We start from the raw sequence: 285,576 nt of genomic DNA, 5'->3' as shown, positions 1-285,576 counted from the left end.
CAAACGCAGTGGTGACAAATCGTCCGGCGTCCTGCTCATTGATCCATCTCAATCCGTCAGCGGCGCTCCGTCCAGCTCAGACACACACTGTTCTCCCAAAACGCCAGAAATAGGCGGCTCGGAGACGGCCAAGAGTTTCACGTTACGCCAACCAATGACCGCACCGAGTGACTTCGCTGATTAACAGGAGAGTTATCGGATTAGGATTTATTTGCGAGAATAAACGCAGCGAAGAACCGATCGACTCCTGGTCGTACGAGGGGAGATTCCCAGTCTCACTGTGTGTGCATGTTAAACGAGAGAAAGAAAATCTTTAATGCTTTGAAGTGATTATTATTCCCATTTTTTACTGTCTTTCTGTTTGCATGTTCTCCCTGTTCTTCAGGTGTGTCTTAAGAAATGTGTTTAAACAAACACGTTTGCTGTAAATCGTCTGTCAGTGTGTATGAGTGTGTACCTGTCCATAGTCAGCTCAGTGAAATCCTGGTCTTGATTTGAAATGCAATTAAACAATATTCCAAAACATCACAAAAGGTTTGCAGGAAACAATTCACTCCTCAATCTCATTTTCCTCAATTAAAAAGTACAGAACGTGACATTTTTTCAGTCTCGTGTTCATTCCAAAGTCTCTGCATTGTTTTTTTTTAATGAATTCTCAGTGCTTCCCATAACTGTTACGCATTGTCAGACATTCAGATTTCATTTACACGACAGTTTTTCAAATGAAAACATCGTTTTTGTGTTTTTGTTTCTGAAAAGTTTTGCATTTACACGGCAACATTGTGGCGGAAACAGACTCCAAACTAAACTTTTGTTTTTTCATTTGAAAAGTTTGACTGAAATTTTGCTGTAACTTTGTGCAGAATATTCAAAGCATTACTCCAGTGTGATTCTAAGAGAAAATGATTGCTATTTCACACATTTAGACTCGTTTTTTTTTTTGTGTCTCCGGCTAATCAGGAGCTGTCGCAGCCCTTCGGGATCCTGAGTCAGATTCGATGGGGATAGTAAATGGATTGATGAAATAGTGTTTAAACTCACCCTCAAAACACGCTGAGTCACTGAAACAGCCTCAAAGTAAATCTCTACGAACTTCCTCTCCATTTAGAACTGCACTTTTTAAGAGTTTTACTCACAATTTAGAGTTATGGGGAGATTTCTGGTCAGCGCATTGATACTGAGATACTGAAATATTGGCCCTCAGTTTAGAAATTCCACATCAATTCAAAGAAGCAGCTTGTAGCATTGCTGACTTGGATGCTTTTTTTTTTCTCCTAGTGGGCTGTTTATACCAGCATCAGGATGCCAAATTCTCTCCATCCATCTTGTATTTGTGCGTTTCATGTTCTGAACCACATCAGACCCAAAACGCCGAACACCAAAACTCCCCGAAAGACAGAAAGCACACACACACACAGAGTGACTTACAGGCTTTTTCATTTGCTTTCTCACTTTACCATTCATCACTCCGAGGGATGAAAATGTCAAACAAATGACATCACTGCTGCGTATGGATTTTTTCCCTCTCAACCTGGACCCTTAATTTGATAAAAAAAACCCTTGAAATCGATGCCTAAAAAAAGACACCAATAAGAACAGGTGTCAGCGCGTTCAAGTGGAGAAACGAGCTTATCGGCGTGGCAGGAAGGCAGATCGAAAAAAAAGAAAGAAAGAAAGAAAGAAAGAAAGAAAGGCAGACAGTACGGGAGCGTCAACGTCTCTGGCTTCAGAAAGTGGCTGCAGGTGACGCGTCGCCCAGATCATTTTGGAGAAGTTTTCAAAACGCTTTCCCTTCCATGCGAGGTTGTGTGTTTTCATTTGTATCAACAGTCAGTGTGTTGGCTCCTGAGTTCGTACTTGGCATTAACTTTTGTAATTAGCACCTTTTTTTTTTCTCCCCTAAGAAGCTGCTAGCGTTTCCTGGCACAGCAGAATTAAGTGTTGTCTAGTGTCTGTGCACATATATGCATGAATCTTTAGAACCCACCTCCAGGAAAAGAAAAAAAAAAAAAACGGAGAGAGAGAGAGCGAGAGAGGGAGAGAGAGACTGTCTTTCCACAGCTCCATCTTTATTTTTAGAGGCTGGATGCTGATGAGAGAGAGGAGAAAGCAAGGGAGTGAGAAACAACATCAGAAGTGAGGAAAGGAGGGGAGAGCGCGAAGAGAAGGGGCTGGGAGAGGGGGACTGGGTGGGGCGGTTCAGGAGAGTGGTCGAAAGAAATGCAGTGTGATGAGAGAGAGAGAGAGAGAGAGAGAGAGAGGGATGTAACCACACCAACCTCTCGCTGGATGGGGGAGCAGAGGGGGGAGGAGGGAGCGAGGGAGGGAGCGAGGGGACTCTGCTGCTACGGCCGTATAAAAAGCCAAGTCTGAGAATCCAGCACCACAAACTCACCATACATACACACACACACACACACACACACACACACATATACACACATATACACACACATACAGACACGCATGCACACAGATCCAGTGGCTGCTCTGTATCTCTCACTCTCACCCACTCCCATCTCTCTCTCTCTCTCTCCCTCCCTCCCTCCCTCTCCCTCTCTCTCTCTCTCTCTGTTTCTCACTCCATTCCTCTGGGCTCTGCATCCTTCTTGCTTCTTCTCACAAGTCAGATTGTGTTTGTAAGTATGCGCTGAATGTCTCCCTTTGTGTGCTTGGGTTTCCTTAAGTCTTTTTTTTTTTTTTTTTTTTTTTTGGTGTGTATGTGCGAGTGACTGCTTGCCTACTTTGGTGTGACTGAGTGGAGCAGTGAGGTGTAGCAAAGTGTATGTGGGTCTCTGTCTCGCCCTCACTCGCTCACCGCTCCTCTCGCAACTCTCCTCGGGATCTCCGGGTCCCTTTCCTCGGTGACGGGCTCCCCACACCAAGCAGTCACCATTTCCGCCCCCGGGAGACCCACGCTGGCAGCGCAGCCCCTTCCCCGACTCAGCATCGGGAGGAAGACCCTGGTGGCGGCTGCCGTGGGGGTTATGCTGGTCCTGGTGCTGGTGGTGCTCATCCCTGTGCTCGTCAGCTCCGTGGGGACCGACTCCAGCCACTACGAGATGCTGGGCACCTGCCGCATGGTGTGTGACCCCTACCTGAACAAAGGCACCCCGGCCAGCAGCACCAGCTCCACCGGGCTGCAGGCGGAGGCGGAGGCGCTGAGCGACCACAGCAACGTGCTGCCGCCCTCCACGCTGCTGCAGGGCCCGCAGGGGAAGCCCGGCCGGCCGGGCAAGCCGGGGCCGCCCGGGCCGCCGGGGGAGCCCGGACCGCCGGGGCCGGCCGGACCGCCCGGCGACAGAGGGGACCAAGGGAGGACTGGGATTTTGGGTCTGGGGGGTAACGGAGCTATCAGCACAGCCACCTACAACACGGTGCCTCGGGTGGCCTTCTACGCGGGGCTGAAGAACCCCCACGAGGGCTACGAGATCCTCAAGTTCGACGACGTGGTGACCAACCTGGGCAACAACTACGACGGCATCTCGGGCAAATTCATCTGCAGCATACCGGGCACATACTTCTTCATCTACCACGTGCTGATGAGAGGAGGGGACGGCACCAGCATGTGGGCAGACCTCTGCAAGAACGGCCAGGTGGGTTCTCTTCAACTTTCCCCGAGTTTTGTTACCTTTTCTGTCGTTTCTTTCGGATTTCAGCTCCGCTTTTCTTGCTGCGCTTCAAAAAAAAACACGCAGCGACACGCGGGAAGGGCGATTTTCTGTTGAGTTTAGGAATTAAAAAAAGTGACATTGCGGGGAGGAAGCAGCAGCCGTTTCCGTCGGGAGCGCAGAGCGCACAGCTGCGGCGCACAGCGCGTCTGGAGAGGAAGGCGCGTCGGCTGGCGGGAAGCCGCGCGCCGCGCCTCCGCGCGCTGTCCTGACATTACCGCGTCCCGCGGTTCAGAGGACGGTCACAGTTCGGCTGAGAGTCGATCTTTCTTCGCTGATTCGCTCGGAAAACTACCAGGCGTGCCTTTTTTGCTTTCTCCGTCTCTTTTCCTGAACGGAGCGGAATTAAACCGGACTACTAGTGCGCGTTTAGAATATTTCAGAGGAGACGCGAGAAATGGATTTATAAGGAGTTGCAGTTGTTTTATAAACTAAAGGAATAAATGCTAAAAAAAAAAAAAGAAAAGAAAAAAAAGATAAGTGACCGTGTTGACTCGTTGTCAGGTCTGGGGAGCGCGTTTTTATTCATTATTCTCTGCATTCCGGTAATAATGACTCCAATAACTTTAAGATTTGCGCGCATCGCAGAGAGAACAGCGGCTATTAAGAGATATTAAGAATTTCACTCGCAGTATGGACCTTAACGTTTACCATCGCCCTGCATTCATTCTGCTTAAGTGTGAAAAGCATCTGGACGTGTTTGTGATCTATTCTGGGATTCTTTGATGCATCACATTAATAGAGCTGTAATTTTCTCGCGCGCCCCGGAGGGTCCTCTCAGGTTGGTTAATGTGTGGCTGCAGCTCAGACACCCGATCAGCCTTCAGATCTCTTATCTTCAAAGTGGCTCCGCAAAACGCTTCCTCCTGGATGACACGCTGCACTCACTGTCTGTATTATTCCCTCTGTCTGCTCAGACTGGAATATGACTGGAGAGAGACAGGATGAAAAGAACATCCAAGTCCAGTTTCTTAAAAAAAACAAACAAAAAAAACATTTTATTATTATTTTAAATATGGCAACATTGAGAGTCCTGGTTAATTGCACCACAATCACTGCCACTGCCTGGTTTCACAAACTCAGCAGCACTTTCCCAGACATTCCCAGCTCGTCTGAATTTACACAGTCTCACCCTCAGTCCATAAATTCTGCTGCTTTTGTTTTTCACAGTATATGACACCAAACTCACCTCAAATCACTTGAAGTGTGTCGTTAATTTTACATCCAAGTTTATGAGTCACAGCCACCAGCAACAACAACAACAACAACAACAACAGCAACAGCAACATGGTCAGTCAGGCTACTGCTGGTTATATTTTATATGTTGCACAATCACCGAGAAGTCTGTTTATGAAAGTGCTGACTTAGTGATGAAGGGTAGAATTTCCATTTCAATAAAGATTAATGAGTGGAGAGTCCACCAATAGATCACTACCTGTTTTTCTGAGGAACAAAGGGTTTCCAGACCCCGACTGACCGCGATGTGCGGAGGTGAAATAGCTGTTGTTGTTGGCTTTGCGGCTTGAACTCGCCGTCACACCGGTGCAGCTGGAGGTTAATTCCTTTACCCTCATCAAGCTCACGCCCAGCGAGAACCGAGAGGGCCACAGCAATCTCCGGCTATATATAATGTCTCACTCAACAGTAATGTTTATGGGTGGGCGTAAAAGCATTGATATATAATAGGGGAAGAAGAACATATGTTCCTATAAAACGCCTTCTGTTCCTGCTCCATTGTGCTCCCCAGAGGAGGGCGTGGAAGTGCTTAAGTTAGACGCACGCAGCGTGAGCCTCTCCAGAGACCCGCGTAATGTTTATAAAGTGGTAACTGCTTCTTTTTCTCCGTCTTCCGCTGTCCCGGACACAGCTTTTTTGCATAAATGCGCGATCCTCTCGCGGTGTTTATGAGGCTGTGTGCTGGGCTGATGGAGAAGGCCCCAGAGCCTCGGCTGGACTAAATGACTGTGAATGGTTATAAATGTTGGGCCAACTTATACTGCAGCGCTGATGAAGTGTTTGGAGTCAAGCTGAAACTCCTGGAGTCACACTGGTGCTTTACTCAGCTCATTAAGGCGGCGAGAAGCTACGCTGCGAGTTGGGACGGGGTAGGCCGGGGAATTGCAGACAATGCTGGTGTTTTATCATCTTTTGGCTTTGGTGCAGGCCTTGCAGTGCTGCTTCGCTCCAGCCTGAGCTCCTCCCACTCCAGGGGGGTGTTGAAGATCAGCTTACTTTATTTGTTCTCTGCTGCTCCCCGTTTCCTCTGGATCTAAACCACCTCCCCGGCATTTTGACACTTTTCTAGAGTTTCCTCATAAACAAATAAGGAATCTATTTGCAGAACTTTATCTGCTTTCCAACTTCCACTTCTCTTTTTTTTTTTTTTTTTATCTTGGATTGTGCATGGCCTGTTATTTTTAGTCATGTGCCAAATATTCCAACCGATCCCAGAACTCTGGCTGTTGAATCGTCGCTGTTTCCACCTGCCTGTGACGGTTCCTCGGTGACGAGGCAGAGACAATGCGCGAGTTTAATGGACACAGTGGAAGAAAAGAGCACAGGAAAGACATAGTTATTGCGCCATTGTGCCGCGGAGTCTATTTAATTGTAATTAAAAAGCTTGAACCAGAACCAGGATGTGTTTGCGCTTCTCCTCTCTGTTCCCTTCTTAATATTGTTATTAATCCGCAAAACCGTTTCAGAGTTAATTAAAGCAATGACTTCAGCGTCAGTCTCTCAAGAGGACCATAGTGAATAATCACTCTGTCTCCTCCTTTAATAAGCTTCAACGTCCTTCGTGCACATGGCTCTTCCCTCGCAATTACCGCTGCAGTCTCCTCCACACACACACTCACATTCACTCACACTCACACACACACGCACATGCACATGCATGCTTGCCCCCCCTCTAACCCGCTGCCTCAACCCACCCCGACTGTGCGCTGCCCTCCATCTCTCCTCTACGTTCTCCACAATCACACTTTTTCCAAAAGGTGGAGGAAGTTGTTATCTTTAAAAGAAGAACTTCTTCTTCTTCTTCTTCTTAAAGAAAAAAGAGCAGATTGGGACGGCAGGAGCAGGGAATCGACCTGCTAACACACAACGCCATCGATATTCTTCATTGCTCTCAAGTGATGGATTGAGAGTCGAAGAGTCGCATCCGCCCCTGAGAAGATGCTCACCCGACCTGTGGGAAGAGCGACTCTCTTAAAGTGTGAGCGTCGCTCGAACAGGCCGAGTCACGTGTCGTTTCCCTGTCAGAGCGTTTGCCTCGGCCCATCGCGGGGGGCGGGGGGGGCTTCAGCTCAGGTGAAACCCACGCATTGTGTTTAACATCTGGTGTCAATCTCAGCATTAAACATGGGAGACGAGCCATCTGGAGCCGCGCTGCTCTCTTTGAATCCACGAACGCAAAAAAACAACAGCGTCGTCTAAAAGAAGTCAACATTTCTCCTCGAGTGAAAGGGTTTGAACAATGCAGACTTGATTGATTTTAACATTCTGGGAATGTTCGGACCTGCTCTTCTCCATCGCGGTGCGACTTCGGCACTGAGAGGCCTCTGTGTGTTTGCTGGGCGCAACAGAGAGACTCTGTCTGAAACAAACAGGCGGGGTTTGAGAGAGCCACCCTCAGTCCCTCAGCCTCCTCGCCTGCGGTATTGATCCGCTATCCGCGCGTGTGTGTGCATGTATGCGTGTCTCTTTCGCTTCTTCTGACAGACTTGTTTCTTTCTATGTGATGTACATCGTGGCACTTCTTCTATAATCAGCCTGAGAGGTAGCGGAGGCGGACCTTTGGCCTTGATCTGCTGTGTAATTGGACATTGGATTTGACACTCCGCCGAGTGGAACATTAGAGCCGGCCTAATTAGGTGCAAGGGCTATTAAATGAAGATTGGCCCGCGTTGTTAGGAAATACCACACAGATTGGAAATGTCAAGATGACACCGGGCTGTCATCTGCAGGCGCGGAAAGGAAAATCTATCAGTTATTGGTGAAGTTTCAGAACTTGTTCACAAACTGCCCACCAGTCGTCTGTAATCGTTCCATTACTTTTTTTGAAGCATTTCTTCTTTTTTTTGTTTTTTAACGTGACGCTCCGGCATTTCAGATTGAGTAGCCTGTGAAATACAGCTAATGTCTCCCCTGCAGCGGGAGACCAAAAAACCATACGGTGGAAAATAGGCTGCGGACGGCCTCCTGTGGCCGGCTGACTCAAGGATGCTATGGCGTTGACTCACAAGGATTCTTCATTATAATGAGGGCCGTATGGGAGATAGACAAGTGCCCCTGGCCTTCTTATGCAAACATCTCTCTCTCTCCGTCTCTCCCCTGTGCCCCTGACATTTAGACACCCCCCCTCCCCGAATTCACTCCTCAATGATACCCACAATTATCCTCTCCCTCTTCGCAGGGAGAGCGGCGAGTCGGCGGCTTCAGATGACTCACAGTCTGCTACATAACTCAGCGTGTTTAACACTTCCTGCCCCCCCTCAAAATGATTATGGGTAAACTATCACGAGGGAACGAATTGGCGAAAGCAGGCTCTGACAGACCAGTGTGTCTCTCTCATGTAACACTTGTACAGAAATGCACTTTGCTTCGTTTTGATCCTTTTTTAAAGCGAGAGAAAGGAGAGTCTCACCGCCTCGGGGTTTACTACGGAGCAAACTGGAAGAAGCAGCCAGTGTGTGTGTGTGTGTGTGTGTGTGTGTGAAGAAAGGTTGAAAAATTTTGCAGGGAGCGTGTGTCTCCAGACAAGGCTGTGAGCGGTGATTGTGTTTTCGGCGTTGCAGCTGCAGGCAGACGGTGCTGTGTATCGCAGTAATTAACTGAGCCTGATGAGTCAGACAGGAGAGAGAAAAGAGTGGCTGGACTGCGGGTCAGAGTTGACGCCTCTCTTTTCTTCGGCCCTGTTTCCTCTGACGGGCCTCTTTCAGGACGAGCCGTCTCACTTTTGTCCTCCTGGATGGCGGTTCCGGGATCTGGCTGCCGGACGCTCCCTGTAAATGATAAATTAATGAACTTACGTCTGACGCTCGCTCACTTCCAGCGCGGCGGTGAGCCGTTTCATCAACAATGGGAGGCATTTCTGCATGAAAGTCACTCCCCTCTGCAAACCGGGTCCAGCAGGTATAAAGTGAACATCTGGCCAAATTAATTCGGGAGACCTTTTTCTGCTCTTGTCTGACAGATGGCAAATCTCCTGTTACCATTTCATTCCTCTTATCATGTTTAGGTGCCTCCAACAAATGAACCTGCAGCACATGGCGCTTCTTTACTCTGTATTTCCTCTCCGTTGCAGTTTCCCGGTCTCATTAATTCCAGAAAAATGCATATGAGAAGTACGGTACGGTGTGTGTGTGTGTGTGTGTGTAGTGAAATGTTGGATCAGGCTCAGTACTGATGGCAGGCCATCTAAGCTGCCATTAAGCATGCGGTTCACGGCTGGAATGTTCAAACACAATTAGACAGCAGCACACTTTGATTTAAAAAGGACCAATAGACTCGTCGATCCAAAATGGAGGCTCAACATCAAGTCAACAAATCCCTGTCAGGGAAGCCGCCAGACGCGTCCTTGTCACAGTGACAAAGCGTCTTGTGAGATAACTCTCCCAGCGAGGCGCTTCTGGCTCCTCCTGCGGCAGATAAAACGTGAAATTTTGATGAACGCTGTTCAGGACGAAACAACAAACACGACAATTTAACGTGAAAGGATCGCTGTGAAGTCCGTTTTCGTCACGTTCGCATGTTCAGAGAGGAGTTCGGCACGCCCGCATTCCGCCGCAGCCGTCATGCATTATCTATTAGGCCCGAGCGCAGCCTTGAATTGGCTGTCTCCACTCCCGATTTTATTCAATCAGAGCCATCATGTCGGCGATGTGACGGCTGCAAACACGCACGAGCAGCCACGAGGAAGACAGCATTGCCTGACACCTCATTTACCATGGCCGCGGCCGCCGCTCTCGGCCCCGCGCTTTGTTTGTCTTGTCAGAGTTCCTCTGCGTATCCCGTGTCAAGGTCACGCGCCGCCGGGCGGCTGTTTGTCCCGCCCGTCTGCGGCTGTGCGTCTGTTCCAGCCCGCCTTCCAGAGGAGGAGGAGGAGGCCTCAGCAGAAGCTCCCTGATCGTTATTTCAGAAACAGGATGCAGGTTTTATTCATGCGTGGTCGTCACTGAGAGCAAACGAGGGAGGCCTGTTACAAAAACCATCAGAGCAAAGAAACTAAACCAAAAATACTAGAAGGATTTTGAAGGAAGTTTCGTTCATTCCGCCTTTCTTAAAATAACAGAAGCTGTATTTGTTGCACTTGATGGAGCCTTAAATGTGTCTCCTTGAAGGCCAAATGAAGAGAATAACTTGGCTGACATTGCCGGAGGTCGCCCGGTTCTGCGTGTGTGTGTGACCCACTCCGCAAATATTTTGATAAAGTTTCATTAAAATCCCAGGTGACAAATCCCCCCCCCCGGAGCCGCCGTCACCTGCCTCCCCTGCAGCCCGAGGCGCTTCACCCTCTAATAAGACGGTGTTGACTCTCCACGCTCGTGGCGCGTCGCATCATATTAATATGCACTGGACGCCGGCGTCGCCGGATTCGAACAGGAGGATTTGTTTGCACACCGATATTGGAGCAGTGCAAGATTTAATCAGGAGGATAAACAATGAAAAAAAAAAAAAAAAGTACAATATTCCATATATCTCTCCTGCATCTTAAAACCTCTCCACAGAATTTCATTATCCAGATTAGCCTTTACAGTAAAGAAGTTCCTCCTATGGACCACGTCTGTCCCGCTCTCTAATTAAAGAGAGGAGAAAACACACACACCTGCTCCGACACGCAGCATGAAGAAGGTCACCAGGATGAAGAAAAGTTCCTTTAAAATAAGAGTGTCAAACTCATTTTAGTGCAGGGACCAAATTTTTTTCACAGCCGAGCCGAACTGGCACAATGAAGCCACACAAAGGCTGTTATTAACATTAAATGTCTCGTTTCTCTTCAGGATTCCTGGGTTTTTTTTTTGGCCTTTAGCTCGGAGCGTCCTGCTGGAAGTGTGTTTCCTCTGTGTGGAGAGAGAATCCAGTCAAGCCTCTGTAGCAAAATATTCTCTCCATTTCAGCAGTGACACAGATCCAGAGACGATTCTCAGAGGTTCTCATGTGTTTACTTCCAATGGTACAAAAGTGACTATGAAAATGAGCTAAAAACAGGAATTAAGTTTATTCCATATAGAAAAATCCCCTAAAACACCCAAATATATAAATATTCTGATGATCTCTGAAAAATATCTTTGCTGGTTTTTTAATGGAACGGTCAAAAGAAAAACAGGAGAATAGTTCAACAAACTTTACTCTTTTGTTTTTTTTTATTTTACTCTGCATCGATGACAGATTTCCATCACCTTTTTTTTTTTTAAAGAAACATGAGAAGCTTTAACACATTCTACCAATTTGTCCCCCTCAAAACAGTGAAGTCATACTTTTTAAATGCACTTTATTCCATTTCCACAAACTTGTAGAGCTCAATGGAAAGCAGCTATATCTTGAAATACAGAGTGAAACGGACATTATCTTGAAATTAGAAAAGAAAAGACATTTAGAAAAGAAGACATCTGGCCCGTTTACTTCAGCATGCATCTTTTTCATCCTCAGTTTGTGGCTTTGTTGCAGATGTTGCCATGATATCAATAAGGAAGCTGACTCTGCTGCATTGTTGTTATCAGATGATCGTATCTGGATCAGTGTCGTTTATTTACGATGTTTCAGGTTGTTTTCAATGACCTCTGTTGAAAAGATGAGTCTTTTTTCCCCCTTGATTACAGATAAACCGGAAATCAATCACACGATTGGAAGTTTGACATGATCAAACCTTCCTTGAGTGATCACACCTTTAGTGATTTGTGTGATTTTTTTTGTTTGAATTGGAGACGATGAGGCTATTAGAGTAAAAACGCTCCGCCTCGCTCCTCTCTGCTGCATAATTTAATGCAGAGCTGAGAGCGTCGCCTTGTACAGCGGCCTCTTCGAGACACACTCACAGCATCCAGCTTCTGATGGACCTCGAAAGAAATCCACACCATTGTGTGTGTGTGTGGCTGATATCCAGCATGTGAACCGGCCGCCCCGCTCTGTTCTGCTCATCCCTCTTTCTTTGATTACTTATTCACACCGTGGGAGACAGAATTCATCTTAATTACAAAACGCTTCTCCGCAAAACAGACCCATCAAATCAAAGCAAGAGCTGAAACAGACCATTAGCTGTCTCGCAGAGAGATTTCAGTTCGGGTTCCAGAATGCAGTGCAGTTCAGCCGCCAGCGGAGGTGACGGCAGGTTCTGGTGTTTCTGCAACAGAAATCCAGACTCCTGCATTAATCTGTCACAGAAACCCTCCAAATGAAGTTCAGATGAAGCCTCTCTTAACATTTGCAGATGTGAAAGCTTTCTCTCGCCGGCTGGGATCAGGAGCAACGCTACGACGTTATATCTGGGTGGGTTTTCTGCTCGACCTGCGGCGAGCCGCCGCGCAGAGACGATGGATGTGTTAACAGCGTGCCGCGGCGCGCCGGATGATTTGTCCAGGTTCAGAATGCGGTGCCACAAATATGACACTTCATCACTTAAATGCTTTTTAGAGTAGCGCTTCAAGAAAGGCGCCGCGTTTGATTCCGCGACCCGCCGCCGGGCCCGGAGTGAACGTCTGTCTGTCTGCCGCCGTGACACCTGGGGGGGGGAGAAGCACTTAAAACCCTCCAAACACTTTCTGATTCCTACCAGAAATGTAGAAACTCTCGTACCACTCGCGGCTCGAAAAGCCAACGATTTTCTGAACGTGCGCGGCTCCCTCCGTGCTCTCGGGCGGGAGCGGATCGAACCGCCGGATATCGAGTCCATGAAAGCTTTGCATACGCTATTTTAATAAGACTTTGTACGCCTCTGCACGTCCTCTGCACACATTTACGTGTCTAAATGCGGGCTGTTAAAAAGTCGAAGAAAGAGTTTAGCTTTGGCAACAGCAGCTACTTTCCAAGAAAGCTGACATTATATGGAAAAACCAGCTACATTTGTGTATATAATATATCTTTAAAACACAAGTAGCAGTGCTGCTCTGTGAGCCGGGGTCTCTGTCAGTCGCTGGCCTCGCCTCACGTTTGTCAATACGCCCGTTCTGTGGACACTTTAAACCGGCCGGCTAATTATTGTGAATCCTCCGTGACGCCTGTCGACATTCCCCCCCCCCCCCCCCCCCCCCCCCCCCCCCCCCCCCACCCCCCCCCACCCCCCACCCCTCCACTCCGAGCGCCGAGGCAACAGCCAGGCTTGACTTGGGAGACCCCGTAATGAGGCGCCAGAAAACACTCGAAATGAACGCAAACTATTGATTCGGATTCAACCTCACCGACCGGACAAAGTGACTAATAGGCTGATTTAACCACCGGCCCTTTTAAAGGATGTACAGCACTTCCTTCTTTTCTATCTCTGGAGAAAATAATGATCTTCTTGCTCAATTCTACTCAATTTACTCTACAAATGATGCAGGACTCCTTGTTAGTAGCTATTTAATAGCGCCGAGGCTCAGTTCCTTACTGTAAGTGGAAAAACGTGACTTTTTTTTTTTTGTTCTTTGTGGGTTCGGTTCGAATCGAACTGAAAAGGCCGATATATCTGATATTTTCGCACCACGTTTCCAGGGGCGGTCTCCAAACAATTAGAGACGTGGCGAGCGGTGATGACGCAGAGCGTTTTCACCTGAATCTGCAGCTCAGCTCCCGTCTGCTTAATGGAGGATTACAGTGACTTTCAGCCCAAACTTTTACCGTCCTGGTCTCTGCTCTCGCTGCTTCCAGCAGCACTTCCACTGAAACAACCTTTCACACGACCGGCTCAGCACAGTCAGCAGGTCGCTAGTGAGCAAAACGGGGGAGTTTAACCAGCGACAGAGCGCCTTATTTCCCTCGGGAGTCGGCGGAGACCAAAAACAGAGTGAATGTGGAGCGTGTGACCAGAAAGAGACTCAGCACAAATTATTAGGACGCTTTAAAAGGCCGCGACATTTGAGATGTTGATCCATGTGGTAACGTAGTTTAAATCATCCAGTTTTACATGACAATGATTTGAAGTGGAAACAGGAAAGTTTTCTGCGACTGCTTCATGGGAAATGTTCGAACCTGAACTGAAGACGTTATGATTGGGATCCTGTTCTGCTCGGTAAACTCTCCAGGTCGGTGGGGGTTACAAATTCCTGAAAACATCCACTTTTCGCTGTTTGGCGAGAAGCTATTAAACATGTATTTATTCTAACTGGCTGCATAGAATAATGAGGAGCTTTGTGGCGTGTGACATTATGAGGCTGGAGTGTCAGACCTGGTGTAGTCGAGAGGCCACATTCAGCCAGAAAGGTGAACTCAAACTTAAGTTATGTTGTTTTTGTACGAGATGAAAATGTCCATATTTTCACGAAACTGAATTGCAGTGAAAACTTCCCCGTTAGCTGCTGCGGCATTCTGCATGCTTTTCTACATTCTGAAGCTTTTCCGGTTTGCTGAGTGGTCTGGCTGGGCTGGAGCCTCTTGTGGCGGTTTTTGTGTTTATCATAAGCTTTCATGGAATCATTTGTCACACCTGAAAAGACAGACGTTATTTTTTAGTAGTTTGATTTTATACAAAGGAGAGGCTTTATTGTACAGAATCTCAGAGATTATTACTATTATTCATCAAATTTAATGTTAGACTTTATAAAGCATGTTTAGTCACCTGTGAGAAGCCCCTCACAGTTTGATTTTTAAATTTTTTTTTAGCTTTAAAGAGATATTATTGTTCTTTTTATAACTGAATCCTCTATCTCTCACAGAGGAGAGATTCTATGAATATATTAGAATTAAAAGGCATCTTGGAGTAAACTGTGTAATAACGAAGCATCTCGAGGGTGTGCCAAGTCTAATCATGTTTATTAATCCACTTTTGGTCAAAGTTGTTAGTTCATAGTAACAATTAGAGACATATTTACCTCTAAACTCATTACTCACTAGCAGTGATCTGACACTGCCAGGTTTATTGCCTTCTTGGAGATATTTCTGTGGTTCAGGGATGTAAAAGAAACATGGAGATCTGGACAATGACTGTGTTTTCTCCTCATAAAATAAATAATTCTAAGCTTGAGTTCTATATTTGAAAGGTATGCGCATACAGATCCCACCACATGTTAAAAAGATTGCATAACATCTCGTCTCCAGAGGCGGCGGAGCAACGCGCTGAAAGTGAAGCAAATGTGGAGGAGGGGGAGCGAGGAATTAGTGACTTTAAAGACGGAGTTTAGGAGGGCGGCGCAGCGCGCTCCTCCTCCTCCTCCTCCTCCCTGACTGAAGCGCCTGGCTGGAGGCTACATTAGCCAGAGACACGCAGCAGCAGCAGCATCCTCGGCTGAACCGCAGCATGTCGGCTCCACTGCGGGTGAAGCCGCTGCCGTGGGTTTGAGGAGGAAGCAGAGTCTATCTGACACACAGGAATGCAATCGATTCCTCCGCTCCTGCTTGATGAGTTTAAGAAAATAGTCACTGGCGGCGTAGGCGTGCGCTCTTGAATTTGTTGAGTACTCTTTTCATCCCGTCAATTGTGTGGAAATTTCAAAAAGAGCCGAGAATAATGGGTGACACTGAGCAAATCCTTGCAGGCGGAACTGAGGGAAGATAAACTCTGTGTTTACGGATCAGAACGAGGAGGCTCTTGTGAGGTGGAGGTAATCATCAGGTGATTTAAGGTCTGCTTTACACGACATTTCAGAAAAGTTTTAGGTTTACTCGGAAAAGATTTGTAAAGGAAGTACACGGACATTCATAAGGACAGACTCCACAGTTGGATTACCATTAAAGGTGACTGTTACCTATGAAACTCTGAAGAACCTGGACTGGCGGTCATGACACTCTGGAGGACGCCATTGTTGTTATTGTCCATCCAGTCGTGCAGAAGAACAGTTTACTGGTGCGCATGTGCAGGAGCTGCTTCTCTGCCGTCTCAGAAAGTTGCGTTTTTGGTCGTTTTCATGGCGACACAGTCGGAGCATTTTCAAACAGTTCCACTTTGGGAACCATTTTCAGCAACTTCGAGCACCGTTGTCGTGTAAACGGACACCCAAAAACACAACAGAGTTGAGCATTTTCACTGGAAAAACACTGTAAACGGGACCTCAGGAAGACGCCTTCCTGTTTGGACTTTACAGTCTTTCCCTGTGTCATATGAGCGTTTTCTCACAGCAGTCAAACCCAGTTCCCTCATATAATCCTCAAACGTGTGTGTGTGTGTCTGTGTGTGTGTGTGTGTGTGTGTGTGTGTGTTTGGCTGTGTGATGGAGTGTCCAGGCTGCACCCTGCCTTCACAGTCCGCTGGGATCAGCTTCAGCCCCCAGTGACCTTAGGTTGGATGAAACGGTGTAGAGGATGGATGCATGGAGGTGATTTAGAAACTGCAATGCTCCTGCAGTCAGACTAGTGCGACTCACACACACACACACAGACACACACACACACACACAAAATACACAGCCAGTCAGAGACAAACAGAAATAAAAAACCTTCCTCTTCTATTTTTTATCGGGCCAGCTCATGACTGTCGTCACTCCTCACTGTGTTATCAAATATTCCTGCAGGCATCCTTGATGCTATTTTATTTTATTTTTCCTCTGTAAATTTGCTCCCCAGTGAAAAACCCTCCGAGTGTGAAGCGATGCTGATGTTTCTGAGACTTTGTGGACCCCTGGTTCCGAGGTTGAGTGTTGGGTCCTCTGTGAAGGACCACAGGCTCGATTGAAGCCATAAATCTGCCTGACAGGAGGAAGGAAGTTTCACTGACCCCCCCCCCCCCCCACACACACACACACACACACACACACACACACACACACACACATTTGGTGCTGGAACTTTTTCATCAATGCAGAGTTGCAGTCGTCATGTGCGCCACTGTTGTTTCAAATAATTTATCATCTTTGAAATTAAGAACATGTTTCAGCAGACATAGTGTTTCCATGTTTCTCTGTGTGTTCAGTTTGTTCACTGACTCACAGATTTCTAATGACTTCAGAAAAGTTTAAGGTAAATGCTGCTAAATGAAGTTAAAAGTTGACAGTAAGGTTTGCTACAATTTCACTGTGTCTTGTTGTTTTTTTCAGTATTTATTTATTGAAGATTAAGAGGCTGAATAATTAGTTTTGAGTATCTTTACAGTCATACTGTTGTCCATGTATAGACTGACATCTATGGTGAGTTGGAGCGTATTGTAAAAACACAAAATAACAATGTAAAGATAAATATATTTATGTTCAATGCACATTCTTACTTGGATATTCAAATGATTTTACTGGTTGAAGGAGTGCTGAGGGAATCTGGACTGTATTGCTGTTACAATGCAGTGTCTGTCGGTGTAAATTATCAATGATGTTTAGCAGTGAAAGATACAATGATTCACAGTCACAACTCACAAACTCAATCACTCTCTAAGTCAAGGGTGTCAGAGACAGTTCGGTTCAGTTCAGCCCAGTTTCATCTGGAGCGGGTTTGACCCAAAAATAACCTTTGAATTAGAGTTTCTTTGTTGTGGTTCAGAGCATATATGATGAAAAATCTTCACAAAAACAAACAATTACAACTGAAAATGATTTCCATGTCAACGTAAAGCCAATTCTGATGATAGCTTCTGGTGTAAAATGCGTGTTTTTACAACCTCACCCTGAGAGCACGGCTTTGAGTTTATTATCTTCCATGTCAGCATCACTGATATCTCAGCTCGGGTCTCACTGCTGTGTCCACGACTATTCAGAAATTTGTTCAGAAATCGATGTTTTCTTTGACATTTGTGCACCTTGCGTGGCGGACCAGGTTTCTCGGGTCGGTTTCAGCCCACAGACCTCACGGCTGCTTTCACACCGTCAGTGTGATGTGACACAATTCTCATTTTTCTCTGGTGTGGCACAGATCGGATCTGCTTTTGCACAATGTTGGCAGGAAAAAGACACATCCAGACAGTCTGAGATGTTTTGGATACAGGCCTCGTTCATATGTGGAAATGAAGCAGATGTATCGGGTGTGTGTCAGTGCCACCGCCATGACACCAGCCTGATCGGATCGAGCCTTCCGCTGGCTTTTGGACGGTCAATTTTCATGAAAGATGGCTGAAAATTTCACAGGCGGCTTGCTCAAAGTCGTCCACAACATCTATATTGAGATCTCTAAACTGATTACAGTCTAATTTTGGTTAAAACCGTCTTTTATCACCAAAATTACCACAAAAATCCACGATTTGTCTTCACTTCCGGTTCTCGATTGTCACTGTGTGACGAGCAAAATGATTGGCCGAGAGATGCCACGTGGTACCGCCCTTCTAAAATGGCCTCTGATCGCTCATTTTGCTTTCATATTTTATCCAGCTATTGAAAGAATAACATTTTTAACATGCATATAAAAATAAAAACATACTGTATTCAACTGCAAACTAGCAACAGAATGATAAGCGAAGCCATTTCAGAGTGAACAATAGTTAAAGATTGCAGGACAGAAATTTCAGCAAGCAGGTGCAGTGAAGGTTGGAGTGATGTTAGTTGAGTCAGGTACAAATAGGAAGCAGAAAATCACCACCAATCAGGCAAAACCATTACTTACAAAGAAAAAAATAACAGATTACATTGATAAAAGTGTGAGGAAAATAAGAGACATGTTTGTGCAAAAAAAAACAAACAAAAAAAACCAAAATGTTATTCCATTTTTCATGTCCAATTTGATATGTAGGATGTGTTAAAATCCATTTGATGTCTATTTTTCCAAAATCTTCGTGATCTTCGTTCTTCGTGAGCCTCGTGTCATGCATTAACAAAAATCTGGATACCCTGAAATCTTTATGGGACACCTTGAACTGTCAATTCTGCCATAATCTGCAAACGTCTAGCTTATTCTGTTGCATCGGAAAGGTCTGCACAGTGTTCAGGTGAAGAGGTCACACGGCTTCCCGGTCTTTGGAGGAAATGGTTGCAGTGTATGCATAACATGAAATTATGTCCTTTTTCCTCCTTTTCCGCCTAAAAGTCCTGGCAATGTTGGACGAACTTCTCACGCACTTGGTTCAGAAGTAGCCCGAAGTGTTTAAGCTTCAAACACTGGAATGTAGAGTGACATAGACCAGTGTGTGTGGTGTGACTGGCAACCATTCATCCATTCATTCCCCCTCCGTGTCCGCCTGGCAGGTCCGGGCCAGCGCCATCGCCCAGGACGCCGACCAGAACTACGACTACGCCTCCAACAGCGTCATCCTCCACCTGGACGCCGGCGACGAGGTCTACATCAAGCTGGACGGGGGGAAAGCGCACGGCGGCAACAACAACAAGTACAGCACCTTCTCCGGCTTCATCCTCTACGCGGATTGAGGGCGAGACGAACGCAGAGACGGTCAGACGGGGGGACGGAGACTCGTCGCCACGACGGGGGTGGGAGGGGGAGGGGGAGGGGGTGTGTGTTCAAAGCCGGAATGCTTTCTAGTTTTCCTAATTCTCTCCATCATCACGGACACCTCTGCTTCGCATCCATCAGCCCAGACATCCGGGCTCTGTAGCCGAGCGCGGAAGCAAAGCTCCCGAGGACGCACTGAGCGGGGGCTTGGCGAGCGGCGTGGGAGGAGTGAGATGTTGGGTGGAGGTGCGCTGGGGTGTTTTTTTTTTTCTTTTTTTCCCCCCCCTGCACTCCTCGCCGCCATGTCGACGTGTCAGAAGCTCCTCGCTTTCAGTGTCTCTCCTCTCCAGACCTGCTCCATTGCACAGAAATATCAACAAGAATTAAAATTGAAAAAAAAAAAAAAAAAAAAAAAAAACCCTGCAGAAGTGGACGATCTCACGCCGCCGCTCCGGCGCCGGACCCAAGTGACTGAAACTTGTAGTGTTGTTCCGTGCAATTTACCTTAGATTGTGTTTTTATTTTGTAGACATGCATAATATTCTACACAGATGAGATTTAAGAAAAAAAAAAAAAAAAAAAAAAGAATATATTTGTCCCTTGTGAAGATATCCTGTTTGACTGAGAGATGTTATTTGTGCTGCAGCTCAGAGATCCAACCGCTGGAAAAAGAAATCTTGAAAAACACTGCGGTGGGTGTATTTCTTCATTGCTGGGTACAGCGAGGTAACTATATATCGTCCGTGTGGGAAATAACAAGACATTCTGCACAGAAAGGAAACATCCCGTATAGACCGAGCCTTTCTCACCGAGCACCTCACACTGTTTCTCACTCTGTCGTCCCGCTGCTTCTCGACTCCCCGCCGTCCCCTCAGTGTTTCAGCCCGGTGTAGACGTTCCACCGAGCGCGGCCGGCCACGTGACGCAGCACTTCTCCACATCTCTGAGCGTGTGATCCTTCCTCTGCTCCTCCGACCTCCCAGCTTTCTCGCACGGAGGAAATAAAACAAATTGAGAAGTGAGCTGAAGCGGCGGCGGCGGTGGGCGGGCGGGCGGGCGGGCGGGGGAAAGTCACAAACACACAGAAGGAGTCAGGAGCGAGCGAGGCGAGAAGGTAGGAGAGACGTTTGCACACGGGGAGGAGTGAGCGGGCCGTTTCCTCTGGAGCTTCGCCGGACGGCGTCCATTCATCAGTAACACTCAGGCATTATGGTAATATTTACTCAACATGGCGGCCTGACAGCTTGCTTGAGAATGAGAGCGACTGACTGGGCCGAGCGACTCGGCCTGTCGCGACTGCACGTTCGGGGTGCGTGTGCGTGCGTGCGCGCGTGCGTGTGTGTGTGTGTGTGTGCGTGTGTGTGCATACCGGTGAGCGTCCGCATCTTAGCATGTGCCGTGCCATAACCACACCGTTCCTTTACCACAGTTATTCTGTGCTACAGCCAATGACAGATATTTTACTCAGCAGCCAATGAGATTGTGCTCTGTAGGGCGGAGCCTCCATAGATACGATGAGAAGAACAAACAGCTTGTAATTGAAATCTATGACTTGTTTGTCTATCTTATCTTTTGGAATTGTTGAATACATTTAAATAATAAATGGGATTTTTTTTGAGTGACTCGTCTCTGGAGAATTCTTGAATCCCAAACACGCTAATGAGGGAAAATGATGTGTAAAGGATCCCGTGCGCTCTGTGGGTTGACAACAGCCACAGCACACAACAGGATGAGGATTGTGTGGTTTTTCTTTTCTTTTTTTTTCCTGCTCTGTTTAAACTAAAGAATATAAAAATGGGCCCTTGGTGCTTGCAATGAAAAAAAAAAAAAAATCCCTATCAGCAAGTCCCTCATCTGTCTTTTCTCTCAAAACACTGAAGTATATTTAGGACGATGGGTATCCAGGGAAAGGTGTGTGTGTGTGTTTATGCCCACCTAATGTGATGCCGTGGAGCTCCGCTCCATCTGGAAAGGTGCGCTTGGAGATAAAGACCTTCCAACTTCAGCAGTGGCGCCGAATGCAGATGAGTCCACAAGGAATTGCAGGCTATTCCTCAATCGGCGATCGCGGCGTCTTTTCATAGATTTCCATGAACAGAGGCATGATATACCCAACCAGGAAGCGGGGACGGAGGAGAGGAGACGGAGGGAGGGAGGACAGATTGAGCGAGATAGAAGAGGAGCGGAATATGGTTTGACAAAGACAGATGGAAACACAAGAGAAAGAGTAGGCCACAGAAAGAAGTAATGGGGAAGGGATAAATAGGGAGAGAGAGAGAGAGAGAGAGTAAAGAGAAATATAAGGAAGACAGACAGAGAGAGGGAGAGAGGGGGGCCGATGCCGATTTGGGGAGGAGGGCTGGATTGTTTTCAGGGTAGAGTGATTCCCTGTCGGCGCTGTGCGAGGTGTCAGCAGAGATTAGCCAGCGTGAAGCTGGAGGAGAGAGCTTGAGATAGCTTAGATTGGACAAGTGTCAAGGACTGGACATTCCTCAGACCTGGCAGGAATGGGATGTGACACTGGCTGCTGCTGCGCCGCTCCGTGGCACTCTGCTCTTAAGGGATGCATTCGCCCCTTTCTGCGTGGTTTTATTCATTTCCTTCCGGCGTAAAACAAGATAATCACATGCAACCCTCATGGTAATGAGAATGCCTGAGCATGCTGACATCTGTGCAAGTTTTGCGTTGAGGAACAGGGGGGGAAAAAGCTGAAACACCACTGAAAAACAGTTTTCCGGCGATGTTTTAGAGTTTGACACCCGGTCAGATTTTCTTTGAAATTTTCTAGTTTATTCAAACGAGCACAAAATTGGAAGTAGCCGCTTTTTTTTTTTCTTTCAACGAATGGACTCAACATTGTCGGAGTTTGTTAAAAAGGCAGATGGCAAAAGGAGCAAGGGGTCAGCGGAAAATATTTTCTTTTCACCGCAGCCATCGCCGTCGTTTGACAAAAGAAGCATCCACTTTGCAGGGGAAGCGTAATCCATCTGCAAAATCAATGTGCTGCAGAATGGATGGGTGAGAAAGTGCAGCGGAGCGGCATTGTCAAATTAACAGCTACGGAGTGAAGAGAGAAATAATACGTCTTCAGTGTGCCGATCCTGCCTTTATGGACGCGTAAAGGTTCACAACACTGAATACCGGGACGCACAATTACTGCATTTGTAGCAAATTAAAAGGAATCTATAGTTGTATTTAATGAAAGTGAGCCGCAATATCAATATGATCACTATAATTAATGAGAAACGACAAAACAAGCGCCGAGTCCACCGACATTCCAACGGACAGATGAAGTTAGATTGTTTTTGTGGGCGACTCTCAACTCTAAAGCTGCCAAGTCCAAATATGAACTGAGAGTCTCGACACTCTGGAGGACGCCATTGTTGTTATCGTCAATCTACTCGTGCATCTGCAGAAAAACTGTTAACCATTGTCAGACTCAAGGTGTGCAGTTCCACGCTGAACCCAAGCATTTTCAGAAAGCCGCACTTTCCCCCATTTACATGACGACGGAGATAAAGCTTTTTTTTTAAAAGTCATAGAAAATGGACGGTGGAAAACAAAAAAAACAAGAAAAAGAGAAAGGCACAAGCCAGAAACAGGTTTGTTTAACTGTCTCCATGGTGGGATGATTCCTCTGCTTGTCTTTGAGGATCAGTAGTTTAGGAAATCTTTCTTTTGAGCACGTTTTGATTTGCTTCTGCTGCAGACTGCACAGAAATGTCACATCGTTTCAGCGTCGTCGTTGTCGTCAGTGTTACCTCCCGGCATCCGGTAGACGTTGAAAGTTTTTCTACTTACTAGTGAGTTAGGAACAACTCCGCTGCTTCTGTGTTTGTAATGTCACCTACACTGTGTCTCACCCCACTAATGAGCCGCCAGGCCCCGCCCTCTCAGAACGCCTCTGTTCACCATCAGTTCATTCACTTACCTGGAGAGACTTCTTTTCAGGGTTGAGGTCATACAAGAGGGTTTTAGCCGTTAGATATGAGTTTAGGAACTGAGGCTGAAGTGTGGAAGGAACAGCAACTTCTGGAAACAACAGCAGAAGTAGTGCAAGTTTGAATTTATTGACCATTTAGAAGGAAGCCACTGACCGTCTGCAGGGAGCGAGCGATGATTTAGACCCAAGTTTATCAAGTCATCCATCCAAAAATACTCACATTCAGCTGAAGTTCAGAGTCAGAATTCCTGAGGAAAACTCACATATTCAGGGTGTGTACTCACCACGAGGCCAGAGTGCTAATTTTCACCATATACTTATATATTAGTGTATTTCAATGTATCGCATGTCCCCTCTCCTAATTATTAAGAGTGCTGCTCAGAGGAGTAGAATAATGAATGAGTTGCTCCATGTGTATCAACCCTTCATTTCCATACTAATCATCCCAGGATGATGGTCTGGACAGTTTTCTTAAATGTGGCTTCAACGCCTTCAACAGTGGGAATTTGTAGAGAAAATTACAGAGCCTTGCTCAAGAGTCCTTTGGCTCTTTTACACTGATGGTCTCTACAAATCTGAAGTGCACGCGCTGTACCAACTTCATTTCATTTCCATGTTTTTCCTGACCTTTACCTCTGGCTTTCTGTTTTTCACCTATTTTCCTTCCACCCTTATCGCGTCCGTCCTTTAACCTGGTGTGACAAACTCAAAGGTTAGGAAAGCAGACAGCTGTTAGGAGACGCAACCCCCCCGACGCCACCCGAGCGCCTCCGCTATATCCCCGCACACACACACACGAAGGTACATGTGTGAGTGCATTACCACTGCCAGCTCCGCTCCGCTCGCTCCAAACGCCACCCATGATTCCCTTTGTCAGCCGGGGCTGCGGCCGAGGAGGCGGCCTTTCGCAGTCGTCCCTGGACGGTCTGGAGCTGCCAGGCCAGGTGTACTCTGCAGTCACTCCCTGCGCCGGGGGAGCCGGCCACGCCGCCCGGGCTCCTATCTGCACCGGCGTGATTCCACACAACAACACAGCGAAAGTCGACTCAAGAAACTCCGGACACCTCTGACCCGCTTTCATTCCGCCGGCTTCAACTCGCCACATATGCTACTAACTTCCCCTCCGTGTATTTTCGTTCTGCGATCGCACGCTGCAGGCGGGAACAGACAGGATTCAATAAAACGTCTCTCGCATCCCCCCCCACCTCCCCGTGCAGAGAACGCGCCATGCTACCCTACATGTTGTAGTGCCGCATCTCCAGAGAACTTCACTGTAAAGAGAGATAAAAAGGCACAAACAAACATCCAACATGCCTTTTTTTCTTTCTTTTTTTTTTTCCCCCTTCAGCAGGCGGAGTGCATTAGTGACCTTTTAAAGTGCTGCCTCCCTTGTGCTTTGCGCACACCCCAAAGAAGAACAAACTACTAATAGGGCTAAAAAGCTGACACACTTTAAACAAAGATCAAACCATTTCTTGGCTATGAGGCAGTGCCTGCTACATTAATGGTGTTCAATTATGTAGCCAAGACAAACAAACATCTTTGTAAGCAAACAGCAGCCGAACGTCTGGAAGTTTTGGAAAGGACAGGGACGAGAAACACATGAAAACTATTCTACGCTTCGTGTATAAAGTATGCATTCATTCATTATGCAGCAATTTTAATGACGCTGTAAAATAATGTCCGTGGGTTTTTGTCAACCTTTTTTTTTCCTTTCTACTTCAACATTTCTCACACAAACGTGAAATAAAAGGCGAGGATTGTGCAGAAGAAACAAGGACGCTGGAAATGTAGAAAGTATAAAAGGGATTAAATCTAAGCTTTGGTTCAAGGAAAACACGGGGCTGCAGAGCACATTCGAAATGGGCAACTTGCAGAAATGGAAGCATTTGTTTTCTTCATCTAGAAAATGACCTTATTGGGTGGAATCGTGGGAGGCGGCAAGCTCACACCATATGACTCTAATTGCTGTGTATCTGTGCGTGTGTGTGTTTGTGTGTGTGTGTGCGCATGTCTGCGTGAGCGGACATCAGACGGAGCTGCAGGGCCTCCGGCGGGGAACCGCGGCGAGGTGGAGGAGCTCAGAATCGCAGAGGGCAAATGTCAAAGAGGAGATATTACCCTCCGCGTTCCTCCCACTCCAGCAGGATCGGCCGCTCCAGACATTAGCATGCAAATAAAACAGATATTGACAAGTGAGAGAAGCGGCCACCTTCACTGGCAAATTAAAAGAGTGTGAATAATACATGGAAATCTCTGGATGTCTGAGGGAGACGGAGTGCAACCACAAAAAAATAACTTGCAATATAAACACCAGCAGATTCTTGCATAACTTTGAGCGCCTTGCTCATACTGAGTAATGATTCCCCCCCAATTTAGCTCCTCTCGCTCTCCCCCGCCGCTCCTCGCCGCCTGATGGATGCGTGGCGGGCCGGTCACGCCGCCCGGCGTCACCTGTGCCGCGCTCTTCCCCCCCACCCCCCCCACCCCCGGCGGGGAGACGGCGGCGAGCCACGGGAGGTCTGGAGGAGGCCAGAGAGGAGGAGAAATAGACATCTGTGATTAACGCGTACAGACACGTGTCAGCGTGGCGCGTTCGCTGGGGGGGCGCGCCGCCAGACGCTCACACGCAACCTGCTCCTGAGTCCCGTCGCCTAAATAAAGACTCGCAGGACGGGAGGAGGCCGAGACGAGCCCTGCTTATACGCACACTCCGGCAGGAGCGGCGGCGTTCCGGCTGCATGGGTAGAAATTAATTAAAGGAATGAGTGAAAAATGCATTTCCTGCTGGTGAGAAACGCCTGTAGCTGCCTGCACAGGTGCACGAGCAGAAATATTAAAATGTGTGTGAACACAGAGCTCCATGGTTTCATTTTGGGTGATGCTGCACTGAAACAACAAGTTTAGCCGTTTTCATAAACATTTGGTAGTTTCCAGAGGATTAGTGGACACTCTGACCAATAGTTACAAAAAAGTTTGTGTATTAGTTACCCCGGATTTCTTATACTGTGAATGTAGTTGAAGTTATAGTAAGGGGGGGGATCTGTTTTTCAGCAATAATGCAGAACTTATCACAACATTTGTCCGCTCTGTTCTCAAACATACAGCCCAGAGGCTGAAACGGGTCTGCAGGATGATTTTTTAGTAATCGTTTAATAAAAAGTATCCTATATGTGTAATGTATTTATTAGGAAATACAACTTCCCTCTCTTGCAAATACATGCACAGTGCAAGAGCTATTTGGGGACATTTCACTGAAGTTTGCACCAGAAAGTTTGATTTAAATTGACTTCATGTTAAGATTGTAATCATTTTTTGTGTAGTAATTGTTTGGTTTGGCCAAAACATCGATATTTTCATTGCGTGCCCTGAACCACAATGGAGAAAAACCCAAGACTAAACTTAAAGGCTAACCTCCAACCCTAACAGCTGTACAGTGGATTTCATTGGTCACACTGGTATAACCACCATAATCAATAGCAGTAAAATTATCCCCACTAAGTGAATTTCTGCAGTTTGGTGTGTTTTTAAAGACACAGTGGAAACTGGACATAATTCTGACCCACGCTGCCCTCAGGATGCCCCCCACAGCGAGCGTTCCAGGGTCCCTCCTTCACTTCAGACCCCCCCGCAGAGCGCCGGAGCTGTGTGAGAACATCTTTCGTGCATGGAGGGTTTTATCACTGACATTCCCTTCCTTCACTCTGGAGCTGCTGCCAAACAAGCAGGCTGAGAGAATCACGCCAGAGTGTCGGTTTGTCTGGAATCTGCGCCGATTCCTCCTCCGCCTTCAGGACTGTGTTGTCATGATTCTCACAATGTCTTGAACAGAGTCTGGAGGGAAAGTGCAGCGTAATCACAACAGAAGGAAATCATCCTGAGAACTGCAACTCTGGTTTTAATGACTGGAGTCACGACTCATCCTACCTGCTCCTCTGCTGCGCTCGGGTACGATGCCAATGTTTTTATTACAGGAAAACTGCAAAATGTAGCCGAAAAAGCTTCATTTCAGAATTTATTTAGTGCATAAAAATATGAAGATGGATGGATGATAAAAGAGTACAAACAGAAATAGCTACATGTGTGATGTGTTAATAAAGGGGTTAGGTCAAAAGACATTAAACACAAAGGTCAAAGAGGGAAAGGTCAAAGTTCACTGAATGGGGTGGAAAACATGAGCACAACAAACAAGATATGTTCAGGATGACGTCTCATAAACGGAATACATTAACCTGGTGACCGGTGGATGTCTCCAGCAGGTGGAGGAGGTAAAGGTGAGGAGAGTCACATGGGGGGGGGGGGCGAGGGCGGCGAGGGCCGGAGAGGGAGCAGGAAGAGCCGGCCGACGGCTCGGCCAGTGTGTGGCTCCCAGCGTCAGGTGCTGCTCCTCATGTCAACTAAAATTGTTAAGAGGATGGTTGGAGTAGTCTTTGTCTCAGAGGAGTTACGCACACACACACACTCACACACACACACACACACACACACACACACAAAACCACTCACGCACTTGAGCGAGCGGTTCCACGGAGAGATTCAGTGAGCCATCTGCCAAATTAGGCCATGAGCCACGAGCCCACAACTTCACTGTTCTATTCAATTTTCAATTACTGGGCTAGAGGCTCAAGCACAAGGTCTGAATATTCACTTTTAAATACACACACACACACACACACACACACACACACACGACTTTCACAGGCACATGCAACATGAGAGAAGATGAATCATCCAAACGAGGCTGAGTTACTCATGATGTTTCCAACATGGGTAAAAAAAAAAATAGAGTTGAAAAGTGCAGCAGGTTAACCAGGGGAATCAGGCTGAGTTAAAGAAAACAGACGACAGTAACCAGCTGCAGCCATGAAGCCCGCCGTGTTGATGAGCAGACATAGCGGCGGCTGCAGCGGCGGCTGCAGCGGCGGCGGCGGCGGGGCTCCCTGAGCCGCTGCCAGCTCCACCCCTTCCCAAAATGTCAGCAGGGAGGGTGCGGGGTGATCAACGCGCCCGACTGAAAATGTCAGGGTGTCACCTGTTGCCATGACAGCCGGCAAAGTTTGGCAAAAAAAAAAAAAAAAAAAAAAAAACTCCGGCGCTCCAGCCAAAGGCCAGATTATTCGTAACGGCTAATTGAGTGTGTGGTTTTGCAGCGTTGCTCACACAGACGTGCACCATTAGAAATCCTGAGAACTGGAAGGAAAAAAAAAACACTCCTACACGTCTTAATGAGACTCCACCGGTGACAGTAATCATTCAGTGAACAAAAAAAGTAAGAAACAACAAAAGAAGTCGTTACAGAAACATATTTGAGAGTTGGTGCAGATCTGAGTGCTGTGGGCGAAACAGGGAGATGAAAGATGTTTATGTAAAAATTCAGGGTCTCTCTTGTTTATAAGCCGTCAATTAACCCACTGAGGAATCAGTCAACGCTAATTCTGCTAATTAGGCAGAAACTGCTCAAAAGCCCAGTAATTTTATTGTATATTGCGATGCAAAACAATGACCCTTATTTGACTCACATTTAAGTACAATTGGATCAACATTGCATCTACTTCACTACTTTTAAAATCACAACATTTGAAATAACTTTGAGATATCAATATCATTCACAACGATATCTTTAACAAATAACTTAAATGTCATGGCTGTCGTTGACAATGTAATTAAATACAGTCGAAAAGGACCTAATGCTTTAAATTAGGTACTTTTATTCAACTGCATTCAGTATTGTACAGTATGTTAAAACGAAGTAAAATTTCCTGGGATGTGATTGATATAATTAATGACTTACTACTTAATCAGTGTCTTGGTCCAGCAGAGGTAGAATGAACAAGGTATAACATCCCGTTGTGCAGTACCACCGGTTTGCCAGGAGACGAACTGTGAAGATAAAACTGCATTAAATGTGTTGATTTTTTTCAAAAATCTACTTTTTTTGGTCATTATTAAATGGCCTAAATTAAATGCGGTTCAGGAAATGTGACAGTTTGTGTGTTTGGGGTAAATTTCCAGTCGTCTCTTCACTTCCGCCAACTGTTTTCTCTGTGTGTAAAACACCAAATGAGCCATATTTATTTACTTGTAAAGACGATCTGTTGTCTGTTATTGATGTGAATAAAAACACGGTTTATTGCAAATGATTCAGAACTGCATCCTGTGTTTATTCAGCTCGTAACAGTGACGTTTCTGCTGGATATATTCATAAAAATGGGCGACTTGTGGTTCAATCAACAATGCTGTTGAATGTAAGGTTGATGCTTTGGTTGAGAGTGTTTATGGTGGGAATTTAAATCTTCGATCGGTGTTTTCTGCACTCCTCTGTCCCGCCTGGCCCTTGTCGTCCCAGAGCAACAGTCCGTCTCTGACAGCGGGGATGGCATTAATGAGGCGCTGCTCGGCCTCGGGGAAACGCGGCCCGGCGCTTCAGTCTCTGTTTTGTCGGTCAGGACGATTCTGCTCCACGTGGTCCGCCAGCGGCTCCGTCCCCGGAGGGCTGCCGTGTCTCGCTCGGACGGCGGAGGCCTGCGTCTGGACGGCCCCGATTGTTGGGAGGCGGCGCTGATTTCTCTGTAAGGTCCGGCCTTCGCCGCACGGCGAGCCTGGAGCTCATTCATAGTGACTAATGGACTCCTGGTTACCTGTCTGACCACAACCCTTCACTCTAATTGCTCGGTTTTGGCCGTGCAGCCACACGCAGGAGAGCCGCCGGTGCTTTCAAACATCCCCCGTTTGACAATGATGGAAGCCGGTCCGCCCCGGGGCATTCTAATGCGGCAGACATTTTCCTCCATCCTTCCAATCCCGTCTCGCAGGTCTTTGGACGATTCGCTCAACCTCATGGGTTTCCTTTCACTCTGTCAAACACAATCAGCTCCGGGAGCCAACAGAGGTGCGTGTGTGAATTCAAACCGGCAGGCGAGCTCCTAAATGAGCTGTACAGGCATTTTAAGGATTATTGATGGTAGCAGGATGGAACGTTTTACGTCTCGTCTCGACTGAACCTGCTCTGGACTGCCACGAGTTCAGATGATATCTGGCTGAGTCACAAACACAATGAACACAATGAAGCGTGAAAACATCAAACAGAGAAAGAGAGATCTGCACGGTGTACAAACAGCAATATCTCTTTTTGAAACGTGATAGATTGTACTACTTTGATGTGACAATTGCCAGCCTGTGTTTTCCTGGCGCTCTCTGGCTGGGCGAACCAGCTGCTGACTGTGTTTCCGGGGGCGGAATGAGACGCACAGTTGACTAATTATTATGGAAATGTGATAAATTACACGAGTTGACTAAAACCTAGCGGATGCCGCCAGTTTGGAACCCCAGTTCACTGCATTTAGAGTCATATTACTGATACAGTTTGACACCAGTACGAATTATTATGGAGGGAGATCCATAAGCAGCTGTCTCTCATTTTCATTTAAAGCATATTCTGCAATTTCACTGTGGATGTGAGCGAGGAAAACAGGAATTTGACTGATAGCTGAAGGAAATCTTCACTCTATATGCTTCCTTTGCTTCTCAGAAACAAACTATGAGCCGAGTCTGGGTGATCACAGCTCTAGGTTTAACGCCTGGGGCATAATTAATCAGATTAAACACTTATAAATATATTATCTGATTAAAGGAGGCTGTCAAAAAGCAGATTATGAGACAGCAAAAACGACTGAATCCAGTGTTTCTTGGTGCGTATAAACATGCACATTAATCTGATCGCTTCATTCAAAGTTCATTCTGACTGACACAAAAGTAACTGTGTGGCGTCTCTGGACAAATCAGATTCCTCTCACGGGGGACGGCTCTCGGCTCGGCGCCTTCTCTCTCTCCCTCTCAGCTAATCACCGCAGAGCGGAGCTGGAAATTTCAGAAATCCCAGCGGCTGGCAGAGGGCAGGCTGATCGGAAAGTTGAACGTCTCAATTGGACTTTCTCCGCTGAATGTAAGGCGGCCTGTATTTGCATAATTCAGTCAGTGAAACTTAATTAGCGCAATTAGCCGTGAACTCACTCTCTCACACCACCCGGGCCTTTGTCTCCCACCAGGTAGTAATTCTTCAGCCGAAGGACAGATTTCATTACATTTTTTACTTTAAAAGACAATATTCTCACTGATATGTTCAAAAGTCCAACCACAGTCCAGCAAGGTCGTATTTCATAAGACGTAATATCCTCTGATATGTCTTGTTGATACAAGCAAAATAAATAAATAAATGCAGCATGCAGCATGATTATGGTGTAACGCCTGGATCAGTCATGATCTTATATTTGGACTTTATATCATATTTACATACTGTTGATCGTTTTGATTTGCGATTTGCATATTATGGAATATTCCAACTTTATACAGCAAACTTATTGAAGCAGCTACGCCCACTGCAATATGTTCTAATGTTTTTGGGGTCATATTAAAGTGATTGCATGTTAATTCAGCGGAAAATACTGCTGCGGCAGTTCCAATGACTTGATAAGAGAGCGAGCTGTGCTGCATGAATGGAGATTACAGTTGTTTTCATGATAAGGCCTGACAATGCGGTTTATTTCTAAGAGGCACGATCAGTCAGGTCGCCTCGTGTTAAGGTCAGGCGCCGTTGACGTGAAGGATCCGTGAAGGTGACGAGTTCAGATCGGCGAACGACGCTCCATACGAACGACTTGCTTTACTGTGACTTTAATTAGAAGGGAGCCCTGTGATCCCCGAGCCGCCTTTACACATATACACCATCTGGCTTCTTATGAAATGCTCCTTAAACTCCTTTTTTTTTTTTTCCGAGTGTGTGAACAGCAGATACGGAACAGTAAATACCAGCGGGACTTTTGTACATTATCGGCGTGTAGGTGTGTGTGTGTCTTGTGAGAGAACAGAGACGGATCTGGCCGTCCTGCAGAAAGACGCAACTCATTATAAACGGAGGTGAATTTTTACTCACTCTGCCATAACACCCCAGTGATCCTCATGTCTTCAGTTTAAGCTTCCTCTTCAGCGTTGTCGCTGAGTTTCAGCCGCAAACGGAGGTTATTAATCTTCATTAATTAATATTTGTAGCAGACTGTACTTCACTTACGCACAGAGCAATGTTTAATATCACATGTTATAAAAAAAAAGTCTTTGCTGTGATATATAGAGATTAAGTTTAAGAGGAGCTGAGGTGCAATTAAAGCCCAGATCTCCCTATAAAGAGTAGAGTCTTCTGCAGGAGTTTACAAACACAAGCGAGAGTAAATCAGAAAAATACATTTTTTTTCCAATCAAAAGTGAAGCGCGTGATAATCCAAAGCTTTAATCTCGCATGATTGCTCTTACCGCTTCACTCTGCCTCACCTGGAAGCATCCAAAGCTGCCAAATGTTTGCCAAACTCAGGTAAGCCGAGGACGCCGAGTTTGTTTTAGCGGCGGAGACAAACAGAAATCCTGCCAAGACAGATGCTCACGCTGAGCACCAGACACGGCAAAGACAAAAGCAGAAACACGGAGAGTGACATTTTAAATTCCAATGGAAAGACAGTGATAATAATGGAAGGAGGATTAAAAAAAAAAAAAAGATCTTAAATGTGTGGGATAAAAGACAGACGGTGACGAGACGACAGTGGAAGGGTTTGGACCCTCGGATTGGTTTTAAGGACACAGGATGGATCAAAACAGCTAAATATAGCGGTGGAGGCACAAACTGTTACATATAAAGGGGCCGTTTTCAACAGTTTCAGGAGGATCCACGAGGAATTAGTGTGACTCTTTCTTCCAGGTTCATCTTGAATGTAAAATAATCGCTCCCTCCCTCTCAGGCCCACCGTCACCTCCAGTCAGCTGGGATGGATTCCAGAGCTTGGTTGGATAAAGCGGTCTCGTTGATGGATGGATGGATGGGAGACCATTTGTGTCGGCGAGCAACTTATTCAGCAGCGAGCGAACATCCAAGAAGACAGCCAAAGCCGAGGAATTATTCCCACAGTGTCTCGGAGCGGGTGGGGGGTGGTGGAGGAGGAGCGGGGGGGGGGGGGGGGGGGGGGGGGGGGCGTCTCCATCCCCACATCTGAATCCCACATAACTTTTGTTTTGAATGAATCTGAGCAGAGCCGCAGAAACGGCCGTGTTTGTGAGCGTGAAACTTTTTGCATACGGAATTCCAAAAGAGCCCGACGCGTCTGAAGAAGCCACCGGCAGCGTTCTTTAGAGTCATAAATTTTAAAGGACGGTATTATTAAATACCGACTTTGGGCTCTGAATAATTTGCTTATGGGCCTTTTGTCTCGGCTGCAGTTGACACTTTTTCATTAAATTTTATCACATCACTGAAACGTCTGGCAGGTTAAGGGGGGGTGGAATAATTTCCAGAGCTTCTTGGTGACTGGGTCAACGTTAACCTTTAGGTTCTCGGCTGTTGGGGAAGATCCGGCGTGCGGCGCTTTAACACTTAATTCCCCTTAAATAATTCAGATGAGAAGGGAGCAGAGAATCCTGTCGCCAAAAGTTAAATCAAACTGATTGCTGTCGATGAAGAACTTTGAATCGTGAGCTCACGGGTTTCTCCTTGATGTGTTTTAATTTAAAGCTTTCTGCTGAGGGAGGACTGGTCTGGTTTCTTGACAGCGGGTTTTATTTCAGCTGTGTGTTGCAAAGCTGTGAGCAGTGTAGCAGCACATCCACTCCCGGATCCCTCCATGCCTGCCCCATTTTTTATTTCCTCTGACTTTCCAGAAATAAAAATCAAACAAATCAATAAATCTAGTTTTAATGGTTGCATAGATGTTTGCGCTGGGATTAGATGACAGAGAAGCATCAAAAGCACGTCTTTTATCCCCGTTATCCCTCGTCCTGTTTACTCATTATCTGATATGAGTCGACTCGGTCCAAACTGAATCAATTAGAGGGATTTGTTTGCCGTGTTTGCTTTCTTCTTGGCGAACAGACGTCCCGGCTAATGCGGGTCAGCGTCGGCGTAAAAGACTGAGCCCCATTTTAAATCCAGAGGTTATCAAAACCCTCACACACACACGGAGGGGAGCAAACACGCCGCCCATATTGGACGTCTGGCCGTTAGTCCGGCACGGCGCCGATCCTACACACTCCGACAACACGCCGGCTTGTGCAACACGTTACGCAAAAGGCCAAGTGTTGACTTTGACAAAGGCCAAACCGCTTCACACTTTCTTCCAATCCCCCTGCTTTCTTCCTCGCAGAGCTGTTTACCTCCGATGCTGCTGTTTCCACAGAATTCCTGATCGCCTTGTTGGTACTGTCCTTGGATAATTTCAGCTACTTTTGCTCACTGAGTGAGAAAATATGTCTTTTTCCACACCTTAACAGAGGTAAATGCGCAGCGTTGTGTTTGGGATTTGCCAGAATGAGGCGACCGGCGGAAGAGAAGATGGAAACGTGTGCTGGCATCGACGTCTCCGGGGGATGAATGTCCAGTGTACCTGAATCTCTCACTCCGCCGGCCCGCGCTTCAGTCCGGGCCACTGGATCCTCCCTGGATAAAAATCTGTGGTCTCCGCCAGCCTCCGCCGGGTTGTTTCCGCGCGGCGCCACGGGGGAACGCCGGGACCGAGAGTGAGCCTCCCAGAGAAAATTATGTACATTTAAATGAACCGTTTCCTGGAGTCTGCTCGGCTCAGCGCTGAGAAGGAGTTCAGATGGAACGGAGCTTGAACAGGGGAGCTTGAGAGGAGAGGATGTGTGTGTGTGTGTGTGTGTGTGTGTGTGTGGTGAGTGTGTGTGCCGCTCCTGATAGAGAGTGTATGGCGGCTACACACACGCACACACAGTGCAGCCCGGAGTGTAAAACTTGAGTGGACCCCAGGCCCTCGCTTAGCCTTAATAGCTTTCCTGTCCACCTCCTCCTGCTGCATTAGAGTTACATTTCCACTCAGGGGAGAGCTTCTCTCCTTTATATATTTATTTATTCTATTTTCTATTCTGGCCCAAATGTGCCGTATTGGTTCGCGCAGTCACTTCACAGAGGCGGCGCCGCCGCCAGGCGCACTTCAGAAAACGCCTAAACGCTCCTGCAGGGGTCTGGCGGCGATGGAGACACACGGAAAGTTTCCTCAGCCATCAGTTCTTCACACACACACACACACACACACTCACTTCCACACACCTGTGGCTTTGTTTCACATTCAGACAATGCATCACGGGCTCCTTTTGTTTGTCAGGCTGTTCCATTATTTACCTCCTCCCCTTCGCCATCCACCTGGGCCTTCAAACGCCATTTATCATCCCCGGGAAACCTTGTGTCCGCCACAACTTGAAAACCTGATGAATAAGTAAACTAGTTCCTCCACATTGCAACACACTTCCTGTCCTTTTCCACGGGAACAAAGACAAAGAGCAAGGCGGCTGTGCCGCAGTCGCCGGTCGTGAGTTGACTTCACACACACTGCAGAGGCTTTAGCGAGGAAAAAAAAAAAAAAAAAAAAAAAAAAAATCCCCGACCCCGAAAATCCTTCTCTTTGATTCTCAAAGCCTTTTAACTGTATTCAGATTTTCTCCCTACAAGTCATTAAAGTCATTAAACTACATGATAAGAGGAAGTTGTGCATGGCGCTAAAGCGGCCTCTGGTGAGATTAAACCTGCGGCGCGGCGTCCTCGCTGCCCGTCCCGGTCAACCTTGGTCCTCCTCCAGTAACTCTCAATACCAGTCGCCGTCCGCCGGCCCGTCAGCCGGCGCTGTCTAAGCACTCCTGTCGGTCCAATGAGCTGCGGTCAGCCGAATAGTGATCCGTTAGTTATTCAGTCGCTCCTTCCTCAGGAGCGGTGTCAATCTGGACGGAGCGGAGGTCATGTGATCCACCCATCTGCACATTTTATTTTATTTATTTATTTTTTTTAGATTTTTATCATCTGAAGAACAGTGCTTCTTCTCTCGACCCTTATTTTCACCAGCTGTGGCGAGGCCTTGTGTGTTTTTTTTTTTTCTTTTGATTGTTGTCTCCAGCAGCAGCATTTCAGAACCGCAGCGGTTTGTAGACTTTGTCGATTTTGGTCATTTTTCAGTGATTTCTGAGCTTTTCTGCTTTTCTGCTTCTACTTCAGAGGTTAGTCACGAGTTCTTTTGTGTCCAGATTTTTCTTGCTTTTTCTCTGCCAAACTTTCTCCACACTCTTGGAGACCTCAGACGCTCAAAATGTGTCTTTTGGACGCGAATCAGAGACAGAGGACCAATATTTTTTAATAGACCATTCAGTCAGTCTTTTGGCCTAACGATAAATAATAAGCAATTTGTGTTACATTCACTTCTAAAAATGTGTATTTTAATTCCCAAAAAAAAATACTCATTTTAAACGGTGCATATTCCTTTCTTTCATAGCAGGAGTTCTTGTTGAATAAATGAGAGGAAACAGAAGAAACGCGGCCCACTCGCCTCCCCAGAGGTGAAGCCCACTCTGTTTTCTTCACGTTTCACACCTCGGTCTAAATACAGCTGAATTACAGTAAACAGGAGTCAGTCGCCATGTCGTTCACCAGCAGTTCCCACTCTGCCACTGGCCGCGAACGTGTGTGTCAATCTCTGCCGGCGCCTGCGCACGCGCGCACGCGCGCGCGCGTGTGTGTGTGTGTGTGTGTGTGTGTGGTAACTGATATCGTGAAAGTATTCCCACGCGCACTGTAAGCTTCCAGCAACTTTTAGGTGCACTAATACCAACAAGGCTTTAAGCCGCAGGCGTGCCCGGGATGAATTATTTGCAGTGTCTGCCAGGAGACAAATCTATTCTCCGCTTTCAGTAAAATACTGTCTATGCCGCAATATCTTATTTGTAGGCTGAGACCGGAGTCTCACAGGGACCAATTGAAGCGAGCGCCTTCCATCCCCGCGCTTTGTGTGTTAATTACAAGGGTCAGAAAGACTGATGGCTCAACAGAGGAGGTGAGAAGACGAGGTTATCTGTGTCCGACTCTCTTTTGCTCCCTTACTCCCCCACTTTGTCACTTTTTTTTTTGTCTCTAACTCCACGGTGTGCTGAACGTCTCAGACCCACAAGCTGCTGTAAATGGTAACGGATGACGAGGTTGACTTTAGTTAGGTTAGTTTTTCTAACCTTCTCTTAACCTTGTCATTTCAACAGGAGCTAAAAAAGACGAGCTCGGATTTTTTCTTCTTTTTTTTTTTTTAACACATCTTCATCCTCCTCACTTCACAGATGTTGCTGCTTCAGCTGTCTAAACTCATTTCACAGTTGTCTGTTTTTCAACTTTGAGGAATCAGCCGTGTGCCAGTAAACACGCCGCGGTGGTAGACTGCTCACTCCTCCCAAATTACGCTGCGAGGATCCCAGAGCGGAGACATGCAGATTGCCTCCACCAGGACCCCTGCTCCAACACAACATCCTGGATTTTCACTCGGCCATGCAGGATGAGTGCGACTCGGTATTCATCATCTCAAAGAGCACATATTAAGCCATTAATGCGACGCGCAGCCTCCCCCCCCCCCCCCCCCCCCCCGCACCCCCCGCACCCCCCCGAATAACCTAATTAGTCATCAAATGAGATGTCGGCCGGTCTCTCACATTGTCTCATTTCACAGAAATCGGGGGGGGGCGGGAGGGAGGGAGGGGGCTGGGGATCCACGGAGACCAGGCAGAAAGCACAGCAGTCTTAAGCGGCGCTAAAGAGCGCATGATGATCCGTGAGGGATCGTCCACTGCTACAAATAACACACTGATGAATACACATACAAGCATTACTGCACTCTCTCTCTCACACACACACACACACTCTTCCTAGCTTGTGTAGATGGGTTCCTGCAGAAGGGCTTCCAATTCCCCAGAGAGGAACCGACACCCTCAGGAGATAATTACCGGAGCAGTTGGGTGACCTTGCTCTGGTCTGGCCAGGAGAAGAAAGACACTCCAAAGTTTCGGATGGAGTTATTGTTTCCCCACATGAAATCTAAAAAAAAAAAAAAAAAGTTATAAAAGCCGGGATACAATTTATTGCCTGTTGCTGATCAGAGCCCGACGCCGGAGAAATGAAGGCAGCAGGACAGGTGTGAAGCAGCGGAGCAGTATTTCATCCTGATGAAAAGTCCAGCTCAACACCGACTGCTCTGCTGCGGAGGTCCTGCAGGACCGGAGCTGGGATCAGTTAAGAGCCTGTTTACATGACGACGCATCGTTTTGCTTTCTCATTTCAGAAACGTTGCCATGTTTTAAAAACGATACCAATACAGAAACAGCAGAAATGCTGACAACGATCCAGTTTTCATGTGGGGCCACTCGTGTGTTTGTTTGTAGTGAAACCACACAGAGAACAACATTCATTAGTCTGGACACACAACTAAGCTGGATTCCGATTGCAGGTGACTCAACGATAAAACTTTTAGTCCCAGGAGAACATGAAGTGGGGGTCACGCTGCTCTGGAGGCAAACTTTGTTGTTGATCGACTTTTGCATGAGTAGAAGCAACATCGGTCAGGGGCCAAAAGTATAATCTGTTCTCTGACGTCTACAAGGGGACGAATCTCGCTCCAGTGTTTCCAGAAAGTTGGGTTATTCCCTGTTTACACAACGACAGAGTCGGAACGTTTTCAAAAAGTTCCACCTTCTCAAAAAGCTTCATTCTCAGTACCTCTGAGCACCACTGCTGCATGAACAGACACTCAGAAAGCTCTGCAATTTCAACTGAAAATGAGCACGAAAAGTATTAAAATGGTTACACAAATTGAAATACAAACTCAAAGCAAAACGTGGACATGCCAGAAAACCTCACTAATAACCTCACAATTTTTTTTTTTTTTTTTTTTTTACACATAACAGAAATTATTCATTTCTTTATTATTTCTTTTTAATGAATGAATGAATCCTGTTCTGATCTTCTCATTCTTTCTGATAACCTTGTCAATCATCCTCTCTGGAGCTTTCAGGCAAATTTAAAACATCAATCATGCTACAAAACTGTTTTAGGAACAAACTATTGTTGGTGAAGATTCATAAACAGGAAGAACATGCAAACTCAAGAGGACTGAATCCTCTAGTCTCTGTCAATTTCTGCTTTAAAATGATAAAAAAAAGATAAAAATGCAGATTAAAAAAAGCCAAATACATTTCAGGAATAGACAAATATGTAACGAAGAGATTCGACATTAAGCCCAGCACTTTGTTACTAAGTTAGTTTTTTTTTGTGTTTTTTTACACGTTGCCTTCCACAGAGAAGCAGAGTTTGTGTTTCTCCATCAGTGAACTCGTGACCACAAATCATTGGCGAGTGATCAAGTATCAGAAGCCATCAGCGTCAGTCCGGGCCGCCGGCGGACATCGCTGCGACTGAGCATGTGTGCTGCCGACACCCGGAGTCCCTCGGGGTCACCTCCGCCCACCTCTCCTCTCCGCCGCCGAGCCTCGGCTGTTGTGACAGCCCCCGCTGCCAAGGGAGCTTCTATTTCAGCGCCGGGCCTTGATCCTGGCCGACTCCACGCTCGACCCTCGGTCTCTAATCAGACGTGCCACACATAAACCCCGGATGGAGTCGCCGGGCGGGCGCGGAGCGGGGCGGCGGCGAGGGCCTCTAATGGGGAAGAGCTCCGGTTTACGGGTGAACCGCGCGTCCTCTGGCCAACTGTCGTGACAAGACGCAAGAATAGCCCACCTGCTGCCAACATCCTGCCAAGCAGGGACCGAGAATCACTAAATTGCTTATGAAAATGACGGAATAATAAACAGGATGGAGGTAGTAGATCACACAGAACGCGGCAATCACCAATTCAACCCTAAATTACCCTCTCAAAAGCATCCTTCCCTTTTTTTTCCCAGTGAGTCACCCTCATCTTCAAAACACAGAGTGATCAAACTCTAGTGTTATTGCAGATGTCCCACCCTCTGCAGGCGGATAATTACAGTGTTAGTGATGGGGTGAGGCGGAGGGGTGCGGGACGGACTTGAGGGGGGGTTGGAGCGAGAGTGGAGCCGCACAATGATTCATCACCAACACACACCCCTCCTCGGCAACACGCCCGCTCCGACCCCCCCCCTCCCTTACCCCCCCGCCGGCGGTTTGGCGCCGCGCCCGAGAGTGACAAGGTGACACCGGCTCTTTTTTCATGTGCCGCAGCTCCACGCCACTCCAATCAAACGGCGAGCAGCACCTCTGCTTCACAGCAACACAGCAGCCCGCCGGCTGGCGGGAGGAGAGGCAAACCGGAGCTTCGATCGGACATAAATCATTCAGCGGCTGACAAGCGCCGCCAAAACCTGATTGCTTTCTGGTTATCTCCAAACCCCCTGGATTCATTGTCTCCGTTAGCGGTAACATATGTTAGGTGTAAAACAGGAGCGTCTTGAATAAAAAGGCAGCGTGTCTGTGAGTTAACACACACACACACACACACACGCGTGCGCTGACATTACCCAGTCGGAGGAGAGGGCCGCTAACGGTGAAACGCTGGACGGCTAATGAAGAGCGGAGCGAGCTAACCGAAAGGACAAAGCCGTACCGGCTGCTCAAAGACAATCAGCAATGGCCGCTGCAAACAGTTCCAACTAATGCCTTCCCATTCAGCAATGACAACCAAAGTGCAGCTCTGCTGAACAGAGAAATGGCCCCATTTCTGGAATTCAGGCTTGAAATGCGGGAAGCAGACGGGCATTCACTGACGCGCCGCACAACACGGACGTGTTAAATCCTGAGGTCTGCAGCGCCGGAGCCTCGCTCACCGAGACTTTTCAGCCAATTCATCATTAGCAGGTCCGGGCGAGGTCATTTAAAAAGTATAAGAGCGTGCACCGACGGTGCACGTCAACAAGGATTCTAACACATCGGCGACAACAGCATCAGCCGCGCGATAAAATCCAAGCGCAAGGTTTGTAATATGACAGTCACCCTGACTCCCTAATGACTTTCTCTAATGCGTCTCTGAAATGTAGCGGCTGATGACAGCTCTGTCACTTCACCGTGAATTGTTTCGAGGCTGACCTACCGCTGAACTTCGCTTCCCCCCCATTCGGCCTCTCTGACAGCTGTATCTTTTACTATGCGCATCACAATAATGGTCAAACGACTGAGACCGCGTCTCCGATGAGGGACGGCCGCGCGCGATTGGAAGTGCTGCACGTCTTGACGCGGCGGCGGCGTTATTCACTTGAATTAGCGGCGGCGTCGTTCGGTCGAGCGGCCGCGATGCGCGGAGGGGCGAACGCGAGGTGAAGTGTTGAAGCCGTCCCAACAAAGGCGGCGGAGTTTTCCATCAGGAGAGAAAATGTGTTGTTGGAATGAGTCACAATTCAGCTCGAGAAAAAAAAATGAAATGACAGACTGAACAGCCTCAGTCTGAGTCCTACAAACAATGTCCACACCTGGTTTTATCATTTTAACATTTCAGCCCACATATTTTTACTCCAACTGTACCATTTACATTTTTAAAGTTTTGTCTAATTAGCATTTTTAGCAATGAATTGTTGATTTGAATCTACACCACTGGTGTGAGATCTTTGATCATTTGTAATTATGTACAAAATGTGAAGATTTCTGATGATGTTGCAGGTAAACTGTATATTTAGAATCAATAACTGCTTCAGAAGAAACGTAAAAAAAGCAATAGATATCCACTCATGCACAGGATGAACATGCAAACTCCTGAGAGAAAGGCTTGATATTCCCGCTTTAAAGGTTGATTACTACACGTCCTCAAGACTCAACAGTCCATTAAGTATGAATTTTACTGTAAGATCGGCTGTAAATGAAGTGATGCTGCACAATCTTTGGCTGTTTTAGTATTTGTGTGTGAAGCCAAGAACAGATGAAATCCACTTTATGTAACTTTGAGTTTGCATAAGAATAAAATGTTACTGAAGAAATAAAAAAAATGTGTTTATTTTACTTCTATTTGTTGTACATGTGAACTTAATTTGCTCTAGATGAGATGTTTTGCATAATGGATGTAACTGTAAATCATAAAAACAGGAGAAAAAAGACAAAAGTTATCATATATGACTTATTTATTCAAGCGTTTATTCTAACAATGGCAGGTAGTGGGTTTGAAATGCAGACAAATGTAAGTGTTTTTAGAGAAGTTTCCTTGTTTTCACCAGGTGTTGTTGTTTGCATGGGGAGGATTGTTCTGCTGGAAACACGCTGCGCTGACAGGTTTCACTTTTTTTTCCACAAAGAAATGTTAAATTATGCTCAGAAAGGCAAAAAAAAAAAGGCAAGCAGTCAGATGGTTAAGTTTCAGATGCATCATTAAGCCGTTATTTTATTAACTCTACTCCCTCATGCGAGCCACATTACAGAGATTCGTTCAGTAGTTTAGAAATCTGTGATCGCCTTCAGTTCCCTGGAGTTTCAGAAAGTCTCCATTAATCTCTGAAAAGCAACAACAACCTTTCCCTTTTTTCATCTATGACCTGAGCAATATCTTATGATCCCTTAACACGGCCTAAATATCTACCATTTACTTAAATAGAGACAGGTCTTTGCAAAAAGGTCACATGAGAGGCGATGCCTTGGTCTTTTTTTCCATCTGGTAAAATAAAAAAGCTTCAGAGGCTTCGAGTGAACTAAAATCTTTCAAAGGCAAAAAAAATAAATAAATAAAAATACGAAGGTTGCATGATACTATATCAAATATAGAAAATTTACTTCTTTTAATCCAAATTAAATGTTATTTTTATCAGACTGTAAAAGGAAAAAAAGAACAACTGGGTAATTAAAGCAACTTCAAGCTACTGAGGAGACAATAGAGACAGCATCATCTGGTCTGGTTTTCACATGGAGTAGTGATTTTTGTGTTCATTTACCATTTACCATGTGTTTCGGAAAACATTTTGTAGTAACACACCAGTGTTTTAAAAAAAGTCGAAAACATTACTCAGAAAGGCAGAAATGCTGAAAATCTCTCAGTTAGCATGCCAGGCCATTAATGGGTGATGATTTCTATGTTCGTAATTAAAACACACACATGTGGGCAGAGCCGTATACAGGAGCTATATTTGCTGTAAACCTTATCAATGATGAGTGCGCAGACACTTGACAGACGATCAAGTTGGATTGTTATTCCAGGTGAAGCTGAACTATTAAACTACCAAGTCGTACTGTTTGTTTTCATCCACCGCCCCCCCCCGAATTGAATGAATTCATGCAGCTGAATGAATGAAGGAGTGACATCATTGCCTTTTTTCCCTGCTGTACAGCGCGTCGCCACTCAGGCTCCTGGCTGGAAGCCATATGATACATACAAATAAACATTAAGAAGTTCTAACAAATTCACATTTTATTAATTTTTTTTCTCCATAAGGAGGTTGGCAGCAATTTACCATATGACAAGAACAGACGAGAACAAAAACACTTTCACAGAAGTAAATCACTGCCATTTTGAGCGCTGTCCATGGTGCTGAAGATGCAAAGAAACAGGTGTTGTCTTCTGAGGAGATGGGTTGTGCTCAGCTGCTAGCTGACGTGACTTCAGTTTCAGCTGCCAAAATGTTGTTTTAACCTTCGTCATCCTCGGAAACATTTGATTTTGATTTTTTTCGAAGTATTGCCTGTGAAAAAATCCAATATTCTCTCACTCTTCTGCTTGCTGTCTGCCATCGTTGTTTGATTTCCAAGAAGCTGCTTCCGGGTGAGGGAGGAGTCTCCTCAACAAACAATTTAAATTCAATTTCTTTCCAAATAGATTTTTCCACATATCCCCACAGCTCTGTGTAAATTTATTCTATACCTACTTTTTATATTATTTTAATATTTTTTTTTTTTCGGATTAAGTTTACAGTCAACGCTAATGTAAGGTGTTACAGCTTGCAGCTTGTGATTTAGGCTTCTTTGAACACGTCGGACGGGTTCATGAAATGGTTATGCTCTTGTGACGTGTTTTTATTATGCAAATACGGTGTTTACGGTTTTAACGTGCATTTTCAACAGAGATGGAGGTTTGAGGTACTTGAGTTAAACGGGTCTCACATTGTTTGGGCTGAGAGAGCGACGGATCTGGCAACCTCCTCCAGCAGACCGCGGACCATTGTTTATATTGTTTGTATCGTGTTGTATTATGGTGTGACAATATATCACACCATAATTAAAGTATAACCTGCACTCTTCTGTGTTTGGGCAAAACTTCATCTAAGTTTACATTAACATGCATAAAGTTGTTTGTTTTAAGACGTCTTCTTTCTACTGATAGGCCGGCTTCAGCTCCTCAGCCGCGCACACACACAGCTCCTCTTGCCAAAACATAAGATTTAAAAAATGAGGAAGGAAATGCACTCATTAAAATGAAAATAAAAAACATATCCCGCAGAATGGATCATTTCTTATTACTGCACTCAGTCTCTGGAGTTCATTCTCTCTGTTACATAAAAAAAAAAGCCTTACAGGCTCTAAGTAATTTGGCTATAAGCTTCATATAGGCTTTAAGAAACTGAGAAAAAGCCGAACACATTTAAATGTACAAGTACGAAGGAGGGGGGAAAAAAATCTCCTTCTGCCTCAGCTGGGAACTTCTAACAGATGCAGAGGAGAAAGAAAGTTCCTCGTCTCAACTAGACTCACTTAAATGTTCAAGGACACGGCGCGAATTTGTGTGGAGTGTGCATGCCCCACTTCAGAGCTCAAACAAAGCTCGGCTCCTTCATTTGCACTCGGGGACGTTCGGTAACAGAGGGTCAATCAGACGCCGCAGCCAGAGAACCGGACGCCGCCGCGGCGTTCTGGACGGATTGATTCCTGCGTATTGAAGACAAACCGCGTTACCTTGTGGGAGGCATTGTTTTCCTTGAGGCGGATGCTGATTAAAAAGTGTAGAAAAGAGAGGATCAATTTGCATCTGACAACCCGGAGGTAAGCAGAACATGCTAATGAAGGGTTTAAACTGAAGCCCTACGTATGGGATGGGAAATAGATAAAAGACTGACGCCGAAATCACTAAAATCATCAATCATATATGTGGTTTATTGTCTGAATGGCAACACAAAGCCTCTGTGAGAGGGAAGTATAATTAGCATTTGGCTAAATGTGGAAGGTTCAGTCACACACACACCTAAAGCCAAGTGTGTGCTCACCGTGGGAGGTGCTGAAACAGTTTGCCAACAGGAGCCATTCACGCTTTGGTGCATCTGGAAGGGTGCTAGCTCGCGCCCGTGACTTCCCGTCCCGTTTCAGGACGCCGTTCGTCATTAGCCATTCACACGAGCCGCCGCCTCCCCGTCGAGATCTCCGCTCTCCCGCGTCGCCGCTCACACACCCTCGTTCTGAAACCCACACATCGCAGCGCGGCGCGGCGCGCCGTGGCGACCGCGTGACATGTCATCTGCCGGTATACCGCCGCCGTCACGGCCGGCAGGTGCTGATTACTGAGGATGTCGCCCATCGGGCCCTGCGGCTTCAAACAAAGATCTGTGATGGAGACCGGCGTGCGCTCGGGCCGACGGTGGAGTGAGAAGTTCTGCCATCAAGGATGCTAAGTTACAGCCTTCCTCCTCCTCCTCCTCCTCTTCCTCTCAGGAAACACTCAACTATTTGACTTTATGTCCGTCTGAAACCAGACAGCTTCCCTTTGGGATTAATAAATTCTGCTCTATCCTAATATTGGCTGAGGCTCTAACATTTTAAAGTACTTTTTACTGCTACTTGCATTACACTCAAGGTGAATTCTGCAGATCTGCACTCAGAAATAAACACATTTAGAAATGGCAGCACCAACGTACATTCTCAATGGGATGATTCCCAAAAAAAAAAAGTTTCCAGTCCAAATTGTGATTCTGTAGGTCGCCCTTCTTTCAGCTGTTGGCAGCCAGTCACACATATACAAGTGATAAAGGACACATTTGTGCAGGGACGGCCCGGGATTCTCCGGCGCCCGAGGTGAGCCCGACACGAGCGCCCCGTGTGAGAGTTGTCGGGCAGGGGCGGGGTGCCGAGCGATGCTGAGAAGTGCAGTGCTCACACGGACCGTCGCAGTGCCTCTTGTACGGCCACGGCGGCCCCCCAGTACGTGGCGCTTTCGCCTGTAGGATGGACCGGATCTGCACTTGTGCGTACAGTCAGTCTTGAACTATCAACACGGACGTTTCTTTGTTAAATCATCGTATGTGTATTTTTCTGTTACTTTGAAGCAATATTTAAGTTTTAAACCCTAAAATATTATTTACAGAGTTTTCTTTAGTATTATATTGATCACAATGTGACGAAGTTTCAAATGACATTAAGTCAGTATTTTCACCTCAGTAAAATCAAACATCTCCATCCATGACCGTACTGGCCACTAGAAAACTCTCAGTCTGTTTTCCACTGAAATCTCTCCACAAACCTCAGCTGGTCCAGATCGCTGCTCCATCACCAGAACTCCGTCCTCATCATGCATCACCCCCGTCCTCGGCTGCCTTCAGCGGCTGCCAGACGTCTCTGTAGCTTTGCTGCTCCATGCATTACGAACCTCTTTGAGAGCTGGGAACACACACTCTCCTACTCTAAGGTCAAACTGTGCCTTCGACCTTCCCGCTTCATCCAAACTGTCCAACGTGGGACTCAAGTATATTTACCACCTCAAAACCCACTTCAGATGACGTCCCAGTCTCTCAGACTGGTTTAAACTCTCCCTCCTCCATGCATCAGCAGAACTTACTTTATCGTGCTATTATCTGCTTGGACTGTTTCTTTTCCTTATTGAATAATGTAAACCTGTCAATTATTAAGTCATTTTAAGTGTTAAGAAGCCAAAAATGTAATAACTTGTCAAATGTGTCATAGAAATTACAGCTGTGATTAAAATAGATCATGAATACTTATTAAAAGAATGAAAATTATTCTGCGGTTACAACACGTTCCTTTGATTTTATAAATGTGAAAAATTCTAGTAGGTTGTTTCATACTTTGTTCTTATTCAATCTGTTGTGTTTCTCTACATTTTCTCTTCCATTTGTTAAAATTATACAATCCTGCTATGAAAACTAACAGAACAATAATACAACAGTTATTATTCAAGAGTTACTGTAATAGCCAGTCAGCAATGTAACAGCAACTATATTGTAGATAAAATAATATTACAATATGAAATATTCCTGTACAACATTGGCTGTATTACATTTAAATTTGAGGGATTATCCCCTTATTTGATGCTATTGAATAGTAATTCCCATAAAGAGAAATTGATTACTAATGTGATTATACAAGGCTGCACATTGTTAAAAGAACAGCCATATATGATCATGAACCTAATGGTCTTAAAGAAGGTATTTGAAAAAATGTGAAAACACAGAACTTTTGTTGCATTTTGAATGTCTGTTTACACGACAACGATGTTTGGAGCCACTGAGAAATTTCCCTTTTTTGCAAATGATCTGTCTCCGTGTATGTATACTGTGCTTTTTGATTTTGCGGTAAACATGCATGCTACAGCGACGTGCACTGATGGATTGATTTAGTGCCACCAACGAGCCTGACAAGCATGTTTTCAGGAGAGAGTGTGTGCAGGAAACCCACAACTCCCCACAGGCAACACAACCGCTGTCTTCACGCTGAGGTGAAAACGCCGACCACAACGTCGCCACGTCTGCGTAGAGCAGCAACCACACCGGCGCAATTAGCAAATTAAAAATGGGATTTCTGTTTCAACTCCCACGGTGCCGACAAATAGTGCTCCACCTGGATTAAACAAAGCAACAATGCTTCTTCTTGTTTTTTTTCACCTCTTCACACTGTGATAGCGAGCAAGGCAGCGAGAAACCGAGGCTGGGAGTGAAATCAAAAGTTGGGTTGAAGCTTTGCTATATTTTCAGGGGGTGGGGGAGGGGGTGACAAAACTTTGAGCTGGAGGCAGCGTGTGAGAAAGTTGCGTGACACCAGCAGGGGTGTTCTCAGCATCATTGCACATACAGCAGCCAGTCAGCGGTGCAGTCAGCTGTGCCAGGAACCGGCCGGCTCGGCGCAGCGGTCTGATGAAGCCGTCCGCGCCGCCGCGCGCTGTCACAAAAGAAGAGTGGGCGGCCGCTGTCCTTTTATAAGGGCAGCACCTCCGAGGAGTGAAGAGGCCCATTCTGATTGTCTGAACACGCACCTGAGTGGCTGTGAGCCAATAGAGCCTTGTTAGAAAGAGACACTCGTACGAAAATAGAAAATATAGATCTGACTTCTGGCTGTTCGTCGCCGCTGCTCTCCTCAGACTGAAGCGTTTAGACCCAGACATGCTTGATTAAGCCAAATGTACGGACGTATAATCAGCAGTGACATCTAAATGCTGCCTTTTATTCTGCAGCCATTGTGAAACTAAAACAAGCTGAGTGTGTGTGTGTGTGTGTGTGTGTGTGTGTGTCCTCTGTCTGTGCGTATAAAGACAAACATCAGTATTCTGCGCTGCAACAAAGGCTCGTCCAATTGCAGCCCTTTTAGAGACTTAGCCAAGCATCATTACCGCCGCAGCAGATCATGTTTGACTTCAAATGCAAAAAATGTCACATGAAATCTAAAATAAGAAGGAAATTACTCCTCTTTTCTCCTCTTGTTCTTCACGAGTCGCCAATACAGCGAATCAGCCAATGGGTTCAGGTGAAAGTTTATCTGAAGATGACTTTAGCCTCTTAGTCCTCTAATGCACTTTACATGTGTGCATTTGTATTTACAACAGAATTCATCAATGACGTTGATAATCTTAGTGCTGCATTGGAATCACGACGGGGGATTTCTGACTCAGCACCGTCTGTCTTGTTTCTGCAGTGAAATCTTGGCTGCGGCTCGAATCTCCAAACACGCTTCTTATATGTGTGAACTTTGGTCTGAAGAGGCAGAGCAGTCGATATTGTGGTTTATCGCCTTCATTCACGAGAAGACAATGTATGGCGCAAGGCCCCAGTCAGCCGAGAGACAACAAGCGACAGGGAGCGAGGGCCAGGAGCGAGGGCCCATTTTCATTTTAATCAGTCAGCGTGTTGATTCAGTTGGCGATGAGCGCTCGGCAAACAGAACCAAATGGCGGCTCCTGGCAGCGTCGGGAGCACACAGAGGCTCTGGGAAGAGAAATGCGAGAAGAAACATACAGAGGAGGAGTCTGGGAAATCCAGGTTTCATTAATCTGGCCAAACAGTGAAACTCAGCACTGACCAACAAACTCCAACACTGAAGACCCGAACTGGATGTTTAACATCTGTCTCAACGCCGGAGCGAAGACTGGCAGAACCCGGAGAACCAGACAGGAGAAATGTTTTATTAGCGAGAATGGAGACGAGGCAGCTTCCTCACGGCCTGCTTGGACTCTGGTCAATAACTGGGGAGTAGCGGGACTCTGAGTGACATGTTCAGAGTCATAATGAAGATAAATGGACTCTTTCAAAACTACTCATGTCTGATAACTTCCAGTATTGATAACAGATTCATTATCCCTCCTCCTCCTCCTCCTCCTCCTCCTCTTCCTCCTCCTCTTCTTCTCGTGCAGCCAATGAACTGGCGGCTGGTGGAGTTCACGGCGCCGACCGAACGGGCGTCAATCACCGCCCGCCGATCTATACGGCGCCTCCGCAGGACGTGCCGCTCGGCCATCTGACTACATGTTAAACAATCGGGGAGGGAGCCCGCCTCTGCACCTGTGCTTAATTGGGAAAACGTCAAGCTCGCCAGCCCTCTGACATTTTACCCAGATTACCTTGCAGCGTCTCACCGGAGGACTTTTCCATTAGCTCAGGCTCGTCTCCCCATCACTCTGTCTTCCAGCCTTCCCTCTATCTGCCTCCTCCAGTCCTCCTTGCTTCTTGGTGTCAGGGCCGGGGCCGTCCGGGAGACAAAGATAGCGAGCTGAGGAAACGTGTCGGGACTATTCCGAGCTCCGTGTGAATTACAGGCTCAAATTTCAGCGCTAGTTTACAGGGCTGAGAGCGATCTAATTATCCCATTAGGACTGGCTCCAGCGCCTCCGTGGCCCTAAGTGGGAATCAGCAGCGTAGAGGATGGATGGATGGATGGAGGGATGAGCGGACAAACGTATCTGTTGAAGAAAATGACACATCTTTATGTTGACTGGGACTACCTGAGGACGCATTTATGCTTAAATGAGACGTTTTCTAATGATGCAATTAGTTCGAACTGCGTCTGCTTCATTTGTTCAGAAGGAATTTATTCGTCGCACAGATTTCTCCGTGGGAGAGATTAACTCCTGGTGAAAATCTGAACCATCAAGAGGCTCGCGGCCGACACGGTGGTGAAAACGGGCAGTCACCTCGGGTTTGAGGGATAAACGGTGGAAAGGACGGCAGAGTTTATGAGGTCGGCGGCGATGCCTCTCTCAGCATTCCTCCACGTGGCGAATCCTGCCCAGACAGCAGCGTGCTGAGCTGACCGGGGCTGACACCGGCTTATGACAGCCGGGGTCTCAGCACACAGAGCCGCCACTGCTATTTTCCAACGGTCGCAACAACTTTGATGAAAAGGAAAAAAAGCAAAGAAAGTTTCACTTTCTGGTGACGGTTTTTGGTGGGAATGCATTGCCACTGCTAATGTATTAGCGGTCGATTGTTCAAACAGCATTTTTGAGAAAGATATGCCAAAGAGGGCCTTTTGAAAACAAGCTATGTGAAAATCCACCTTGGAGGAAAGGCTCAAATTTATTTATTTTTCTCTTCTTTGCTGAACCTCAGATTGATAACTCTCCAATGACAGGTAACTGGAGCCAGTGGCTGGCTAATTTAGCTCAGCAAAATAACCAGTTGTCCAAAAATAAGTCCAGAAATAACAAAAAGTCCCCCCATAAGGACACTTCAGAGGCAGACTCATTCGGCGCCAGGCAGTTTAGGTGGTAATTTTATTGTCGAGGCCAATAAATACCAGCAAGGATTAATACTCAAATGCACCATCGGCACGGCTGAAAAAGCAGAAACTGGGAGAAGGAAAATGTTTGGGTAAATACCGGGCTGCTTTTTTTTTTTTAAAAAAACACTGAATGATTCTTGAGGGGACAAATTGCGAGAATAACTTTGTTGCTGATGTGCGTCTAATTAGTAAAGATAGTCTAGATCGACAGCCTTCAAAACCCACACTAGAATATTTAAATGCATTTTGAAGAAGTCTGATATTTCACTGTGCTTTTTATTAACTGGGACCATTTCGTTATGTAATCCCTTTGCTCCTGTGCTATTATCACATTTTGAGGTTGAGTGCAGCAAATTAATGAAAAAGCTACAGGTACACATTCAGTCAGCGGCTCCTCCAGCATTTTAGGATGATTTCAATTTTGTCAGGATGAAATATGACGTGACGAAGATGCACATATATAGATTGGTGGAATTTTTACTAAAACCTGCCTCCTCAGGGTGATTTTTTTTCCAGCGCCTGAGCTGTTTATCTGCTCTTTTACTGCAGATTAATAACAGAAAATGATTGTTAGTTCATTATTTCTATCCTCTCTCGGCCTGCTGCCGTTGTTTTTTTGAATAGTTCCCCGTCTTGGGACACATTCACAAAAAATGGTATTGTCCCTCACACTGGGAGGCCTGGACTCGAGCCACTGCTTTTCTCACTGTGACTCAACAGTGCTAACCACTACACACCGAGTGGCTCACAATAACTTCACACTTCCACGGGCCTATTTGATTTTCACACATTTTTTTTTTTTTTTTATCAATTCTGCATAAAACAGCAGCGCTGCGATTTCCCGTCTTGACAAACATTTACAGACTTTGAACTCTGCGATAAGAAACACTCTGAAGTCTGATAGACGGTTAGACCGTAACACGAAGACAGGCAAACTGCTGCGACGGCCACGTTAAACCTGTGATCCGGATGCTTTTGAGGCAAAGTTGCAAGATTCCCCTCCGCCGATTAGATAGGATCGTTCCCATCTCCCAAACCCGCTCCGGCAGCATTTAGAAATGTATCATCATCAGGGCTTTGCAGATAAATTACACACAAACTAAACCCATAACCCCTCAACTGTCCGGCGGACTCACAAGTTAAAGCGGCCTTTGGATGAATGTCGTGCCCCTCAAGCTGTTTCCAAACTGCTGTTATCAAGTTTCAAGGTTTTAATTTACACAGACACAAACACCTGAGGGACTGAGGACAAGTACCTGAGCGCCGGAGACAAAGGAACATGCTCGGCTAAAAATAGGCAGGCATAACACACGGTCTTGCGAAGCGCTTTAATCTGTTTGAGTTTCAGAAGAGGCCGGGCTGAATAGCTGAAAAGACCTTGGGTCGTTCGGCTGTGGCTTGAATTCCTCCTGCAAATGTGAATGTAGCGTTTGGATTATTAGAATAATACAAGTTTATCTCAGGCTAGGAAAAAGACATATTGCATTTTTTTTTTTTTTTTTTTTTTTTTTTTTTTGTTTGCATTAGAAGCAGATTTACACCAATATCAAACCTGAAAACCAAAATCTGTGTGCCGAGAACATAATCAGAGTTAGTTAAATGCTGCTGGATTTTATAAATATTGATTTTTCAAATTTTATGGAAACTAGCTCAGACTGATCATGATCTTCTCAACAGGCCCAATAATTACACTATGAATGTATGAATGTGTTAAAATGAATAAAACAGACTTCATGTCTTAACTCGGTTCAAGGTTTTTCCACACTTCCTCGTCAGCTGTCAGAAAATCTAAAGACAAACACAAAAACCAACAAAACCTTGCTTTGATCTTCACATTTGTTTCCTTCTCTCCCTTCTGTCGCATCCAATTTGGAGCAGAATAAAGATCACAATTTAATAAGTCTTCCCGGGGCTACAGCTGCACCCACTCAGGAGGCGCTCCACCGTCTGAAGAAACTTTTTCCTGACTTGACACTTTGAAAGGAGGCGAGCTGATGGAGGATGGGAGCGGCTCGGGGCTGCGGCGCAGACCGACAGCTGATGGACACTTCTTCACCCCTCGGGGTCTCTCTGCATTTGTCTACTTCAGTTTGTTGTTCAAGTCATTGCTTTATAATCGCGAAGCCGGACCTCGTGTTGGTCCTTTGCTCGGGATCACGGAGCCACGAATAACAAACAAACAAACAAAAAAAAAATCTTCATTTTTCCAGAGACTGAGAACTAAACAAAAGTTAGTCCTGGACACGACGTGTCGTGTCTCTGCGGTTAACACATACCATCAATAAATGATGTCCAAACAGGAAAAGAAAGAGGTGGAGGAGTCGACACAGATTGTGCTCAGCTGCGGTAATCTGACCGGACAAACGGGCAGCAGGAGGGAGGATGTTGCACCTGCTGCGTGGCTTCTGGTGCATGAATATCGTTGGCTTTGTCCACTGTGAACGGACTGCGCTCCGATCTGCACGGTCCTCAGGCCGCAGGCTCTTTTCATGCAAGTTAGACTTTTTTCCTACTTTTAATAATTGCAACTTTAGTTCTTTGTATCAGCCTGTCTTCATGAGAATACATAACCTTGATGAGTTGGTAGAATGTGGTAATGTCAAGTGTTAACAAGGTCTGAAACATATTTAAGAAAAGGTCCCCACGTTGGGTCCGTTTCTGACAATAGACAGCAAAGTCACAGGTGGAGTTTACAACCTGGAAACGCTCGTATACAGCTGGAAACTTGGTATGTTTCCGGCAGTATACAGGGCCGAAAATCTGGCTTTTCATGCAGAGTAAAGTCTTCCTTGTAAATACCGGAAGAGGTTCGATTGTGGAAGGCTGAATTTCTTGTTGAGTTGTTGAAATGATGCCCCTCCATAAAACTGAGTCAGAGGATCAAAAAAGGATTTGGGTAAAAAATTGGGAAAAACCTGAAAAAGACACAGAAATTTAGGTAAAATGGTCTTTTTAAAGGGGCTGTATCATGCAAAATTCACTTTTAGTATGTTTCAACCTTGTTATAGTTATTTACTCATCAAAAACACCCCGAAAGCGGGTTTTTCCTTCGTGTCTGTGTATTTGAGCTTTCCTTATTTTCCTTCTGCTCAGCGAGGCAGCCCCTCCCATACCCGTGAAAATGGTCTGTCTACTCTAGTGACGTCTCTCGGAGCAGAGCGCTCCCCTAAGCCCGCCCCTCTTCCCCTCCCCTGCAGGCCCTCGGCTGTGAAACGGCCGAGCCAATCGGCGTCGCCGCTTTTTGTTTTCAAATTTTTTCAGTGAATTCCGGTGGCTAAACCGGAAGTGACGCCGTCCCTGCGCATCGCGGAGATAAACTTTAACCATCGTCTGAAAGCAACAATCAAGCAAGAGCAAGAGTCTGAAGGGTCTGCGCTTGGTGAGTTTCTAACAGGAAGAGACGTTTTCGCGTGTCTTTGCGTGTAGAGAAGCTAGAGCTAAAGAGCTAACGCTAACCCTTAGAGAAGCTAACGCATGACGTGTTTGTTTTGAAGCTCCGATTGGTTGAAGTACGCTGTCAGTCAAAGTCCACAGGGGGACAGGCCGGATTTTCAGTGAAACTGAGCGTTTTCTCTTCCGTGTTTCAGAATTAGCCCCAGAAAGTCTTTTATTTAACACAAAATGACTTTTCCTTAGCGCCAAAAATAAACTATTACCATGTTAATGCCTATACTAGGGTTTGGACAAGCTAAAAAAGCATGATACAGCCCCTTTAAAAGCCTTGCCATATCTTTCACAAGACTGCAATGAGCTGCTCCATCAATGCATATAAGAAGCTATAGCTAACTCCCAAAACAAACATCGGCTCCTGCACATGTCACAACATAAAAATTACAACTGAATTTTCAGTGCTTCTTCCATTTTCACAAAAACGCACATCATTTTCAAAATGTTGTCTTAGAAACACTAAACTTTTTGTGAAACAAAAAAAACATTTTCTGTTGAAACAGGGTCTGAATGTCATTATTCTCAAACACTGTTAATCACACAAGACATTACATTACTACTTTAAACCATTAAACTCAGACTTTTTGGATTGTTTGCAGGTAGGAGACAGAAATTCCTTTTATTAAGGAAAAACTAACCACAGGAACTCAAGCGGAGGAACAAGCAGACGAAGTGACAACCAGACGCCAAGCTGACGCCTGGTGTTACAGAGCAGCCACCAGGTGCTGACAATCACACAATCAGGCACAGGTGAAGCACATCAGGAACAGGGAACAGCAATCAAACACAGAGAGGAGGAGCCAAGGAGCCTGAACCGTGAGACTGTTAGAATCTAACAAAAAACACACACAACAAACATGGACGCTGACTGGAACTTCTTAGTTGTGATTGATTAATTACAGAACTGATCATGCCATGAAGTATCATGCCAACAGATGTAATGATCCTGGTGGACAGAAAGTTCCAGCTTAATAAACAACAGGGTGAAGGAACAGATAAATATAAAGTACCAATAAAGAAGCTGCATGTCACGTGTTACTGTCTTGGGTATCACCTCACCGCTAAACATGGATCCATGAGAACAGATGTCCGAGTTGACGCTTTATTCAGCCAGCACTTAATTAACAACAGGAGGAAAAAAACCCCACAAATAAATACACTTGAATTAGTTCAGTAGTTTACTTTTACTTCAGTCACTGACAAAAGAGAATTACAGTACAAAACAAAGGTTTCCATGCCTTTGACTGGAGGGTCGCAGGAGAAATAATTCTCCTATGTAATCTTCCTCGTTATATCAGTTTACAATAAGCATAAAATATGTGGTCGTGTAAACATGTGTTTTTATTGATTCATTTATTAACCAAGATGAGACTGAATTGAAACAAATGCTGCTTTTTGTATCAAATACTGACAAATGTGTTTCATTGTGATCCATTTTGTGTTCATTCTTATCAGTAGAACTTAAGAAATAAGAGAAAATACACAGTATATTTGGTGAAATCTTGTCTTCTTTGTGTGAACCGTTTCTCTTTTACTCTGTTATATTCAAGCTTAAAGAAGAAATAAATCATTGCAGTGTTTCTCATTCAGCTCAGTTAGCAGTCAGCGAAGTCGTCCCGAGATATTTGAGCATTTCCAAGAACAGCATGGCCTTTGCACCGTCAATTAGCAAACATTTCATAAGTCAGCCTGAAGAATCTACACCACTTAATGCGTGCCGCTGTCGGCTCATTGCACACACTCTCACAAAATTAGCCCGATAATACCAGCAGTGTGTGTTCACCCAATCTCGGCAGAACACACAGTTCGATGCGCCCCGCATCGTGAACGACCCCATTTGAATACACGTTTCCGTCACTTTTCATTCTGACACTTTTGGCCTCCTAACTTTACTGAGAGCGGATTGAAGACAAGCCCCCGAAGAAATGTCAAACTCTGAATTTTTTTTTTTTTTTTCATTTTTCCAGAATTACCCGGTGACCCGTACAAAAGCCCCTCTCACAAAACATTTCCCTGTAATGTTCATCCTTTCGCAGGAGCTTCCTCAGAGAGTGGCGCTGTTAACATGCCGTGATGAACATCACATTCCTTTTAGGAGGCTAAAAACCTCCGGCAGGCCCATAAAAGCCTGCCCTTTATTTAATCACTCCCCGAATCAATTTTTGAGTATTAGCTTCACGGGGTGTAAGCGGTGAGTAAACCGGGCCTGGTTGAGGGGGAACGGTTCAAGGAAGAGCTCGAATCATTTTCCTGCAGAGTTTCAGCGAGCCAAAGTGTGAAGAGCTTCGGCTAATGACTTTAGAGAGGGCGTGAAAGATGGGCAAAAAAAAAAAAAAGGGCAGGACCGGCCCGAGCATCTGCAGAATCCGCCTCGAGATCCAAACTGCACCTTATGTTATTCCTGAAACCCACCAGTAAAGAAGCCGCGCATCGCTCCCCCCGCCTTATCTTGTTGTTAGAGTCGCAGATTGGCACAAGTACCGGCGGCAGCATGTTTGTAAGTTGGCTTAATTAATACGTGGAAATGGCTGAGGAGGGATTTTCATGAGTGCACGTTCCTCCGCAGCCAATAAGCCCTCTCTGCTCTGACAGCAAGCCAACAAGGGAAAAAAAAAAAAACACCGCGCTTGAGTTTTGATGTGAATTATATCCGCCTGTGAGTATTTAGAGGATGTAAGCCACAGTGCGCTCTGTTAAATCTGACCAGGCTCCCAGCGTCATTAAAGTGGATCCCTGAGCAAGGCACTCAGGTTCTTGAGCAGGGGTGTGCAACCTGCGGCTCTGGAGCCACATGTGGCTCTTTGGTGCCTCTGCAGCGGCCCCATGAAGCCTTCACGACATGATACGAGAATAAGCATTTACTTCCCAAGATTCAGACGTCATCATGGGACCTCATTTAGACGTGACAGTTACGTTCACATTTGTACCTGATGTGGACATCTGTGAAGGATCAAATCTAGACGTCAGTAGAACGTACAAAATAGGTCCAAGATTCAGACCAAGATTTATTGGACCTTTTTTTGACGTCATAATGACCCAGCTGGCATTCAAGCGACCTTAAACGTCGACATTTAGTTGAAATAATGTCAGTTGATGGAAAACGTTAATTCAACGTCAAAACAACGTTGACACTAAATGGATGAAGTTGTGTCGTAAACTCACTGTGGATTCAACATTGCAATATCAACAATTTTTAGACGTATATCTACTCGTCAGTATTTTTAAAATCATGACTTCTAAAAATTTTGCTGAAATATGTCAGTTGAAAAACGTTATTTCAACATCCAGACACATTGATAAATTTACCATTGAAAAAGTGTTTATGTGAATGCTAACCCCCACCTTGTATTTCTTTTTCTTTGAGTCTGTTTGTTTTCATTGTCTCGTAAAGATAGAATTATGTCTAATAAAAGAGCTGCCCAAGCGGTTAAATTTAGTACGTAATTTCATCAAATTGTGAACTTTGGTGAAACACAAAACATTTTTAAAACCTCTACTTTGTCTCGTGTGTATTGCACTGTATTTCAGGATAAGTAGTTTTCTGCAAACTAGTGGCACGCTCCCATTTACAGATGAAACACAGGGTAAACTAGTAGCTCAACAAGTAAGGCACTGATCACTGAACAGCAAGTTGTAAGTTCAAATCCTGTGTTTCACCCATCTGTAATGAAATGCTGAAATGACTGAAAAAATATGCCTGAACCTCAGACTGCAAGCCCAGTGGTTACAGTGTGGTCAATTCAATTTATAATTTTCTGCACTTGTGCAGCTATACTCCCGACGACGTTGGGAAAAAGACGTCATCTGGCGTTATAGTCTGTACCTTCAGTGGACCAATGCTGGACGTACAAAAATGACCCTAAAAAGACGTTGTTTCAACGAGTCTTTGCACAGTGGGTTGTTTTCATGATTTGTCACTCTTCGGGCAAAAGGGATTCAAAAAAGGTACAAGTAAAATTGGGAAAAATAGCAAAACCCCAAGAAATGGGGGGAAAAAAAAGATAGAACAGCTTGAAATGTGTACAATTTCCAACCTAATGAAATTAAATATGGCAGGAAAAAAGCATACGAAACTGTTTAAAAAGAGGTAAAATGGCTAAAACTGCAAAAATTTCAAAACTGTCAACAAAAAAAGCTTAAACGGGAACAAAAGAGTTTAAAACAGGTACAAAAATAGGTTCAATGTAATCAAATTTTCACTATTCTGAACTGTAGATGACTAGACTTAATAAATAAAAGAATAGACTTTATGAATGCATCATAAGATATAGTTTTTATGAAAGTATGAACACGACGTCGTTGTGGTATGAATAATGCAAAAAGGTAAAAGCTCAGATCAGACTGAGGTCGACCCCACCAAATCACAGCCTAAAGCAGTGTTTATTCACTCCTCACTGTCAAGAAATTGTATTAAAACGTTGATATAGCTGAGCACACGGTTGTGTTGTGCGTGGGAAAAGAGGAAGATGCTTAATAATGTTGTCGTTAAACTGCATCCTTGACCTAATGACAGTGAGAAGAAGCTTTAGTAAAACCGAGATAAACTACCAACAGGTTGTAAAGGTAAGCTCATGTTTATGCTGATTCATCACAGGTACTGCAGCTGCAGGTCACGTTCACTCAGACATCGTCAGCAAATAGTAACACACTCCTCTTCAGTCAACAGGAGCTGAGCGAAATAGTAACTGGTGAGGCTTTGTATCTCGCAGTGACTGTCTTATAATTTCAGAGAAGTAATCAGCCGCTGGTGGCAAAAGAAAAGAGGCTGTAACTTTATTTAAACTCACTGTTCCTGTGACTGAAAACAAGCATCGATGGAAATGAGCCGGCGTCGGTCCGCCGAGGCTCTCTCTCTTACTGTAGCCTGCGTTTGAACCGCACGGATGAATTTTATCATCGCAAACAAGCCGGATAATGTAGGTGCTCGAGAGCCCCGAGAGCAACCGATAATCAAAGCGAAGTCAACCGCAGACTACAGACTGACATTGTTGTATATATAGCCAGTGTGTAGGTGGTCCAAACTGCTGGCAAATGAATAACAAGCGCAGACAACGACCCGAGAGATTCACGGCCAGAGCACGAGGATCCTGCAGCATGAGGCGCGGCGCTGTAACGGCTCACAGCTCTCATCTGCCTCCATCTGTAACGTCGGGGCACCTACGATCGACACCGCCCGCCTATGAAATGTCTCCAAAAAAAAAACACCCCAGGAGAGACAGCTGATGACAAACAGGGAACTTTATTGGTGGGATCCCCTCGTGGGCAATGGCATCAGTCAAGCATTTAATTGGACGGGACTGACATTTGCAGAGCAGGGTGTCGCGGCGTTTGTGTGAGTGCCGAGGCCCGGCGCGCTGCCACACAGATGCATCACGCTCCGCCGGTCCGGAAGGCGCTGCTGTTTTTCCACCTCCGAAGAGCGAACTCGCAGCCGCGGCGCTCGGAGTCGGATGCGTCCGCTCACACGTTTTCTTTTAATGGAGGAGACGTCGTCGAGACGCGCCGCTCGGATTACATTCAATCAGCAGCCTCCTCCTCGTCCACCTGGGTTTCAGGACGTTGAAGCTTATTAATTAAACAATGGAAATGTTTCAGTGCTGAACCTTCTGATGCTTTTCTGATCACAGTATAAGATAATCTGGGTTTACAGCCTGAAGCTGTTTCTACTGTGGTTTAACACTGGAGCATATGTTATCAATGCGGATGCTCTCGGTTGTTCTTAGACAACAATACACTATGAAGTAGGAGGACGGTTTCTGAAAGGTTGTGTTTTCCAAGCTTTTTCTGCAGTTTTCTGTTTTCACATAAAAATATTGTCACGTAAACAGCTCCTAGAGGTGTCCCAACCTATATTTTAATGAATTCCTGAATATCCGTCAGTCTTCATGCTTCCACTTTTCTTAGTTTGTCGACTTCCATGTGTCGTTTAAATGTTATCTGAAACGACAGGGACTGCAGTTCCCGCCCCTCTCTGTACAAGTAGCTACATTGGTTTGACAGTGAACCACTTCGGATTGTATTTTACTCCTGGCTCGAAAAAAAAAAAAAAAAAAAAAAAAAACACCGTCATGTCTTCCCCAGTAGCATGCCCATCCAGAATATGTTCACTTTAAAAAAAAAAAAAAAGCCTATTTGCCTCTTCAAAATGGTACAGTAACAAACTACAAGATGCCTCCATCCTTAAACCAGAACCCGGAGTGCTGCCATGATGCTTTTCCGTCAAGATAACTGTGAAACGCCGTCTCGATCGGACTTCTTGTGAAGAATGAAGTAACACAGTACATAGAGCACACAACCTACAGCGCTGAATTGATTGTAAGGAATTTAATTGCCTCCGCGTATCTATTTTCTATACAGCCTTCTCCAACTTCAGATCACAGGAGAAGGAAACGATCACTGACGATGGATTATCGATGAGGGCGGCTTGATAGTTGGCATCAGAAATGTTGCTCTGCTGCAGCACGAGGACCAATTTAACAGCATCCCTTACTAAATATGGGAAATAAAATAAAGCATTTAAGAAAAAATATTGATGTTTTATATTTGTTTCTTGGTTAAAAAAAACACTCCAGTGAATTCTCGTTAAGCACAAGATTACAGTTTCAAGAAACTATCATTACAAACTGTAGCAGGTAACGGCTCCCTTAATGACTCGCTGCTATTCTAATCTCCTCCAGAGAGGAGAGTGAGATACAGAGGAGCTGAAAGACGAGAGGAAGCATCCAGGCACAGATCGCAGCCGTCAGAGAGACACACTTAAATACATAATGACATTTATGTGTAGCGCGCGAATACCTGATGACTCGCGCGTTTCCATGTGTAATTTCCTCTGAGAAAACGCCGCTACATCGACGCCGGTCAAACGCGACACATGATGTGAGGGAAACTTTCATGACTTCCTTCTTTTTTTTTTTCTTTTTTTTCGTTTCTCTTTACATTTCTTGTTGCCGTCTTCACCTCAGGGCTACAATGTCTTCACACAGCCGGCGGGAGAGAGAGCCAGACCCTCATGCTCGGTCTCTTTCTCCTCGCAACTTTATCAGAATAAACTTTAACCTTTGATAAATGAACAGACTACGCTTCTATCTGTTCACAGAACTGTTTACTTCAGTGTCATTCAAACAGCTCCGCACTGCGCTCGACCTTCAATGTTTCCTCCATGTCGCTGAACCATTGGAAAGTAGCAACAATAACGTTATTTATAATGCAGTTTTCAAATCTTCAGTTAAGAAGTGCCTCACAATGAAGGCCGCTAATGAAACATAAAGGCAACAACACATGAATTCTTCTATTAAAAATACAATAAAATAGAAAATTTAAACTGATGAAAGTAGGTTTAATTATAATGATTTTAGATTTGGAGTCACCGCACACTAAAAAAAATGTGGCTATTATCTGAAATGAGGAGTTCAGATCAGATTATTCAAGGGATCAAGAGGACAGCAAAGTGTTAGATATTTAATGAGATAATGGCAGGTATCTGAAGATGAGAAATGCAATGAACACAGCTGGATTCCTCCTCAATACTCTTTAATCTTCCACACAAAGACAACAAACATGACACATTGACTTATGTCACTACATACATCTCATTACTCCTGGCTGGGAAAAGAAAAGAAGATTTTTTACCTTTAGTCGTCCGGGAATATGCATTGTGGGTAATATTCCTCATGCCAGGTTTCAGTGGGACATACAGCTGTGTGTCATCTGCATAGCAGTAGACTCTGCTGTCATGCTGACTTAGAATTTTCCCCACAGGCAGAATCTCTAACACATAGTGAATAATAGTGGGCCATAAACCGACCCCTGGGGTACGCCATAGAGATGAAGAAGAAGCATTTCCAGGTGAAGTAGAGTCAGAGAGGCCATCCAGATGTATTAAAAAAAAAAAAAGAAAAAAGGCTTTTAAAACAATGTAAAAAGGTTTGTATTTTGAAGAGTTCAGGCAATGTTAGCCTGTTTATAGGTGATAACAAGAAAACATGGTAAAAATATTTGACTGAAAAAGTGAATTTTACTGCCTGAGCAGTCTCAACCACTGCCTTAAAGCAATATTAAAGCAATACAAAGTAATGCATTACTGTAATGCCTTTACTTTTGGCACGAGCAACTAAATTAATAACAGCTCTTCATGTGACTTTGTTGTTTTTTATTTTTTTAGGTAAAATAGCTGAACACTCAGTGTTTTTCAGCTTCAGCTTTCAGCTATAGTAATGTTAGCTAATGTTACTCATGGTTGTTTTTTTTGTTTCTTTTGTTTCCTTTGTAAATGGCTGCCTATCATTGACATTGCTGAGTGGATCCATTCCTACGTGTTCTGAGAGGAGCGGTCCAATCGGGCCGAGCGTTCCTGACATTATCAGAACAGTTCTGGAGGCTTTTACGAGCCTGTTAGGGTGAGAAATGATCACATAGTCATTAAGGACTGCAATCCTTTAACCCATCTGGAGGAATATCAGCCACTAAAACTCCTTGCATAGAGTTTTCATACCTTTGTTATTGTATTGAGAAATGTGTGTGTTTGCATATAAATGTCCTTCTGTGTGTTTGCAGCTGCTCGACTGTCTCAGACTGCGTGATTACATAAAGTCTGCACGCCAGCTGTAACTGACATCGCTTTATGCCTGGATCTAATAAAGCCGAGCTCATAGGCTCAGTGTGTTTTCTCTAGCATGCAGTGTACCAGGGTGTGTATAATACCTTCTGTACGGGCACCAAATGCCGCTTCTCCATCCCTCCTTCCTTCCTTCCTTCCTTCCTTCCATCCTTCCTCGTCCCACGTCAACTCAAACTCAAAAGTTAGCCGTGTGACGGCTCGCTCGCGATGTAACGAGGGAAACTCAACCCGTCGCAGCAAAACACCGAGGTCGATGATCGTGGACTGTTAAAGTTTAACCGTTCAGAGTTTAAATGCTTTAAGTGTTTGTTACTGCTCCTTCGTGTTTCACTTTCCTGAAAGAAGAGTTTGAACAGCCAGAAATAAAGGGTCCATTCAAATAATGACTCTTTTTCAACAGGATCGCTTAGAAGTATCAAGCAATACAGTAAGAAATACTTTTTTTCAGTTTGTGATTCAAGGTTGTAATGCGAGCGCTTTAAAGTAGTTGCTTAATTATTTCTTATTTTATTACATCTTCCACATGGCGCAGCTCCTTTATTTATTTTCACTTATGGGAAGAATGTTTTATTGTTGAACTTGTGATGGTAAAGTACAAACACTTATAGATTTTTCTGCTTCAGTCATTATTTTTCTGACTACAGTTCACTTTCACTCCCAATATTTCAACTAAAACACCTCAACTGTCTTCAAACTGCTCGTTCCCTGTGTCACGCTTCATTCACGTGACAGCGTTTTGAAAATGAACATCCAACAATGTAGTTGTATGCTTGTTGGGCCAGAAACTCTCTGTTGTGAGAGGTGAAGCAAAACCAGACAGAGACAGAGTCCCAGTTTTATTGAAAAGTTACATTTCCGATGGAGCGGGAATGTTTTCAAAAAGTTGCACCTTCTCCTTTTCTTTGCATGTAAATGGGATTGGAGTGTTTCTGAAAAGTTGCGTTTTCCCCTGTTAATACAGAGATGGAGGCAGAGTTTTTCTTGTTTTTTTGTTTTTTCAAAAAGTTCCACCTTGGGTAACGTTTCAGTGGCCCTGAGAACCACTGTCATGTAAAAGGACAACAAAAACCATCAACACAACGACTGAAACTCAAGAGTTTCGAGAAAAACACCTGAACTACATTACTGTTTCACAGTGCTTAATGCAGAAAATCTGAAAATAGTCAAAGCAACTCTATAGAAAATGGTCATAAAAAGCATTTTTACTTAAAAATATGTAATTCTGTGCTTATTTCAGAGAACTATCTTGCACATTACACTGTTCAGACCATAGTTTATGTTGTTTCTTTAGACGTGTCATCGTTAAACCTATTAAATTCAGTTTTATTCAAAACACAATATATGAATAAATGAAAGCTCTAATGATATTCTCGTAGTGATTTCTTTGTAGTCCAGTCTATACGCAGAGAAGTGGTTTGATCTGTGACTTAAATCTTACAATATATGTTATTACTAATGTTTAAACTGGTCAATCCACAGTAATTAACTATTTGGTGTGTCATTACAAACACTTGACTGTTTGGTTTAAATAAAAGTCTCAGGTCCGGTTCCAGGTGGGGGCTTTTCTGTGGGGAGTTTGCATGTTCTCCATGTGCCTGCATTTGTCTTCCTGGGTCCACTATCTTGCTCACATCATTTAATCTGATTTGCTGATAGCTGTGTTGCGTGTGTGCTGGTGACTGTGTGTCTGGGGGGGGGCGGCGGCTCTCAGTAAAGCACATAGTGGAGACAGACGGATAGCCGGTGTGTCAGAGGTGGAGCGTATTATTCTAAAAGTGCCTCAGTTACACACCAAAAAGAGAGAAAAAAAAACCGTGAAGAGGGTTGACTTAGACACAGTAAATAATTGATCTCTTCCCTCCTGAACATCCTGCTTCCAGACATTAGGACTGCCGCTCCAGGGCACACGTCTCGGCAGGTGGAGCTGATCCTGCCGAGGGACGGGACAGCCGGTCGCCTCCGAGCAGCCAGTCCCCCGTCACAGCGCCGCGCTGTTTATTGTATGTAATGAGGCATTGCCTCGGCACTGAATAGGTACAAGATAATAAGAAAGAGAGAACAGATTGGGCGATGTACTGATGTACTGTATGATTACTGTGTGTGTTTTATCCAGTAGAGGATGTTAAGAAAGAACTTCATTAGCATGAACTTCATAACATGCTTCCCTAAGCAGAGCCGTTATAAAGCCAGCGGGCGTATGGAGAAGAGCAGCAGATGAATCGAGCCGTTATTGTAACCAAATAAGCCAAGTGGAAGATATGGGAGTTTCCATGATTTATAAATAAAGATATGTACTTTCTCACTTGGTAAATGGACGGCCGGAGGACGGTCCGGGGGAGCGGGAGGGAGGGAGGGAGGGAGATGGAGCTGCCAACGTTTATCCCTTGGTAAACATGGAGTTTCACTCAGCTCACACATGTGGAATTGCCTCTCTGGTCAGTCAGACGCGCTGATGGAGATAAACCAAGGCGACGCCGCTGCCGCATTCGTCACAGCTCCACATTCTCCTTTCTCTCTCTCTCTCTCTCTCTCTTCCCTTCTCAAGGGCGCCGTGCCACTGTGAACAGAGATATCTCCCATTGTTACCCCCCACACACACCTTCTTTCTCTCCCTCACTGTATCTTGTTGTCCCTCCGCTGATTATCAATGCAACACCTCTAATAAGATCCATCAGCCCGCCGCTTCGCCCGCCCTCTCACGCCCACTTCATTTACACGGGGAGTGAGAATCAAAGACGGCGAGTAATTTGGGATAAAAAGAAGATGGATGTGCCTGGGCGTGAAGAGCCCCTCGGCAGACAGTAGATGGAGAGCGGAGGACCTCTGGGTTAGGGACTTGTTAAAGCCCCACGCCGTCTCCATCTTCATTCGCCAAACATTACCTTAAAGGATGGCGCTGCCGCCTCTTCAGGCGCCGTTATATTTTGCTACAGAGGCTCTGCTTCTGCACGACGGGGCAATTCCCAGCGCCAATTATTAGTGGTGCAGAATAGATGCAACAGTTTGAGGGCGCCACATCGGCTTGTTACCATCAGGATATATCCTCTCAGACATTACAGGGACTATGGCAACATCGTCTTGTTGCTGAAATAAAAACCTGGAGGAAGAATGAAAACGTCCTGGAAATGTTGCTCTAATTGCCGAAAATATCAGAATCTGTCGCATTGTTTCCCACAATGTTAAGAATCCTTTAAACTAAAGTGGGAATATCTACCGATCAGCTGTTTGGATTAATATTTTTACTGTTTCAGGATCAATCTGCTTCTGTGTCAGATGAATGTATTGTTGGAATTCCTCAGTGTGAGTTTGTGAGCCTGCAAAATACAACAGTAACAGAAGATTTTTGGACATTTTAGCATATTTTGCACCAGAAAGTATCATAAAAACTCGCTTCGTGTTGAGATTGCACTAATTTTAGGTACAAATTGTGAAATGTTTTGAAAAAACATGCAATTTTCGAACTTGTCTGAACAAAGAAAGACTTTAAAGTTAAAATGTAAAAGTTATCATGATGCTATTTTGCCGGTCTGGGACACTCGAGATAAAACTGGTCTGTGTGTGGCCCCTGAACTAAAATCCTTTTAGATTTATACCAAAGTATTTTCATATAAATAAAATTTAAAGCAAGTTAGGAGCTCAGAGATAAAGCTTACATGGAGATTATCAATCTACAAATTGTTAAAAAAAAAACAATAACAAATGAACCTAAATGAATCTGCATTGTTTGAGGATCCTTTTTATGTGATCCTCCCTTTGTTTTGTTTTCTCCTCTTGAACACACAGATGGAATCCAGGTGTTTCTCGACTCAAAGCGCAGAAATGACACGACGTGCCGCGATAGGCTGGGAATCAAACTTTCTGCGACTATTTTTAACTCGGCTTGGCAAGCGGCGAGAAATATTGAAGAGATCCCCTCCTACTAACATCTCTGCAGCAAACTAATCTGTCAGCGCGAGTGAGAGCACGAGGAGCTGACGAACATGCAGAAACACACAAGAGGCTCGGGTTTATTCTGATCAGTGCTCCTTTTAATCGCTTCCTGCTGGTCCGTCTAATAAAAGTAACGCTGGTTCTCCTGGATCCTGACCCATCACGACGCCAAACAATGGCCAGAAAGAGAGAGAATCCAGTTTTGGAGGTGACTGATAGACGGAGGGAAAACCTCTGAGCGGCTCATTCAGCGGCTCAGGGCCGCCGGTTTGTCACTCGCACGAGAAAAAAGGAGAAGAAAAAAAATAGCACAGCTCACATCAAGGCTAGGGGAATACCTGGATGGTTTTTTTTTTTTTGTTTGTTTGTTTTTTTTGACTTCACAAGGCTGCGCTTCAATGTATGCACATGTCGAGCGGGTAGCACCTTGTAGGAAGAGCAAATAAATAATATATCGCCGAAACAAAGGTTACCGTACACACACAGCGAGGGCGTTTGTTGGGGGCGGGGGTCGCTGTGACGGTGTGTTACGGTGAAAAGTGCATCCCCCACAAGGCCCTGCAGTGACATGGACGACTGCTGAAGGGCTGTCCCCACCAATCACATCTCCAGGAAGAGAGAAGAGAGGGAGGAAGGAAGGCCCGGGCCGGGGAAGAGAATTACACAAAGGGCAATAGTCTAAAAATAATTGTCAAGCCTGCAGAGATTCCCCGCTAAATACAGTAACCGTGAGTGATAACCGTCACCAGGCGGATTCAACGCTGTGACGCCGAGCCTCTCTTCACCTTATGGGAGAATGGGAAAAATTGTTTTCGGGTGGAGCAGAGAAATTGAAATCCAGTCAATAAATGTTGCTGTATCACCTCAGCTCTGGCGCCATTTCTCTCACACACACCCACACACACACACACACACACACACACACACACAGCATACACGTAAATCCGGCTTCTATAGCCGGCCCTCCTGTGTTTGCCTGTGGACACTTATCATCGATGCACACAACATCTTTTCCTGCATCCCCATCGATCCCCTTATTGAAACAAGCCTCATTTGCAGTCTCCTCCTTGACATTTTTTTCCCTCTCCTGTCTCTTTCTTTTCCAAACTCTGACAGGCTGTGCAGATTTTGGCAGTTTGCTGTTCTCCCCTAATCCTTCGCCAGACTTTCCTCCTTCACAAATATACAAGGATTTCAGAGGGAAATGCAGTCAGACGTCAGATGGCCACGGAGACGCTTCAGCTTGTGATATACAGACACAACATGTTTTGAAGAATTTAAGCTTTTTCTGATTTTTTTTTTTGCCATTGATATCTAATATATAAATACAAATTTATATATAAACATTTCCATGTTGCGGTTATCCATCCCTGAATTTAATTATTAATGATGTGTAAAGCTGCTTCACACTAATCTGTCCTCCAGAGCTACTACGTATAGTGTAAAAAATTCACCATGTTATTTAATATTAATAGCTATACGTCGAGGCTGCGGCCTTGAGTGTGTTTTCAAATGTTTAAGTACGACACAACAACTTCCAGAGAGCTTCTATAAGAGCAACAGCATTCAGTGGAAGTTGTGCAAAATGGGATAAAATGCATGCATTGGTATCGTTTGGTTTCATCCATCTTTCAACAGTGAATAAAGTGTAGAGTCTCAAGATGTTCCTCATACTTCTTGGGATCATTAGTTTTTAACTTCCTTCAAGCTCGGGGAGAACAGACGCTAACAAGGCTCCCACAACATGAATGGGGATGAAGAGCGATAATAACCATGAAGCTTTTTGACACTATATCTTATTGAGGCAAACGAATCAGACAGATTAGAGAAAGTCCTCTTCATCATAATAAAACTGTATTCCAGTTTTGTAAGGAAGAAAGCATTTATATCTTGTGTGCTACTGTTCCTCGACATGTTTACAAACGTATTCGTGCTCATAGAGATTATAAAAGCAACATACGTTCTACCTAACAGACTCGACTGATGTGCGGAACGTCAGAGCAGCTTGATTCTTATGAAGAAGGTGGAGGGTGGTGGTCAAGCTGTGAAAAGAGATGAAAAGGGTCGCCTACAGGTGGAAATCCATGTTGAGGTTGTGTTTATGAGGAATGAACAGAATACAGAAGGTTCCTCTTGATGGTGAGTAAAAGGGACACTCATTAAACTGCAACACCCTGAACTCCCGAGAAGAGGGGACACAGGAGAAATCACTAATCTGCAAGCTCACACACACACTCACACACACGCTCACACACACACACACTGCCTAAAGTCCTACTGCCAAGTCAAGCATGCTCCTTCCTCCAGGGATGAGAGTTTCTTCGTTTTTTTTTACCTTCTTTCAAAGATCCCAAACCCACAGACTTAGTGCTGCAATTTCCTCCCCGCATTCGGTGTAATCCAGAAAATGTATATTCAGCAGGAGGAAACACAGGGCAGGAGGAGGCGGAGGGACTCGGAGAGCGAGCCTTGAGAGGCTGTGAGAAAGTGAGACTGAGAGGAGAGACGAGGCGAGAGCAGGTCCTGCATCTCAAGCCCTCCAGAGATCAATTGTACAAACTTCTCCATGAGTGCTCTCTCTTGCCCCTGTACTCTGTGAACTAACCAAATCAATGCCCAGGCATGTGTGCGTCTGTGTGTGTGTGTGTGTGTGTGTGTGTGTGTGTGTGTGTGTGTGTGTGTGTGTGTGTGTGTGTGTGCATGTTGTTTAGACAGAGAACGAGAGCAGGGGAGGACAACTCCGAAGCCAGAATGGATGGAATAAGAGAAGCGGCAGGAAATGATAAGAAATTCCTCAGATCAGATATTCTTAAATGTCACCGAGCCGAGGCGTCTCTCGACGGCGCCGTGCGGAATATAAAGGCGTGTCGGCGGCGGTGACGGCTCCCATTGCTCTCAGCGCTGCGTTTCACACCGGGTATTGCTCCTTAACATGCCACACACACACACACACACACACACACACACACATACAAAAAAAAAGCCTTCAATGTGCAACCAGACCCCCTCTTAGCGTCACTCCGAGAGCGTCCCACTTAAGAGAATCACCTTCATTTGTGAAAACCAAATCCACTCACTGGAAACACGAAGGTCCTGTTTGGAAGCATCGCCAATCAAACACTGATACACACACACAAATTCGATGGTTTGTGGATTTGCACATTGTCCTGGAGGTCGTCTTATTGTTGTCTTCTGAAGCAAAAACTCAGGGGGAAACTTGATGGCCGCATGTATTAGACGACATGCTCCTCTTCTTTGTGATTTTTACAAGTTTCCACTGAAGGAGGCAGCCGGCGGAGCCGGGTGTCTCCTTTATTAAGGCCCCCTCACACTGGGACTTAGTGGGAGATTTTGGCTTCACGCCTCCCTGCCACGGTCTCAGCAAATCGGCTTTCTGTGGCCATGACAGTCATTAGCCTTGCCCCTGGCAGTAATCCTCCGGTTTCTGTCTCTAATGGAAGCGGGAAGAGTTAGTAGCATTCACTCCGCTGCCGCCTCTGCCGCCGGGCCCCGGAGGGGAACCTGCCGTCTGTCCAGAGCCGAAAACCCGGCGCACCTCCTGCTCCGCAGAGCAAAGCAACCAGGACGCTCCAGCAGAGTTCTACATACAGACACCTTCAAAACAAGAAGCTTGTCTCCAAGGAGATCCTTTACCCCGACAGGCTGGGGAGACACCCTTTCCTTCTATTACTTCTAAAAACAACCTCCATAAATAAATCGGAATTTACGGAGCCTGAATTTCAAACTACAAAAACAGGATGTTTTCATTTTGAATGTTGTCATATAAATGGGGCCTCAGTACATCTAAAGCAACATTTTAAGACACCTACGTCGTTGTTGGATTAAAATTCTGACCCTGAGGAGACGATCGACTCCCAGTGTGTGGGAGGAAAACACTTTCACAGAGGTCAGAGGTTTCTGACACTCAGGGAAGATGGAGTTTAACCGGTTCGTGTGAAATTAGATCAAAATAAATATTTCCCACTTCTATGGGAAGAATGAAACTAAGCATTGACAGATGTAACTGGCACGCAAGTTAAGTTTTTAGAAATGGGTTTAATATTTGTTTAATCCTGTAAATTTACAAAATCAGAAAGTGGTCTGACCTTCAGGAAAAGTGAAGGAAATTCCAATGAAGGCGTGTGTTTAACAGTGTTATTAATAATCGTCGGGAAGCAGAGCTGACCGGAGAAGTGAAAGAACAGGCTGTCATCAAGAGACGCAGGTTTAATTTCAGTAGCATGTCCGTCAGAGACGGTACCCGAGGCTACGAGCTGGTGGTGTTGATTTGACGGGCAACACTTGACAGGATGTCTCTTGTCTGTGGAGTCCGAGTCCGTCCGCCAGCTGTCCACCGATTCCGAGGATGGACTCGGCGATGGAGCGCAAATCGCACGCAGGAGAGTCCGTGAGCGGCTCGGGAATGTTCAGGACCGATTCAGGTACAGTCACATGACTCGCGCTGCTAACACCAAATTCAAGAGATTCGTAAAAAAAAAGTTTTATGTGTTTAGCTGACCCTGTGCTCACTGCAGCTGTTTTCACTGCTGTGGGTCGGTGGACTCGTGCACGGCTTGGGCACTCTGTCAGTGTTGTGACATCGCCAAACAACTGGAAAAAAAAAAAAAAAAAACCCCACTAGAGAAAACACTAAAACCCAAGAAAGCTGAACGAGTCCTGACAAGAGCATGTAGTACGCAACAACAAACAAACAAAACAGCAGCAGGACAAGGTGAGGGACACTCTGATACTGACGAGAGAGGAAGTGAGACACAGGAGCGAGTTAGGGCGGGGACCTTATCCAGACGGACACAGCCGAGACCCGCGGAAGCAGGACGACGCTGGACAGCACGGGCAAAAGAAGTAAAGCCACAGAAACAGCTGAACGCAACAGAATACACAAATCGGAGATCGTTTTCAACTGCAGGCGCATTTCGGAAGGGTTTAATGAGCTGCGGGCTGTTTCCAGGCCCGTCCTGCAGCAGAATGGAGGATTTTGATGTATCGTGACGCCACCTTTAACCACCCACCACATCTGGGAGTGTGTGGCTGACAGATGGCTGTAATATGCGACCCACTCGCACATCCCTCTCTGGACCGTCCGGGAGGGAGACGGCAGACATGTTAGACAGGTGGCTGTGAACTTTCTGAACCTCTGGAGGAGAATTTCAAACCGAATCACATCACAGGCACGTCCCTGCTGTGTTCAGCCGCTCCTCTCCGGCCTCTCCTGCTGATCGCGCCGCCTGACGCTGAATCTTTATGTTACTCTCCTGATGAATTAGTAATGCGTATGCATCCGGCCGAAACGGCTTTGTTCATGATATCAATTGTTCGCCAATATAGAGCCCAGTCTTTCGAGAAGAGAGCAGTCCGCAAAGTAGGACTCACGCATTAATGCGTCTGTTGTAGAAAGGAGCCGAGTTTTGCATTTTAATCCCCAGCTGAAGAGGAGAGCAGTCGTTAAAGCCTGATGACTCCATGTGGACTTTTTAAAGAGCAATGAAAGGCGATGTGGGATTTGCTTTACTGCCTGCTGCGCCGGCGCTTCGCTTTTTCATCGCATTTGTAGTTTGTTTTGATTTATAAGGCTGTGTATTTGTAAGAAACGCTGTATTTACGATGCACGGCAGAGCACAGAGGTCACAGCTCAATACAGCGCAACATATTTCAACAGTGTGTCGAGGTGAAAAACTGATTATTAATCTTTTTTTTATATCAAAACGGTGTAATCTATCTTTAAAAAAAACAGAGTCTCCTCAAAAATCAAATGTCAACATCAAAACGTCGAACGGTAACACATTTTGTGAAATACTTCAGTAAGGTCTCGTTTGTGCAACATTGTTTGAAGTATCAGAAAAGTTTGGTGTTTTCACGTGTTTTCTGAGCCACGTGGTTCAGCGAGTGACTCATGTCCTCAGCCTTGTCTTCCAGCGGAGAAGAAGTCAATGTGACAGAAAGTCACGCCAAGCAGGGTCACTTTTATCAGCGCCATTAGCACAAAATGAGTCTTTTGCTAATTGAAGGTGAATCAAACTGTTTTTCCAAACCCATTTTACAACTTGCTCTATTTTATTTTTTTTATTTGGAATGGTCAGGGTCGTGATCATCAGCACAACATCTTCAGAAAAAGAAGAAAAACAAAAATAAATGACCTTCCAGTTTTGTTTGTTTTCAGCCCAGGAAATGTGCAACATCCGCCGTCAGGGCGTTTGAGTCCACAGCATGCACCAAAAAAAAAACCACTGGGACAGACTCTGTCCTTTTCTGAACCCACTCTCCACTGATTACTCCAAATTCAGGCTCCACATTCATCTGGATGACAGGAGGAATTGTTTGTGTGTGTTTTATTCGTTCTTTCTTTATGCAAATGATCTAAAGTTTCAACTCTGACCTCTAAACAGACCGAACCCAGGAAGTGGCGAGCGGCAGAAACACTGCATCTGTGAACCAGACTGTACAAAGCATCTGAAAGTTTTTAGAAAGAGGCTGATGAGTTTCTGTCTGTTTTCTGAAACACCTTGGTTTGGTCTGGTGTGTTCAGAGCGCAAACGTTTCGAAAACCGAAAACGTAACTTTTTTAAAATGCCACCAAAATGTGTTTGACATGACATTTTCATTGTTTTGTCATTAGAATTTACAATAAATTAAAACTTTATGTATTGCATCTTTAAACAGCAAAAATAAAGTGTGGATATATTATTTTTTTCACTCATACTGGATGCAGGAAGAATAAGAAAATGTTAAATGAATGTTTAACAGCCGCAACGCACATTGAGATGTACAAGAACAGCAGCGCACAGTTAAAATTACATTTGAAGTATTCATTAGCCACCTACACTTGCTACAAATGGCCTGAAGCAGCACAGCTCATCGCTCTGCCTTCCTTCGCCGTGCTGCATGGTTAAGTATCGCTTTAATCGCAGAGATGACGAGGAAAATCACTGCTTTTGCAACAATTACAAGCAGATCAAATCCATCAAAAAACGTCTTGTGTCTGTATGAATTTTGTTTCTTTCCTCTTAAATTTACCAACAGAAGCTGTCGATTAGTAGAAGATTCATATTTGGGATGTTAAATTCATTCCAACGCGTGTTCGTCTGTTATTTTTTTAATCTGAGGAGTGACGAGACGAAGCCCTCGGCTGAGGACTGGGAGGAAGCCTTTGCTGCAGATGGAGACGCTGCAGAGGGAGGCTGCAGGCGAGCAGATAGTGACGGATGCCCTCACACACCCACCGTCGCCGTGCTCCAGGCTGGAGTCCACTCATTATTTCATTTATTTGCTCAATCAGCTCGCTGTTTGCTCCGATCTTCTCGTCGGCTCATTTGTTCCCCCTCCTCTGTTTGTTTGTTTGTTCGTTCATTTGTTCCCTGTTTGTTTTATCGCTCGTTCATTTGTTTATCCATTACCCATCCTGAGACGCCGCTGATCAGATTTTAATGGAACTTGAAGAATGCGTCCCGGCTTTATGTCTCGCCGCCCCTGATTCCCGACGCTTTGAATTACAAGTCAGAATAAACATAAATTCGGGGTTATTTATGAGCCTGCTGTGGACAGTGTATCATTTCGGAGTGACATGTTTACCGCTGCGGTGTTTGTCGGCGTAAATACCTGTCTCGAATCCGCGCTGTCAAATTGATCATTTCTTCTGGTCAATCAATTTTTTTTCTTGATTCCTCGGCCTTTGTGCCGGGTGAATGGGACTTCAGAGGTGCGGTCAGTCCGTTCCTCCACTCCCTATTCTCCCTCTACCTTTGTTCTTCTTCCCCTGAAGTTTGAACTGTTTCTATTTTCCTGCGTGGGCTCCAGAGAGAGAGATATGTCTCTGAGGTTTGTGCGGATCTCTTTGTTGTATCCGCTGAATGCCACAGTCCTGACATTATTGAACATTTTCCCTGGCAAGAACAGGACATACAGAGCTCCAGGCAACGCCACGTGTGAACACAGACACGCACATTCGCCGTAACCAGGGAGAGGAGGCGCTCCGGAGAGGTGGCCGGGGCAAGGACGCCGCGCGGCTCCAACCGAGATGCGGGATTCTCTGATAAAAGGAATGAACATATTACACGAGGCGGGAGAGCTCACCTCTCACCCCGGCGGGTTCTGGCGGCCCCGGCTCCCAGGCATCGCGGACTACTCATAATCAATCGCATCTCGGCGCAAGGCTACCAATTAATCAATCAATTAAAAACCCCACACAAAGCCGCGGCGGAGCGATCAATCAGTCCGGGCCTCTGCGGAGCGCTGGTACTGAGAGCCGAGCCGTCCCGATCTATAGGCGGCCGACCCCGCCGCGCTGCCCGGTGCCGGCGTCCGCTAACGCCGCCGGAGTCCGAGGAGGGGAGCGGAGAGCGACGGAGAGGTGAGGCAAAATGCAGGGGTGTGATCCACTGCTGGGTGGAGAGGAGGCTCTCAGCGCTCCCATGATACACCGCCACCGCCTGAATATTCATGCTGATGAATTGGGTACCACGGAGGCGCTCAGTTATTCATTATGCTCCTGCTAAAAGAAACACGCCATCGTCCCACTGCGATGGAATATTAATAGTCCCCATTAATAAAATATCCAGCTCCCCATCTTAAGTCTTGTCTTCAACTTTCTTGGCCGTTGCACATATTCAGGCTCAGGACCTTTGGTGTGTGACCATGAAAGAATTCAAGCCAGACAATTATCATTTGATATATTTGTAAACCCCGCGAAATAAGAAGAGAACCTCGGCAGCGCACCCCGACCATCTGTTCCCAAATGAAAGAAAGTGGGCCTCGTTTGGACGAATCCTTTTAAAAAAGAAATTTGAAAATAGTGTAGGAGGGGGGGGCAGCAGCCGCTCTATAGCCGTATACTCAGAGGGGATGAATGTTTAATTTAGAGCAGCCTGAAAGTATGCTGACATTTCGCCATTGTTAGAAGGGATGAATACATGGGACGCTGTCTGCAGGAGGAATGGAAATGTGCATCAAGGCTCTTAAAAATTCAGCTGCTGTCCCCACCCCGGACATGCAGACCCGGGCTCATGGTACAGTAGGTAACCCAGCTCGCTCGCCGCTGTAAACCCACCCCGATTCAGACGCCGTCAGAATCTTGACGCTGCTCCGCATCAGCGGCGGCGCCCGCTGTTGGATGGGCGTGGCGCCGAGCGGTCGAGCCACTGGCGAAGTAGTGACACAGAGCGAGAGAGTGTGAGGAAAGAGAGAGAGAGAAAGAGAGAGAGGGAGGGAGGGAGGGAGCGGGAGAAAAAAAGCAAGATAAGAAGGTCAAGTACCTGCCACTGCTGTCAAACACTTCCTCTAACAGCTGAGCGGTGTCCAGCAGGGTGGCGGCCTGCTTTCGGGGCCTTTCATCTCACAGAGGCGACGGGTGATGAGAGCTCCTCTTCCTCACATTTAAAGTCTGTCACAATACATCCTGCAGTCTCTGTAACTTCGGGACTCTGCCGGGCTGCAAAGACCTCTGGGAGAACGATTTACCCGGCGCAGCAAAGTGAGATAACGCTCAGCGGACGTATACGCACTAACACATGTCAGCCTCAGCATGAGGAACTCCCGTCCTGTTTGGTTTTATGTTTTTTTCTTTTTTTCATTTTATGATACAAATGGGAGCTTCTGCTCAGCTTCACGAGCAAAACCGGCGCGTGTGTCGATGTATGTGCGCGCTGGACCGTGCCTTTTTGTGCAGGCAGAACTATCAGCGAGCTCGCAGGCCTCACCTGGAGGCAGGAGAAGCCGCCGGAACGGCTGCGTGACCAGTTCAGCGCAGAATCACAGCTCTGGATCGGGAACAGAGGGAGAGGCGGCGAGCGGGGGCTTCGGAGTTGAAAGGAGTGTCTGGCCGTCACAGAAACATCCAGACAAAGACACCAGAAAGGAGTGAACTCCTGCCTGACCGCTGGAGCCGCCGAGCAGCAGACTGTGACTGACTGGCAGGCTGCGAGCCCAAGATGGCGGCGCGGTCACCGCGCCACGCCGCGCCAACTGGCGCCCTCAAACAGGATCTGTTTTCCCGACCCCATGGGGATCCAGTGAAAAAAAAAAAAAGAAAGAAAAAAAAAACCCCTCAGTGCCACCATGTGAACCTCTCTCAGGGCTTAGTTTTGGTGAGTTGTGTTTTTGCCACATGTCAGCCAAGTGAATTTCAGGGAGAGTTTCTCTCAGAGGTAGCTCCAGATAGCCTCATCTTTAACCCCCCCCCCAATCCCATGCCCCCCCCGTCCCCAAGACAGAGTGTCGGAGGACATATGGCTGAGCCAGAAGCACCTGGCAGCTCCTTCAAACTGGCAGGCAGATTGAAATTGTAGCAATAGGGGGCTGGGAGCAAGAAGAAAGCCCGGAGATATCTCCAAAGAATGGTCTGGAATTTATGGGCTTACAGCCACCGAGAGCACGGGGATGACAGAGGGATGATGGGATACTGCAAGGGACCGGCGAGAAAGCAGGCAAAACAGGGCAGAGCGGAGAGGTGGCTCAGAAGATCGGAATCTGGACGGATTCTGGTGGTTGATACTTTAAGAACTCCGTAGAAATATGAATTCTGGGCATTTTTAAGCAACAGACACTCCCAAAGAAACATAATAGAGCCGAGGTGATGCCTGTCAACAAATTTTCATTATATTTCAATTTGAAAATACAGGATGTTTGGTTTTCAACTAAAATTCACCTCTTTGTGTGAGATGAGTTTCACTCTAAGGCTCCATTTAAACATTTTCAAGTCAAAATGCAACTTTTTGAAAACATATCTGCTCCATTACAGACTGTAGACTGTGGTTCAGTCAATAAAGTGGTCTTTTAATCCCCCATCTCCTCCTGTCAGCAACAGCATAAAGCACTTTGGAGGCTGATGAAACAGTAGAAGAGCTCTGTGAGACGTCTCCAGTCTTAATAAAATGGATCCCAGCTAAAGAGAGCACGTCACACACGTCTCCACATTAGATTTCAATTTCGCCTTCAGTTTCCTAAATGATGAGTGCAGAAAAAGCACAACGCGCATCATTCAGCGGGTTTAAAGACCTGCAACACAACGCAGCCCGGGGAAAGATTATTCTTTTCCTGCAGTGGTTAAAAATGAAGAAAATTGATTATCAATATGCACGCCCATAAGTGTGCATACAGTACAGCCCGGTCTGCCATGCATCATCAGCCTCATTCCCCGCTGTTTAAAATAGATTACTGTGTATACTTGTCAGGAATGATGGATCGTCATGAAGTGGATCCATACTCTCACCAACCACTCTGCCGATGAGAGTGACAGAAGGAGGAGATAAACATGGCGAGGCTAACAGAGGAGGCCGCGAGGAAGACAGCGGCGGCAGGAGGGAAACCGTGCGGCCGTGCGGCCAACATCTCTCCACTCTTATTTTAGCAAGGGGGATAAACGCTGCCATTCATTGGAAGGTGTTTATATTTACGTCACACGAAGCCATAAAGGTTGGGGAAACATTCCAGTGATGCAACACACACACACACACACACACTCCTTCCCTTTGCTCTATCGTGAATACAATACTTTCATTGATTGGCATCAAAAAAAACATCTTTCAGAAAAAAAAACATTCCAATTATAACAAATCTTCAACGTCAAAGACGCATTGTTCTCAGCTTCTTGTTCGTACCATAGCTGTACAGACAGCTGCACTGAAGGACACACACACTGAAGGACGGCGAAGCGGAGCCATCGCCATTCTATAAATTCGTCCAGATTTCATTCATGAAGCTCTAAAGTGACTATAATCTTTTTTTAACAGTAAATAAAACCGCAGGAAGAATTTTATTCTCTCTCTCTCTCTCTCCCAAGGACAGTTTCCCCCTTACAGGGAACACAACTGTTTATTTTTTACTATGAAAGAAATAAAATCGCACACAGCAGTGAGCAGTAGCCGCCTTCAGGGATGCCAGAGAGTCTTCTGGGGAGGTACAGCAACAGGAAAAACAATCACAGTGTCAGGGAGATGCCTTTTCCCAGCGTGATTCTCCTCTCTTTCATCACTGCGAAGCAGTCAGAATGAAAAGAGATAAACTGAAGTAGTAGTTTTACTGAAAAATCATTCCAGATAGAATTTAAATTGAAAGCATATCATGAAATGTGGTTCCAGTTCATGTTAATCCAATGTACATTTAACTCTTTGGACTCCGATCAATCCCTCCTGATAGCGCCGAATGTGGGAATAGAGAACAACAACCACTCACATCAGCGTTTACAGGCGGCGGCGGCGACGAAGGAGCGCTCCAGCCGTCTTCTGAACGGCCTTCAATCAGAGAACGTTCCTATACAGTCCTGGCTATCGCCACTCGCAGGCCGCCTCCGGGCCGCCGCGTCCCCGGACGACGCCTTCTAAACACGGCGACAAAAGGCTATGAAAGTCTTGGGAATGGAACTTTTGAAAAAAAGAAAGAAAAAAAAAAAAGCGGAGTTCTGTTCGTGTCTAGCCCTCATTTCATTTCTACAAACGCTTCACTTGTCAGCGCAGGCTCCCAAGCCCCTTTAATAAATGCTCCAAACGAAAAACGTCGGGCTTTGAGTGGCAGAGTGTGACTGCTTAAAACCGCCGGGATCCCGGCGTAATCCTGCCGAAGACACAGACGTAACCCGACTTTAAAGTCGCCTTGTTGCTCCACATCCGAAGCAGGAGAACCTGGAGAGGAGCAGCCGAGGACTGTAAGGGAGGAAGAACAACCCGGCTCGCCGGCTTTCCAGGGAACCCGTCTCGCATTTGATACATGTTGAGTGGAGAGACCCACATGTTTTGGTAAGACCTTACATCTGACATTAAGCGGAGAGTAGAGTGAAATGTGGGTTACTTCCGCTGAGGGAATCCCACGGATGAGTCTTTGAAGACTGTCAGTCGGCGGCTGCAGCGGGTTCCTCCAGGGCCCCGCTGTTCTGTGGTCTTCAACACAACACTCACTTAATACAGGTGCTTCTTTAATAAAACAAATAAATAAATAAATAACAACAGCAAGCAGCGAGAGGATGATCACAGAATTAAGCGAAATGAAACTCCAGCTAAACACATCCAACCTAAATTGTTTCTCACGCTAAAAGGAAGAAAAAAACAACTTCCCCAAACTTTTTTTTTTTTTTTTTTTTTTTTCCCGTTTCCCCTCTCCCTCTTTCCCTTTGTCTTCTTTGGCAGACAGCTGTCTGAGACGAGACGCCGCTTCCACCGGAGACCTCGCTCTCCTCTCGCTCTTCTCGCTCGCCGGCTCCTGGTTGCCATGGAAAAAGCCCAGAAATGGGGCAGATAACAGTTCAATGAGGGAGCAGACACTGGAGGGTCTGCGGGGAGGCAGCCGGTTTCCAGGGCCCATCCTGTCAAACCATCCAGCTCTTTTGATGCGTGAAAATGCGAAGGAAAGGCCAAGCGAGAGATGGAATTTGAGAGACAGAAAAATGGGAGGGAAAAAAAAAAAAAATCTGTCGACTGAAGGCAAATTTGTGTGGATACAATTAACAGCGTTTCAAAAAAAAAACAACGACTTAAAGCTGAAGATGTATGTGTGTTGGGAATACTGTGAGCGCCAGGCGTAATTTTAAACGTGGGAAAAAAAAAAAAAAGAAAAGAGTGAGACAGATGAAATACGATCAGGACAGTCAATATCTTGCAGCCGGAGAAATGAGTCAGTGAAATACAGGAGAATCCTGCGCGATGTTCTGTCGCCGATGCACAAATTAACTGTCTATACCCAGGTATTAATAATCTCATAAGTACATTGAGGGTGATTAATTTCTGCCCGCAGTCAGTCAGAGAAAGTTGAAATGAGACTGGCTGGCACCAGAGGCCCATCAGTCACACCAACAAATCAAAATGTAATCATTAGAGCCCGAAAAAGGCCAAATGTTCTGCGGGAATTTACGTTTTCAGACGAAGGAGGACAACCGGGAGCGGCGACTGCAGCCTTTCTTATTCCGATTAGAAGTCCATGTTGAAACAATGTAGTCTTTATAATGAATGGGGACTTGTAAACAGTTGAAAACAAGGCCTTCTGGGAAAACCATGGCTCCATCATCGTGCGGATGATGCCGTTTGTTTTTTTTACCCAGTTAAAATTGTAATTAACAAATGGAGCTTCTTCATCGTCGGTCTGAACGTGATAATATCGAATAAACGTCTTTTAAAATGTCAAATATCAAGTGAGACTCACTGCTCGCTACATGTTTGATTAAATGCTGAATTTTTTTTCTTTGTTTTGCTCAAATCTTTGTTGATATTTCTCATTTTTTCTCACAATGAAACTGATGAATTGATGTTGTGATCCACAAAGAAATGTATGAAAAGTTTTCTCTGTGAATCCTCCTGTATACAGCATCTCCTGATAGAAAGCCCACAACTATTGATCCTTTATGTCTGCCTTTTCCAAACACACACGAGTCTCTGTTCCAGATGAATGCCCGTCTGTGTGTTTTCATCCATTTATCGCCCTTTTGTTGTCTTTTCAATTTATGGAGCCGCTTCGATCGCATGTAACTGAAAGGTTACAAAAACACTTGGATCGATTGACTGAACGGCTTTCAAACGTTGGATGAGTGTTTGGGAGTTTTATCGCCACGACCTACGGACAAAAACCGGCCGATTATGTCCGTCGGTGTCACAAACGGGCATTATGGAAAATGCAAACAAACAAATATGGGTGAATGAATAAATACTTAGCGCTGCCGGGCGGCGTGACGCGTCGGCGGGGACTTTGCCGGCGACAGCCCCACCTCGCTTTTTACAAAGGCGCAGCCAGCAGAGGCGTCCTCGGGGGCTCCTGAGTAAAACACCTGTCTGAAATCAAATTCCCTTTCATTTCCCTGCCTCCCTGAGACCGAGCGGCCAAGGCAGGGGACTCCATTTCCTCCCAGAAACACGCCGCGCTACAGCGCGTCCGACAGCCACTTGGGCGAGATTGATGGACACAAAGCTTTAATCTACAAGTTTCTATTCTTGGTTGCGTCACTCGGGCGGAGAGGTCGCCGCTAAACCGTTTCACAACAATGGCCCATCCAGGTCTCAGATGTGTTTTCTTTTCCCTTTCCTTAAACTACCTTCCTCTGGCTTTTCAGAAGCAGTGACGACTGCAGGTAATATCACTGTTACTGATGGGCTGTATGTGAACGACAAAGAAAAATAAAAAAAACAGACATACAGCTGCTGCCGCTGCCGCTGCTGCTTATATAAAATGCATCACTTCCTCTGCGCGCAGCAGCAGCTTCTCAGAAAGCAGCAGTAAAACTTTCATGAGGCGGCTATAAGCTCAAACGCTTCACCTAATGGTCAGTGAAAAGCAGCAGATCATAAATGTACCATTATTTAATGCGACACCAGAGGATTTGAAGGCAGGACTGCGCTGTTGTGCAGCAGAAGCCGTCATGTTTCATTATCAGAACCTGCTAAACAGGAGTCATTACAATATGAAGTTTCTCTTGACCCGTATTTATCGCTTGACGGTTCTGTGCTCTCCCATGTGTGATATGCGTTTAAAAACTCTTTTCTCAATTGATTATGTGCAGTAGCAGTAATATTGCACCACTGCCTGAATGTCTGCCCTTTCTTTTTATTGGGTCTCGACACCGCCAGGTTGCAAAGAGCCGAGTGAATCTTGAAGCCTGTGCTCATATTTTTAGCGCTAACCACCAGAGGTTGTCATTTCTCCGGTTCAGCTCGAGTGAGATCAGATGGAGTTTATGAGGAAATGATCTGGGATTAGGTCTAAAATGAGACTCCATTCACCGTAAGTGTTTGTGAATATCAGGCACTTTGGAAAACCATCATCAGACTAATACAGTCCAACACTTTGAGCCAATGATGAATGATGGGAGGGCTCGGACCGCAAGATAAGGCCGCATGATGAATGATGTGAGGAGATGGAGTGCGTTTTTATAACACAGAGATTGATGCTTCAAAGACGTGAAGGTGTGTCGTTTCCTCCTTTCCTGACACTAATGACACTTCGGTTCTGGCCTCGTTCCATCCTTGTTCCTCCACCCTCGGATTTCTTGACTGACGTCGCCGTTCCATCTCCGTGATTGCGGCGCCTGTTCCTCCCCGCCTCCGGCCCATCCGTCTCCCGTCCGAGCCGCTCGCCGCCGGCGGTACGTGGAGGAGGGCTGTCATTAGGAAAACGGTTAGAGAGGAAAGCAAAGTGCAATCAGACGGGTTGTGACACAGAGAATCCCGTATTTGTCAGTTTGTCACAAACACTTAAACCTACAGCTCGCAGGACGTGTCAGACGCCGCCATTTCTTATGCGGCCTTGAAGATCGCGAGTAGATGTAAACAACAACTAATACTTTCACAACCTTCACACCTTCCTCCGTCGCCGCCTCGCGCTCTGATTGTCTCCAGCGAGCGGCAGGGCCTTCGCCTTTCTTCTCCGGGGGAGAAGAAAGAGAAAGTCTGATGAGAGAGAGAGAGAACGAGCCAGAAGACACGGATGAAAGGGGGAAGAGGCGCACTGGGACGACATGAGGCGAGAGAGTCCGGCAGGCCCGGCCTTCCAGGTGAGAGGATGATGGAGGGCAGGACGGCGGCCATGGCTGAGCTCCTCTGGACCCCCACATGTCAGAACACTCCAATGGTCGAAAAAACATCCTCCATTTGTTCATCCATGTTAATAGTTTGAGACGGAGTTCCAAAAAGATGCATTTCTGAAAACAAGATATTTAAATAAGTTCCAGTAGGTACCAATAGGAAGGTTTGATTTCCCATCTTTGAAGTGTCCTTCAGCAAGACACAGTTTACATGGGTGTTTTTTCAATCCGATTGAAAACAATCATGTTAAACACACGTGTATACATGGACGATCCACCATGAAAGTCCTCGTTTACAAGGACCCTGGGTGAAGGGGATTATACCTTTCAGGTCTTTAGTTTTGCAGCTAGCAGTCCTCAGCGCCGAGCAGAGTGTTCATCTGCTCAAAAAAATTGTTTTTGTTGTTGTACTATTACTATTACTACTACTATTGTTGTGAGATTTGAATATTTTCCCCACAACGTGGAGTAAAACAGGCTGAAATAACATCTGCAAAGACTTCCTGTGTTCGTTTCTCACGTCGGTCCTTAAAAAGCGGAAGCCAAAATGATGCAACCGCTACAGAAGAAAAGGAAGAAGAGGAGGGGAAGAAAGAGCGAAGGCAGACATTTTACCTTCTGTAAACTCAACCGGCATCGACCAAAGGGAAATCAATGCGCCGGCTGCTGCTGTGAGTGTCAATGAAATGTTTGGAGGTGCTATCCAAAAAAATGCACCCACGTGGCGTCAGACTGGGACAAACAGAGGCAAACGAGGACACACACACACACACACAAACACACTCACGAACAAGGACAATTAAATAAGCAGCAAATCAACAGGGTGTCTTTCAGATAAATTGCTTCATTGCCAAGGATTTTTCAGGCCCGTGAGACAATGTTTCTGGATTAAGAGGGGAAAAGACAAAAAAGCCGGAAACCAATTTTAATTCAGGGACCAAACTAAACCGAAACTAAAAGTTTTGGGGGAAAATGTCTCACCTGCTGCGTTTCACTTTCCTACCTGTCACATAAATAGAAATAAACAGAAGATGCATTTCTGTACAGTAACACTTGGACTGAAATATGACTCATATATTTCTGAATACCATCTGGGTGTTCTTAACATAACCCCGACCATCTGTGTCAGCACAACAGTCGCTCGCGGAGAGATTCAGCTCGCAGACGCCTTCAGGACGGAGGTAATATTTAGCCTGGAGCCATTCACACTGCAGAGAACACAGGTAAACATGAAGGCATGCAAAACAAGCTAACGAACATCAAGAGCTCGTTGGAAAAGATACGCTGAAGCGCAATTCTTTCATTCAAGACAAAAACCTAGATGGGGAAAACGTGAATTGGCAATAAGGAAAGGGAAATATGAATTCAAGTTGTGTTGCAGAAAAATCTGGATATCTGGAATCTCTCCACATATAGCCTGCCCCACTGGGTAACCAGTTTAAAGCTCTGCGAAGATATACTGTAATTGTTCTTTAATGGACTCCAAATGAAGGCACAAGCAGTGCGTTTTCCTCAGGAACGAGCTACTGGGGGATCATTTTGCTAATGTCATGCAAGACAGATTGCTGCCGACTTTGTGAATATATAAATAGAAAGCGGACCAATTAGGTACATAAGGATTCGAATAAAGATAAGCCAGGGTCACTCTCCGCAGCTCGTTTTCCTCCCGGATTGTCAGCTGAGCCGCTGCCTTGTGTCGCCTCCTTCCTGCTCAAGCTGTTCAATTCCTAATTTAGCCACAACTGAGCCCACACAGATTACAATGGCCTGCCACGGGCCAAGGTGCACTCCGGCGGCTCCACTCTACAAGCGCGAGGCGGCGGGGGGACAGGGGGTAAATCAAGATACATCCCTGGGTTGATAGATACTGAATGGAACAGATCGAGAACATGGAGCGAGGTCGGCGTCCATTAGCCATGCCTTGAAGTCACAGATGGATAACTCCGCGGCGGAGGGGGTCAGTGAGGACTGCCGCTGTTAACACCTCTGTCTCACGCTGGATACTTCACGCTGTCTGTTCGCATACATAAAAACACAAAGCGTGCAGACAGGCCACAAACACAGGAGGAACTCCCTGGATCCATCAGCCGACGAAACATACGTGAACTATGTGTTGAAGAAATATCTGATATATAAAATCTAGATTATAGTCTTTATTTGTTCTGTGTATGAAGCTGTATTCATAAAAAACAAGCATGTAACAACCAGAAATAACACACCGGACAAAAAATGTAATCAGTTTTGACCTTTTCAATGTAATAAAGCCCAAAAAGTTGCCAGCAGTGTAATAAGGTATTTCTTCCATTATCATAATAACAGTTTGCCAATAATATAATAAGTTATTACAGGATATAAGTAATGACAAAGTAAGCAAATAAGGAAATGTCATAGCTTCAGCCAGTAGTGTGACATACATTAACAGGGCTGTATTTCCTTGAAATAAAAGTTTTTTGTTTTGGTAGATTTTGTGGTTTGATAATCCAAAACATAGTTTTCACGCTCTTTCAGTGAGAATTCAGAATTGGCAACACTCTCAATCAAGGCATTCGATTTCCAATGCAAACATTTCCTTTAACTAACACCTCCATTAAAATAAAATGCATATATTCATACCTAGCACACCAGACCAGCCCAGTGGGAAGAGGCTCTGGCTGCAGCTTGTTTATCCTCCATGTGGGTAAAGAGGTGTTCTCAAGGTACAGAACTCTTTCTCCAAAGACATCGGCGACGGCAGATTGCCTGAAGGTGTGTGGGTGTATGGAGTGTATGTGTGTGTGTGTGTGTGTGTGTGTGTGTGTGTGTGTGTGTGTGTGTGTGTGTGTGTGTGTGTGCATATATGATTGTCTCTCTGCGTTAGCCCTGTGATTGACTGCTGACCTGCGTGGGGTCACGTCCCTGTCCTTCACATGATGTCAGCTGGGATTGGCTTCAGCCCTTCGTGACCTCAAGTTGGATGAAGGGGGTAGAAGACCAACCAACGGATGGATGGATGGATGGATGGATGGATGGATGAGCTTTAAAAAATTTTTTGCAACAGCCCTTTGATGGTGCTGCCCCAAGAGAAAAAAAAAAAAAGAATTTCCACTTCTGATTCTCAGTTTAACAAGAAAGCAAGAAGGAAAGAAAAAAAAAAGAAAAGAAAACGCTGAGACTACGATTACTCTTTCATTTCCTCCAGATAGAGCTTTTCCCATCTGTCTCGGTGGAGAGGAGTTCCTGCACCAACAAAACACTGAATGGCTTCGCAGCTCAAGATTTGTCCCGTTCCACTAGCCGCTGTCCTCCAGGATCACAAAGCCGAGCAGCAAAGACGGCGCCAATGTCACGCTGTCACCTGAGCACAGCCATTATTACACAGGCATTCTTAATAGCCCTATAGATTAAAGTCCAGGGGAACAAGACACCAACAGATTAAAAAAAGAAAGATAGGAAAGAGGATGATGAATTGCCTCAGATTGCAAGGCAATCATGCATAAATTACTAGGATGTTCTTAGGTATAATAACCAGCAGTGTTTTAAGTGATCGCTCACTCCTGGGGAGCTGTCGTGCGAGACGGAGCGGGTGGAGATGCAGGGGGAACGAGATGGGTGGCGGGTAAAGAAAGGAGCGGGTCGCAGCTGTCTACTCAATCACGTCACCGTCAAGGGTATCGCCCTGACACTGTCTCCACTGCGTGCCCCAAGCAGCCGCACAAATCTCCTGATAGACAGACGCAGCAGTCAAACAGCACCCCCATCGCCCCCGTCGCCCCCGTCACCCCCAGCCGGGGCCCGCAAGGTTGCCTGGGCACGTCTCTGCGGCCCCGCCGGCTGCCGCCGGGAGCCCCGGCAACAACTGATTATTCTGGGATCCAGACTAACAAGAATCTGCCATGTGGATCTCAAAACAACATGTTCTGGTGGTGAATACATCATGAAGCACGGGAACAGGCTGTCTTCGCTTTCTTTCTTCCTCGTTGGATGTGCCACACTCTCAGCCGCTGAGCAGATTCAGGAGGTAGGAGGACTCGAACCCAACAGCTGACGACTGCAGCATCTGCATGGTGAGGAGTGTACAGTATAGAGACAGCTCACTGTCTTACACTGACAAACACAAGCGTGACGATTTACTTAAGGCAAATTAAACTAATTCAACATTTATTAAAACTTTAGCACTCCGTTAATTTGCTTCTTTGGCTTTAAAGTGTAAATAAAAGAGATTTGATCCCAGTGTTGAAGCATGAAAACACTGAACATCTCCAATAAAGACCAAACGGTGTGAATCCTGGCAGAACATTCCTGGTTGAGTCAAGAGAGACTCCACCGAGACAGATGAAGAAAACATTCATGAAAGCACTGAACTCACACAAGAACATTTAATCTTTTTCTTTTTTAATTGAAAATCGATCAAAAGTCTTTGTGACGAACATCAGGAAGTCCAGCATTCAACCAAAAAGTACTACTTTGAAGGAGATGGAGCATGTGAGGGTGCGATGGGCTGGCAATGTGGTTCGGTCTTTCTTGGGATGCTCATCTTCTGATGTCAAAAGTCTAAAATAAAGTGACATAAAGTTGCTTGTAAGTTCTGAAAAGTGAAATGAGACTAACTCATGAGTTAACACAATCAAGTTCTTGTTGATTGACCACAGATGCAACAGCAATTTACAGTTTTCACCTGAAAACATGGACTGTAAACTCACCTATAGCACTTCGTATAACAAACAGAGGCCACAGCAGAACGTTTTATTAATATAATTATTAATTTAAGAGTATAAAATAAAATAAACAGGCTTTTTTTTTAATGCCAGTGAGCTGAATATCATACTGGAGTTCCAGCTCCAACAAGCGGACAACCCTCCTGAAGGGTCATCTTAACAGATAATCCAATCAATTCCATTGACTTCATTTAAAGGTCACATGGAGAATAAACATTATTATATACCACCAACCCCCCCACTTCACCACGCCATTATGTGCAGCCTGCCACATCAGTGCCGCCGCCTGTGCCATCTGCAACAAATTCAAACAGCGATTGAGGCTGGCAGCGGTTCAGGCCGGCCGCCGAGGAGCCTCGAGAGACCGGCGCCACAGCCGCTCCGCTACAACACTTCTGAGGCCGGATATTCGTCTCCCTTCACCACATCTCTCTTCATCAGCATAACTTGGTGAGCGCCACTTAAACATGATGCTGCAGACTCTTTTCCTTTAAATTCCTTTACTTCTTTCTCTCTCTCTCTCTCTCGTTCCTTTTTTTTTTTCTGATTGCTTATATTCTAAGTGGTGTAGTAATGCTAGCGCAGCAGGGAGCTGGGGAGCAAAACAAACTTAGGCCACTTAACTCAATAGTATTCACAATGGCAAATTAGGCAGAAATACAGAAGTGGTTGCCAGCCATCCCACCCAATCAAGCACACACACACACAGGGAGAGCTGGAGTGTGTCTCTCCTCTGTGACTCATTACAGATCTGATAATAAGCAGAAAATGTAGGTGAATGGGCAAAACTGTGAAAGAAAGCACCGGTTAATATTTACATGGCACTTTGTCTCCATCGTATTCTATACTCCGCTGCAGAAACGCACCAGAAAAGGATTAATAGTTCTACTTTTTTCTCCAATTAATCCTTAAAGATGTTGTGAAGCGCCCGCTCTCCCAGTTTCCTTTGTTTTTAAGCCTGTCTTTAATGTCCCCCGTGACCCTGAGCGGAAAGCGGTAATGCAGAGCGGCGTTTGGACGGACTGCTCTGAAGGAAACGAGGAGACAGAACCGAAGCCTGTCAGCCTCGCGTCTAAAAAGGACGTGGCACAGAAACAGAGAGAACAATAGATTATGTGGGAAAACATGGCGGGTTGTTATGCGGGGCGGCCGGGGGCCTCGGGGATGAGTCAGGGAGGGACAGGGACTGCCCGAGCAAAAACATTCGCTCAGCCTCCTCAAACACCACATTCAAGCTACAAAAAAAGAAAAGCACTTGAGAAGATATGGAGAATTCCTCTGGCGTTGCCAAACCTTGGGCCAATGAGCCCGAAACTGCAGCCTGAGGTTCATCTTAGCTTAGCTACGCAGCTTAAGCTAGCTAGCCAAGGTTTACTCCTCTGGTGTAAAGCTCCAAGTGAATCACACCAAAGGCGTACCGCTATATTCCGCCGCGCAGAATAGAGGACCCTAATCGGGAAGCCAGTCGCCAACTCATGGAAGGCTGGAGTGCTGCGGCGTACCATCCAAGCCTGGCACCGCGCACACACACATACACACACACACACACACACACGACTGCCATCGCTGGTCTCTGCAACATCACAAAATGCGCCAGGCATGCACACAAAGCACGCCACATGAAGAGACGGCTGACCTAAGAGGTCTGAGCCTGCCTCCAGGGCGGAATCAGTCAGTATCTAACACTCTCAGGTACGAGCGGCGCACGGCGCGCCAAAGCACAACACTCGGCGACCCGTGGAGGCGCGGACAGAGGACAAACGGGATCTATATCTGTGTTAAGTGGCAGTTCACTACTGTACGATTAACCTTGGAGAAAGGACCAAATAATTGTGTGCTTTTGTGCTCTTTCCTCTTCTCTATTTAATTTGTCCTGCAGTTGAATTTCCCTGAGGTGCTGTGCCTGAGTGGACCCAAGAATAATGCAACACAAAAATTCTTATGGTCTCGTGTGTTGGTTTTATAGGAGTGCATCTGAGAGAGAGAAAAAAAAAAAGAAAGAAATGAAGCGTAGTGGCTGAAACCAATAAAATCTACAAAAACAGATACGATTTCAAGATAAAGGTTCCCCTCTTCCATATCTCTGACCCTACATACAGACACTTGAAATGTAACGTAATGTTCTTGCCTTTTCTCGTTTTAATAGTGCTAATAACACGTCAGGCAGTGAAATGGCTGTACGGCTGAAAAAAACAGGACATGCCTCCATTTGAGTACGCAGGTAAAAGCAGTGGAGCGTCATGAGTGACGACTGTCACTGCAAGGTTGTTCTATTACTTCTCAAATGCGGACTTCCTGATTCGTACACCCCCACTGAGCATAATCATAGAGTTCTGGGAATTAATAGACTGATCACAGGCAGGTGCCAAGACCTCTGATGGGAAGTTCGTTGTTTGGTCCGTTATTTCGACTCCATTTACACGAAAATGGTTCAAGTTAAAACGCTCGGTTGGATGTCGGTTATTATGGAATGAAAACACAGTCATCATTACACTCTGGAGGAAACATCACCGATGGCCGTGGTGTGCACGAGCATTTCAGAAAAGTTGCATTTTCGCCCGTTTCCATGGAGACGGCGTTGGAGTTCAAAAAGTTCCTCCTTGCAATCCTGATATGCAAGAACGACCCCTTAAATATTTCAGCGTCTGCACAACAATTCTTTTTTTTTTTTTTTTTTTTTTGTTTCATTATATTATATTTTTTGGAGAGATACTTTACTTGTGGATATATTTATATTGCTGGTAGAGAAAGCAATCCAGACAATATACAACAAATAAAATGCTTCACACGACCCCAAACCATAACTCCTTCTCAAAAAACCAATAACGAAATGCCAGCGTGCGTTAAGCACGCGGGAGATGGATATGTAATGCTTTGCACTGCTTATTTTCTTGGGCCGAAAACGGCGGAGGGATGGAATTCATCTGCTTGTCCTCACAGAGACTAACAGGTAATAAAGGCAGCGATATCTGAGGGAAGAGCAAAGGGCAGAGGAGGAAGACCGTGTCAGCTTGTTAGTGCGGGAAGGCAGCAGAACACGGGCTCACACACAAAATAACAAAACACACACGGCCAGAAATGACAGCGCACGTTTTCGGACGCGTTTCCCGGAAGAAGCGCGGCCGTGACATCAATACAAGCGCGGCCGTTAACGGTCCCCCCGTTTCGCCGCGTCGCCCGCCGTCCGTTCTGCACACCAGCCAATAGAGCCGATCCTGTACTTGGAGGATGGAAGAATGGGAAAAAGGGGTGGGGGGGTGGGAGAAAGAAAAACAAAAGCGATTGATATAAATGATCTGCCGGCCGAGAGAGGCCCCCAGGCGGGGGCGAGCGAAGGTCCGCTCGATACCAATTGATCGTGGGAGGCCCAGGCATTCGTCTTAATTCTGACTAATTAGGGCAGGGGCTGACGAGGAGGGGGTTAGAGGGACAGGTTGTCTGTGTGCGTGTGTGTGCGTGTGTGTGTGTGTGTGTGCGTCAGTGGGACCTCCCAGATTACAAAATCAGGCCCCTATGTTTACAAAGTGTGGAACAAGTGGAGGATTAAGGAAATCAGTTTAGGAAACAACAAGCGTCACCACATTAGTGTTGCTGCCAAAATAATTCCCTCGTCTTCAGCGGGCTGCCCGACAGGCAGGATGGAAGTAAATCCTTCGCTCACTTTTTTTTAAATTCATCTCTCTTCTTTCTTTTTTTTTTTCTCTTTTTCTTCTTCTTTTTTTTTTTTTATCTTGTTTGTGTGAGAACTGCTGATTATCTTCTGCCAGCGCCAGCCTGGCCTTTTGGTAGCCAGGAGGCAGCAGAGGAGAGCCGCGTCTCCAGCCTCACCTCTTCCACAGATAGACATCAAAGCCTTTTAATTGGCTCTGAGGAAAAGTTCGGCTTGATCGCCGGAACAATTGGGGGAACAGGCTGATTTATGTGCCTGGTTCTAAGTGTCAGAAATGGTGGAGAGAAAGCTTCTTGTGTCGGAGTGAAACAAACAAAACAGACAATGATTCCAGGCATCGCTAAACAAGGAAGTTTGCATGTTCCCCATGAGCATGCATGGATTCTGAGCGAGCTTGCAACATGTAACAGCTACAGGAGAGGTCTTTCAGCCATTCCACTGTATTTCACACCAGAAGGTTTTGTTAAAATCTATGTGGAACGTAAAATAAAAAGTGTTTGACACCCTGCTTTTACCCACTGTCACGTAGGATCAGAGCCAACGCCTCGCGCTCCCGAGTTAAATAAAGCTGGTGTAGAATGTGCATGGATGGATCGAAGGTATCTGAGGTGCAACGCTTTGGTATGCAATCTACAGAATCAGATCGCGGCGGGAATCAGAGAATGGGGGCTGTAGTCTCGGAGACGTGGGCTCGGAGGAGACCGGGAGTTTAGAGGCAAAGCCCTTTTGAAAGATGGGAGCATGCGGGAGCAGGCGGTAAGCGGGCGCTGAGCTGCTCAGAGCCGGGCTTAGACTCTGATATCTATCTGTCACTCCCCGAGGATGTTAGCGGCGTGAAGTGGAAGGTGGCAGGAGGGAGGTATCACCGCGAATGAGGGGCAGCAGCAGCAACAGGGACGATTCTACCTGACTGGAGATCACAATCTGAGGACACACACACACACACACACACACACACACACACACACACACGCAAGCAGACAAAAGTGACAAAATATCAGTGAGGGAAAGTGACAGACAGGCAGCGTATCTGAATCAGACAAGAGCCCATTGTGGAGAGGAAACAAAAAAATCAGGCCAGACAGGCGGCGTTGACCTGCGCCCTTTGTCGCTCGCTCTCACAGGCCGGGAGAGACTGACAGACACACTCCAATATCAGCTCCTTGCTCTTGTTCTCTCAAACATAAACTTCTCCGACCTTTGCCCCCCCCGCCACCCCGGTTCCCTGCCGGCTATTCATATCGCAGCGGCCCGAGCCGCCGGCCCCCCGGCGGGCGGCGCTCTCGCAGGAGTTCACCACCGGGGGGACAGAGGGCGTCTGGATCTCCTCGCCCCGGACTATAAATACCGCGCCGGCACCAGACGCGGTGTCATTCCGCTCACATCAAATTAACCAATCAGGATGGACACGTCCCCTGAAATCTCGAGCTCGTCAGCTCCAAGTGTGATGTCCTAATGACCGGCCGGCCGTCGATACAGGTCCACGTACCGGAGGGCCCGGAGGGGGACAATTAGGGAGAGGAGGAGATGTTTTCCCTGATAAATGTTGTCACTGCTGGTATTGGTACTAATAAGCGGTAATTTGCTGTTGTAGACTCTTGATGACACACACTGTAACGCACGCCGTACAGCCGCAGACAGATGGGCGAGTCCTGCAAGCCTTTACATTACAGTGACACAAATGCTTCCATTAGCCGGGAGAGGCGGGAGCCGCAGAAATGTACGTGGTCCTGATGAGATTAGGGCCCGGCGACACGCTGGAAATCCACCAAATGAGCAGCGAGAGGAATGCAGATTTCATTTTCCCAGTCCCAGCAGAGACTTTGGAGATCATTACAGGTGCGACTGGTGAAATACACTAAATCTGGAGTCGCAATTTTAGCAAGTTATGGCATCACTGTGAAATTTACGATCTTAATGAAGAAGCAGCAATTGTTCCAAAAACACATAAAGATCATATTATGTGATTACCTCTGTGTTAACCTTTAATTTGTAGATTAACTCCGCAATGTACAATAACCCCAAATCACTTCAGTCTGATTGCTTTATTTTTTTAGCCTTGGGAAACATTTATACATTTTAATCATATAAAACAAAAAGATTTTCTGCTATTAGTCACAATTTTATATGCAAATTTCAGAGTGGATTCGATACAAAAGGGAAATAATTCAATATAATCAATGAATAAGTGAACTTGATCGGCGTTCATCTATCCTATTGTGTCCTCATTTTGACCAGAAACACATTGAATCGAATCTCTGATGAGATTATTTTACAAATGCAAACAACTGTACCTCTGCAGCTGACGGTTAAAACTCAGAACGGGTTGGAAAGACGGACTTCCTATTCGACATTCATGGGCGGCCCTCCTCCGTCAGGCGGGCCCTTTCCTCGCCGGCTTCAAGCGGCGGGATGGGATGAAGGATGGCGGGCCGCGGAGACAAATCATCACAGAGAGGCGGCGGGAAACGCAGGTGGTGCGCGGCTGCGGCGCGCCGTCTGATGTGAGGGTGAGTGACGGCTACCGGCGGAGCGGGGTTGACTCAACCCATCAGCAGATGCGACACCGGCGCCGGTCGGCAGAACCAGCCGACGTTCAGGATGAACAGCCGAGAGACCACTTCCTCCTCCCCCCACCCCCCATCCTCGTGTTTATTCTCCATAAGTCACCATTCATCCAGAACAGAAGGGGGAGGGATACGTGTTGTTGTTGGTGTGGAGAAGTGGTGTCAGTATAAACTGTACTGAAACACTCCAATATTTACCCTGACTCCACGCGCCTTGCTAAACAGTGGAGACTCGCACAGCGTTGATCTGGCACCGGTTCCACACTCCCTTTCACCCTGAACTGTCACATGACAATCGGACGTGGGATGAAAGCGGCGTTACTCTGGAGTGAGAAGTGCATCTTGGGGAAATCTGCCAATTTGCATGGACTGTCAAACATCTCCCGTTTGTGTGTGAGCACAAAACCTGCGTTCGGCTGTCCGCAGCAAAACAGAAAATGAGCTGAAACGAGTTGACTCGCGCGTCACAGAGGATGATAAGTGATGGCTGTGGGTGTTGCTCTGCGTTCAGCGAGCGCACAACTCGGCGCTTATGGCGACCATTTAGAGACTAAGCGCAGCTAAGTCTACTGTATCTGTTTCCTCCTCGTATCGTCTCTGTGAAGTGACCAAAATCTATCCTCGACGCCCCGCACCAGGCAAGGTCTTCAATTTAATTCCCCATCTGTGGCCAGCTTGAAATATTATCCCAGAAATGAGATCCGTGACCCTGAATACAGAGTGTGGAGCGGCGCGGGGAAAGTGATGGAGACACGGCCCGGTTCTATGGCGGAGAGGCATGCCTCAGTGCGGGGAAAGGGCCTGTATCTCCTCCCCAAGTGGCAAGGCTAAATATTTGCCCTCCTCCTCTTGGCTGTCTAGACACATCCTCTCATCCCCCCCCCACCCTTTTCCCCTTCACTCCTCTGTTTTGCTCAGAAGCGGCGAGAGCTTGGCACGGTCAGCCAGGCAGGGCGCCAAACCCGCCACGGAAAAGTTTCTCCTCGCTGCCAGAGGTCGCGCAAGTTCACCAACCTGGAAAGAATAGGCTCCGCATTTTTAAAAACCTCTGGGCCGTCATTTGGGGAGTCGCGCAGCGCTCCGAGCGAGGGACGGGAGGGAACAGAGACGCTGTCAAATGGTCTTTGTGCTTCCCGACGATTTGGAGGAAGGGAACCTCAGAACTCGACGAGCGGTCTCGGCGGACCCCTCTGACTGAGCGTTCCATATTCATTACCTTTTTTTTTTTCCCCAACACTCACATGGCGGGGTTTTAATTGCCTACAATTCAGACTAAAATGAGCGGAGTGAAAGCGCCATGCCTCCTGAGAGGGAGATGTGGGAAGTCCACCACCGGCACACTCAACCTGATAGACGCATAACTACTAATAAGAGCCCTCATTACACACAACCAGATTACTCCCTCAGCTATCAGCTCAAGCTCATTCTTTTCTCCTCCTCCAAAGACACTGGCGCTCGCCGGACTCTAACAAAATGATGAACCAGCATGCACCGCTGCCAGGTAGCATCCCCGGTCTGAGACGTCCGCTTTGTTTTGCTTCACAAGTCAAGCAAAACATCCCCGGCGTAATGAGCGGTCCCCTCCTGATCCAGCAGAGACGAGGACGCTCACCGAACTCCAGTCACTAATTGAGGAACTTCAGATTGAAAACTGAAACGGTGCAGAATAAGAATAGCTTTAAAACAAAACGCAGAGAGATGAGAGTTCAATCTGCATGTATTACTGCTGTAATCTGGACTGGAGAGAGAAATGTAAAGAACGTTTTGTCACTGCAGCTGAGAACCAGTTTCATTCAAATTTCAGACAGAATGCTAATAATATTTAACCCCTTCCTTACTATATCTATGTTTTCATTAGGGCTGCACAATATATCACAATATTCAAGCATGAAAAATACATAAATCAAGAAAAAAATGGTAAAAAAAACCTGCTTAATATTGAGCAGCTCTGGTTTTGATCTTGGTGTGTTTGGATGTTTTACCACACAAACTAGTAGAAGCAAAGATTCCTTTAGACTCAAGACACACACTCTTTCAAATAAAAGTGAATCAGTTGAAAAAGTTCTTGGAAATGCACCGAAAACCCATGTGCAAAACAAAACAAACGCTTTATTTTAGACACAGTATAAATCATGTTACACATCATTCACAGCACCATCAGCGCTGCTCTTCCTCAGGAAGTTCGGATTGAAATATCTTGCTGTGAACAGCTGTTAGGATCCATTATTATTAAAAGTTTTTTTACTTTGAATGCAGACGCGAGAGAGGTCGTTTCTCATCTGCTTCACGGTTGAACACTGTAACTTATTTAATCCTTCTAATTCCTTGAATTACATTTACAGTTCATTCAAATCTAGATACACGTGTCTTTAAAGAAATACATATTGGTCTATAAGTTAAATTATCACTTTTTAATCATTAGTTCTTGTAAAAACTTCCAGGAAATAAGACAGATTATTATTCAATCAAGACATCTGAAGAGTTCAGCTACAGATACGCAGGTTAAATCTAATAATCTATTATCCTCAAAGGCATCAGATAATAGGATATTCATTTTACAAATTAGAGCAATTACATTTCTAATGCAGCATTCAGCTCCTCTTTGCTCGTCTTCTCTATATTTCTGAGTGGAAAGGTATTTTATAATGTGAATCTGAGACTGAAAAAATCTTTATAAGTAAATCCTATGAACAGAACTTCCTTGTTTCGACGACGCATATGGCTGGACACCAGAACAGTGGATGATACCGTAAAGGGACGGTTTGATCGCTTTTGATAGCTTTCTAACTTTGGGAAAACATACGTTTTGGACAGAATAAAGAGTCTAATTTCAAGCTGAGCGCAGCTGTTGTTCTCTGCAGGAGGATGGTGTTGGTTTGTTGGATGAGGAGAGGACGGATCCCACCGCCGCCGCCACTGAGGGACAATATGGAACCGATGGAAGAATCTGGTTAACTTATCGTACAACTAGAAAGACCCAGCTCGCTCTAAAGATGACTGAACGGCTTGGCACCGATTAAGTCCTGTAATTAACCCATTACATGTTCTATTTAAAGAAGTGTAAAAGTGGCAGATCGGTTTGGTGCCATGTGATTTCTTTTCTTTTTTTTTTAATAGACAGAGAGCTTCACTTTTCAATGTACTCACTGGTTTCTTAGCAACTGCTCTCAAATATGAAGTTTAATGCTTGAACACTCATCAAATTTCTTAGAAAAAACAACATTACAGACAACATAGGAGTTAAAATCAGCTGATTTTCTGTAGCTTTCCTTCTAAACTAATCAGCGGACACGCAGACGGTCGCGAATTAACAACCTCTCACAAAAAGCAAAGTATTAATCCATTAATGTCCCGCTGCTCAAAGTGTGTTTGAATTTAACAAGTAAGTAAATGTGACGAGACAATCTTATCAGCCGAGAGTTTATAACCTTGATGTTAGGAGTCAAAGTCAGGAAGCAATCAGTAATTAATTAATTGCTTAATAATGTTCCTGATTGATGCACACTGGTACAGCAACGCTCCTAAAACACCAACACAGAATCACAGTTCTGGATTTTTTTTTTTTTTTTCTTTCTTACCTCTGGTAGGTTTACATGACAGCATTTACACTGAAACATCCTTTTTGTTTTTGAAAAGTTCAGTGCTTTTAAAAGCTACATTTGCCTCCAATCGAGAAAGGACAAAAGCTGCTGTTCTGGTCATGAAGGTTGCATATCCCTGGATTAGACATTTTAATGATGGACGTTAATCTGAGACAGTAACAGTAACCACTCAACTCTTCATGATGACAGAAGACGATAAAGCGAATTCAGATCTCCGCCCAGTAATAAAATAACTCACAGCTTACTTAACCGAAAGTGTTTCAGCGTGAGGAGATGAGGCGAAGTGCTGCAGCGGATGAGGAAGCGTGGCTGTTCCACACGCTGTGTTTTTTTCCCAGAGCTCGCTGCAGCTCGCCGCTGCCTGGCTGTTCCGGGCTCTGGTTATATTCTGTCACATTAACGCTGGGATAGAGGATATGTTGACAGAGAGAGGACACTGCACATCCAGACTGTAGGGCTTTTTCTGAGGCTGGTGGCGTTGGGACACAAAGACAAGTGTGCATCTGTGCGTGCGAGTGTGTGTGTGTGTATGCGTGTATGTGTGTGTGCATTTATAGAAGCAGAGGGTTGCCTGTGGAGCAGAGCATGTGGATGCCCACCCACTCAGCGGCCTCGCGGCCCTCGTCATTTCGCATCAATCCACAGCCCCTCAATATAAATAGGACAGGCGTCCTAAAGCTACGCAGTACTATGAGAGGCAATGGCATTATGCATCGACCCTGGGCCACTCAGCCTGAAATATGACTACCACGGCCTGCTTTAATGGCCGCCTCGCGCTCTCTGGCATCCCGGTCTGTTAACGGGCAACTCTTTAGACGACAGGAAATGACTGCACCTCCACATAAACAGTCCAGCGGTTCATCATTTTTGTGTTAATTTCTTGTAGATCTCCAACAAGTGTCACATACAAACGAACAATATTTCAACATGAATGTTCTACAGTGTGGCTTCAATGGTTTTTTTTTTTTTTTGTTTTATGTGTGTGTGTTCATAAGGAACGGTGACACACACCAACTTTTAGGGAAAAAACTAAAAAAAATTAACAATGTTGACAAACTCAACACGTGAAGAATTAAAGGTGCAGTAAAAACAGAGGAGTACAGTTCCACACGGCGGCTTCCCGGCGGCGGCGCGGAAGCTTCACACTTCATTACTGCGAGGCCGGCGACGTGTGAAGCCATTATGTGGGAGCGGCGGGAAGGGGAGCTCACGCGTGCTTATGCGTGTGTGTGTGTGTGTGTGTGTGTGTGTGTGAGCTGGGGATATAACTAGCGGATGCGGGGGTAACTAATAACCACCCTTGCACAAAGTGCTTTCGAGAAGCAGGATCAAGCCATTCGCACGGAAACATTGTTTAATATATTCAAACAGCTGGGAGGTGTTGTCTGTTGTCCCGGTGTCAAATGAAAGAGGACGAACAAACATCTGGCGGGGTATTTTCTTGCTCCACAGCTCTGCTTACAGCGATTAACAAACCGACTCTGATACACATGCATGAAGCTATTTGAAATGAATCACACACTAAATAAGGTCCAAAATACTGTCATCAAAAAAAAAAAAGAAAAAAAATCCAACTATATCCTGAGAGAGGAGAAGACTAATCTGTCTTCTACTTCCACCCAGTGGCTAAAAACAGAAAGCCACACACATCGGTGCCATCCAACATCTGGATATCATCTGTCCATGCATCACAGTCAATGCAATGTGAAAAAGAAAAAATACAATTTTGAGCAATCTAAACATATTTGTGATGAAACCTGCATTTGTCTGACACACTTTAGCCTAATCTAAGTGCTACTGAGTCATTCCAGCGACCTTTACCCTCACTCAGATTTACAATCACACAAGCCAGTCCTCACAGGAGGACTCCTTTCAGTACAGGATTGAAAAAAAAGAAAAAAAATCAGTATTTTTGGTATGTTGTGATCAATAATGTTCTGCCAGGAGGCGGTGGACTGCCAGCTGCCCGCAGAGTTAAAAAAGAATAGCTCATTATTTGAAACTCAGCATTTCAGTTCGACTAGTCCTGGCACACCTCGTGCCAAAACCCTATGACTGAGTGTATAAGTGCCTCTGTAAACTGGGGGACAATCAAGCATTGATTTCCAATCAAAAACTTTGGGTTGTTTTGTGGCAGTGTCCCCGGGCGCGGACATGACTGCCAACGTTCACCACTGATTGTAACTTTGGCCGACTGAGTTATTCCACCGAGCCAGAATAGCAGCAGGACAAAGTTATCACAGCGATTTTCTTTCATCTGGAACACTGACAACACCTTTACTAATTGAATACAAGCTCTACTTTAGCTTATAGGTGTAGCTTGTGAGTTTTATGACTCCCTTTGATTGATAAAGTGATAAAACCCAGGTGTTTTTTCTTGACATTAAGACTGACCTCAGGACAAACTGATCAATCATTATTATGGAAACACTATTTGTTTGATGCAAATATGATATTGTGAAAACTACATGTGTTTGTGTTTGCTTGGAGATATATGTTTATCTTTAAGACGTTATGTTCAGTCATTTTGAAAGACTCAATGCATGCATTTCATGAGCACAAATGAAATGTGCTTTTTTTCATAATTAAGTGAATCCATCTACAGTAATGTCAATAACTTCAGTAATATAATTTTTAAAGCTTTCTGTCTGTACTGTTTCTAAGCTACGCTGATAAACATGGCATTCATTATTATTGAATCACCACTAAAATGATGGAAATACTCTGAAGAAATCAGTGTTGAACACTGATGTACCGGTATTTCAACAATTTGTAAATAGAATGGCAAAGTTTTGGGGTTTCTTCTTAGTCTGCTTTATTTGCTGTTTCACAAAAATTGATTTTTTTTTTCTTGATTATATTTTGATATTTAAGCTTTGATGGCAATGATATTTCTAAGCTTGAATTATCTGAGAACTCTGGTCTAACCTCTGAAGACTATCTGAGGGATCATGTTATTTAATAAAAACGAGAGAGGCTTGAGGCCACTGTCAATATCCTTTTATTTTATTGGTCTTATCACAAATGTTGCTGTTTTTTGTTTGCTTGCTTGTTTTTTATGTTTCATTTGATAAGTCATAATCTAGATGTTTTCAAAGTTGTTAAAATTTGCTCGGATGGATATGTGTAGAGTAACTGTAACATTTATGAGTGTTTATTTTTTTTTATGTTAGTTCTGTTCATTGATTTGAACAAGCAGAGTTATAAGTACTTGTTGTTCGATTTTGGATCGGCACTGTGTGCTTTCGTTTTTTCCTCAGGCAATGCTGACGGTCAGCCGAGCGACAGCGAAGGACCCAGAAGGGCCAAGATGGCGGCGCCCATGCCAGACGCCGGGGAGTTTGAAAGCTGGCTAAACGAGCGTTTGGACTCGCTGGAAGTGGACCGGGAGGTGTACGGGGCCTACATTTTAGGGATCCTGCAAGAAGAGGAGAACGACGAGGAGAAAGAAGATGCACTTCGAGGGATTTTATCCGCCTTTCTGGTGAATACGTGAGGCGGCGTGTCCCGCTCGGGCTGATCCGATGTTCGCGGAATCTTCCCTGCCAGCTCCCATTAAGTGACAGATCACACGTCAGCTGGTATTTGTCGAGCTATTTGTCGACGTTACATACAGTCGTGTATCATGAGTTAAGGTCCAGACACCAATGACAGGTTTTTTTTTTTTTTTTTTTTGGAGTTGTAGCACTTTTTATGCCAAACCTCATTCACAATATTCTGAATTTTAGGCGTTTGTGGTATTGATAGGCGATGACAAGAATATAGCCGCGCATTAGTCTCTGGTTATGGTTATGAGGGTAATTTGATCTATACGGCCCAGGAAAAGCTCAGTGATCTGTAACTAGTGGGGCTTGAAGATGTCTCCTTCCATGTTTCATTCCTGTTTGTAATCTGAGAGCTCACTGTCACTCCACGGATCATGTCATGAATACAAATTCTGACTCGCATTATTTGTGTGTGCAGGAGGAGGACTCTATGGAAGATGTCTGTAAACAGATCATCAAGCAGTGGACAGAGTTTTGCAGCAGATCATCAGCCAAAAAAGATGCAGATGATGGTATATTCCATTTTAATTTTTTCTTCATTCCTGTTGTCTACCCAAACTCAGAACTTCTTTTATTTATTTTTTTCTCAATGCACCACGCAAGAGGGAAATCTCAAATACTGTGAGAGAGCAAGTTGCTGAAGTTGGCCGGATGTTTCCTAATCTTACTGAAACATTGACATACAGTAGTGCACACATAATGCACCTGTGATTTAAAGCGAAAAGCGAAGACAAGACTGACTGCATTAGTGCGAATGCACAAAAATGCATCAACGCATGAGAAGTCATACAAACATCTTAAAAAGCAGCAGTTGAAAACCCAGCCAGCAGGCTCGTCGGCACATTTGATTCTTGAATAAACAGACGAAGACAGCTTGCCATGCAGGCTGCCGTTAATACCGGCTAAACAGAGGCAGGCGCTCTGTGAGTTAAGATCATTTGCTTTGAGTTTGCAGCCGAGTCCATAAAGACACTTTTGTCTCAGAGACGGAGAGATTTAACGTTTCCTAAATAAACGCTTCTAAGACCAAAACAGTTCCTCAACTTGCACAAAGTTTTCAGGCCCAGTAACTCAAGATGTATGGAAGTTTGTCTTATACCTTTACAACAGGAATATGAAAATTCATGGTATATACTCGTACATATCCATAGAAATATTAGCTATTGTCTAAAGCAGCAACTATATTTCACATATGAGTTGAGGTCCTGTCAACTTCTTTTTTAATAATGGTGCAGGGTGTAGTGGGGAGCCGCCTAAGCCGAAATGTGAACATTTTGATCCATGCGGTTTGTTTGTGTTCTGTCGTTTCTTCGCCCGCAGCCGAGGTCCAGGCCATTGCCAGCATGATCGAGAAACAAGCTCAGATCGTGGTGAAGCAGAAGGAGGTGTCCGAGGAGTCCAAGAGGAGGAAAGAGGCGCTGCTGGCTCAATACGCCAACGTGACGGACGAAGAAGAATATCCTTTACTCCGTTTGATGACGTCACCGTGCAGTCATGTGATCTTTAAGATTCATTCTTTTCCTTGACAAAAAGCACTGAAGCTGAAGAAGAGGAGCCAGCGAGTGGAAATGCCTTCGCTGGAAATGAGAAGTGTATCCTTTAAATGCTGACATTTCTATGCAAGTTGATGATTCTGCGGCATAACCGGGAATAACTGTTGAGGCCGTTTGGTTGGTATGAAGCAGAAATGATGAACTGCTCCGACGTGTCGACCCTTGACTGGAAGCGCCAGCCCTGTTCAAGAACACCAACGTGGAGGAGGTGATGAACAGGCAGAAGCAGAAGCGGGAGCAGGCCCGAGAGGACGCCCAGAAGAAGAAGGAGATGGACAAGATGCAGCGGGAGAAGGACAAGCTCGCCAAGCAGGACCGCAAAGAGAAGGAGAAGAAGCGCACACAGAAAGGCGAGCGCAAGAGATAAAACCAAAAAGAACGGACACCTATGGAAAGAGTGGGGGGGGAGGAAAGGTTTTTTTAAACAGAGAGGAGACTTGTGTCCTCAGCTAAACCTCACTGGCACCTTCAGTATGTGAATGTCATCAAAGCCTCCCCGTCAAAGATTTTCTGTTTTGTGTGAGGAAAAAAAAAGCAAGTTGTGGAAATCCAAACCCTGTATTTGTCTTTCATTTTTTTGTTTACACTAATCTACCCAGATACAGAATCCAGTTTGGGAATAAAGCTGCATAGCTTTGTATGAATGCTGCTGATTCTTCCATCTTGTGCTCTGGTGTCAGTTTCCCTTCATAAACTCTCCATGATTGAGGTTTTCAAAGGAAGGTGTGCTTCCTCCAGAGGGCGCCAGAGAGCCTCACCACAGGAAAACTCTTCCTTTCAAAACTTTACCAATTACTGCGAGACAAAGCCTGAGACTGAGTGTTGTGCTTGAATCTCTTCCTCACTGGTAAAATGGAAGGAATACACCTTAAACTATTCATATATGTGTGTGTGTGTTCGTAATTATTCTCTGTGCCAACATCTTCCGATCGCCTTTAATTTCACTGCAGTGACAAAATGAAGACTGTTGAATTAACCGTCGCATCTCAAGGCTTCAAAGTTCCAATGTGTTCACGCTGAGATGAGTAAACTAAGGTGCAGTTACGTCAGAATTATACCTCAAATCAATCCTGTAAAATCTCCTACTTGTGATAAGGAATCCCTTTATAAATGAATAAACAATTTCAGGAAGTTGTATTGCTTTATTTTTGTGTTTTAAGTTCACAGAACATGTTAGAAACGGGAACGTTGAAGCCACAGCGAAAACATGGAAGTGGCTCCGACTCAGAAGAGCGAACGGAGTCGACCCATAGAACAAGAACAATCTGCTAAGTAATGAATGCATTTGGTCCTCAGCTAACAAACTCACATTTTACTGATAAAAACCTGTTAAAACATTAACTTCGGAAAGGGCTACAGTTCAGACAACAGATTTGATTCGAGTTAACCACAGACGTGAAAATCACGACATGAAGAGAACATTTCAGAGGAGAACGTGGATAATTTATACTGTCCACTGCAAATTACAAAACAAGCTTTGTATTCTGAGAATTGTCCATAAACAATGACAGTGATTGTTTTTGATGAGGGTTTGAATGTTGTCGCCAAATTTGTCTAAATAAAAAGAATCACACTGTAGAATATTAAGGCTCCACAACACAATGAGAAACTGCAGGAATTACTGGGAACCCTTCAAACAGAATTTAATCGCAATAAAATCAATAAATGTGATTCAGTTACTACCTGTGGATACCCTGAACGTAGGTACTAATACATTCCAATAAATAAGTTAAACAATGAAGAATTCACTGAACTCTTCCACATAAATAAATTGTCTTTAAATACAACGGTGTTGAAACAAGATTCATTTTAATTTGGAGCTGAACCTAATTGAAGGAATTGAGATTAAGATGTAGGAGGATGTTGGAATTCATGCACTTTGTACACAATAGAGAGGAAAGTTTTAGGTGCCAAAAATTCTGTGGTGAAGCTTCGAATGGACTGTTGTGTATTCCGAAGCAATAATATGACTGTTTGTTTCTAATCGCCCTGCGGGCGGGCCGGTGTCAATTTGTACTGCGGGAGCTCAGCGGGTGGGTTGGGTTAATTCGGCTCATACCTAAAGCTTGTTATATGTTGAAAGAGTATCCCTGACAGTGAGGGGCGTCCTCCCCGTCCGCCTGCTGGTCCGGCGTCTCTACAGGAAGGGCTGTTGTCATCTGGAGGGAGCACCACAGCGCCGTGCGCAGCCGTCCGGTGGCGGCGGCTAGTTTCTTCAGAGCGAAGTCCAGCAGCGCCACGTCTGCGGGACAGGAGAGGATGTCAGGAGTGGACAGCAGCAGCGCTGGGAGGGGTGGGGGGGCAGTGCAGCGTGACGTGGGTTTACCTTTACTCTCCATGAAGCACGGCCTGAGCTGCTGCTGCTTGCCCAGCTTGGCGGTGCCCTCCTGAAATCTGTCCTGCAGGACACACACGGCGGCGTGGTGCCGGCTCAGCGCGGTGTGGATGTTGACGTGGAGGGACAGTCTGTACACACACTTGATTTTATCCAGCAGGTCCGCCACCTGCAACACAGTCCAGAAACACCAGGGCTTTTATTAACATGCTCTTAGTTTAAGTAACGTCTACTTTGTTAATCCTGATGTTTTCCATCACTGCAGGTATGATCTGCAGCAAATATGGAAAGGTGCAATAACAACCTGAAGGTGGCGGCAGAGCGGCAGATGACTCAGAGCTCTCACCTTGGTCTGCTCTCTCATCTGACAGACGATCAGCTGATCGATGGCTGCAGAAGTGGAGCTCATCTTGGAGAGGTTTGCATTGGATCTGGCTTTAGTCCTTTTTGTTTTCATGAGGAAGCCCTCGACCTAAAAAGAAAAGAAAAATACGTCAGTGGTTTTCATGTATGTTCTCTAAAAGCAGGTGATAAATAAAGACGATACATGTCCAAATGGCAACAGAACTGACAGATCAGCCCGTGCATACTGTGAGTCGAGGAAAACGAACCGTTTGAATTACGTACCCTCATCCTCTCGCTCTCCAAACACCTCCACTGCTCGTAGCACTCGTCCAGGTGGACTGGAAACTGGACCACCAGTCCTTGGTTCATCAGCACAGAGTTTGCCATGGCCGAGGCTGTGAAGGGATACACGTTCCCTCCTCTGCGGCCGTAGTAGTTCAAGGCTCCAGCCTCACCGGCCAGCATCACGTCACCTGGAGTGAAGCCGGAAACTCCACTTCCATTGGCCAGTGCGCTGTAGTCATAGTTGAAGGGCATCCTGGGAGGGTTTCTTGGGTCATCGACAGGATACATAGGCGGGCAGGGCTGTATGTTACCTGCAGGGACCATACCATTTTCGTCTTCGAATTCCGAAAGCTGCAGACTTCCCTGGAGATACGGGATCTGTGAGATGGGCTGATTCACTCCGCCTCTCATTGGAGGATGTGTTCGGGCGCTTATTGGGGAGCTTTCTTCCCCGAAGCCACACGGCGGCATCCTCTGGTTTTCTTTCTTCATCAGAGAGTGACTCTGCATCTGGCTCAGTTGACCGTGTTGCTCCGAATAGCCGTTCACATGGACACTCTCGCTGTGGACCGGCTTCTTCTTGAAGTTTGTCTGAGCAAAGCCTGACTTAGGTTGGGGATGGAAGTTTGTGTTTTCAGAGCTGAAATCAGGAACATATTGAAAGGCGTCGTGTTTTGACGCTTCTTTCCTCACTCCTCCACTGTGTTCCCACAGAGACGGCTTCATTCCCCCTGCCAGCTGTTTTGGGACACGTTTTGCAGGAACGATGGTTTTCCAGTGTTCAGCCACGCTGTCATCACAGTTCATACCCGCCGCCTGCTTATGCACGTTTGAAACAGAATCAAGGCCAACCGCGCTGTGCTCAGGATACATGAGTGACTGAAAGTCGAGCATCAGCTGGTTGACGTCCTCCGACAGATGCTGCTCATGATAGGCGGGCTTGTTGCTGTTCTGAATGCGATGGTCTTCATAGGAAGAGTCAAAGCAGGGGCTGTTCATTTCATCTGGAGGTGTAAAAATGTCCCTCAGCTCAGGGACGTTGCTCATTGGTTGATCTTTGCCGCTGTCGTATTGATGCTGCGGTGACCAGAAGATATTTTCTCTTTTGGAAACGGGGAGACCTTCTGGGAGTTTCTGCATGCTGCTGAAGTGGTTAACGCCATTTGAGAAGACTGAAAGCCACGGCTGAGTGAGGCCATTGAGCTGCTGATGCAGCCCGTCAACATCTCTGTCTCCTGATCGCTGCTGCGCACCACTGACATCACACTGCGACATGAAGTTTGAGGGAAACAAATGGTGTTGCTGTGTTTTAGCCTCTAACTGGTGACGCTGTAGCCGTTCCTGTATTGTTTTTGGAGACCAGGCGGAGTTGCATCTTGGTCGGAAACTGAAACATCAATTGCACAATTGCTTTCTGTCAGTATTCCAGAAAAAAAAAATTCTAATAATCTAATGGTGCGTTCACACCAGACGCGTCGCGGGCGTCTTGAGCGGCGCTTTTCTATGCAAAGTCTATGTGGACGAGCATCGTGGAGCGGGGCGGCGCGTCAGGAGCGTCAGGAGCGTCGACTTTCGAGCGTTTCGAGCGTCGACGCCCACGACGCGCATCCCCGGCGTCAGGAGCGTCGCTTTTTGAGAGTTGGGAAAACTGAACTTGCGACGCGCTGCCGCTGGGCGTCAACCAATCAGAGACGATCCCTCTGGTGCTACGTCACTACGAGTGATCCGAGCACCGATGCGGGCCGGCCAGTGTTGCCAACTTGACGACTTTCTCGCTAAATCTGGCGACTTTCCAAAGCCTCTTGGCGACTTTTTTTTTTGTCAAAAGCAACTATCGACAAATCTAGCGACCTTTTCTGGTGCTCTGGAGACGTGACAGGACGTCTCGTTGCTGTCGTCAATGAGCAGCGGGTGCTGCCGTGAGCCCCTCCCCCGTCCCAAAGCGCTCACAAGCGGTCAGTCTCACACAGCGCTCCCCGCTGCAGTCAGAGCAGAGAGGAGCAGAGCAGCCAATAGCGACTTTTCCGACGACGACGCGGTCTAGCTTTATTTAACAAATAAAGCCAAGCCGCTCTCCTGATGCGATCCGCCATAGCTGGAAACGGAAATCAGGCTCCCGCGCGGTCAAGACCGTCGCAAGCGTCGTGAGCTTTGTGACCACCTGGTGTCAGCGTCGGGCTTGAAGCGTCATAAGCGTCAGCTTCGAGGCGTCCCAAGCGTCGACGACGCCCGCGACGCGTCTGGTGTGAACACACCATAAGAGTAAAGTCAACGCATACAATACTGAAGACTAAAACTGATAAATCGTACTACTTGAACTGTGAAAACGCAGATCTGGCCTCACCCTTCGTAAAAGCCGCCGTCTGGTGAGTCAGCCTCATCCAAAATGTTTGACACTAGACCCTGCAGATTCATCTCCCTGTCACAATCTGCAGCGTCCGTCAGTTTCCTTCCAGAAAAAGAAGATGTAATCTCAGAACCACACCATGACGGTGTTTTATCAGGAAACACTTCTCCGAGCCTGTGCTTTCATTCAGCTTTTCTAAACAGTGATCGCTGAACGTGCATGTGCGTGTATATGTAAACTTCCGACACAAACATTCATTTATATTTACCCAAAATACCTTGAATCATCCTGAGTCCGTGGCACAAATGATGTAGTGTCCTGATCTTGTTTTGAAGTGTTGAGAATGGAGAAAACAGGCATCGTACCACTACCGCCGTTTCCACCACCCAGATTAACTCCTGCCTACAGAGAAGAGATCAAAACTATAATTAAAAGATAATGAGCAGCATTTACACTTAGATCCAGCTTCTACACTACTTCATCAAACTTAGGGTTGCAGTATTCTGGAGCTGCTCATAGATGACGATGGGTTAAAGGTAGGATACAACCTGGAACGGTCGCCAGTCCATCACATCTGAGTACGGGGTTTTCAGGCATTTTACTCTCCTCTTTGAAATATTCTATCTCTATATATATTTATGTTGTGCACAGATGGCTCTTACAATTTAACTGTCTTCAAAGAAGAAAATAAAGACTATTCTGATTCTACAAATTATATAAGATATAGAGAAGAGTTACATGGTCATAAGGCAGATCAGTTAAGTCATTGGAAATTATACTGTTGAATCCAAGTTAAACATTATCACATCACATTAATGAACCCTTTTTCATATTTCACAAAGAATACTTCAAAAAATAAGTGAATATTAGACTACATTAGTAACTGTAGTCATGAATGGTAATATTTATAAATCACATCGCTCACCTGATGCTGGTGTGCGTGAAACAGTGAGTCGGCATAAAGGCCTTGATTCCCCTGAAAAGCCATTTTGAAGACACAATTTTTTCTTCACAGCTTCATTACTGATCTGGAAAAACACACAACATGCTCAGCTGTCGCCACTGGATGTCATTTATTATGGTCAATATGGAAAGACTTCATCTTTTTTTAACTATATGACAAAAACTAGCGACAATGAAAAGTGTTTTACTCCGTCAGGCGTTAGAACTGTAAATGTGTCAAGTTAGCGAGCTCGAGGCTCTGCTAGCTAGCTAACAACTTCCGTAAACGACTCGAGTTACTTTTTACTCGTGATTAAAATCAAACTGAAAACATGATCAATAACTTACCGTAAGAAAGTTATAAACGAGTTTTTGAGGGAGCTTTTTCTTCTTCTTCTTCTTCTTCTTCTTCTTCACCACGCGGACATTTTCGTCTAGTGCCAGTCTCTTGGCGTTCACGACCTCAGTCAAGTTTAATACGGTCTGGAAACCTCGACGCTCATTGGCTGAGCTGGAGGAGACTGCTAATTTTTAGCTAATCAACATCGAGCATGACATGAAGAGCATAGCAACCAGTGTCACCTGATCCAGGCGAGTCTCTACTCATATTATTATTATTATTATTATTATTATTATTATTATTATTATTATTATTATTATTACTACTACTACTGTTAAAGTTCATATTATCTGAAACATGTTAAATGTTAATTTTCCATCACTGTTTGTTTTTTGTTTTTTTCAAATGGATACATGTTGTCTTTGTGATGGAAATTTTTGTGTGATGTGTGACATGTGATGTTAATCGGTTATCAGTTGGCTTAATCAGCATTATTTTCCTATAAGAGATTTCATGATCAGGGATCTGGTAGAAGAGGTATTTTAGTACTTTTTGCACCTGTGACTGGGTCACGAAGGCAGAAAAGGCTGAAGACGTTCTAACTGAAAATGAGGAACAGATCTGTAAAGACAAAGAGTCCTCCAGGCAGTCCAATATGAAATTACATTATTCATCGTTCAGACATCTTCAGCTGTCATTCTGGTCTGCAGCATCCTGCAGCATTGGGGAATGACGCGGGTCCCTTGGAAAGACTTCTGTGTTCCACAATCATGGATGGACTGTCTCCCGACATGGCAGCTCATGCGTGCCACCTCTAAACGGGCCTGAGACCTGAGATTGGTCTCACTGACCTTAGGAGGCACTGCAGCCATGCCCAGCATACAATCATGTTCTCTGGATCTGCACCTGTCTGAGGACGGGAGACAGGAAGTGGCCGTGGGAGAGGAGGTCTCCTCGCTCCAGCCACATCTGAGCATCAGCAGAGAGAGTGGTTTACAGTGCCAGCAAACTGTTCACCCTCTACAGGACCACAGTTCACTCATAAATTTCTTCCATCAAAATTATGCCCGATCAATCTACTGGGTAGAGATCAGCTGGGACTCACTATTGTGTCAGGACCTGAGGGGCTTTATCAACCCTGCAGGTGTTCCTGGGAAGGACAACATGAGTGAATTCACCTTGGTGAAACATTACTGACTCCCAGCTGTGTGTATCAGTGAGTTGGTCAACAACCAACCAGTTTGTGTTGACTGAAATGATGTTATGCTCGAGTGGCGTCTTCCTCAGCTGTCGTGGAGGCAGCAGATTTGTGCTGTGTGTCCTATTTCTGCTATGATGGTCTGATGACAGATGGTCTGATGACAAACTTGTCATTTCACACATGATGTGGAACAAGCTCTAAAGAAAATAACAATAAAAAAATAAATAAATAAAATGAAACCGAGAAAAAAAGAAAACAGACAATGAGAATGAAAGAGAGAGAGGATTCTAAGAAAGAGGAGGGGCAGTTTCCCACCACCTGCCCACAGCTGCTGCAGAGGCTGCGGGCAGGGAAAGTCAGGCTGACTCTGAGCTGTAACAAAATGGCTTGAAAATTTACTTAAACACCAAATTAGAAACTTTTAAATTGTCTGAATCAGTTGTTCAAAAAAGAAAGAAAGAAAGAAAGAAAAGAGAAAAAGGGAAAATGAACCTATGTGAGTGTGAATGTGTTGAGTGGAAAAACATCAATGTTTTGTGTATGAATATGGTTGTTTGGGTGATCTGAAGGCCTTGAATCCATGGTGTTGATCTTTTTGTGTGTTAAAGCTCTGGCTTTTTACTCAGTTGACACCTGATGCACCAGTTTCAATCTAGTTTGGTTTTATCCGGAAGGGATTTCAGGTGTGTATGAGTACATAGTCTTAAATACATGCATTGTTTATGTTTTATGTTGTGTGACAAATATTTAAACAGTGGCTCATTTGTAAGTCGGGCACTGTTGGCAAATCGTCTTGAGAACACGGTGGATGTGATACTGCGAGACAGAGAGGAGAAAAGGATTACTGAATGTGTGAGTGCTTTGCAACAACGTGGAAAGTTCCACATTAATGAAGCCCCTTTGCCAAAAGGAATAAAATGAGTTTGGAAATATATATATGTAAGAAGTGCTAAACAGAGTTTGGGAAAATGTGGAGATTAAATGAGAAGAAGAAATCAAGGAAAATACAGATTTGAAATCAGAGAGAAGCAGGAGGAAAAGGGGAAGTTACAGAAGAGGAGAAGATGGTAAAAAGTAAGTGACAAGATGATGAAGAGGAAGTGTGAAGAAAGAGCAGAGTAAGTGATGAGAAGGAATGCAGTAGAGTGGTGTTTTCATGGGAAAAACATTCTGTTACAAGTCAACAGTTTAGATAATATGTCATCAATTGACACAAAAAGGATTTGAAACCGGTGTTGCAGGATGAGGAAACAAGGGGGAGGAATTCACATTGTCTGGTTAACTTTTCTGTGACGTGTAAAATCTTTTGTGACCAATAATCTCAAGACCTTGATGTTTTCCCCAGTGCTGAGAATTTATTTAAACAGTTGCTGTACGACAGATATTCAGTGATTTTGAATTAATTTGGAGTTTCATGATTTGACAGGGGGACCAACATTTTCATTACCGATGGCTGTTATTTTACCAGATCCACAAAAGGGAGCAAGAGCTTTATTGGAGACTTTTTAACTTAAACTTTTTTTTTTTATTTCGTTAACGGAAATAGAAATTAAACTAGGGACCGGGGGTTTTATTACAATGAGGAGAAAATTACAGGGACTTCAATGAGGAACAGAATAGCTGCTCACTTGCGTCAACATAGTCTGATGAAATCTAAAACACTGGAGCTACTTTGTAAACATGCAGGGAAAGAATTTGTAGCTGTCACACAAAGTTTAGAATCCAGATGTTTGTTGGGTGGATGTGCTGCCGTTCGAGCTGGCGCTGTGCTCCACACATACATCCAGTCTTTATGGAGCGACGTTTCATCAGCTCCTGATAGGATGTTAAATGTTTTGTCAGTTTGTTTGTTTGTTTGTATCTGAAGTGGTATGGACCAAGCATGATATGACCAACACTTCTTAATAACGAAAATAATTCACTAACTCGCAGACATTTTATCTGGGATATAACGTTGGATTTGGCACTAAATCTTTGGATTATGTTTAAGAATTGCTTTAGGTTACATGAAGTCGGGGTTTTTTGGTAATTTGCAATGGTGATTTAACATTAACAAATCATTAATTGCAGGTGGAACCTAAGGCTTCAAGACTTTTACAATAAAGCAGGGGTGGGGAACCCTGGTCCTGGAGGGCCGCAGCCCTGCATGTTTTCCATGTCTGCCTGCTTCAACACAGCTGATTGCAATGAGGCTCGTTATCTGGCTTTCTGCTGGACTTGGCCATGAATCTTGATTCGATTCAGGTGTGTTGAAGCAGGGAGACATGGAAAACATGCAGGTCTGCGGCCCTCCAGGACCAGGGTTCCCCACCCCTGCAATAAAGCAATAACTGACTTCTAGGTTTTCACAGGATTCTTAACAAAATCCACACAAATCCACAAATACATCACAGGGCAAACACACAGAGACAGACAAGGACACACACTCACGTTGCATCATGCATGTTTTAACCATCCCACCCCGACAGCATGTCTGCAAGTCTAGTTTGCTGTCTTTTCTGGCAGCATCACCGATATCTCAGCTTGGCTCACAGTGTTGTGTTGTGTTGCTACTCTGAAAAATCTTGTTATAATTTTTTCAATCTGTGTTTTCTTGGGAATTTTTGCAATAAGCTTGGAGGTTTGAGGGGCCTGATTTGAGCCTCTTGCGGACTGGGTTATGACCCACGGGCCTTTTGTTTGACACCCCTCATTTAGAGGCTAAAAGTTCTGAAATTAAAAAAATATATATATATCAGAATATGAGTTAATAAAAAGGAAAACTTCAGTCTAAACTATAATACAAACATTGTCCTACAGCTAAGGATATAATAGCTTTAAATATAAACTTTAAGGGTCTATGTGAATATAGTATTATTACTGCTTTTATTATTATTATTAATAATGGAAGAGTACCTCCCTCCACCTCCCTTCATGGAGTTCATAAAGATCTTGAAAGTCCGGTTGGGCCACGCAGCTCCAGCTGTTGGATAAAGTTTTACGGATGTAACCGGAGAACAAGAAATACTCCTTTCAAAATTAAAGTTTTCATTTTCATAGAGCAACTGAAACCTCGCCCCATTCTAACAACCAATATGCTGGTGATGAGATTAAATTTAGGCACTGTTACTTTGTTTCACATTCACAATAACAATATTAGTTAGTATTATTAGCAGCAGCAAAATAAAAAAAAGGATGAGGAGCTGTTTTTTATGTGGGAATAATAACAATATTATATAAATAAATTATAAATTATTTTCATCATTATAATTTCGTCCATATAAAGTATCAGTGGCTTGAAAAATCCTACCTTCACTTTTATTTCAAAAACTATTTAAAAAAAAAAAAGTAATTTATTCCAGCCGCGTTTTATTTTGACAGTGTGGAACAGGAAGTGCCGCCGGACTCTGCGGCGGCTTGACTCTCGTGAAGGAGTTGAGGAACGGAGAAAAAAGTCAGCCCGTAGTTTGGAAACTCAACACAAAGGGAGCAGCTTCCAGCGCCTCCATTGTCCGGATTTCTCCCTCTTCTCCACCGCCGCGGATCCGATGAGCCTCTGAGTTTATTTACAGAAACTTTTCGCTTCCGTCAGACTTGAGGAAAATGACTTTTCCCCAGACTTTGCGCGTCGCGCTGCGGCCGCTGCTGCTGCCGCTGCTGCTGGCCGGGCTGATATCGGCTCAGTACCAGGGGGACAGCGGGATCGTGGTCCCGGATCACGGGTTCTGCCAGCCCATCTCCATCCCGCTGTGCACGGACATCGCCTATAACCAGACCATCATGCCCAACCTGGTGGGGCATTACAACCAGGAGGACGCGGGGCTGGAGGTGCACCAGTTCTACCCCCTGGTGAAGGTACAGTGCTCGCCGGAGTTGAAGTTCTTTCTGTGCTCCATGTACGCGCCCGTGTGCACGGTGCTGGAGAAAGCCATCCCCCCCTGCAGGTCGATCTGCGAGCGGGCCAAGCAGGGCTGCGAGGCGCTCATGAACAAGTTCGGCTTCCAGTGGCCGGACCGGCTGCGGTGCGAGAACTTCCCCGTCCTGGGGAACGGGCAGATCTGCGTGGGGCAGAACGAGTCCTCCCCCGCCACCGTGCCCCCCATCCTGCCCGGCCTGGGGACCCAGGTCCTCCCTGTGGAATCCACACACTTCCGCTGCCCGCCGGGACTCACGGTCCCTCCGTATCTGAACTACAGGTTTCTGGAGGAGAGGGACTGTGCTGCTCCCTGCGAGTCGTCCCGGAGCGGCGGAAAGATGTTCTTCACCGAGAAGGAGATCAACTTCTCCCGCATCTGGATTCTGGTCTGGTCCGTGCTTTGCTGCGCTTCCACGCTGTTCACCGTCACCACCTATTTGGTTGACATGCAGCGCTTCCGATACCCCGAGAGACCCATCATCTTCCTGTCTGGCTGCTACACCATGGTCTCCATCGCCTACATCGCCGGGTACTTCCTCGGGGACTCGGTGGTGTGCAACGACAGGTTCAACCCCGATGGCTACAGGACCATTGTCCAAGGCACCAAAAAGGAGGGCTGCACCATCCTCTTCATGATGCTGTACTTCTTCAGCATGGCCAGCTCCATCTGGTGGGTCATCCTGTCTCTGACCTGGTTCCTGGCGGCCGGTATGAAGTGGGGACACGAGGCCATCGAGGCCAACTCCCAGTATTTCCACCTGGCGGCGTGGGCGGTGCCGGCCGTCAAGACCATCAGCATCCTGGCCATCGGGCAGATCGAAGGGGACGTGCTCAGCGGGGTCTGCTTCGTCAGCCTGAGCAACCTGGACCCCCTCCGCGGCTTCGTCCTGGCGCCGCTCTTCATCTACCTCTTCATCGGCACCTCCTTCTTGCTGGCGGGCTTCGTGTCGCTGTTCCGGATCCGCACCATCATGAAGCACGACGGCACCAAGACGGAGAAGCTGGAGCGGCTGATGGTGCGCATCGGGGTGTTCAGCGTCCTCTACACGGTCCCCGCCACCATCGTCATCGCCTGCTTCTTCTACGAGCAGGCCTTCCGCCCCCACTGGGAGCGCAGCTGGATCAGCCACAACTGCAGGAGCCTGGCCATCCCCTGCCCCGCGCAGGCCGGGCCGCACATGACCCCGGACTTCACCGTCTACATGATCAAGTACCTGATGACGCTGATAGTGGGCATCACCTCTGGGTTCTGGATCTGGTCTGGAAAGACTCTACACTCCTGGCACAAGTTCTACACACGGCTAACGAACGGCAAACATGGAGAGACCACTGTGTAGAGTGAAGGGACGGAGAACTGTCGGTGGGACTATGATGTGGTGTATTACCTGTTTGCTCGCGCTCTGGGTGAGTAAAAGACCTCGGCCTCAGCTTTATAATCACACATGCATGCCAAACTGAGGGGTAGGTTTTGACATGAGGACTGCCTAGATCAACACGGACTCAACCTTACTGTCTGGACAAATAACAATCATGGCCGCGGACGCCATGTGCTGCAGTACTCCCCTCCACGTCTCCGGCTCTTCTCGCAAAACCACCAGAAACTCCAGCAGGGGAGGGAGTGATCATCCAGCAGCCCAGCAGAGATGGAGGTCTCTCTCTCTCTCTCTCTCTCTCTCTCTCTCTCTCTCTCTCTCTCTCTCTCTCTCTCTCTCTCTCTCTCTCTCTCTCTCTCTCTCTCTCTCTCTCTCTCTAACATTTCATGAACAGTATAATGAAATTGTAAATAGTGAAAACATGAAATTATATATATTTGTATTTAAAAAGAAAAAGTAGCTCAACTTCCTTATCTGCAAGTGTACCTGCTTTACTTTACTTTACTTTACTTTTGCACTGTAAAAATGCTTCAAGCCAGGATCTGGACATGTTTTATTTTTATTCCTGGTCATAAATTATGTTGCTTTTTTTTTATTACCAGTGTCTATTTTGGACAATTGTCGAGAAGTTTTGTTTGTTTTTGCTTAGTGTCCTGTACCGTCACTGTTTTTTTTTTTTTGACCAAAAGGTGCTGAGTGTTTAAGGAATGTACAAATATCCCCCAACATCTACATCAAATGTTTGATTTCGTGGCTTAAGATCAACAGCAGTTTTGTGTTTTGTTTTGTTTTTTTATGTTTTTTAATCTTCCCATATGTTCAGTCCTGTTTTCAATCATTAAACACTCTTGATAAGAAGCCATTTTGTCTGATAGAGGAGCAGCGGTGTTGTTTTCTCAGGAGGCAGAGGGGCCGTGTCGCACCTGAACATCTGTTACCTCTGACTGGCAGTAAAACACAATATTGGAATTCTTAACGGAAATTAGCCTCGAACACGAAACTGCAGCCCTCCGGGAAACGCTACAAAGAAGTCTTCCAGGGATAACGCGGCTTTCGCTGTTGAGTACCAGCTCTTGCGGTGTATTCTGAAATATTTCACACTGTTTGTGGGTGCCTGAGAAACCGCTGCCAAGGGCCTCTTCGCGCTCGTACGCCGGCGTCGGCCTCACGCGTCAAACAAAACACGGGGCCTTTCTTTGCCTGTTGTTAGAGACGACTCGGTTAAACCAACAAGGAATCATCTGGCAAGAAATCTCTGCGCTCACAGGTGTGAAAATGTTTCCCGGTGAAAGAAAAAACAAGGGTGTTCAGCTGTGCTTGAGATGCTTCTTCCGTGGCGCCGAACGCCGCGCACGGCTGAAACTGAACCTTCGCCGCACTGATGTCATGTCGTTGATGGGTGTGTGGAGGAAAGACGATCCCCTTCCCTCTGAGCGCAGGCTCTGGGGCTGGAAGGCCCGGCGTTCCGGGAATGGCGTATCTCGTGTGAATTTATCCGGCCGGAGCGAAGGGTTAGAACAACTCGTAAAGCTGCTTCTCATCCTTCTGTGAGGCTTCGCCGCTGTACGTTACGTAAGAAGTGAATATCAAGGAGTTAATAACGACGCCTTTCTGCGTAAGAACCTTTCTTTTTTTCCTCATGACCTGTTGATGTTTGTCTTTCTTACAGCCTCAGCAGGGGTTAAATAAAGACGGGTTGTAATAACAAGACAGGTTAGAGTGATTAAAGGTAGGAACAGATACTCCGAAGGGGGAGAAACCATAAATCTACCTATACCTCCTCTCTTCTGCCCTTCTACACCCCCCCTCCCCCCTCCTCCCTCGCTCCCTCTCTCCGCTCAGATGAATGGGGGGAATGCGAGTGAGTCAGTGGAGTGGTGCTGGGCCCTCGCCTAGTGACAGACAGTCTCCTGTGTGCTGCTCACTTCAAAGCGCCGCTGAAACCTGACTAGCTCCTTGTAAACAGTGCCGCCTGGCCCGAAGGCCCACTTCCTGCGCTTAACTCAACTTAATGGCTGGCTTGTTTGGCTTTGCACTGGAGCAGAGAGACGAGCGAAGAGCGAGAGAGAGAGAGAGAGAGAGAGAGAGGCGGCATGTGGGTGGGGTGCTGCTGGTGGAGAGGGCGAGATTGTTTTAGGGTTTAGGGGAGGAGGGGTTTGGAGAGCGCCATGGAAAATCCAGTATTATTCGGTTTTTGCCTTTTGTCTTTCTTCGAGGGAAAGAAACGGCAAAGGAGAGGAAGAAACGGGGAATCCAAATGAGAAGAGACGTGACAGTGATTTTGCGAATATTATGTAAACTCAAACTTTTGGATCTCAGGCCTTCGAGACTAACTCGAGTCAGATGTTGTGCTTCTAGGGAAAAAAAAAAGAATCCCTGAATATCTTCAGTTAGCTGTGTATGTTGTATGTGCTCTACAACTCATCAATTTGGACTGCCTGAACAAGACATGATCAAGTTCATATTAATTTTGCAAGCGATGGTCGATGCGGCGCGTCGGTCTCATTCGGTGCCACTTTCTCGTTTCAGAAATCCCCCCCCCACCCCCTCCTGCCGTTGTTGATCTCACATCTTAAATCTCGCATGCAGCCGTTTCCTGCTCGCTCGAGGGCAAGAAGGGACAAGCCGCGGATCAGGAAGACAGGAAGAATGCGTCTCGGGGTTGATATTACGATGTCGCTCTCGCTGGCGGAAGGCCTTGGCATGTCAGAAAAGGATCATGTTGTTTAGTCACTAGCATCAGTGTTCTCGCTGGCACTGTGGAGCCATTGTTCACATTTGTACCGCTGTGACATGGACATTTTTTTACTGTGTGAGGATTAAATCAGACAAAGGACTGAAGAAAAGAGCAAAATGGTATCGAGAGGGTGGAAAAAAGAGGGAACAGCAGGAGAAAAAAAGAGAATCTAGACATGTAGTAAGTCTGCTTCTAATCAAATCTTGGCACAATCTCAAGACGAACTCATGCTCAGAGGGCTGGATTAGCTGCAGTCATACATTATCCTGACCATAGGAGAGCAGCTGAGATTTTCCAGAACACGCACTACATCTATCTGTCTTGCTTTCCCCCCTGAAATGGGAGCACACTGCGCTCCGTCTCGTCCTGTCATTGCGTTCTGAGGTGGCCAGAGCGAGTGGGCTGGAGGGAAAGCCGGCTGGCGGCAGACTGAAGGCCTAAATGTACATTTCAGACTCGGACTTTGATTCGGGGCCTCCAGCCATATAATTGCTCACAATGGGGAAGCGGATTTTCTTCTGTCTCTAAAACATGAACTCCCACATAACTCCTTTTAAATATAGACTTGTGTATTTTTTTGCTTATGAATGCTTGTTTGTTTTTTGCTTTTTTTATTGTGCAAAGTCAGCTGGGATCAGTTCCAGCAGCGTGAAAGAGGGATGGATATTACACCCTTTGTCATTAAGACCGGCAGCGCCGTGCATATAACAAGGTATCTGCTTGAACCACGGCCGCCCAATGAAGCCGTCACCTCGAGCTGATTTAGAGCTAATGGGCTAATACGGCGCAAAAACCTGGACGGGAGCCCAGCGTGCCAAATGTCATCACTTTGCAGCTCGTTTCCATGCCTCGCGCTCACCATTTGTCTGCTTCTTTATTTTGCACAGACGGAGCACGATCTGCCTCTGACGAGGCGTTCAGACCCGCTGCAGAGTGTATTCCGTCCGCCGCCCGCCGGTTCCAGGGAGCTGGAGGGTAGGGCGTGGGGGGCAGGGCGCCTCGGAGCCTCTCCAGCTGCTAAACAGAGAGGTGTCGACGGACGCGTAAATGATATTTTTGGAGCCTGCAGCACACCAGGGATAATAATGGTCTAGATTGGGAGGAGTGAGCGCGGAAGGAAGCGAACGGTTAATGTGCATCCAGACGCCGCCGCAGTGTGTGCACCGCCGTGCCACTCTCATAAACCGCTGGCATGATCGCACGTTCAGAAAATCACGCCACATGGAGGGATAATCACCGAGTCCAGCGTTTTAAGCTACCGTTGCAGTCGTGTTTGGCATTAAAGTTTAGTGCCGTTGTTTTTAGTTGAGGCAACTTTGACAACAAGGTTAAAGAGCTTCCTCATCCTTTATAACAGTGATTTCCGACCTCGGGTTGGCGACCCAATGGATGAGTGAGAAGAGATCAGAAGAAGGGCCCCAGATTTGTCTGCTCCGAGGTTATCAAGGTCAGATTTGCTTGTCAAAGAAAAGCATTTTGAGACACTTTCTGGAGTCCAGAGCAGACCTGGAAACTGTTGGCGGCACTTTGAAGGGTGGGTGTGTCCTCCAGGGATCGGTTTCTCAGGGGGATCCGCAACTTTCTCAGAGGAAATCTGATCTTCCGGATAATGAGGTTGGGAGTCAGTGCTTCGTGTTGTGAGTCCGCCAACGGCTCATGGCATTCAGGCCCTGTTTGCTCGGCAGAGAACAAAAGACTCTGACTCTGTTTTCGTTTCAGAAAATGTTTCTTGCTGAGACGGTAACATTTTGATCATAATGCCTGTTTACAGAAGAACAGTTCTGAAGGTAACGGCAGATGTTTTGAATGACTCGTCCATCGCCTCCCCTGCACGTCTCATTTCGGAGCTGTAAATCACACTCGTAGCTCCATTCATGTGAGCTGCGGCCTCCAGAGCCCTGGCAGATAAACTGAGTGTATTAAACAGGACAAAGTAGCGGCGCTCTAATCCGATCTGCTCCTCTCCTGTGAGCCCCAGCGAGGCCTCAGGACTCCATCATGACTTATTGAGTCGGCTCCTCTCTGGCGAGCGCCAGCAACCCCTCTACACACACACACCCCCCCCCCCCTCAAATTTTAATGGAGGCCCTCTTAATAGCTCTTTCTGAGGAATTTACAGCCCTGGCCCCGTCTCGCTCCAGTCCAGGAGAGAGAGAGAGAGAGACGGCGAGGAGGGGAGCAGAAAGCAGCCTTGTCCGCACACAACTAGTAGCGGTGGAAACGTACGGCCGCAGGCGGGGCGGCGGCAGAGCTCCCGTGTGCGTGCACGAGCGCATGTGTGCATGTAGCCCTCCGTTTGTTTAGAGAGATCCCGCTGAATACAGAGCTGGAACAAAAAAATGCTCCTTTCTCTGGAGCACTGGGGCAACGGGATCAAACATTACATCTGAGACGGATATTTCTCGACAGGAGGACTTGTGTGTGTGTGTGTGTGTGTGTGTGTGTGTGTGTGTGTGTGTGTGTGTGCGCAAGTAAATGTACTTTCAACAGAATCCAAAAGAAAGTTGTCTGCCTGGAATCACAGAGCCTGTTTGACAGTTTCTAAACACAACCTGGGCTTTATTCTACTGATCGAAACGATGGCGATATAGAGAGTTATGAAGCTTGTTTTTGATTCCTCACGTAGTTAATTTGAAGTTGATCCATTGGATTTCTGCCTTCCTGCCTCTGAGCTCCTCTCCAGTCCGGGCGAGCGAGCGAGCGAGCGGTTATAGGAGGGCTCCGGTTCTGTAGGTTTCTCTCTGTAATTTCACTCTCTGCACAGCGTAATGGCTTCCATGTGGCCCTCACCAACAACAGCGCGGTGGAGGGGCCTCGCTGCGAAGGTGGGAGTGAGACACACACACACACACACACACACACACACACACACACAGACACACTCTTTAAAGAAGGAAGGAGGAGACCCAACGTCAGCAGTGTGATCGATAAAACCAAACATTTCTCTCTGTCAAAGTGTGTATTGCTGCAAAGACGTAGAATTTCTAATGTTTTTTACAAGTTTCATTTATAATCAAAAAACTGTGATAAAGAAAATATCAAAGTTAACCAGAGAAGTGCATTTGTCACGTCCAGTGGGCTCATTTTTATTCATTAACAGAATCCTTTGAAGGTATGAAGAAGGTTTTTCTCTTTCCACCTCCCAGTCCGATTTGAGCCGTTGCCTGAAATGCCCCGAGGACCGCTGGGCCAGACTGTCACGCTCAATGTGTGAAATCAATGAAGCAAAAAACAACAGGACCTTTGGCACAACGGGGTCAGCCTTTAAGTATAACCTTCGCTGGGCTTATTTGCTCGTTGAGCCGCGGGAGAGCGATGTTATTAGTCCGGGAGCTCTTTCAGAACGGATGTTGTTTTGTGTGTGCGGGTCAGGAAGTGCAGGAGCATCGCAGTGAAACATGTAATGAAATGAAAAAAGACAAATATGCTGATTGTATCTTTCCTTTTATTTCCTTTTTGGAAGCTAAAAAAATGTGTAATAGCAGAGGCGATGCTGTCGTGGTGAACACTCCCCTCTGCTGTTTTGAAGCATTCACTGCTCCAAAAGCTCTGAAGGAGAGTTTTCATGCTCCTCTGTCAGGGTTGGGCAGACAGGAGGAGGCTGCAGGAGGTCAGTGAAGGTCGCTGGCTGCCCTCTCCAGTCCCTGATGGATATTCACACCTCAGCAGAGCACAAAGCATCATGAGGACGACTCTCAGTCTGGCTTCATCCCGTTTGACCTGCTGTCCTCCACAAAGCACTGCTGCTGCTGCGTCAGAGGAAAGACAAACCGTTTCCTAGCCAGAATCAGCCTAAATTCACTGATTCACACATATTCTTCAGTCTTCATGTCACAAACCAAACATGTTTTTGTTCATATGCACTGTGAGAGGAGCAGATGTACATGGTTTCATGATAATAAAGGCTTTCTGTTTCTTTTGATGACGTGCAAATGCTGAATCGAAGTGGCGACGCTGCAGTGATTATGGAATGAAAGGATATTTGTGGTGTTTCATGGTTGCATTGAAGCTTATTAGAAAGTCTTTAAATTTGAAAAATTTTGTCATAATACAGGAAACACAGTCTTTTGGTCTGACCGTTCCAAATTACCATCGCTAAGTGACAAAATAGAATTTGTACTCAATTACAACTCCAATTACATTGTTTAAATTGTGTCAAGTAAAAAAAACCCAACATTTAATGGGCTTTGTTTAGTTTACCTGTGTTTATCTTTGAGGCACATGTGAGTAAAATCATACAATAGCACTTTATACTGTAAACTAAAGGGGATTTTCTAGAATACTTAATTGATGAAAAATCCTGACATTGTACAATTGTACAAAAACACTCAGTGCACTACTTGCTTGAACACAGTTAACCACTAGATGGCGCCAGAGTTATCCTTCTGGGTCATTGTGCAGTGAATCCAGCTTCCCGCGGTGCAGCAGCAGAGGCACGCGCTCAGTTTCACGTTGTGGTTTGTCAGAGCTGTGAAGTCTGCCACAGTGAGTCCAAATGAAGCTTTTCTCACTTGGTTTTCCTGCATTTTTAAAATCAAATCAGAACAATTTTTGCTGTTGCAATACTTAGTTGTTGAATGAAGTTCTCATATTTTTTTCCCGACATGCAGGAGCTTCTGGTCAGTTAAGGTGTTTTATTTAACCCACTTGCAGAAGCCCTGGAGGGAGTCAGAGCATGAGATGAGCTGAAACACCCACTGCCAGGTAAATGCTTCTGTTTTACAATTAAAGAAAAACAAAGAAAACAATAGAGCTAAGTTATCTGAATCACATCTTTAAAATCCTGCTTTTGCAGCAAATCTAATCTGCTCTCATGAATGAAAGTCGTTTGTGTGTTGGAAATGTTTTACTGTCCAACCAAAAAAAAAGTTTTCATGGTTCATAGAAGGAACTGGAGACTTGGCCTTGTTATTGTAGAATATTTCAGCATATTCTTTACTTTAGTAACTTTTTGAAGCTTAAACGAATGAAACACAACACAAAATAGACTTTACATTTATCAATTGATCAAAATTCTTCCTATTTGATTCTTTCTGAATATCTTATCTAATATCATAGTTAAGGGAACATTTTGTTATTTCTCTTTTCAGTTTGACAGAGCTTCTCAAATTTGTTTCAAAATGTATTTAAGTTAGAGCATATCAAATTCATACTTGGATGTTGAAAAATATTGCTCTAAAAGCATTGTAAAAGCACAAATAATAGAAATAGATCAACTTCCTTTAAACTAAGGTTTTAATGTGTGTATGTGTATGTATAAATGTAAATTCCCTTTATTATTAACTGTTATTAACTGAAGAACTCCTCCACATCATGTCAAAAACTTCTTCAAATGTCACTGTTAAAAGTTAGATTGAAACATGCACAACTTCCCAAATGCTGTCTCTTGCCCAATAAAGTGTAAATTTATGTACTTTCAAGCGGAACAGAATAAACTGTTTGCCTTCAAGACTTTTCTTTCACCAAACATTTCTTCTGCATTAGTTGAACTAACTTAATACTGCCAAAAGCGGAGGTGTGACCGTGATGTGTTACTTCGTCTTTTTATGAATGTGTCACTTTGTTATTTGAAAATGTGGCCTGAAAGAAGGATGTCAAAGAAACTAAAAGGAAAAAAATCTACAGCAGACAGCAAATTTGCTTTATGAAGTCGATCTTTCTATACGTTCTTCCTTCTTGTGAGAGGTATTTGAAGACAGTCCTGGAAAGCTGCAGTATTAAACTGATCAAAAAAAGAAATTCCCATGATGTAACCATTGAAACCCCACCTTACTTCCCCTGAAGTCAGGTAGTTGGCATCATGTTTGGTTAAATGTCAAGATGAAGTTCAGACTAACCCGGTTTTTTAATTCTCAACCTCTTCGCTGGAAGGCTGAACTTGACTCAGCCTGTTGTTGGTCACATGACTTGTATTAACAGGTTTTTGTTGCCTGATCGCATGAAGGCAAAATCATTCCCCCTATTTTCATATAAATCTCAAATGATTTAAGTTTCCCCTTTATCAGCAAACTGAAGGCGACCTGGACACGAGGACAGGCGTAACTGTGCAGGATGTGCTTAAAGGCATAAAACAACCGTATTTAAGATACTTTAGGACAAAACATGTTATTTTTTTGGACACTTAAGTATGAAATATGGGAAAAATGGATGGACTCCTCCGCTGAACACACATCATTCTCTTATCGGCCTGCTGTGGCTCTCTTGTATCTCCAGTCTACATCTCCTCCCTCAGGTCGAGATTCTGATCTTCTTCAAATCCAGGAGTCTTTATCAAACACAGGAAACATTCAAGGAGACACAAGTAATCAAACTACCTGCATGTATATGCATGAAGCAGACAACACTCACACACTGTAGACGTAACGTCTGTGTGAGTGTGTGTGTGCTGCAGGTGACCTGCAGTCTGGATTTATGTTAATCAAGCCGCTCGGTGGGAAAAGTGCAGCGTTATCTGACTGCTTCCTTCTAATGAGCAGCTCTGGAGTTTGAGATGTTCTGCCAACTTTCTCTGCATGTGCTGACTTTTCTTTCTTTTTTTTCCCAGGAAGCTGTCACGACTAATTTGAAGCATTGAGTCAGAGTTTGTTAGATGATATGTCTGTCAGAATACATGCCATGCAGTAACAATTTGGAAAACTTTGGAGCCTTTCAGTGAAGTTTAAATCAATAAGAGCTGCTGCAGAGCAAACATAACCATCAGTGTGTGACAAATGGATGCAGCTGAAACATGAGGGCACATATATATATATATATATATATATATATATATATATATATATATATGTATATATATATATATATATATATATATATATATATATATATATATATATATATATATAGTCATTTCATATGCTACATGTAGTTTCAGCAAACTTTGCTTCATGTCAAAGTTCATTTTTCAAACTTAATATTTAACAAAAATGTCCACATTGAATGTTCACATCAAAGTTAACTGAAATATGCATAACATCTTTTCTTATTTCTATTATGTTAAAAAAAAGGGTAATATTTTTAGACTTATTTGCACCCTGAAAATATTCTTCCAACAGTGTCTGCTTGTTCAGCCTTCTGGCGAATGTTTGACTTGGGAATTCTCCTCTCACAGAAACTAAAACAAGCCCCTCACAGGGCTTTTCTGTGTGATCACTGATGTGGAATTTAGGAGGATGGGGTGGGAGAGAGAGAGGGAGAGAGAGAGAGAGAGGGAGAGAGAGAGAGAGAGAGAGAGAGAGAGAAAGAAAGAGAGAGGTCACTGACATGAGGGTCCTCTGGATCAGTTCACCTGCAGCTGCATTAGATCCACGCTCAGGTTGATCTTACATTTTTCCGCAGGTTGATCTCTCTCCTCCTCAGCAGCAGCAGCAGTGGCGTTCCCCTCCATGGACCCCCCGTGGTTACCATGGCAGCCGCTGGGTTTGTCCAAGTGCCGCCGTCAGCCTAGAAAAGGCCGAGCCGGGGCGGGCCGTCGGAGGCCACCTGCGTTTTTTTACGAGTGTGTTGTCCTCAATCGGAGCCAGAGATTGCACAGGCGTGAAGCGAAACCCTGCAGCCGAGCCGATGACTCCGGCATTACAAAGTTCAGGAGCACAAGATAAGTGAGAAGGCAAACAGAGAGATCAATGTATTCAACCAACTGCACACAGAGCGACCTTTGGCTGGATGGGGAGATAAGTGCCGCCTCCCCCCCTCCTCCTCCTCCTTCACTTGTTTTATTTCTGCCTTTTCCTTTCTTTATGTGTCCATTAGCGGTGGCAGAGGAGTGTGTCAGCGCTGTGTGTGTGTGTGTGTGTGTGTGTGTGTGTGTGTGTGTGTGTGTGTGTGTGCGCCGGCCATGAGAGGAGATAAGCAGCAGCAGAAAGTAAAGCAGAAAGATTTGTCATGTAGGAGGAGTTTAGCTTGGATGAGGGGAGGGCGAGAAAACATGTGCAGCAGAGTGTGAGGCGCGAGGGCCGAGACACACACACACACACACACACAGAGTGTGTGAGAAAGGCCAAAGCTGCACAGTGACAGAGAAAGGAAGTGTGATAACCAGCCTGGGAAATGACTTTGTGAATTATTTCTTGCTCCGCTCAGAGACTGTAGCTTGTATTTTTTTTTTTATTAGACATGAGTACAGATGGCAGCAGACAGCGCTATGTGTCAACCTTCAGGATGCACATCACACCAGCCCGGGCACCACCTCCATCCAGGACCCCGGTCAGCCGCACCGCTGAAGGTAAGGGCAGCGTTTACACACTTTCAGAGTGTGTGTTTTGCACTGGGAAGACCTGAAGCAGCAGTATTTTAATGCCAGCCTCTCAATAGACATGCCTGAACACGGTGATGCCTCCTAATAAAGGTCAAACGCTCGGGAAAAAACTAAGTTTCTCTTCAACTGTTGATGCCTTGACGAGCAAAAGCAGGAGGATCGTAAACTGTTTATTTTCTGAGGAAAGAACAATCTCACACACCACACACAGTTTGTTTCTCTCTGATATCCGGTGTTTTGCTTGTCCAGTGAAGAAAATGTTTGTTTTGTTAGAAACTTTTCACTCTCAGATGCTTTCACAGCTTACTTTTTGTTGATGATAGTTTTCAAGTATAAATTTAAATGTGAAATATTCAGATTTGTGTTGGACTTTGCTGCACATTCAATGTAGAATCTAACTTCCTTATAACATATATCCTTGGCACGCTTAATGCTTTTATACCTTCTAAAAATCCAGGAACTGAATAAGAAACTTGTCAAGTTTGCAACTCTGAGGTTTTTGTTTTCTGTCTGCTGCCCTATTTTTTTTTTAAAGTATGTGTTAGTTCCTGTTACTGCAGCAATCAAACTTTGTTTTTTTTCACATATCATGCAATTCAAGGTGATTCACGGGAAGACTGATACAATAATAACAAAGACACAACAACAAGAGTTATTATTAAACTGAAGGAAAGAGAAGTCGTGGGAAATACCTTTAAAAAGTCAATAACAATGCAAAATTAAAGTTTACATTTGTACCATGTTTAAAGGAATATATCTAAAGCACCACGCGTGTGAGTGTGTGTGTGTGTGTGTGTGTGTGTGTGTGTGTGTGTGTGTGTGTGTGTGTACAGTAGTGTATACACAGTAGTAGCTTTCCTTAAAGGGTGGAGGGAGGAGAGCTGATCATTGTAAATACTGGTTAAAGGTTGATGATAAAACACTATTATTGTTAAAAAAAAAAAAAAACTTGAGCTCTATATCTATCTGTAACAATTGATTTGACCTGGTATTTTTAATTTACAGTGTCTCTAAGATCCAACCTCAGTAAATCTGGTTCAGACTGTGTGTTCTGGAAGGTTTGATAAAGTCTGTTTTTATCGCAGACAATAGCTGGTAAAAGATGGAGATTGTGACCGTTTTATGAGGGAAATGACTTCATTTTTAGTTTGATGGTTGGACGGCTTTAAAAAGAAGTTCTTAAAAAAGACAAGAAAAACCTCAGAGAGGAAGTTGTAGGGCTAAAAAAAAAAAAGTTGTGAGTGTGAGCAGTTACAGTAATATAAGTAGAGCGTTTCAGAGAATCACAGCCTCAAAACAGGTAAGGGTGTTATGAACCGGGGGTGTCAAACATAAGGCCTGTGGAGCAATCGAGGCCATCAAACCGCCAAGCAAATGGTAAAAAAAGCGCCAGTAGAGATTGATTTCTGGGCAGCTGTGAACACAGGAATAGAGAAAGTGGTGTGAACTCTTCTGGTGGCAGAAAAGATTGACACCCATAAACACATAAATTATCTTCCCACTGTGAGTGCAGCCCGTTCAGCAGATGTCTCTGAGTGTCTGTCAACAGAGATCACAGGTCCTCGTCTGCTCCCAGCGGAACACATTCACTCACAGTGCTAGGTAAACCTTCAGACATTCGAGCCAGCAAGGTGCTGAAAACATTCCTCATTAATGAGTCAGTGTTTTACAATTGACGCAGTATTTTAATCTCCCAAAAAATGTTCTGTTGGCCTGAATCCTGGTGATCATAGAGGTATTTTGATTCCAGTAGCGTTTAAGAGGAAGAAGCTTCAGGTGTTTCTAGGTAAGGGACATGGATGCTGATGGATCCATACTTTTATATTGTTCACATCTAATCAGATCAGGCGACTTTGTTCCAGTCTTCCATTGAGACTTTCTGTTCTTACCTGGTATGAGAAGCAGACAGGGTTGCCAGATCTGATCATTTCCAGCTCAATTCAGAACCTGTGAAGAAACTTGGTGAATTGTAAAGTTACAGCATGTAATAAAGAGCATACTAGTACACTCAAGGTTTATAATTGCACTAAAAAACATTTTTTTCATTTTGAAAGGAATCAGTCTTTCCACAAAGAGAATGCAGAATCGTCTGGTATTCCAGTGATTAACCACTGATGATGCTGTCAAGCAGAGCAGATTCTCTCTGATACATGAATGAACCCGTGATATGAGTGGAAGGATGCAGCGGCTTGTCTGTCGATGGTTGGTGAAGATGTGTTCATGATATGAATGGCAGCTTCAATTTGATCAAGTCCAACTGGGTGTGAAACTCCCCAATCTGGCAACACTGGTGGAACTGTGTGTGGGTGTGTGTGGTCTCCTGCTGCTGCAGACCACCAGCTTTCAGGTTTAATGTGTTGTTCTCTCAGACATGACTGTCTTCCTCATGGTCTTCCTCAGTTGTGACAAGAAGGTTGTTTGAGTAATGTGGCGTTTTCATCATCTCAGACCGACCCACCCATTGTCCTCTGACCTCTGACAACAACAAGCTCGTCTTGATCATGTTTACATCCTTAAATGAATCAAAACCTCCTGATATGCTACACCCTGGAGTCCACAGCTGACCTTTGACCCGGCTTTGTCCTGAGCTTTTCTTTGAGGCATTCTGGAGGAAAACTAATGAGCAAACACTTCATATTGTCATGATTCAGGTCAAGCTTCTTGTCATTACAGTCACAGAGAATTTTCATTTTTCATCTGACTTTACTTTTCTCTCACCTGTCTTTCAAACCCAGAATCCTTCACTCTGTCCTCCTGTAAAGCCCTGGAGCCGCCGGTCTTCACAGAGCCTCTGGAGGACTGCAGTGTGGACGAAGGCTGCGACATCGTTCTGCGAGGCGTTCTCTCTGGAGCTCCGCCCATCAAAGTGGTGTGGCTGCATAACGGTGAGCAGCGCTACTTTTCACTGCTGCAGCTCCAGGTTTGGGTTAAAAATACTCACTGAGGGTTTTAATCCTAAAGGGAACATCGTCAAAAGGTGCAAAAATATGGTGGACATTATAAATATTGGTGATTACTGGAGGCTGTTTCTCGTGTGTTTGTGTGAGCAGGTGAAGTCGCTTACTTTGGGAAATCTTCCTTCGATGGCAGGAAGGTGAGTTTCGTGGTCAGGGAGTGTTTGCCAGAAGACGCCGGCGCCTACACCTGCCTGGCAGAGAGCAGCGCCGGGAAGACATCCTGCAGCGCCGCCGTGTTTGTCAGAGGTCAGGGGTCAAGCCGGCTGTTTCCAGCTCGACGTTCATCTCCACTGATGATCGGCGAGAGTTTCATTTCCGATTCCGTCTTTTCCTTTTCCTCTTTTTCTGCAGACTTTGAAACTATCTGCGGTGTGTATAACGGCGTTTCAAAGATCCCCGGCCCTGCGTCCCAGAGCATGATGGGAAATGGAAAGTCTCCACAGACTCCAGCGTCTGTCTGCACCTCGCCTTCAGACTCGCATAAGAAAACCCCCGTCTCACCTCCAAGAGGTACGCCTCCTTCACAGGTTTATTTATGAAACAGGGAGAACAAACCTAAACTTCCTGTTTACATCACGAACTGTGCGAAACATGCCTTGGCCCCTTTATCATTGTTTTGTCCTCCAGGATATCCATGTCATAGTTAGAGAAGGAAACTCACTTCCAGTCCCCGCCTGATTGGCTGTCGGGCCACTTGGCAACCAATCACACAGCACTCCATGACAATGTTTCTGCTGCACCCTGTCGGAGTTTTCACTCCCAGTAGAAACCGTGTGGGGAAGTGGACAGCTCAGTTCACTGCACAGCAAAACCTGCTTGCTCTGTGGACTGATAGCTATAATCTGACCGGAGCCACGCCTCCATTCTCCCCGGTTAAAACCTACCTGTGCTTCGTTTTTCTCTGCAGAAGTCGTCCCAAAGAAGAGAGCCACCTCAGGAACAGGTGAGGAAACGACTTTCACCTCCAAGCTGCACCTGTTTGCTTTTTTACCTATTTTGTTGTCAAAATTAATGTCACTTCTCCATTTGGGTTGCCCTGGAGCTGCACCTGTTGTTTTCAGCTTCGTTTGTCTCTTTAAAGTTATTGTTCACTTCCATACAGAGAGACTTTTGAGATCACTTTTGGGTGTAGCTCGAGAAGCTTACTCAATACAGAGCTTTAAACGAGCACACAGGGTATGTCAGGAGTGTTTTATGGCTTTATGAGTGTAACAAGGGGTGGCTGGAGAGTAGAAGGTAAATAGCTGCTCTTTACCCTTTTTCTTAAAAAATGGATTTCTGTATTGATTTCCTTTTTTGGTTTCATAACGCAGTAAATTTATATATTGATCCCCACCTTCACATGTATTCAGGATTTGCTTTGGATGTTAGATTCCTGCAGTGGACACATGCTTTGAAAGAACAGGTGACTTTACCATGAACACTTGGTAAAAACCTGTGTGTCGTCGGTCATTTTGTTTCTACTTGAGACACTTGTTGTGTTTCATGTTGCAATAATGCAGGTCTTCCAGGGGAAGGAGAGCATTTCTATTATTACTGTATATAAACCCTCTGAAGTGCACACATAAACTGCTCATTTCTCCGTCTTTATCTCACATCCAGCCACTTCCTTTCTGGGGGATATTTTAGGCTTGTTGAAGTTACCAGGACAGGACAATGGGCTCTGAGTCTTTTCTTCTGTGCTTCTCAGGCCCAGTGTTACATTTTCTGAACCCACCACAGCACCACGAGGTGAAAGTGGGTCAAACTGCCAGGCTGACGTGTTTTTTCGCCGGTAGCCCCCCTGTGGTGTCCTGCTGGATCCGGAACAAAGATCAGGTGGGAAGATCGGGTTCCCCGGCTTCTCTCTTCATTTGACAGAGTTTCTGACTCCGTCTGTTCAACGCGGCGTCCTGCAGGTGGCGGACGGCGCGGAGCTGTGGACGGAAAACACCGACCGGAGCAGCACCTTGGTGATAGCAGAGGCCAAACCACATCACAAAGGAAGCTACACGATTGTCGTCAAGGACCGGAAGAGCTCCGCACAACACACAGTCACACTTTCTGTTATTGGTAAGGCAATGCATGCTGGGTAAGTCTTCATTTCTGAACCTCTTGAGAACTTTTTAATCTCCCGGTCCCACCAGAGAAGCCGGAGCCCCCTGCGTCCTGCCCGGTCGTCTCCCTGCTCTCGGCGTCCAGCCTCGTGCTGTCCTGGTCGGGGCCTTGTTACGACGGCGGCAGCGCCGTCCTGGGCTACGTGGTTGAAGTGAAGAATCAAACGTCCCCTGAACTGAGAGACTGGCGTGAGCTGACAGCCCACTGCAAGAGTACGTCTTACCGGGTTTCCTCCGGGCTGCAGCCTCAAGAAGAATACCGTTTCAGAGTGAGAGCCTTTAATGCAGCGGGGATGAGCGAGCCTGGGCCAGTGTCACCCGTGGTTAAGATGGAACAGAAAGGTGAGATTATGTGGGTGAAAAACACAGAGGATGTCGTGAGGTCGTATTGACGGTGTTGCTTCTGTGTCCAGATTCAAAGAGAGATGAAGACGAGTGCGCTCCTCAGCAGTATGCCTGCGTTACCATCGACTCGTCCAGCAGAGTCACCGATCACTACGACTTGCAGGAGAAACTGGGGATGTGAGTAGAAGTCGGTTTTCTGACACATCAGAAAGGATAAATCAGGTGTGCCAGGGGCCACATACAGCACTATTTCATCTTGAGCGTGCCAGACCAGTAAAATAGCTCCATAATAACCTTTAAATGAAGGTTCTCCTCGTTCTGGTGCAGAGTGTAGCTACATGAGGAAAAATGTCTATAATTTCATCAAACCAAATTATTACTGTGAAAATTACTACAATCTCAACATGAACCCAATTTTAATGATATCTTCCGGTCGCAAAATACAATGAAAAAAATGCTGTTGCATGATGCATGTTTTAATAGACTCACCCTGACAGCATGGCTTTGAGGCTAATGCTAGTTAGCGTACATTCAGATATCTATCAGTCCTGGCAGAATCTCATCCCTAAATGTTGTTTTGTCTCTGCTGCTGTGAAGAAATGTACGGCATTTTAAAAATATATATGCTTTACTTGAAATGTTTTCAGTTTACGAGGTGGGCCACGTTGTAGGTTTTGCAGGAAGGCGTGGACAGATGTCACATCAACATGTTCAAACATGTAATCCTGATCAGAACGCAGAGAAAACTGAAAGATCTGATGAAACCGAAATAAAATAGCACAAGAGCACAGATGAGATAACAGGACATAACACAATGTGACAAACCGGTAACAGAAGGAGAGGGAAGACAACAAAACACAGGTGAAAACACTGAAGAACATCCAAAGACATTAAACGGGGAAAAGTCACATCATGAAATATGAACAGGTAAAAACTCATGAACTATAAACCATGAAACCAGACCTGAAAAACAAGGAAGCATGATGCTCTAAGGCAAGGCAGAATGATCCACAGTTCCACATTTTAAAGTCAATACTCATGTGGGAGGAGGGTAAATGTTTCCAGGTACAGTGAAGGAGGAGGATATTTATGCGTGTGGAGTCATCGTCCTGCACTCCAGTGTTGGTTTGAGAGCATCAGTCACAGCAGCTGTGATGAATGAAATGTCCAATAATGTTTCATTTGGATTAAAACGAAACTCAAGAGATACACGGATAGACAGAAATGAAGAATTAAAGGAGATAAAGAGGTGATCTCATCTCTTCATTAGGGGGAAGTTCGGCCTGGTCTTCAAGCTGATCCACAAGGAGACCGGCCGGGTGTGTGCCGGGAAGTTCTACAAGGGCCGGCGCGCCAAGGAGAGGGAGGCCGCCCGCAAAGAGATCGAGCTGATGAACCACCTCCACCACTCCAAGCTGGTCCAGTGTCTAGCGGCGTACGACCACAAACCCGAGATGGTCATGGTCATGGAGTTGTGAGTGTTGCGATCGAAGCCCATCGAGCTTCTCAGCAGCAGCGGATTGTGTGTAACCGCTGTGTGTGCGTTTGCAGTATTGCAGGCGGGGAGCTCTTCGAGCGCATCGTGGACGATAACTTCGAGCACACGGAGCCCGCCAGTGTCCTCTACATGCGGCAGATCCTGGAGGGGATCTCATACATGCACCGGCAGAACATCGTCCATCTGGACCTCAAGCCTGAGAACATTGTGTGTGTGGACACTTCCGGCACCGCCATCAAGATCATCGACTTCGGATTAGCCAGCAAGCTCGGTAGGAGAACCTCATATTGTATTCCATTATCTTTGTTTACATTGTAATCTGAAATGTGTTTTTTTTTTGTTTACAAGATGGAAGCGCGCCTCTGAAGGTGATGCACGGGACTCCGGAGTTTGTAGCGCCTGAGGTGATCAGCTACGAGCCGGTGTGTTTGGCGACCGACATGTGGAGCATCGGGGTCATCTGCTACATTCTGTGAGTCTCTCTGATAGTTTCTTACTGAGGGCATCATGAAAAAGATCAATGCTCCTCTGCCTGTTTGTTTGTTCAACAATCAAGTCTGTTCCTGTATTTCTTGGCTGTTTTACAATCTGGCGAGTTTCTGTTTCTTCCAAGGAAAAACCAGATGTTTTATATCCCGCCATTAATCTGAAAACAGCAACAATAAATGAGCCAACTTATGACCTGACACCAGAAATAATGACAGCTGGCATCTTCAGAGGATTCTTACCTGGGTGTAATGCTTTCCTTGGCTTTTTCTCCCTTCATTGCAAGTCAGTCTCGTTATTTAAATCTCTGGTCAGGTTTTAATTTTTGACATTAGACATTCCCCTCAGGAATTAGGATCAAACGCGAGACTGAACGCTGGACTTACTTTAAAAACAACACGAGATATTAATTAGCAAGATTTTAAACGGTGTTACCTCAGGACAATGTCAGATCTTGCTAAACTAACTGGATGCAGGTGGAAGGCTTTTATTCATTCATTATTCAGGCATGAAACACTTTGGTGTGCGTCATGCGATTCCAGCTACAGATACTTTAATCTGCATCATTGAGAGCAGATTTTCTGGTTTAAGCCCAGAAACCCACCGTATTTAATTAAAAAGTAAAACATTTATACACATAAACACACACCTGACCGCTCTGTAGTGGACAGATAATATTGAGAATTTAAGCCACTTTGCTGCCACCTAGTGGATGTAAACAAATGACCTGTACAGCTTGAAAGAGCAACTTTATTCATCGTGAGGGTCACTAAATAGTTTCATCCTCACCGCCACAGGGTCAGATTATGACCAAACACATCTAACACAAGGCAGCAAATGTAATGAAAATGACTCATTGTGTTATCGAAGTCAGTTCCACTGATGGAGGCCGGCCCGGTGACCGTGTCCGCTCCCCTCTGCCCCGTCCGTCAGGCTGAGCGGCGAGTCTCCCTTCCAGGGGAACAGCGACGCCGAGACCCTGGCCTCGGTCACCGCCGCCGAGTGGGAGTTCGACGAGGAGAGCTTCGACGACATCACCGAGGAGGCCAAGCATTTCATCGGCTCGCTGCTCGTCAAGGACGCCAGGCGGAGGCTGTCCTGCAAAGAAGCCCTCGCTCACCCCTGGATGGCAGCGTTCGACTCCGGAGATCACGCCGCCACCAAGAGTCTGTCGAAGGAGAAGATGAAGAAGTTCCTGGCCAGGCAGAAGTGGAAGGTCAGTGAGGCCGAAAGCACATTTAATGCTTCACTCTTTTCTTGTCTAACGTTCTCGTTTGTATTATAGAAAGCTGGCAAGGCGCTGTTGGCCCTGAAGAGAATGGCGTTGTTGTCGAAAAATGAAAGCTGTGCATCCCCAACAGTCGCAGGAGAAGGTGAGACGACCTTTCTTTGCATCATCATGCAGTTTCCCCACCGGGTGGGGAAACTGCATGATTATTTAGAAACAGCTCCAACATGCAGTTTCTCGCTCATCTGAGCGTTTTAATCTTCTTCCAGACTCTTCTCTGAGCCCGGAGGCGGAACACGCTCTGCAGTCTCTTGAACGCAAGATGCAGGGACCCCCCGTGTTCACCAGGACCTTAGAGGACCAGACGGCGGTCCGGGGACGAGGCGTGCGTCTCTCGTGTCACCTCACAGGTAGGAAGGAAGGAATCACACCTGGACGCGACTGATTGTAGAGAAACGCTTCGCCGTGCAGAGCTTCTCATTCCGATCTGCCCTGGCAGGGTACCCCGACCCGGAGGTGGTGTGGCTGCGCGGCGAGGAGCCGCTGGAAGAGTCCCCCACGGCGCAGATCGAGTACGAAGAGGACGGCTGCTGCACCCTGATCCTCGCCAGAGTCCGGCCGGAGGACGCCAACATTTACACCTGCAGAGCCGCCAATGAGCACGGAGAGACTTCCTGCTCGGCCAAACTAACTGTTCTCTAGAGTTTAGGGTTGTTTTTTTTTTTTTTTTTAATGTATAAAAGCTGTATAAACGCTGTATGTCAAGTGTCAACAGTAGCCGTGTCTTACATTAATCTTTTAATACAGGGGGAACTAACGACGTTATATTGTGCGGCCTGATTGAAAATATCAAACAGGTCATATTTTAAATGTTACACAGTGAAATGCGAAGAGCTTGATGTTTTAGGGAGCGCGTATGGTTTTTATATTTTGACATAATGCAATATTAAAGGAATTTAATATATTTGCTTGTACTTTTGTTTTCTGAAGTAAAATATGTTGAGCTTTTCATGAGCAAAAGCCCCAAACAGAGAAGCTTCACTGCTCTGCTGTGAACATGTGACATATGAATATTAAAGCAAATAGTGACTGAGTGATAAAGTGAGGTATTCTGATGGATTGGACATCTGAACTGTAGTATATCTATCTCATCTAATGTAGTAAGTATCACTCACTGGTAATATTTGCATTGATAAGATGAAGAAAATTACTGAAATACAAAAAAGTAAGTAAAACTTTTTATTCAAGAAAATAAATATTCTGAATTTCAGAGATTGCACTAGCAGTTTAGACTTGAGTGTCGTCACAATATATTACTCGATAAGGCATGTAAAATACAGTATGTACAACAGGTGAATGATAAATAAATAAGAGGTCTTCATGTGGAATAAAGAGAATTAGATCCAGTCCGCTGGCAGGTTTTGGTTCTGAATCCCTGTGGTTGAGTCCTTCAAGCTGACCGCCTCCTCAGCGGCGCCTCCTGCTGGCTCCTGTACAGCGTTGCCGCTCGCTTCTCGAAGGCGCCGACCATCTGTTTCACCACTTCGTCGAAGAACAGGCCGGCCAGCTGAGAGTGCAGCAGGGACTTGAACTCAAAGGACACCTGCAGAAAACACAACGCACGCTCACCGTTAATGCCAACTCTGTTTTTAAAACCCGACTGATACCCGACACTTCCTTGTTTGAGGAGAGGTAATCTGAGCCCACATTAAGGTCGAGCTTTCCTCTGCAGCTCCTTAACGCTGTTCTCTGCCCTTCTGACCACTATTTCAGGCCACGAGACAAACCAACGGGCGACACGAGACTAAATTTAGAGCGTAATGAGATTTTACGCAACACTTCCTCTCTGTCTGTAAGCCATTCACAGCGGTGCAGGAAGTGAGGCTTCGAACAAGAATCAATGCCTTTAGAGCATTTTTTTAAAGTAGAAATTCCTGTCATCCTTTACATGACTGACACAAACATCTGATTCCCTCAAAACATCCAGTTAAGAAAAACTTTACATTTTCATACACTTACATAGAAATCTACTTTGCAGGAGTCGGTTTGACCTTTGGCTCCGGGGGAAAACCTCCATATTGTTTCAAGATGGCTGAAGAGGGATCCATCGCTACACAAGGCCTGCAAAAAAAACCCCAAACATAATATTAGTAACACAACACATCTGTCAGTTTGGATGGAATTTCAACAAATATCGACACGATTTTTCCTAAATATTATGAAGTCCTCCTTTCAAAATCAACATGAGTGGAGGAACTTTTTTAAAAGAGAAGAACATGAACATTCTGGATCTTCAGGAACCAGAACTTACCCTGACTTGGTGGTTTGGGATGAAGGAGAGCTCAGAGGTGTACGTCTCGGTCACAGGAGGGAAACCTATCTCCAGTTCGGCCAGGACGCCGCCGTTCTTCCCCGTCCTGACCCGAGACTTCTTACACCAGGGGACAAACTCCTGGTACCGGTCCACACTGGCCACCAAGGCGTACATCTGCTCCGGACTGAACCTGAGCGCAGAAAAACATCCATTCGCTCTCAGTATCCTGCTTTCAGGTGAACGGTGCGTCGTTTGTGAAGCTGTGCAGCGGCTCACCCCATGGTGCGGCTCTCGTTGTACTCCATCCTCCGGGCGGCGATGGGGGCGGTCAGGTTGATGAAGGTGCGGCTCGGCGGGCTCGCGGCGGAGGCCGGGCACAGCTGGAGGCTGGACCTCCGTGTTGCCAGAACGCCGCAGGAGCCAAAGCGCCTGAGTTAAAGGGATTACAGCGTCTAATGTGAATATACTGACGGAAGCTGGGAAAAGTTTCACATGTAGGATAAGATTGCCAAAAAAAAAATTGATGAGGAACTCATAATGTTCAAACATGGTCTGATTTCACAGAATTATTTTCAAAGATATTGTTCTGTTTTTCTTCCTGGGTCCTTTTTTTCTAATCATTCTTGAATGTTCCTATTTTTTTGGAGACTGGCGGCTTGAGCATGTTTCAGGGAGGTGGTAATGGGATTAAGAAACACATCAGATAAGATAAGATCATCATTTATTCGTCCCACACTGGATGATTTCCATTGAGTAACATTGCTACATTCTTGCATAACAATATTGGTATTGGTTGGAAATTTACTATGAATGGCCAACAAACACACAATAGAACAGCAAGGGGCGTTTAAAAAGGAGATTGTCAAGGTTTGGGGGTTTTGGGGGAGGGACGGAGGGCGAGGTGGGGGGGTTTAACTGATTACTGAGGGTTAAACAGTCTCACAGCTGCGGGACAAGATTAGAAAGGAAAACAGTGTCGTGTGAGTGATGAATGTAACCTCTTAATGATCACCTAATTTTAATAGATTTCCAATGATTATACACACCTAAACACTAAAAATTACTGTCTAGAGAGCTTTATCACCTCCATCTCTGAAATTAAGGAGAAAATCTTCTAGTTCTCGGTGATACGTGTCGGAATTGTGTGTAAAACCGTCTCCTAAACGAGGAAGGTCTTCAAAGGGGTTTAATTTCGTAGAACTGAAGCAGAACAGCAGCTGGAATGTTACAAGAAAGGACGACATTCAGCTGAAACAAAGCACGCGCAGTGCGTAAAGTTCGCAGGTCTGGAGACTCGTGACCGCAGACTTTCGGAACATTTTTAAAAACAGTTCTTCTCAAAGAATGTCATCCCATCCGTATTTAGGAATTCCATTTTCTGACAGAGGAGGAATCTCCAGGAAATTCCTCGCGACTCACCTGAGATTCCCTCTCGCGCCGTTCCCTCGCGCGGTGAGTCTGGCGGAGTGCGTCTCGGTGACGTCCAGCAGCGCCTTGAGGAGCAGCGGGGTGGTCCTGCTCGCCATGTCCGGGGCTTCTTATTAGAAGGCGCTTCAAAAGTTTCCTCTGACCCGCAGATGTTACCTGGCGTCGGTCTGACTGGGGAGGACGCGCCGCGCTCGCGCCGTGGGCTCGGTGACGTCAGGGCAGGTAGACTCTGGCCAATCAGATCACTGCTCTCCTTTTCTGCCTCACACACATTTTTTATTCATGTGCTGACTGAATACCGTGACCTCGATCTGTTTGTAGAAGGCGGATTCTGAGGTTTTATGCAAATGAGAAACACGGGGTTGGATAATTAACGTGATTATTTCTGGGTCACATTTCATACAGTCTCAGAGACACACACACACTCTCTCTCTCTCTCTCACTCACACACACACACACACACACACACACACACACACACACTCACATTCACTACAAACTGTGAAACCAGAGCAAACACTTGTTAACAGCATGAAAACTCCTCTCAGAAATGCCCTGTCTGGACTCAAATCCACAAATTCCTCACTGAGAGGAAATAGTTTTGACATGAGGGCTGAATCAGAAGCTGGAGCGCAATCAAGTTTGGTCACATACCGTGAACACGAAGCGTCTGAACTTTGATCCTGACTAACTACAATCAAACAAACTAGGTTAAACTTCTGCTCTACTCATATAAAGTGAGCTACAGATCAGTTTAATGACATAACACGGATTAGGCCTCACAGGCCGAGAGGCTAACTGCTGTATTAAGAGGCGGCGCTCTGACAGCCAGATCTGGAGGAGCGGGATCCATTTCAGGATGTGTCGGCTTGAGTTGGGGCACTTGATCAGGGAAGGATTTAAGAAGCTGAGTGAGTCCAGTCAAAGACAGGTTAGAGACGCTTCCTGTGGATTAACCCGAGTCATGTTAAAAATCAGAGGCCGTTGGGTTTAAGGGGTCAGCCGGGGTCAGATGTTGCATGGTAGAATAGATGACGCCTTCTGAGTGTTTTATTCATAAAGTTAGAGTTTAGCAACAAGATTCTCTTTGTAATAAATAATAATTCAGGCAGATCAAGAATGGAGTGGATAAAGTGGGGAGCTGGACTGATATTGTTTGACTGGATTTTAAGCCGTCTATCTCACTTTTCTGTTTTTTCCTAAGTCATAGTCACAGGACACTGACTAAATTATATAACCTGCTCACGGTGGGGGTCATGGGGTCATTGTACTCTGTCACTATGGCAGAAGGCAATACTGACCCTGTGCTTCTGGGTAATTCACTTTTTTATAGCATGTATAATCATTGACTGATCTCAGTTCGACCTTTTGATACTGAACTTTCGACCTCCATAAGATACAAAGGCACCAAATCAAAGCAGAGTCTGGATCAGACCAGAATGAAGGAACCTTTGTTACACTTTATTCCCAAAAAGCCACGTCTGTTGTGGCAATATGCATCCACCGCAGGGTGAAAGGCTGTTTTCAAACTAAACAAGGCCTGTAAATTTCCTCTACTTCTGTAGCTTCTTGTAATTTTACCAGTGAAAATGGGTTTTTTAAAAAAATTCCATAAATCATCATCATTTGCTATTAAAAAAAATGTTTTATTTGCGATAAATCTTTTTTTTTAAATCAAGAATATAGTTTTACATTTCCAAATTAAAGTCATTTATTCAGAATTTTCATTTTAACTTCTAAAATTAGAGAAATCTTCCAATACATTTAAAATATCAAATCAAATAACACATTTCTGTCAAGCAGTGCTAATAAAAGTATTAAAACAGTCCTGAATGAGTATTTCGTTGTTGTGACAAGTACAACTCATTTTTCTACCTAATGGAAAAACAAACAGTGAGTCACTCCTTCCTGTGAACTCCCAAAACCTTTAAACTCACAGAAACCGTCACCAGCTGGGCGACAACAACGCGTCAGAGCGAGTCGACTTTATTTGGTTGGTCAGAGCTACAGAAACAAATCGATACTCGGCACACATCGGTTAAAGGAACAGATGGGAGCGGCGTTACTGCGCCTGCTCGGTGAAGACGATGCTGCTCATCGCGTCGATGTACTGCAGTCCGCCGGGATCCGTGACCTTCAGCTTGGCGAGCGGCGGCATGTCGCCGCTGGTGAAGTACCTGAAGGAAGGGCTGGGTGAGGTGATGGCGTCCAGAAACACCTGAGAGGACGCCAGAAACACGAGTTCGATCATCGCTGACGTCGGTTCAACTCCTGGTTTCACCAGAAACAGGCGCCCCACCTCTGACCTGCGTCTGTTAGAAATGGAGGACTCACCTTCACGATGTCCTCGGTGTCCTGTGCAGCGTTTTGGAAGACGGTGCTGCAGTGCTGCAGGTACTTCTCATAAAGACTGAGAGTCTGGGCGTCGACCTCCTGCAGGGCCTCGTCTCCCAGCTCGGCCTTCTGCAGGTTGACCAGGAAGTCCGTGTTGACCGGACCACACTCGATGAGACTCACTCTGCAGGAGGGAGGATTCAGCCAACAGAGAGAAGGCGCTTTAAACACACAGCTTCTTGAAGGCAGAGGCTACAGCTGCTTCTTGAGTGGCCTGGAATAATTAAATGATAACATGATGGCATAATATAGCCTCTGAAAAAGGAAAAGTGTGATACATGATGGAGGAATCCACTTTTGATTAAATTGCTCCTCATTAAACTTGTACAAGTTGAACTTTTAAGTTCAGAACTTAACCAGTTCCATCATTATATTGTTTTTTGCAATGCGTTTTGGTACAAAACAGTGAAACACACAAAACCCTCATCCTGGAATCCTGTTTAGAGAACCTGTCGCTGCTCATTGTGCTCACCAGGTGCAGCTTTCAGCTCACATATTTTCACAGATGCCCCCCCCAAAGCCAAATCTCCGTCATCTGATCTTCCGGATCGGGTCAACATGTCGTACGTTCACTACTCGTACTGATTAACCAACTCTTGTTTGGTTACTGAGATCATCACTGCGCAAATGAGGAACAGCAAATACTTTGATGGAAAAATTTAGGCCCGTGTTTTTGCACTAATCCTACAGGCCTGGAATGGACCACGGGCCGTATTTTTCCCCTTCGTTCAGGCAAACCCAGAACATGAAGCGACTTTTTGAACTCACTGTATGTTGAAGTGCTGCAGGAGGACAGCCAGACTCTCACACGTGCCTTCTATTGCAAACTTGCTGGCGCAGTACACCTCGTTGAAGGGGAGACCTGAGAGAACAGCGGTTTGCTTTAGAGCACAACTCTGCACGCGTCTTCTGAACCATCGGTCCGTCTCACCGTGGAGCCCCCCCGTGCTGCCCGTCACCAGGATGCGGCCCCGTCCCCGAGCCTTCATCCCCGGCAGAAAGGCCTGGATGGTCTGGACGGTGCCCAGAAGGTTGACCTCCAGGATCTGCCTCATGGAGTCCAGAGACTGCGCCTCCAGCGGCCCCATTAAACCGACACCGGCGTTACACACTGCAGCGAACAAAGAGAAGCTTTTAAAACCTGGATGCCACACGTCAAACCGGCCGTAGTGACCCCGCCGCGGAGAAGGCACTCACCCAATATATCAACTCGCTTCTCCACAACTCTCTCTCGTGCATCCAGGATGGATTTCTGCTCGGTTACGTCCATCTGGAGGATGTCCAGAGTGTCCCTGTGCAGCCCTTTGACACAGTCTAGAAGACGCTCCTTCTTGGCCAGGTTCCTCATGGTGGCATAGACTGAAAACAGAGGGGTGAGAAGGAATTCACACATTGGGTCATCATCGACACAGTGCGATCTCCATGTCTCAGATCTGGTTATTACCTTTGAATGTCTTGTCGGGATCCGAGGCCAGCCGGACGGCGAGGCTGAGGCCGATCCCAGAGGAGCAGCCCGTGATGAGAACCACCTTCTTGTCCATGGCGCCCGGCTCGCCGGCGTCCTGCTCCGTCTGACGGCTGCAGAGTGCCTCACCGAATGAGAGGCCCGTCAGGAAGGAGGGGTGGGAATCCTTCCCCCCATTGCTGTTGTGTCTTGCACTATCACAAGGACGATTGATTCCAAACATCTGCTGCTATCAGACACCTGGACGCTTCCATTCGTCGTCCCGTCCTTGAAACATGTGGGAAACACCAGCTTCTTCCCCTGCTTTTGGGAATGTGTGTGTTAAACACCTGTAGGATGGAGAGATAAAGATAACTGTGGTCCTGATTCACTGGAAGCTGTGACTGAAATCTCACGGGTGAACACTAGAGGGCAGCAAATCATCAGCGCAGCAGACTGTGAGCTTTGAGATAAGGCAGCTTCCGCTGGAGAGGTTGTGTTGTTTCAGTGAAAATGTTCACATCTGTTCAAATCTGGATTTAACTTTCACCAGTTGCACCGTTTACCAAACAGTACATAGTCTTTAAAAAAATAAAAGTAAACCAAATTCAAATATATGACACCATTTTGCACTGTTTTCACTCATAATCCAGACCAGCTGATGAAGTCAACCATCAAATTTCCTCAAAGTAATTATAAGAATTATACTAAAGAAAAAAGAAGCACATTTCAAGCAGCAAAACATTTCTCAAAATCCTGTCATTCACTTCAAACTCAATTGAGGAGTTTTTGCAGATTTACAGTGAAAGGGAAACCTGGAAGAAACCTGAGCTGAAAACCAGAAGATGATTTTTATGGATTGTTTGGACACTTCACCTCTAACGATCCATCATGTCAAGTCTCTCTGGCAGGGACGAGAAAACATATTACGTAAGCGAGTCTCACAAACATTTTAAGTTGATTCTTTTTTTTTTAATTAAAGATAACTGAAGCCTTTTTCCTGTAACCACAATCTATCGTCTCCTGCCAAGACACAGACTTAATGAGATAATGCTTCTAAAACACTGATTGTGTGAGAAGAAGACACTGGTAAGAAGAAAACATAAGACATGCATCGTGACTGTGTCTGTGATCTGAGCCTATCTGTTAAGATGATTCTTAGACAGGATTCGCTTTGCAGATGGCGTTCAGGTCGTTTATTTTTATTGATATTGTGGGTAAATTCTCCAATAGGATTTTTTATTTATTTTTTTTTATTTTGAGGCTTTTATAAGACTTTTCTGATCTGCTCTTTTCATTTCTGCTCTCCATGCATTTCTAGCAGTTACCATTGCATTTGCATTTTCCTGAGTTTATGGCCAGCCAAAGGAATTTGCATCTTTATGGAACATTTCAGCCTGATTTAAAAGAAAGAAGAAGAAAAAAAAAAAGAGAAAAAGGAGTTTCTGCTGCTGCTGCTGATGGGAGCAAACCAAGTAGGAATTTCCTGCCATTTTGTTGCGTTTCTCCCCTCGAGATGGCATCAGCTTGGCCGCTGTCCCAGAGTCTGTGGGACAGATAACAGCAGGCCTTGAACCTCTTTCAAATCTATACAACTCCTCAGCATTGTCCCAAATCTTGAACTGACTGACCTCAGACTACTGAGCTGCAGCTGCAGACTTTATGCATCGATCTGCAATCTTTTTTTTAAAAAAAAACACTCCTGGTATTATTTGAGGTGAGTATAAAGCGGATGAAGTGTTGACTGCATGTGCAGCACGTAGGGCTGCAGCTCGTCCTTCAGCTTTTCTCTGAATCTATTCTGGTCCGGTCCGGTGCAGCTGCGAAGCTTCCCGCTACACGTGGCCTGCAGTTTTCCTTCGGCCCAGTAATTATCAAGAGAAGGTCCGGCGGCCTGGAAAACCCTTCACAGCGACCCGTCTCCAGCAAGCAGGCTTTATTTTACAGCTGTTTGGAGAAGGAAGCGCGGTGCGCGCCGCTGTGAGTCCTCCTGACAGTTTTTCAGAGAAAAAGGAAAGTGCTGAGGCGCCGGGCCGCCTCAAGGTCATAGATCCTGCACGGGAGCCACGGTGCAGACGGGTCAAGGGTCGTTCGCCGCTGTCCCAGGTGGAGACATAAAACAGCTCCCCGGTGTGGGTCCATTCAGGAGCTCAGAGGACGGCTGTGCTGCTGAAGAGCAGAGCGTCATGCACATACAGTACAAGGCTTGTAATAGAAACACTGAGAGTCTGCAGAAGCAGATGAGAGGAAGTGAAACGGCCGAATCGGGGTCGCGGCGGCTGCGGCGAAGCCTCCACGGCACGCGATATGCCTGAAAACACAATGACACTTCTTTTCTTTACAGCTGCGTTACGGCTTCATTTACAAACACACTCCTGATGATGCAAGGCTACAAGATAAAGCAGATAAAACAAGTTAACAATGCCAGGCTGGCTTGAGATAAGATGTGCTAATGTGGTTAGATAAGTCCAATAAGACAAAGAGCAAAAGAACTTTCAAGTTAAGGTGCGTGTATAGACCTTGATTATTGATTTATCCATCTGCGGTTAGTGGAGCAGGTCACCAGTCCATTAGAGGACGAACACAGCAAATGACACACACACTCACATTTAGACTGACAGGCAATTCATTATGAGAAACCAACTTAAAACGCATGGTTTTGGAGGACATTTGAAAAGAAATGTGCTCAGGGAGAACATGCAAAAATCTCATGGGAGGCATCAAAGATCAGAATAAAAGAAATAATCTCACTGTGAGGCAGAAGTACAAACCTCTACACCGCTGTGTCTGTGAGGAGGTGATGCTGCAGAATAATGGTTGTTCGTAGAACATAGAATAACTGAATGGTAAAGCAAGATGCTTTAAAGGTAAAATGGATCAATGATTAGATGATTGGAACCAGTGCAGCAAGGTGATCAATCTGTTAACTGTCTACAAAGCAAAAGTTATTGGGGTTTTTTTCTTTCACAAAAAGGAATTTCCAGGTTTATAACGACACTTCATTGCCCGATATCCAAAATGATTTCATTCTTAATCTTTCCTCAGGCTGATAAAGTCTACCTCTCCTCCTGTTTGGCGCTGGTTTCATACTGAGAAGCGTCTTTTACAATCAATTATTTGGTCATTTTAAAGCCAAGAATGGTGAAATATTGATGAATCTATCAGTGTAATGTTCTCAGTGTATTTGGACTTCAGTAAATTGCACATCTTGGTGTTTGACAGGGACTTTGAAGCACTGATGAATCAGGTTTAGATAACAGTGTGAGGTGTGGTATTTCACAGAAAGCCTCACAATGAGAGAAACACTGGTTTCATTTTGACATGAAGGAACCGCGACGACGCTCTCGACTGTGAATCAGACACAGTATTTCTTCTTTTCTTGACAAACTTGGAAAAGTTTTAACATTGATTTCATGTTTTTATTGCAGAGCTATTGCGCATTTAATCTGTTTGTGGTTGTTTTCATTGAAAATGTGTTTTGTTCTCTCTTGGAGTGTGGAAATGATCGTTTGTATCACTGATCTCTGTCCACCTGCCTGAAAGCTTCTGTTTCACTTAAAAAAAAAAAACATGAGCATCTGCATACGGCGAGGTACAGTTTCTCTCCGTGTGACCTTTACGTGCCGTTCAACACACACGTGTCCTTTCCTCAAGCTTTTGCTCAAATAATAAAAAGCAAACTGTTGTTGATGTGGAGACACGTGGTGAAAAACAGTAAATGTTCGCTGATCCCGCAGGACGGCGGTGAGTGAAGTGAGATTTCCTCCCGAGGAGAAAGCAACTGAGAATGATTAAACCGTAGCCCAGGGTTTTGATGGTTCTGTTCTGACAGTTTCACGGCTTATCAAGTTACCACCGAATAAAGTGGAGAGTAAAAAAAAAAAAAAAAAAAAAAAAAAAAAAAAAAGGAGGGCTGAGAAATCACAAGGCTTCGCCCAGGCGGCGAGGCTTTTCTCCTGCTAAAACCATCATCAAGGAAACAAGAGAGGCCCAGTGGAAAGTATGAAAGGGTTTTGGACGCGCAGACACTGAGGCAGAGTCGGCTTTATTCCCTCAAGCTGTTTTCGCACACGCAGAAATGTAGTGTGTCGGAAAGTTATATTGTTGAACAAGCTCGAAAAAAAAAAAAAAATACAAACAGAAGATCACTTTACTCCAGTTTTAGCGTCTCTTCAGGCTTTTTGTAAAAGAAATACTGAAAAGTGTGGGAGCATTTTGTTCGAATGCGATCAGAGACGCAGGTTCTCCTAACAGTTGGAATCGGGGGTGCCAAACATAAGGCCCATGGGCCAAAACTGGCCCAAAAACAGGCTCCAATTTGGAACGCAAAACCTCCAAGCAAATGGTCAAAATCAATAAGAAAACATGTGTTTTGGACTGAAAGAGGAAAGCAGAGAATTCAAAGAAGGCTTAAAAAGAGAGAGACTCCATAGAGAAACAGCCCCAGGCCTGCACATGACTTTCTTACATTCATCTTCGTCCCAGAGCAAAGCCAGACGTCACTCACGTCCCGTCACAAGCAGGGATCTTTTTTCATACATGTCTGTTTTTCCCAGCGTTTTTGATACACAGTATCAGATCGCAGAGTTTACAGGGTTCACAGCACCCACTGTACACGAGGCTCTACGTCAGCCGTAACCCTCAGGGGGCGGCGGGGAGGGGAGGGGGGTCGCCGCTTGACCTGCTGCTGATTTGGCATACCACAGGCCCGTTTGTATACAAAGCCTCGGAGCTGCAGGAAGCGGCCGGGATTGTGTCATGAGAAATGTCTCGTCCGCCCCGAACCGCTCCAGACTTGCTCTCTCACCATTATACTGGGGACGTCCTGTTCCCGCTCCTTTAAGGGGCTGGAGTCCGTCGTGGGACCAGACCTGACCCGTGTTCAGCCTGAGCGCTGATATCGCCGTCATGGCTGAAGCAAGGCAAAACATTGGGTCTGCATGCTGCTGCAGCTGCTCCACGGTGGGGATTTTTGTTTGGTGGACGGGCTGAAATGTATCTGAACGGTGTATCTGAGCGAGATCCAGCTTGTCAGATAGCAGACACAATGAGATTCAGACAGTTCAGGAGCAGATACGATCTGTCGAAACTCTGGTCTGAGGGAGAAAACACACCTGAAGGCAACACATGACAGCGGGTGGGAGAAGGTGCAAACTCCTCACAGAAATATCGGGTTTTTATTTCAAAATTAAAAAGTACAGGTCTCTGTACAGCTCCGTTTTTTTTCTCCAGTGTTGCATTAAGATAAACTCATTAATCCAGGTGTGTCTGGCCATTGTTTTCACTGTGATCAAGCTTTCTCCTGAGAGCGTCTTGCACTAACTCGATCATATTTTCCACCCGTCTGCGAGCGTCTCCAGGTGCACGCCGGTAAATACCGGGCCCGTCATGCCTCGGCGCCTCGCCTGTGATGTGGTAAGTGAAGGTGATGGGTGGTGTGTCCAGGCACGGCTGCTGAATCAGTAATGCTGGTATTCACCCAAGAATGTGGGAAATGCCTTACCGGCAGTAAACAAAGGCAGGGACGGTTTGTCATTATCAGAAATTTGTTTTTGATGTGTTTTCTTACAGAGTGGGTATCACCCTTGTTTTAGTCCGAGGCATCTTTACAGACGAGGTGTATTCCTGTCACATGTTGTTCACTGGCTGATTAAATCAGCAGGACTCGCCGCCCTCCTCCTGGTTACCTGGCTTTGTTTGGCTGTGGAGACGCTGTTACTAAGTGAGCAGACAAAACAGTGTGTGTCGTGTCAGAAAAAGTGGCATTCGCAGAGCCGGATATAAAGAATTAACTTTAATTTTAACAATTAAAAAATGTTTTGCTTTGTTGTTCTTATAAGTGCTAAGTGCTTCAGCTTCCTCTGACTTTCCATTCCTGTTATTGTCAGAGTGTGGAGGATGTCCCACCTATTTCTGTAGGTTGCATAAGCTCGATGTTAAAGGAAAGCGGTGGAAAGTTGCCTGTCAATTGGCCAGAACACACCCCTGACCGCTCGTGACATAACCACCGCTTTGACTTTCAGGACCAGACCTTCACACACCTGCACGCCAACCTGTGAGATATCAATCAGCACAGGCGCTTTTTTTTTTTTTTAACCTCCCTGTTCCCTAATTGGCATGTCTGACGGATCATATTCCCCCCGATGGCCCACACACCCCCACAGTTCGCAGCTAATCCGTGTTATTATCTCAACAAATACTTTTCTCCCACGGCTGAATGGGGAGAAATGTCGTCCGTCTTCATTTCTGACATGCCTCTTCTGATTTGTCATTGTTTTGTTCTGACTCTGAAGCCGTTCCCACCGGCTGAGCCGCTAACGTGTCGAAGTTATTTACAGAAACTTAAAATAGCCCTGCCCAAATATGTAAAACAAACAAAGCAAAAAAAAATGGTAAAGCTTTTTAAGTATCGAGGTGACATGCTTTCTGTGTGCTGGATTTTCTGTTTCACTTCCTCCTGTGGCGTCGTGGTGAAAGGAAACTGTAACAGAACTACGGTACATGAAGGACACACTGTAGAGTGTGTGGTGTACAGTGTAGGTTGTGGGTCATGATTATAGTTGCACTTCGTGACGTTTACGTAAGGTTTTCTCCGTAATGCAGAACAGAAGTGAGAAAAGTGAAAGTATTGTGACACTCTTTTATGGTCACATATGTAGAAATTCACACTGAAGCTGTAAAAGCATCTCTATTTTCTTCAGTTTACCTCCATTTTTTACTTTATTCTTTGCTACATTGTTCTTTTTTTACTTCTCAAAGTGCTTCACGAGATTCACTTTGAAACTTTATCATGATTATGCTTCTTTAAATGTAAAAAAAAAAGACAATTGTTGAATTGTGTGTCAGAACAGAAAGTTATTTATTGTCGCAACACATTTATTCCACATCAACAGTTGACTCCATGACCGTTGTTGTTGTTGCGCAGCCTCCCAGCTTGTGCAGAGGACGCATTTACCAAACATTCCCAGCAGCCATCTGGCTCTTATCGCCTCCCCGCATCGCTTCCTTCGCATTAAAGCGAGCAAGACGAGGAGCCGGGCCGCTCCAGCGAGCTCCTGCTTACTGGAATGAATGGCGCTACGTGCTTATCACGCGCACACATCAACACATCACCCCCCGGTCCGTCATATCAGTGTCCTCTCATTTTTTAACCGCTAATGAGGCCTCCTCCGGTCGCTCTCCACACGTACCAGCAAGCCATACAGGTTATAAAGGGTTAGGGTTAGGGTTAGACTGGACAGGCTGAATTTATCCAGTAGTTATGAAGCGACGGGGCAAAGGTCAGAGTTAAGGCCCGGGAAACGTGCCGACGGACACGGTCCTCTGAGGACTGTAAAAATCAGCCATATGTAGGGCGAACATTCATACCCGCAATCTATCATACTTAGTAATTATTACATAAGTATTTTTCAGCCTATAATTTGGGTTTAGGGAGCTGACTCTCTGAGGGCGCCGGAGATAACGTGGCACGGAGAGGAGAGGAGCCGGAACGCATGGAGCGCCGGTTATATAAGATGCTTTTTTTTCCGTGACTTCTTTAACCGGAGGAACCGAGTTGATGGCTGAGAGTGACATGTGGGGAGTGTGTGGGGGAACGCCGCGGCGGCGGCGGCGGCGGCGCAGCCTAATAAGGGCATTCTGCCGAGCGCTCGCTGACACGCCAGGCCCTTTGTAGTTTCTGTGCACCAAGGCGTAATGAAGTCACTTTCACATTCCGGGCTTGTTTACGCCGCGTGTCGGGATTAGAGCGTCTGAAAAACATGGGTGTTGCTCGTCCTCCTCACGCCCTCGGCCGGCTCGCTGAAACCGCGCTCGCAATTATCGCTGGAATTTAGCTCAGGCGTGAGGTGAGCCAGCGTTAGTCCGCGAGGATCATAGGTGCTTATAACCTGTTGTGTTCATGGGAAATTCAATTGCTTTACAGGTGAACCAGGAGGTCAAACAGAAGTCATTCGGTGTTCAGTGTATTTGGGAGCCGAGCGTCGGACGCCCTGCGTTCACGCTGCTCTCTCCATTCGCCTCACGGGTTGTAATTCCAAACCTTTTTCACGGCTCCAGAACGGAAATAAAACAAAGACGAGCCAGCTTCAGGATGGCAGCTCGGTAAACTCCAGACCCCGTCATTAATTTTCAGTATGGCCGCGCTCAGCGTGACACATCAGCATAAAGAGTGTTTTACTGCTGTTTTAACAGCGCGCACAGGTTTTTCCTCGCGCTTTATGGCTCGTGCGTGCAGCTTTACGTACAGTACATCCTGGAATCCAACGTCTCGAGCATCCGAGGTGAATGAAATGCGGGATTACCCGCTAAAATGAGCTGATCCCACGAGAACGAAAAAACCCTGGATAGGATTCAGACGGAGACTACCGTCGCTGAGATGTGCAGATAGTGGACATTTAGGAATTTTAAAGGGGAACGTGGATCTTAACAGAGCAGCTCAGCCAGACACCGATGACGAATGGTTCTTCAGCAAAAAGACTCATGTTCACTTACATAATCCTCATCAATCTATCGGATTTTCACAGTTGAGTAACAGAGAAAAAATGTAGACAGAAAGTCATTGTTTTTGCTCTGGTGAGTAAAGGGAGAGATTAGTGGAGAATAAAATAAGTATTCTCTCCACAGGGCAGGTCTCCACACTTCTCACCACCTAGAAACTCAAAAATCTGATGATAAAGTTCAACTGGGCCAATCTTTTATTAAAGATAAAGCAGCTAAAGACTGGATATGATAAAGTATCGTTTGTTTTACTTTGAGACGAGAGTGAATGTGGGATTAAAAGAAATCTTCTGACGAAGATGATTCAGTGCATTTTTCTTCTCTTTCAACCATCCTGACACTTTTCACCAGAGCCAAGCACGTTTTTTGGATCTTGTTCATCAGCTTTGAATTTGCTCAAACCCTGACTGCCTTTGCTCTCCGAGTCTTTTAACTTGACTTGGGCGGATCATATGACTGACCTGTCTCCGAGGTCTTTGATCAGTGCCGTGGATCACATACGGCGGCAGATACACGCTCTGTTCTCCTCATTACTGTTCCACTGCAGACAGAGGTGAAAATTACATCAAAGGTCCCGGAAACCTCTCCTGTCGGCCCGCATTTGGACGCGTCTTCCTTTCTTTTGATGAGATTTGTATTCTCATGATAGGATTTTTTTTTTTTTTTCAACCACTTGGATTTGAGGAAGCAAACAGTTTGACCGAGCCGGGGTTTAGTGCCACTGCTGATTGTTTTTGTAATGAAAGCACGTGTGCAGAGCACTGCAAGTAAAAACACTGACTTTCTCTCAGGATGTTTGATTCTGCCTTTTTGAATGTGCAGAAAAGAAAAGAGAGGACAATGACAAATATAGTACGGTGTACGGCGCATGAGTTATATCCACACATACAAAAGTACCTAATTCAATGTCAGTTGGTCCTGACGCAGGCGAAGACAACTGACCACTGACAGCTTGGATCCCGAATAGTAGTGAAAATTTTGTGCAGAAAGAAGCTCAGACATCTCGGTCCCCTACAGCTTCCTCCGGCTCTGAGGGGAACCAGACCTGTTTCCAGACCAAACCATATCATCTGTCCAGCGAGTCGTGGAGCCGAACTTGGGGTTTCTTCCCAGTCAGACATGGGAGGCGACCAGGAGGCGTCCTAATGAGATGCCCGAACCGCCTCAACTCTCTCCTGTCAATGAGGAGAAGCTCAACTTTGAGTTTCTCCCAGTTGACTGAGCTCCTGTCACCCTGCAGAAAAAAATGGATTCTTGTTCCATTCGTTCCGTCATGACCCAAAGTTCAGCTCCACAGGTGAGGGTGGGAATGTAGACCAACCGGTAAACAGAGAGATTTGCTTTACAGCTCAGCTCTCTCTTCGCCACAGCAGTCTAGAAAAGTTACTGTATGACTGCAGCTGCCTGCCCAAAACTATTTCCTATCTCACGATCTCTCCTCCCTTCTCTCGTGAATAAAATCTCAGGATAGTTAATCTCCTCCACCTGGGGAAGGTGCTGCCCCCTGACTGCAGAGGGCATGTCGTCATTTTCTGTGAGATAGCCATGGACTCAGATCAGGAGATGTTGATCTGGATACGTGCAAAGACCAGACAACCAGCAGCTCCAGTGTCCTGCGTGTTTGATGTTGATATTCAGCAGCGAGCACCTGGTGACTGGGTAGCCCACGTGCCTCCGTCAGCCCAAAAAGACCAGAGGACTACATGGATGAAGCACCCACAAAGCCCGACATGGAAGAGCATCCACTGCTCACGCAGTGTGGAAAGTGTGGGGAACCACTTACGGAACAAGAACCAGCTCTTGTCCCTTTTGCATCCAAAATCCAAACCCTGTCTCGACGTATATGGGTCAAATCGTAGCACAAGCCCAGCGGTAATAACACACATGCCTGTCGTTTCAGCCTAAAGGCAGCACGTGTCCTCCTCCTCTGGTTAATACAGCAGCATGCCAGATGCCTCTGGCCGGCCTTCCGTCAGCGGGGGGATTCCTCGGAATCCAGCATCTCTGTGCAGCATTCTTACATTTCTGCATATTTCCATCGGGGCGGTCACGAGACAGAGACACGCGACAGCCGCAGCCACAGACGGAGTTGTTTCCTGTCGCCCTCGCTGATGTGAGGGGTGTGAGAAACATGGTCTCCCAGCTCAGAGTTATGGCCGGAGAGGCGAGTGATTGCACAGAACCGAATACCCCCCCCGCCCCCACCAATACCCCCCCATCCCACGACCACAATGGCCCCAACTCCAGCAGACACTTCACTCAATAGAGCAGAGGGACGGACAAAGCACCGATTCAGTATCTGTTAACACAAGAGGCTCTGTCTTCAACAAATACTGAGCTATGAATGGAGATAAAGACGTGTGGGCCGTCTGAACAATTATCAAAATTTCTGATCCAAATGGATGACAACGGGCCAAGACATGATAACGGTGACTTAAATTCTACATTCAGACGCTCATGCAAGCTGATTAGAGGAGGATCTGTGAAAACTGAACAGATGGCATAAATCCTTCCCTCTGTTCATCAGACGAAGGCCTGTCATGGGTGGATGTTCAATGAATTTAGGGGCACGCCCCCCTGCGAGGCCACAGATGTTGGACAAGAGGATGCGTTAATCAGCATGAAACCAGCTAGTGTCTTCTGCTGTCAGTCCCCCCGAGGACGGAGCTGGACACCGCTGGAGACAGGACAGCTCACCACAAAGCATTCAGCGGCTACATTTACTATATCTCCACTTCAACGCTGGGTACACACCTACAAACCTCCACAAGGCCGTAAAGCGAGAGCGGCAAACGCTCTCCTCTGGCAGCCAAAACAAATCCCTTCCTGCAGAAAACGAGACTGCCAGTGTGAAGCGCGCTGAGAAATGTTTCAGTCGCTGGAAGCGGTGGGGTGCTCGTCTGATTTGTGACGTGATCGGCCGAAAAACCGAAGGGTAAATACAGAACAGCGAGGCCCGAAGGGATGCATGAATAACAGGCCGGTGGCGTGAGCCGTAAGTCACGGCATCGAGCGATCCGAGTTGGTGGAAACGCACGTAGGGCGCGCACACCCGGTCTCTCTGGGAGGTCTTTCAACGGCAGCCAACTTCAGAAAGTGGGAAGTTATGGAAATGGAGCAGGATTCTTGAGCGCACAGAGGGGTTTGATGCCAAACTGGATTTATAGGGAGAGCAGATAAGTGTTTGTTTGTGTGAAACTGAACAAAACAGAGTAAAACAGCAGCAGGCTGAAAGAAGAAGGATGCTCTTAAGACTTCTCATCAAAATCTCATTTTCTCTGAGGATTTTCAGGAAGTGGAAAGAATTTATCTCTGAGCTGCGGATCCTGCTGGGTGAATGTGAGGACAAACACTTTTCTGCTTGTGTACTAAGTTGATTTTTGTGTGCATTTATCCAGCTTTATTAAAATCGACTTCTCAAACTATGCTTTGCTGAGTTATTCTTGGACTTTTTTCAGGTTCTCAAAGCATCGGTTCTATATTTTGTTGGCACTACCATCACTCAGACCACAACGATGATTCTGTTCAAATTAAATCATCATAGATGAGTTCCCTGAAGCTGGAGGCGGCCATGTTTCTTGTTTGTTATTGTCATGTGAAGGCTCTAAATGGTGAAATGAGATTCTCCCGACTAACCCATTTCCCAATTGGGCAGTAAAAATAAGCTAATCAACTTATTATGACCCTTCTTTTTTGTAATATGACCCAAAAAAAAGGACATGTAATCTTTGATGCAGTTATGTGATGAACTAATTCTTGACTGGTAGGAATTCTAGGTCAGGGAGGTCAAACATATGGTTCTCAGCCCAAAACTGGGTCACCAGAGGTTCCCCATCTGCCCGACGAGAAAAACTAGAAGTGAAAAAATGACAACGAAGGGCATTTGTTTCATGATATTTTTGATATTGCACTGTTTTTGCACCAGGATTCATGATTAAAAGTTGCATAATGTTGAATTTTACTCAGTTTTGTGTATATTTTTCAACTTTGTCATTTTCTAAAAGCCAATTTTCATACATTCAGGGCAGAGTTAAGGAGCTGTGGTAATGTACAGGTTATTATGAAGCCTTGTGTTGCCATTGAAGATGCCCATTTACTCTAGTACATCAATAAAAGAACATTCACTTTGCTCCTTTTTGTCATGTGAATACATACACTCGAGTGTCATCAATCTGAATATCTAATTCTTCTTCACAACGTCAGGAAACCTTTCATGTGAAACGGTAAGTATTTATTTAGATGCTTTCATTCCAGCACACATGTTCACAATATGAATAAAAGACTGGCCATAAAGTCTGACATTTGCTGCAAAGAAGAAACTCCGACTTCCCAGTCTGACCTTTGACCCGGACCACCCCTCATTTGCCTCCTCATGCGAGTCACAAAGGGCAACGCAGCGGCCAGCTGGTTGTTTGTGGTCGAACAAAGAAGACGCTCAAAAGACCTGCTCGCAGGGACGCGCATGCACCCGAACGCAAACACAGAATCACACCTCAGGAACTCCGTTCAGCCCAGCCTGCTATGATTCACGCTGACATTCACCTCATTTGATGTAGAGTAGAGATCCTCCCAAAAAACAAAACCCACCGAGTTCTCATCAGCGGCCTTGTGGCAGGATTGATATGAAGCCAAAAAAAGACTCAACTTTTTTAAAGTTTTACTGGCTGTGGTTTAAAGCATCTCACTCCTCCCACGTTCGCTTTGAATCCACAAGGTTACGAAGAGTCGGGCCCCTCGTTATGCTTGAAGTTATCAAATTCTTGACCCAGTTGCCGTTGATTCGATCATCGCTGCCCGACATTTCTGACTTCATGCCATCCGGCGTTTGCTTGAGCGCGACATTATGGAAGCTGGCGGGCAGGTATGTGCGGCGGGTTGCGATGCGGCCTGTTGCACCGTCGCCGTGGCGACGCAAACAAACACAATAATGAGTCGAAGCGTCGCGCTTCAGCAGGTAATCATTGCCGGGGAGCTGACCTTTGACCCCTGCCGGCCCCGAGGCGACATATGGCCACATCTACCTGCTGTCGGCGGACTCACCGGGCTCCAACCGACTGTCAACACAGAGCGGGAGAAGCCAAGATGGGCTCCTCATCCGTCCACATTTTTCTTCATTGTTGTGTGTCTGGCTTCCTCAGCAGCTAAGTGGAAAAATATTTCACGAAAAAAATAATCAGGAAATTCCCTCAGCAAGAGTCAGAAATGTTCGCACATGACCGGTTTCCTCGCAGACAATCGCATTGTTTTCGGAGGCATGTGTGTTTGGAGGTGTTTGGCTTCACAGAGGGATTCGTGTGATTTTTCTACAGTGCTCATTCCCAAAATTCAGTTCGCTGATAATTCTCCCCCCTCAGCAGTTTTCCTCCGTCTCTGATCCCGCACTCCTTCCCACCTCCTCGGCCCAGCTGCCAATTAAAATACATTTTTTCCATTTCTCTCCTGAGTCAGACATACCAAATGGATTTCTCTGCTTCTTCCTCCGACCCGCTGGCACGTCTTCTCCCATCATGCTTTTTTTCATTCATGCCACTTGACTGGTTTCAACTGATCACCTCAGAATTAAGAGATTTTTTTTTTTTAAATGCCTTATTTGCGCGTCGATGTCGTCAAGCTCCAACTGACACAACAGTGATTTGTTTTAGGAACTGACCCACACAGATAAGCTTTTGATGGATAGCCACATATGTGCATGCTAGTTAGTACTTTTCATTTTTCCCAAGATGGTTATCAAAAAAAAAAGAAGAAGAAGAAGAAGAAGAAACCCCTCCGGCTTTATCTGAATAATGCGAGTGTTGTTTGGTTGAAAGTATGTACAGTGAAGGAAGCTGAGAAAGGCTTTACAGGCCTGCTGTTGGATTATTGAGACGGGGATGTGGCTGTGAGGAGGAGGGGGTGAGAAAACAAAGAGAGAAGCAACAGCTGAGAAGTCCCTTTCAGTTTCTGGTTAAGCCTTCCTGCATCTGTTAATACCCACACCGCTGCCTTCTGTGGCTGCTGTCATTTCTGCGTTTAGTGCTCATCTACGCCCGTGCTTCATGGTGTTTATACTGGGTTTTTTTTTTTTTTTTTTTTCCTTTCGCATGTGGAGTGAGCTCAACAACATCTGCTTTTCTTTGACACTTTTTACATGATGGTCTGTGGGAGTCAGACATGTGGTCAGTTGACCTGAGCTGGCCTGAAAGATCTGGAAAAGTGAAAAAAAGCAATGATTAAATGAAGATAAATATATCTAGATACCAAATAAGTAATGAGAGTCACAGTGTTTCAGTAATACTAAATGGTAAAAGCTTTGGTAGTTGTACTCCAGGCGACACTGTTGTACAAACTGACCCCCAAGATGCAACGAAAACTTTACATTTTCACTGAAAAACATTGTTGTGTAAATGAGACTTTAAACTCTCACTAACAATTAAATCTAAGCCATTTAAAGTTAACTTCAAATTACCTGAAGAAAACCCAAATATGCACAGAAAGAACATGCAAAGGTGAAGATTAGCCCACATTAATCTTTTGGTGGAGGGTTTTTAGATTGATGTTCCTGTGTTGTCCATTAAAAGTGCTTTGAATGTGAACATCTTAAGAACAAACTGCATGCAAAACGTTGGAGTTTCTAACTGAGATTGCATGTGTGTGAAAGTAGTTTGGTTTGCGACTTTCATCTGGTGTGAATACAGGTGCAGCTTTTTTTTCTTCTTCTTCTTTTTTTCCATTTAAACAAGTCGGCCTGTGCACGGAAATCAGCTGTTCACCGCAATCCCTGCCTGACATGCAAACGGTGTTTACCAGACGTCTGCACGGCGATGCTGGCGAATTCTGGGTCTGTCGGGTCACACTGCCGGAGCGCGAGGCAGGATGTGGCAGAAGCGTCGCCTCATCTGCTGCTACCTGAGAATAGCTTTCATCTTCTCTGGTTCATCCCTCTCTTCCTGTGCTGCTGCTGCAGCCCACGCAGTGCAAAGAAGAAGAAGAAGAAGAAAACAGCGTGCAGCATGCATTAAAAAAGTACAGAAGTTGATATTTCAGTGGGAAAGAGATGCAATTGACACAAGTGTGTGTGTTTGTGTGTATTGTCTTTCACAAAAAGTCCATCCACTGCCAGCTTCCCTGCATTGTTCCCTGCAGTAAACAGATGATGTGACTTCTCACCGGTTCTGAAGGATTCTCGGTGAGGAAACACAAAGCCTGGCGTTGTCTGCAACGTTGGCCTCAGATTACAAACAAGGCAATTAGCGCTCAAGCCAATTCCGATGTCTTATTTTTATCCCTCCTCCAGTGTGTTTCTCACTTACCGAAAGGATTAGGGGCTTATCTTTTAACGCCACTCAAGCGTCAACCCATCACGTCATCCCTGAGGTGAACTCCGTCGCCTGACACTCAGAAAACTGCTGATTCTCCACCGACCAAAGCCAGAGAGATCGATAATTCAGAGAGAGGAGGTTAATACGTGGGTGGTGCGTTGAGAGTCTGACTCAACCGGAGTTCGGGGTTGTTCAGTTTTATGGCGAGCGGGACCTTTGCCACTCCATTCAAGCCCATTTACGTCGGGGTCGCCACAAAGCAAGCACGGATCACGACCCAGACTCGCCGCCGTTATGCTCGCTGCTCAAATGATTTGCAGACTTAATAAAAACGCGACATCGTGCATTAAATCAGGGCCGCCGCTAGCCTGCGCTAGCCCGGCGAGCGGCTGAACACACGAACCCTCTCGCTCCAGCAAAATGAGTGTTTTCCACAGCAGGAGGCATGCATGCGCTCTGTCCGAGCATGAGTCGTTTGTTAATTACAAATTGCACAACAAGAAATGTGCTAAAAGCCTCGCAGGAGCGCCGGGCGTAGACAGGGAACACCTATAGACCAAGCTGAGATTACCCAGTAGCCCCTCTGGGCCGCAAACCCATCATTACACGGAATCTTCCCTCCGCATAAACAATAGTTTACAACTAAGAACCGTAAACAGAGAATTTAGAGAGCCAGCAATCAGCCTTTGCAGCATATGAATTCAGCGTTCGGCAGTTCTGCAGATTTAGCCTCGTAGAGCCTGCTAACAAGGCAGATTTCCGAAGAAAGGCGGATTCTCTCTCACGAAATGTTGCCAGTCGGAAAGATGCTATCAGCCGCAGACCAGACGGGTTTTCTTTCATTCAGAAATAGAATCAAACAAGGGAAGCAAGAAATGGAAGTAGCCTAAAAAAAGCTTCTTTTTTTTCCAATGAAGGCTGACTTTTAACCTACAGAACCTTATCGAACAAGGATAAGATCCCCAGGGAGATAACAGCACATTTCCTCACGTCTCCAGAAAAGCCATAAACCAGAACGTGGGGTGGAAAGAGGTCGCTGTGGAAGTTCAGACAAAAAGGGGAAAACTCGATATTGTTGCTCTGGCCGCCGAGCGGCCCCGTAAAAGGAGCAGTGGTTTAACAGCAGAGTCAAAGGAGGAAAACTTACATAATGAGAAACCTCTTTATAGGTGCAGGGGCAACAAAACCAGGCGGGGAGAAAGGACAGCCTTGAAAAGGTGGACAAAAGAGTGTCTGTCCCTCCAGCGGTTTAACTTCAGGGAGTCACAAGAGAGCTTTAACAGGCAGACTTTCACTCTGATCTTTTAATGGTCGCACCGGATTGTGTCCGATCATCTACGCTCGTCCTTAATCTCCCGTGGCGCTTTGCAGGAATGGCGACTTTCTCGGCGGATCCTTCCTGCGCCCATCACTGATCTGACTGTGCATTCATATATTCCTAAAGGGAGAGACTGACAGCTATAAATAAATGCTGGTATTGCTCCACTAATAGATTTATAAATACACAGCTGTGTGCAAGCACTTCAGTTCAACTGTGTCAATGAATTGAATCAAGTGCTGCCAAAAATAAAGTAGGTCAAACTTTGAAACAATCACAAATTCGATTCTTCCTTTTGCATCAATCAGATGCATGTCGCCGACTCTTCGTCCTAGTTTAGATCTGACTCCTTGTGTAAAACAAGGGCCTGTGTTTTCTGACCCGGCCCCCGGCGAGAGCGACCTCTTCCTGTGGCTCGGAAAGTCTTGGCGTTCCTCGGGTCACGGCTGAACTTCTCGTATTTATGTTAGCTAAACTTCAGGCTGGCAGACTAATTCGCCGGTATGTGTTTTCATGAGGTCTCCGGGGCCGGGGGGAGAGCTACCGCGCTAACGCGGTTCCTCTGAACTCTGACCCCGGCTTTAATGGGGAGGCTGGCAGGAGGAGGAGGAGGAGGAGGGTCAAGGCTCCGGAGCGGGCTCGCTTTAAGGTAACAGTCTGAGGAGGAATAACAGGTTATGTAACCTCGCCGAAGGACACTAATGAGGAATTCCTGCTCTCAATGGCTCTCTTTTACATCAGTTGCTGTTTGGAGCAATAAAATTAGCTTCAGTGCTGTAAGAAGGAACAAATCCTGACATATGACCGAGCGCCGGCAGCGAGCTCATCCACGGGGTGAAAACAGCACAGAGGGACCTGTGATCTCGTCTCTTTTCTATTCCTGGACTCGTTTTCCTCCTTTGAAGCAGCTCATACTCTGATATTAGTCATCTGACTGGAAACATGAGCAGTACAGTCTTCACCAGGGGCGTCCAGCTTGTTTTAGTTCAGGGACAAACGGACAGTTGGATCCTCATCAAACCAGAAAGTGATAACAAATAAATTATGACAAATAAAAGAATTTCCTTTGGTCTTATTGCAAATAAGAATGAAAAAAAAAGTGGAAATGTTTCTTTAATAGGCTCCTTGAAATAAAATACTACTACTGCAACTACTACAGTTTTAGTCACTATATGTAGCCCTAAATGTAAATGAAAGCCATCCATCACTGCTCTTAGCCTCCGGCTGTAACGTGTGACATTTGTTTTGAAGGAAACTTTCCCCTGAACATTCAGTCAAATAGAGTCAGGAACCCAAACTCTAACTTCGCTTTCAGATATTGTCTGGACTTGACACACAATCGGGGAAGTTTCACACCTGTGTGAGTTTGTTCTGTTCATTTTCTGAAGGTCAGTCCGGGTCACGGAGGGTCACTTTTCTCTCAGAGTTTACCTTCAGCTCCTGGAGCTGGAAGCTCAGTCCCTCCACCGTCACCGTTCCCTGTGAGTTACATAAGAGAAGAACTATCAGAACATGTGTTGTCCTCACGGTGCTCGGTGCCGCAGCAGCAGGCCGCTCCACACATACTGATGAGTCGTCTAATGGCATGCTTCGGATTCCTCCTTAATGACACTCAAGTTCAACGGGCAGACGCACAGCTCTCCCACAGATAATCTGTGAAGAACTCTTTCACGCCCCCGGGACAGTTTCACGTTCAGGACTGAGCCCTGTGTGGGAAAAAAAAAAACCAAACAGAAGTATCACCTGCAGGAGAGCCAAACCCATCCAGCAGCAGGAAGCACATTCCAATAATAACAGCCAAACATGCCGGTCGTGTTTAGGATTGTATGAGCTTGTGGGAAATATGATCAGTATTGTTCTGCTGTGATGTTTGCTGCTTTGAATTTTAAGATTACTGAAGATAAAACGTTAAGGGTTACAGAAGAACACACTGTTCCTATATGTTGCTTATGATTTCAAGAAGATACTTCATACTTTTTACTTTTCTGCCTCTGAAGATTCAGGAAATAAGATTTGTTAGATCCTTGGTTTTACTTGGAATTTGTATGTTTCACTATGAAACAGCAGTCTGTCTGTTTATTAAGCTCTGTGGAGGAAGACACTGAGGAGAAAAGGGGACAGAATGTTAACCGTGGAACATTAAGAAATCAAATTCATTGTCTTTATGAAGAGAAATTTAAAAAAAAAAAAAAAGATGAGAAAATAAGTACACAAACTGAACGTTTAAAAAGTGGATTTGAAGTCAGCAGTTTCAATATTAAAGTTAAAGTTAAAGAAATCAATTCCCTGAATTTAACTCATCTTATTCATATTTGTCTTTCTTGACAATAAATTTCGACTTCACTTAGTAATTCAATAATAAAGAGACATTAAGAAGTACTGTCATCTTGTGACCTGAGGTGGAACTCCATCTATAAACCCTCTTTGGTCCTGTTTATACGTCAACTGTTCTAAAAAGCTTTTGTTTTCTCTTGAGAGAGCTGTAAACAGGACTTCAGAGATAATCTGGGTCTTTAAAAGGGGAAGCAGGAATATCAAGACATGATCAAGCCACACACACAGTTATCATTCCTCCTAAAACTTAATAAAAGCAGGATGGATGTGTTTGTTTACGTTCGGCCCCATCAGGATCCAGTCTCTTGGCCCTCCGCCTCGTGCCAGCTGGCTCACACCTTGCTCGCGCGCTGATTGGCTGCCGGTGCGGGTCGTCGGCTCGGGAGGCGGGCCCAGCCCTCACTTTATTGTCAGGAATGTAAAGTAGCCTTCAGTCACTCAGTTTAACCTCTCCACTGACTGCACCGGGGCTCCTCGCGCTCCATCCTATCGTCTGGATTATCTCATGCAGTTATTATTATTATTCCTCGCGCGAGTTTTTACTTGACCCGAACAGGAAGTCGCTTCTTTTTTTCTTGTTGTTCTTTTACCTTTGGCGGAAGATAAAGTGCTTCATTTCAAGCTCGGTTTCAATGCCAAATTCAGCAGCGGCGATGAGCAAAACCGGGATGGTGACAAAGATCCACACGCGGATACGAGCGGATCCGTTTTCGGCGCATTACGAGCTCGTGGGCAAAGAGCTGGGCAGGTGAGTGCGAGCAAATCGGATAATCATATTAAATGCATTCCCCCCTCCCCACCCTCCCGCACGTGCCGATGGGAAGCGTGTTAATTGAACATTTCCAAATCCCGCATACCAGCTGGTGCTGCAGCGGCGCGCGCTCCGGTAATGCGCTTTTTGGATGAAAGTTTGGGAATAGTTTGGGTCGGTCCTCATGATGAAAACATGAGATCTGAGAGCTAAGAGGCTTTCACGAGCTCGAGGGAACTCCACTACTTGTTGATCAAGATGCAAATCCCGAAGTGTTGACTGAAAAAAACTCACGTTTCATGACCTCAGATTAACTCCAGAATGAGAAAAATTGAACAATAAAGCAGAGAGATAAAGTTCTGTGTGCCTGAGCGGACTGACATTGACAACCTACAGTGTTTTGCTCTTTCTCAACTGGTATGTTCTTGACAGTTATCCTTATTCCAGATAAATGTTGTCATTCAATTTTAATTAATATTTTCTCTCCCTCTCTTCAGTTAATCCCATTTATAGCCACACTGAGGTGCAGATTCCAGCAATATGAAAGCAATTTTTTTTTTAACTTATATCCCACTTTTTTTTTTGTTTCTCCTTCCATTTTCCTGAATTCAATAGAGTTTTGACACTTTCACCATGTCTACACGGCTCCACTGTGTTTTCCTCAGACTGTTTGGTCGCAGCCAGTTAGTCTTGTTTCATACTTCTGGGACTGCAGCCAGCACCTGCAGTGGGGGGGGTGGGGGGGGGGGGGGGGGGGGGGTGTCGGTTGGTTTGTAGCGTCCCGTGAGGTGTACACGCTATCGAAGCATTCAAACACTTCAACTTTCATCCCACCTCCCGCTCTTTCCCATGACTTCTACCAAACAGCTTCTGGAGATCAGGCCTCATAATCGCTTTAGGTGCAGGAATGTATGCATGTGTTGCACGGCGGGGTTCAGCCGAGTCGTCTGTACACTGGGACGTAAAGCACATTGGAACCGGCAGGTGCCGAGGTGTACCTCTTCCCACAGCCCAATCCCACTACAAAGTGTGTTTTTCTAACGCTCTTCGCCGGGCTTTGCAGTGTGTGTTGCTGTTTGCACAAAGATGATGTTGTGGCCAAGTTGTGAACAGAAACAGGAACTGGTGTGTGTGCGTCGGCCCGTCTGTGCAGCAGGCAAATAAGAGCTGCGAGAGCTGTCGTTTCTCATCACGCTTCAGACGTGAGTCAGTGCCCCGCCGGGCGCGACAAAACACAGACTCCACAGGAAACCAATTTCTCAATCAAATTATCGCCATCTCCAGGGGAGCAGGGGAGGAGCCGGCTCTGTGGCTCACTGAAGAGTTTCTGCAGTTTACAACCCTGCGTGGGGTTAATTTACACAATTATTCTGAAAATGGGAATATTACTGAACGGTTTTAGGCTTTGCTCGAGTGTGAAGATGACCGGCTGGAGGACGGCCTCGCGTCCTGACCTCTGACCTGCTGTCAGATCCTGAAAAGGCCTCCTGTCGCGGCAGTTCCTTTTCACTCCGTATCTCGCTCCCGGCCCACTCCTCTGAACTTGGCTAATTAAAGATGAAAAGACTGACAGCTTTTTGCCTTTTCACTCCGAACAATGACTGGTCGGCGTTCTGCGGGACCGAGCGCCCGCGGAGGAGCAGGAACTGGGCCTCACAGCAGTCAAGTGTGTTGCCAAAACACAGCCGGACTGCGGCCAGAGCAGTTGCTGTTTTCGGTCAGCGGCACACTGGGCTTGAAATAACAGCGTGTGGGAAAACCAGCGGCATCATGCTGACCGGACCGCTCCGAATCGGTCCCTCCTTTTTAGATTCTGCCATCTTGTCACATCACTATAGTTGAATTCATGAAAAGATTTAGGTTCATGGTGGCGTTGACTTCCACATGCTGTGTAGGCTCCAATCTGGCTGTAACAGCAGTGACACCCCCCCCCCCCACCCCCCCGCCTGCCTGATGCGCCCTCTGCGGTCAGGTGGGTGGTCTGGGTCTCGAGGCCGCCGTGTTTAGCTGGCCGGTCAGCTTTTGTGTGGCTGTCAATGGAGATGCGGCCTCTGGCTGAGGGTCTGGGCGGAGGCGTCGACACAATTCCATTTGTCCCCCCCCCCCCCTGCTGCCGTCAGCTGTGAAGCGAGGGAAGTGGACAAGGCCTCATTATCGGCCCGGGAGGGTCGGCTGATAATTGTGTCGACATGACACACACAGGCAATTCTGCACACATCGGACATCCTGCCCGCACCCACCGCTGACCTTTATCCCTCCATGAATCCATCAAAGCACACGCACATGACCAACTTATGCAAGTAGATGCTTCTTATTGAAATCCCACGTTTAATCGGTGACAAGAAGTCGGACGTCTTTGTTTCAGTTTGACCTGTAAAGTGGCAGTGTCCTTATCAGGGTCCCTGCCCAGTATTTAGCTGCACTTGCCAAAAGTGTCAGCCTTATCTTCTTTTTGTCAGACCCTCCTAAAGCCTGAAAGGAAAAGGAGAACTCTTAACCCCGAGACTCATGGCGTCAACGGTCAATATTTTGAAATGATGCTCACGGTCTTTATCTCCCGTCTGTTTCCTCGCCTCGCCCCTCGCTATCAGAACTGCAGAATATGGACAGAATCGAAAGTCACTGGCTGCAGATGTGATTTTTCTGCCTTCACTTAATCGCGCTCTCTTTTCTTCCCGTCTCAGGGGAAAGTTTGCCGTGGTGAAGAAGTGCATTGAGAAGGCGACGGGGAAGCAGTACGCTGCCAAGTTCCAGCGAAAGCGGCGGAAGGGCGCGGACTGCCGCATGGACATCTTGAACGAGATCGCCGTGCTGGAGCTGGCCAAGGCCAACCCGTACGTCGTGGCGCTGCACGAGGTCTACGAGACCAGCACCGAAATCATCCTCGTCCTGGAGTGGTAAGACTGACGTCTTAATGATCTGCACTTTCTCGATGCACTTCCTGCTCAGTTACGTGAAAATCGGTCGAGTGTTTCAGAAAAAAAAAACTCCCTCACAGATGCGTGAAATGCTCAGCATTGCACATCACCTCTGCCTTAAAAGGAAATTCTCACAGTCTTGAGGTTAGTCGCTCGCCTCGGCGCAGCTGCAGCATCTCGCCTTCTTGTCCGGAAGCGTCCCTTTAAATGCCCCTGTGGTAAAACTGCTTACTCACTGCGTGAAACGCTGACAGTCTTGACAATATTTAGCTCTGAATTAGTCATTTGGACGCCGCTGTGAGAACTGACTGCCGCCTGAGTTAGCACTCTGCCCGTTTGTTGTTGTTGGGTGTTCAACAATACAAACGTGTTGTGAACTGTGTAGTGGACGCTTCCGGCCAAACCTCAGTCCCCTGACCTCGTTCCAGCGCTGGTCGCTGATCCGCTGGGAGGCCTTCCTCCGTCCAGTCGTCCCCGTCCCAGACAAGGAATTCCTCTGGAGCATAAAAGCCCCTCTGTGGGGAGGGAGGGCTGCATTTGACCTCTGACGGACGTGTGAAAGGGGAAGTGGCGCCGCAGTTCACCTCCGCATGCCTGCAGAGAAAACACAGCAGGGGGTCAGCTGGCAATGGGCCGCAGCTCCTGCACAGCTGCGCCCGGAGGAGTTATCCTGTAACCGAGCAGCGTGCACGTGGCTTTAGAAGTCAGTTATTATCTATTATCTGTCTTAAAAAAAAAGCTGCAGAGAAGTTTGCATTGACAGTCGAAGCCTCTGACCTCAGTGTCAGTTTTGAGAAATTGCAAACCATTTTCCATTTCCTGTGGGCTTCGGTGTCGGCGGCGGAGCGCGGTCCCACAACTGGAGCGCCGTCGCACGGGTATGAAAGGCCCGCGTGCATGCGCGCACGTCTCGTAGCCACAACCACATCCTCGCTCAAGTCTGAGAAACGCAAGCAGCTGAACTGAAATCATCTCTGAACGTGCTGCTTCAGTAACGCCGAGCGTTTCCGGCTTTGAAAAACGGTCACTTTGGAGAAGTCTCACTTTATTTTCAGGAGCTTTAGTTTTCCCCCTGATGTTTGAACCGTTTCAGCCGAGCCTCTTTGTAATTCCTGCGCAGTCTCGAACCAGCGCTGTCCTGAACACCCAGGCTTGAACAGCGGAGACTAATTGGCTGCTTGTTGACGTCGGTGAGCAGCTGATTTGGGTTCGAGCCAGGAGAAGCTTTGACCAAACAGCTTCTCTAAAGTGATTACAAACTGAGGAGCAGGACTTGTTTCATCATCTTTGCTTTAAGTCTTGCAGTTAGTTTGAGGTTTATTTGACTTTGGTCTTAAAGTGGCTGTTTACACTCGGTGTGTTCTCTCGCGTTCTGGCTGCAAGTCGGTTTGTGTTTGTGGTTCAGCGCAGAGGAGGAAGTCCACCTCCACACTAAAGTACCGAGTACATTAACTTTCTTGGAAAGAGCGAGAGCACAACGAGAATATTTAGACTTCAGGGGAAGTAACAAATCATCTTTGGCTTGAATACAAGTGTGCGCGCGCGCGCGTGCGCTCTGCTGAATTAAATAAAACAAGCCTTTATCGGGAGTTAAAATCTCCCCGGGCGCTCGACTGACAGCTTAATGAAGCTTTGAAACACTTCGAGCTGAGAGCCGTTAATTGCTCAGACAGGTGGAGTGAAAAAGCTCACGGTTCAAATTCAGGTTACAGAAAGAAAATCAAGCTCATTCCTCAAATCCCTGACATGCAGTCAGGATGTTTTCTTTCAGATTGTGTCAACCTGCGCTCATACATTTTAAGATTTTTCTCATAGGAGTGGGAAACGCCACAGAACGCCAGGCTTGCTTGCTCTTATTATCCTGAATGCAAAGTTTCGCATATTTGAGCTGAACCATGTTTGCAGCCGGCAGGGTGGGCGGCGAGTATTTATTGGCGAAATTAAAGGATGAACAAGAGATCATCACGACTATTGTAGAATTGTGTCAAAATCCCTAAAAAAGATTTTTCTATTTTCACAGCTGTGGGCCGTAAGGAGCAGGGGCGACTGGGGGGTTTGGAGGCCGCTGGTTATGTAAAAATTTGTGCCCAAGGCCTGGTCACAAAGTCTTTTTAGTTTTTTTTCCTAAAGATTTAAAGTATGTGTGCCTCCTAAATCCCCTACACATGGTTATAGTGTTTTTTTTGGGGAGGTGTTTGAACTGTCAGCTCCAGGCATTGATCTGACTGATGGAGCAGTGTAAATCCACCATGTCTCCACTTCAGTTAATATCGTTACACAAGCGCTGCGAGACCGGGCTTGATTCTGACGGATGAAAAAAAACTCATGAAGTGAATACTAATCCCACTTCAAGTCTTTCCTGAGTTGCTAATACGATAAAAGCTACCCTGTCTGAAAGACGGGCTGCATGTACTTGCTAGCGTGGCGCTACTTCTCACCGGCTTTTTTCCAGCTACTTAATAATTTACTATTGGATTATCAGTATCTTAACTGGAATATTACAAGTTGGTCAGCTTCTGTTACTTTTGCCTATTTGACCTGGCAGAATTGCAGTTTTATCAGACTGTAAAAGACGTTATCTGGGCTGATAGAACTGCTCTTATCGGCGGTACACGTAGCGGCAGACTACCAGAAATGCATGGTGAACTCCAGCGCAGTGTGTCACTGTGGGTGAACTTCGTTCCCAATTCAAATGGGGGGAAAAAAGGACACAAACCGTTATGTAATATTGGCGCGAGTGGAAATCACTGGGTTTGTTTGAACATTTGTATCGGTGGGGTGGGCTGGAATTCGCCATTGTCATCCTGTGTGATTTAGACTGAGCGGAAGGGTGTGTTTGTGAGTTTGAAAGCCTGATTTATTATGACAAGGCGAAATGCAATAATCCAAAAAAACCCAGACACCAAACCCCACAGGGTGGCTGTCAAATGCACGGCTTTGTGTGTGCTTCTTGTTTCTTTTCTCAGTTTTTCCTTCCTGTGCTTTCTTTCCAGCGCTGCCGGTGGTGAAATCTTCGATCAGTGCGTCGCCGACAATGACGAGGCCTTCACAGAGAAGGACGTTATGCGGCTGGCGAGGCAGATCCTGAGCGGCGTGGCCTTCTTGCACCGAAACAATGTCGTGCATCTGGATCTGAAAGTGAGTGCGCTGAAAGATTATCCCACAATATAGGGCGGCGTGTTCCCCGGAGCGTCAGACTGGGGGAGATATTATTTCTCTTATGCAACCGCAGCCCATTCAGCGTGTCGTGACCTTGTTCCCATGAGGAACCGCTCACTAAAGGAACCTCATGTTGGCTTTAATAGGTCTTGAGGTAACAAGGCTGTGAACTTTGAGGACTTTTTTTTTTTTTGTCTTCCCATTCCTTTCACCTGACTGAGCGTCTCGCATGTTCACCAGGTGTCTGGTTTCTCCTCACACAATGCCTCCCGGATAAAGTGGATCATTCACAAAGTGCTTGCTCAGGACTCGCTCTCGTACATTTCTTTATCCTGATGTCACCGACTGAGGAATTTAATTCTTAAACCGTGTTGCTTTGGTGGTATTTCACATACGTTGAAGTATCACTGACTTCTCAAAGCACTGTTGCCATCTCCACTCGCAGTATCCCAATTAGAGACAGTTGTTGTTCTGATTAGAAGCTAAATTCCTTCTTTGTTTCTGTTTATAGCTTGAAACATCGCTTAGTATTAGAGCTGTAAATGGTTCTGAAAGCCCTTTTAGTGTCGGCGTACAGTCACGGTGAAGCCGTCCCAGGACCTGGCAGACGCACTCCGCCTGTTTTGAGTCCCGTCTGATAGGCTTAGTGGATGATCTGACCTGAGAGAGGCTAATAGTACACTCATTGACGAAGTCGAGGCCAAATCCTCTCACCAACACTTCGCACAGATACTTAGTGACTCATTATATAATGTACCTCTGCCTAACCTGTGTGTGTGTTTGTGTTTGTGTTGTCCAGCCCCAGAACATCTTGCTGACCAGCGCCAGGCCGCTCGGCGACATCCGTATCGTGGACTTCGGCCTGTCCAGACGCATGGACAGCATCACGGAAGTGAGGGAGATCCTGGGTACCCCGGAGTATGTGGGTGAGTCCAGCTCCGAGCCGCTAAACAACACTCCGAACTGCCCGCTGTCCGTCACCGCCTCACTGGAACCCTGCCTTTCTGTTGCAGCGCCCGAGATCCTGAACTACGAACCCATCAGCACGGCGACAGACATGTGGTAAGCCTCCCGCTCCAGACTCTATTTCCAGGATTTTTAATAGGATGCCGTGCAAAACTCATTGAGCCGGCTCCACTTCTGCAAAATTCGAGACGGTGACGTCAGATTCCTAATGTGAAATAGACTGAAGTCTAGACCTTTGACCGCAGGAGGAGGCTTTCCTCATACTCGCAGCTAATTAAACCCTCCATCTGCCTTGACGGCTCACGAGCTTCTCTTTGTTCTTTGTCGTATCAGGAGCATCGGGGTCCTCACCTACGTCATGCTGACGGGCGAGTCCCCCTTCCTGGGCGACGACAAGCAAGTGACGTTTCTCAACATCTCCCAAGTCAACGTGGACTACTCGCCGGACACGTTCGACGGCATCTCCTCCCTGGCCGTCGACTTCATCAAGAGCCTGCTCGTCAAAAACCCCAGGTGAGACCGGGCAGATCAGAACTCATCAGAATTTACGATCTTTACAAGAAGCGAGACGCCTCCACGAAGGATGTGAGTCAGGCTGACGCTGGCGCGGAAGCACATCCGCACACGTCGGCAGGAGTGTGTAGTAATGAGATTTGCATCATCTCAGCAGCATCTCAGCAGCATGTCATTTCCTCTTCTTGCGTAGCGGTGACAATAAAATGTCCTCAATCAACAGAAGGGAATTTTCCTGTGACTATCTTTGATCAACACTGATGCAAAGTGGAACTGTAGGAAATAAATCAGGGGATTTCTTTGAAGTTTCAGAACTTTCTTTTATCCAAATTCAGAATAAAAGTCGCACTAGCAAAATGACATCTCCGTTTGTTGAGAGAATAACATTCAGAGCTTTTGATATTTATTGCGGGAGATTAGTGGTCGCGTTGGAAACGGTGGAAGATTCCTCGGTGATTCAGTAATCACTGAGCAATGAAGGGGAAAAATATTGGGAGCAGAAAGTGCCGTTTTTGCGGTTTCCTTGAGATTAATGCGTCCGACTTGTGAGAGGGCGGATTGATTGTATTGGAAGACGCATGGCTTCTGTAAACGCTCTGGGAATTTCCACTCATCCACAGCGTTATTGTGTTTGTGTCTCCAGGAAGAGAGCCACAGCAGAAGAATGCCTCAGCCACCCCTGGCTGAACCCCCACCCCCACCCGCACCCGCACCGCCACGCCAGGTCGGCCTCCTCCCTGGACGAGCCGGAGACCAGCCAGTCGGAGTCGGAGCCGGACAGCCCGGTCCCCTCCCCCGACCTGGACGACCTGATCGGGTCGTACCTGACGTGCCCGGGCCAGGGCGAGCTGAAGGCGGGCCGCGACGCCTTCTCCTTCGGCGAGCCCCCGTTCCCCGCGCGGCCCGAGATCCAGCAGGAGGTCATCTGCTGATGGACCCCGCCCGGAGACTCGGGGCTTGAACTCACCTGAACGCCGGCGAGCGAGCAGCTTCTCCGTCTTTATCCGAGCTGACGCCGAACCTGAAGGCGACTGTACGCCAGGCTGCTTTTACTGCTGTGATGTCTGCGAGCGGCGCCGTCTCTCGGGGAGGTGGGGGAGGGGGGGATTCGGAGGACACCGGGCGACCCGCGCTGTGGTAGAGCGCCCCCCCCCCCCATGCACTCACACACTGGTTTTCTTTTGACCCACATGCAGAGAGGGAAAACTCCACCGAGACAAGCTGAGCTTCCGCTGACTGAGAATTGCCTTCTGCGGCGAGTTTATCGAGGAGAGGAGGAGGTTTTGACACATCGACCTCCAGAAATGAAAGAATGGAGCAAAGCAGAATGCTGAAAACAGCAGTTTAATTATTATTTTTTACATGTTTTATTTATGTCCAGACCACTTTAGCCCCTATTCAGTAATCATAACCACAGAAATCCCTGTTTAGGACGGAAATGGTAGCATTCTTATTTTTAAGGACAATCTTGAGCACTTTTTTTTTTTTTTTGTTTTTTTTATTTTGTTGTTAGACTGTGTGTGTTAGTGAGAAACCAAAGGCTCATGGAGCACAATCAGATGTCACACATTGTACGGTAAAGATCCTTCATCACGGCGTCTTTTTGTCATTAAGTGCCACTTTTGCAACCTCACGTCTTTCATCGTCACATTGCAGACTTTGTTCTCTTTTTGTTTTGTTGCCGTTTGCACAAGTTGCACAGTCTCTTTTTAAGATAACTCCAAGGTTGCCGTTTGATTTCATGCTCTTTAAATATGTAGAAAAACAAAACAAGTCTTAGGAAGGGAGATTCAGAGGGGCTGAAAGAAGCAGGTTTTTTTTTTTGTTTTTATTTTCATTTGTAATGATGATCGTACACGTGGTCAACTGAAGGCTGAGATGTGTATGGATACGAGACGTTTGCCTTCAGAAGCTCGGGAGCAGAGAAATTAAGAGTTTCTCAAAAGTACTGAAATGTATATTGTGACTTAGTATTAAAATGAATCTGTAAAGATAATTCCTGTTTTGTTTTTTTCTATGGAAATGGTAACATCATCATATTGCGTCTCATTTTGTATGTTCTCTTTTATGTTTGCTGTTTTTCTTGCTCTTGAATTCCAGGATGGTTTTGCACTTGTCCCCGTGGACGTTATGTAAAAATGAATAAATGTTGATGGCATGCATTGCAAAATGTAACTCGGAAAAATACATGTGCATTTTTTTTTCCTATCAAACCGATCTGTGTGTGGGGTTTTTATTTGTTTATTGCTGCAGTGAGGATTTCTCCATATTGGATTCTCATCATTGCGTGCTAAAAGAAGTTTAAATTTCATTCCAGGATTTAGTTGCTCCTAGTAGGATATTCCTAGACCTCAAAGAACAGAAAGCAGAATTCACCGAGCGTTGGATCGTTCACCCACTAATAGGGAACATGAGGGGGTTCAGATTAATGGTCACATTACTGGTGTGTTGTAGCAAGAGTAATTCAGTTTGATTCATTCCAGACATCAAAACAAAGGTACAAATACATATTTATGTTTAAACCCTTTGTAAATCTATATAAACTATTTTATGAAATTACACAAAATGATTTGAAGAATAAACCTGTCTTGATATGCTTAAACACACGTCTAGTTCAACATGCTTAAAAAGGGGAAAAAGTAAAACTTATTTACTCTGAAGAATTCTGAATCCTATAATATAGTAATGCTGTTAGTTTTAAACCCATTAAAATTATTAATGTTGTGCTGATATTGATTGTTTTAAAATTGTGATTAATGGCAGAATTAGGGTTCGGTTTGGAAACTGACTTTAAGAAGGGAAATGTGAGATAAAACTCATTTTACTGCCATTGGGACTGAATTGTTTTTTATCGTCTGTGTGCAATCCAGGTGAACTACGAGGATTAGAATCTCAATTTCAAGCTTGAGGCGTTGTGGCGTCTATGTTTTGGACTGTTTGACACCGAAAGAGAAAGTGGGACTGGCCTTCCCTTGAGCATCTCAACTTTATAATGTTGGATGGTTCAAATTCCACATTAGTGAGTGTTTTTTTTATATGAAACTGCTACACTTAAGTTAAAATATTCAGATAAAGATGTTTTTTTTTTTTGCATTAAATTAGTGATTTTGAGTGTTGATTTCAAGTTCACCAATGACGTGATTAATTGTGGTCTGAGTTGCGATTAATTAATTTTAAAACATTTAATCGATTAACAGCACAGCAAAGTAAATGTTACACACACAAAGTGAAGCCAGGCTTGCAAATTAATGAAGCTGATCGCCGAGACGGCCTCATCCTGGATCATAATTCGACTGCTGTAGGTTCAGCCCGCTGACAGACCTTCACAGGGCCGCACTGGGTCTCATTTTCAGCCCCGGAGTTCCAGACCTCAGACCGGCCCACTTTAGATCCTCATGTAATTATAATCTCACATGTGAAATCTTTATAATGCAAATTTATTTCAACACCAGCGCATCATCATATTATACTACACATCTTTTTTTATCATCTATATTTCAAATGTATGTTAACAGATGTCAAAACCTTAAAAATGAAACAAAAACATAAAATATTCGATTTAGAAGATAAAATAAGAGAATGTGCTTTCTCATAACATCTGTTTTTCAAAGAAACATGAACAACCCTTAAACATGAATAAGCACCTGAGCCGTGCTCTGGCCTCTGCCACTTTGTTTATGAGAAGATTATCGTCCAAAGACAAAGGATCTCATTCTCAGTGCTCACGAACACAGATGCCTCAAGTTTTTTCTGGGTCAAAGGGCTCCTGAGTCTGTTTTTCATGATATTTGCTGATGAACTTCTCTCACAGGATACTTGTGTGATGGACAGTGTTAACAGCAACTTGTAGGCCTGTTCAGTCACCTGGTAGACATCAGTGAGCAGAAACAGAGAGAACGAGGTGAGCTCAATGACGTCACTTTCATCCTTTTTGCTTTTCAACAGTGGGCTTTGTGTATTTACTATCTCACTTTTAATGATTAAAAAAAGACGACACTGGTCACTCCTGCAGTTCAGGTATAGAAAGCGGTATTATTGGAAGTAATGCTGGCTTGTTCACACACTGTTCTGACAGCTCAGCTGTTCCTTACTCTCCTTCCTACATCACCATGAATGCATCAGTAGTTGAACCTCGGAGCAGGAATGAAGTGCAGACGTCTTCAACAATAAGAGCGCTCACTTCAACATAAAAGCACACATAGTCATTCTCAACTTAAGGAATTCGTAACATCAGCACAACAAAAAGGTTTTTTGTGATTTTTGTTTGTCAAACTTATTTATTCACAAAAATTCTTATGACACTTGCAAATGTTCTTCTTATTATTATTATTATTTTACTTTTTATGTTCATTTATTTGCCTCTTTCAATTTCTATTCTATTCTTTTTCTTTCCATTTCTTGATATTCTGAGTGATTGCCTCCTGTGAAATTTGTATCTGTTACTTTTTTTACAATAAAGTTCCTAAAACAAACCTAATTCTTACTCAGGGAGTCATGGTGACTGTTTGTTGGACATAGGAAGAAACCTGAGCACCTGCAGGAGACCCACAGACAGAGAGAGAGAGAGAGAGAGAGAGAGAGAGAGAGAGAGAGAGAGAGAGAGAGAGAGAGAGAGAGAGAGAGAGAGAGAGAGAGAGAGAGAGCTGCTGTCGCTCTGTCTCCAAAGACCCCCCAGGATCCAAAACCAGCCCTACATTGAGTTAAAATATAGTCCTTTTCTAAAGCCCTTCAAAACACAACTGCAGCCTGTTCCAAATTCCAAGTCCCTGGTCCTGTTTCAAGTTCAAGTATCACGTAAATACCACAAAAATACATCTTCTCTATCCCTATATGCGATATGTAAAGAAAAAGTATAGTCCTGCTCCCAAAAAGCTGGCAATAGCGTCAAAGACAGCCCAGCTGCTTGACCACACCGTAGAAACAAAACGTTGAATCGGACCATCAGACTCCTCTGTGGCATAACCATCTTCGTTTGTAACTGAGGAAACAACCTGCTCTGCATCGTTCCCGGATAAACTCCCTTGTTCATCAGCATCCTCTTTCATTTGCTGAGAATCGTGGCTCAACCGCTGCTCTGAGCTGGACTGGCGCAGGCTGCAGACGGCGCTGATTGGCTACGTCGCTTCTGTCACTCTCTCCCAGGTTTTTTTGTTTTGTTTTGTTTTGTTTTTCAATTTAAAGGTGCTGTAGGTAGGATTCCGCATCTCCGCCATCTTGCTTAGGTTGACCTAAGCAAGATGGCGATTTCACCCATCTAAGAGGGGGTTTTGAGACCCAGCACAGCCAATCCTGTCCTGTTTTCTCTGACATCACGCCCTTACGTAAGTTAAGCCCCTCCCACAAGAACGTGTGACGAACGCCCCTCGACCAATCACGGTTAGAGCCTCATGGGCTCTTCTGATTGGTCAAAGATACCTGGAGCTGTCGAGATGCCTTTTCAGCTCAGAACAGAGACAGATGGAAACGCTGCGCCCTCGCGGTAGTGCAGTTATGCTACACTCCTAAAGGATTATCAATGGATACTCTAACATTTAATCCAAAGAAAACACAGAAAAATTAGCACTGACTAGCAAAATCCTGCCTACAGCACCTTTAAAGAAAGAACATAATGCAAACCAGGGGCGGCTGGCCAGTAGAGGGCGCCCAGAGGGCGCCGCCCCACCACTCGTCATTCACCTCATTATCTTGAATAACCCCACCAAAAAAAAAAAAGTAAAAAATGAAGTCATAAATTACAAATATTATGGAGTGAATGTTTATCTGTTTTTTCTATGAGTGTAATAAAAAATATACAGGGAATGATGATGAATTAGGTTGTTTCATTCATCTGTGTTGTCTGATTAGTCACGTATTTCCACTCTGGGGCGCAGAAATCTTTGGCCATAGACTCTCGTTGAAAGTTGGACATGCGCAGTAGCTCCTCCTCAATCCAAGAGACAGGGCGATGTTGGGGCGCACATTTCATGCGCCCACAGTCGAATACAATCGGATTATTTATGTACCACCACCCTCCCGCCATGGGAGGCGCTGAAATACAGCCGATAGACAGATCAAGGCACGGAAGTTGGAGACGCTGATTTCCGAACTACTCTCTGTGAAGAACAGAGGCAGCGTATCTCAGGTGGAGAGAACGCAGCACACTGGGTCCAGGTGATCTTCAGACAGTAGCTACAGAGAGTAGGCTAAATAGTGTAAATGGTGAACAAACAATGTTTTTAATCATGCTATATTGTGAGACACATCTTAGTATAGGCCCTCCAGAAAATGATCGTCTACTTTTATAGAGCTGCAATGTTAATTTGCATTGTTGACATAAAATTAACACATTTAAATCATAAATAAATAGTTCATTGTAGGGTCTGCTGAGATGGGGATTCCTCACATTAGAAGGGGCGGGGTTTGGTGATACTGGGAGGTGTGTTGCACTGATGGTGGGGTTACATAGGCGGAAGTGATCTGACAAGGGGGCTTGCTGGTATGACAGCTGTCACTTAGGTGTGCGGATAATAAACTCCACTGGACTCTGCTCCCTTGTCCGTCTCCTCTTTTCGCGACCTCCACATTATCATCATGGAGAAATTTGCTTTTCTCAAGGACAGAAGAGCTAAATTTATGAACAAAAAGTAGTAATACTGCATTGTTTGCTTTTTGCACTTGCAATTTATGTAAATACAATGGTTTGATTCTTCAGTACATGTTTGCTTTCTTTTTGTTCTTGGTGTTTAGGGTTGTTCTGCCATGAATTAGGTTTGTTTGAAAGAAATCCCGTTACTACAATTTTCCTTCTGACTTTGCATCTATCTTAAATTTAATTCAAAATGGTTTTAAAAACTCGACAGAACCCCTGTTTTTGGCCTATGTAGGAGTTATCGCCCCCCCTGGAGAAAACTGCACCAGCCGCCACTGATACAAACTCTCATGGAGGCAATCGCTCAAACAGTCAAGAAAAGAGCACAAGCACAACGATCGGAATTACAAACGAAACAATTAAAAAAGTGAACACCGGCCCTTACGGCTCTAGCATTAGACCGGCCCACCGAGAATTGTCCCGCTCCTCCCAATTAGCCTCTCCGGACCTGGACCTTCAGTACAGAATGTGCTTCAGCCTGCATGTCACCAACATCCTGTGTGTTTCTTTTCATCGGTGCATTTCTGTACCTTCCTGCAGGATGTTTACCTGTCGAACTGGAAAATCTTGATCTGTGCCTCCTCCTCACATCAAGTCTGCTTATAAGGACTCCAAACAGGGACCTTCTCACTGCAGCTCAGCAGGGCAAACCACTGCACCACTGTGCAGCCCACCACATTTTCACAGACTGCACCTGTGAGTGGAGAGAAGTGGAAAACCAGATACACACCTAAATAGAATACCCATGTTTGGACCAGATTGTTTGTTAAACATCAGATTTTCCTCTCAGCGTGTCTATTTGGAGAAGAGAAGGAGAAAATAGTCCATTCTTGGGCCAGTCTCAAACACCCAGCAGCCTCTCTAAGCAGGAAATGCCAGCATCCTGCGAAGAGGAACACACAGCGATACTTTCCACTGTTGTAAAGTTTCTCTCTCAGTCCTGTGCTTATTTACTCGTGTCAGGTTAAACAATATCCTTTCGTGATAATATCCCGGATTCTTGCTTTAATGTGCTCTTCCTCTTGCGGTCGGCACCGCGCCAGTCCAGCCCCGCCGCAGCCAATGGGGATCGAGCCGGGCTCCCTGCAGGGTCCCGATCTGGTGGCTCTTGGCTCCATTGACTGCTTCCCTTAAAGAAACTCCGGCTGCAGCGCGGGGCTGAGGAATGCCAGAAATGTTCATATCTAACCTCCTTTTTCTCCCCCCCTTCAGTTCGTGTCCTTTACGCCTCTCCTCCTCCCTCCCATCTTCCTGACGGGGGGTGTTATTGTTTCCATACAGCAGTGCGTTCACACATAAACATGTGCTCTGGCTGAAGAGGACTCCTCTCTGGATCGCTTCGTGTAACTCTGAGTATGGTTACATGGTGTTTTTAATTCGGTATTGGTTTATTCTGATTAAGCAATTCAGAATTATACTCATGAGCCTCGTGTTTACATGGGAAAAACGAAGGATTAAATCCTCTCTCACGCCAGGGTCTGCAAAGCGTTCTGATTGGACAGGGGGCGGCCGCGATGTAAAGACGTCTCCCGGAAGTAAACAGCGTTTTTCTTGTCTTTCTTTCTCCAAGAACTTTCACGCTACAACTAAAACAAAATGTCCGCGTTGTTAAAGCGCCCGTCGATCCGTTCATTTCATTGTTTCCAATTCTTCTAAAACTGCCGTTAAAGGTGCATTAAGGAGTTTTACAAACTTAAAAATACTTATTTTCCACCATAAATATGTTACACATTTTTAATGATGTGTACAATGTGCCCTGACATATTCATTACAAGCAGAGTTGGGGTCCGTTACTCAAAAAAGTAAAGAGTTACCCGTTACTAGTTACTTTTGAAAAAAGTAGTGCCTTACACTACTTGATTACTCCATGGAAATAGTAAAGAAGTTACACTACTCGTTACTGCATAGTGCTCCGCGGAGCTGTGCTCCCTTATATCCTCCCGCGGAGCACTATGCGCAGGTCTGTGTGGATCAAAACGTTTTTTTTAATGGATTGAAAAGAAAACACGTCTTTTAAAATGTTTTATAACCATTCGGATTGACTTCACGTGCTAATACGCCGTCCCCTGGACCACTGGAAGGAGGATTTTGTCCATTTGCGTAGTCCGGCTCTGACTGACTTCCAGCTAAGCTTCGAGCTAAGCTACTACGATGCTAACAGCTGGGAACCAGAGACACAGGTATTTATGAGCTTGTCTAACTTTGTCAATGATAGGGAAAGGGCGCGGGTCCCTAATCTTCAGAGTATTCATTTAAAAGGGGCATTTACAGTAGGAGGGACTGCAGTGTTGTCAGTGGGGCACAAATTTATATAAGGCAACCAATTTCACTTTGACGGTTCCATCAGCCCTGACCCGGAAGAGAGAGTGAGTAGCTGCTCGTATGGCCACCGTTCCATCTACTGGTGGTAATAAAAAAAACCCCTCCGCTTAAATAATGATATTTTGGTTGCTCTATTTGCAGTCAATGTAAAAGTAACGATCGTAGCGTTTCATTTGTAACGCTAGTTTAACTACCAATCTAGGAGTAGTGCCGTTACACTACTCGTTCCCATCAAAAGTAATTTAACTACTTGTAACGCTCGTTACTTGTCGTTACATACCCAACTCTGATTACAAGTACCTCTAACAGCGCTAAATTCTCACTTGAAAGTTGCAGTGCCGGTCTGGCACCAGCATTTTTTTGGGGAGAATTTGAAAGGAATGACGTAATGCACGCTCCGGCTGGATAAGTTTCGTTTTGTCCGCCATTACTCCGCCAGATGCTTAGTGAGCAACAACTGAGCAGGAGCTTCCAGGAAGTAAGAAAAGACGGGCTTCCAGCACTGCCACAGCTCCACACAGACTCCACCAGGTAAAAGAAACTTAAATCTTACTTGAGCGCTACTAAACGAGCGAGGAAGGAGTTCCCCTCTTCCGTGCACGCGAGCCACAGGGACGAGTTTTTCACTAAGCTACATTACGCCCAAGGCCTGCAGGGGGCGCTGTTTCGCATAAAACGTGCAAACTCCTCAATGCACCTTTAAATAAATGGTGTCCATACCAGTCGAAACGCTCACTGTGGGCCACCATCTTGGAAAATTGCATCATCACGACGGAGCATGCGCAGAACGACCAGAATGAAGTTGCGCCCAATTAGCATAAGATTTCGCTTCCAAAGGAGAATAAACCCGCCGGTCTATTCGGATTTAAACTTAATTCTGAATAAAGATTTCAGGCATTTACATGGTTATTTTAGAGCGGAATTAGGCTTTATTTGGATTTATAGAGAAATAACAGTTTGATATGCACGGTGACCATAAGAGGATGATTTAGGACAGATGTGCAGACGGTTCACGTCGCCTCTTCTGCCTTTGTGGTAAAAGAGCACTTCAGTTTTGAACAAACACAAAGAAGCAGGAATTTTCCAGATACCCGGCTCTCCACTGTCTTTGAAGGGAGATGATCAAGTGTCATTGAAGAGGCTTTCTTGAGCTATAAGGTAGTAAATATTGCCCTGGAACTCTGATAGGAGACCCATTTACTTTCCATGATCCATTTGTCTCTCTTACATCTGTGTGACAACAGTAAAAGATTACAGTTAAGTAGCAAATACCGGTGAGTCTTCTTTCTTTTAAGATGTTTAGCAGAGGATTCGCTTCATGCCAACCAGCTGCATATCCTCAAGGCAGATATGTCAGAGCCAGCGGCCATCACTCTTTGATCCCCGGAGGTTTTGCAAATTCAGGGGGAGGATTTCAGAATCTAAGCCTCTTGGGAAGCTGGAAAGGCTACAGTTCACTGTAAAAGTCAAAACAATCTGTTGCATAACCGAAAGTCATGACAGCAGGGCGATATTTTCAGTGAAGGCGCTCCCGTCTGGGAGCGACTGACAGCGTCGGAACATTCAGCCAAAAGGGCATCGTGACTCCGGGCAGAGCCTGAAGAAGAAGAAACGAAAAACAGGAAATACTGCAGTGTTCTTCAGTCTCTATGATGATAGACCAGGGTGGCAAAACGTTGATCATCAATCAGGACTGCAGGATGACTTTATGTAGCATAAGAAGCCCAAATTTTGATTGATCAACATGTTGAGACCTTAAACTGAGCAGCAGATGCCATAAAGAAAAAAAAAAGAACGGAAATCTTACAGTATTAGAATCAGAACCACTTTCTAAGAATCAACATTTTCTAACGATTTAGCCGGCAGTGAGAGGAAACGTCTGGCTTTCCACCAGACTCCACTGATCTGTCCCACTGAGATGAAATGAGGCTTTATGTGTCGCCTTAAGCTCAGAAGAAACCTGTAAGCAACTCAATGTGTGTTTAAACATGTCCCGTGGACCCAATGAAGCTCAATATAATGTGTATCCTGTGCTCATTATTATATATTTATAATGTTAAGTAGTATTTGATGCATCCTTTGTTGGTAATATGCATCCATTTTGTTGCACTACTTTATGGTTATGTGTCTTTGTATGTCAACCAGTTCCATAAGTGGGGCAGCATTATGTATATGATTAGACTGTCCTGATGCAGAAACTCCCACAGCTCAGTTCTTAAGAAGCTCAACTCAAGTTTTTTTTTTTTTTTTATCTGGGGCATCTGTTTCACCCACACATTTCCCTGCAAACCCTTTGCCCCCGTTGAGTCGCCTGTTTCTATCAGACAGACATATAAGGCCTGTTCCTGAGTCCTGGTCCAGCGCTCCCGTCTCCTCGCCTCCCTCTGGTTCTCCCCGGCTCTTTCTGTCCCCGCTAACCGCTGTGTTTTCCTTCTCCCCGTCTCTCCTAATCTTCATATCTCCAGATCTCTCGCAGTGCTCCAGATTTCTCAGAAGTAGTTCCCCTCGCACCTTACATAATGTGGAAATTCCTTTACGCTTATGTTCCTGATTAGGCCGCCGTTATGAAGAAGCTCCACTCGGGATCCTGCGTGCATGTGCACGTATGCACGCATGCATGTGTGTTAATTATTACTGTGACAGGCCGGCGTCATGCCGGGTTTAACGCGTCCCGGTGCGGCGGCCTGTCAGAGTGACGTTTGTTGGGTCTATAATAAGATCACAGGACGGTCCACTTGGGAGGTCTGACCTGCCAAACGCCGGACTCTGAGTTTTAGCTTTTACACAGAAACCTTTTGAAAACGAAGCCCGAAACACGGAAACCAGTGTAGTTGTCATGTAGTTCCATTGACTTGCTGCTTTTCTCCCATTTCCATGAAGCCAGAGTGTTTTCAAAAAGCTCCATCTTGGGAGATAGTTTTCAAAATCAGCATTTTCAGTGGATCCGTACAGCGTTTGCATGTAAACGGACGCACAAAACTCCCTTGAAAATGGCTGAGTTCTGTTTGAGTAGAAAGAAATAAGTTCGTCTTGTCTCCAGAAGTGTCGCTTAAACTCTCGCTCACTTCTCCCAAATTTTCTCAATCTTCTTGTTTTCAACCGCTGACCCACATTTCTCTGTGGAAACATCTGTAAGCCACAGAGAGCCTACACAGACTGGGAATAACAATGAGGCTCGGCGGTTTGTACGGTTAGAGATCTTGGAAGGCCAAGCCGAGACAACGTCACCCGACTTCAACCCGAAGCCGAGAGACGACGACCCGGGCAGAGCGTGGAAAGCGCTTTCTCTCACGTGTCTCGAAAACGCTTACAAAAAGACAAACACGGAGTTTTCCAGAGGACGCGAAACACTCGTAACCGCCGGTAATGTGTTTCTCATGGTGCGGCGTTCGCGGCAGCGAGGGAGACGGATGCCTTTGGTCAGGAGGAGCTATTTATTCAGTCCCTGGAAACGGCTGCAGAACAACAAAAGCTTTCTGCACACGGAGCGGCACGACCTGATGCTGCTGCCTGGCACACACACACACACACACACGCGCACACACACACACACACACACACACACACATACACACACACACACACACACTGGAGAAGCCACACAATAAGCACAGTCACCTCAAACAGAACTTTTCAACTCCAACGCTGAAGGAGGAACCCAAAAAAAACAAGGGACGGAGCTTATTGAAGCCCAGAAAGGCCTGGATCCGCCTTCAGTGTGGGTACGATCATGGAGGGAAACAATAATACAGCTGGTGCCCGCGTACCTGCCCCCTCACGCACACACACCCACACACACTCACGTGGTGAACTCTGAGCCGCCTGCAGTGAGGGAGCGAGTCCAGGGAGCGGGGAACAGATTCTAGCGGTCTGGATCCTTCTGGGTCCGTGATTTTCTCCATGTTTACTACAGTCCTGGTTCAGGGGGTCGTTCGAAGCACACACTCACACACACACACACACATACACACAGACTAATGGAATGAGGCTAGTACGGGGGTGTAATAAAAAATGCAAAGCACATTGAAGACGCACGTACACTGATTTTAAAGTCACTACTGAGCTTTTCAGTCACATAAACAGAGTTTTATGCACTTTATGAAGAGAATACACACCGTGGGAGACCAGGACAAGGAAGCTCACAGTCCCTCTACTTAATACCAACCTTCAGAAGAACCTCTACTTTTATTTAAATTGGCTATTAGGAAGTACTTTTAATGATAGTGAAGTTACTCAAAGTAGAAACTAACAACTGTAATCAAGAACTCATTTTGTGTAACGCTGTTGGAGTGTGTCGCATGGTGTGTGTGGGTTGGTGGGTGTGTGTGTTTGTTGATCGGATAAATGTATTTGTCATGCAGCCTTGTGTTTAATGACAGGTTTCCCAGGCAGGTTAGTTTGCTTTGCGGTGTCGCGGCGAGCCGCCACCTCTCCGGCTCGGTGTTTTCTTTGAGCCAAAGACCAAACATGCCTCTTCTCTGAAACTCTGTGTGACATTTTACTGAGACTTCACCCGCCTCCAGGAATAATTTCGTGGTTTCCCTGCAGCTTGGAGTAATTATTTTATCCGAAAGTCGGCCGTCACTTTGCTTTATGTGATTGTCGCTTTCTTGTGTTTCCACCATTCTTTGACTCTCGGGTTATGCAACCCTCCTCCACTGGACCTCACATTTGATCGGGTGCGCCCTTTGTGCTGTCAGATTTTCATATTGTCTCAGACTTCCTGATCTAATCTGCCAAATCAGTGTGTGAAAAAAGCGTCTGGAGACAATAGCAGAGGGTCAGACCGGTCAGGGAAAAGTCTTTGAAGAACGACGTTATCTGCAGATCCAATTCACAGCAGGGGTTTGATCCATAAACGGGATCGACAAATGTCTTGCTTCACTTAAAATTGGTATTTAAACAGTCCTCTGCATCGGGCCGTTCACAGTTTGACGTTATGAGCTCAAGATCAAGTCTAACAACTGATCAACAGGAAGGAGGATGAAGAGGATGACGAGTACAGTCACCACTGATGCTGGGTTTTGTTTCAATAAAGTGACGAGGAAATCATCCCAGCATGCTTCTACTTGAAAGGCCCGACTTTCAAAACGTAACATCCCTGCAGGGTGAACCTTTCATTTTCCCCATAAATTTCATCCAGAAGCCAAGTTTTTGTGGTTTAGTGTCTTTCCAATATCGATACAGGAAGTTGAGCATGACATTAGAAAAGTGAAGCTTTCTTTAACTTGTGGAACTTGGTTACTCATGTTTTTTTTTTTTAAAAAGGGTTTAAACTCATAATAAGTAGTTTGATCCATAATAACCAAAACGTGACATGGCTCATTTGAGTGTCTATTATTAGTCTTTGTAGATGTTTAAGTGTAGTATGACACACAGCAGGAAATCACATGCATCTGAAAACAGTTCATGTTAAGTATCTTTGGAAACTAATGACAGTCTTTGTCAGTAGTGGTTATATCTTTCTGTAAATTGTGTTAATCATTATTATTATTGTGACCTGTGGTTTAAAAAATAGTAAAACCACATGAAATTATGAAAAAACGTTAATTTGACTGACTGCATTTTTGATTTTTATGACTGATGATTCTTCCACGTGTTCATATTTGATGCTTTCACAGAATGAAGCAGGTTGATTTCGCTCCAGGTCCGTGAAATTCTTTACAATGATGGAAAAATGGGTGATAGATCCTTCTTTTCCAGGTTTTCGAACATTTTTATTTGATTTACACCATCCGTCCATCTTTTTCCCCACTTTCAGGAGCCGGCAGTCAAACTGGAACCACCTGTTGGCCATAAATGGATGTTTTTTGGATTATTGGAAACTATAGCACTCAGAAGAACCCCACACAGAGGGAGAACATGCAAACTCCAGGGTTTATTTCTGTAAAACACGTTGTCCTGCACGAGCCTGGACTGAAGGGACACTGAGGCCTGAAGCAGCAGCAGCAGCAGCTGTGAAAGCATCTAAACTCCCACCAAAACACACAGCGTTCCTCCAAGACAGTTTCCAGCCAAACTCTTTAAGTGTTCTTAAAGCCTTGTTTCAGATAAAGGAGCGGAGCAATAAGCGAGGCCTCGCTGGGATCTCCGAAGTGTAAACAACGGCGGGATTTTCTGGGGCCGTTACACAACTCGACTCTCACCCCTGGTCGGACATGACTTACTGGGAAATATCAAATTAAATGAGCTCTAAATGAAAAAAAGAAACGGCGAAGATAAATAAATAAAGCGCTCCATTATGGCTCTGGGCTGTCGTGAGCAGTGAGCAGGGTGTTCTTCATTCCCTGGAAGTTTTCTTAGTCAGGCCTCCCACGCTGCAGACAGACGGGCCGGAGATGACATGCCCCACTTTCGGATTTCACTCTGTATTAGATAATAACACCAAACAGTACAAACAACACTGGTTTCCAAGCCAACTGGAGGGAAAACATCAACCTCAGCCCACGCAAGATTAGAAGTGGCGCTTTTATTAGATCTATTAATCCAATAAATCAACTGCTTTTCCATCTTTGATCCTGATATTTCAGTATATTTCACTCTGGAGGTTGAATGAGTGCATTCTGGATGAAGCAGACTTTTAATACATTTACCAAAGCTGAACGGTTCTCAGGTTTTTTTTCACATTCAACCAGTTTCAACTGTCTTATCTATTGTGCACTCAGCATTTACAGTGGTAAAGATGACCTGAAAACCTTTACTAACCCAGTTGACACCATTATCTGTTTAGATTAAGGACAATTCTTCCCATAATGCTACACTCTACATCTTCAAACATGAATGAGAGCATCTGTGGATATTTCCCATTTAGTTTTGGAAGAAAGTGCAGATCTTTTCCTTGTAAAAGCATCATTTGAGATGTGTGTATTGAGACAGTGAGGGGAACATTGGAGGCTTAAAGACCACTGCAGCTCCACAGCGCCACCAAGTGTTCCCACTCGTCTCCAGAATCACGGTTTATTGAAATGTAATGCAAAATCTGCTTCTCGTTTATAGCATTTGAACTACTAATGAGTTGATGTCAACCATTATTTTTGCATATTTGCCACAGTTTTCACAGGAAAAACAAGAAGACGGTTTAAACCAGCTCGTTCACTTTATTGCCAGAGACTCGCATTAGTGTGACGGCTGCCGTTCATCCAGGTGTGACGGTGTAAGTGGATTTTAGCATAAATTAAAGCAGCATGAATGATGAAAATCAAAAGACTGACTGCTGTTGACAGATCATTTCAGAGCGGGACGTCCACTCCACAGACAGAAAAGTAAATACAGAGAGAATCTTCTTTTTCCCTTTGGAGCTACGGCACTGTTTCAGATCGGGCTTGTGTAAAAGAGGGATTGCGTGAGTGAGTGTGTGTTTTTTTTTTTTAATGAATAGATGAGCTGCTTCATTCACGAGGTGTAGTAAATAGAACGTCTGCCTCTCGCTACACGGGAAAAAAAATCTGCTTCCGTTGATTCACAGTGCAACGCTCCCCCAGAACGACAAACACACACTTCATGAAGGAAAAACCTGTATAAATAATATCAAACTAAATAAAAAACACAGATAAAATAAAGACTTCACAGAGACAAAGACACGAAAGGTAAAGTGTAGGAATGAGTTGTGAGTGAAAAGTGAGACTAGGAGTTCGCTCAGTTCTATAAAGACCAGGGAGAAATCAACACCACAGCAGAGAGAGAGAGAGAGAGAGAGGGAGCGCGGCTCTCACTCCTCCGATCGGCCCTCCAGGATGCTCTCGAAGGTGAAGGGGAGGAACTTGAAGCCCTGGCCCGAGTAGAACTTGTTTTGAAACTCCACCCTGCCGGAGAGACGGAACATGGATGAGACGACGACCTCCGTCACCTCAGAGAGGATCCTGCTGAGCGGAGCAGTCTGGTGACCCCTGCTCTTCATTCCAGTCTGAACGCCCCCCCCTCCCAGCCAGATCCCGGGCTCGGACCGGGGATCCGGACCGGGGGCCTTCTTCTGTTTCCCGATCAGGCGCTATTTTTAAAATCTGCACGCTCAGCGACGGCTGGATGACCTTTAAACCGAGGAGCCTCTAATGTCTAAAGTCATTCTGCAAGCCGTCTGGGGCGGAACAGCTGATTTAACACACATGAGCTCAGCTAACGCTGTAAAAATCGAGTTTGAACCGTGCTGGATTGGTCCAGCTGTGTCTGGATCTGAAACACGCTGCGGTCCAGATCACCAGGAGCATCAGGAAGACATAACTGAGCGTCTCTGAAGCCGGCGGGTCACGGCACGCTCTCCAGCTCTACCGTGGAAAGGGACAATTATGGAGAGGAATTCCTGCCGCTGGATTATGAAACCAGGACGACATTCAGTAAAACACACAGGGAAATTCATGAGAGGCGGAACAAAGGGCTGCTCTGCACACGGAGGAGTAACAACAAGCCCGACACCGAAACACAAGAGCTTCATTTTGTGTCTGCCACCCTGTAATTAGCCGAAGCGACCGGTGAACACCTTCAAACGTCATTCTGCTGATGTTACATAAAGGTTGAGTTACGTGACCGACTTTTCCTCTGTTTGTCTATTTATAGCCGCCACTCATACCTGAAACACAATGCCTTTGTCATGTGGCCTTAATAAATAAAACCATCAGGTCAGGAAGTTTGTTGTTGTTTGTCTCTGAAGTCTCAAATACAGCTGCGGAAAATATCCTGCTGCTGCGCTACAGCAGAAACCGACGAACCGCAACAACGTTCCCAGATCACTGCTGCTGTCTTCCTTACAAATGTATCTGGTTTGTCTCTGCACACCTGTTGGTGGAGCGGACACTAGCGGCCAGCAGGTGGAGCTGTAGCTCTGCGGATTTCCCTCTTGATTTTAACAGGAGTGATCATTTTTAATGTGTTAAATATACATATGAGTCAGCAGCAGTTACTAACTCACCAGTGCAGGCGCAGGGCGTGCAGGAACGCCGACAGGCCCTCCATGATGAGAAGAATGGCGACTGTGAGGACGGCAAACGCCGCGAAGAAGATGGAGAGGAGGAAGAACCCCGCCAGGCCGCGGCTGGAGAAGCCGATGTGCATCACCATGGTCCACAGCACCTCGGACAGCTCTGACACCAAAGAGAGGAAAAGCAGAGGCTGGGTTCATGTTGGCGCTCCGGCTGGTGTGTTTTCGGTCCGGGTGTGTTTTTCGGGACGGACTTACGGGCGTGAGCCAGGCTGAGCGCCCACAGCCGCAGGTAGGAGGCGGTGTTGGAGATGCAGCCAAGGCAGTACTCGATGGTGTGAATGGCCTGGTGGACCGCCACGTCCGCAAAGTTAAACTGCGGGTGAACAGAAGCGCGTGGCGGCGTGAGAAACGGCGTCGCTGTTCGCTGATCCTGGAGGTCTGCTTCATCGTGTGTATGTGTGTGTGTGTGTGCGATTATTCGGTTATGGGACAGAAAAGCCAATTCCCCAGAGAATTATAAGAGGCGTCTTCGTCTTTAGGACCCTGTGAACCCAGAGAGGCGGCAGCCCTGCTGATCCCTCATGCACGCCACCGAGACCGCACACAGTGGAAGCCAATGCTGAGGAGGCCCTGCAACCCACGTTCAACAAGACCACACACCTACTGGCGCGCACACACGCACACACACACACACACAAGGCTAAGAGCAGCAAGCAGAGGCTGGTTAAGGGAGAACGGCTGGATGTGTGTGTTACAGGGAGGGGGGAGGGGGGAGGGTGGAGGTGCAGCGTGAGCTCCTGGCCTACCTCTTCCTCTTCACAGGCCTTGAAAGCAGGTGACAAAAGGGAACGCTTGATTATTGACAACACAGACACACACATGTGGACAGTGAGAAGTCAGTGAACAGGACAGTGATGAGAGAGGGGGGGGTAAAGAAAAAAAAAAAAGAGTTGGATGAAGCCAACACAACTTCAGGAAATGACAACATTCTGCACACGACCATTTTCAGGATCAATAAATAACTCTTCACTTCTTCTGCTTTGACAGATTCAGATTAAACAGGATTAGCTTCTCAGACAGAGGTTGTTGTTGTTGTGGGCTTCCCCAGATTAAAGATGAAGAAAAAAATAAAGATAAGTCTGTATTTCAGTCTCTTATCAGAACAGAAGATGGAAACAGAACCCAGGCTGAATCCTGCAGAGTGAATCAAGGATCCGGTTCCTCTGAAAGCCGTCATGTCGCCTGTTTGGCTGTTTTAAATCTCTGGTTGGTGCTGTGCTCTCACTCCCACCGGACTGCACCAGACCTGCTTTAAGAGGACCTGGTTTGCTTGTTTGGCGCACATTAGTTCTGACATCAGGTCCATATAAGGACCCTGACATGTAGAAATGCTCCTGAAAGGCTTTTCCAGCCTTAATACCACCAAGTCAGGAGCTGCTGGTCAGAAACAAACAGGACATCGTCACTGTGGAGGTGGAAACTTCAGGTATCGGTTTCTCCTTCCGATGCCGGCGGAGTGACTGAATTATTAAAGTGGAAAGATCCTGCAACCTGTGAATCTCCATCGCAGCTCAGAAATGAAGACGGCTCTTACCTCGGGCTCGTCGTCGCTCTGCTGGGCCAGCTGGTCGTGCTGGATGATCTCCGCCTCGTCCTCGGTGGGCCCGTTCCCCACCCGGATCCCGCCGAAGTTCTGCGTGCCCTGCGGCGAGAAAGCGGAGGAAAGTCACCGGCTGTGAACACAACTCAACGGAGATCAGTCCGTCCGCTGTTTTCCCTCGTCTTACCAAATGTTTCCGCCACAAATACTGCCTCCTGAGAATCAGAGTTTTCACTATGAGCATACAGGGAACGCAGGCCAGGGCGATCAGGACCAGGAAGGTTTGCAGGCCCATCTGCAAGATGCAGGGGAAAAGCAGGAGGGTGAGGCTGCGGCGATCGACACAGGGTAGAAGATGGAGGCGAGCAAGAGAGTTCCTGACCTGCCCTCTGTACAGGGGCTTGTTAGTGGGGTCGCTGTAGCTGAAGAGGAACATGTTGATGAAGGCGATGAGGAGGCTGGGAGCCTCCCGGGACGTCTGAGCGTCGTAGGCCAGCCATTTATAGAAGATGAGGATGGCGAGGTAGCCGAACAGGCTGGACATGAAGACGATCTCTGGGATGAAGCCCAGGTAAATATTGATCGGCTTCTGGAAATACCTGGAAATCAAAAAAAAAAAGAGAGAAAATGGTCTTTAAGGAGACAAGTCACAAATTCAAAAGAATACCAAGAGTTACGGATGTGAGTCTCACAAATGATTGAAGAGACTAAGAGTGACTCCGAACAGCATGTGGATGACTCCCAGGATCACAGACATCTTCATCTTGAAGGAGTTCAGGAATGTCAGCTTATTGAGAGCAATGTTCCAAATCTAAAAGAAAGACAGATAAACGCCACGAGTTAGCGTCCATTACCGGAGACGAAGCCCGGAATGGAAATCATTTGAAAAAAAAAAAAAGTGCAATGTTCAAAGAGAAAACAGACTGACGGGGTCGATGCCGATGGGGTACGGCCCTTTGAAGACTCCCTCCACTACCGGGTCCAACTGCAAAATCCGGTTTCCAGTGAGAGTGTCAGGCCTGAAGGAGGAGGACAGATTAATAACCAGAATGTCTGCTGCTGAATTAATGATGGAAACAGAAGGAACAGACTAAAAATTAAAGGAGAGCACTGATCAAAAAAATGTGCCTGAATTAAAGTTCTTACGTCCAGTTGCCGCCCCGCTGGGGCATGAACATGGGCCTGACGCTCCACCCGGAGCCGAACGCGTTGAGCGACTTGGAGAAGCAGTCGTTGTAAATGATGCCCGTGTACATGGAGAAGATTCCCATCAGGAGGATGATGTACCGGCCGGCGAACACCATGTTGAACAGCTGCCGCGGAAACACAACGACACGTCCGCGTCTCAGGAAGGAACGCTCGCAAACTCCCCTCCGAACCCGGCTTCTCAGTGAACCGTCGCTGCGGAGCTATTCTGACGATCTGGCGAGTCGTTTCCCCCGCGCGGTTACCTCGTTGTCGCTCCTCTGGGCCATCAGCCTGCTCTCCCTCAGCACCAGGTACAGAGCGGCGCACGTCATGAGCGTCCCGTGGCCCAGGTCGCCAAACATGACGGCGAACAGGAAGGGGAAGGTGATGATGGTGTATGGAGCTGGAGACAGGGAGGGGGCGGTTGGAGCGGTGCATGAAACAACACCAGTCAACACTTAAAGTGAAAATGCAAGGTGGTGACGGACGGCGAGGCAGGTGAGGGTGGGCGTGACGACAGGCGGAGGTGGCGGTCGTGACTGGGGCTACCTGGGTTAATCTCGCGGTAGTTGCCGATTCCATAAGCGTCCACGATGTTCTGGAAGCCCGAGGTGAACTTGTTGGTCTTGTTGTAGGTGGGCGGGGTCTGTTTGGTCTGCATCCTGTTCAGAATGGAAGGCACGGTGGAGCCGCTCTTCTCCTGCGGGAAGGAAAAGAGAATCCGCGTGTTCCCGCGTCACCTCGGCACGGCGGGAGATTCGAGTTTATCCGCCACAGACGGAGGCCGCTCACCGTCCCCCGGCGCAGGGCGAACTGGATGGCGTCCAGGTCGGAGACGGGACACCACACCTCGGCGATCAGACACTTCTGGGTGACGTCGATGTTGCAGAGGTTGAGCGTGTGGTAGATGGCCTTCATCTTCCTCACCTTGATGAACCAAACTCTGACGGTCTTAGCGGCAGCCTGCAGGACCCGCTGCCTGTGATCCTCCGTCTGGTTCAGCACCTGAGAGCCGCAACACAGACACAAGGTTCACATCAAACTTACCGCTGGACTATGTTTCCACCATAAACCTCGGCTTGCTGCTGCATGAGTCATATTTAAAGGTGAGCCTCATCATAAGGAAACAGTGGGATATTGAACGGTCTGCGACAATCAGCCAAAGTCCCGGCAGTTACCGAGGCAACGCCCAGACATGGCGGGCAGCTTTTTAAATAGCTTGACGTTCTCACTGCGATACTATTCAGCTCTCATAAACAAGCAGCAACAACTGTAACGAGACATCCGTTAACAGGATTCATGGGATCCAGCGTGCAGAGCAGAGAGAGCTGATGTGCCATCAAACATCTGTCTGCTGCAAAGAGTCAGGAGACGGTTGAATTAAACTCCCACTGATCATGATATACGGCAAAAATATGGCCTTAACGAAAAGGTCTTACACTCACAGACACATTCTATATGTAATTCTTGCAGTGGCAGCAAGTCTTTTAGGAGGAAACTTTACTCCAGCTGGTCGCACTAAATGTATTCAAAGTATTTGTTTCTGTATTTTCCTGTTGGGGATCATCTTTCCAATACCGTCGATCTAATGTATCCGATGCCCTACATTCATGATCCTCTCACTGGCCTCCCTCCTGGCAGCTCCAGCCTGCGTATCGTCTTCCCTGCGTGGCCGTCTCTACTCCATACATGACTGAACCGGCTCCACTTCCTCATTTTAACATTCTCACTAATGTGTGCGCAGAGAACACATGAAGAAAAGCTGCAGGCTGTTGAACCAGCGTCCATGACTCAATTTTCATAGGAAAACATTTCGCTGACAAGGTGGAAATGAGAAGAGAAAAAAAAAAAGAGAGAGAGAGAGAGACTCTACAGGACTCCAACAAGTAAGAGTAAAAACATCCACTGCGTTGGAGCTTCTTTCTGTTACCATCTGCAGGTCGTCGATGCGAGTGTTCACTCCAGCCAGCATCTCCTTCCTCTCCTGGGGGGTTTCGGGACATGGGTACAAAGTAGCTCTGAATCTGTGGGCGGATGAACACACACAGTCACGGACCTGTTGGTCATTCAGTACTTCAGAACCTGGTGGAATGTGGCTAAACCCCTCACCCCTCACAGATCTTCTTCACTCGATTCTTCAGCTGGTCTCCCTGGAAAAATATGATGAAGACGGACTTGTGGACCTGGTCGCCCTGCGGAGGAATTTAGAGTGAAAGAACAAGGTCAGACTCATCTGGTCGGACTCGATGCAGAGGTTTGTATATGAGCTGTACTGACAGTGGCCGGGTCCTCCAGAGGATCCTCGATGTCTGCCTGTCGGAGGAACACGTTTCCTCGGCAGACTCTCCACAGCATCCTCTCAAACGTGGGAATGCGCTCCCTCCCAATGACCCCCGCCACAAACCTGGAGCACAACACAATATGAGCAGTCTGACCTGGGAGGAGGTGACTGACTGGTTGTGACGCTCCAGTTTCACACGCAAGATGGTCAGAGTGCACGGCGAGGAAGAAAAGCCTTAATCCTCTGGATTTATAGGAGGAGAAAAAAAAACACAAGACAAGGCTCACCCCAGCCTGAGTGGAGCCACTCTGGTGGGCTCGTTGGGGTCCAGGGGCATGGACGACTCCTCCAGTAAACTGGGATCCTCCATCTGCATCACAGTTAGACAGACAGATGTATAACAACTGGCTGTCAAAGCTATCAGTCTTCTTATTTACAGGAGAAAAGTGGTGCCGCTTGTTTTCAAAGACAGCAACGCTCCTCTGTTACTACCTGGGCAGATACACACTCCTTGGCTCAATGATTCACTTCAATTAAGACTCATAACAAAACACTGAAGAGGACGGAAACGCTGAGCTGGGTCAGCTCTGTTTGTGAAGACACTGAAGCGGAACTAATGCTGGCCAAAGGTGGCTTTGACAACTGGAAGACCGGCAGAGTGAAAACTGTCTGCAAGCACAACACGCGTCTGATTCTATATTCAGAACCAGGCTAAACACTTACAAATGAATAATTATATTAAGGGAATGCACTGATTATTAATTGATAGATATGGCACTGCATGGGGATAAATGTGTAAAAGACAGATGTTTCTAAAGACACAGTTGTTATTTGCTTAAAGAGGCTGAAACAAACAGTTTCCTCATCAAACTTTTTCCGATGGCATTAGATTTTACAGCCACAGATAATGATAATAAAAAAACAAGTCACTCTTTGCCCAGACTATATCCTGAGCTCTCTGTTGTGTAAGGCTGCCCTGACGCTGACCTCATCAAAAAACTGCTGCGTGCGCCGCAGGATGTGCTTGAGCTCAGTCAGCTCCAGGAAGTTCTTCTTCAGGGCCTCCTGGTTCGTGTTGATTTCCTTCAGCTCGTTCTCCAGCTTCTCAAAAGTGGCCTGCGATGCGGTGAAAACAGAGAGGTGAGCAGGGAGGCAGCAGCGGGAGGCACGGCTCGCTGCTACATGAAAGAGGCGGCGCTCACCTCCATGTCAATCATGTCCCTGGGAAAGGGAACCTCCGGGTTCTCTCCTGTGTCGATGATCTGGATGTTGGCCTTCTTTATCTCTTTTTCCACAAACCCTGTGAGGGGGGATACAACGCTTTCTGTCAGGAAGTAAAATCAAAGCAGCAGTAAAAGTGTGCGTCTACAACTGAAAGATAAACACTTCCCAACACATCTCTGATTGAAGCAAAGTTACAGTGCTGTGAAAGGTTAGGAATTAACAGGTCTACTTCACTTTCATCAACTTGTGTCATTTCTATAACCACATTCAAAACAAAAACAAAATGCTAGTTTCCATGCAAGGGTCCTGTCACGGCAAAGACACATACTCAGTTTACGATCCATCTCTTCACATCGTCGCACTTCATTGACGAATTTTCGCTGGAAGACATTAACGTCGGGATTCAGCTGCAAAAAGAAGCACAAAGAAGAATTAAATTGTTGTTTCCCGTCTTTAGATTGTGTGAAAATCTGGCTTGTGTTTAAATGAGGAGATAACTTTTCTAGTTCATACAAGCACAAAGCTTCCCTCAGGGTTTCTCAGGAATGATCTTTCTCATGCGTGGAATGAGGAGTCAGCTGCGAGCACATGATGCTCCTGGCATGCACTTTCTCAGCAGTGTTCCTGATTCAGGGGCATTTATCCTCACCACTGTGTAATTAATGGATCTTTACCTACAGGCTCTCTGTGGAACTTTAGAAAAAGCTAAATTTGAAAACCCATAAAGGACAAACGGGTAAAGAGTGGACTCACGTCACGAAACTGCACCATCCCGATCTCCCCCAGCTCGCTGACACAACAGTAGGCAGCTTCGGACTGGAGGAAGAGCTGAGCCAGCGTCATCTCTTCGCTTCTGAAGAGTTCCCCCATGTTGATGGATGTGAGCAGTCGGCACCCTCAAACCGATTCTGAAACAATCAAGAAGTGACATTGTTCGTTAAATGACAGTCAAATACTATAAACCAGACAGCTGACGTGGAAACTATTGAGAGAGATATTACAAAACAAATGGGAACAAACCGGAATAAATATTGGGACATCAATGCACCTCTTCATATATTCAATGCCTTTAAGGTTGATTCACACAAGTTTATTCATCCAGGATCATGCCACTGGTTACTTTAGCTCCCTTTCAATAGGCTTGCCAATCCCTGATGTGAATATGCTCGACATCAGACACAACTTTAGCAAAGCATGAAGGATCTGAGAGGCTTAGTGTAAAGATCACTAATCAGTGAGGCCTTTATCAAGACTGTGTTACCTTTAACACAAGAGTGTGAGAGCCTGACATGTGACAAAAAGAAAGAAAAGAAATGAATATGCCAGCAAGGTCTCATGCTGATCCCATGATCAGAGAAGGAATGTGTTAAAGGTGAAACAACAGCCACAACATTAAAGAATCTGCAGGGTCAGATTATTTGTAAAGAGCAGGTAAATAACAGGTGCGGCCAAAACAGAGGGTGCTTTTTGTTTACTTATTTGTTTGTTTCATTCTGAATATGTAGTAACTGAGCAGCACAGCCTCCTACCATTAAAAAGAACCACACAGGGCTTATCTGTGGATTATACGGCTGCAGCATGTGACCTGCGGCTCTAGTAAGCTTTAACAGCGTTAGATCAGCTCCACTGACACCAGTAACACTTCAGAGTGTATTACAACATGAAAACTGAACAAAAATCCATACAAACCCATATCCTGACCTCTTTGTGAAGAGGACCTGATGTCACGAGCTATAACCAAACACCTGAGGCTTCACCTGTCAAAGCCCAGCAAGTCAGAAAGCTCCCAGGAAGCCGCGAAGGAACGAAATTCACCAACAGATCTCAAAGCCAGACGCCAAAACTAACTTCAGATTTAATCGGACTAAGACTGTATATCTAATATAAACCTACGACGTATACAATAATACTTACATTTAACAGTAATGTTAAAGTAACAACGCGACATTAGTTCTCACAAGGTTGATCTTAACTGTACGACACATTTTCTGCGCCGTGAGTTACATAAAAACACTTCTAGCTCAGTTTGAAGTTTAAAAGTGGGTAATAAAGATGCTAACTATATTAGCACACCTGTTGGGAAATATTTAGCGAGCTTAGCTCACATTAACATCATCACCGCCAGAGGCGTAAAAGCTTTGAGTACTAAACTCAACCTGTTAATCGGTTAACGGCTCAGTTAAAGCCTCTTTTCTTACCGTTTATGTGGAGTTTGTGCCGCTCTCTTCTTGCTTTTCTTCAGTTTGTTGTTACGAAGCTTCAAAACTCAGCCCAGAGCCGACCTTCCCCACCGGAAGTGTCCCGGTTCCAGTCTTTCACAATAACACACAACCGCTGCGAGTGACTGGAAGTTGAGACGCCACAGCTCTACAAAAACTCTTATTTTGAAGGCAGAAACCGGGATCTTTTGCAATATTATTTTCTGACTTGACGCGTAGATGAGCGCTCCTAGTGGACAGATGGCGCAATGGGGTACTTGCATAAAGTTGAATTGCATTTCTTCTGCATTTCTGATCTAATCTGTTGTATTCATTTTTAAAATAAAATCCCAAATTTCACATTCAAGATTGCATTCATTTTAAAAATTAAATCCCGTATTTACATAATGTAACTCACCTTTTTAATGAGACAAAGTAAAGTGGCCAGCATTATTGATCAATATATTTTTCTCATAATTCTGAGGCATTTATTTCAGTAATTCTGTGAATTCTGTGAATTGGAACTGTACGGGAAAAACAGCATTAATATGCGTTGTGTTTATTTTATGTTATTTTTCTATGCTTATACTCGTCACTGCACATAGTCATCCTGTAGCCTATATATAAATATTTATTTATTATTTGTCTTATCATTATTTTAATTTCCTATTCTGTATAGTTTGTATGTTCTATTCTGTGTGGAGAAACGTTGCAGAGATGTTTCCTCTGGGATTAAGAAAATATTTCTGTTCTATTCTATTCTATTCTATTTTATCTTAATCTAAAACAGAACAGACCTTATTTACTCAAACATTTCATACAATATTTCTAGCATGAAAACTAATTTCTTTATGTTCTTATTTTGGATTTGATTTGAAAGCTTTTTCTTGATAAATTTTTTGATAAAACTCGTTAACAAATATAAAATTTTCCTTTTTTATATATAAATATAAAATAGAATATGCGATGACTCAAAGGAAGTCTAAAAACATCGATTGCTTGATGTGTATTCATCAGCAGAGCAGAATAGTCCCAAGCAGAAATTAAAACAATAACTTCTATTTCATCTTTAATATTGTTTATCTTAAAATAAATCAAATACACATTTCTGTTTATTTATCCATTTATTTCATTAGGTATTTTATTGCTTCTCCGTACTTTATGACTTCTTCTTTTGTAGTGTGTCAACAGGAAACACTATTACTGTCAAATCCAGCGGATGTAGGTAGGTCAGGGCGCCCAAGTTAAAACTCTGCATTTGGTTTTATCAAAAGCCCATTTTTGTATCAATACTTTCAGGAAGAAAAATTCTCTCCCAAAATATTTCTTTTTTTTTTTAACTCTATAACAACAATGCATGCTGCAGATGAAGCCCGCTCTCTCTTTTTTTTTTTTTAACACGTTTCATTCTTGTTGGCAGATGAAGTCCTTGGTTGGTAAGTAAAGTAGGAGTTTTAACTTCAATATTTCTTGAGCTGGTTATAATTCTCAGTACAACAAAAACTCCTTGCTCACAGCTTAAATCGTTTCTTTGGGAAATTCAAATTTATTTTAACAACACTGACTCAGTTAGTTTAATAACAAGCTGCCTGCTAGTGCTGAATGTGTTTAACAGGAAGGCAGACGATTAATGGCTAACATTAAAAGCACGAATTAATGCCAAGCAGTGTTTGAAATAAATATTTGATGTGTATAAGAAAAACATATGACATTTTATTAAAATGTTTCTTTAGTCAATCGACACTGTCACGAGGAGAAAATGCAATGTTGAGTCATGTGCGTTTACTGACCTCTTGTGGCCACCAGGGGGAACTGCACTGTTATTAAATCTATGACATTGCTGTTTCAAAGTTGATTTGGGTGCATACATTATATTTGCAGTAAAATGCAAGGCTTCCTTATACGTATACGATATATTTAATACATTTTATTCAATTAGCACAATGTTTAAGTTATTAGGCTCTATCACATCTGAAGTCAAATACTCCACAATCAAGTTTGCATCTCCTTCAGATTTAGAAGTAAAAGTCCTGTTAAAAAATATCCAACAATAGTTTCTTTTTAAAAGTAAACTTTGAGAGCATGGTATCTGCCAGAGAGAGAAGCTGTTGATGTGGATTTTAGTCATTTTTTGCGTGTATGATCTGGCCTCTAGTGGTCCTCACCTTTCCCTGTCAGGGAGGAGTGTCAGGTCACCCCGAGAGGTGGAGTCTGAAGTTATTCTGCCCTGCGCTTGAGGACAGAATGGGGTGGAGCTGCAGTGGCAGGGGGGGAGCCGTGGGTGGAGGGCTGAATGCAAGAAGGGAAAAAAAGTTTGACTGGCTGGTTTCACAGGGAGCGGAGGCATTTGAGTCAGGGCACACATGCTTCAGCTGTGAGAGACCCAACTCCCCTTGGCTGGCTGGCATCCCAGAGCAGAGGCAGAGAGAGACAGAGACAGAGGGCTGAGTGTGAGACGCCGAGGGTTAGGAGAGCTTTCAAGTGGAGAGCAGGCTTAGGAGAGGCAAACAAGTGGTTTAGAAAGTCCAGAAAGGAAGAGAAGGATTTAGAAAGTGACATCTGTGTGTGTGGGCTCCTCTAGTTGTGTAATTTTGTCTGTTGTGAGCTTGGAAGTCATTTGTGTTTGGAGATGACAGCTATGGCGGACAGTGTGAAGAAGGATCATGCAGGTCTTGCAGAAGTGTCTTATGACGACGACGAGGTGGCGCTGGTCGGCGCCGCCACAGAGCCGGCGGTGGACGACGACGACCCCGACGTAGGGCCGGGCCTGGTGCTGGCCGCCGGCTCCGGGGAGAAGAGCGAAGCCCAGATGAACGGCGTCATGGTCCTGTCTCTGCTCGACAAGATCATCGGGGTGGTCGACAAGATCCAGCAGACCCAGAACGGGCTGGAGGCCCGGCAGGAGGCCATGGAGAAGTCCGTGTCAACCATCCAAGGGGAGCTGGCCAAGCTGTCCAAGAACCACGTCGGCACCGCCAACACCGTCAACAAGATGCTGGAGAAGGTGCGCAAGGTGAGCGTCAACGTCAAGACGGTGCGCAGCAACCTGGAGAAGCAGGCGGGGCAGATCAAGAAGCTGGAGAGCAACGAGAGCGAGCTGCTCAAGAGGCGCAACTTCAAAGTCCTCATCTACCAGGTGAGAGATCGCTCCCTCTGCGCACGCCTGAGCGAGGGGACCACGAGAACACGCGAGCATGGCGTGATTAATGGCTTCAGATGTGGCTGTTAATGTGAAATTTGCTCCCAATCAGCACAGAGAAAGGTGCTGCTTTTCCCACATCACAAGCGAAGCTTGGGAGGAAGTGTGAAATTCACTTGAAAGGCTGTCAGTAGCATCTCCCCGGCAGGGGAGAGTCACACCACGGCACGACTTGACCCTTGTTAGTGAAAATGAAAAGGGGAGTAATAGTTTATCGGTATGTAGGACGGAAGCCAGAGATTGGACTCTGGTTCCCGTGAGCATCACTCTTTCCTTAGACTCAAGCGAAGCCGTGATGTTTGCTGAGAATCAGACACTGCTCTCCTGTGTTCAGAGAGGGCTGCTGGGTTGGAGGTGGAATGAGGTAGAAGGCAGCTTTCATGGAAAAATAAAACAACAACAAGTAGTGCAGGTAGCGACCTCTCCCAGTCCACATGACTTCATGATCACCCAGTGGAACTAAATCCAGACTTTGGGTGGCGTCAATAAAAATATAAGGCCTATAAAGACAGGCATGGAGAGCTACTTGAGACAGACGCAGTGCCCAGCCTCACAGCGCTCAGAGGGCAGATCGCTGGCAGCCTGCTGCTGTGTAAGAGGAATATGTGAGTCTGTATTATGACGCTTTCCCAGAAGCGGGACACACTTCACGTTCACACATTCACGGTGCATAAATCGCCCTATTGCGAGGACTGAAGCAGGTTTATTTGATCTCTTATAGGTCATGGGGTCCTTTTCTTTACGCACCAGTCGGAAACTATGACTGTATGACTGTAGAATCAAAAGAATCAAAAAGGTCGTAAAGACACAAATGAATTAGCGTGCAGAAGAGTGGGAGTGGAGCCTCAGTCCCTCTGCCTCAGCAAGTCTTTTTTTAGCAGGACGTGCTGCTCTATCCTGCAGCTGTGGCACACGCTCGGCTTTACGTCGTTTTACGCTGAAAATCTTCTCACCCTGTTTGAACCCATCCTCAGACGACCAACCATACGGCCCAAGGCACCGGGTTTGACCGTGGGGAGAAACAGGACTGTGGTTTTTAAAAGCATTAGTGAGAGTGAATGTGGGGGTTTGAAAGCCTTGCGTGACTCCAGCTTACTTCAGAATCTGGACTGGCAGACACAAACTTTTCACGTCTCCCCTCTGGGATGCACACTGTGGGAGCAGGTTACACTATTGGCATGTAGCAGAAATCCAATCATAGAGGCTGCGCCTCAATAAATTACTCTGCAAAGCAGGTGCCTCCTGCTGTGCGTGATCCTGCATGATTTCCAGCGAGATTCGTCTATAGTTAGTCTGCGCAGAGTTTCACTTACTGTACCTGCCTGTGCCTGCAGCTGACAGATGTCACTCTGTTTTTCAATTATTATTAACGTGGATTTCAGTCTCTAGATGTATTCTGATGGGTGCAGGTTCCTCTGCTTTGTTTCCTGATGGTAGAACTGCATGTGCTGTCCTCCTCTCTGTCTGAGCCTGGCTTGTTTGAGTCCAGCTACTGTGTCGCCGGGGGCTTTTTTTGGGCTCTCACAGATCTATTTTTTGCCGGAGGATGGCAGCGCAGTGTTCAGTTTTAATTGACGGGCCGGTCAGGTATTGGCTCCCAGTCAGATTTCACCCCTTTCCACCGCTGTCTGTGTGTGTTAATAATGTGTCGGAGTGAGGCCAGTTTAGCATGAGAAGGCTGGAGGTCTGTGGAATCAATCAAAAAAGTTGCGTGTCTGTGTGTGTGTGTAGCCATTCCTCGCTGATATTGCCTTTCGCTGAAGCTCAAATCTGAGTAAGACAAGCCAAACTGTGTGAGGCCTTGTACCCTGTTTTGTTAAGACGACGCCAGATTTAACCGGACACGGCCCGTGTTTTTCCCTCCGTGGCGCTCCGTCTGCGCACGCTGAGAATAACCCCGTGCTTCCGTGATTTGTAGGCCAGAAAGACTTTGACAGGGATGCTTTAATTAAACCTGCCACGATGATAGTGTGCAAGATCCCCTGGCAGCAGCAGGGCGGGGCAGGAGATGTTTACCAAATGCGCATTACTGATCGGCTGCGGAGGAGGAAGTGCATGCATGCACTGACAGCTGGAGTCCAGTGAAACTGCAGATTGTGTGCTTTATGTGCCAAAACTAGTGACCGTTTGTAAGTGTAGTGCTTATCTCAGCATGAAAGCATGAGAGGGTTTGGAGGTAAAATGGTTCAAGGTATGTGGGAATCGGGGGGGATCACCCTCCCACACCTTTAACCCCTGTGCTGAAGGAACAGCTCAAATTAGGACCAGTAGAAGCCCCTGAGACTGCCTGATATCACGTTTACATCACAGTATTTCACAGACCTCAGTATTATAAGAATTCAGCTCAGGTTACTCCTGCTACTGTAGCTTTACTGTAGTCACGCCTCAACACTCAGCAGTGAAGATCGACATGATTGTGCTCATATTTTGGCATGTTTGTGTACTCCAATGTGAGTGGAGCCGCTGTTGAACATTTGTTTTGTCGCTAGCTGGAGCCTCTTCTGAGTTACAGTGGACGGGCTGTTTAGAAGAAGCACCCTTCAAACACTTGGGCGGTTTATATTTTCCGTCTCCTTAAGGCGCAATTATCCTTTCATCAAAGCTCTGTGCCCCATCAGTGATCAGTGATTCATGCTCTCCCTGCATGTTTTCCCTCTGACTGTACTGCAGACGGGATTATGTTACTGCTCTGTATGAAATAACTGTTATTTCAAGTGAAGTGATCATGTTTGAAGTATGGCGGAGGGAGCATCATGATTTAGGGATGCGGGGTCTGAACAATGACTCCAGATTCAGAAAGTCAGAGGAAATTGTGATCCTGCATTAATGGCGTCCTTTGACACAGTAAACAGTGATTCTGAATCTCAACTGGATTTGAAGGATGGTTTTGGCAGGAGGATGAAAGTCTGATCATCTGGAAGCTTTTTGTCGGGTTTACTGCTCAACCACTAATTAAATCCTGGGTTTACTTACTTTTCCCAGCAGCCCTGTGAATATTTAATGGCTGCATTCGATAATGACTTGAACTGCTCCAGTAGTTGTTGGATATTTGTACGACTGTTTGTTCTGACAAAGGTTTCACATATTTTCTATTGCTACTTGTTTTCACTGAAATTGCATTTTATTTTTTTGTTCTGATGAGATTCACCCATTTCAGCTGTCGTGACTCAGCCGTCCAGAACCGGGGCGTCACATGTGCGCCTCTCATAAAGCACGTTAACTGTTTAATCGTTTGGATTAATCGAGTTTATGCAACGTGATATTTCAGTGTGAGACAGCTCCGCTGTGTGTCTGCACTCGGGGTGTGTTTGGCTGCGGCTCAAGGACGGTGATGGCCATGTGGTCAGCCCTGTCAGGCCGATGTAAGTCTTCTCAGTTACAGACCTCTTATTCCCCACCGGAGACCCTTTACGGCTCAAATCTCAGCCGCCAGCCGCAGCCCACGTTTCTTTATTAGCCCTTAATACTGCCCAGACTCGGTAATCACCCATTTCCACTCACTCCACTCATTTAAGCCAAAGCTTTTGGCCTCTTCAGCTCCCTAACTCTTTGTTTCCATGCATACCTTGGATGTCAGCCTCATCATAAAATAGAAGAAGTACTTTGCAGAGATTTGCAGGCCACTCGACCAAAAAGCGAGCTCTCAACCAAGCAGGACCAACTTAGTGCTGTGATTCACCCCGCTGGCATGTCCCGGCCCCTCCTGCCAGCCGGCCCGCTCCTTCGCCTCCCGTCTTCTCCGTTTCCCTCCCTTATCGCTCCCGCTATCAGCTCAGCCTAGTTTACTCCTGAGACATGTAATCCAGAGCGAAGGGCACGGCTAACATGTCAGGCTACTTCAGAACTGAGCGTCACTGTTGATAAAAAGTCTGATTGAGTCATTGATTGATAAATATACAGAAAAACTATATTAAAAATGGAAATATATGTAATTAATATAGCTATTGTGTAACTTATCATGAATACTGTCCTCCCTTTGTAACTGACTTTGCATCTCTTTTTTTAATCAGAGGTCTGAAACCCAAATTTCAGAGGAACACGTTGAAACCCTGGATGCTTGGAGTTTCTGGGAAGTAACTGTTATTTCTACACCCAGCAGATTTGACCACAGTGTTGATCCTCTCTCAGCCAGCTCTGCAACAGGAACCAAATATTTGCTTTTTCCCCAAAATATCACACCATTCCTTTAAAGTCGAGCTAATCTTTCCTCTCCTTGTTTTCCTGCGGTTTCAACATAACGGAACCAGGGAGCTGTTTTCTTTTGGTTTGATCAAATCCGGGCAGACTGCTTTCATCTGCTGGCTTTTTTTTCTTTCTTTCCTTCCTTCGTCTGATTGACGTTGAGCCAAACACACATTTTTCTTCGTGAAAAGAGAACACTCGAACCAGATCAATCCATATTTCAGCTCTGAACCTTCGGTCGTTCTGTGGAGATGTTTGTCTTTGCGTTGTACAGCTGCCGGTTCACTCTCTTCACTATTGTTGAGCTGCTGTAGATCAGATTTTTTTAACTGTAACTCAATTAAGATGACGAAACATACAATGAGACTCTTCATTGTGGGTAAATTTGCTTTGCTACAGCAGCAGAGTCGACAGCAGAGGCTCAGCTCGAGTAAATAAGAACGTCAGGACTGTCCTGCAGGTGCTGACAGTCGGCGTCCAACATCTGGAGGTGGCGCTTTGGATTTAACTTCCACCTGTTGGGAAAACCACATTCCCCCGATCCCAGGCTGAGCGGCGCTCCTGCACATCACTGAACACGCTCCTTCACACCCAGCAGACGGGATTTAACGGCCGGGAAAGCGATCAGATCCCCGCCCTAACCCCCCCCCCCAACTTCATATCAAACAGTTGTAGTTGTCACTTGGCCGGCGAGCAGAAATGTGTCCTCATGCCACATCACGCTCTGCGTGGAAGCTGCTGATACTCGCCGCGCTGTTTATTCCAAGATTTGTAGACACACCTTTCAGCCGCAAGGCCATAGCCAAAATACGAAGTTGGCCAAATGATCTGCCGTTGGTGTATTAAAGGAAACCGTTATGCGGCCGGCGATTATAAATACGCCCGTCGCAATGCGGCGGTATGGTGTCGTATCCTGTTTCATTGAGCAGGAAGGAACTCAGCGACGGGCCACACTAACTGATTGATTAATCTATTACTTCCTGATTGATGTGTGCGTCTGGTAATTGATCACACGCAGCAATGAATATTAGAAGGAGACATCAAAACTGCAGCCTGCTGCCTGCAGCACGTCGCAGATACCTGTTAAGATCGAACACTTGGCTGCAAAGCTGCATCCATACGTTCACTATTAATATAACTGTTATTCCTGTAACTTTACACGTTGCGTGTGAAACTGTGCAGGAGCCGTCAGGTGACCCAGCCTGCCGTGCACTGCGAGGCTCGCCGCTCTTGTCACGGCGGTTTGAGTTATATGCCGTCTCTGACCCCGTGCCAGGAGGCTGGCGTTAGATTCTACATGCACGTAAGGTGTTTGGGATGATTAGTCTATAAATAACATCAATCATGTTGTCAGTAAAAGAAGAGAGAATGAGCTGTTTCTTCTTCTTTTAGCATCAAATCCAATAAAGAATCCTGATCGTTTTATTGGCTGACTGAAACAATCCAGCTCTGTTTTTCCACCTCGAAGACCCCGGCTGACTCCGACAGAGAAACAAAGGCTCACTTCAAAACAAAGACGGAGCAGGAGGCGACTGGCTTCCTTCCTGCACCCTCAGGTGTTACTTGGCTGGATCTAATTGTCTTTACTCATTAAACCAGCATGATGTAATTCAGGAGTGAGAGTTTCCTGAAGCAGGGCTCAGGAGTGTGTTCGTACTGGAACCTCACTCGCCGCACCATATAATCCTGTTTTCCACCAAGACAGAAAGAGCATTCATCAAGGTGTGACGCGTTCTGGAGGGACGGGAGGGTTGAATTATTTACCACCGAGAAAAAAAGAAGTCTCTTATATATTTATTGGATTTATAAAGTGTATTTTGTAATCTAAGAAAATCAGCTTTCACACAATTAATAAAATACAATGAAATCTCCAAAAAATCTTCTACTACAGCTGCTGATTTATGCATGTTTTCACAGACTCGTCTTTAATGGCAGCATCATTGATATCTCAGCTCCAGTCTCGTCGTTGTATTGTGTTCACTTCTCTTAAGAAATTTGTTAAAAACTCAGTGTTTTCTCTGAAATTGTCCCCATTTGCTTGGCGGTTTGGCCGGCCGGATTTTAGCTTCTGTGGCCCACGGGCCTCTAAACTCACATCCATTGCTTCATTCCATGTAGTTTATGGTTTAAGTTGGATTTCCTGTAAAAATGTATAATAAACAAGACGTGCATTACGTCATTTTCAGGCTCCATTTCTTGTTGAAATCCCCCTCACTGTAACCTGGTGGAAACAGTGTTATTCCTCTATTAAAACACATCATTGTCAGTATGTCCTTAGAGTTTCAGTCATTAAAGCGCATTAAAGGAAAGGTTAGGTTTTCCCCTCACTGAGTCTCTTTGTCAATACTGAATGTTCTTCCAGAGGGACGGCGCTCCTTGCATAATATATTCCAGCAGCGCGCGGCTGCCGCTTCGCACCGACGTGCAAATGGAAAAGTCAATTTTCCGTCTTTGCTGACCCTGCTGGAATTCCTTACAGACGTAAGAAGGTGGAGTTGTGTGGAGAAGGGTTTCCCCGTGTGTGTGAAATCACAAATCACCGTGACAGCAGAGCCCGGGAACTCCCTTCCTGTGGCGGCGCGGGGCACAGGAGCCCTCTCATTCAGTCAGCCCGTCCGGAGCGGTCGTTAACGTTTCCATTACGTGCTGGCCGGACTCTGAAACACGGCGCCGTGTGTGAGTTGGGAAAGTCACCCCGGTATGCTTTAGGTAGCAGGCAGCCGGCTGGTGAATTGTTTGAGCCCCGATCAGGAGAGTGTGGGAGGCATCGATGTTCATTAGCGTCCTTATTTTAGCACTCTGTCGAGATCAAAGCGCCGTTCGGGCCCGTGCAGGACTCAAACCTGCCGCTCTGCCTCGTGTCGGTCTCCGGCTTGGCCTTCTCCCCGCCGCGGGGGCGCGTGGGTCAGTGATATCACTCATTGTGAAAGCTCAGTGCACAGCTGCAGGGACTGGACGGGATCAGACAGCTGCTCCTGTGACTCACCGGAGAAGCCTTTCATCACACTGCCTCAAAAGGAATGGCGTGTCCGTTTATGTACAGCCGTGCGAAGCATTTGCGTGCATGTCGATGGATCAGAACCGCCGGTTGTTGCATGAAGAATCATCATCTATGCAGTTTTTAAATGCTGGAAACTTCACGGCAAAGATCAGTCATCTGTGGCAGATTTCTGCCCTTGTTGTATTTAAATATCTAGCATCGGAGGGTGGGCCCGCTGGATTAGCGGAGAGCTTTTTAAGAGTTGATAAAGAATTGGAGACTGATAGATGCCAGTGGGTTTAATGAAAGCTGCTGTGTTCTCAGTATAGCGCTGAATGGAGACACTGTTTCCTCTGTTGTCCGTGGCAACAGTCAGCGGTTACATTATCTCCGAGCCGCTGTGTGAGTCACACCGAGAACATTTCGCCTCTGGTAGTGTTTACACAACGAAGACACACTTATATTCTTGATGAATATTTAATTTGATGCCCGATTTCCCAAAGCGGAAAGTATCGGATCTCCCTCTGCCTCCTTGTTGTTGTTTACAAGGATTTTCCCCTTTCCCTGGAACTTGCTGATGTCCTGTCCTGTGCTGGGACCTGACATATCGAGAGACACTTTGTTCTTTCGCAAATAACACACGCACACATATACACACAGATGGTGCGTTCTCTCCCTTTTTATACTGAGACACATCAGCCTCAGACGCCGTTATCAGAGTCGAGCGCTCGTCCCGAGCCACCAATACCCTGGCACCTGTCAGTAAACACACACGTACACACACACACACACACACATAGTGCTGACTTTTCCACTGCTGGGAAGCGGGCGGCGAGGGGAAGGTAATACAGGGACACTAATGGACTTAACATAGTCGTCCTGAAGCTCTCGCTCCGTCGGTTTGGAATCGGCCGGCGAAAACTGAAGCAAGGTTCAACTGGTGTTATCACAGTTTCCACACACTCTGGCTGAGTTTTAGGAAAGGAAACACTGAAATGTTTCACCAAGCACTGCCTTAAATAGCTTGCATATCTCATAAAAAAGGAACTTATTTATATGACTTAATTTAAATGCTAATTTTAACACATATATAATCCAATGCTGCACTATATAGTTGCAATTATGAAGCATAATCACAGCTAGAGTAATAGTAGACAGTGACAGATAGTTGAGCGGTCACGATAAACTATAACTTGATCAACTTTCACAGCCACCAAGCTAAACAAGCCTTTTAACAATTCCGTTTCTCCTGTACTGGCATTAATATTTCATACAACTATTATGATATGTGGAAAATTAAACACACCACAAAGCAGATGAATGAATGTTTTTGTACACATGTACCAGAAAGATCCACGTGGAACACAGAGGAATGTTGAGTAACTGCTGGATCCTGAAAGTCGAAGCAACAATTCTACAGTCCTGACATCAGAATAAATCCTTATATGAGCCTGAAATGCTTTCTTCTCTGTGAATAATTTCAGTAAGGCTGCTGTATGACTTCACCCGTTCCCAGCATGCCCTGCTGCAGTTTTCCATTGGCCACAGGCACGTTGTCTTCAGGTGTTCTCAGTTTGCCGCACAGAGCCGTGCTCCGTCAGTGAGCTCACTCAGACCGCTCACTGCTCTGCTTTATGCACAGACGACAATTTAGCTGTTTCGCAGGCGAGTTCTGCACTCATGTATTCTGCAATATCTCGAACTGAACTGATCCCTGTTGCTCACTCCACTCGGTGTGTGTGTGTGTGTGTCTGCAAAGCAGCTGCTGCCTTTATTTCTGTCTAATTGTGATACACTCACACAGCATATTGTCTCGGAGGTGTCAGCTGTTTACCGGGATAAACTTCGCTGCCCACCAGAGACGACACGAGGAGGTGGTTGCGATGGCGACGGCCGCTGTGTTTATCTGTTGCTGTGTGTGAGTGTGTGTGAGTGGGGGCGGGGGGGGGGTTGTGTCGGTAGCGCTGAGCGCTGCCGTGGCTGGTAGCCAGAGAACGGTAGATGGAATCCAGCGAGAGGGAAAGGCCAGCCCGAAATAAACACATACGGAGCAGGTCGGCCAGGTCCACAGCAGACGCAGCGCCAGATATGGAGGCAATGTGTGTTTTATGATTGGATCGTATGGCAATATTTGAACTGCCCAGGGAGAAATGCCGCTTATGTGGTCCGACAGCTGTTTATTTATCAGAAGCTGGATAGACAGGAAGAAAATAAGCTTGTTTGACAAGTTATTTATTATTTTTCTGGCTATTCTGAATTCATAAGACTATTATAATTGTTAATGAGTAAAAAAAAAAATACCGTAATCCTTGTTTTTTGCAGTTAGAACAACAAACCTCTATTTATCTAATGCCATCCTAGATGCTGTTAGAAATGCATTTATCTTATTCTATATCAAATTTCAAGATGCTGAATTTTAAGACATTTTTCTGCAAAAAAACAAACAAACAAAAAAAACAGCAACAGATCGGCATCAGCAGTTGTGTCTTTAATAACTGAATCCGAAGTAACATTAGTTTAGAGAGCGTGATAACACTCCAGATTCTCGTGTAACTGATACGTTTGAGGTGTTGACTTGATATTTACTTTGCTAAATGACTGCGGCCCTGTTGAATGTTTACAATATTCCCAGTGAAGAGATGAACAAACATGAAGGGCTTTGTGTGAAGGTTTTAACTGATCCTGTAAATGCAGGATAGCTGATCTCCATCTGGAAACATTGCTGATCGCCACAACATTCCCCGACTTAGAATATTACACAGAACTGAGCTGCAATGTGTTTTCCTTACTGAAATCAACCTGGTATAACTCTGTTGTGCTTAGATATGATGAAAGAGGTGGATAGATCCTCAGATATAACATTAATCCCAAAATGAAACCCTTCACTGTGTTTGTGTGAATGGCTGTGAGAGCGAATTAGTCAATATGAAAGAGTAAATAAAGCATGGTGAGACTACCAGAGGGGTGAATACATGCTTATTAAGTAAAATGCGATGCAGTTTACTCTTATTTGAACATCTGACCAGTTTAGACTACAGTGGAAAAGGTAAATTTTAGATTAATTCAATTCAAACACTAAAGCTTCCAAATGTTTTCATTTTATTCGGTATAAACTACAAAATGGGAACGCCCTTTTATGTTACTCGTGATACTCTGTTTTGATTATAAGTCACAAAAAATAAAGTACTGTAATTATATTCCTCAATAATTAGAACAGTTATTTATAACATTTATAACATTTTAAAAGAGCTTGGGACTCTATAGTTTGTTTTTAGTGTTTCAAAAATGTACCTTTTCACATCTTTTAGGAGATAAATTAAGTGAATGAAATGATCAGTGCTTGCTACACCAATAATCACAAAAACATGTCAGGAAATGAAACAATTTCAGTGATATTTTGTATGAAAGGTAGAAATTAATAGAAACTGGCCACAAAGGACATCCGTTTAAATGATCCGTCTTAGAGGTTTTTTTTTATCCTTAATTTCACTGAAATTTCTTCAATATGTATGTAATAGATTTGACTGTGAATTCAGAAGACCAGGATACCTGAGGTTAGCTTTTTATTTGTGAGACTCATAGTCTTTAGGTTATTTCTGTGTTGTGTGCATGCGGACACATGTTTTCTATATGTTTCCTCCCACAATCCTAAAGCTGTTTCTGTGTGTTTGCTCGGAGTGTACCGACCCTGTTCCACCCATGCTGGGATGGCCTCCATATACAGAAGATGAATGGGTGTATTTTTGACTGTAGCAACATTATGTCCATATACAAAGTCAGTGAGGATGGACATGGTGTGTAGGTTAAGTCCACAGTGGCGCAGCGAGGCGTGGCACTGAGTGCTCCCACTGGGTGTGGCCATTAATCCCTCTCGAGATAAGAGACACGCTGGTAAAGGGAGGATCACATTGTTGACATAGTACTGTTCCTCCCTGTGTGGATATCTGCTGCCACACGGTTCCTCAACACCATATGTTTGCTAAAAGTAGTGATGGGTTGACAGCAGATACTGTCAAACAGTTTGTAGCATCGTGTTTGCAAAGCATTGCAAACTATTTCATCATGTATATTTGTATTTACTTCTGCTGTGTGACTGACAATCCAGCCTGTAAGACCTGAAGAAGTGCGTAGGTTGAAGTGTTTCTACAGAAACGACAGGAAATCCATCTGTGGTTAGGTGCAACAGTTCAACTTCAGTTTCAGTATGACATCCATGCAAGTCCAAATCACTTTTCTTTTAAGCCACACTTGTTTTAATCTCATTATAAGAGGAGTTTCTATGAACATGTGATTTATTCCAGCTGTTGTCCATCAGCTGTGAAATGTGAAATAACTGCACCTGTTGACACCTGTCTGCCACCACTAGATGTCACTGTGCACCAGCTGCATGGAGGAAACTGTGTTCTGACCGACTGCCAGGCTCATTGGTGCAGTTTCTACATTTCCTCCACTATCTTCTCTTTGTCAAGCTGATAACTTTAACAACACACTGGTTGAAATGCCACGATTTGCGTGAATCACGCAACGCCATCAGTGGAGAGCTGTGGCAGTGGCAAATGTCAAACTGGGAATGCTATTCAAATCATCATGTTTTGTAATGGTAATTCTTTGTGTTTTTGTGCCCTCAGGACCAAGTGAAGCCACCGAAGACAACCAAACCGGAGACCGTGGCTGAGGGCAAAGCCGTGGAGGGCCTTCAGCAAATCCCCGAAGAGGGAGCTCCGGCCAATTCAGACGAAGAGGTGGAGATCGAGGAGATCATCGAAGAGTCTCGTACAAAACGTCTCCAGCGATCCACCAAGCAGCAGGTGGACAACATCAAGAAAGCCTTCTCCAAAGAGCAGATGCAGAAGACTAAGGTGAAGACCAGGGAGAACCTGGAGAAGACCAGGCAAAAGACCCGCGAGAACCTGGAGAAGACGAGGCAGAAAACCCGCGACAACCTGGAGAAGACTAAACACAGCCTGGAGAAGAAGATCGGCAAGCTGGGCACCCGCATGACGCCCAACCAGGAGCGCCGGGCCAAGATGAAGAGCTCCCGGGAGAAGATGAAGAAGTCCCTCACCCCCGACCACACGGTCTACGCCCGCTCCAAGACGTCGGTGTACCGCGTGCCCCCCTTCACCTTCCACGTCAAGAAGATCCGGGAAGGGGAGGAGGAGGTGGCGGTGGAGAACACGGAGATGGTGGAGGTGAGCGAGGCGGAGCTGCCGCCGGAGGCGGGGGAGAACGGGCTGGGGGGCGTGCACGTGGAGGTGGAGGAGGGCGAGCTGGTAAGTGTAGACGGGCCGGAGGTGCAGGGTCTGCTGCAGGTGACTGAGGACTCCCCGCTGGTCAGCGTGGAGCCAGACCATCTAAAGAAGGCCCAGAGCGAGTGAGGCCGCCCGGAAGACACACAACGACGAAGACGACGAAGAAGAAGGAAGAAGCACAGTCTGGATGAACGAGGACACAGTCATGGTCGCGGGGACTTTTCTAGATGTGATCACAACCGTAATCGTTTTTCATTTTTCTTTTTAATGTACCCAACAGGGATGACTTTCATATTTGCTCATGTTTAGCGTACAACTAAGAAAAGAAATGGAATAAAAACAAAGCTAGTATTTGGAAGATGCTACAGGCTGACTGGATATGCTTGACTCATATGTGTCAAATCTTTGCTATTTGTTTGAATAACTGTGTGGCTTTAAAAAAAACAAAAACAAAGGGAAAACTGTTTTTGTCCTAAAGATGATCTTTGTATGATATAGATTTTTGACTAAATGGAACGAGGACGTTTTTAATAAGGCTGATTGAGTGGTGGATGTTTCAGGCATGTGTGAAACCAGAACAAAATGAATTTTAGGTTTAATTTAACAAAAGTCAAGATGCAAGCAAGAGGAGATAAGAGGAAGTGTTTACCCCTGATATGTAAAAGCACTTTGGGGATTAATTTTATTTGCTGCCATCTACTCACACATTGTTCCATATGTTGCAATATAATTCTTATTACATGATCAGTAATACCCAATAATATATCAGATTTTTTTTAATAGTTATTGACAATAAGCTATATCTGAGGCAGTAATATTTAAAGGACTTGACACCGATCAGTATTATGTTTGTACATTTCTTGTTGTAAAGGAAGCTAATAGTGACCAAGGTCCTCAAAGAGCCTTTCACTAATTTTGAAGCTTTACTGTAGTATTATCTGTTTTGGAGTTTTAACTACATATTTAAGCCATTCTTGAGTAATATGAAAGCTGTATCATGTGTTGATATAAGTTTAAACGTTATTCCTGATTCACTGCAATGTCGTAATTTGATGGGCGTTTCAGACACTCGCCAAATCCATGGCGTGTGGACATACTGTTCCCACCACATTGCGCACTGAGAGTAAGGAAAATGACTGTCACCATGGTCACAGCTCATCACTGTTCATTTGCACATCCTTATTAAATTTTCCCAAAGTAATTGCAGTCAAAAAAGAAAAAAAAAAAAAGGATGGCCTGAAGATCAGGGTGACAAATTAATGAGTTACTATGTAATACTTTGGGAGGCAAATGCCATTCTCAGTGCAGGCGGATGGAGGCTGCCAGGTATTATGAATGGCATAGCACTTTAATAAATGTCAGAAGACCGTAGCAGTGTAATTCACCCCACAAATTCTTTTGCCGACCAGTTGTAATCTCGTGTTCTTCCTCTGAAGGATGAGCGGAGGCTTTTGTAATTATTCTGAACCTAATGTAAACTGGTGATGGTGACGCTCAATCACTGCCAGTTTTCGTCGTGTAAAGCTGGCAAAGCACATCTCCAGACAGGAGCAAGGTGAATGGATCACTTCTGTTTTTCCTCCCCTGGAGACTTGCCTGTCCTTGGCTTGGTGTAGGCACATAAAGGCCCACTGTGGAGCAGGGAACACCATTAAAATAATCAATGGGTGGAGAAATGCAATTAAGGAGAGTGCTCCTTTCCAGCACTGAGCAGGAGAGACAACAGGGAGACAGAGGACAAAGGATGTGTGTTTGTGTGTGTGTTGTTAATAATATAAAGAAAGTATGTGCATACCTTACACTCAAGTGGAAGATGCTTTGAAATAAATCATTAACAGGCCTGTAACATCACATCGGTGTATACTTTGTATGGATTTCATTCTTTTTTACAGATATCCGGCTTTTGAAAAAAAAAAAATGCTTTGCCATTATGTATATTTTGCCTTGTTTTAATGAAAAGAAAAATATAGCTTAAACTAGAGGCTGCAGTTTCTGCACTTTTACATGTACACTCTGCGCCATAATGTGACATATAACTGTTGTTAGTGTTACAAAATAGCAGGAAATTGATTAAGCTTGCCATATTGTGTTGTGTTCAAAGCTTATTTTTGCCTATCTGACAATGAATAAAGGCTGAATGAAAATTATCCTGTTTTCCTGAATGGTACATGTGTTTTCCCCTCCCTGTGTGTGTGTGTGTGTGTGTGTGTGTGTGTGTGTGTGTGTGTGTGTGTGTGTGTGTGTGTGTGTGTGTGTGTGTGTTGAAATGATCTATTGTTGTGAGTTTTGGTTAAATTATAACAGCCTCAATCAGTACTGGGCGACCCTGCTGTTATTACACTGGCGATGACGTCGACACTGCCAGTAATTCAGATGACTTCCAGCCTGGCTGTTCTGTCAGTGCGCGCACCCTCCCTCTGAAACACGCTCACACTCACACACTCTAGCGGGGAGAGTGCAATCCGGGGAACGGCTCTGTTGCGACAGCAATAAACACTCCACTCTCAACCACCCTCGATGAAAAGTCCCGCCTCTTCTTTGCAAATACGTATTTTGATTGGCTCATCCGAGGCAGCCAATTTCCCATTGGTGGTTGGAAGCGTCAGGAAGGGGGTCGATGGCGTTTGTGTGGCTGGAAAGACTGCAATGTAGGGGACGGGTCGAGTCTGCCGGAGTCTGAAAAGTGTCTGAAAGAGTAATAGTGGTTTTCCAAAGTCATATTTTATTTTCTGGGAGGAAATTATAGAGAAATTTTTACTGACTGACCGTGTCAGTGTGGTTCCGTTTGAAAGGGTTGTTCATTTTTCTCAGGAGAAACTTTTCCGAAGAACTGGCATCGAGCTCGGTAAGCGAAAACGACTACCATACCGCTGCCTCTGTGTTTTACATTTACTTTTCTTTTCCATCTCCTTATTGCCATTATGTTGCAGTCAAGGACGCGAACGCGGTGCTAGCTTTCCTGATCCTGTGTTACCACTACTAAGTTATTCATGTGGGAGAAACACCATGTTCCCACTGTGTTATATAAGTCATTAAACCTCCATTACGAATTGTAGTTTCTCAGCTCCCTAAAAAGCTGATGATAACCTGGGTTGTAACCGCTTCGCTCTTGTAGATGTATCTTCCTGTTATGGAATGATGATCTTGCGTCTGGGATCCCTTTCAATATGCACCTTAAGCCTATTTAGATGTAGTGAAATGTAAGTTATTATGTGTTGACCTTAGCTGTCACGCCCATCTCCATCCCACTTGCATCCCCTCTGCAGCCTATAATGTTCCTCACATAAACACCTTAAATTGATATAATAATGCTGAATCACAAACACAACGGCGGTTTTGTTGTCACCTGTGGAATTAACATCTCAAGTAAGCCTGTTCTTTTCCCTTTGTTTGTTAAAGGAAGTGCTTACTTGCTGGAATTTTTCTAAAACAATCACATTGTCTTGAAAGGTAACCAATCATCAGAAAGCAGACAGACACACCTGGGTGTTGGAGCTGTTTTCAGTTTGCTCGTTGATCATCAGTTTAAAGGTTTAAAGACAAAAGATGTGATGGATGTGTTGCTCAGGCAGAGTCATCCTCAGGTTTCTGGATCAATATTTGTGAAATGTGAGCATTGTCCAGAAGGTCACCATCATCTATCATTTAAGATGTGTGAGTAAATGATCAAGCTAGATTTTAGGAACCCATTCATTTTCACCATTATCTAACAACCAACTCTTAAAACAGCGTTGTGCTGTCTTCTGAGACTACATATTGAATTATTGATATTACTGCAGATCTCTTGGAGTGTACGCAGTGTGTGCTACTGTTGTCCAGCTGCTCAGTTTAGGGGATGAGTTGCACAGACCCAGCAGAAGATAGAAGGATGAAGTTCCATGATTGGATTTATGTTATGTAGATTGTAGAGACTGGACACTACTACTGTCTCATCTCCATGAAAGGACTTCAACATTGTGTATACACTACCAGTATGAGATGCTTTGAAATGTCAGTGTTTTCATTATTCCATAGAAATCTCTTTGTGTTGAAATTAACTCAGTGGAACTCTGTGTGATCCCCCAACAGGAGCTACACATGCCCAGAAAATCACACCATGCATACCCATCTTTTTCATGAATATATAAGTAAATCAGTACAAATCTTCACCTCAGTGATGGTAGCAACAGTCATGGTCTCAACACAAGGTGTGTGACTTTTTCTGGGACACTGAAATTGTCAAAAATGAAACTGAAATGAGTCTCCAGTCTAATAAATTGGTCCACACAGTCCACTGTGAAACACAGATGCGCGATACTTTATTGGTTTACACATAAGTAAAGGCTGAGTTGCACACATGTTCCGCATTTCTGAACATCTGCTGAGGTTATAAATTATGCCAACGTGACAGACTGCAGAATGGAATTTTTCATGACATGGTCCAGTTTTGTGTTGAGCTGTCTGGATAATACTCAGTTCCCTATATAGGACCGGAGTTGAGGCAGTACAGATGTTTCTATTCTTTTTCTACGGTCTGAACAAATCAGTTTATTGGAGTCTTTTCTTTCCTGGTTATTGTCAGTGGAGCATTTACATCTCTGCAGGGAGGACACTGAGCCAAGCCTGTCCTGTTTATCACATTCATGCCAGGAGTCTCTGCCAGCAGGTGGTTTACAATTGAACTGAAATGGCTTGAGTTGTTTCATCCTTGACGGAAACTCACCACTGAGGAAATCAGAAGTTTTGTGCTGTGTCAAAAAAAAAGTTTCCTGGTTTCAACCGGAACTTTCTTTCTCATAAACGGAAGTTTGGATGGTTTCTAACAAATTCAGTTCGGGGCCAAGGATCAAAAGCTCTTATCTGCTTCAAGACTTGACAGCTGCTCATGTTGGCTTATTTTTCTTGGTGGAGGCGTTGTGTTTCACTGAACAGGAAGTGACTGAGCCTCACAGGAGGCCTCCCATGGGCTTGTCTTCCTTTCTGTCAAAGATTAAGCTATTTCTCTGATCGTAAGATTTGGGTTACATTTTTTTAAGAAACAGAACAAAAAATCTTGTTGCCCTCAAATTCTTTCCGCGTCAACTAAGTTCTGATTTCACCTTTTGTGCGAAGGTTTGAGGCAGCGCTTGTCAGGATGGCCCAGTGGAACCAGTTACAGCAGCTGGAAACCAGGTATCTGGAGCAGCTGTACCACCTGTACAGTGACAGCTTCCCCATGGAGCTGCGGCAGTTCCTCGCCCCGTGGATTGAGAGCCAGGACTGGTGAGGAACTATTGATTTCCTTAGCTCTCTAATAAAGGATCAATGTATGTGCAATTCACTGTATATTTTTCATTTCGTCACGTACTCATAGTTCCTGTTGATGTTGTTGATAAGCCTGCATGAACCTCTTTTACGACGCCTCAGTGGAAATCATTGAAACACTCATGACCTAAAATCACCCGCAGACAACCCTGACCTAAATTCGACAGGAAGTCTGCAATCTGGCTTTCAAAATAAGATTTTCACTCAAAATTCGGTCCTCATGAAAGAATTGTCTCCTCCAAAGGCATTTGTCTTAGAAACCTGAAAACGCAACTAAATGACAGCGAAGAACCTGCTGAGCAAAAATATAGAACAACTTTTTAATAAGTCACATGCTGTGGATTTTATTAGCCGTAAAAGTTCGAGTTCCAAAATCCCGCAGTGCTCCTGCCCTCCTCCACGCGCTGGAAAAAACAAAGATGAGGAGTCAAGGTGTTGACGCTGCACAAGGAGGATTTATTTTAGGATTGTAAGGCTTACAGGCAGGTCAGCTGACTGAGAGTAAGGCTAACGCTCACACAGAACCCCAACCTTCTCTACGAAGGCTTCAGTCAGCCCAGTTTATTTGGGCGATAGCCATCAGAATAACATCCTTTTGTGACTCCTGTCAACTCCAGCGTGTCCTTCACCCAGTGTCCCAGGGAACTTCAAGTCAAAATATTGCGATAAATAAATGAATAGGGGCAGTTTTTTCTGTTGACTCATGCTCAAAGGTCATGCGATTCTTATTTCCTTATATAGAAGCAGACTGCTGTCATTCAGCTGAGAGAAGCTGTCAGTCAAACTTTGTCAAACATCCAAAATATAATTTTAGCAGCTAGCAAGCATTAACCAGCATCCAGCTCCGAAATTTTGAACTTTCATCCAGTTGTTGATTTTTGCCTCTTAATGGGAGACGTTGATTAAAGGTGCAGAATTATTCTATAAAATGTGAGAAAATGCCCTTACAAGCATCTTATCGATGGTTTCTCCTTGTCTTTCAAAAGGGCTTTCGCAGCCAACAAGGAATCACACGCCACTCTGGTGTTTCACAACCTGCTGGGCGAAATCGACCAGCAGTACAGCCGGTTCCTGCAGGAGAACAACGTCCTCTACCAGCATAACCTGCGCAGGATCAAGCAGCACCTCCAGAGCAAGTACCTGGAGAAACCGATGGACATCGCTCGCATCGTCGCCCGCTGTTTGTGGGAAGAGCAGAGGCTGCTGCAGACCGCCACCTCCGCTGCACAGGTAAGAGGCCGCAGCAGCCCAGCTGTGAGTTTAGCGGCGTCGGCAGCGATGGGCTGACCGTGTTTGTTGTCGTTGAGCAGGATGGCCAGGCGGCACATCCGACTGGAACAGTGGTGACAGAGAAGCAGCAAATCCTGGAGCACAACCTGCAAGACATCAGGAAGCGGGTGCAGGTCAGTTTCATTCACATTCAAATCTTTCTTTCCATCACACAACGGTTGAATTCAGAGGATTTTGTAATTACACATCATGTGTTTCGTATTCCCACAGGACATGGAACAGAAGATGAAAATGCTGGAAAACTTGCAGGATGATTTTGACTTCAATTATAAAACCCTGAAAAGCCAAGGAGGTATTTTTTTTCTAGCTTTTATTGACAATATTTAATGTAGATGCACATAACTTGTTCGCTAAACTGTTCTGAATGTGATTCTCTCCATCAGAGTTGTCTCAGGACCTGAATGGAAACAGCCAGGCAGCTGCAACCAGACAGAAGATGGCTCAGCTGGAGCAGATGCTGAGCGCCCTGGACCAGCTCCGGAGGGTCAGTCTTCATCTTTGACCTTATTTACACGGATATTTGTTTAGTTCTTCCGTATTTTTCTTATTTAACGAGTGTTTTAATGTCCTCCTTTAGCAAATCGTGACGGAGATGGGAGGCTTGCTGACCGCCATGGATTACGTCCAGAAGAACCTGACGGATGAAGAGCTGGCAGACTGGAAGAGGAGGCAGCAGATCGCCTGTATTGGAGGTCCACCCAACATCTGCCTCGATCGCCTGGAAACATGGTAAACCCCCCCCCCCTTTTTTTTTTTCTTCAAACTGCAGTAATTGCTGCTGTATTGATAACGCATCAATCTTCCATGTCAGCCTTGAACTGTATATAATACCCGGCCCGCGATTACACCCTTGGCCGAGTATTGATTTCATATCGGTCACCCATGTCGGCCTTCAACTGCCCGTCATCTCCCGCTCAGGATTACATCGCTGGCCGAGTCGCAGCTCCAGATTCGTCAACAGATCAAGAAGCTGGAGGAGCTTCAGCAGAAGGTGTCCTACAAGGGCGACCCCATCATCCAGCACAGGCCCGCCCTGGAGGAGAAGATTGTGGATCTGTTCAGGAACCTCATGAAGAGGTATGAAGAGATGAACTTTTCAGCATATGGCAAACAATAAAGCGACTTCAACTGATTCACTGTGTATCGCAGCGCCTTCGTGGTGGAGAGACAGCCCTGCATGCCCATGCATCCAGACCGACCCCTGGTCATCAAAACCGGAGTGCAGTTCACTAATAAAGTCCGGTAAGACTCAGGCTCGTGAAGCAACACACAGAAAACCTGTTTTCCCAGCTTCATTTACGGTATTGTCCTTTTAGATTTTGAGCCCTGTGATATATATTTGTTCTCCTTTTTCAAGGTTACTGGTAAAGTTTCCTGAACTGAATTACCAGCTGAAAATTAAAGTTTGTATTGACAAGTGAGTGCTCTCCATCAAATCATCATGATTTTAAGAAGCTTCTTTCCAGATACGACCCCTTCACTGATTTCTGCTCCTCATGTTTCAGGGAATCTGGGGATGTGGCTGCAATTCGAGGGTGAGCACTAACCGAGTGAACTTTAATGTCTGACATTTTGATCCAAGCTGTTTTAGAGGGAAGCCTCACTCCTGCTGTATTTTTTTCAGATCACGAAAGTTCAACATCCTTGGAACCAACACGAAAGTGATGAACATGGAGGAATCCAACAACGGCAGCCTGTCGGCAGAGTTTAAACACTTGGTGAGTGACGGAGCGGAACTGAAAACGGAGCGATGGAGTTTCCTGATAAAAGCGAAACTAACCTCCTGTTGTGTTGCAGACCCTGCGAGAGCAGAGGTGTGGTAACGGGGGTCGGACCAACAGTGACGTGAGTGCTTCTGGTGACGTTTACTGTGAAACCGTCAGCATGATGGTGTTTCTGTTTTCAGATGAACGGTTTTGGTCGTGGGAGAAACTTTTCGCAGTTTCACAGGAAATCGTGTCTTTTTGCAGGCGTCTCTGATTGTCACGGAGGAACTCCATCTCATCACTTTTGAGACTGAGGTTTATCATCAAGGCCTGAAGATCGATCTGGAGGTCAGTGCCGCTGCTCCAAGTCTTTATCTGGGGCTTTCTGAGTCAAAACGCTCCCAAAGCGCTCGCTGTTTCTTTTCGGGCTCCCCCCTCTGTCCTGTTCCGCTGAACTGACCAGACAGATCACTCATTCATAAAGTCTCCCTCCTCCACACACTCTTTAATTTCCAGCCTCTGAATGTGCCTCTGTTTCAAGATAAATCCCTCTTAACTTACCTCAGTGTGTGGAGTCGGGTCTTTCTCATAAACAGTGAGCGCACTCACACACACACTCTCACACACAATGAGTCACAAATTTGCTGCTGAGAGTGGCTTTAGGACAGGATTAAGTCAGAAAAAGAGAATAGAATCAATAAAGATAGCTTCAAAAACAGGAAACGAGTGAACAGTTGTGTTGTTGCTTCTGTTTGCTATTTAAAAATGAAAAAAGAAGTAAAGCTTCGGTCCTCAGCACATCTTTGAAGAACGATCATGAAAAAGAGTGTCAGAAATACCTTGTGACTGTTACTGAAGACAGTTTTACCAAGAAATGGGGAAAAGTTCTTCAGGAAAACACAGAGGTGGACAGTCATGGATTTTTTTTCCTTCTCTGCAGACTCATTCTTTGCCTGTGGTCGTGATTTCCAACATCTGCCAGATGCCCAACGCCTGGGCCTCCATACTGTGGTACAACATGCTCACCAACCATCCAAAGGTGAGACAGCACCCTCTGGTGGACAGAGACTGCAGGAAACTAGAGTCACCGTGAGAAAAATGTGACTCCAGAAAATGTGTTCTTTCCTTTTTTAAACCCGTATTTTCATTCCGCTTTTGCTATTTTTGTTGTTTTTCCTCCGCAGAACGTGAACTTCTTCACCAAACCTCCAGTGGGAACCTGGGACCAGGTGGCTGAGGTGCTGAGCTGGCAGTTCTCCTCCACCACCAAGAGAGGCCTGACCATCGAGCAGCTCACCACACTGGCGGAGAAGTTACTCGGTGCGATGACGAGCTGGAACACCCACTGAATCATACGGTTTTTCTCGTATCAGTATGCTCACCTTATATATGGTTTAACCGTGCAGGACCTTGTGTGAACTACTCTGGATGTCAGATCACCTGGGCCAAGTTTTGTAAGGTACTTTTCACAGCTTTAAATAGTCCAGTCTGGGCTCCTGAGGTTATTTTCTTTGTGTGAGTTATTTTTACCTGTATTTACGCAGGAAAACATGGCCGGCAAGGGCTTCTCCTTCTGGGTGTGGCTGGACAACATCATCGACCTGGTGAAGAAGTACATCCTCGCTCTGTGGAATGAAGGGTGAGGGGTCAGCCTTTGTTTACGGTCAAGAGAGCGGTCGGTGGAATTGCCGCTCGGCTTCCTTTCATTTTGCTCCGAGTGCTTTCACACGCCGCGGACGGGAGTCTCTAAATAGCCGGACTGTTTCAAAGTGGAGCTGCTGTCGCCCGCCTGCAGGTACATCATGGGTTTCATCAGCAAGGAGAGGGAGAGAGCCATCCTGAGCCCCAAACCGCCCGGAACTTTCCTGCTGCGCTTCAGCGAGAGCAGCAAGGAGGGCGGCATCACCTTCACATGGGTAGAGAAAGACATCAGCGGTAAGGGCTTCTTGTCTTCCAGCGTTCTGACGGTGGAATATCTGTGTCCGGGCGCTCATCTCTCACCCGCCTCCACAGGGAAGACCCAGATCCAGTCCGTGGAGCCGTACACCAAGCAGCAGCTCAACAGCATGTCCTTCGCCGACATCATCATGGGATACAAAATCATGGACGCCACCAACATCCTGGTGTCCCCTCTTGTTTACCTCTATCCTGAAATTCCAAAAGAGGAAGCCTTCGGGAAGTACTGCAGGCCAGAAGCCGCTCCGGAGCCTGACCCCAGCGACCCCTCAAACTGTGAGTCACCGACTTTTTGCTTATGGATTCAGTTTCATGCTGCGTGTGATTAATGTGTGGACTCTTCCTATCTCTCCGTCTCCCTTCCAGTTATCCAGCCATACCTGAAGACGAAATTCATCTGCGTGACTCCGTAAGTACCTTCACCTTGCAGTACACACACAGGAATGCCGTATCGCCCTGTCACCTTTGACCTCTCTGCTGCTGGTGTCTCCCATTGTGGGGAAAACAAAATGTCCTGCTCCAGAGCTTTAGACGTTTCTTTACGTTTGAACTGAGAGTTCAAAGAAAAGAGAACAGACTTGTTTTCGCTCTCGCTGTGAGTCGACGTGCGCAGGAGGAAGCCGTGGTGTGAACCCGGAGAGGGGCAGAGACAGACAGGCCGCTGTCCACACGCTCACGTCCACACCCAGGGCCAAATAAGTTTCACTGATTATCTCACATCCGTGTTTTTGGACTGTGGGAGGAAAGCGGAGTACCCGGAGGAAACCTTCGTTCAAGCTGAGCGGCTTATTGAATATATTCAACGTATCCCGGCTGGTTCTCTGTAAGATGTATGAAAGGACTCTGCTGATTGTTGGAGTGTAGATTGTCACAAAGCTGTTTTTCCGCTTCTCTCGCTCTTTCTCTGCTGTCCCTTTGAGACAAAACAAGCACTCGTGCTGTGCGACCCCAGAGCTGTGTCACACAGAGTGCTGGCAGCCTGCGCGAACCAGAGAGAAAGAGCTCAGGGTCCATGAAGTGCTTCCTGTCGGCTGTAGCCACGGCAACGCAATAGCAACAGGCATCGATCAACACGTCCAGACACACAAACACACCGACAGCTTCCCCGCCTTCTCACCTACGTCCCGCCCCCTTCTCCACCCTCAGCCCCTCACTCCTACTCACTCTAATGGTGCGTTCAGGTACCAGGAAAGAGTAGGAACCCGCAGAACATCCAGCCTTCAGGCCACAGCATTAACACAGCGGAGAAACTACAGCACTTTCAGTGTTAAATTAGCAGTTTTATGAACTGTGACATCTGAGATCTGACCGCGAGAGAGTTGGGTGTAGCGACCCCTGGGGGAGGGGGTTGCCCGGGTTCATTGTAACCGGCGGTGTGTGTGTGTGATCGCGGTGTGTGTGACGGCGTGCGCTCCTGGGTTGTGAGGTTTGCTCAGCCAGATCCTGACCTGTCTCCGTAGGTGTCCCTCCGTGTTCATGGACTTGCCGGACAGTGATCTGCTTGCGAACGGCTTCCCAGGGTAGGCTGCCCGGGGGGAGGCGGTAGCATGTAGGGCTGTGTGTGTGTGTGTGTGTGCATCCTGTCACTTTGCCCATGTGGTTGATTGGTGGGTTTCTGGTGTTTTAACCCCATCTCCATTATTCCTGTTGGATGTCACGCTGCGCCATGAGCACCTCCCTAAACACTCTTGTAGTCTCCATCATCCTCTTCTTCTTTTTTTTTTTTTTTTTTCCATGCAGTAAATTTCAGACAAGAATCAAATCGGTTTGAATTTTATGAGGGTAAAAAAAAACAAAATGTTCTCAGTTGAGTTGGAGAAAAAGACTGACCCATTTAATCCACTGTGTGAGCCGAGTGCTGTGAACACCTGTCATTAACATCCATTCATCCATTAACATCCTGGTTTTTTTTACTTGCACTGCTTTAAATGAGAGGATGGAACAATAGATAACATTTCAGGCGTTTGCTCGGCCTGAGTTGTCTGTCAGTGGATGTATGGAGTGAACGATCCTCACACTAACCACCAGTATGTCACGCTGAGATTAAGACCAAACGACGGCAGGAAAGTGTCTTACCAACAAAATGATGTGCAAAATTTTACACTGGGAAGGGAGGGATTCGTTTTCACTTCCTGTTTCCTGATTGTAGGAGAAACGTCATCAATATTTAGTAATATTGTTCAATACTATCAGATCCAGTAGCATGTATTACTGCTGATACACAGCCTGCCGATATTGATCATCGATATTAAATGACACAGCTGATATTAGAAGTGTCAGTATTTTGTAATCGATAAACGCGTTACTGGTATTTAGTGTGACTTTAAAGCGTTATTGGAGAACCGAGCGTGTTTCATTACACCAGCCTGAAGCTTTTGCACCACGCTGCGTATAAGTGGCAGTACACAAAATTTCTTCTCAAAGTCTTCTCTTTTTATTTCCCCTGCAGTACAAACTCTGGAAACACCAGTGACTTGTTCCCGATGTCTCCCCGGACCCTCGACTCCCTGATGCACAACGAGGCTGAAGCTAACCAGGGACATTTGGGTGAGTCTGGAATACAGTAGCCTTCATTAAACCTGGTTTAAAAATGCAGGATAGTTTTGACTTTCATCTGTGTAAATGACACGTCTCCTCTGAATCGGTCTTCAAAATGTGTTCTTCCGTCCACAGATTCCCTCACTCTGGACATGGATGTGACGTCTCCTAACTGAAAAACCTTGGTGGAGTTTGTGTAGCTCTTTGTTGAAATGTAATTTTTGTGTTGTGATGGAGAAAAGTCGGTTATTTGTTGTTGTTTTTTTTTTTTTTTTGCCGTCTGTGCGCTCAGTCCGACTGTACAGCTGGTTCACATTCACCAAACCGGTAAGAACGAGAGTTTAGAAACAATGTTTCTCTGAAAAGAAAAGAAAAGAAAAGAAAACGGATGAGTCACTTCTTTAGGTTTCGTCTGTGACACACAGCTGACTTACACTGACCTGTTGTATTTTTAGCAACATCACACTTCCCCTTTTTCTTCACCTGAAAAATACTTCAACACACGGACGCGTATTATATTTTTGTGTTATCGCCGTTTTAAGTGTTTATTAATTGACATATTCTATGAAGAAGAAGAAGATGTAATGAGTTACTTGTTGTATAAGCTACCCTGCTTCCAGGCTGTCCCGGTTTTCATGCACTTGAACAGTATTTGTCGGCTTGTTCCTGCCAAACGTCACGCCTTCTTTCCCGTCACGGTTTCCACACACGGCTGAACATTTCATGGACTCCTCAGAGCTGATCGAAGTGTCACCATATCCAAAAAAAAAAAAAAAAAGAAGACGTGATTTCTGTAAACTCGCTGGTTTTTCTCCAAGCTTTTTATTCCACTCCCACTTCTGTTCTGTAATATGCTCTTGTGAATTAGACTTGCTTTTAAGATTTGTACTTTTAGCGGTTATGTTGTGCCCCGTTCCTCCTGATATGATCAGATGTTTTAGTGTAAATCATGTAATGATTGATCGATACTTTGCAGAAGAACTTTCCTGCTGTCTATTGGTTGCAAGCCGTGTACCTCCGTCATGTTTTTGTCACCTCCTGTAACGTATAAAGTGCTCTAATAGTGCATTTCCAGATGTTTTAGAAGCCGTGTGGCAATTTGGAGTAACAGTGGAAGTCATTGATCTTTCTACCATCCAATGCGCCGGGGCTCGAAATGTAAATAAACATTTTAAGAAATCACTCCTGAGACTCGGCTGGATTCTGAATCGCTAGTTCTCCATCTGGTTGCACGTGAAGTAGAAATACACAAAAAACACACAGATGGCCCTTTAATGTTTTTTGGAGGGAATTTTTTTTTTGTTTATATCACACATAACAGATGAACACATCCCATATCTGTCAGTCTTGTCACATCCTCATCTTTTACCTTGACCCTTTGAACCATATAGATATGTATACAAGTATACATCAAAATTCTCACACCTACATATAAATAAGAATAATATGAATAACGGAGCGTTGTGTTAGGGGCTGTTCTAACTTCCCTTGCTATTTAAAGCGGGACTGTCATTCAGTATCTACAGTCATGACGAGAGCTTCAGGGAGTCGTGGTCCCCCCCCCCCCCCCCCCCCGCCAGCTCTGGATTAGTCAAGTAGCTGCAGACTTCACTGATAATCAGATAAATTAAATACGTGGAATTTTTCTCGACTTCACTTACGATAAATTCACTTCTGAATGTGAACTAAATTCAAGGAAGAGGTTGGCGCAACAACGCTTCCAAAAACCCGAGCGTGATCTCAGCCCGGTTTATTTTTGCCCTGACTTTTCTCACATGGTCGCAGGAGAACCGCCGCGCGCTGACGTAACACTCTGACAGTGGGGAAGTCTGAAAATGGTTAACTAGAGTGAGACTGACTCCTGTGAAACAAGAAGCAAAGACTTTCCAGTCACTGTGTGTGGGACGGAAAAGAGGAAGAGTCCCTGACAGGAAACGTGCCGATGAAGCACCTGTGGAGAAGGGAAGCAGCTCATAAATAAATGAGGAACTGTGAGGATTTACTGTATGTAAACAATGAAGACGTGTGTGACGTTTCCCCCAACGCGGGAAGCTGGCCTTTCATCCACAGGTCCAGGGCCTCGCCGTCTTGCTTTAGATCCACTCCTCAGGGACGTCTGTCAATCTAGATCCCAGTTTCATTTAGAGTGTGCTCAGTAAACTTCAATATGTGACCGTGAGTGTGTGTGTGTGAGAGAGAGAGATTATAACCTCAGCAGGGATCAGCTTCAACCCCCAATGGTGATTGTTACTATTGACCCTGAAATGGACAAAGCAGTAGAGATGATTCACGGACGGCAGGATGGATGGATGGTCTGAAACCTGCTGAGGAAAAGAAATAAAAACACAGAATCCATAAATCTGGTGCAAAGATGAAGAGAAATGTTATTTTTTTTTCCTTATTCTGTGTGAAAAATGAGCCTCTCTCTGCATTTGATGACTAAACTCTAACAATCATTGAGTGGAAACTCCACATTGTGTGTGTGTGTGTGTGTGTGTGTGTGTGTATCGATGTGATCGGCGGCCGTGTGGCTGGGATTCCCAGGGGTGTGGTTAAGAATACTTGAGCGTGGAGATAAAAGGCCTCAGCGAGAGGGAAGCAGGAAGGAGAGGGAGGCAGCTCGCGCCTCAGAGAGCCTCCGAGCCGAGCCCCATCTCTCGCTCTGCGCCTGCGAGGGAGGAAATGAAGACAGGAGGGGTGTGTGTGTGTGTGTGTGTGCGTGTGTGTGTGTGTGTGTGTGTGCGGCTATTACTGTCAGCAGCTGCTGACTCAGCTGTCTGAGCAGGCAACTGTCACCTTTCAGCTCCGGCCTGGCGCCAATCGATGTGCACAATCAATGAGTGTGTGTGTGTGTGTGTGAGAGAGAGAGAGAGAGAGAGAGAGAGAGACAGAGAGAGAGAGAGAGAGGCTATACTATAAAGATGACTGACACAAACGAGGAAATATGATTTTCTAACATTTCGCAACATGTAATGTGAACCAACAGAGTCAACTAAAATGAAACAAGTTGTAAAAACAATGAAACAGCAAAAACAAAGCAGCAACAGCAGTCAAACTGAGATCAAATAATGAAGCAACAGCAGTAAACACAGAGGTGTGTGTGTGTGTCTCTCTGCGGTGACCTGGTGACCTGTGCGGGCTGCTTCCTGCCTCTGGCCTCAGTTAGCAGCGATCGACCCCAGCCCGACCCCGAGGTCAATAAAGCGGAATAGAAGATGGATTTATGGATCCACAGTAACTTAGTTACTTGAGAATCTATAAAAGTGTGTTTTGATATAATAGCGGTCGTTTGTCTGAGAGCTGAAGGTTAGAATTCAGCACAACAACATTAGTATTTCTGCGCTAATGAGATATTCTTGATTAAATCGTACCTCTACTAAACCATTGTTGTTACAGTTTAAGTGAGATTTACTACCATCACCAGAAAATACAGACATTTTCTTTTCCACCTTCTGCTTTTCCTTCAGTTGTTTGTAGAAAACAAAGCAGTTCTCTGGGTTTCCCTGCTCCTGTGAGATGATGGAATCAATACAGTTGACCATAAAGCCGGTGGCCGTCCTCTGCTGAAAAGCCGGGCGCTCACCGGCGTCTCTTGGCCTTTTCAGCGTCTGGGCAGCATTGTGCAGCTCTCTTTAAAGCCACATGCGCCTCGGGCGCTCGCTGCGCCTTAATTCACTTTGGCAGGTTTATCTTTGGTGTCTGTCGCCTCGTGTCAGCCTCTGCCTCTCATCTCTCAGTCTGATCATGACAACAGAAAAGGCAGAAAAGGAGGAGATTTAACGTTTAGAAAATACATGTTTTACAAATCATTTACAATCAGGATGGACTTTAACATCATGTGATGTTAAAAATTGCCAACATTTTATTATACATAATGATTTTTTTGTTTTGATGACTGTAAATTCTGCTATAAAGATGATTTTTGGAGCATTGGATGATTCGTGCAGGATGTGACCAGCAGGGGGCGCTGCTCTCCAGCCTGAGGCCAGCAGATTAATGGAGGTGCATTAAGATGAATGACTTTACAGTAGATTACACCACATCTAACAGGCCGGGCTGCTCGTGGAGGGAATCCACTCTGATCACCGCTATCGCTTCTGCTTCACCGGCTCGTCTGCAGATCACAGTCTGGGACGATTCAGAAAAATAAACCAAACTAGATATTTTATATAAAACACCAGAAGTGATGTTATTATTTAATGTCTTTTCTCTTTTTCAGATGTCAGATGATACTTATTTCACAGGTTTCTGATAATTTGCCACCATTTTGTTTATTTTGTTTGATGAGTGACTTTCTTAGGGTTTTAAATTTTGGTTCCTAATATTTTTCACATTATACGATATCATTGTAATTATTAATTGAAATATATTTGGGGTCTTTACCATAGTCTTTACATTCTCCAGTGTTTTTCTTGAGCTCCTGATCCTTTGAGGCTTGTAGCGCCCCCTAGGGGATAAACCCTTTTTTTTATTGTTTTATTTTAAATTTAAGCCACGAACTGTGCATTTATTTATATTATAGTGATTTTGTAGCTTTAGTTGGAGACTCTGGCCACTCTGCAGATAAACAAACAAAAAAGAAAGGCAGAAAGAAAAGAAAAGATTTTGGCCTGAAATTTTTGGCTTTAAAACTATTTCAAACTGAAGCCAAACTATGTCAAAGTTACTAAACTCCATTATCTTCAATTTAATCTAAATGTTTTTTAAAACAAGTTAAAAGTTTCTCCTTCTTCTTATAATAATAATAATAATAATAATAATAATAATAATAATAATACCATTGCCACTACTACTATTACTATACAAGAATTTAGAGCTCCAAGAATTTATTAAAAAAATACATATAGATATATATTATTTAAAAAAACGCTGCACTTAATAGAACTGAATACGATTTTTTAAATTATTATTATTATTCTCAGAAAGAAATTATCTCCAGCGTTCCCACCTACATAGTAAAATTAAATATATGGAACAACAACCTAAAAATATTAAATAAGTTAAATAAATTAATATTAATATTCATAAGACATAACGGTGACTGACATGAAACCCCGCAATATCCAAACTGACAGAAACACTCAACAGACACTGACATGGAAGTTAATTTGCAGAATAATGAAATAATGTTTGTTTATGTGTCTATAGGGGATGAACTGAACCGGAAGTGGGCGGAGAGAGCGAGAGAGAGAGAGAGAGAGAGAGAGAGAGAGAGAGAGAGGTGAACTGAAGCGAACTGTCGCGGACTGACTGACTGTTGTTGAGGTTCCTGTTGGAGGTTTGCTGCTCGTTTTGCGGACTCTCTCTCTGTCGCGTTTTATGAGCAGACGGACGTCGCTGCGCTCCACAGAGGTGAGTCTCCGTGCCGGACGTGTGTTTTTTTTGCGCATTGTGCGTAATTTGGCGGTGACCGTCCTCTGACGGACTCTGACAGGCAGCGCTCTGTAAACAAACTGCGCTCCTCCACCCAGCGTGGACTCTGCAGATCGGACCTTTTTCTTTTTTTTCTGTTTTTTTTTTTCTTCTTCTTCTTCTTCCACCCCCCCTCCTCCCACCCTCTCTCTACTTGCTAATGCTGGAGCAACAGGCAGGTCGACGGATCCGTGATATTTCTGTCTCCACACTGCGTGCCTGCGCGCTGCGCTGCGCTCCGCTCACTTCTCCGCCACTTGTTGTGTTTGCGCGACGCGCCTGTGATCTTCCTCTTCAATTCACCCCTTTTACGCACGGCTTGTGTCGGTTTCTCCGGGAGTTCCTCTGCCTTCCCTTTCAGCCCCGCATAACTCCAGCTTTAGCCCTCCGCCAGAGCCATAAAGTGTCAGCCGGGGTGAAATAAGGCCATAAAGATAACCTGGGCGGCAACACGCACGGGCAGTTTTTACAACCTGGGAAGCCTGTAAAAGTCTTCACGGCTCCTCAGGAGTCGCTGCTCTGGTGGGCATCCTTCACAACTTGGGACACACGAGAGCCTGATCTGTCTGTTTTCCTTCATCCTGCTCGTGCAGGACCTGTGGAGCGCATATGCTGCTGCAAAATGCTTTTAGAAAAAATCCTCAATCAACATGAAATATGTGTACTCTGCACTTGTGCTATAGATTCTCTGAAGATAAAGACAGAACAAGTTCATTAAAGAGCTATTTGTGGTGTCAACCACAACAGCATGCATGATTACATCATTATTATTATTATTCTAAATTGACACCATATCATCGACTTGAATACTTCAATGACTTCCTAGAGAATATTTAATATCTAATAAATGTATTCATTTACTCCTTCATTTATGTGACTTTATAAAGTACTTTACTGTTTGCAAAATATGCAGTGGACATAGATAATTGTAACCAAAGAAGTGATATTACATCTGCTAATAATACTGTGAGTAGATTTTTTTTAGAATATTCATGAAAAATGTACATTTAAATTAACGAATGGCTCAATAATTTGTCAACTGAAATAAGCGCCTTACATTTCAGACCCATTTGCTTTCAGTGCTGGTGTACCAGCAGGTTAGATCTGCAGAGAGAAATTGCAAAAAAAAAATAAATAAAAAAATAAATAAAGATAAAATTAATGAAATGACTCAAACAGATCAAATTTGTGAAAAAAAAATTGCTTAATAATTGCAATTGCTAAAATGTAATGTAAAAAATTGTCTACCACTTTAAATACAGCTATCAAACTACAGTTTTAGTATATGTAGCAAGACTGCAACTTTTTAAGCCGTAATTCAAACTGGATGATACTGCGACTCACTACTGCCACCTAATGCCCAAAATCTCTTTATTTATATGCTGCATCTTCCAAAGCGTGAGACACTTGTCGAACTGAGCGTGCAGAGCCTCGTGTGTGTGTTTCATTGAAGCTTGTTCCTGTAAATCAGCACTAGCTTGTTGTGTCTTTTTATGTTTTCCTGATCTTATTCTGTGTAAAAAAAAAAAAAAGCCTGAAAAGAGACTGTAAAGGTCAAAATCGACACGACTGTCAGCGTCATATGAGACGCCTCAATCGAGACCCTGGTGTGTGTGTGTGTGTGTTTGCTTTCAAACAGAAATTAAATGTCACCAATGCTTTGATGTCCCTTTCATTTCTACAAATACGGCCGTCTGCATCTCTCTGTGTGTGTGTGTGTGTGTGTGAATAGCTGTCCTGATATCTTTTGCTCGTTGAATTGCTGTGATAAAGTTTTCCTTTGGACAGTCCTGTGGAGTTTCCTCTTGTTTGTACCTTTGCTCAGACTAGTTGTAAACGCTGTGAAAATGATTTCATCTGGCTGAGATAAAGTCGCCTCTTCAGGTTCAGGAGCTGCCTTGTGAGCTTTTTCAACTCAGCCAAACAGCGGCAGTCTGGAGTTTGTGACGTTGGGTTTTTATTGAGGAACATATAAGCATCAGAGGCTAATATACATGCTCGTGGTTAATGGACTAACAGCAGTATTCAAATGAGGCGTTTTAGTTTATGAGGTTATGTTTACTCCAGAACAGTGTGCTCAAAACTGTGAATGAGTGACTGAGATTCCGTATTGGAACGTGGAGCTTGGACTTTATGAACATGAACTCATCGTACAGCAGAGAGAGATGTGAGAACACGGTGCTGGATGTTCCCGCTGCTGGACAGCCTCCGTGCTTCTCTTTTATTTACTGCGCGTTCACTGTGTATGTGACAGAATCAGCTAGAAATCCGATTATCCTGTTTAAATGGCGATCACACTGGCACACATCTGATTTATCTCCACATATGAATGAAGCCTGTATCTGATCTCAGAGTGCATGCGTCTTCCTGTTCACACTGTCCAAAAGCAGATTGGATCTGTGCCTCATATAAGAGCGAAAAACTGGAATTGGGTCACGTTACATTCACAGTGTGAATACAGAAAAAAGGTTGTGTTTAAGTGGCTCTGATCACCGTTGTCATGGGAACGGACGCCCAAAACACTGCGAAACGTTAGCGATTTCGCTTGAAAACGTCACATGAATGGGACCTCAGAAGAGAAGATATCTCATCATAAAGTCTTCAAATGGAAATAGAAGCGGTGGCGAGCCTGCAGCAGGAATGCCTCTCTCCACCGGTTTAGACGCCAGTTCACTCCCCATCCTCGTCCTCCTCGACCCGAGTGTGACCTTTGACACCACTCGCTGGCATCGCTCACCACCCCCACCTCCAGTGGTTTCACTCTTAACCTCGCAGACTGTACTCAGTTCATCCAGATCAAGTCCTTCACATCCAGAACCACAGGTGTGCCTCAGGGCTCGGTCCTGGGGCCCCTCCTCTTCATTACCTAACCCCCCCGATTCAGCATCAAGCTGCAATGGATGCTACTCAGCTATATCTCTTTGTGAACCCCCCCCCCCCCCCCCCCCCCCCCCCCCCACACACACACACACACACACACACACACACACACTCTCACACACCTCCTGCCATTCTGAAATGAAGCCATGGTTTACCTCCAACTTTCTAAAATTAAACAGCAATAGAACTGAAGATCTTCTCGTTGGCACCAAATCCACCTTATCTAAAGTCGACAGTTTCTGTCTCTCCATCGACAGCTCCTGCCCCCCGACAGTTCACTTTCACTCCAGCCCCCCCATTAGTAATGCCACCCGGTCGGCTTCACCTTCACTCCATAACCCCCCCCCCCCTCCACCTTTACCTCCCACCTGGATCATTATGAGAGCAGAGCCTTGGGCCGCTCTGCAGCTCTCTTCCAGCTGACGTCTTGTAACTCAGCCCCTCTCCCCGTCTTCCAGTCCAGACTTATCTGTCCAGGCTCGCCTGCTCCTCTTAACTGCTGCTCTGTCCTCAACTCTTTTATTGTACGTTGTTTTTATCTTTTTTACCCTGCCTGTATTTTATCTGGCTGTTTTCTCGTGCAGCGACCTTGGGTGACCTGAAAGGCTCTTTTAAATGAGACGTATGATTGTTGTTATTTAGTTGAAGGCGTGACTTCAGTCTTGGGAAGCAGCTCTGATGGTGCAGCTCCTCAGCAACGTCTTCACGATCCTCGTGAGCTTGTTTGAATGCCGCATGCTTTCTCTTATTCCCAGTTGGTGCAAGTTCAGGGTTGCATCGAGACATTCAGTGGCGGCTGCCTCTTGAAGGGTTAAAGAACTGAATGAATGTGTCGCTCTGCTTTAAGCCCCGCGCTCATTGTTTTCTTGCCGTTTGGCCCCGTTGGCATGTGCCATGCTGCCATCCATGCTGTGCAGAGAGCACGGGAACTGTGGAGGGTTTTCCCAGGTTCCTCCGAGGGGGGCGGGGGTGTATTTTGGGTCGGTATGGGGACGCGACATGCCGGCCAGGCGTGGTTTGGCTGGCACACTGTGTCCCTGACGGGACGAGAAAAGGGGGGGGACCTGATGTTTTCTCCTCGCCGTGTCCGGAGGTTCTTCTCGCCGGGTCCGACGTGCGAGCGGTGAGAAATTTTGAGTACTTGTAAGCAGAGAAAGGCGAGGCTCGTTCTCAGCACGGCCTCGGCCAGTGACTGGAAGCGAGCGGATTTAGTGGCAGTTCAGATGGGAGAGTGAAATGAGTCAAAGGTGAGGAGTCGCCGGTGCTCTAATGACTGTGCTCAGAACGTCATCCTGCGCAGCAGGACGAGGATCTAAATCTCTCCTGCGTCTCCTCTTTAGTCTTTCACGCAAAAAACCATTAAATCCATGTGAGTAATGTGACGTGAAAAGCAGCAGATTCACAATGAATGGGAGAGAAGGGGGCGGGGGGGGGGACAATGAGAGGGAAATGATCAGGAAGCATGTGGCGGCAGCCTCCTCCCCCTGTCAGTTGGGCTAACTCTAATCCACGGGTCACGTGACGCCGAGCTTTTAGCTCGGTCTGGGCCAGGAGTGCTCGGATCCATCTGTCGAATGGGGCTGGCTGATTGTTGGCATCCGCGGAGTGTGCGTCTGTCCCGTGATCGCAGGCCCGCTCTCACACTCCTTCCTGCTCGTGCCGGCTTCCCTCTCGCTCCCCATTAACTCTCACATTTCTCTCTCTCCGCCTGACTCTGAGCGGTTTGTAAGCGGCGAGTGAGCGGGAGGAGGACGGCCGCCAGCTCTCCCAGACTCTGAAAAGCATGATAAGGCCTTGAGTTATTATCTCAGTGACACAACAAGAATAGCATTGAACACCGCGAGGCACGTTTGGAGGGAGCCACGCGAAGGCAGCGACAAATCAGGAACACAAAAAAACCAACAACAGCGACATATGTTTTAATTTAATGCAGTGTCACTGAGGGTGCTGCCCCCACCCCCCTTTTTTTTTTTATATTGTTGGAGGATTAAAGGAGATCGTGGAAAGAGGTCGGCAAAAAGTAGACTTAAAATGTAGGCATATGTGGTCTGGATTAGAGACTTTCAGTTTTTTTTTTTCTTTTAAATGTCAGGAGTCAAATTCATTTACCAATTTCTGCTGTAGCGTCCAGCCTGACCTGTAAGAGCTGCTTACGTGTAGATTAAAGTATCAGAGAGCAAACTTTCCTTTGACTTCAGACTGACACACACACACACACACACACACACACACACACACATAGAAAGAGGAAATTTATCCTTTTCATTGCATTTATTTTTTAATAAAGTTTTGGAACTCAGTGTTTCATTAAAAGTAATATAGATTGTAACACAACAGACAAAAGAAAGAGTACAACATGTACAAAACATACATTATTCAGTAGCATTAAAAGTCAGTACTTTACAATGTCAATAAGGAAAAGCAAGGCTCTAAAGAAAAAAGCATGATAGAATAGAATAGAATAGAATAGAATAGAATAAATAGAATAGAATATCTCTTAATAAAACATTTTCTATTGTATTGTATTCTTTTCCACTCTCATTTTTCAAATTGAAAAACCCTAAAAGAGCATAAAAGGCCAATAAAAACACACCGACACCATTTGAATCTTTGTAATGAGGGAAGCCCAGTGAGTGTGACGATTCTCGGCATTTGAAGCATCGTCATTTTTTCAGCTGTTTCGTTTTGGGATTGACAGGAATTATTGACTCATCTTCATTTGTTTTTAAAAGGTGAACGAGACACTCAGCGCTGAACCACCGCAGGCAGCTCAGTGTGAGAAAAGCTGGAGTTTACAGTGAAGAGTGTGAGACTTGAATCAGAAATGTGCACGGCCAGTAACTCCGACGCCGGTTCGGTGATATAAGTCGTATTAAGGCCACCGCCGATCAAAAACCTCCCGTAAAAAGCTGATTTTTGTAAATGAGATTGAAGCGTTTCGTGCTGCAAATCTTTAACCGTGTCGTGCTGATCCAGGTTGCTCAGTGGGGACAGAGTGTTGGGAGCCTGTTACTTAACAGCAGTTCATGAGTGACTGGCAAGCTGCCCTTTTTAAACTTCCTTCAACCATCTGGGGATCATGCAGAAGAAGAGTTGTAGTTTTCCTTCTTGTTTCTTGTTTCCTCGCTTCACAGCAGTGATTCAGAAATAAGGCTTAGCAGGAAACTATTGCACAGTGAATCCACAACCTTTTAAATCTGTGTTTATCGACACGGGAGAAGTTCTTTTGTGCAGTCTTTCACAAACGAATCCTCACAGAATCAGACCACCTAACAGCTTTTCTGTTCTGTCTGTTGATTAACACTGGTTAAAATCTAAGGTCCTGTTTACCTGATGTTTCAGGTGTAAACACTCATTTTTGCTTTTTCGTTCCAGAAAGGTTTTGTGTTTTCACAGTAACATTTTAAAATCGATGTTGAAAATGACCAAAACACTGAAAACACAGTCGTTTTTGTACTGGCCCATTAGTGGGGGCTGTTTTTACTCCTCTCATGGAACCATGCACGCGTGCACGCAGAGAACAGTCCCCTACAAACATTAACAGACATATACATTAACAAAATCGTTTCAGCTGAAGAAATTCCAAAGCTTAGGGACCGAGAAGCCGCTCTGTCTTGACCTTAAATACCCTCTGAACCAGAATGACCTCTTGAAATGGAATAAGACCTCGACGCTGTTTACTTGGCATTGCATTACTGTCAACAGTCTTATTAGGACTGTTTACAAAGCTCCTTGTGTGTGGATCATCATACGTGTCTGTGGTTCACGTCTAACGACCACTGTGGTCTTTTTAATGTGTCAGTCTTGTTCTGGCATTTTTCATCCTGTGATCTTTATAATCCGTAAATCAAAGCAGTTCTGCATGCAGGAGTCCCACCTCTCCTGCGGTTAAATATCTCCCCGACTGGTCGTATGTGGAAAGTTCACGTCATTCTCCGGCGTTCAGTTTGGCCTCAGGACAAATGCGGAGCCGCATCCCGCCTCCCTCCTCGTCCTCAGTCAGTTATTTCACACGCAGACATGCGGAGGGTCCGTCCCGACGCGCAGCCCGGGGCCGGCCGGCGGCTTTCGTCACCGCAGGAATGAGGCTCGACGCGCGGGCGGGGTGAGACACGTCTCCGGGTCAGCGCCGAGACCCCGAGGTGAGCGGCAGGCGGGCCAGTCAGGTCAGGTGAAACCGGCCCGGAGCAGACCGGAAAAACAGGTAGCTCGCCCCAGTCCGCTCTGGAAGATCGATGGCGCTCGGGGAGACGATATTGACGAAGACGAAGCTTTCATTGAGTGACGAGAATATAAAACATTACAGAAAAAGAGCGGTTTGATGTTTTCGTTCGTCTGTCCTTTATTTTTACACTCAGTGGTTACTCTATGGCGGGATGTGTATCGGTTCCTCTCTTCTGCGTGATTGTTTTCACCACAATCATGAAATAATGTATCCTTCCAGTGACTAGGACACAAAACACACCGAGTAAATGAATAGTAAAAGTTAAATAAAACTACTAACTCACAGTCCGGATGAAACACAGTTTGCTTCACAATTTTGGTGGAATCCAGATTCCTTTTTACATCCAAACTGAAAAATGTAACAGTCAAATGGCGGATCAACAGGTGACTTTTGTTTAGCTAGAGCGCCTGAAGTGAATGAATTATATGTGAAGTCTTACTGTAGGGCTGAAATGAAACTATGTTATTATTTGTCATCGTGATGCAGAAATAACAGTCTTGAACTCGCCACAGGTAAGCTGCGGTATTCCTTCCTTGAATCGTTGTTTTTGAGGAAAAGCTGTTGCGGCCTGCGCGGAGACGCTCCAGTTTCAATTGAGCAGAAGGGAAGGTGACGTCTTTCTGGAGCCAGTGGTTCAGCGTTCAAGCTTATTACAGGCTTACAGTAAATGAAGCGCGCTGGAAAAGCGATGGATCGCTCTCTGACAGCCGAGACGTGCGGGGGAGAAAAAAGAAGAGTTTGAGAAACGGCGAGGTTGAGATGTTTGAAGCTGTAAAAGGTTTCTAGAAGTGTTAGAGGGGCAGGATGTGGGAGCAGCTTGGGTCAGCTCGGTTATCTGTGCTGCATCATTTATGACCGGGGTGGTGAGAGCGGGGGGGGGGGGTTAGTGGGGCGGGTTGGCAGGGTGGGGGTTGTAAAAGTTAAGGTTAATCTGATAAAAGAGTAATAGAAGTGGATAGAGAGTGAAAACTGTATTTATTGTTTATAGGGGTGTCTCGATCCGATATTGATATCGGATATCGGTCCGATATCAGCCAAAAAACGAGTATCGGATTTTATCGGATTGCATCTAAAATCTCCAATATAAGCGTCCCGTTAAGCTATCCATTTTCCGCTCCAGCACTTCTATCAATAGGTGACTCTGGTTCACATTCTTAAAACAGTAGGTGGCAGTAATGCACCTTAATGTTGGTGCTGTCTGCCACAAATGCCAAAGAAGAAGAGCACCCTGATCCAGCCAATAGAAAGTCTCTGATCCAGCATGCAGAGCCCATACGCTCACAACAACACCACCACCTATGTGTGTGTGCTACTGTAGGAGCAGGATGTCGGCGTGTGGCAGTGTTTTACCGTAAAATCAAACAAAGACGCTGCAGCTGAGTGCAACACTTGTCATGCACAAGTTTCCCGTGGTGGCGGAGAACCCGGAAAGTTTAATACGACCAACCTCATCGCACGTTTGAAGCATGACTTTTTTTTTAAGTGAAAGAGTTGTCTCCTCGCCTTCAGTTGTTCCCACCATATACTGACAGTAAAAAATAACTGAAGTGGACTTGAATTATTTGCACTTTAAAAGTATAATTTGATTTTATTGGAGTTATTTTGGTTATTTTTCAGCATATTCTAATTTATTTATTTATTTTTTTCAACTGCAGAGCACTGCAGATATTATGTTGAAGGTTAAAATTTTTTGTAACCAATTGGTTAATAATAAATGGGTCAGTTTTTCCTCATACCTACTGTTGCTGACTATTGTTCTCTGTGTAACATCACTTGATCAAGCCTTTTCCAACATTCCACACAACAAAATAAGTAATGAAAGTATGTATGATCCGCGCTGATATCGTATCGGACAAATATCGGTATCGGCCAAAACTCAAGGTTGCAATATCGGTATCATATCGGAAGGGAAAAAGTTGTATCGGGACATCCCTAGTTGTTTATTTACTTGCTGGTTGCTCTCTTTGCTTTGTGGTTTTACAAGTTGATATGATTGGATTAAAAAAAAGAAACTCCAAAATACTGTATTACACTTAGTGTGAGTTCAGAGTATTAGCCCGTTTACATGACAACGATTTCAAGTGAAAACTCAGAGCTTCAGTAGTGGCGACGGTGTTCGGCGCCATGGAACAGACTACTTTTTGAGAATGGATATTATTACATGGCTAATATTGGTCTTTTTGTGCATTTGTGTGCGGTTTGATCACCGAAACAACCGACGGCATCCACTAGTGGCAAAACATGCGAAACTACACCGTTTTCAACATTTATGGCATTTACATGGAAACAGGCATCGTTTTATGAAACAAAAACACCGAATCCTCCAGCAGCAGGTGGAGTTTATAGTTTTAGAACGGTAAATGCACCGTATCAATGTGTGGACCTCATAAAGGTATCACAGTCCAGGGTGTGTGTGTGCTGTCTCATTGTGCATGCGTGTGACATTTCTGTTTTGTTCCAGTAGATTGAGGTCATGGATGCTCCCTTGTGTCGGGGAACATCTGTGCAAGATTACAGTAAGGAGCATTTGATTAAAAAGTGATTATGATGACAAAAGACGGACCAAAAAAAAAGCAGATTACTCAATTACTGATGCTTATGTTTCATTTATATTCAATTGTACGTTGGATTAAAGTGTGTTGGAGTAGAGAGAGAGAGAAAAAAAATAACTCAAGGACACAAATACCTGATTTTATACAGTCGCTGGAACAATAGAAAGCAGACAAAGCTTGGATTTGTTGAGCGGTTAGCTTCTATTGATCTTCTGCCAGCCGACATCTGCCACGGCAAAACAAATAATTTGCTATCAGTGGTGAACAGATTAAAGTAGCTTCATTTTTAGTGAAATTTGCTGCTTCATCCCATTCAGGGTGGCAGTGCGCTGGAGCCCGAGGAAAAAAAAAAAACGGTCATGCACAGGGAGAACATGCAAACTCCTCACCCTCCAAATTTGGAATTTGGCCCAATCTGGCCTCCTCCTGAGTGAGCAGCCATTAAACTCAGACCCGATGGGACGAACCACGCTGTCGAGAAGCCTTCTCCTCATGCGTTACCTGACCTCCAGCCAGCATGAAAGGTGAGGGTGGCCGTGGCTCTGTTACCTCAGTGTCCATGCTCAGCTTATCCAGATTATCCCTGTGCCACTACCGTAATCACTGAGGGCCGCCGTGCACGCAGCACAGTGAGGAGGATGCTTCTGTTTTCCTGGGTAAATGTGGCGGAGATGAGAGAAAGGCGCCGGTACGGTCAGCGGATCCGCCGTTCCAGGCAGGAGGAGAAAAGTTATTTTAGTATTGAATTGGATCGACTGTGGAGAGAAAAAGGACAGAAAAGTGAATGGTTGGTGAATGGTACTTAATGGTTGTCGGTGGCGAATATAATGAGGAATCTGGAGCTCGGGGTTTTATATCCTCAAATCGATTGAAGCTAAGTAGCCTCGCGGCTCATAAATCCCACTTCAAGTGCTGCTTGATTTGAGCAAATGAAGCCTTGATATGCTTTGAGTTGATCCTTCACCCGCAGCAGGCAGATACTGTTTATAACCCCTCGTATTTGTATTATAGTATCATATAATGGCTCATAACCCCAACACACACACCTTACACTCTATACCCCACAGCAAATGACTTCCCCCGCGTCAGACCGGTGTCCGTCTTGGTTTTGCCGCTGATTTTTCAAATGGCGCGGTGGTCTTTGTGTTGACTTGTGCAAATGCACGAAAGCTGACCTCTCCCGTCGGTAAGTCAGCATTCATTTCCAGAATGCTAATGTAACGTAGCGGCGGCGCCCCAGAGTCCCTGCTGCAGAGCGTTCCCTGTCCGCTGTGACTCCCGTCCTCGTGCACAACCATGTTAAACTGCAGACACTGAAATGTTACTCCACCTATTTTACACGTCTTCAGCCAACATCTAACCCAGTAAAGCTTCCAACTCCGCTGAAACTGCAGTGTCAGTGGAGTTAAAGGGAAATGAACGCTTCGTAAAGTTTAACAATAAAGACTCGAGGCTTCCAGTCCACATGAAAATTCAATAACAGCGCTGCTCTCTGTGTGTGTGGTGGGGTCAGAGTTCAGCGGGCTAAATTAGAAAAGGGCTCAGAAATGAAGTAGAGGCATTTCCATCAGGCTTATCTTATCCTAAAATAATATGTTAGCCATTCTCTTTAATGTAGCACAGACAACTAACTGGCTTGTCTGTTGCAAAACTGACACACACACGGGGATTTCTGAGATACCAGTAAAGGAAATGAAAGAGAAACTGACCTCTGAGACGCCAGCTACACAGTCTCAATTCGGCTTGGTTAAGAAAAAAGAAAAGAGAGAAACCGCAGCGGAAACAGTTTCAGAAAATACACCTTAAATCATCTTAACTTTGGGACTTCTTAGAGTCTGATGCCAGTGTTTCTCTAAATGAGCTGAGATCGGCTGTAATGGGCTGTTAGGTACGGCTGAGTCCAGAAGTCTGGGTTCTGTTAACGTCTGCGATCAGATCTGTCTGTCATGAAATGGTGCCGGCGCTGCTGTTGCTGTGGGGCAAAGACCTCTGTGGGGTAAAGGTGGAGTTGACCTTTACTGACGGCGGCGGGGGGAGGGGTCCGGCGGCTCTGGTGACCGGCCTGGATGCCGCGTGTGAGAAACTGCAGCTCTCCGACCTCTGGCACATGACAAGCTGGGAGGATCAAAGGGCAGGGCCCTCAAAAGCTGCCGGGATGGGTGTTTACAGGAGCAGCGATGGCAGACGGGGTTGGGGGGGGGGGGGGCGAGACGGGACGGGACGAGACCAGACGGGGAGTATCAGGAACGTTCTGACAGTGGAAAACAAACCTGGAGGATCAAACCGCTTCTGCCTGTGAACTGAAGCACTCTTTCACTGCCGCTGTCGTCAGACTAGTTTGAAGATGTTGAAACAATACATAACCCATATTTGCCTTCCTGCACTCACCTCCCCCTCCCCTTTTCCCATACCACACACACACTCACACACACACTGACACACACACACACACACACAGTTCTTGCAACATGATGTGCCACAGAGAAAGCACAGTGATTTCAAAGATATAAAGAGGAACCGGACAAAAACACCGAAAAAGCAGGCCGTGTGAGTTAAACGCTAATGGGTTCAGCATAACTTTGAATAGCCTCTCCAGTTAATTCTGTTAGAGTTAGGCTAACTAATGCAATCACACAGAAATGCCGAGCGATTGACCCGAGTAAACCGATTTAGCTGCACATTCTCCTTTTTTTTTTTTTTTTTCCAGCTGATGAAAAGCATTGATCCGACTGCCTGAATTCAATCATCCTCCTCATGAACGCTGCTGCGCTCATGCGGTGCGTGGCGTGCGTCTCCTCCCGGCTCCCCGTGCGGCCCGGAAAGGCAAAGTCCAGGCCAGACGGGCGCGTGGCAGCCGGATCCTCTCACCGGTGCATCTTGCAGGGCGATCGTCGTCAGGTTCACATTAGGCTCTGTTGTGAAATCGAGCTCGGCCTGAGAAAAACAGAATCAGGGCGGAGCAGTTGACCCGTGCCTGTTAAAATGCTCCCATATTGTTTTTTTCTTTTTGTCAGCCGGACGATCAATAAGGGGCTTGTCTGTGAACAGCGCATGTTTACTGTTGCGTGTTTGAGCAGCCTTTTATTAGCTCCGCCACGGGCCTGAAGGCAGGGGAGGCTCGCCTTCAGCTCTACCGTGAACCTAGGTTAAAGGAAGTCCGACGCCATGTTGTGTTTGTTTTTTTTTCTTTGCTCAAACACTAATAAAAACACTTGAGGAAGTGCTTTACTTTTTCAACAAATATTTGGTAGTCAAATAGAAGAAATCCATGCCAAAGTTAAAAAAAAAAAAAGGCATTGATATCAATATAGTGAAATGTAATCTTACATATTTACATTTATTACCTAATGCATCATATTGGTTCAGTAAGCATCAAAATACACACAGTAGAGTCAATCTCGGGGTATTTTTCGGGGGTCTTCGGGGTCAGATCTCTTCCAGTACAATCTGTAAACTGGTTTAGGGTCTCATCCCTCGTCATGTCCCAGCATCCTTCAGTCCAGATCCTCCCCGGGTGCAGCCTCTGGCCTCGCCCCGGAGGATGTTTGTCCACTTGTCAGTTGTCGTTTAGCATGCTGTTTTGGGAAGACAATAAGGCCGGTGCTGGAGGAATGGGGTCAAATGACAGAGGTATGCACGGCGGTATGAAGAGCAGGGTCATGGTGTGGAGTTCTTCTTTTTTTTCTTTTTCTTTTTTAAATACAATGAACCTCAGCCTTGTCATGCATTAGAATAGAAATTGATGTTAAACTAGTGTTAATATCAGTGTCAAACACATTGCATGTCAGGGGCCTCATATAGCTCAGTTTCATCGTGAGTGGGCCGGACGGGTAACAGAGTGCTGTAATAACGTTTAAATTTTAACTTTCAAATATTTTTTTTGCTGTGGTGCAGAGTAAACGTGATGAAAATGTTTACTGCTTTTCACAAAACCAAACAATTACAACCAAAAATGACTATAATGTCAACATAAAGTGAATTTTATTACATTTATCAAAATATCCAAAACACTGTTGCATCATGGGTGTTTTTATAAACACACTCTGACAGCATGGCTTTGAGGCTCGATCGGAACAAGGTGACTTTCTTTCATGACTGCATGAGCGTTATCACAGTTATATTGTTGCTTTTGCATGAAGGAATTTGTTTTCAAAAGTTCAGTGTTTTCTTTGAATTGTTTTCAATTTGCTTGGTGGTTTGGCAGACCAGACTGGACCCGTAGGCCTCATGTTTGGCACCCATGTTATAGATTATTTAAACCTACACTAAGGAACTTTTCAACCTTAATAAAACATTTTAATATCTTTTGTGATGATACTTCCACTTACAACTAGTTGAATGACCCCTCTGTCACGGGCTGAGGGCGTCAGTATTGCTTTCACTTGGACTAAGCAGCTGTGAGGAGGGTGGTAGGAATCCTGCACACTAAAAAGCTCCAAATGTGCGGACTGCTTTACGGCATGCGTCACATCTTGATATAACATTGTTTAGCCACCATTAGATTCATTTAGATTCATTACCTCGTCGCTATCCATCCTTCACACAGCCCCTGAAAACAAATGAAGGCGAGTTCAGTCCGACAGCATGCCACCGGGAGCAGCAATTTACGACGCCACGCGCTGGTCCTCATGGGAACTGTAGTATTCAGTCAGGCAAAACACTACCACTTTTGTCCACTGGCGCCGCCAAAATCAACGAAAACTGAAAGTTCCTTAGTGTTGCTTTAAGAAACAGATTTGGCAATCTGGATTTTTTTCAAACACTCTTTCCCAGTTTTTGTGCATCTTTAGCTTCAGACAACTTAAATAAATGATGCCAGGAGCGTCTCTGCAACACTGAGTTGATATCTATGCTCTTGTGCTGTTTTTTTTTTTTTCTTTTTTTTTTAACTACGGTCAGTATTTAATGTGGACTTCTTGACGTTGTGACTTTTGGCTGCCGTGGAAGAAAACAGAAGGTGACTCAAGTTCAGCATGAGTTGTGACGCTGTGGCTATTTGAGCATACCAGAACTTTCACAACAGAGAAGCAACAGTGATCTGTTTTTAGTATGTGGAATCTGTAATTAAGCGAACTGAAAGAGTTCCTGTGTGCCTGTGCCAGGTACTAATTAGGCACGGTCTTCTCCGGGGGCCCCGTCAGGCCTGGAAAACGACCGGTGTCGAGGGGCCCACTGCGGCCGAACAATGGTTTTGATCCTAATGCGGCGCTCAGCAGGAAGGAAAACATGGGTTATTCTGGGTGAGACTGATATCTAACTTATTAAAAAATATATAGCTCGGTCCACACGTGCATCTCTGGTGGAACTTTTGGTCGGTGAAACAGGATGCAGGAGGAAGTATCTGATCCAGATTCAGGCGATCGGGGCTGAAAACCATCCAGTTACCCCAGATGCCCTCTGCTGGAACTTGTTCCTCGGGCTCTGTGCTTTGTTTCCAGTCCATGGTGAATGTAGGTTAATCTTCTGGTTATCATTTGCTTTCTTATCAGTGAGCATAAAGCCTCGACCCAGGCGGCGCTTCTCAGTAATAAGAATGGACGTTCGACCATATCGAACTTTTGAGTCGAATGCTTTGAATCAGGCCCGGAGTGGCTAGTTGGGAGGACCAATTCCCAATGGGCCGGTCTGACGCTAGTGCCGCAAGAGCCTGTGTTCACTTTTGTCGTTGTTTCGTTTGTAATTCTTATCTCTGTGCTGGTGTTCTTTTCTTGATTGTTTGAGCGATTGCCTCCATGAGAGTTTGTATCAGTGGCGGCTGGTGCAGTTTTCTCCGGCGGGGGGGGGGGGGCAATAACTCCAAAATAGACATATGACAAAAACAGGGTTTCTGTCGATTTGAACGAATTTAAGAGTTTTTAAAACATTTTGAATTTAATTTAAGATAGATGCAAAGTCAGAAGGAAAATTGTAGTCACAGAATTTTTTTAGAACAAACCTAATTTATGGCCACAGAACAAACCTAAACAATCAACAACAAAAAGAAAGCAAACCGAAAGTTACGAATGTAATTACGGTTCTATGAATCCCGGATGACCGCCAGAGGTGGTGCTTTAAGCATTGGAATGTTCCCTTCACGCATGTGTAGTTCAGGTATGTATACCAACAGAGTCACTCGTGACCCCTGGGTGACCCAGGAACTGTAAAAATTCAGGGCTCCATCGACAATCGTCTCCTACGGAATCTTCTCGCGTGGCCACGAGGATTCCGAGTGACGGAGTACTCTGCCGGTCATCCGGGATTCATGGAACCGTAGTTACATTCGTAACTTTCGTTCTGTTTCATCCCTACTGACCGCCAGAGGCGGTGCTTAAAGCACTGGAATGACGTATGCCAACTTGGTCACGAGGAATCCCAGAGACCAATCCCACTGAAAAGCCCCTGCAGGGCCCAGTACCAACCGCAGTGGATGCGGAGGCACAATGGCCAACCTGTAGGACCTGGAAAAGGTGTCGGGCATCGTCCCGACGGCGACAGCCCATAGCTCGCCCAGGAGCATCCCCATCAGGGCGACCCATGGCGTGGACACCGCCCTGGTGGAGTGGCAATGCACACCCTCGGACAGAGGCCGCCCCGCGGCCCGAAGGAATGGCAAACGGTGTCCACAACCCAGTGGGAAAGGCACTGTCTGGAAAGAGCCGAGCCCCAACTAGGGCCTCCGTAGACAACAGGCTGGTCAGATGTCCGCACATCTGCCGCAGCCGCCATGTAGCTTCTCAGAGCTTCAACTGAACACAAGAGCTCTGGCTAGCGCACCGCCCGCCCCATCCGGGTGCCACCGGAGGCATGCCGGGCGAATAGACAGAGCGCGCAGTCCTCCCAACGCTACGCCGTGGTAACGGCCAGCATAAACGCTGTCTTACGTAACACATACTGCAGCTCTGCTGCTGCCAGAAGCTCAAAGGGAGGCTGACACAACCTCTCTAGGACCAGATGTAGATCCGAGGTGGCCCGCGGGCTCCGGGGGGGTGAGCCTCAGAGCCCCCCTGAGGAAAGCCCACACCAGAGTGCGGTCCCCAATCGCGCCGCCTGCAACCATGCGTGGCAACGCCGCCACATACACCCCCAGGGTGAACGGGGACCGGGCTACGTTCAAAGACTGCAAAAGTCCAGGACCATGGGGGACCGAGCAGGGCAACGGGTCCTCCCCATGGCTGTTGCACCACTGTGCAACCAACCTCCACCACTATCATACAGCCACCAGTAGATGGCGCCCTAGCATCCGAGGTGGCTCGCCCGACAGGCTCCGAACAGCTGCTCAGCAGCGAGTCGGGCCCCTCAGTCTCCAGGCGCAAGACAGAGACGGCGAGGACGAGGTGCCCCACCCGGCCACCGCGCTGAGACAGCAGAACCTTCCTGCTGAGAAGACGCCATGGTCTGCCGCGGAACAACCGGCGGAGCAGAGGAAACCAAGCCCGCGCCGGCCAGTAGGCCTGATGGGCGTCGACCAAGGAGAGGGGCTGGCGGGAACGTCCACTGAAGGACTTGTGGCCAAGAGTGCTCGAGCGCCTCATGGCCCAGAGGCCAGCAGCTCTCGGGGGGGGTTAGGTGGAAAGTGGCCACCTCCTAAGCACCCCCCAGGGCGCATATCCCCCATGGAGGCACCACTCCCCTGGTGGAGGATTCCAACAGGAGAGGCAGTCCGTCAGCATGTTGAGGCCCCTGCAGGCACACAACCTGCAGGAAGGCCAGACAGGACGCCAACCGTCCACAACGCCACTGGGAGGCCTGCCATCACCAGATGGGCCTGCCCACAAAGCCCGCCTGATGCCACGCCCAGTAGGGGAATGGACCCCCCGGCGGGGACCACAACCACCGCCCTAAGCCGGCCTCGTAACACCACAAGCAGGGTCCGTACAAGCCTGGGAAAAGGCGAAGCACGGCCATCACCAACTAGAGCCTCCAGGCCGACACCAAGAGTGCGACTCGGTAGGACAAGACGGGGCCAAGGCGACAGGCTGCGGGAAGGGGGCGCACGCCACCTGCACAGCCGATGCAACATCACCACGTCACATCCGGGAGAGGGAGCGGCCGCATGGCGGCCCCCACTCCCTTCCATCTCACAAGACGGCACCTGCTGGGAGTGGGGCAGGGGCAGATACTGCCGAACCGACACCCACAGTGTGTGTGCTTTTATGTTGAAGTGAGCGCTCTTATTGTTGAAGACGTCTGCACTTCATTCCTGCTCCTAGGTTCAGCTACTGATGCATTCATGGTGATGTAGGAAGGAGAGGAAGGAACAGCTGAGCTGTCAGAACAGTGTGCGAACACGCCAGCATTACTTCCAATAATACCGCTTTCTATACCTGAACTGCAGGAGTGACCAGTGTCATCTTTTTTTAATCATTAAGTAAGATAGTAAATACACAACCCACTGTTGAAAAGTAAATAGGATGAAAGTGACGTCATTGAGCTCACCTCGTTCTCTCTGTTTCTGCTCACTAATGTCTACCAGGTGACTGAACAGGCCTACAAGTTGCTGTTAACACTGTCCATCACACAAGTATCCTGTGAGAGCAGTTTCTCATCTGCAAAAATCATGAAAAACAGACTCAGGAGCCCTTTGACCCAGAAAAAACTTGAGGCATCTGTGTTCGTGAGCACTGAGAATGAGATCCTTTGTCTTTGGACGATAATCTCATAAACAAAGTGGCAGAGGCCAGAGCACGGCTCAGGTGCTTATTCATGTTTAAGGGTTGTTCATGTTTCTTTGACAAAGAAATGATAGTGTTATGAGAAAGCACATTCTATTATTTTATTTTCTAAATAGAATATTTTACCTTTTTTTTTTTCATTTTTAACGTTTGGACATCTGTTAACATACATTTGAAATATAGTTGATTAAAAAAGATGTGTAGTATAATATGTTGATGCGCTGGTGTTGAAATAAATTTGAATTACGGTATATAGATTTCACATGTAAGATGATAATTACATGATTTCAGCAGGTGGGGCTCTAAAGTAAACCGGTCTGAGGTCTGAAACTCCAGGGCTGAAAATGAGACCCAGTCCGGCCCTGCTTTGAATTGTTAATCTGGAAGCTGGATGAGTGCAACAGCAGCAGGATGCCAGATGAAACACTGACACACGCACACACACACACACACACACACACACACACATACACACACGCTCAGTCTTGTATTTCTATCCTTGTGGGGACCGTCCATTGACTCCCATTCATGTCTAGCCCCTAACCCTGACCCTTACCCTAACCCTAACCCACACCACAACAAAGCCTAACCCTAAAGAAATGTTTTTGCACTTTTACTTTTTTCAGTAACAACAACATGGTCAAGAAAACACTGTTTCTCCTACTTAGGACCGGAAAAAGGTCCCCACAAGGCACGTCGTTCCACGTTTTGCTATCCTTGTGGGGACATTTGGCCCCAACAAGGATAGAAATACGAGAACGCACACACGCACACACACACACACACACACACACACACACACACACACACACTGTTTGGACATGATGATTTGATTCGTCACCTCTTGATTTTTGTTTTGAAGGAGAAAAGAAAACTTGATGGTTCTGTTTATGTCCCGGCCTGTTGGCTCCAGTGGATGGCAGCTGAGCTGACCCTCGCATGTGTCACAGCTTCTAAGAATAATGATTTTATGAAGAGGCGTGGTGTGTATTGGACGCCACATGTTACCAAATAACTCTCAAACCTCGCCAGGCCTCTGTGAGGAAAGCAGAGTTCGTGCATTGGCTCGGCGACGCTGTGATGATGAATATGAAGCTCGCAGCTTAAGAAAATGTGCTTCCAAGATGTGAGCGTTTATAGAGCGGGCGTCTTTCTGATTCTTTGTTCGCCCTTTGATCTTGTGGAAAAACTGAAAACATATAGAAGAAAAGAAAGAAATAATCCTCACATTAGTTATCTGTCGATCTTGTCGGTATGTAACTGTGTCCGATGTTGGCGAACGGTACTCTGCAGTCGTGTTTCACTGACGCTGGAGGGTGAAAGATGCCCGACTGGCTCACTGTCTGCTCGACTCGGTGGTTTAGTGGGTTCCGCTCCATTGGAGGCTTCGTCCCAGCATTCCTAGCGCCCACCTACGTGAGCCTGAGTCTGCGTCCCGGATCGCATTGTGCCGTTTTACCGGTTCTAGCTCAGGTCGACGCATAATGTCAGATTTATATAAATATATACAGGTTTCATGCTGAACTAATGCAGAAATGACCTTCTTGGTTTGCAGAAAACTGCATAACGCACTGGTTAAAAATGAGTAATTTGAATAAAAAAGTCACGAAATCAACATCACCACATCTCCAAACTTGAATTAATTTAAATATGATGCTTCTCGTTAGGGATGGGAATTATTAAGAGCTTAGCGATTCCAGTTCCATTATCGATACTGCTTATCGATACGATTCCTGATCGATTTTCTTATCAATTCTGCCAAACTCTGGAGCTTCTTCCTTGACGCCATGCTGAAAAACTCAAAACCAAATTTCGCCGGGCTCACACTGGATGCCTGTGCATGTCCGATACAGTCCGGTACGGAACTACCGCAGCACTGTCACTCACGCTGCCTCCGTGCCTCTGCTGTCCGCTGAAGGAGGTTGCCAGATCTGTCGCTCTTTCAGCCCAGAGTCTGTGCCCCGGACATAATGTTAAACCGTCCGACAATAGAAAGCAGCCCAAACCTACACCTCTGTAGAAAATGCACATTAAAACCGTAAAAACTGTATTTGCATAGTAAAAAACACGTCACGAGCACAAAACCATTTCATCAGCCCACCCGACGTGTTCAGAAGAACGCTGATTTGGCAGAAACTCCCCAATCTGGCAACACAGAGCCGCTCCGGTCGTCGAGCAAGGTTTACTGCAATTCTGGTGTCGTTTCAGTTTCCTACAATGACCAAGTACAAAATCGTTCATTCTTCTAATGCGTATAATGACTAGGTTGCGTTGTTTGTTATGTATTCTACCCAAACAATAAAAAACAAAGAATGTTAAGGCAAAAACACGACACAGATTTTATTTTGAAATCACTCATTGTGGAACATGTATCTACTTTCCTTCCAGCACCCGACTTGCTTGTGTTTAGACTGACGCAGCAGGGCTCCGGTGTGCAGAAAAATAGAATGAATGTGAATTGAATGTGTATGTTTTTTTAAATTTCACTTAATGTCATGATGAGAGAGCATGAAACAAAATGAACAATTGGATTTATTCATTTAAAATACTTAAAAAAAAGTCAGGGTTATTAATGTTAATTAAGACTAATTAAAATGTTGGCTGAACGGTTTTGTCTTCGTTTCAAAAAAGCGTCACCTTTACATGTCAAGGCTGTGAAAACGTCGATGTCTGGCAACACAGAAACAGCAGAAACGCTGAAAGTGGTGTCGTTAAGCCACTACCGGGTGCTGTTATTTGTTTTATGGTTTTGTTTCCATTTCTGGATCCATTCCCTTGTAAAACTGAAGTTTAAGTGTTGCAACACGGCCACGGCTGCAAATTATTGAATCTCAAAATGAATATATGGACAAAACCACAACGACAGGAGCATTGTGATATTCCTGTCCAGCTTTAAACATTTCTTAGGAAGTTTGACATTTAAACTGTAGTTTGCAAAGCAGTTCAGAACTGCTAGAACGTTACTAAACAAAGATAATGTAGATTATATTATGACATTGGGGGGGGGGGGGGGTTTGTGTATCATTATGTGAGGGGTGTGCGTCTGGAGTGTGTATGGCGGCTTGTGTTGAGGTTCAGATGCAGACGGCGGCAGAGAGCAGCTGCATAGCTTTCAGGTGAGAGATGTTTACAGGCATGTGCCAAGTGTGTGAAAATGACGGCGTCCTGAGATGAACCGCCGTACGGAACAGGGTGTGTGTGAGTCTGGCCTCACAATATATGAGGAGTCAGAAGAGAAAAGGCAATAAGCTTGTACGTGAAGCCGAAGGAAGGAAGCGCCGTGATGAAAACAAAGTAAAAAAAAAAAAAAAAAAACATCCCTTTTGCTATTTCCTGACACTGAATACTACCGTGTGTTTCCTTGACAGGTTTTCTTGCTAATTGTTGCGTGACTGCGGTGGGAAGGAGGTGACAGCCTAACAGGGCCCAGATGCTATCTCCCCTCATCTGTTTCACGGTATCCGCATCTGTTGCTTTATGGTAAACAAATGCACGTAGACAGAAGTGGCGACTGGCCGCCGTTTCACACGCGCTCGCCCTGCAGATCCGTATCGGCTGTACAACGCAGCGCTGAGGTTGTAGAGTACTGTGCTGGTGCGTCCCAGAGCCGCTCTGCTCTCGCTTGGAGATATTAAAATCTACAGTTTCCTTTTCGCACATGGGCTCGCCGCCCTTCTCACCTCAAATAGCCCGACTTGCTCTCAGGCGCCCGTCCAGATGGTTGGAGAGTGTGAGCCGGGGGAACAAAGCGGAACGTTGGCCGGTCAAGCCGGTGGCTGGGAGGGATTTAGGGCGGGGGGGTTCAGGGGCGGGCGGGCCGGCCAGCTGAGCACAATGAGGTCAGCTCGCCGGGCCACCGCCGCCGTTTATTTAGAGACTCAGTAATGCTATTTAATATATCTGCCTACCGGTTGTTGGAGAAAGAAACACAACTCTGCTTCACAGACTGAACTGAAGCGTGCTTTTCTCCTCAGAAGCATTCAAGGTTGACGGCAGACAGTTCGAAGTTGACAAAGACATTTAGCGAGCTTAGGCTAATGATCACAATTAGACCAACGAGATATTGCAGCTTTCCTCCGTCAGGCCATCTTCTTTAAATAGGATGTCGCTCGCACAAGGTTACACAAGGCCGCCGTTGCCACATGTCGCCGCCGGTAAAGTAAGCCCTCTTTGTTACAAAAACAAGGCCCAGCAAACGTGAAATAGTGAAGTAAGCCTTCACTTACGGGGCCACGCTCCGGCGCTTTCGCCACATTGCAGTACAGTTATCTCCCCGTTCCGATTGTCGGCGCGAGGCGAGAAGCCGCGATGCGCCGCCGTCTTTATTCCCAGGCCGGCCCGCCGTCACCTGCAGTATATTACGACCACGTGATTGATCTCAGCGCCTCGCCGGGCGACCTGCGGCCCGCTCTCCGCTGAGTCACGGCTCCGGCCGCTGGCGCTGAAATAACAGATTGCTGAGATCCGCCGTGTGTCGTCCGAGCAGCGGATGAGTTAGAGCGAGACACACACACACACACACACACACACAAACACACACACACACACACACCTCTGTGGGTCTGCCGTGAGCGCGACCTCAGCCTTTTTCTGGTCCCTTCCTCGTCGTAACCTCTGCACATTCTCCTCATGCTTGACCGCGGCTGAGTTGTTTCACACACTCATCTTTTAGATAAAGAAATAAAAGCTGCCTGAGACGATCGGCATCACAGTCTTCATGTGAGGCTCTTTAGCCGTGTGGAAACACATTCAAACTCCAGTACAGTGTGAGAAAGCATCTGTTTTTACAGACTATCAAGATTAGAATTTTAAATTATACTGCTTTCTAAAAACATAAGGACTGTGGGCCAAAACGTTGCACCTTGGGAGCCATTTTCAAAGCCGCGTTTTCAGCGGCATTGTTGTCGTGATTGTGCGTTTTCTCTTGAAAATGTTGTGTGAATGGGGACCTGAAGTGTGACAGCGTGTCTCTCTGCAGCGACCTTCCCATTATGTACGTTTCCTTTCTCCCTTTATGCCGCAGCCTCCCTCAGAAGCTCCGCAGCATCACGTATGAATGGACGACTGTAAAACAGAGCGGCGCATCGGAGCGGCACAATAGCCTTGAATCGTCAGCAGGCGCGAGAGGAGAAGAGCTGATAACTCCGTCACAGTTCCCTTTATTCCTCAATAAAGGTGTGAGGACGTTTTCAGAAGAGCGGGGACAAAGAGTGGGAGCCTTCGCCACTTTCCGTCTCTTTTTCGACACATCTCGTTTCGCTGAATGGGAGAACCGAGATGCGTGAGAGTAAAGTGATCAAATCGGCCCACGAACTTCCAATAAATGTCTTTAAAATCAAAGTGAAGCAGAACCGCCAACTCTCGAGCATTAGTACTGAAATTCAGACCATTAATTACAAATTGACACTCATTTCTGTAGAATTTTATGGTTTATTTATTGCTTCTTTTTTACAATTTTACTCTGCTCTGGAGTCGACTTCAGCCAACAGTTACTGCTCTTCTGTCTGGTTTCCTTCCTTTTTAAAACAAACAGTGTCTCACCGCCGTCTGTCTGTCCCTTGAAGACACAACCCCCCCCCCCCCGGCCCAAACCCCACCCTGCAAATGAGGAAGCGTCTCTTCATCAGACGGCTGTTAATTTCACTGATGTGGTTTTTACAGTGCAGTAGTGAAAATCTGCTCATGTGTACAAATGTGTCAGTTTTATGACCGCGGCCATAACGCTGTCTGTGGTTATTTATCTGCCTGACCTCATTAGTTTAGCTCTCTCTCTCTGCCGTTTGTTGCTATATTTCCACTTCAGGATCGGAGTATCTTCGCCAATCTAGATGCAAATATATAAAAACATGCACAGACCTGTCCAGTGAATACAATCAGATTCCAGTTGAGCAATAGTATTCTGCACCCCTGCATTTCCGCTCGTCTGAATTAATGACTTTGGGTAACGTCTGAACCTGAAGGCAAAATGGAGAGCAGCATTAATTCAGATGTGTCTGTCAGCCAATACGTCAACAGCTAGGTCCCTGGAAGCAAGTGAAGCCCGCAAATAATAATAAGGCAACATTTCTACTTCCTGTTTGCGTCGGTTTAAAGCATCGGGGAGGGGGGCGTCTGCGGGGGGCCCACTTTGTCTGCAGGGCGTTGACAATAGAGCGGCCAGTGTCCCCCACAGGGCGCCGCTCACCTGCAGGAGACGGACAGAGGCGAGCTTCTCCTTTTATTTGCGGCGGATCATGAAGAGACCGTCACCTCCCCACTGCCCCCCCGGGCATGAACTGCCGCTCTGTGGGTGACTGTCTACCTGAGGCCATGTGCTGGACACTCTTTTCTCTTTACACAATTACATTTGGCCCGACGGCCTGAAGTGGCGACGTCTCAGCTCAATAACGAGGCGCTTGTGTCTGGTCTGTGTGTGTGTGTATGTGTGTGTGTGTGCGTGCGTGTGAGCGTGCATGTGTGTGTGTACCGTCTGTGTCATCAGACTGGCAGGTCGACCATCTTTTCTAAATCTAGTTAGATTTTTCTTTATAGAAAACAAAATAGGACGTTTGAACCGGACTCTCGTGGTTTTCTGTTGTTTTTCTTGAATTTCCATTTCTGCTCCATAATTCTTTCAAACCCAACTGCTGGTTTGATATATTCACATTTCATTAACAGTAAGATCGTTTGGTCTGACTAATCATACCGGAGCTGCTCTGCGGCGGCGCTCTGATTCACACGGGGTCGTTTTGATTCATCCGCGCGATGTGCAGTGTGCCTTCATATCGCTCATCGGTTCGCCGTTTATCAATGGGTCCCGTGGGAATGTGCATGTGCTCGCCTCCGGCTTTTTTTATGGCATTCTTAACCCGTGTACTAATAAGGTCCCCTAATGGAAACCTCTGGCACAAACAGTGTGGAGTGACGCACTAATACGACAAAATTAATCCGCTCAGAAACAGAATATCAAACACATTACTGCAGAGATCAATGGAGATCAGAGTCTAGGTGGATATGATTGTTGAGCTGCGCCCAACTGGCGTCTCTTCCAGACTGAAGTGCGGGACGATTGATGAGCCTCGCGTCGTCACTCTGGCGAGGACGTGCACGCGCCCGTGCGCGCACTCCCGCACGCAGACACAAGCAGGTTATTGAGCTAATGAGTGATCCTCCACATGTTGACAGCGTGATGGGATGTGGGCTAGAGCGTAGCAACAGGACCTCGGGGCAGGTCGGACGGCACAAAGACGCTCTTGTAGTCATCTGTCCCTGCCTCTGAGCCGCTGCACGTCCCTGTGTCATGCGCTCCGCCACGACGACAGGGTTCCCCGATCCTCCTCCGCAATCTCCTCACCATGACTTACAGCCAGAATTATTTTAGACGTATTTAAACTGCAGTTATTCTTCTGGATCCCATAATGTTGGTAAATAAGACCTTTGACCTCCCGTTGCTGCGGAGGCGGGGTCTGGTTTATGCTTCACTCTTTAAATCCTGACTTCTCCTGCGGTTTGCGTTGGCCGCGCTCCGGACGGATGCATGTTTCAGACCTGGAAATAATTCACTGGAGTTTGTGTTTGTGCGGTGGAAGTCGTCGGGCCGACGCGCCGTACTTTGGCCGGCCTATAGTGTTTGCAGAGGGAAGAGCAGCTGGCCGCCTCCATGTTGGTGAGGTAACGGCCTTGTTTTGCCAGACTGAAAAAAAAAAAAAAAGAAAAAAAAGAATATGCGTTTCATCTTCACTGCTGCTCCGCACTGCTTTGAATTTCAGGGTTTGACTATTTTTAAAGAGCCCTGCTCCTACCCTGTTCCCCTGCCCTCTGACCCCGTCACCCTCCCCCACCTTCGGATAAAGACTCCCACTGTTTACACTGTTCACAAACATTGTTCTTTTCACCCTCTTCCCAGTCTGAAACACCCAGCAGAAATGTTGTGCCTGTAAATAACTAGTTAGGCCGGCCTTTTAAGGCACTGTGTTTCCCTTTTTTTAAAAATATCTCTAAATGGACCACCGCTGCTCTGGAAATAGCGGCGGCCATGCATGTGTGTGTGTGTGTGTGTGTTTGTGTGTGTGTGTGTGTGTGTGTGTGTGTGTGTGTGTGTGTGTGTGTGTGCTGTACAAACCACCAGCGCTGAGTTCTGGACTTAAATTTACTCTGAGATGTTATTTATAAAGGTGGGTGTGATAATGCAGAGCTTCTATTATGGAGCAGCTGGACTGTGAGGAGCACAGAGAGGAGCAGAGATCAGAGGAGAGTGGAAACAGTGGAGCTATATATATATATATATATATATATATATATATATATATATACATATATATATATATATATATATATATATATATATATATATATATATATATATGGGAATTTAACATGTAAAAAAAAAAAAACCTAATTAACGTTCCCTGAGTTTTGCATAACGATACCTCCTTTTTGCGGCGTGCTGCATTTTCGAGACGAGGCGCTTCCATTGACCCGGCGGAATGGAAAGTTTCAGTTTAAAACCTGTGGGATGGAAGTGTGAATAAGACTACCACTCTGCAGCAAAACTCCGAAGCAGTTCAAGTGTTTGGCTGCACAGATTATGCAGCACGTCAAATTTACACGGAGCATCGCTTTTGTATTTTCGTCAGGGATTTTCCGACTGTAAATATATTCAACATTTGCATTAACTGCGTCCTCAGATTTGGAAGTGACGCCTGCAGCGTTGGGCAGCATTTTGTCAAAATGTGCTCGGTCTTATAAATCATTCAAAACACAAGGGTGATGCTGTGAAAACGCACTGAATCTGAGCCTTCTCATCACCTGACGTGTGTGTGTGTGTGTGTGTGTGTGTGTGTGTGTGTGTGTGTGTGTGTGTGTGTGTGTGTGTGTGTGTCTTAGGTCGCCTTGAATGGTGGGTGGCACTTCAGTTTCCTCACAGGAAGTGCTGACGTTGATGAATGGCAGTTTTTCCTCAGAGGAAAGAGTGGGTGACACATGGCTGAGTTTAATTTAGATATCAGACCCAGCTAAAAGAGCGTGCCAGCATATTCTGAGAGAGACCCCCCCTTTCCCCACTACACACAAACACACATACACACACACACACACACACAGAAAAACGTTGTCAGCTGGCCTTTTAGACACATTTGTCACAGACTGGGAATGCCAGGACGAGAAAGAGCGCGTTGTTGTTGTTTTATATCGACGGAGGCGGTTATGATTTAATGCACGCTGGCTCACAGAGGAGGTTCATGGGAACACGTCAGTCAGCTCGCTGCTCATGTGATACCGGCTCTCGTGCACACCCCAAAAACAAGTTCCTTGTTTAGAAGCTCGTGGCTCAAACTGTCGCTTCTCCTAAGCACAACTGATCGCAGTAGAAAAAGGAAGAAATCATTTCTATTGTTGACTTTTATTGTGAAAGCCTTTTAAATGACTATTTAAAGCCTCCGGTAATTACAACAGGAGCTCTTCTCAGCTGTTTTTCTCTTCTGCATGAAGCGAAACGTAAAGCCTGGAGATGTGTTTTTGCAGTGGAGAAATGCTCGCCGGAGCCCATTTTCCTTTTGCTTTTTTAGCTTTTTGTTCCCATAAATACAGCGTTCTGCACAGCGGGTGGCACAGAAACCAGCGTGGTTGTTCCTTCTTCTTCTTCTTCTTTTTTCTCTCTTTTTCCACATTATGTGCACAGACCGAAGGGAGCAGAGGGCCAAACTCTGGAGGCCTAAATTGATTAATTAATCACCAGGCAATTCATCAGTGGAGTGAAATGAGTGTCTGGTGTTACCGGGGTGTCGAATCGGAAAAAAAAGCCGAGATACACAGAAATCTACAGGCGGCGCACTTTGAATGGCAGAAAATATGTGTTCGCGTAAGAAGAGCTGGAGACACGGAGCCAAGGTTGTTCTCATTCTTTTGGAAGAACGGTCGACCGTAAAAATTAAGGAGAATTATCTTTTGAAGGATGAGCCAGAGTTAAAGGAGTTTTGATGTTGCTTATGTGTTTCTGAAGAAGAGTGGGTAAGAAAAGTTAAAAGACCTTCGACATAATAATCCCAACGACTGTCTTGAGTGCCTCTCTCAGACATTTAATTCCTACAAAGGCGGTTTTTATTGCAGGCCTTTTCGTCTCCATTATTCTGGTTCTGCGAGCCATTTAGCTCAGATAATAACCTCATGTGCGAGTCAGGAGGCTTTTTTCTTTCAATTAGCGCCACTCCGGTTCCAGAAACGTGAGTCGGCAGCTCCTTAAAATTCACATTATGGAGACTCAGAGACGTATTGGAACACGTGTTTGAGTAAACCTCTGCACTTAGCATGGACACGCTGCACAGCAGAGTGTTGTGTGCCGTCGCTGTGGGTTTAGTTGTGTTGTTGACGGTCGCTGCTCTCAACTCGCATGAATCATCTATCAGTCGTCGCATGAATGTATTAAAAAGGAGAGCGCCTTAGTGCGCAGTAATTATTCCAGTCTTCCATACGTCTTATTTTATTAAAGCCGAGTCCATTTTCACGTGAAATCGTTGTCACGTAAACGAACTTTAGATCCACTTGCCTGTGATGTTTTGGAAATCCTCATTTACGGTGCGATTGATTCCTCAGAGAAACTGTTGCAGTAACCAGTTCATCGCAACGCCGCATGTCAAAAAACAGGATTAACACAAACACAACAGCAAAACCAGGACAGCAGTGTGACGTTAGACGCACGAGCTGCAGATAAGAAAACCCCGACAAGGTCAAGAAACTTGGAAGTGCTGTAGAAACACTTTTCTTGAAGCTTCCCCGGGTTTCCTGCCACACCGCTGACCCGAAGGCAGCGGGGTCGCTCACCGCTCCCGATCTGCGGCGCCGAAAAGCTCCAGAACGTTTACAGACGCGAGATGTAAACAGACGATTGATCGCGTCACATGACATTCATAACAGTGCGCGACTTCTCGAATTAAGACGATAATTCACTCATCTGAATGAATCAGGAGGGTCGTTTAAGGACAAAGGTCGCGGCCGGGCAGGCAGGCAGACAGACAGGAGGATAAAGACGTTCACATATTTGTCTGGGGGTTGCTGAGAGCATCTGGTCTCCTGATGTGTTTCTGTTGGGTTCGTCCAGGACTGAGAGCCGCCTCGCTCTGCGTCTCTCGGCTCGTGAAGCCGCCAGCCGGCACCAAACCGACCAGCTCCTCACAAACGCACATGATTGGATAAGTTGGCGAAACCACAAACATTTAGGCGTGTGATTCCTGTTTGCATGTATGAGTTATTATTCAGCTTATTTGTTTATCTTGTTTCCGAGATGAATGGAGAACACAGTTTTGCTTTGTGCGTGGGTCAGATGACATGATATATTTTTATGAGGCTGAATACTGATTTCCATTCACAGGATGATGATGGAAGTGTGCCAAAGAAACTTTTTTATTCTTCCTCATATTTTACGTTGCTCGTCGGCAGGATGTGTTTAAACTAGATGGGTGGAGACATAATGAACTATCTACCGCTCAATGTTTTCAAAGGAAAACTGAAAACCTCAGTTGCTTTTGTCCGTTTGTGAAAACGCAAGTTTTTGAAAATGCTCCGATTCCATCTCTGAATTTCCATCAATGAAATTCATCCCGTCTGCAGATAAATGATTATAACGGTCCTGTTTACACAGTATGGCTGACTGGACACGGCTTTGTTTCTGTTTCTGTTTGAGAAAAGCTTCACAGTCAGAACGCAACATTTCAGTAGCAGTCGGAAACACCAAAGATGCTGAAAACACTGTGGTTTGCATGTGTCTGCACTGATTGATGTGCTCTTCATGTTATATACAGCCATTCCTGCATGCCGAGAACAGTTTTGTGTAAACGCATTGTTGTGTTCGCTCATCCTGTTTACACAGAGATGAACACTGGTGCTCGTTCAAAACATCATTTTTCCATTTTCATTTCAGAAAAGTTTCACGTTTCCACTGCAACGGCGTGAAAACAATGTCCATTTACACAAAACGCTGAGAACGTTTTCAAAAAGTTGCTTATCCAGTGGCTCCGAGCACAGTTATCGTGCAAAAGAATGCAAGAAAGACGTTTACGTCGTCGTGTGAATCGGACTTGATGTAATCCGTTATCTTAAAGGAAACGCAATAAAATATGCAGGTAACAAACACTCACTTTGTTTTTAGCATCGTGCATGTTCAAGCCTTCGGTGCCAGAGACATCAGTAACCAGACTTCTGTGAATGAGGTTACGTAGAATTCTATCCCCCCAAAAAATAACAGAAATCAAATGCTTCTGAATTTATGGGTCAGTCTCCCTCCAGTTAGTTTTTTCTTTTTTCGAAGAGTGGAGCAACAAACCAATGTTTCTCTCTCTCTCTGTCTCTGTTTTTTTCCCAACAGAAAATGCAAGTAGCAGCAAATGTTACCTCCTAACTCGTTGGTTACAATCGTACCTTGTTTTTTGTTGCGTGTTTTTTGATATATCCTGTCACTCACAATGTCTGACGTCTCTGTGGATTCCGATGAATTCCCCACAAATGTGTTTCTGATTGCAGTGTCCTAAGAGTACCTACAAACTGTCAGTATGAAAGCTCCGCTTGTTTACCGCCGAGCCTCGGGAGGAGTTTCTCCATTCTCATGAATTGTGTCATTATGTTGACACTTCCAATACGACTGGAACAGAGAGAGATGTGTTCATTGGACTTTCCCTTTCACCTTGATGCTTTCTGTCAGGGCTTCAGTTCCTATAAAAATAAATAGAAACTCTCTCTCTCTCTCTCTCTCTCTCTCTCTTTGTCTGTCTCTCGCTCAGGTTTGTGGCGCTCCTCTTGAGTTTCCTGCTGTTACATGGTAACACGGAGCTGAAGGTGACTGAAGGTAAGCTGCTGCTTGTTTCCATTCGGTGGTGAAATGTCTTGCTTTACCGGGACGTCGACATTTCGTTGTGCACGTTAAAAAAACCCCAAAAAAACAGTGACCCAGAAACAGAGTAGTCGACTTCTTGAGTCTTGAACGCAGGATGTTTCATTCTCTGAGGGGGTGAAGGTGGGCAAACAACACCTGGAGTGTCCGCAGTAAACGACGGGTTTTCAGGCTGTTGTTCAGAACAACAGCAGCTGTTTCAGCCTTCAGCTCCCAGCATGTTTTTTTTTTTTTTTCTTCTTTGTATCTGTGTTTGTACGCCTGTGTCACCCGGACCGGTACAGAGAAACAGTCTACCACCCACTGAGAGTGTGACTGAGCGGTGGCAGACATGTTCGGCGCTCTTCCTGTTTGGTTCCTCCTCCTCCAATCAGCTGATAGTTCTGAGCTCGCTGCCGATTCCTCGGCTGATAAAAGGCGCAGGTAAACCGGCGTGAAGAGTAGTTTATGAAAGCAGCTGGCTGTGATTCAGGGACGAGTGCCAAAGATAATTACGGCCCTGCTGAGTTTCACTACAACCTAACAAGTGTGATGCTGCTGTCAGACAACAGCGACAAAGACAGTCATAAAAATTAAAAGTCTAATTTAGTGTCTCTGTCAACGCAAACAGCACCGCAAAACCACAAAGTGATTGTTGCTATGAGAACTAAAGTATTTCTGCACGTCGTTTCCACAACACCAAATTAATACATGTAGGATCTGCACCGCACGGTGTGAAGCGGTTTACACTGTCACCTCACTGTGGGAATATACCCAGTTTGATTCCGGACTTAACTGGGAGGATGAATTGATTTATTAAGAAAAGTGAAATTTAGATGTCTTAGAAAAATCTACAATGATATCATCTATTGTCAGCATCCTTCTCTCAGTGGTATCAGTGCATCCCTCCAAAGAAATAGCTAAAATTGTTTGAAAAAAAAAAAAAAAAAGGTTGTGGAGTCTTCAGAAGGTAGAGCAGCTAAAATAACTACAGTCAGGTAAAAACATAAGATTTCCACAAACAGCTAAAATGAAGAAACAGTCAAAATGTTCATGTATCTTATAAAGATTTACCAAAAACAAGACAAAATCTGGCTAAAAGAGCACGAAAACATCTGGAAATGTAACAAAACATCAGTAACAAAAACAGCTAAATTGTATTTGATGCGTCTACCGTAGTTACAAAACATCATGAATGTGACCGAAGGTTTTGTTTTGTTCAGCAGAACTTTACGAGCTGTGTTATCCTCATCTTTAAACAGGCTCTGCAGCTCCAGACGAGTTTTTTATTTGACGTAAAATGGTGGAAACAGCTCTTCTAGTCATAAAGGTTATAGGCATCCGCGCTCAAAATAAAGGCATGTATCTGCAGTGCAAACAATTCTCCAAAATCCATAAACTGGTGTTTGTTTTTGCTTTGAGCTGAACTCTGTGCTTTCTATTCACTCAGCAGAAACAGCCCCCTCAGTGTTGTTTCCTTTATAAATCATTTCAAATGGAATCAGGGGCCAAACGCCATCTGGTTTGATTTCAGCTCATGTTTTTACTGAAACCACAGATCAAAGTTTTTGGCCGCTCCGATCGGCGAGCTGCTGCGGGTCTGAAGTGTGCGGCGGACAATAACTTGGCCCCGGGGTCAGGAGTTGAAGTTCGGGACACGATCAGAGCGATATGCGCTCGGGGGCATTAGAGCGGCCTGACGGGATTAGTGTCCACAGATGCAGATAACATAAGACGTGGAATAATCTGCCTCGACTCATTTCACCTGGCTCCTTATGCATGGTGCTGCGCTTTTCAGGGGCTGAGATGGGTGACGGCAGCATGCACACATGCGCTCGTAATTCCTGCTGTCACATGAGAGGAGAAAATGGAAAAAAAAAAAAATTGAAAATGATTTTCACTTGAAATTGATTTACGATGGCGCAGCCTCACGGCTCATTAGATGGATAACTGGAAGTCACTTGTGTTTGTCATGGGATGGCCTGAACTCCCTTTTTCTGCTTCCTGTTTTTTTTTTTTTTTTTTTTTTTTTGGTGCACAGAAATACTGACTGGCTTCTGTTTTCAAACCGAAACAAGATGCACGAAAAAGTCAGGAAGCCTCCTCCAAAGCAGAAGGATCTTTAAGTGTTTGCGGATAATTGAAACTGGAGGCGCTTACAGGGAAATGCAGTGAACTGACAGGAAGAGTCAGGCCCAGGACGCACGCAACATTAATTTCTCCTTTCTGACTCAGTGTTGCAGTTAATGCGAACACGCCTTATGTGTTTGTTTCATTCACACAAACAAAAAAACGTACACACACACACTGCCGTGCAGAACCGCCGTGCAGAACCGCCGAGACCACAAGCACCTAACGACTGCACCGACTCAAATGCCGCAAACTTCCCACGTACTCATCTCACTCAGTCTTTTACTGACAGTGACTGTGCCACTTTTGAGAAGGCTGAGTGGGTGTGTTGACTGGAAACAAGCAGCAGTGACCCAACACAAAAGCTAGTAGCAGAGGAGAGGAGCTGCTTAATCCTGCAATATGTTCAGAGTCAGGAGGCAGAAGAATTCAGACTTTAAATCTGCAGAGATGGAGGGATGACCGAAACATCCGTTCACTGGATAGACTGACTCCATAGTGTCAGAGTTGCTTTAATACGACGACAGTTTCCTCAGTTCACAATGTGTATTTAATCAGAGAATATTTTTCCTCTAATCCTAAAACGATCTCTGACTGAGATGTTTTCATTCAATCAGTATAATTCTGAATTCCAGTGGAAAAAAAGACAAACTAATACACACACCACTGAGTAAATTCTTTGTTATTCTCAGCCTTGGTTTGAGAGTTTTCTCGCAATTTGTTCTCCACACTTCATCTGTGAAGAACTTATTCATGTGTTGTCCTACATCCACTGTGTGATTGCTCATAATTCAGAGAGCCGGTGGTTCAAGTGGGTGAGCGATTCACTCTTTCTGCTTTGTTTCTTGTTCATTTTAAAGTCCTCACCATTTATCACCCCTGTGTGATGAGAGCGTACGAGCATTCCCACGCAAAGTATGGAATTTATCAACTTGTACTTACGCTTAAGAATATGTGAAAATATAAGTACAACATTATAACATTGATGAGTTACTGACCCCTGCTACGCATCTTTGATAAATACGGACATTTTTTTTGTACTTACAGATATTGTAAATTTAATTTGTAAGACAAACTAAACGTTTTTTTGGATTATTGAATTATTAAGTTTTGTATTACCAAGAGAATTCACATGAAAAAGTTTGTGTTTGATTGAACACTTGAATCCAGCGCCTTCTTCCCCACACCAAATTTTTAACAACAGTTTTCTACTTGAATGGATAAGAAATGTTGTCCCACATGAAATCAACACCATACACTGCCCCCTGTTGGATGTGCTGGTTAACAGGCATGCTAACTAACATAAAGGAAGAAGAAGAACTCGACGGCAGTGATGCGTCAGTGTTTGAAAAGCATGGACCGATGTGTAAAGGCAGCATCGGGCCTGATAGTTATATATATCTACCATGAAGTGACGGGACTCTGCATGATGAGACATAATAGACATAATAAGACACTCTGACAAGGCATTAAACTGGAGAAACCAACGAGCCATGAGGAACAACAAACACTGCGGCCGTGACAATTCTTCACATGTAACGCGTGTTTCCACGCAATGATACACTGATTCTACAGCAAATCACAAAAAATCACAAGCATCAAATGTGTACATGATTGAGCAATCTATTTTTTCACCGAAACAAATTGAAGCGTGCAAAGAATAACATCATATTTCAAAACTGAAGTCCAACTGTGATCCTATGTGTTATTGAAAGAGCAGTGGAGTATACTGTGATCTGACTGTTTCCTGTTAAACTTTGTTTCAAGGTTTAACTTATTAAGTTGAAGCTGTTGACTTTCCCTAAGTTTCATTCCATTTGACATCAGTCTTTTTGTGAGTATAGATCCAGTTCAGTTTATCCGTGAACAGCGTTCACAACTGCACTTTTATAGCCAGATTTCTGGGAAGTTAAATCATCACAAGTCCGACGAAGCCAGGATCTCATGATGTGCTGTAGATTACTGCTGCCCAAATCAAATCTTGATTATGAAGTCAGTTTTCTTCGAAGTCGTGATGTGATTTTCAGTGTTTTTGCAACTTAATGGAAAAAACAACTGCATTGTGGCGGAGAGCGTTTTCATAACTGCTTCATGTGAAGTCTTGTAGTTTTTGTTGAATGCAGATGACCAGGTGAGGGCCAGACTTCTGGTCCCTCCCCTTGCAGATGGCTTTGAGCTGCTGTGATCAGGAATCACATGGCCGGCTCCAGTGACGCCTCAGATTCTTGAAGTAAACGTATCACATGGACATAGTGAGAAGAGATCTCGCCCCTGGATGCAGGGTGGCGGCGGAGATGTCTGACCATGTTGAAAAAAAAAAAATCTCGATTCGACACGCTGTTTGACAGCAGTGCTCCGAGATTTGCCAGAGGGAGGCGATCACAAACGAATCCAGTCACTGTCCCAACCCTGTAAGTCAAGGTTCATATTTCACATGAGGAAAGTATACTGATAAGCGGAAATAAGGACTTCCTTGGCTCGATGGTACAAGAACCACACAGTCCTCTTCAGTGAATCCATGGCTTTGTTGGCGAAGTGTAGTTGATGTTTGACCTCTCCTTCACACTGTTCTGATCTGCAACTAAACTTTTCTAAAAATTGTATTTTCTCACATGCGGCAGGGATGGAATTAAAGTCAGCATCCAGTGAGCGGATCATTGATAACCCGGGTTGTTTTCAACCACGTTAACAGCAGAGCCGCGAGCTCCGCCCACTGATACATGTGTCGCACCGTCGCAATTGTCCAGTTGATGACCGGTTCTTTCGCAAAATGACTTGCAGTTTATATTGTCGTGCATGTGCAGAGTTGGAAGCTGCAGAAATGTATGCAAGATTATGGTTTTCTTCAAGGAAAGCTGTGTTTTTAATGATCATGGAAGAAATGAAACCCACTTTTTCAGTAATACTTGAATTGCAATTCTGTCAACTGCAGCGTCGCTACTTCCTGGAGGGACTGATGAAATGCTTTACATTAGGAGCTTTAATCTCCTTTGAAATGCAACAACACCAGAATTTTAAACATCCATCCATCCATTTTCCACCGCTTATCCAGGACTTGGTCACGGGGGCAGCAGTCTAAGCAGAGATACCAAGACTTCCCTGTCCCCAGGCACTTCCTCGAGCTCTTCCGGGGGGATCCCAAAGCGTTCCCAGGCCAGCTGAGAGACATGGTCTCTCCAGCGTGTCCTGGGTCTTCCCCAGGGTCGCTTCCCGTTGGGACATGCCTGGAACACCTCCCCAGGGAGGCATCCAGGAGGCATCCCAAAGACGTGCCCGAGCTTCCTCAGCTGGCTCCTCTTGATGACCTCCTCTTGAAGGAGTAGCGGCTCTTCTCCGAGCTCCTCCCTGGTGACTGAGCTCCTCAACCTATCTCTAAGGGAGCACCCAGCACTGAGGTTCGATGGAGCCAACAGGACAACATCATCTGCAAAAAGCAAAGATGAAATCCTGTGGTCCCCGAACCGGACCCCCTCCGGCCCCTGGCTGCACCTAGAAATTCTGTCCATAAAGATTATGAACAGAACCGGTGACAAAGGGCAGCCCTGCCAGAGTCCAACATGCACCGGGAACAGGTCTGACACACTGCCGGCAATGTGGACCAGACTCCTACACCAGGTCATACAGAGACCGGACCGCCCTTAACAAAGGGCCTCGGACTCCGTATTCCCAAAACGCTCCCCACAAGACACCACGAGAGACGCGGTCGAACACCTTTTCCAAATCCACAAAACACATGTGAACTGGTCAGGTGAACTCCCACGAACTCTTGAGCCCCTATTGAGGATATAAAGCTGGTCCAGTGTTCCGCGACCAGGATGAAAACTGCATTGTTCCTCCTGGATCTGAGGTTCGACTATCAGTCGAATCCTCCTCTCCAGTACTCTGGAATAGACTTCCCCAGGGAGGCTGAGTAGTGTGATCCCCCTATAGTTGGAGCACAACCTCCGGTCCCCCTTTTTAAAAAGGGGGACCACCACCCCGGTCTGCCAATCCAGAGGCACCGTCCCCAACCGCCATGCGATTTTGCAGAGATGTGTCAACCAAGACCAAGAACTCCTCCCAGACCCGAGTTTTTGCCTCCACAACCACTCAGACTGCAGTTCGCTTGGCCTGCCGGTACCTATCAGCTGCTTCTGGAGTCCCATGAGCCAACATGGCTCGATAGGACTCCTTCTTCAGCTTGACGGCAGCCCTTACTTCTGGTGTCCACCACTGGGTTCGGGGGTTGCCGCCACGACAGGCACCGGAGACCTTACGACCACAGCTCCAGGCCGCTGCTTCGACAGTGGTGGTGGAGAACATGGTCCACTCGGACTCAATGTCCCCAGCTTCCCTCGGGACATGAGAGAAGCTCTCCCGGAGGTGGGAGTTGAAAACCCTGCTGACAGAGGGTTCCACCAGATGTTCCCAACAGACCCTCACAACACGTTTGGGTCTGCCAAGTCTGTCCAGTTTCCTCCTCTGCCAGCGAATCCAACTCACCACCAGGTGGTGATCGGTCGACAGCTCTGCCCCTCTCTTCACCCGAGTGTCCAAAACACGTGGCCGGAGGTCAGATGACACGACAACAGAGTCGATCATCGACCTCCGACCTAGGGTGTCCTGGTGTCAAGTGCACTTATGGACACCCCTGTGCTCGAACATGGTGTTTGTTATGGACAAGCTGTGGCTCGCACAGAAATCCAATAACAGAACACCACTCGGGTTCAGATCAGGGAGGCCGTGGGTCACAATCACCCCCTTCCAGGTCTCAGAATTTTAAACATGCGATTCAAAATGTGGTTAATCATGACTGACTGTGGGAATTCTTAGATTAATTGCGATTAAGAAAGTTAAATCTTTTGACAACCCTGATTCTCATATATCTTCTGTACAGCTTTGGGGTGAAGGGGTGCAGCGCTGACAGTCCTCAGCAGGGAAAACAGAGCAGCAGGTTTTTCTGCTGTGGGAGCAAAACTGCAGAATTTAGAGAAAACCCACTTCTCTGTTACAGTATGTACAGTATGTGAGTTCAACTCCTTTGAGTCGCTGCATTATGAGATGTTCTTGCTTCCATTAGTGACATTTGAAAACAGCTGTGAGGCGGAGTGATACAGCTGTGAAGTGTCCCAGAGAGCCAGTACTAATGGAGACTCTCTTGTCTCACCACATGTTGGATAAATGTATTTTTCTCCTATTGCATATTTTAATAAAACGTCAAGTCATGAAACAACAGACATGTGAACCTCTGTATTGTATTATTTATGATATTCACTAATTGGTGTGATGGGTAACAAAGCCCTCTCTTGGTTGCAGGCTGTTAAAGATGGCGGTGTGGATCCAGGCCCAGCAGCTTCAGGGAGACGCTCTGCACCAGATGCAGTCTCTGTACGGCCAACATTTCCCCATCGAGGTGCGACATTATCTCTCCCAGTGGATAGAAGGCCAGCTTTGGTGAGCAAACCTCAAACCTCATTGGATTTTTCTTTTCTCCAGTGCATCGAACTCTGTAGATGTCTGCATTTTTATAAATAACGTCTGCATTATTTACGCGTGTCATTAGGGATGCCATTGATCTGGAGAACCCACAGGAGGAGTTCAAGGCCAAACGGCTGCTGGACAGTCTGATCCAGGAGTTGCAGAACAAAGCCGAGCACCAGGTCGGAGAGGACGGGTTCTTACTCAAAATAAAACTGGGACACTATGCCAGCCAGCTTAAGGTGAGAATGCACAAATGGACCAGGTTTTTTTTTTAAATTCTTATCTTGATCATGCAATTTCTTCTTCTTCTTTTTTTTTTTTTTTTTTTTTTGTTGCATTAAGTGGAAAAACATGTTTCTGCTTCCAAGTGAATCAGATGTTTTCTGGTGAACATGTCCAAACCAATGTTTATGGAAAAAAGTGCAACGTGTCCTCTTTACAAAGAGAGAGTTAACCAGAATTAGGAATATTCCATACGTAATTTGTTTACTGTGTAGAAAGTTTCATACGTGACCCTGATCACTATCTGTCGTCGTCCAGCTCTCAGAGCTCAAAACGTTGTAAGAAGTTCTATTTGCGATGAGGAAAACATACGGGAAGCCGAAGCGAGAGCCTTGGTAGCCGGCCAGCGCTGCTATTTACGATCGAGCTCTGCTCCCAGATCTGTCCGTCTGTTTGCCTTCTCCCCTGAAACCGGGCTGGGAAGCAGGGGAAACGGGGCTCGCCAGGCGAAGTCACGCTGCAATCCTGAGTCCTGACCTCACCGTTGTTGCTGTTTATTGCTTTGAGCTCAGAGATCGGGGTGTGATTTGTGATGAAAGCAGGAGGAGGGAGGTTTTCCTGGAGGCCTGTGAGGAGAGATTTGAAGATTTGTGACTTATTCCGCTCATATTTTCATGAGAAATGAAAATGTTGACGCAGAAAAAAAAACCCCGCAAAAGTGAAGCTGCAGCCTCTCTCTGCTGACGACTCGCGTCTCTGTATGAACCGTGTGTCTCGGCATCGGCCTCGGGACTTAGCGAGCCGCCTCGACACGGCTAAATTGGCGAGTCCCGCGTGCGGCGGGCGCGCCGCTCGCCGGGGGCTAACAGGCCCTAACGCGCCTCATGTGCTCCTTGCCTTTCAGAGCACGTACGACCGCTGTCCTCTGGAGCTGGTCCGCTGCATCAAACACATCCTCTACACGGAGCAGCGGCTCGTCAGGGAGGCCACCAACGTGAGTGTGGGCTGCCACACGCACGTCTCACACACACACACACACACACACACACAGACACACACACACACCTGTGGCTTCTTCCATTCATTATTCATTTCGTAGCCTGTGAGCAACAGAACAGAAGCCGTAGCTGCATAATGGCGGCTGATCCGGAGACGGGGTAATTGGATAACGACTCTCATTTTCCTTTTATTTATTCGTTTCAGAAAAAAAGGTTTCCCACATTTATTTACATCTCTACGATTGTGTTACCTTTTCAGGACGCCACCACGCTATAAAACACTGTCAAATCTTCTGTGTCTATGTGAGGAGTAAATATATTTTTAGCGTCCACTGAGTTATAAAAGCAGCGGTGCGTGAAACATCTGACTCTCAGTAGCTCCTGCGGTGAATTGATTTTCAGTCACAACATGCCTTTTCTGTCAGCGGAATGCGCATTTGGGCTGATTGAATTTCACCCTGTTTAGTCTGAAGCTTTAGGCCCCATACTGCACCTATTCAGGCCTCGGAGAGACTGAGCGTCTGTCTGGGTGCACGGCCTCTCCCGAGGAGATCTCCTCTATGTCAGCTTGTAACTCACCAGGCATTTCCCTTAACAGCCACCATAAACAATCCAGTGACGGACAACACACACACACACACACACACACACGGTTCTCCATCACCAGTTCCAGTCCTCAAACCCACCACTGGCCTCACAAACCGCTCCCTGTGATTGACAGTCGAGCTCCCCGGTGGGCGGGATGATGGACAGCATGTCTCAGAAATACCAGCAGATCAACCAGGCCTTTGAGGAGCTCCGCCTGCTGACCCAGGACACGGAGAACGACCTGCGGAAGCTCCAGCACAACCAGGAGTACTTCATCATCCAGTACCAGGAGAGCCTCCGCATCCAGGGTGAGTCGCAGACGCCTCTCGTCTGTCAGTACCGAGCTGTGGAAACTTGGAAATGGGATGAGAAACTTGCCTTATCTCCGCTCCTGGTCCAGCTCAGCTCACCAGCCTGGCCACGCTGCCCCCTGCTGACCGCCAGCTCCGGGAGCCCGCCCTGCTCAACAAGAGAGCCACTGTGGAGGCATGGCTGACCAGAGAGGCCAACACACTACAGAAATACAGACTGGTGAGACACTCACACACACACACACACACACACACACACAGCACCACTTTTGTCTTTAGAAACAGGACGCAATGATGTGTGTGTGTGTGTGTGTGTGTGCAGGACCTGGCAGAGAAGCACCAGAAAACACTGCAGCTGTTGAGGAAGCAGCAGACCATCATTCTCGACGACGAGCTAATCCAGTGGAAGAGACGGCAACAGCTGGCGGGCAACGGGGGTCCGCCGGAGGGGGGCCTGGACATCCTCCAGTCCTGGTGAGTTCTTTCCCCGCCTCCCACCGAGATCACAGCGTCTCCGCTCCTGCTCGGGGCGAAGGGTCGCAGGTTTACAAGCTCTGGAACCACCGCCGGGTTCATTCCCAGTGTTTATTGGCTCCTAACAAGAAAGACAAAGATAAGCTGACATCTTCACTGTCTGTGTTTCCAAAAAGCTGAAAGTGTCCGAACACTTCTGACCGGTGCCTCGCACCTTTTTCCTTCCCGTGTGTGTGTGTGTGCGTATGTGTGTATGTGTGTGTGTTAGGTGTGAGAAGTTGGCAGAAACTATTTGGCAGAACAGGCAACAGATTCGGAGAGCGGAGCACCTGAGGCAGCAGCTGCCCATCCCCGGCCCCATCGAGGAGCTGCTCAACGAACTCAACAGCACCATCACAGACATCATCTCAGCACTGGTCACCAGGTGTGTGTGCGTGCGTGTCTGCGCGTGTGTGTAGTTAGTACACATGGGAATCGGTCCAACAGGCAGAGGGACAAGGATAATCTCAGATGTGGTTAAAAGCAGGCAAAGGTCAGAGCTGGATCAGGACTGACAGGGATCAAGATCAAGGCAGCGGCTGAAACGGCCTCGCTGGCAGCTGACAGGACGGAGGACGGCACGAAGACACACCGGGGCCGAGCAGTGAGGAGAGGCAGCTGGAAACGTTTAGGACGGAATGAGGGAGGGGGAGCAGAGAGGAGGACAGCAGGGCAGAGACACACACCTGAAGCAAGAGGACAGAGGAGCTCAGTCAGCTGCAGCAAGAAACCATGGGGGGGAAAGAAAACAAGGGACATAACTAACTTTCTGATGAAAAGGTGATCTGTGTCATTTCTTTATGATTTATCTTGTGCAGCCTGAAAAATGCAGCATAAAAATGAATATATTTAAAGTGTGTGTGTGTGCATTTAATCCATCCCTATCAGCAAGTGTAGCTGCATGGAAATATTTTGTGGGAGTTTAAACAAAACAGAGAAGAAGCCGGAATGCTTGAGTGAAAGGATGGTAGTTTGAAGACGCCGTGCAGCGACGGAGAGCCGGCAGTGAGCTGGTGCTTCCAGGGAGATGCGACTTGTTTCACTCCATTATTTTGGCTCCCAGAGGCGCATCTGCCAGGGCCTTTTAGCCTCCCGGCATCTCTGAACAAGAAGGGAGCTTCAGCTCCTGACAGCGTCCCCGCCCACGCTCCGGGAAGACTGTCCCTGCAGGCTCCCGTAACGCACCGAGGAGCCATGTCATTGTCACAGCGATTTCTGATTGGCCGCGGGACGAGCCTGTGATCGAGCATTAAGGCACTTCTCGGCACAGACACAGGTTATGTTTCTGCAACAACACCCCCTCTGTATTCCCCCGAAGATTTCACACTGGAAATGGGAGAGTGTGTGGTTTAGCGGTCAGTTCTAAAGCGTATTGTTCTAAAAGCAGCGAGTCAGAAGAGTTGAGAGAGGAATCCTGTTGGACTTGGTAATGCAGCAGCGTGTTTGGGTCCTGACTCCTGACCCTCCGCTCTTCCCCGCAGCACCTTCATCATCGAGAAGCAGCCTCCACAAGTGCTCAAAACCCAAACCAAGTTCGCCGCCACGGTGCGCCTTCTGGTGGGCGGCAAGCTAAACGTGCACATGAACCCCCCGCAGGTGAAAGCCACCATCATCAGCGAGCAGCAAGCCAAGGCCCTGCTGAAGAACGAGAACACCAGGAAGTAAGGGAGCTGTTATTCATGTTCTTCATCAGAAACAGATTGGGAATCTGCTTCTCCTTTATTCTTCATACGTTTTATCGGTGTTCCTTTTATCCAGGTCACTTTAGTCTTTTCCTCTTTGTCGTTTTCATGTAATCTCTTTCTCATTTGTTGGCTCTGGGATGCACAGCTCCGTAGTTTGCAGAGCTTTGTGCATCCCAGAATGAACCCTGGCCCCGTGCGTTTCAGACCTCACCACAGAGACATGGGTGGAACTCCAACAATGCCTCAGAGGAATCTATGGTGTGGATACAAAATCCACATTTAGCCTGTTCCTCGGGCCCGTTCCACATTCCTGCTGACTAACAGAAACCTTCCCAGAGTTTAGGTCAGAGAAGAGGCGGCGGTAGTTAAACCTTCCCAATTAGACGGGAAAATGAGTGAAGATCGTTCGCTTTTCAAAATGTCTCCAGCTGTCCAAACAAGCGTCACTTTTCTTTTTCTTTTTTTCCCCCCTAAAATATGTTCAAAGGACAATTTTCAGCACTCAAGACGGAGCGCGGAGCTAATTGACTCTCTCCGTGATTGCCTCTCTCCCTCCCGCAGCGACAGCAGTGGGGAGATTCTGAACAATAACTGTGTGATGGAGTACCACCAGACCACCGGCACCCTCAGCGCCCACTTCAGGAACATGGTGAGCGCCGCCGCCCGCCGGCCCAAAGTGAGCCGATTAGTCCACAATTATGGAATCAGCAGAAAGCCGAGTCATAATATGAACATTTTCGCCTGCTTTTAACTGTGCGTGCGGAGCACCACATGGATTATTCAGGCGCAGTCTTGGCTCATTATTTACAGCGCTGCATTATGCAAGCACGCCCCGTGCGTTTAGCTGCACGTTTGTCTGACATCCTCTGGTCGCTGCACGGCCTTCCTCCTCCCCGCAGTCCCTAAAGAGGATCAAGCGGTCGGACCGACGGGGGGCCGAGTCCGTCACGGAGGAGAAGTTCACCATTCTGTTCGAGTCGCAGTTCAGCGTCGGGAGCAACGAGCTCGTCTTCCAGGTGAAGGTAAGCGGCGCAGGAAGACCCCGGACGATTCCGTCCCAACTTCAGACACGCACACAACATCGACCCGTCTAATCACTCTGTCCTCGTCTTCCGCCTCGCGCTATTGATTGTTGGTCCCCACAGCCGTATCATTTCCCGCATATTCCCTCCCGTTTTCTGCGTCTCTCCCAGCGGTTTAATAATGCCTGTTTGTCCTTTCACAGTGGAATCAATAGAAACACAATGAATGCGTTATTTCAGCTGTGCGTCATTCATAGCTCTATGTTCGTTCACTGATGAGGTTTTGTCTCTCTCTCTCTCTCTCTCTCTCTCTCTCTCTCTCTCTCTCTCTCTCTGTACAGACGCTATCGCTTCCTGTTGTGGTCATAGTTCACGGTAGCCAAGACAATAACGCCACGGCGACTGTGTTGTGGGACAACGCTTTCGCAGAGCCGGTGAGTCGAACTGTGTCTGTCTGTTTGAGATGCAACTGTGTGAAACATCACCGTGCAATTTGTGAGGAAGCAGGGGCCGTGTCTTTTCCCAGCATGCCTCATTTCCTGTCATTTTTTATTTTTTTTTTTGTACAAGGAAGTGGAGCATCAACATATTCTCCACCAGAGGGAATCATTAAAATCAGACTTTCTCTCGTACGTTATTATTACTTTTTGAAAAGCGTCACACGTTGACGCACGCTTCCCTCCTGCAGGGACGGGTGCCTTTCCTCGTGCCTGACAAGGTGCTGTGGCCTCAGCTGTGCGACGCCATCAACATGAAGTACAAGGCGGAGGTGCAGAGCAATCGCGGCCTTTCGGAGGAGAACCTGGTCTTCCTCGCTCAGAAGGCCTTCAGCAGCTCCAGCAACAGCCCCGACGACTACCGGAGCATGACCATGACTTGGTCACAGTTTAACCGGGTGAGCGCCGGCCTCACTCCTCCCTTCTGCCTCTACTTGAACATAAACACACGTCTTTCATGAGAGCGCTCTTTAAATTTTCCCTCATCTCTAATGTATGAATTTGTATCGGCGCGGCAGTCAATGACGCTTTTCTTCAGCGTGCATTCTTAAAAAGCCCACAGGGCCGGCTTCAATAAAACATGTCGACCACATATTTACTCTTCATGGTTTGGTTCACTGTCACTGTGTTATTCATACATACAGATACTTCTCGCTCCATTTGCTCTGCAGCCTGATTTCTGTGGTCGGCTTGAGTCGGAGCGGCTCATTGGAAGCCGGGTCCTCGTCTTAATGGGCCTGTCTGTCCACATGGTGGGGGGTGGCGGGGGGACACACCTCATTCTCATTAGATGCTAACTTTGTTCATCATAAATGCAGCTGGACTGAATCAAGAGATTTTCTCCTTATTTATGGACAAGAACAAATCTATAAACTCTTAAGAAATAATAATGCCTTTCTCCCCCCACCCCACGCTGTGCTTCTCTGCAGGAAAGCCTGCCGGGGAGGAATTTCACATTCTGGCAGTGGTTCGACGGCGTTATGGAGCTCACGAAAAAGCACCTCAAACCGCACTGGAACGACGGGTGAGCGTTCAAAAAACATCGCAGAACAAAACAGAGAAATCAAGTCGCCGCCGCTCTTCTATCAATCTGACAGCTGGACCGCGTTTTCCGTGAAAAGCCAATGTTTTCCCGTTGTCTATTTCCAAAACCTGAAGCGAAAGAGGTTCGCTTTCCTGGTTTTCCATGGCAACCTGCTCTCGGCAGCAAACAGGAGAGAGAGAGAAGCAGGCGCCGCGATGAGACGGGAGCCGTCGGGTCTTGATTTCTCTCTTCTCCCGTTGTGCAGAGCCATCCTGGGCTTCGTCAACAAGCAGCAGGCTCAGGACATGCTGATGTCCAAACCCAACGGTACCTTCCTGCTGCGCTTCAGCGACTCGGAGATCGGAGGGATTACCATCGCCTGGGTGGCGGAAAATCCCAACAAAGCAGGTAGAACGAGCAAAACGTCACAGTTTAGGCCGTTTTCTGAGTTTCTGCCTGGAGTTTAAAAGGTTGATGGCTTATGGGGGTATTTTTCTTTTACTAAACTTTAATAAATCTTCATTTTCAAGTTGGTCTCGTTTTGTTTGTGCAGCTTTTTTGACCTAGGAGGCTGATTTTCCTTGTAATGATTGATGTTTTAGTATTAATGGTGCATTGAATGACATTGGAAACATTGTATTCACTCTGATTTAATACTATTGGAGCATTTTTTAGCTTTTAAAGGTGATTCTGTATCACTAACATCTTCACAGCTGCTCACATTTGGACAGAAATTGATGAAAACTAGATCCGGAACCTCTTTTATCAACATGAATGAAGCAATTTTCACCCAATAAAGGGGGAAATTGGGTTATAATAATACTGACGTTAAAGTAATTTGGGGAAAAAAGTATTTGATATTGACGATGATGTGCTGTCTGATCAGGTGAGCGGATGGTCTGGAATCTCATGCCCTACACAACCAAAGACTTCTCCATCCGCTCGCTGGCCGACCGCATCAGCGACCTCAACCACCTGCTGTTCCTGTACCCCGACAGGCCCAAGGACGAGGTCTTCTCCAAATACTACACCCCGCCACTCTGTAAGCGCCGTCTGTTTGCTCGCCGCCGCCGCCGCCTCCCTCACCGTCACACCTGCGAAGCTCACTCTGTTCTTCTTCTGCTTGTTTGTCTTGAAGCTAAGGCGGTGGACGGCTACGTGAAGCCACAGATCAAACAAGTCGTACCCGAGTAAGAAGCCTTTTTTTATTTTTTTCCTCTGTTCCTGTTCTTTTGTGCTTTTCTTTTCTTTCTTTTTTTTTTCCCCCTTGCTTTTGAGCTAATCACTCAACACTGGACCTTGAATCCAGATCAGCTATTAGTCAGCTCTTACAGTTGGAGGAGGCCAATTAGGGCCGGCCCGGGTTCCTGCGCGAGCTCGTCCTCCGCTCATCATTAGAGTTAGGCTTGTTAGTTAGCCGACCGTCCTTCCTGCCGTCTCCGCGGCGGGTTCGCCCGCCACGGAGAGAATGACCGTAATGATGCAGCGCGGCCTGGAAAACACGCCGAGGGTAGTTGCTTAGGCAACTGCTGAACACGGGCTCATGGGCGATTATCTTTGATTCGTGTGTGTGTGTGTGTGTGTGTGTGTGTGTGTGTGATGTGCCTTGTTTCGCTCCTCTTTGCTGAGGAGGGAACAGAACGGTGTGCTTGTGGACACCAGCTTGCTGGACGCTGTATTGTTCTGCATGTTTCTGAGAGTCAGAATGTTGGATTCTGCAAAGCCTCCACATTCCTCCTCATTGGAAATTTGATCAACTTTGGTTTTTTTTATTTTTTTCTTCCTTTTAATAGAGGCTTTGGCTTGCCAAAAACATTTCAAATATCCTACATTTTTCCTGGTTTTATTTAGCGGTAATGGCTAAAAACAGCAGCAGGTTCCACGTTTAAGGTTATATTTGTGTGTGTATGTGTGTGTGTGTGCGTGCGTGCAGGTTTGCTACAGCCAATCCAGACCTAACGAGTGGAAATCCAACCTACATGGATCAAGGCGCCTCCCCAGCTCCTGTAAATCACCCCCACACCTACCAGATATACCCGCCCATGTAAGTCCCTTATACACACACACACACACATATGCGTGTTTGTTTCGGGCTGCCGGTCGGTCTGACTGTGCGTTCCGCGGCAGGAGCGACTCCATGCTGGACACGGACGGGGACTTCGACCTGGACGACACCATGGACGTGGCGAGGCACGTGGAGGAGCTGCTCCGGCGGCCCGTAGAGAGCCAGTGGGGCGGCCAGCAGTCCTGACCCCTGACCTCTTGAGCCCGCATCAAAACCAAACAGACCCTGCCTCCCAACCTACCCCGCTCGTATCGACATGGTTTAATTCCAATCATTTCTCTCTCTCTCTCTCTCTCTCTCTTTTTTTTTTCATAATGCGATAATGTGAAATGTTCAAAATGGTTGTGATTTGTTTCTGTTTTCTTTTCAGCATGAGCGCATGCACGTCAGTGACTTCTTTTAGTTTAATTTGTGTTCATAAGTGTTTGTAAAGCAGACTAGGTATAACGCCACACCTACAATGTTACAGTATTGTGAAAAAAAAAAAGAACAGAAGTAATGTCCATTCATATTGTGCATGTATTTCCAATTGATTTAAACTGATTTTTAAAGAAAATATGCTACTGTAGGAAGTCATTTAAGGAGGTGAATGTTTTTATTTTGTATTTTTTTTTTTCTTCTTTGTAAATTGGTTTTCAGTATTTCAATTGTGACATTGATATTTTCTTTTTTTTTTTCTGAAAAAGAAGCTTTAAGACCTGTGCTTTTGTTCTGGACAGTGTAATTTTCAGTCATTGCTCTGGAGAGCTGCAGTCAGTTTCTTGAAATCCACACACACACACGCACGCACATACACACTAACCTAACGGCGGAGCGGCTGCTCTCGGCCCGCGGCGCTCGCATCGGCTCACGGTACACACGGCGCAACGTGTATTTCTGATTTGTTCACCAGCTGAAACCAAGGAGGGGGGAGTTGACGCTCCTCTCTCCGGCTCTCACAGGGCTAAATATCTCCGTCGATCTGTCCTCGGTTTGTACGCAGGAATGCAAATCTCAGCATTTACCCGGCGCTGCCTGCTTGTCCTCTCAGGTTCCTCCTGTTCCTCTCATCAATGCTACCTCGCTTTGCATCGTTCTACTGACTGTTTGTTTGTTTGTTTGTTTGTGTCTCCGTTCGTCGTCTCTGCACCACGTTCTCACCAGTAGGTACGGATCCTTGTTCCCATCGGACTACGTTCTTGTGACTCTGCGTCGACGTGCATGAAGAAGATCGCCCGCTGCCCAAAACGCTCACTCTGTCTGCCTGATTACCCAGAGTTCTCCTCTCCTCCTTTGACTCACCTGTCCGTCCATTCGTTCTTTTATTCCGTGCGTCCCCCACTCCCATTGTCCAAAGCCCGCCTCACAGCACCTCAGGAATGAATCTGCTCCGCCGACGACGTACAAGCCAAATAGAAGACGAACTGTGTATGCAGAAATATATACATTTATTTTTCTCTATTAGAATTCTATTTTTTATTATTATCGTTTCTCTGGCACTCCCCCAAACTGAATGTAATGTTTGTGTGACGCGGAGGATTCAACCATTTACGAAACCAGTTGAAAGAACGGACACAGAATAACTGGAAATCACATGATCACATACTTCTGAGTGTTTCTTTTCCTGCAGTTTGTTGTTTTTTTTTTTCTTTTTTCTGTTTTTGCATCCCTCTCCTCAGCAGTCTGGAGCTACTTGGGCAGTCTCGTTCATATATCCGTCGTCACCGTCACTCTCATGGTTTCTGAGCTTCGTTCCACTGTAGACTGTGTATTTTTTTTCAACAACGTAGATGGCGCTGTGTGCTGTTTGATGTACGTACCATGTTTGTGGTTTAGGATTAACACTTGGAGGTTTTCCAAGAGGAACAGCAGATGAGTTGAAAAGAAAAAAAAATAAAGTTTTATAAATAATTTGAACCTGACCTCATTGAAGTTCTGTCGATTTTTTTTTTCTCATTACAGGTTCATTTAATGTTCATTGCCAAAAGTATTTTTGCTCGGCTATCCAAGTTATTGAACTCAGAGGCTTCAATCACTTCAATAGCTTTAAGCATTTAAAATGTTACAGTTGCAAACAGTGGATTGACATTAAATCCTCTGGAATGAAGGAAGGTGAGCAAATACTTTTGGCAATATAGTGTACTGTATACCTCATATCCTAAATTATTCAAAACATGTCCCACAAGCTTCAATATGTGGGCGGATTACTTGGATTCTGCTTTTGTGTGATATTATGACAACGTTTCACTATATAAGGCTCACATTAGTAAAGCAGTTTGTAGTGGTTTCACATGAGGAATTTAAAAGTGGGCTGAAGACAGTAAATCTTGTCATTTCACAGAAAAAATTTAAATAACAGAACTTTTGTCACTGAATGAAAATCAAATGTGATTCTGTGCCACTCTATTATTTAGTTTGGGAAGTTATTATTTGATGTGTGGTGCTGGAGGCCAACATTATATATTAAAAAAAGTAATTCCAACGAGATAACACTAAAATTTAATGGGAAAAAAGGGTAAATGCAGGACTCCACAGGTGAGATCTATACCAGGCAATCTAATTAAGCTCCTTTCTGCCATCTGGTGGAGGACAGAGTTTATTTTCTTCTAATTTTTTCTAAACATCCATTTAATCTAGCTGTAATGTTTGTTACCTGATGCCACTCCGGGGGAAGATAACAGAATCCAATTTACAGAGAATTCACTGAACAATTACTTCATTTCACTTCATTTGCTCTAATCGCCCGTTTTGGCATTTAGACATCCTCGGGCTCTTTTCACTGGCAAAAGCTCATTAAATGAGTTGATGTAATTCTGCTGCTTCCACTTGTGTTGAAGTTATTTCTGTTTTGTGCTCAGGCCGAGGAGTGAACGCAGACGCAGGCTTCAGGTCAGCGGCTGCTCTGCAGTGGGAGGCCTCCCGCCTCTCAGCGCTGGGCTGTTGCTGGGATACTGACCTACCTGCCTCCTGTGCAGGAACTTTGAAGCAGAGTTAAGCTTGGGTTTGAAACTGCAGGGACGGCAAGAGGTTCAACTTGACCTTTTGACAATACAGAAATGCATCAAACAAGGAATCAGGGGAAGAGTTTTGCTTTTTACTGTACCTTCTGATCCAACATGCTATGTTATATTAACGTTTAAGTTCAGCATTCCAGTGAAAATAAGTACTTGGCGTGAGACAAACTCAGTGGGGCTGGATTGTTCTGCGAGCTCTAGGATGCTCATCCCACCACGCTTGGAATACCCCAGCTTTAAGGGATTTTCTGGCAATGTTTGGCATCTCTCTCGTTGACTGTTTTTCAATTTGTGAAGGCAGCACTGAGGCTCAGCGTGACCTGGCAGGTATTATTTTAAGATGACGAGGTATTCAGGATGCAGACTGTCAGAGGTAAGTCAATGTTGTAAAGGATGTAGGAAAACTGCATTTGTAATCAAATCGTGTGAATGATGTCCTGTGATGGACTGGCAAAATACCAAGGATCAACCAAGGCTAGATCCTCTTTCCTCTAACACTAAGGTGAGTCTTCACTTATAAAGGAACTATAAATGATATAGTAATTGAAGAGGAGAGAGCAGAGATGAAACCTTTTAAAACACTGCATACTCACCACTCCCCACCAGTCACACTCTGCAGCAGGTTTCACAAGGAACACAAGCCACCACTAGAGGTCAGCACAGCTCAATGGATCAGCCAGCTATCACAGTCAACTGTTCTCTGTGATCGTTTCACACATTTCAGGGTCCATCAGGGAAATCTCTGTCACCCTGTGGTCATTTCCTCATTCCAGAAGACAGTCTGATGATTTCTAGAAGGTCCAGGTGGATGCTATACATTTTATTCCTCTCTACGCCTCGTTTTCTCCCTGAAGGTATTGACTGTGGATGTCCTCCTTGTGTCTTCGCCAAGTGACCTTTTGACCTGGGAGATATCTAGGTGTGGTGTGCCATGTGTCTGTTAGCGGCACACCTCTACTCTCTCTGTGACTACCCAGCTCCACTGTTTGTGGCACTAAAACTAAGAAAATAAAGAAGAGTTGTTGGTATTTATAAGTTGCTAAGAGATCACTTCACTGGAAAAAATGAGCTTAAACTGGATTTTCCATGGCTGCCACATAAATTAATGTGGCAACAAATCCAAGCAGTTTTACAATAAACATCTTATTATTGGGTGTTAGCAGGATTGATCGATGCCCAGGTGTGTGCTGATGAGCCGGGTCGGAGGACGCCTGATGGAGATCCATGGCGGTGAAGCTGACAGCTGCTGCGGCAGGAAGGAGCCGCGCTTCACGGTACACATCCACTGCTGACATCCTGTTACAGGAAACTATAGCAACAACATGTTGTGTTATGTTCGTGTTCATTGCTGATCTTTTGTATGGTACTTTTTGTCTCCTTCCATATGCACTAATGAGGCCACTCGTGATCCTTTACATACAGGAGTTGTTTCAGGGTCAATGCCATGCGTTTATATGGGACTTCTTATCCCTCTATAAATTCCTTTTTTAAAATGACCATGTAAACGCCTGAAAACTTTATTCAGAATTAGGTTTAAATTCGAATAGACCAGCGGGTTTATTCTCCTTTGAAAGCTGAAGTAAATGCTTAATTAGGCGCGACTTTATTCTGGTCGATCTGCGCATGCGCCGTCGTGATGACGCAATTTTCCAAGATGGCGGCCCTCTGTCCGCGTTTAGACTCGTATGGAGACGATTTATTTGGCGGTAGTTTTAGAAGAATTGGATATAACAGAACGAGCGGATCTGGCGCTTAACGCGGATATTTTCGAAGCTGCGGCGTCAAAATTCATTGAGAAAGAAAGACTAGAAAAACGCTGTATACTTCCGGGAGACGTCACTACGTCACGGCCATCCCTTGTCCAATCAGAACGCTTCACAGACCCCGTAGTGAGAGAGCATTTAATCCTTTGTTTTTCCCATGTAAACATGACACTTATGAATATAATTCGGAATAACTTAATTCAGAATAAACCTATTTTGAATTAAAAGCACCATGTAACCACACCACCGGGAGAAACTCCCGGCAAGAAGCTGACTGGTCACACTGTGGTCGACTGAACTACTGGAGTCTGGAGACCTGTCGTCAGAGGCCTTTTCACATTAAAGTGAGGCAGCCGGGCCGGGCGGGGAGGCTTTTAAAAGCAGAATTTTTTGCTAAATAATTTCTGAGAATGCATAATACATGACCCTGAGAGATCAGGAGGGAGACGAGGGAGCGGCTGAATGAGGCGAGGAGGGGGATATGAGATCTCTCCAGCCTCCTCTTCCAATAAAAACACGGCCTGGCTGCACCGGCAGGCCTCCGCATTCTCCCACCGTCCTTTCGCTCTTCTCCCGTGACACATAATATTCATTCACAGATTTCATTCACTTCTCCCTCTCATTGCCCGGCTCGTCCTTGAGAAGGAGCGGGACTCCACAGGCTCTCCCGTGTCTCCGAGTCGCTGCCGTCCATACGACGGAAAGTGAATTGACTGATTGTGTTTTGGCTCCAGATTAAGCCACTTATCGCCGACAAGGTCGGCGACAATATCCGCCTCCCAGAGACAAAAGCTCCCTTGAATAAAAGCCTTTAACACCCGCAGACAAGGCCGTCCTCGGACATCTCACAACCGCATCGTAAACAATCACGTGTTTACATATCAGATAAGACGGAAGAGTCGCGGATCGTGCACAGAAGTTGTTTTGGTTGTGATTAGCCCGACAGACTGCGGTCGCTCTCTGCTGCACATGACTCCTTTCATACAGATTGCCTCTGATTTGATTTGCTTCCTCGGTGGGTTATAAATGGGCCGGCATTATCCCGGCTTACTGGGCCTGTCTGGTCTGATGATGAGGCTCGCTCTCATCTTGTCATATTCTGCCTCTTTGCGGTGTGATTCTGAACCCCGGCCCCCCCACAATTTAAGCCCATGTTGACTTTTCCACAATCTAAAAATGTGGTAGGGGCGCGAGTCTCTCCCAGTTTACCGAGAATGCATTTACAAGGCAGCAGCAGGACTAATAGCCAGCGTCTCCTCTGTGCCGTTTCCTCCAGCTGATTGTCTTTAAATCGATAGCGAAGAAGAAGAAGAGAGGTGGAGTGGAGAAACAACATCACTGCATCTTTGATGAAGAGGGATGTTGTGAAGTTTCAGAGCAGTGTCATCCTTATTAGCCTCTCGCTATGCTGCGCATTTTCATTGCAAAAACTGCTTTTGTTTAAAAAAAAAAGAGACATTTCTTTAGATCAGATGTAATAAGAGGTGAGATATTCACATAAGGGTGAGACTGTTTACGTAGGATTACAGTCGTTATGAGAATAAGAATGAGAATAAATAAATAAAAAGCGAGGAGTCTTTTCTCTGCGCAGCCTTGTGTAACAACAACAAATCACCTCGAGGAAACAAGGACACCACGTTTCATGGACATCTACCGCCCGAGCACGATCGCCCAGCTGCAGCTCTGACTCAGGAAAAACACTGACCATGTGGAATCTGTTCAGTCACCGTCGCTCATAAAGGAGTCCCCTTTAATGACGGACGTGATGTGTTTGATGTTTCACTCGTAGGAATAGCAGCCGTGCTGTTTACGGTCAGGGCTGTTTTCTCCAGACAGTTCATCTCGTTTCATTGATCCAGCAAATCGATAAATAGCAATTTGCTTTTACATTTGTATTGTTAAAAAGGCTGTAACATTAGTATCAGTTAGTCAAATATGACTTAGCAGACAACATTTACCACATATTAGTGAAGTCAAGATCATACAGAAAAAAAATGTAATAACTAAAACATATAACATGGGCTTGTGGTCTTTCTATCCAGAGTTTGCATGTTTTCCCTGTGTGTGTTTGGGTTTTCTTCCCAAAACTTGAGATCAGTTAGTGACTCAAAAA

General features: G+C 45.8%; 11 protein-coding genes across 25 annotated transcripts; 8 read left to right on the top strand and 3 right to left on the bottom strand.

The window, feature by feature from the left end:
- The first annotated feature begins 2,778 nt into the window (after positions 1–2,778).
- Positions 2,779–19,084, top strand: LOC115387413 (C1q-related factor-like). Its single transcript, XM_030090122.1, has 2 exons — positions 2,779–3,596; positions 18,896–19,084. Exons 1-2 carry the CDS (start codon positions 2,988–2,990, stop codon positions 19,073–19,075), a joined length of 789 nt encoding a protein of 262 aa, XP_029945982.1. The 5' UTR covers positions 2,779–2,987; the 3' UTR covers positions 19,076–19,084.
- An 82,011-nt stretch (positions 19,085–101,095) lies between these two features.
- Positions 101,096–103,262, top strand: ccdc43 (coiled-coil domain containing 43). 2 transcript variants are annotated; one of them, XM_030089919.1, is made up of 5 exons: positions 101,096–101,279; positions 101,759–101,849; positions 102,661–102,796; positions 102,877–102,932; positions 103,073–103,262. In XM_030089919.1, the coding sequence occupies exons 1-5, from the start codon at positions 101,106–101,108 to the stop codon at positions 103,258–103,260; spliced, it is 645 nt and encodes a 214-aa protein (XP_029945779.1). In that variant the 5' UTR covers positions 101,096–101,105; the 3' UTR covers positions 103,261–103,262. The 2 variants fall into 2 exon arrangements, with proteins under 2 accessions (XP_029945779.1, XP_029945778.1); XM_030089918.1 differs by having other exon boundaries at positions 101,759–101,852.
- Positions 103,263–114,120: 10,858 nt separating this feature from the next.
- LOC115387263 (frizzled-2-like) lies at positions 114,121–131,922 on the top strand. Its single transcript, XM_030089913.1, has 2 exons — positions 114,121–116,778; positions 131,911–131,922. Exon 1 carries the CDS (start codon positions 114,271–114,273, stop codon positions 115,918–115,920), a length of 1,650 nt encoding a protein of 549 aa, XP_029945773.1. The 5' UTR covers positions 114,121–114,270; the 3' UTR covers positions 115,921–116,778; positions 131,911–131,922.
- Positions 126,796–136,521, top strand: mylk5 (myosin, light chain kinase 5). Its single transcript, XM_030089912.1, has 16 exons — positions 126,796–126,914; positions 129,683–129,832; positions 129,998–130,150; positions 130,256–130,414; positions 130,812–130,847; positions 131,595–131,722; positions 131,803–131,956; positions 132,031–132,342; positions 132,414–132,522; positions 133,616–133,819; positions 133,897–134,114; positions 134,192–134,315; positions 135,263–135,545; positions 135,615–135,702; positions 135,827–135,967; positions 136,057–136,521. Exons 1-16 carry the CDS (start codon positions 126,806–126,808, stop codon positions 136,257–136,259), a joined length of 2,571 nt encoding a protein of 856 aa, XP_029945772.1. The 5' UTR covers positions 126,796–126,805; the 3' UTR covers positions 136,260–136,521.
- Positions 136,522–136,788: 267 nt separating this feature from the next.
- LOC115387264 (coenzyme Q-binding protein COQ10 homolog, mitochondrial) lies at positions 136,789–139,459 on the bottom strand. The gene is made up of 5 exons (XM_030089915.1): positions 139,291–139,459; positions 138,148–138,300; positions 137,869–138,061; positions 137,577–137,678; positions 136,789–137,160 (listed from the first exon to the last, which is right to left on the bottom strand). The coding sequence occupies exons 1-5, from the start codon at positions 139,395–139,397 to the stop codon at positions 137,008–137,010; spliced, it is 708 nt and encodes a 235-aa protein (XP_029945775.1). The 5' UTR covers positions 139,398–139,459; the 3' UTR covers positions 136,789–137,007.
- A 1,548-nt stretch (positions 139,460–141,007) lies between these two features.
- hsd17b1 (hydroxysteroid (17-beta) dehydrogenase 1) lies at positions 141,008–167,354 on the bottom strand. Of its 8 annotated transcripts, none has more exons than XM_030090057.1 (10): positions 167,062–167,354; positions 166,674–166,849; positions 161,819–161,958; positions 161,609–161,731; positions 143,138–143,487; positions 142,891–143,052; positions 142,625–142,804; positions 142,462–142,555; positions 141,634–141,817; positions 141,008–141,517 (listed from the first exon to the last, which is right to left on the bottom strand). In XM_030090057.1, the coding sequence occupies exons 5-10, from the start codon at positions 143,379–143,381 to the stop codon at positions 141,362–141,364; spliced, it is 1,020 nt and encodes a 339-aa protein (XP_029945917.1). In that variant the 5' UTR covers positions 143,382–143,487; positions 161,609–161,731; positions 161,819–161,958; positions 166,674–166,849; positions 167,062–167,354; the 3' UTR covers positions 141,008–141,361. The 8 variants fall into 8 exon arrangements, with proteins under 8 accessions (XP_029945917.1, XP_029945918.1, XP_029945912.1 ...); XM_030090058.1 differs by having other exon boundaries at positions 142,462–142,804; positions 143,138–143,271; positions 143,399–143,487; XM_030090052.1 differs by having other exon boundaries at positions 142,462–142,804; positions 167,033–167,354.
- On the top strand, positions 163,015–173,136 carry stk17al (serine/threonine kinase 17a like). Its single transcript, XM_030090050.1, has 7 exons — positions 163,015–163,334; positions 166,022–166,234; positions 169,249–169,393; positions 170,214–170,340; positions 170,428–170,476; positions 170,714–170,893; positions 171,537–173,136. The coding sequence occupies exons 1-7, from the start codon at positions 163,219–163,221 to the stop codon at positions 171,823–171,825; spliced, it is 1,119 nt and encodes a 372-aa protein (XP_029945910.1). The 5' UTR covers positions 163,015–163,218; the 3' UTR covers positions 171,826–173,136.
- Positions 173,137–187,148: 14,012 nt separating this feature from the next.
- On the bottom strand, positions 187,149–197,372 carry atp6v0a1a (ATPase H+ transporting V0 subunit a1a). Of its 4 annotated transcripts, none has more exons than XM_030090018.1 (22): positions 197,249–197,372; positions 195,804–195,958; positions 195,379–195,457; positions 195,029–195,126; positions 194,814–194,942; positions 194,114–194,196; positions 193,823–193,949; positions 193,655–193,737; positions 193,476–193,569; positions 192,338–192,550; positions 192,095–192,245; positions 191,809–191,948; positions 191,504–191,670; positions 191,286–191,376; positions 191,050–191,168; positions 190,740–190,956; positions 190,545–190,652; positions 190,352–190,459; positions 189,564–189,608; positions 189,013–189,130; positions 188,746–188,917; positions 187,149–187,645 (listed from the first exon to the last, which is right to left on the bottom strand). In XM_030090018.1, the coding sequence occupies exons 2-22, from the start codon at positions 195,918–195,920 to the stop codon at positions 187,552–187,554; spliced, it is 2,553 nt and encodes an 850-aa protein (XP_029945878.1). In that variant the 5' UTR covers positions 195,921–195,958; positions 197,249–197,372; the 3' UTR covers positions 187,149–187,551. The 4 variants fall into 4 exon arrangements, with proteins under 4 accessions (XP_029945878.1, XP_029945879.1, XP_029945880.1 ...); XM_030090019.1 differs by having other exon boundaries at positions 189,564–189,581; XM_030090020.1 differs by lacking the exon at positions 189,564–189,608.
- A 2,196-nt stretch (positions 197,373–199,568) lies between these two features.
- On the top strand, positions 199,569–215,008 carry cavin1a (caveolae associated protein 1a). The gene is made up of 2 exons (XM_030090654.1): positions 199,569–200,384; positions 212,238–215,008. The coding sequence occupies exons 1-2, from the start codon at positions 199,878–199,880 to the stop codon at positions 212,985–212,987; spliced, it is 1,257 nt and encodes a 418-aa protein (XP_029946514.1). The 5' UTR covers positions 199,569–199,877; the 3' UTR covers positions 212,988–215,008.
- Positions 215,009–215,498: 490 nt separating this feature from the next.
- On the top strand, positions 215,499–226,486 carry stat3 (signal transducer and activator of transcription 3 (acute-phase response factor)). 3 transcript variants are annotated; one of them, XM_030090650.1, is made up of 24 exons: positions 215,499–215,706; positions 217,953–218,102; positions 219,131–219,374; positions 219,455–219,547; positions 219,645–219,726; positions 219,818–219,918; positions 220,012–220,163; positions 220,353–220,511; positions 220,584–220,676; positions 220,792–220,851; positions 220,940–220,969; positions 221,059–221,152; positions 221,232–221,279; positions 221,405–221,488; positions 222,081–222,179; positions 222,325–222,460; positions 222,547–222,599; positions 222,685–222,779; positions 222,936–223,075; positions 223,154–223,372; positions 223,463–223,505; positions 224,557–224,616; positions 225,546–225,643; positions 225,770–226,486. In XM_030090650.1, exons 2-24 carry the CDS (start codon positions 217,975–217,977, stop codon positions 225,808–225,810), a joined length of 2,352 nt encoding a protein of 783 aa, XP_029946510.1. In that variant the 5' UTR covers positions 215,499–215,706; positions 217,953–217,974; the 3' UTR covers positions 225,811–226,486. The 3 variants fall into 3 exon arrangements, with proteins under 3 accessions (XP_029946510.1, XP_029946511.1, XP_029946512.1); XM_030090651.1 differs by lacking the exons at positions 215,499–215,706; positions 224,557–224,616 and having other exon boundaries at positions 217,975–218,102; XM_030090652.1 differs by lacking the exons at positions 215,499–215,706; positions 225,770–226,486 and having other exon boundaries at positions 217,975–218,102; positions 224,557–224,629; positions 225,546–225,625.
- A 4,360-nt stretch (positions 226,487–230,846) lies between these two features.
- Positions 230,847–279,263, top strand: stat5a (signal transducer and activator of transcription 5a). 2 transcript variants are annotated; one of them, XM_030090649.1, is made up of 20 exons: positions 230,847–230,986; positions 262,104–262,168; positions 269,618–269,755; positions 269,865–270,021; positions 270,909–270,998; positions 271,724–271,898; positions 271,991–272,121; positions 272,224–272,375; positions 272,644–272,799; positions 273,896–274,075; positions 274,661–274,748; positions 274,999–275,121; positions 275,463–275,555; positions 275,810–276,016; positions 276,548–276,642; positions 276,908–277,050; positions 277,529–277,684; positions 277,781–277,832; positions 278,576–278,686; positions 278,770–279,263. In XM_030090649.1, the coding sequence occupies exons 3-20, from the start codon at positions 269,628–269,630 to the stop codon at positions 278,891–278,893; spliced, it is 2,361 nt and encodes a 786-aa protein (XP_029946509.1). In that variant the 5' UTR covers positions 230,847–230,986; positions 262,104–262,168; positions 269,618–269,627; the 3' UTR covers positions 278,894–279,263. The 2 variants fall into 2 exon arrangements, with proteins under 2 accessions (XP_029946509.1, XP_029946508.1); XM_030090648.1 differs by having other exon boundaries at positions 270,909–271,004.
- Positions 279,264–285,576: the final 6,313 nt, after the last annotated feature.

Source organism: Salarias fasciatus, chromosome 4, assembly GCF_902148845.1.
Source record: "Salarias fasciatus chromosome 4, fSalaFa1.1, whole genome shotgun sequence".
Taxonomy (NCBI): domain Eukaryota; kingdom Metazoa; phylum Chordata; class Actinopteri; order Blenniiformes; family Blenniidae; genus Salarias; species Salarias fasciatus.
The sequence above is the reverse complement of the archived record's forward strand: the minus strand, read 5'-3'. Positions and strand labels throughout refer to the sequence as shown.

Coding starts and splice junctions, on each gene's coding strand:
- LOC115387413 (XM_030090122.1), top strand. CDS start 2,988: ATGCTGGTCCTGGTGCTGGTGGTGCTCATCCCTGTGCTCGTCAGCTCC. Junction 3,597..18,895: donor ACCTCTGCAAGAACGGCCAG/GTGGGTTCTCTT, acceptor TCCGCCTGGCAG/GTCCGGGCCAGCGCCATCGC.
- ccdc43 (XM_030089918.1), top strand. CDS start 101,106: ATGGCGGCGCCCATGCCAGACGCCGGGGAGTTTGAAAGCTGGCTAAAC. Junction 101,280..101,758: donor GGATTTTATCCGCCTTTCTG/GTGAATACGTGA, acceptor TTGTGTGTGCAG/GAGGAGGACTCTATGGAAGA. Junction 101,853..102,660: donor CAAAAAAGATGCAGATGATG/GTATATTCCATT, acceptor CTTCGCCCGCAG/CCGAGGTCCAGGCCATTGCC.
- LOC115387263 (XM_030089913.1), top strand. CDS start 114,271: ATGACTTTTCCCCAGACTTTGCGCGTCGCGCTGCGGCCGCTGCTGCTG.
- mylk5 (XM_030089912.1), top strand. CDS start 126,806: ATGAGTACAGATGGCAGCAGACAGCGCTATGTGTCAACCTTCAGGATG. Junction 130,415..130,811: donor CCCCGTCTCACCTCCAAGAG/GTACGCCTCCTT, acceptor TTTTCTCTGCAG/AAGTCGTCCCAAAGAAGAGA. Junction 131,723..131,802: donor GGATCCGGAACAAAGATCAG/GTGGGAAGATCG, acceptor GGCGTCCTGCAG/GTGGCGGACGGCGCGGAGCT.
- LOC115387264 (XM_030089915.1), bottom strand. CDS start 139,397: ATGGCGAGCAGGACCACCCCGCTGCTCCTCAAGGCGCTGCTGGACGTC. Junction 138,062..138,147: donor AACGAGAGCCGCACCATGGG/GTGAGCCGCTGC, acceptor TTCTGCGCTCAG/GTTCAGTCCGGAGCAGATGT. Junction 137,161..137,576: donor CCTGCAAAGTAGATTTCTAT/GTAAGTGTATGA, acceptor TGTTTTCTGCAG/GTGTCCTTTGAGTTCAAGTC.
- hsd17b1 (XM_030090052.1), bottom strand. CDS start 143,381: ATGTTTGGAATCAATCGTCCTTGTGATAGTGCAAGACACAACAGCAAT. Junction 141,818..142,461: donor CTGCAGCACTTCAACATACA/GTGAGTTCAAAA, acceptor TCCCTCCTGCAG/AGTGAGTCTCATCGAGTGTG. Junction 141,518..141,633: donor ACACCGAGGACATCGTGAAG/GTGAGTCCTCCA, acceptor GCGTCCTCTCAG/GTGTTTCTGGACGCCATCAC.
- stk17al (XM_030090050.1), top strand. CDS start 163,219: ATGCCAAATTCAGCAGCGGCGATGAGCAAAACCGGGATGGTGACAAAG. Junction 163,335..166,021: donor GTGGGCAAAGAGCTGGGCAG/GTGAGTGCGAGC, acceptor TTCCCGTCTCAG/GGGAAAGTTTGCCGTGGTGA. Junction 170,341..170,427: donor GGGTACCCCGGAGTATGTGG/GTGAGTCCAGCT, acceptor TTTCTGTTGCAG/CGCCCGAGATCCTGAACTAC.
- atp6v0a1a (XM_030090018.1), bottom strand. CDS start 195,920: ATGGGGGAACTCTTCAGAAGCGAAGAGATGACGCTGGCTCAGCTCTTC. Junction 193,738..193,822: donor CTCTGGAGGACCCGGCCACT/GTCAGTACAGCT, acceptor ATTCCTCCGCAG/GGCGACCAGGTCCACAAGTC. Junction 190,460..190,544: donor ATTTGTGGCGGAAACATTTG/GTAAGACGAGGG, acceptor TTCTCGCCGCAG/GGCACGCAGAACTTCGGCGG.
- cavin1a (XM_030090654.1), top strand. CDS start 199,878: ATGACAGCTATGGCGGACAGTGTGAAGAAGGATCATGCAGGTCTTGCA. Junction 200,385..212,237: donor TCAAAGTCCTCATCTACCAG/GTGAGAGATCGC, acceptor TTGTGCCCTCAG/GACCAAGTGAAGCCACCGAA.
- stat3 (XM_030090650.1), top strand. CDS start 217,975: ATGGCCCAGTGGAACCAGTTACAGCAGCTGGAAACCAGGTATCTGGAG. Junction 220,852..220,939: donor ATTAAAGTTTGTATTGACAA/GTGAGTGCTCTC, acceptor CTCATGTTTCAG/GGAATCTGGGGATGTGGCTG. Junction 221,280..221,404: donor GGGGTCGGACCAACAGTGAC/GTGAGTGCTTCT, acceptor GTCTTTTTGCAG/GCGTCTCTGATTGTCACGGA.
- stat5a (XM_030090648.1), top strand. CDS start 269,628: ATGGCGGTGTGGATCCAGGCCCAGCAGCTTCAGGGAGACGCTCTGCAC. Junction 269,756..269,864: donor TGGATAGAAGGCCAGCTTTG/GTGAGCAAACCT, acceptor GCGTGTCATTAG/GGATGCCATTGATCTGGAGA. Junction 277,833..278,575: donor ATCAAACAAGTCGTACCCGA/GTAAGAAGCCTT, acceptor GCGTGCGTGCAG/GTTTGCTACAGCCAATCCAG.